The sequence below is a fragment of the Salvelinus fontinalis genome, chromosome 19 (assembly GCF_029448725.1).
Source record: "Salvelinus fontinalis isolate EN_2023a chromosome 19, ASM2944872v1, whole genome shotgun sequence".
Classification (NCBI taxonomy): Eukaryota; Metazoa; Chordata; class Actinopteri; order Salmoniformes; family Salmonidae; genus Salvelinus; species Salvelinus fontinalis.
The window spans coordinates 31,844,043-32,063,870 of NC_074683.1; the positions used below are offsets into that span (position 1 = coordinate 31,844,043).

General features: G+C 45.1%; 7 protein-coding genes, 1 long non-coding RNA gene and 4 other non-coding genes across 26 annotated transcripts; 4 read left to right on the forward strand and 8 right to left on the reverse strand.

Annotated features, from left to right (window-relative positions):
- Positions 1 to 1,400: 1,400 nt before the first annotated feature.
- Positions 1,401 to 39,437, forward strand: LOC129816617 (1-phosphatidylinositol 3-phosphate 5-kinase-like). 9 transcript variants are annotated; one of them, XM_055871316.1, is made up of 47 exons: positions 1,401 to 1,784; positions 3,193 to 3,273; positions 5,645 to 5,829; positions 7,319 to 7,480; positions 7,967 to 7,993; positions 8,775 to 8,884; positions 10,736 to 10,907; positions 13,173 to 13,383; positions 13,932 to 14,042; positions 14,737 to 14,823; positions 15,038 to 15,127; positions 16,890 to 17,028; positions 17,247 to 17,404; positions 17,625 to 17,736; positions 17,938 to 18,085; positions 22,006 to 22,173; positions 22,452 to 22,511; positions 22,685 to 22,814; positions 23,153 to 23,333; positions 23,603 to 23,677; positions 23,793 to 23,900; positions 23,999 to 24,139; positions 25,991 to 26,117; positions 26,381 to 27,066; positions 27,190 to 27,351; positions 27,620 to 27,994; positions 28,303 to 28,403; positions 28,556 to 28,627; positions 28,762 to 28,933; positions 31,606 to 31,784; positions 31,956 to 32,069; positions 32,287 to 32,395; positions 32,557 to 32,711; positions 33,447 to 33,537; positions 33,646 to 33,706; positions 33,802 to 33,939; positions 34,052 to 34,172; positions 34,585 to 34,680; positions 34,815 to 34,898; positions 34,975 to 35,075; positions 35,210 to 35,266; positions 35,398 to 35,574; positions 35,707 to 35,810; positions 37,390 to 37,587; positions 38,056 to 38,248; positions 38,443 to 38,517; positions 38,712 to 39,437. In XM_055871316.1, the coding sequence occupies exons 3-47, from the start codon at positions 5,655 to 5,657 to the stop codon at positions 38,825 to 38,827; spliced, it is 6,429 nt and encodes a 2,142-aa protein (XP_055727291.1). In that variant the 5' UTR covers positions 1,401 to 1,784; positions 3,193 to 3,273; positions 5,645 to 5,654; the 3' UTR covers positions 38,828 to 39,437. The 9 variants fall into 9 exon arrangements, with proteins under 9 accessions (XP_055727291.1, XP_055727290.1, XP_055727293.1 ...); XM_055871315.1 differs by lacking the exon at positions 3,193 to 3,273; XM_055871318.1 differs by lacking the exon at positions 3,193 to 3,273 and having other exon boundaries at positions 14,797 to 14,823.
- A 1,993-nt stretch (positions 39,438 to 41,430) lies between these two features.
- Positions 41,431 to 103,132, reverse strand: LOC129816618 (serine/threonine-protein phosphatase 6 regulatory ankyrin repeat subunit B-like). 3 transcript variants are annotated; one of them, XM_055871325.1, is made up of 27 exons: positions 101,857 to 102,515; positions 89,749 to 89,832; positions 88,072 to 88,150; positions 87,599 to 87,669; positions 75,858 to 76,058; positions 74,925 to 75,012; positions 73,264 to 73,406; positions 72,270 to 72,482; positions 72,053 to 72,131; positions 71,798 to 71,912; positions 71,380 to 71,462; positions 69,513 to 69,576; positions 69,131 to 69,199; positions 63,533 to 63,673; positions 61,773 to 61,838; positions 59,382 to 59,493; positions 59,123 to 59,194; positions 54,107 to 54,308; positions 52,688 to 52,775; positions 52,305 to 52,422; positions 51,848 to 52,067; positions 51,285 to 51,372; positions 49,637 to 49,720; positions 49,257 to 49,485; positions 48,954 to 49,036; positions 48,700 to 48,791; positions 41,431 to 42,835 (listed from the first exon to the last, which is right to left on the reverse strand). In XM_055871325.1, exons 1-27 carry the CDS (start codon positions 102,037 to 102,039, stop codon positions 42,579 to 42,581), a joined length of 3,324 nt encoding a protein of 1,107 aa, XP_055727300.1. In that variant the 5' UTR covers positions 102,040 to 102,515; the 3' UTR covers positions 41,431 to 42,578. The 3 variants fall into 3 exon arrangements, with proteins under 3 accessions (XP_055727300.1, XP_055727301.1, XP_055727302.1); XM_055871326.1 differs by lacking the exon at positions 101,857 to 102,515 and adding an exon at positions 102,542 to 103,132 and having other exon boundaries at positions 41,432 to 42,835; XM_055871327.1 differs by having other exon boundaries at positions 42,609 to 42,738; positions 101,857 to 102,514.
- Positions 103,133 to 107,190: 4,058 nt separating this feature from the next.
- On the reverse strand, positions 107,191 to 126,017 carry LOC129816619 (splicing factor 3B subunit 1-like). Of its 2 annotated transcripts, XM_055871328.1 has the most exons (23): positions 125,972 to 126,017; positions 124,999 to 125,174; positions 124,644 to 124,745; positions 124,307 to 124,421; positions 121,427 to 121,506; positions 120,511 to 120,729; positions 119,793 to 120,261; positions 119,448 to 119,569; positions 118,797 to 119,096; positions 118,385 to 118,564; positions 118,199 to 118,285; positions 117,632 to 117,902; positions 116,810 to 116,955; positions 116,117 to 116,263; positions 115,727 to 115,852; positions 115,221 to 115,442; positions 113,813 to 113,995; positions 112,184 to 112,295; positions 111,320 to 111,440; positions 110,945 to 111,076; positions 110,466 to 110,738; positions 109,795 to 110,011; positions 107,191 to 108,114 (listed from the first exon to the last, which is right to left on the reverse strand). In XM_055871328.1, exons 1-23 carry the CDS (start codon positions 125,997 to 125,999, stop codon positions 107,956 to 107,958), a joined length of 3,987 nt encoding a protein of 1,328 aa, XP_055727303.1. In that variant the 5' UTR covers positions 126,000 to 126,017; the 3' UTR covers positions 107,191 to 107,955. The 2 variants fall into 2 exon arrangements, with proteins under 2 accessions (XP_055727303.1, XP_055727305.1); XM_055871330.1 differs by lacking the exons at positions 124,307 to 124,421; positions 124,644 to 124,745; positions 124,999 to 125,174; positions 125,972 to 126,017 and adding an exon at positions 121,875 to 124,275.
- On the reverse strand, positions 114,199 to 114,268 carry LOC129817070 (small nucleolar RNA R38). The gene has a single exon (XR_008753657.1). It is a non-coding gene; the product is annotated as a small nucleolar RNA R38 (small nucleolar RNA).
- Positions 119,208 to 119,357, reverse strand: LOC129817068 (small nucleolar RNA SNORD15). The gene has a single exon (XR_008753655.1). It is a non-coding gene; the product is annotated as a small nucleolar RNA SNORD15 (small nucleolar RNA).
- A 1,588-nt stretch (positions 126,018 to 127,605) lies between the features above and the next one.
- LOC129816622 (coenzyme Q-binding protein COQ10 homolog B, mitochondrial-like) lies at positions 127,606 to 134,713 on the forward strand. The gene is made up of 5 exons (XM_055871334.1): positions 127,606 to 127,785; positions 131,046 to 131,201; positions 132,070 to 132,262; positions 132,571 to 132,672; positions 132,888 to 134,713. Exons 1-5 carry the CDS (start codon positions 127,655 to 127,657, stop codon positions 133,053 to 133,055), a joined length of 750 nt encoding a protein of 249 aa, XP_055727309.1. The 5' UTR covers positions 127,606 to 127,654; the 3' UTR covers positions 133,056 to 134,713.
- Positions 134,714 to 136,667: 1,954 nt separating this feature from the next.
- LOC129816620 (60 kDa heat shock protein, mitochondrial-like) lies at positions 136,668 to 144,970 on the reverse strand. Its single transcript, XM_055871331.1, has 10 exons — positions 144,836 to 144,970; positions 143,014 to 143,189; positions 142,427 to 142,762; positions 142,062 to 142,251; positions 141,706 to 141,874; positions 141,095 to 141,194; positions 139,358 to 139,603; positions 138,663 to 138,837; positions 138,340 to 138,518; positions 136,668 to 138,006 (listed from the first exon to the last, which is right to left on the reverse strand). The coding sequence occupies exons 2-10, from the start codon at positions 143,185 to 143,187 to the stop codon at positions 137,845 to 137,847; spliced, it is 1,731 nt and encodes a 576-aa protein (XP_055727306.1). The 5' UTR covers positions 143,188 to 143,189; positions 144,836 to 144,970; the 3' UTR covers positions 136,668 to 137,844.
- On the reverse strand, positions 140,840 to 140,966 carry LOC129817069 (small nucleolar RNA SNORA63). Its single transcript, XR_008753656.1, has one exon. It is a non-coding gene; the product is annotated as a small nucleolar RNA SNORA63 (small nucleolar RNA).
- Positions 144,971 to 145,254: 284 nt separating the features above from the next.
- LOC129816623 (MOB-like protein phocein) lies at positions 145,255 to 164,626 on the forward strand. Of its 3 annotated transcripts, XM_055871337.1 has the most exons (8): positions 145,255 to 145,565; positions 147,606 to 147,761; positions 161,850 to 161,912; positions 162,220 to 162,320; positions 162,415 to 162,544; positions 162,878 to 162,957; positions 163,038 to 163,149; positions 163,792 to 164,626. In XM_055871337.1, the coding sequence occupies exons 1-8, from the start codon at positions 145,563 to 145,565 to the stop codon at positions 163,921 to 163,923; spliced, it is 777 nt and encodes a 258-aa protein (XP_055727312.1). In that variant the 5' UTR covers positions 145,255 to 145,562; the 3' UTR covers positions 163,924 to 164,626. The 3 variants fall into 3 exon arrangements, with proteins under 3 accessions (XP_055727312.1, XP_055727311.1, XP_055727310.1); XM_055871335.1 differs by lacking the exons at positions 145,255 to 145,565; positions 147,606 to 147,761 and adding an exon at positions 158,720 to 158,830; XM_055871336.1 differs by lacking the exons at positions 161,850 to 161,912; positions 162,220 to 162,320; positions 162,415 to 162,544; ... (1 more) ...; positions 163,038 to 163,149; positions 163,792 to 164,626 and adding exons at positions 148,171 to 148,260; positions 148,416 to 148,588 and having other exon boundaries at positions 145,317 to 145,565.
- Positions 164,627 to 164,882: 256 nt separating this feature from the next.
- On the reverse strand, positions 164,883 to 206,139 carry LOC129816621 (raftlin-2-like). 2 transcript variants are annotated; one of them, XM_055871332.1, is made up of 8 exons: positions 205,490 to 206,139; positions 185,228 to 185,408; positions 180,637 to 180,935; positions 172,228 to 172,446; positions 168,645 to 168,751; positions 168,220 to 168,323; positions 167,389 to 167,467; positions 164,883 to 166,485 (listed from the first exon to the last, which is right to left on the reverse strand). In XM_055871332.1, the coding sequence occupies exons 1-8, from the start codon at positions 205,626 to 205,628 to the stop codon at positions 166,291 to 166,293; spliced, it is 1,323 nt and encodes a 440-aa protein (XP_055727307.1). In that variant the 5' UTR covers positions 205,629 to 206,139; the 3' UTR covers positions 164,883 to 166,290. The 2 variants fall into 2 exon arrangements, with proteins under 2 accessions (XP_055727307.1, XP_055727308.1); XM_055871333.1 differs by lacking the exon at positions 205,490 to 206,139 and adding an exon at positions 186,711 to 187,432.
- trnaa-ugc (transfer RNA alanine (anticodon UGC)) lies at positions 188,959 to 189,034 on the forward strand. The gene has a single exon. It is a non-coding gene; the product is annotated as a tRNA-Ala (tRNA).
- Positions 206,140 to 210,723: 4,584 nt separating the features above from the next.
- Positions 210,724 to 211,579, reverse strand: LOC129817025 (uncharacterized). The gene is made up of 2 exons (XR_008753649.1): positions 211,397 to 211,579; positions 210,724 to 211,191 (listed from the first exon to the last, which is right to left on the reverse strand). It is a non-coding gene; the product is annotated as an uncharacterized LOC129817025 (long non-coding RNA).
- Between the last annotated feature and the right edge of the window lie 8,249 nt (positions 211,580 to 219,828).

Consider the following 219,828-nt stretch of genomic DNA (forward strand, 5'->3'; position numbering starts at 1 on the left):
CTGTTTATGAGCCAAATTTAGACCACACTATGTCTTATTCAAAGTGATGGGCTCAGAGTCCCTCTCTAACCCACCAGCTGGTTGTGCTTGAGTCTGCAAATAGTGTGTGCATTGTGCAGTTTATGCATTCCCCTTTTACACACTATAAAACACCTCATACTGTTACTTGTGTACAATGATAGACTGTATAATTAATAAAATAATCATGCTTTCCACTATGTTTAAAATTTGTCAAAAAAGGTTTGGTCTTTGTATATGCAGCCCATCTATACTCACCTGTTGTGTTTGGTAATGGGCCCATAGACTGTATACTATAAAGAATAAGTACAAACCACTCAACAGTCAATAGTTGAAAGCACTGAATCATTAACCCATATAACTAATTTCCTTTGAGGCAGTCAAGGATGACTATGAACTGAGTTCACGTGACAGTCACCTAGCATAAGGTTGCGATGTCTCATGGTTGGATAATAGAAGGACTGACCGGAAGAGTTATTGTTTAGAATTCATTCACTCTTTGAAGTCAATTGAGAGACAGCTGTTATAGATATGGACTCTGTGCGCTCCTGGCCTACAACAACAGAATAGCCAGGCTCAGACTGGTTATATTTGCCTTAACTCAAGCAATGCTCTGAATAATGCTCCGTGCTTCTACACCTGCATTCTAGCTGTTTGGGGTTTTAGGCTGGGTCTTTGTACAGCACTTCGAGATATTAGCTGATGTACGAAGGGCTATATAAAATAAACTTGATTGAATAAACAAATTTATTTCACAATTAAAGGGAACTAACGATGTTCCACCAGAAAACAAACTCATCTGTACTAAAGTTTCCGCACTAATGTCAATGTTTTCTGAAAGTGCTTGAAATAATCTTGATGTGAATTGATGAAGTCGTTAGAATTGAGAAAGTGAAACGAGTGTTGAAGAGATGGTTGTGGATGCACCACAGTCCATTGTGAATGTTTGTCAACTAAGAGAAAGTGGATTTTTTGTGGGGTTCATTTCAACTGTGATAAACTGCACGGCTCAAATAGTATAGAAGTCAAAGAAATTGGAAATGATTGTGGCTGCCGCAGGAAAGTATCTGGGGTTTCAGGAATTCACAGCCAGTGGTGGAAAAGTACCCGATTGTCATACTTGAGTAAAAAAAAATGACTCAAGTAAAAGTGAAAGTCACCCAGTAAAATATTACTTCAGTAAAAGTATCAAAAGTAAATGTAATTGCAAAAATATCAAATTATCAAATTGCTTATATTAATTAAACCAGACCGCACAATTTTCTTGTTTTGTATTTATTTACGGATAGTCAGCGGCACACTCCAACACTCACATATACAACACTCAGATATACAATTTACAAACGAATCATTTGTGTTTAGTGATTCTGCCAGATCAGAGGCAGTAGGGATGGCCAGGGATGATTTGTCGCTCTTCCAGGCTCCTGAGCCTGTGTAGGGATCAGACATGGATTATTGATTTTAACCATAGAGGCAAGGAGCATGTTGAGTGACAACGTGGTAGTCAGTATAATTTGAGTATTTTTATCCACATAATTTTAGTATTTTGGAATCTGTTATTTTCATTCTGCCGTAAAACCCAACAAAGAAGAAGAAGTGGGCGCAGCCTTGTCTCGTGATCACAACAGTTCAATTGACTCTCGACTTGTCTTGTCTGGCTCGGGGGTCACTGTGCTTTTGGAAAGATAGGGTAGCTACTCCACTTCGCAGGAAATTACCTAATTAACTGTATTCATACAGGGATGTACAAGGAGTCCAACACACAGGTAATTTGTGTTATTTTGTGGAAATTCAGTTATGAGCGTTCACTCCTCCTTCATTTATCTAACTTCAGTGGGCCTACTATCTCGCTAGCTAGCGCACTGATTCGCCAGGCACATGTAATCAGAAAGCTAGCTAGCTAGATTTACAGTACCCCATCCATAGACGCTAACATTCTTGGGCAAGCTTTAGAGTCTGTTCGGCTACTACTGTAGCTATTTGAGTAATTAAGTTCACATATTTTTATCTGCATGGTACTTCTTTGCAGTGGTTATTGGTGAGTTTATTTATGTTTGTCTTCTTGCATGGCAATGATAACAAACGTTAGTTAGTTGTTACCACAGGTGTTAACGTTACTTTTAACAATAGTCAGTTAGCTAACAGTATGGCTATGTAGCTAGTTTACACACATTATCATAGTTGCCTCCTAAGCTGAAGCAGTGTGAGGTTGAACGTGGCTTGTGTATAACTACAACCAGGTATCAAGTCGGACATTTCAGAGTATCCTAGTTCTGACTAGCACGTGAACGCGGCATTAGCTTTCTCAGCTGTCATTATTGGGCTAACGTTAGTGGTCACATGACATGGTGGAAAACATACTGGTGGGGTTGTCATTTTCCTCCGGTCCATCCCTCCACAAGTGGTAACGTTAGCTATTTCTCGTACTGCTGTTAAGAGCAACAGTTTATATTCGTTTGATGACGAAAACAGCAAAAGTCAGATACTACATTTATTGCAAGTAGAAATTCCGTTGTTTTTATCAAACAGTATTTTTTTGTCTAATTTGCATGTTCTGAATTTATGCAGTGATACGTTCCTCAGCTCAGTGGTAGTTGATGCTTGTTGTTGACTTAACTTGAATAGGACAGATGCTCAACTAAGTAGGCTAGTCGAAATCACTTGTTCTTGCCTTTGAACACCATTATTTGAAGAGAGAAATATACATTGGATGACTAGTTTTGACTTTGACAATATACAGAAATAACCTTGTTGTACTGTATTTATACTCAACCAGATATAAGCTGGTGTTGGTTTGCATTTGTGGATCGTGGTAGGTCGCCTGCAGTTGTACTCTTGTCCATCAATGCTACTGTTTGCAAGGACTGTAAGGACTACTCTCAAGTCAACAATTCAATAGCTTTTTATTTAACTAGACAGGTTCTATCTGCATTTTTGTTCAAATGTAGTTACTGATAGCCTTGTTCAGTTGAATGTTCTCTACTTTTATAGTACTCTAAATACCCCAATTCATGTTAAGTTCAAAACAATGAGGATTCGGATCTTTAAAGCCAGTTATCTACGAATCACCTTTTTGCAGATAGAACCTTAGAACCAAGCTCTAGAAGTGTCAAAAGCTCAGCAAAAATTGAAGAAATTCTATTCTATCCCACTTTATTCCCTTTCTGCTTATAGGCTAATGCCTCTGCCTTCCTTCCTGTTTGCTCTGTTACAAAGCAGGGAGAGAGTGAGAAGAATCATGTGCCTCCTGTGAGGGTAAGCCTGAGAAACATGTGGTTCACAACACAACCACTACTGCTCTGGGCTGTTTTGCACTCAGTCAGTTCCTTAGTATTATGTTCTACCTAGTAAGCTATAGGTGTAATTCGATCAAACCAGCATTGCTGTATATTTGCAGTAGCTTCTTTTCCATGGTCAAATAAAATCACAATGTTTTTGAGTACTGTAGTTTATAAACAAAGTTTATTCATAATATGCTGTTGCTGTGACAGATTCAATTGAAGTCGAGCATAAGTGGTGAAGTTGTTTCACTGCACTGGAAGATGGAACATAATTTCATGGGGAATAGTGAGAACAGTAGTTCTGTTAATGGGGTTGGTTCACAAGAAAAGGACTTCAATGGGTATGATGATAAGTGTCTGAAAGGAGAAACAGAGTAACTGAACGCTAAATAGCTGAGGTATCAGCTTCAAACGAACAACTCACAGCCCAGTTAAACTACTAAGGACAAGACTTATTTAGAACAAACCACAGGTAAAACCTTGATCAAAAGTAATGGTTTGAATATCAATGAAATTGTAGCCTTGTCGTGATGTGTGTTTTGTCATATACAGTGGGGAGAACAAGTATTTGATACACTGCCGATTTTGCATGTTTTCCTACTTACAAAGCATGTAGAGGTCTGTACAAAAATCCAGAAAATTACATTGTATGATTTTTAAGTCATTAATTTGCATTTTATTGCATGACATAAGTATTTGATACATCAGAAAAACAGAACTTAATATTTGGTACAGAAACCTTTGTTTGCAATTACAGAGATCATACGTTTCCTGTAGTTCTTGACCAGGTTTGCACACACTGCAGCAGGGATTTTGGCCCACTCCTCCATACAGAACAGACCTTCTCCAGATCCTTCAGGTTTCGGGGCTGTCGCTGGGCAATACGGACTTTCAGCTCCCTCCAAAGATTTTCTATTGGGTTCAGGTCTGGAGACTGGCTAGGCCACTCCAGGACCTTGAGATGCTTCTTACGGAGCCACTCCTTAGTTGCCCTGGCTGTGTGTTTCGGGTCGTTGTCATGCTGGAAGACCCAGCCACGACCCATCTTCAATGCTCTTAGTGAGGGAAGGAGGTTGTTGGCCAAGATCTCGCGATACATGACCCCATCCATCCTCCCCTCAATATGGTGCAGTTGTCCTGTCCCCTTTGCAGAAAAGCATCCCCAAAGAATGATGTTTCCACCTCCATGCTTCACGGTTGGGATGGTGTTCTTGGGGTTGTACTCATCCTTCTTCTTCCTCCAAACACGGCGAGTGGAGTTTAGACCAAAAAGCTCTATTTTTGTCTCATCAGACCACATGACCTTCTCCCATTCCTCCTCTGGATCATCCAGATGGTCATTGGCAAGCTTCAGACGGGCCTGGACATGCGCTGGCTTGAGCAGGGGGACCTTGCGTGCGCTGCAGGATTTTAATCCATGACGCCGTAGTGTGTTACTAATGGTTTTCTTTGAGACTGTGGTCCCAGCTCTCTTCAGGCCATTGACCAGGTCCTGTCGTGTAGTTCTGGGCTGATCCATCACCTTCCTCATGATCATTGATGCCCCACGAGGTGAGATCTTGCATGGAGCCCCAGACCAAGGGTGATTGACTGTCATCTTGAACTTCTTCCATTTTCTAATAATTACGCCAACAGTTGTTGCCTTCTCACCAAGCTGCTTGCCTATTGTCCTGTAGCCCATCTCAGCCTTGTGCAGGTCTACAATTTTATCCCTGATGTCCTTACACAACTCTCTGGTCTTGGCCATTGTGGAGAGGTTGGAGTCTGTTTGATTGTGTGGACAGGTGTCTTTTATACAGGTAACGAGTTCAAACAGGTGCAGTTAATACAGGTAATGAGTGGAGAACAGGAGGGCTTCTTAAAGAAAAACTACCAGGTCTGTGAGAGCCGGAATTCTTACTGGTTGGTAGGTGGGCAAATACTTATGTCATGCAATAAAATGCTAATTAATTACTTAAAAATCATACAATGTGATTTTCTGGATATTTGTTTTAGATGCCGTCTCTCACAGTTGAAGTGTACCTATGATAAAAATTACAGACCTCTACATGCTTTGTAAGTAGGAAAACCTGCAAAATCGGCAGTGTATCAAATACTTGTTCTCCCCACTGTGTATATATATATATAGCCCCCGTCCCCGCAGGAGGCCTTTTGCAGGCCGTCATTGTAAGTAAGAATGTGTTCTTAACTGACTTGCCTAGTTAAATAAAGGTTTAAAAAAAATAAGAAGTCAAGTAGGCAATGGCACTGTTTAGGCCTAGTTGTTATCACACGATCAAGCAGAGGATCACCATGACGTGACCAGTGTTCTAGTCTCACCAAGAGATAATTTGTCTTTCCAACAGGAGCAGTGACATGGAGGCTGAGGACAAATGTTCGCCCTCTACGCTGGATTGCAGTGTGAAGCCTCCCATCTCCCCTGGCAGCCCATCTCACCTGACACACTTCAAACCCCTGACTCCAGAGCAGGACGAGCCTCCGCTCCGATCAGCCTACAGCTCCTTTGTCAACCTGTTCCGCTTCAATAAAGGTAATTTACCAAGGTCACACACACACAGATTGTTTTGAGATGGTTGACTTGACAGTCTTTTGAAATGTTCATCTTCTAGTAAGCCTATGCATTACGATGAAGAGACAAGACAAAGTGACTGAGTCAGAGTCCAGCACATTCTCTATTACCCACAAGGAAGTTTATTAAAAGCTTAATGTTGTTTTGTCACACTGCTCTTCTTGTTATTTCTCATTCTGTGGAGTAGCCTATAGCAGCCTATAATTTGCAGTACTATACAGTCAAGACTCCTGTACTGTCCCCTAGAATGCATGGAAAGTTACTTCTGTAGCCTTGACCTCCAGCCTGGTTTACAGTCAGAATTAGTTTGAGGAAGCAGAATGGAACGGAATGCAGCCCAGATCAGAACCCATGTCCTGTGAGGTAATGTGATAGAATGTTGTCTAGGTGCCAGGAAGTGGCCTTTCAACCACATGGGCCATCATGTGTCTCCCTCTCTTCAGGCCCCGCCCTCACTGGCAGGCCCCTCACCAAGGCAACAGAGCTCTGCTCACATACCAGAGCTTGGAGCATTTAAATATTCGGTTCTGCTTTATTTGAAGTGCAACTTATGAAGGCTTCATAAAAAATTCATTTAGGCTTCATAAGCACTACATAGATGCTTCACAAATCATCTATAATCTTATATCATGCTCTATAAAGATTCATAAGGTGACATAACCATTAATTTATTTGTTCACATTTGTTCATCTTTTATATGGCATGAAATACAGTAATAGATGATTTGTGACCCATTTATGCAGTGGTATTGAAGCCTTCATAAGATGCACTTCAAATATAGCAGGACCAAATATTCTATGCACTGTATTCATATTCTTTCAATTCCTCAGTTATTGTAAGATAATTGGCGATTCAATTCTAATTGGATTAGAAGAGAGAGCATGATCTTGACAACAACAGCAATGTATACAGTAGCCGTGTTTCGCTCCTCTTGTTAGACACAACATACTCCCGAGTGGCGCAGCAATCTAAGGCACTGCATCTCAGTGCTAGAGACGTCATTACAGACACCCTGGTTCAAATCCAGGATGTATCACAACCGGCCGTGATTGGGAGTCCCATCGGGCGGCGCACAATTGGCCCAGCATCGTCCGGATTTCGCCGGTGTAGGCACATCATTGTAAATAAGAATTTGATCTTAACTGACTTGCCTAGTTAAAAAAAGGTTAAATGTAATTTGTAATATTTTTTTTAAACACTAAAATAATCCTCTTATTTAAAGTGACCTTTTGTATTGCTAAAATAGGAGTACCGACTTATCCAAAAACAACCTTTGTTGTGTTAAGAATGTACTACAGACGTATAAATCATTGTCATGTTTGTAGTATGGCATTTTATAAAGACTACTCATACTCAAGTATACAGCTTTGTCATCATGGGTAGGTGTGATGGAGTTTCAATTATCTTTATTGACCTTAAATGACCCGTTGTGATTGGTCTGTGTGTACAGAGGAGGGGCGGCCGCCCTCGGTGACAGAGAAACCGGATGTGGCTTTGACGTCAACCACTGGGGAGCGTAGGAGCTGGACCAGCCCAGCACACTCCATCCACGGCTCTGAGACCCATAGGAAACAACACTCCAACCTTCTCCGTAGAACATCCACCGCCGCAGGTAACACACACATTCTTACTCATACTAGGGCCACAGGAGGGACACATACACTGTATGTCCAGTGCTGCAGTCGTAAGCCAACCTATCCTCTTCCAACAGTGGTTCTTTAAAATGTTTACATTTGTTTACATTTTGAGTGATTGCATGATCTTTGACCTGACAATGATGGTGAAAGTATCAGTTTCACCCTTAACAAATTGATGTGACTAGTCGTAATTACACCTAAGAGGTGACCCCTAGTCACATTTAGAGGAGAGGATGGACTGTGTGTTTGGACTACCTCTTTTTTTCCCCCACAGTTGTTTTGTATAGCTGTGAAGGATAGATATTCTTATAGCTGTGAAGGATAGATATTCTTATAGCTGTGAAGGATAGATATTCTTGACATTGACATTAGTTTTACATAGAGAGGTGTGAAGAAGAATGTACGATGTGAGTAGCCTGACATCCATTCAAAACGCTGATGTATGTCTTTTCTTTGTGCAGGGGACTGGCCATTATTGCCGGGTCAGGGTGAGGGCCTTCTATACTGTGTGTTCGATAAGATCTCAAATGGTTTTGCACCTGATTTTAACAACCTGGTTTCAGAGTGGGAGGCTAACCCAAGCACCTGATTTTAACAACCTGGTTTCAGAGTGGGCGGCTAACCCAAGCACCTGATTTTAACAACCTGGTTTCAGAGTGGGAGGCTAACCCAAGCACCTGATTTTAACAACCTGGTTTCAGAGTGGGCGGCTAACCCAAGCACCTGATTTTAACAACCTGGTTTCAGAGTGGGCGGCTAACCCAAGCACCTGAGTGGTTTTGGTGTGTTTGGTTGATTGAACTATATTTTGGCATGTATCGATGAAGTGCCTTCTCGTGTTGTTTTGTTGCCAACAAAAGTTGTGTGTTTTTGCATAATGATATAAGAACTAACATGCTCCCTTTTATGTTTCTTACTTAATTGCGATATCTGTTTTAATTGTATTCATATGAACCATAATTGTTCACTAGAGCCTAGTTTATGGGAACTGATATACCGGTAAGCTTCTGTTGTGCCATTGTGCAGTCCTTTTTAAACTAACCTGCTATTATCAAAAGCAAATCCTTGTAGACATTTTATTGTACATTTCCAAGCCCATATTGGGCTATAGCCTACAGTCTCTTCAGAGAGGTATAAAAAGGTGCTCTCTGTCTCCCTCCTTTCTGCATTTTATTTGCATGAAAAGGGAGCATTTGCGTGACTTGAATGGTTAGGTGAAGTGTGTTTTATGAAGTGTATGCTGAATGTTTGCACCATGTGTGCTCCTAGAGGACTGTAGGAAACCAGAAACCCCCCTGAGCACTCACGACCCCCGTACGGCTGTTCAGCTCCGCACTGCTTTGAAAAGACTCAAGGAGATCATGGAGGGAAAGAGCCAGGTATCTATCATTCCATTGCCCCATCACGCCATTAACTCATTTTGCCATCACCCCATCACGCCATTAACACATTACCCCATTACTCCATCACGCCATTACTCCATCATGCCGTCACCCCATTAGCTCATTACCCCATCACGCCATTAACTCATTATGCCATCACCCCATTACCCCATCACGCCATTACTCCATCACGCCATTAACTCATTTTGCCATCACCCTATTAACTCATTATGCCATTACTCCATCACGCCATTAACTCATTACCCCATTACTCCATCACGCCATTAACTCATTACTCCATCACGCCATTAACTCATTATGCCATTACTCCATCATGCCATTAACTCATTATGCCATTACTCCATCATGCCATTAACTCATTATGCCATTACTCCATCACGCCATTAACTCATTATGCCATCACCCCATTAACTCATTATGCCATCACCCCATTAACTCATTACCCCATCACTCCATCACGCCAAGTAGCCCATTGGCCCATTAAGCCAAGTAGCTCATCACATCATTACACAGTTTCTGTTGTGTATTGTACCTCACGTCACACTGCTGTTGTGTATTGTACCTCACGTCACACTGCTGTTGTGTATTGTACCTCACGTCACACTGCTGTTGTGTATTGTACCTCACGTCACACTGCTGTTGTGTATTGTACCTCACGTCACACTGCTGTTGTTTATTGTACCTCACGTCACACTGCTGTTGTGTATTGTACCTCACGTCACACTGCTGTTGTGTATTGTACCTCACGACACACTGCTGTTGTGTATTGTACCTCACGTCACACTGCTGTTGTGTATTGTACCTCACGTCACACTGCTGTTGTGTATTGTACCTCACGTCACACTGCTGTTGTTTATTGTACCTCACGTCACACTGCTGTTGTGTATTGTACCTCACGTCACACTGCTGTTGTGTATTGTACCTCACGTCACACTGCTGTTGTGTATTGTACCTCACGTCACACTGCTGTTGTGTATTGTACCTCACGTCAAACTGCTGTTGTGTATTGTACCTCACGTCACACTGCTGTTGTGTACTGTACCTCACGTCACACTGCTGTTGTGTATTGTACCTCACGTCACACTGCTGTTGTGTATTGTACCTCACGTCACACTGCTGTTGTGTATTGTACCTCACGTCACACTGCTGTTGTGTATTGTACCTCACGTCACACTGCTGTTGTGTATTGTACCTCACGTCACACTGCTGTTGTGTATTGTACCTCACGTCACACTGCTGTTGTGTATTGTACCTCACGTCACACTGCTGTTGTGTATTGTACCTCACGTCAAACTGCTGTTGTGTATTGTACCTCACGTCACACTGCTGTTGTGTATTGTACCTCACGTCACACTGCTGTTGTGTATTGTACCTCACGTCAAACTGCTGTTGTGTATTGTACCTCACGTCACACTGCTGTTGTGTATTGTACCTCACGTCACACTGCTGTTGTGTATTGTACCTCACGTCACACTGCTGTTGTGTATTGTACCTCACGTCACACTGCTGTTGTGTATTGTACCTCACGTCACACTGCTGTTGTGTATTGTACCTCACGTCACACTGCTGTTGTGTATTGTACCTCACGTCACACTGCTGTTGTGTATTGTACCTCACGTCACACTGCTGTTGTGTATTGTACCTCACGTCACACTGCTGTTGTGTATTGTACCTCACGTCACACTGCTGTTGTGTATTGTACCTCACGACACACTGCTGTTGTGTATTGTACCTCAAGTCACACTGCTGTTGTGTATTGTACCTCTCGTCACACTGCTGTTTATTGTACTGACGCATTACAAACAGACCCTCTGGGATTGGTTGCAGGACAGTGACCTGAAGCAGTACTGGATGCCAGACAGTCAGTGTAAAGAGTGCTACGACTGCAACGAGAAGTTCACCACCTTCCGCCGCCGCCACCACTGCCGGCTCTGCGGACAGATCTTCTGCAGCCGCTGCTGCAACCAGGAAATCCCTGGCAAGTTTATGGGCTACACAGGTGAGTGCTTTGGGGATGGTGGAGGCTCCCATGAGTGGGTGGGGGGGGGGGGGGGCAGCCCCGAAAGTTGTTCCCAAAGCAGGGTCACAGTGTGTTAAAGACCACAGGCCCTACCAGTTTAAACTCCAGTTTGAATTCAGTCCATTGTTGCACCTACAACTTAGATACACTGCTCCAAAAAATAAAGGGAACACTTAAACAACACAATGTAACTCCAAGTCAATCACACTTCTGTGAAATCAAACTGTCCACTTAGGAAGCAACACTGATTGACAATAAATTTCACATGCTGTTGTGCAAATGGAATAGACAAAAGGTGGAAATTATAGGCAATTAGCAAGACACCCCCAATAAAGGAATGGTTCTGCAGGTGGTGACCACAGACCACTTCTCAGTTCCTATGCTTCCTGGCTGATGTTTTGGTCACTTTTGAATGCTGGCGGTGCTCTCAATCTAGTGGTAGCATGAGACGGAGTCTACAACCCACACAAGTGGCTCAGGTAGTGCAGTTCATCCAGGATGGCACATCAATGCGAACTGTGGCAAAAAGGTTTGCTGTGTCTGTCAGCGTAGTGTCCAGAGCATGCAGGTGCTACCAGGAGACAGGCTAGTACATCAGGAGACGTGGAGGAGGCCGTAGGAGGGCAACAACCCAGCAGCAGGACCGGTACCTCCACCTTAGTGCAAGGAGGTGCACTGCGAGAGCCCTGCAAAATGACCTCCAGCAGGCCACAAATGTGCATGGTTCAGCATATGGTCTCACAAGGGGTCTGAGGATCTCATCTCGGTACCTAATGGCAGTCAGGCTACCTCTGGCGAGCACATGGAGGGCTGTGCGGCCCCACAAAGAAATGCCACCCCACACCATGACTGACCCATCGCCAAACCGGTCATGCTGGAGGATGTTGCAGGCAGCAGAACGTTCTCCACGGCGTCTCCAGACTCTGTCACGTCTGTCACATGTGCTCAGTGTGAACCTGCTTTCATCTGTGAAGAGCACAGGGCGCCAGTGGCGAATTTGCCAATCTTGGTGTTCTCTGGCAAATGCCAAACGTCCTGCACGGTGTTGGGCTGTAAGAACAACCCCCACCTGTGGACGTCGGGCCCTCATACCACCCTCATGGAGTCTGTTTCTGACCGTTTGAGCAGACACATGCACATTTGTGGCCTGCTGGAGGTCATTTTGCAGGGCTCTGGCAGTGCACCTCCTTGCACTAAGGCGGAGGTATCGGTCCTGCTGCTGGGTTGTTGCCCTCCTACGGCCTCCTCCATGTCTCCTGATGTACTGGCCTGTCTCCTGGTAGCGCCTGCATGCTCTGGACACTACGCTGACAGACACAGCAAACCTTTTTGCCACAGTTGGCATTGATGTGCCATCCTGGATGAACTGCACTACCTGAGCCACTTGTGTGGGTTGTAGACTCCGTCTCATGCTACCACTAGAGTGAGAGCACCGCCAGCATTCAAAAGTGACCAAAACATCAGCCAGGAAGCATAGGAACTGAGAAGTGGTCTGTGGTCACCACCTGCAGAATCACTCCTGTTTTGGGGGGTGTCTTGCTAATTGCCTATAATTTCCACCTTTTGTCTATTCCATTTGCACAACAGCATGTGAAATTTATTGTCAATCAGTGTTGCTTCCTAAGTGGACAGTTTGATTTCACAGAAGTGTGATTGACTTGGAGTTACATTGTGTTGTTTAAGTGTTCCCTTTATTTTTTTGAGCAGTGTATGTTGCAGGAAACACTAGGAGATCTACCTCTGGGGATATGTATACACAAAGGCCTATGGGCACTCAGCATGGTGTGTGTGTGTTTTCTACCGTGGCTGTGTGTGTTAGCAAAGTTGGATTTTGGATAAGTTGACTGGTTGACCAGTAGTGTTTGAGCACCCCTTGTTTGAAATAGCCCGAGCATTGCTGTGATGTGAGAATCTGAGACCAATGAAACATCTGTTTGACCTTTGATGATGCTGTGATGTGACCTAACCATGCCATGCAGTGACCACACCACAGTAACCACAATACTGCCTCCATCCTAGCACATAGCAGGACCTGCTCTTCCTCTCACTGACTCCTCCCCTCTCTCGGTCTCTTTCCCTTCCTCCATTGCACCTACCCCTCTCTCTCTCTCTCTCTCTGTCTCTGTCTCTGTCTCTGTCTCTGTCTCTGTCTCTGTCTCTGTCTCTGTCTCTGTCTCTGTGTCTCTGTCTCTGTCTCTGTCTCTGTGTCTCTCTCTCTGTCTCTCTGTGTGTGTGTGTGTGTAGGAGACCTGCGGGCCTGCACCTACTGCCGTAAGATCGCTCTGAGCTACTCCCAGTCTGCAGATTCTGGCTCCATTGGAGAGGACCTGTCTGCTCTGTCTGACTCCTCCGTCAGCTCCGTCTGCATCCTGGAACCCAGCGAGCCTCGCACCCCGGTCGGAGGACGCAAGTCCAGCCGCAACATCTTCCTAGAGGAGGACCTGGCCTGGCAGAGGTGAACTAAGAGGAGACAGAGAGCAGAGGAACCTCTGTGAGGAATGCATGCCCCACATAATTAAATAGATCAATATATAATAACATGTTATTGTATCTCTACGGCATGCACACCTCCCTCGCATGGACCCCTAGTCAATCGTCCCGTTCCGTTCCCCTCTCATACAAAAAATGCATGCACTCCTCTTTCGCATCAACTTCCAGTCATCTATTTGTTCCCCTACCTCACCTTTTTTCTCAGTGTTTTCTTTCTCTCTGTGTATAGCCTCCATGTTTCTCTCTGTGTATAGCCTCCATGTTTCCCTCTGTGTATAGCCTCCATTTTTCCCTCTGTGTATAGCCTCAATGTTTCCCTCTGTGTATAGCCTCCATTTTTCCCTCTGTGTATAGCCTCCATGTTTCCCTCTGTGTATAGTCTCCATGTTTCCCTCTGTGTATAGCCTCCATGTTTCCCTCTGTGTATAGCCTCCATGTTTCTCTCTGTGTATAGCCTCCATGTTTCTCTCTGTGTATTCCTACTCTCATCCTTGTCTTTTCCTTCAAATGCAGAGTTGAGGAGACAGAGGAGAGAGACACACTAGGCGCTCTTCACCCCCCATGTCCTCTACCTCCCTGCCCACTCCCCTCCGCCTGTCCTCCTTTTCTTCCCCGGTATACTGGGTGGGTTCTTTCTCCCAGCATGCTCCACTTTCAATGGATGTCTTTTATTGAAAACCATCTCTCAGCAATTTTTCAGATCCATTTTATAATCATAAATCGTCAATGCAAAAAAAAAAAAAATGTATGAAAAGAAATTGGGGTTGTGTTTTTCAAAGACAGACCTTGTTTGATTTTGTCAGAGAACGCATGCTATTGTGTAATTGATTACCACTAACAACATTCCATCCCATTAAACAATGTGACTCGCTTTGAGCTAATAACATTCCATCCCATTAAACCACGTGACTCGCTTTGAGCTAATAACATTCCATCCCATTAAACCACGTGACTCGCTTTGAACTAATAACATTCCATCCCATTAAACCATGTGACTCGCTTTGAGCTAATAACATTCCATCCCATTAAACCACGTGACTCGCTTTGAGCTAATAACATTCCATCCCATTAAACCACGTGACTCGCTTTGAGCTAATAACATTCCATCCCATTAAACCACGTGACTCGCTTTGAGCTAATAACATTCCATCCCATTAAACCACGTGACTCGCTTTGAGCTAATAACATTCCATCCCATTAAACCACGTGACTCGCTTTGAGCTAATAACATTCCATCCCATTAAACCACGTGACTCGCTTTGAGCTAATAACATTCCATCCCATTAAACCACGTGACTCACTTTGATCTAATCATCAGGGTGATGCTCCTAACGACATGTCTCAAAGAAACTATTTGTCCCTTTCTCTCCTGGTGTAGAAAAACTCCCATTGGGATGAGAAAGAAGTGAGTCCTGCTGTTGTTTTTATGACCATTCAAACTTCTCTGACAGCTTGAAACAGTTTTGGCTTTCTTTTACTTTTGAGTTGAGCCTTACCATTCTAGCCCTACCATATTGACACTTCTGCATACGTCTACCATAACTAGTTACGGTAGTGTTACATGGACGTCAAAGTCAAATGATTTAGTTCAGGTATGAATTAGTTTGCGTGTGTGTCAGTTTGATTCACCAGGAGTCTCAGAGCAGAGGTATGAATTCTAGACTGACTGGGCTTCAAGAGGATGGAGGCAAGTCCCCAATAAGGAAGCGGTGAGTGTCTGCTTTTGGTCCATATTTTTATAGAACCCTTTTACAACAAGTTTTTTCCCAACTCTGTTTAGGTCTTTTGGTGCCCTGTTCTCTGATGGTGCACCCTACAGAGAGAGATATACGTTATATATACAAAAGTATGTGGACACCCCTTAAAACTAGTGGATTCAGCTATTTTAGTCACACCCGTTGCTGACAGGTGTATTAAATCGTTGCAACACTCCCTACCGAGTTCCAAACTGCCTCTGGAAGCAATGTCAGCACAAGAGCAGTTCACCATGAAATGGGTTTCCGTGGCCAAGCAGCCTCACACAAACCTAACATGCTGACCAGACCGGACACGTCACGTGCGCATGCGTTGCAAAATAAGTTTAGAAATCAATGTTATTCAATTATTGCACCCACACTGCTCGCACGCGCCAACGAGCGTCTGCGATGCCAAGGGCTAAAATAGAACTCCTTTCTATTTCTGACGCAGATCGCGCTGCAAGTCCTGCCTCTCCCATCTCCTCATTGGTTTATAGAAGCAGGTACTCACGTGCCATCTCCTCATTGGTTATACACACGTGGGTGATTGAAAGACAAACTGTTTTGCCGGTTGTCGTGGTAATACTATGAAAGTGTAGATGCCAATCACCATGTAAGTTCAAAGATGAAAAAGCCTGGAAGGAGGAGAGACTAGAAACGATTCGGTTGTCCGTTTTATGTGTGGATTAATTGTCAGAGTAGAGGGCCTTGTGCATTTCAGGTAAAATAACTCAATGTTTATATCCCAGGACAAATTAGCTAGCAACAGCAAGCTAGCTAAATAGGACAAATTAGCTAGCAAGTGCAAGCTAACTAGCAAAATTTACATAAATGTTTAATGCTATTCAACCTGTCCCCAAATTAATGTCATTGGTTCAGAGTTTGTTTTGATATTTTAACCTGCGTGTCGTGATCGCGTTTGGTGTAGGGGGACAAAATACATTTTGCGCATGATGGCGCACGCGCACAGCCGGTTTGGGTTCCGTGTTAGATCACCATGCGGGATGCCAAGCGTCGGCTAGAGTGGTGTAAAGCTCGCCGCCATTGAACTCTGGAGCAGTGGAAACACAATCTCTGGTGTGATGAATCACACTTCACCATTTGGCAGTCCGACGAACGATTCTGGGTTTGGCGGATGCCAGGAGAATGCTGCCTGCCCCAATGCATAGTGCCAACTGTAAAGTTTGTTTCAGCTAGGCCATTTAGTTCCAGTGAAGGGACATCTTAATGCTACAGCATACAATGACATTCTAGACAATTCTGTGCTTCCAACTTTGTGGCAACAGTTTGCGGAAGGCCCTTTCCTGTTTCATCATGACAATGCCCCCGTGCACAAAGCGAGGTCCATACAGAAATGGTTTGACGAGATCGGTGTGGAAGAACTTGACTGCCCTGCACAGAGCCCTGACCTCAACCCCATTGAACAGCTTTAGGATCAATTAGAACGCCGACTGCGAGCCAGGCCTAATCACCCAATATCAGTGCCGACCTCACTAATGCTTTTGTGGCTGAATGGAAGTAAGTCCTCGCAGAAATGTTCCAACATCTAGTGCAAAGCCTTCCCAGAAGAGTCGAGGCTGTTATAGCAGCAAAGGGGGGACCGACTCCATATTAATGCCTATGATTTTGGAATGAGAAGTTCAAGGTTTCTCCCCCACATGAACACACACATACTCAGAGAAATAGAGTGCAGAATGCCCTGTAGGTCCTGTAATGCCATCTCTGTCATATCCAGGTCAGCCAGTGTGACCAACCTGTCCCTGGACCGGTCTGGCTCCTCCATGGTGCCCTCTTATGACAGCTTAGTGAGCCCCCAGACCAGTAGGACCATGCCCAAACCTGACCACAGTGAAGAGGAGAGGAAGATACTGCTGGTAAGGATTCTCTCTTTCTTTACTTTCCTCTTTTCCCTTCTATCTATCTCTGTATCCCTTTCTCTCACTCTCTCCCTCTTTCCATCTTGTCCTTACGCTCTCCCTCTATTCTCTTTCTAGCCCTGTCTGTATATTTTTTCACTCCAATTTACACTCCATTGTTGACAAAGCATACAATAACAACAGATTTTTCACTGACTGACTGTCATGACATGTAGGACTCGTCCCAGCTCAAAGACCTGTGGAAGAAGATTTGTCACAACAGTACTGGCATGGAGTTTCAGGACCACCGCTACTGGCTCCGTACATACCCCAACTGCATTGTGGGGAAGGAGCTGGTCAACTGGCTGCTGAGGAGTGGAACCATCTCCACCAGGTATAGACATACTGTATCATGGCTACCTGACTGATGTCTGAATAACAATATTGTATAAAGAAGACATTACATGAGTTAGAAAATGTTTTCTCTCTTGCCTACATCTTCTCTCCCTCTCTCGCTCTTCCATCTTTCTCACTCCTCCACTCTCTCTCTCTCGCTCGCTCTTCCATCTTTCTCTCGCTCTGTCTATCTGTCTCACTCACTCATACTCTTGCAGGGCCCAGGCGATAGCCATTGGTCAGGCTGTGGTAGACGGTCGTTGGTTGGACTGTGTCACTCACCACGACCAGCTGTTCAGGGATGAGTACGCTCTCTATCGCCCCCTCCAGGTGATATACTGTTTTGTGGGAATAAGGGGACGAGTCTGCATACTTCTCCCTATAGCCACTTATTACATGTAGCCACTCCTCCAACAACTTTGTGCAGCAGTGATGCCACTGCAGCCGAAGGGCGCTAAAAGCTCACCGCACTTCAATTAAGAGGGTGATGGTAAGGATGATGATGATGATGATGTTCTGTCTTCTCTTCAGAGCACAGACTTCTCTGAGACCCCGTCTCCTGACAGTGACAGTGTCAACTCTCTGGAGGGACACTCAGAACCCTCCTGGTTCAAAGACATCAAGTTTGACGACAGTGACACAGACCAGGTGGCTGACGAGAATGACTATGTCACGGCCAGTATGTATCCCAGCATGCCTTGTGACTTTAGCCCTCAGGCTAAACATTACAACAACCAGCATCATATCTATGCCTGCTTTCTTATTAAAGGTCCAATGCAGCCATTTTCTTCTCAATATCAAATCATTTCTGGGTAACAGCGAAGTACCTTACTGTGATTGTTTTCAATTCAAATGGTCAAAAAGCAAGAATTTAGCTTGGATTGTCTTTGAGTGGGGAGGGGAAAACTGAACTAGCTGTTATTGGCAGAGAGGTTTGGAACTCTTTCTTATTCGTCTATTTACCAATTTATCGCCTGGTGACGTCAGCAGGCAGGCCAAAAGTTAATCCCACCAAAACAGGCTAAAATTTCAGGCAGTATTTTCAAACAGCTGTTATACTAAACAGGATTATTCCAACCTCATAGTGTGGAAATATACAGTTGAAGTCAGAAGTTTACATACACCTTAGCCAAATACATTTCAAATCATTTTTTCACAATTCCTGACATTTAATCCTAGTAAAAATTCCCTGTTTTAGGTCAGTTAGGATCACCACTTTATTTTAAGAATGTGAAATGTCAGAATAGAATAGTAGAGAGAATGATTCATTTCAGCTTTTATTTCTTTCATCACATTCCCAGTGGGTCAGAAGTTTACATACACTCAATTAGTATTTGGTAGCATTGCCTTTAAATTGTTTAACTTGGGTCAAACGTTTCAGGTAGCCTTCCACAAGCTTCACACAATACGTTGGGTGAATTTTGGCCCATTCCTCCAGGCAGAGCTGGTGTAACTGAGTCAGGTTTGTAGGCCTCCTTGCTCGCACACCCTTTTTCAGTTCTGCCCACACATTTTCTATGGTATTGAGGTCAGGGCTTTGTGATGGCCACTCCAATACCTTGACTTTGTTGTTCTTAAGCCATAACTGTGGAAGTATGCTTGGGGTCATTGTTCATTTGGAAGACCCATTTGCGACCAAGCTTGAACTTCCTGACTGATGTCTTGAGATTTTGCTTCAATATATCCACATATTTTCCTCCTCATGATGCCATCTATTTTGTGAAGTGCATCAGTCCCTCCTGCAGCAAAGCACCCCCACAACATGATGCTGCCAACCCTGTGCTTCACAGTTGGGATGGTGTTCTTTGGCTTGCAAGCGTCCCCCTTTTTCCTCCAAACATAACAATGGTCATTATGGCCAAACAGTTCTGTTTTTGTTTCATCAGACCATCTTTGTCCCCAGGTGCAGTTGCAAACCGTAGTCTGGCTTTTTTATGGCGGTTTTGGAGCAGTGGCTTCTTCCTTGCTGAGCGGCCTTTCAGGTTATGTCTATAGGACTCGTTTTACTGTGGATATAGATACTTTTGTACCTGTTCCCTCCAGCATCTTCACAAGGTCCTTTGCTGTTGTTCTGGGATTGATTTGCACCAAAGTACGTTCATCTCTAGGAGACAGAATGCGTCTCCTTCCTGAGCGGTATGACGCCTGCGTGGTCCCATGGTGTTTATACTTGCGTACTATTGTTTGTACAGATGAACGTGGTACCTTCAGACGTTTGGAAAATGTTCCCAAGGATGAACCAGACTTGTGGAGGTCTCCAATTTCTTTTCTGAGGTCTTGGCTGATTTATTTTGATTTTCCCATGATGTCAAGCAAAGAGGCACTGAGTTTGAAGGTAGGCCTTGAAATACATCCACAGGTACACCTCTAATTGACTCAAATTATGTCAATTAGCCTATCAGAAGCTTCTAAAGCCATGACATAATTTTCTGGAATTTTCCAAGCTGTTTAAAGGCACAGTCATCTTAGTGTATGTAAACTTCTGACCCACTGGAATTGTGATAAAGTGAATTAATATGTAATATGTCTGTAAACAATTGTTGGAAAAATGACTTGTGTCTTGCGCAAAGTAGATGTCTTTACCGACTTGCCAAAACTATAGTTTGTTAACAAGAAATTTGTGAAGTGGTTGAAAAACGAGTTTTAATGACTCCAACCTACAGTATATCACAAAAGTGAGTACACCCCTCACATTTTTGTAAATATTTGAGTATATCTTTTCATGTGACAACACTGAAGAAATGACACTTTGCTACAATGTAAAGTAGTGAGTGTACAGCTTGTATAACAGTGTAAATTTGCTGTCCCCTCAAAATAACTCAACATACAGCCATTGATGTCTAAACCGCTGGCAACAAAAGTGAGTACACCCCTAAGTGAAAATGTCCAAATTGGGCCCAATTAGCCATTTTCCCTCCCCGGTGTCATGTGACTCGTTAGTGTTACAAGGTCTCAGGTGTGAATGGGGAGCAGGTGTGTTAAATTTGGTGTCATCGCTCTCACACTCCCTCATACTGACTGGTCACTGGAAGTTCAACATGGCACCTCATGACAAAGAACTCTCTGAGGATCTGAAAAAAATAATTGTTGCTCTACATAAAGATGGCCTGGGCTATAAGAAGATTGCCAAGACCCTGAAACTGAGCTGCAGCACGGTGGCCAAGACCATACAGCGGTTTAACTGGACAGGTTCCACTCAGAACAGACCTCGCCATGGTCGACCAAAGAAGTTGCGTGCACGTGCTCAGCGTCATATCCAGAGGTTGTCTTTGTGAAATAGGCGTATGAGTGCTGCCAGCATTGCTGCAGAGGTTGAAGGAGTAGGGGGTCAGCCTGTCAGTGCTCAGACCATACGCCGTACACTGCATCAAATTGGTCTGCATGGCTGTCGTCCCAGAAGGAAGCCTCTTCTAAAGATGATGCACAAGAAATCCCGCAAACAGTTTGCTGAAGACAAGCAGACTAAGGACATGGATTACTGGAACCATGTCCTGTGGTCTGATGAGACCAAGATAAACTTATTTGGTTCAGATGGTGTCAAGCGTGTGTGGCGGCAACCAGGTGAGGAGTACAAAGACAAGTGTGTCTTGCCTACAGTCAAGCATGGTGGTGGGAGTGTCATGGTCTGGGGCTGCATGAGTGCTGCCGGCACTGGGGAACTACAGTTCATTGAGGGAACCATGAATGCCAACATGTACTGTGACATACTGAAGCAGAGCATGATCCCCTCCCTTCGGAGACTGGGCCGCAGGGCACTATTCCAACATGATAACGACCCCAAACACACCTCCAAGACGACCACTGCCTTGCTAAAGAAGCTGAGGGTAAAGGTGATGGACTGGCCAAGCATGTCTCCAGACCTAAACCCCATTGAGCATCTGTGGGGCATCCTCAAACGGAAGGTGGAGGAGTGCAAGGTCTCTAACATCCACCAGCTCCGTGATGTTGTCATGGAGGAATTGGAAGAGGACTCCAGTGGCAACCTGTGAAGCTCTGGTGAACTCAATGCCCAAGAGGGTTAAGGCAGTGCTGGAAAATGATGGTGGCCACACAAAATATTGACACTTTGGGCCCAATTTGGACATTTTCACTTAGGGGTGTACTCACTTTTGTTGCCAGCGGTTTAGACATTAATGGCTGTGTGTTGAGTTATTTTGAGGGGACAGCAAATGTACACTGTTATACAAGCTGTACACTCACTACTTTACATTGTAGCAAAGTGTCATTTCTTCAGTGTTGTCACATGAAAAGATATACTCAAATATTTACAAAAATGTGAGGGGTGTACTCACTTTTGTGATATACTGTAAGTGTATGTAAACTTCTGACTTCAACTGTATATAAAAGACAAGTAAATCACATTTTTGACTGCACTAGGCCTTTAATATTGAGAGTAAACAATAGGTAGTTGAGTCTTTCTGTAATGCCTCTGAGATTTCTCTTAGTATTTCTCTTACTACTGAGATCTTGAACTATATAACTAGTGTGTACTCCCCCTCCATGCTGTTATGCATCAACAAGACAAATTACATGTTTTCAATGTGCTAATAAAGATCTATCAATCAATCAATCAATGCACCCCCCCCTCCCCCTCGTCAGACTCATCCAGCCCCAGTAAGAGGACGTCAGTCAGTAGTTTCCAGTCAGCGGTGGATAGTGACTCTGCTGCCTCCATCAACCTCAATATGGAGCAGGACAACGTCAACTTCCACATCAAGAAACAGTCCAAGTACCCCCATGTACCCCCGCACCCCAAGGAGCAGAAAGGTACGGCGCAACAAACACACACACTGTCCCACCCCCATCGTTTCCACCTAAACAGGGACAGTCCTATCCCTCTTCACTAGAATGATGGGTTGCTATTGTCTTGCTGAAAGCAAACGCCTTTACGTAGACTTTTATTTTGATCGATTCACCTTAATCTGCAATAGCATACAAAGAGGAACTTAACCTATTTGTTTGCTCAGCCAGTTCCCATAACAGTTATACGTTTATGGAAGGTAGAGTTGTGTATTTATGCATTTCTCCTCTTTCTCCTATATCAGAGTACCTGGTCTCAGAGGACGGAGGACAGAATATCTCCATCAGTGACGCTTTCATCAAAGGTAGGAACTCCCCACTTCCTAGTTTAGTCTGGCTTCGTTATGGATATTTTTTTGTAATTAGTACACTTTTCAACTCTTGAGCAGCTGTGTATTCATTCTAATGAACATGCAGTTGGTACTGAACCTAATGTACTGTAGCTGTAAACCAAGCTATCGCTCTTGGTGTGCTGCAGAGTCCCTGTTTAACCGTCGTGTGGAAGAGAAAGCTAACGAGGTGCTGTTCACTCCTCTGGGCTGGCACCACAGCTCCCTGGACCAGCTCAGAGAGGAGAACGGGGAGAAGGAGGCCATGGAGAGGCTACTGTGAGTACAGTCGGATAACTTTAGAGGTTTGAAAGTTGCTCAAATGTTTGTCAATCCTTTTTTTTGGTTCATTAAATATGTATGTGAGTACAGGAAATGCTAGGCACTAGTGAAAAGTGGGAGGTTTGGAATGTAAAGACTAGTCTCTAGCCTACTAAATTGAACTGGAACTGAACATATAAGTCATTCTTTAGATGAAGCAGAGATCTCTCAGTATGAATTAGTGTACTATGGTGTTATGTAAACATTTTTAGCTGGTGACTTTGCATGTTATACTGGCCAAAAAACAGCTGTTTTCTCTTGCAAAGAAAACGGCTAACTTCTCTCCCCCTCCACAGCTCTGCCAACCACAGCCACATGATGGCGCTGCTGCAGCAGTTGCTGTACAGCGAGTCCCTGTGCCTCTCCTGGCGTGACATCATCGTTCCCGTGGTGAGGCAGGTAGTGCAGACGGTGCGGCCGGACGTTCGCAGCTGTGATGATGACATGGACATCAGACAACTGGTTCACGTCAAGAAGGTACCTCACTGACAGTGCTCTATTCTGACTTGAGATCTGGTTGATTAAGTCGACTTTCCTTGCAAGTCTCCATATTGACCTCAATGAACGATTTACACAAAAGTCTGCGTTGCCTGCATTTCTTTCAACTCTGAATCAGGTCTTAGTCATTTGGCTTTACTTAGACTGCACATACTGCAGGAGTAGACTGATGAGTGATTTTAGGTGACCAAAATGGCTGTCTTTTAAACTTCATTCTTTCTGGGGGGGTTTTTTGTTGTTTTTTTTAGATTCCTGGAGGGAAGAAGTTTGACTCTGCGGTAGTGAATGGCTTTGTCTGTACCAAGAACATTGCCCACAAAAAAGTAAGTTCCCTTCTCTTATGTAACAACTACCATCTCTCCCTGTAAACACAGTCAGAATGATGCAGTTTATTGCTTGTCTGTTAACTAAATAAAGTACAATTTGATCATATTTTAGATGAACTCGTACATCAAGAACCCCAAGATCCTGCTTCTGAAGTGTTCTATAGAGTATCTCTACAGAGAGGAGACCAAGTTCACCTGCATTGACCCCATTGTGCTTCAGGTCAGCCAGTTAGTAATTCCGCATTTGCTAGCACCCATCCACAATTTCTAGGAATTAAGAAAGAAAATGTAATCTTTGTCAGTGTCTTTGTTACCCAGGAGCATGAGTTTCTGAAGAACTATGTTCAGCGTATAGTGGACGTGCGTCCCAACCTGGTGCTGGTGGAGAAGACCGTGTCTCGTATCGCTCAGGACATGCTGCTGGAGCACGGCATCACACTGATTATCAACGTCAAACCGGTCAGTAGCTCTCTGTACTGCTAGTACATTTATTAACGGGTGTTATCAATGTCAAACCAGTTGGTAGTGCTCTGCCATCTCGCTAGCTCTCTGTACTAGCTAGACTAGCCTGGGTTGTGTTTCCAAACCCACCTTTAGCAAGCTTAAGAACATCTTACTTGTGTAGCTTTTGTTAGTTTATATTTATTACATTTTTTTGCAAATAGATTTGGGTTCTATCAATGTAATTGTCTGCATCATTTACAATCATATATATTTTACACACACACACACACACACACACACACACAACCAGTCAAAAGTTTGGACACATCTACTCATTCAAGGGTTTTTCTTTATTTTTACTATTTTGTACATTGTAGAATAATAGTGAAGACATCAAAACGATGAAAAAACTAAATGGAATCATGTAGTAACCAAAAGAGTGTTAAACAATTCAAAAAATATTTCAGATTATTCAAAGTAGCCACCCTTTGCCTTGATGACAGCTTTTCACACTCTTGGCATTCTCTCAACTTGCTTTTTTAAAACTTTTGGTGCCAGCGAGAATAACAAAGTAGTCAAGACGACTAGCTTCATTGAGCCTCTGCCATGTATGTCTAACTAGGTCGGGATATTTAATCCTCCCTATATCTACTAGTTCCAATATATCCATGACTTTCTGGATTCCCCTCCCCCCCCAGTCCTATTTCCACAACACTTAATCTAAAATTGTTGAACGAGTTTCCTGTGAACAATAGATATTCTATTCCTTCTCTTTTAGCCAGGTAATAACCGATTTTGTCTTTTCTTATTATCTGTTAAGCCATTACAATTATAACTGGCTATACTTATTTCACCATTTACCATAAGTTTCAATTATATTTATCATAATGTTTGTAACCTTACCACTTAAAAAGTACCGTAATGATTGCGTGTCCATGTAAACCTCCAATTGTTCTCCAAATAAAAATGTCCATCCTGGATGAAGAATAGTTTTATTCTATTCCAACCGCTAAAACCTCCCCCCATCCCAAGTTGGATTGTCATCCCAGTGACTGCCTGTCCAGCTGGATCCTAGGGCCTTTGAGAGATTGGGACCCATCCTTTAATAAAAAAAAGCAGACAGTGCCACCCACGGAACAGCAGCAGATTAACTGCCAAAAGCATTTCCAACACCCTCACCCTGATTTGTATTGTATACTGTTATTTAAAAAATATACTAATACATATGCAAGATTTTTATCAGAATTTTTCCCCACAATTTAACAAATAGTGTAATAATGTAGGCACTTTAAAGGAAAGATTGTTAACTATAACCAGGACTGACATTACAAAAATCTAATTTTTTGGCAAACAATTATTGTGATTCATCCTATACTGTCCCTAACATCATTACCCCTTAGCAACAGATGTGGGATACATACTCACACTTTCCCCACAAACAACCACAAGCTAGAATGTTGAACAGTTACTCCATCTCCGAGCCAAACTCGAAGACTTGATGTGTGAATGCATATACAGTTGTAGCTGTTTGAGAAGGAATGCAACATTTAGCAAGAATGGTTAAGCAAATCTCCCCAGTGTCAAGTCCTTGCTCACATGGCTCAGGTACACCCCACTCCCCTAAAACGCACACGCTGGTCCACCGTTGTGACCATTTTCCCAAGCATCTCTGAGCAGTCAGACCTTTTATTTTGTGCTGCTAGGTGCCACAATAATCCCCCCCCCCCATGGGATACTGCAGCTAGTGTTTCACTACGCTTTATGATGGTGTCTGTTGCCATGTTAGCCTGTTCTTCTGCTTAATCCGTTCACTGTCTATTAGCCGTACCTGCCCTCAGTCTCTTTCCCACCTCTGGTTCTCTGCAGCAAGTCTTAGACAGGGTGAGTCATATGACCCAGGGGGACCTGGTCATGTCCATGGACCAGCTGCTCACCAAGCCTCGACTGGGAACCTGCCAAAAGTTTTACCTACACTCCTTCCAGCTGGCCAACAGTGAGTGGAAACTAATCTGCCCTCAACATGCTGCTTTTAGTGTACATCTTACATATCTACATTTTTAAATCTCTTTATCTTAGATATTGGAAGCCGTTCATAACACTTATTTCACTTAAATAAACCAACATACTGCAACCAGGTGCTTTCATTCACAACGTCCTCCAGCCTAGACTAGATGTATCTGCATGCTCATTCTGACTCTCCTGAGTGCCACAGCACAACTATGTCATGTGTTCTCCTCTTTCCCTTTTCTGTGACAGATGAGTTAAAGACTCTGATGTTCTTTGAGGGCTGCCCTCCCCAGCTAGGCTGTACCATAAAGCTTCGCGGGGCGTCTGAGTACGAGCTGGCCAGGGTTAAAGAGATCATCGTCCTCATGGTGTGTGTGGCCTACCACTCCCAGCTAGAGATATCCTTCCTCATGGATGAGTTCGCCATGCCTCCCAGCCTTGCCAAGACCAGCTTCCCCTGTCTCCTGGAGAGCACTACCGTCGAGGAGGAGGAGAGCCAGGAAAATGAGACCGACCAGAGCACCCTCTCCCAGGGAGGAGAGACTGTGCTAGGGGACGAGGAGGAGAAGCCTTCCCTGGGGAAGTTTGTATCGGAATCCTTCTCGCCTAAAGATGTCGAGGTTGTCAAAGTCGCCAAGAACCAACTCCTGTCCTCCTCATCCTCCCTGGTGGCCGAGGGGATGGAGTCAGCAGAGGTCATGACCTCCACGCCGTTGTCCAATCCCCTGGCGCCGCCACCACCTTACCTCATTGATGACCTGGAGGAGTTGACAGATGAGATTGGACTGGAGCAGGGGCAGGAGACTGAGGGGGGGAGCGGGTCAGGGGTTCTGGGGAGGGGTGAGTCGCAGGAGGAGAGTTCTGGTTCGGAGACGGCTCCCAGGCTGTTCAGAGACCCCCTGCAGGATGACACAGGGCTGTTTGTCACAGAGCAGGTGAGGATTAAGGCTACATGCAGAAACACATTGGTTTTAATAAGAAAAAAGCATTTTTAAATCGACTTCCATTGTCCTCCAAGAGTGTCCAACAGTATCCTTGTCTGTTCTGTCACCGAGCAGGTGGCCTCGATGGACGACCATCTCAGGACGCTGACGGCAGGCTTCAAACAGGAGCTGAAGGACATCATCCTGTGTGTCTCCCCCTTCATCACTTTCAGAGAGCCCTTCCTCCTCTCCCCCGCTGGCCTACGCTGCCCCAGCAGAGACTACTTTCCTCAACAGGTCTGTTTGTTTACATTGACTGTATTTATTGAATGTTTTTCAACCTTTAAAAAAAAAATTGTTCAGTAATGTACAATAGAATATCAGATAATCCGTTTATGTAACCATCAATTCCTCTGTACTCTACATCGTTGGTCATAGTGAAGATGTCTACAAAACATGGTTGTCATGTATACGCAATATGCCGTCTCATAACACTTAACTGCTGGGCGAATGATCAATAAGATATTTTTATATTTGAGATGTAACATACTAGTTCCTCGTGCAGGTGTACCTCTCCCCACTGCTAAACAAGGACTTCAAAGAACTAGACGGTCGACGTAAGCGACAACTCCTCAAAGACTCCACCCCATCAGGTGGAGGCATGGCCAACGGAGGCCCTCGCCCCATCCAGGTGTTACCCTCCCACCGCCTTACCAGTGCCCGCATCGCAGAGCATCTGGGCAGCAGCCAGGACTTGGCCAAGATGCTGGCAGACTACCGTGCCCAAGGAGGCCGCCTCCGACAGGAGGAGGCAGACCCCTTCGCCCAGCCCCTACCCAAGCCACCGGTCCGGGAGGCTCTGCCGCCCAAGCACCCCGTCAAGGCTGATAGTGAGGAGGAGAAGCCAGCGGGACAGAACGACATGACCTGGGCCTCCAAGGTGAGACATGGCCAGGTAGTTAGGACACATCACAATATAGGAGGTAGATGGCGCAGATCTCCAACAGTCTCACTGATGTATCTGTGGAGTTAGATAGATAGGTTGTTAGATTGTTTGTAATGGAATAACTATCTTAAAATCTCCCTTAACCAGTGCTAGTTTACTGATCAATGTGCTACTGATGAGAGCTCACCACTTCCCTCTCCAGATATATGAAGTCAGGGCTGAAGAGAAGTGCTTTATTGGATTGTAAGGCATTATGTGCTGTTTTTATGCTGTCGTTGACCACAATTACTTATGTGTTTCAGCTGGACTGCCTGAACCCAGTGAACCATCAGAGACTCTGTGTTCTGTTCAGCAGCTCCTCTGCCCAGTCCAACAATGCCCCCAACCCCTGCGTCAGTCCCTGGTAAACCCCACCCAACCCTGGTGGTCTTCAAATCAATACTACTTTATTTATCCCCTTAGGTGCAACAGAAGTGTTGCGTACCAGCTGTGAAAGACCAACTGACTGAATTTTGAAAGGTCAGCTATTCACAAGTACTTATTTGTTCTCAACAGGATGGTCACGATGGAGTTCTACGGAAAGAATGACCTCACACTAGGAATATTCCTGGAGAGATACTGTTTCAGGTGAGGGGGGAAATCTGAACCAGACAAATTGTTGTATTGAATTTACAATAAAACTTTTACATCCATTTAGTTGTCACTGATATGTAATAAAATATAACTCAATGAAGCACCTCTTCATGTGTGTGTTTTTACAGGCCGTCCTATCAGTGCCCCAGTATGTTCTGTGAGACTCCCATGGTGCACCATGTGCGGCGGTTTGTCCATGGCAGTGGCTGTGTTCAGATCGTACTGAAGGAGTTGGACTCTCCTGTGCCTGGATACCAACACACCATCCTCAACTACTCCTGGTGCCGCATATGCAAACAGGTACAGTCACTTTTTAATCAGTGTGTTTCCTCATCTATTCCATGACTACCCCAGGACTACACATTTGCTCTATAGCTAGCACCCCTAGTTCAACAAATCAAATGCTTGCTAATCAGCCAGTTCTTGGCTAGAGCATAAAGCTGCTGTCCAGGTCTGCTTAGCTTCACTCTCTCACCCAGCTTTGATTCTTGTATTCTACTCTACTATACTCTCTTCTACTTTACTCTAATATACTTTACTCTCTTCTACTCTACTATATTTTACTCTACTACTATACTATAATTTACTCTCGCCTACTCTACTCTCTTCTACTCTATTATAATGTACTTTTCTACTCTACACTTTATTTTACTCTAGAGTAGGAGAGAGTAGAGTAGAATACAAGGATCAAAGCTGTGAGATTGAAGCTAAGCAGACTCTATACTTTACTCTCTTCTACTATACTCTCTTCTACTTTACTCTCTTCTACTTTACTCTCTTCTACTATACCCTCTCCTACTCTATACTTTACTCTCTCCTACTATACTCTCTCCTACTCTACTTTACTCTCTTCTACTATACGTGTATTTACTATACTGTCTTCTACTATACTCTCTGCGTACTCCACTATACTCTTTTCTACTCATTAATATTCTCGTCTACTCTGCTATACTTTACTCTCATCTATGATGCTATACTTTCTTGTACTCTACTCTCTTCTACCATACTATACCCTCCTACTCTACTATACTATCCTACTCTAATTCTACTCTCTTACTATACTCTACACTCTTCTACTATAATTTACTTTCTTCTCTTCTACTCTATACTTTACTGTACTCTCTTCTACTCTACTATATTTTACTCTACTATACTCCTACTCTACTATCCTACTATAGTATCATTTACTCTTCTACTATATAATTTACTCTCTTCTACTCATTTACTCTCTTCTACTATAATATCCTACTCTATTCTCTTCTACTCTACTCCCTTACTATACTTTACTCTCTCCTACTATACTATAGTAGGTGAGTGTAAATTATAGTAGAAGAGAGTAGAGTAGAATACAAGGATCAAAGCTGTGAGCGATTGAAGCTAAGCAGACTGTCTTCTACTCCTACTCTCCTACTATACTATACATCACTCTCTTCTACTATACTCTTCTACTCTAATCCTACCATCCTACTCTAATCCTACTCTACTATAATTTACTCTCTTCTACGCTTTACTTTACTCTACTCACTCCTGCTCTATTGTACCCTCCTACTTTACTCTACTATCATTTACTTCTACTCTATATTTTACTCTACTCTACTCCTCTACTATACTATATTTTACTCTACTCTTCTCTACTATACTCTATTTTACTCTACTCTCCTACTGTACTATACTCCCCTACTTTAATGTTCTACACTTTACTTTACTCTTCGACTCTCCTATTCTACTGTACTATATTCCCCTACTATAATATACTATTCTACTCTATACTTTACTCTCCTATTCTACTCTACTCTCCTACTGTACTATACTCCCCTACTTTGATGTTCTACTCTACTCTCCTACTCTATACTTTACTCTACTCTTCGACTCTCCTATTCTACTCTACTATACTCCCCTACTATAATATACTCTTCTACTCTATACTTTACTCTCCTATTCTACTGTACTCTCCTACTGTACTCTACTCTACTCTCTTCTACTCTACTCTCCTACTCTTTACTCTTCAAAACTATAATTTATTCTCTTCTACTCCTTTACTCTACTCTCTTCTACTACTATCCTACTTTACTCTCTTTTACTCTAATATACTATAATTTACTCTACTCTATACTTTATTTTACTCTACTCTCTTCTGCGCTACTCTATATTATACGTTACTGTACTCTCTTCTACTCTCTACTCTCCTACTGTACTATACTCCCCTACTATAATTTTCTCTTCTACTCTACTATAATTTACTCTCCTACTCTTTACTCTACTCTCTCCTACTCTACTATCTTACTTTACTCTCTCCTACTATACTATAATGTACTTCTCTATACTTTACTCTACTCTCTTCTACTATACTTTATTATTGATTTACTGTACTCTCTTCTAATCTCCTGCTGTACTATACTCTCCTACTATAATTTACTCTTCTACTCTACTTTTCTTTACTCTACTCTCTTCGTACTCCACTAATCTTTTCTACTCTATCCCTACTCTACTATTCTTTACTCTCTTTTAGTCTCCTACTCTATACTCTCCTCTATACTTTATTTTTTCTCTACTATCTTCTACTATACTCTCCTACTATAATTTACTCTCTTCTTCTCTCCTCTCTTCTACACTACTCTCCTACTCTATTCTCTACTCTACTCTCCTACTATACCTTCCTACTCACTCCTACTCTGCTTTACTCGCCTACTATACATTTCTTTACTCTGCTATTCTCTCTTCATACTCCACTATACTCTACTCTACTTTACTCTGCTCTTCAACTATACTCTTCTACTATACTGTCTTCGTACTCTATCCTCTACTCTACCCCTACTCTCCTACTATACTTTACTATTCTACTCTACTATTTTCTATGCTACTCTACTCTCTTATACTCCTACTCTACTGCTACTCTCTCTTCTACTCTCCTACTCTACATTACACTCTTCTACTATATTCTCCTACTCTACTCACTTCTACTCTCTTTGTAGGTGACTCCTGTGGTGCCCCTGTCTAATGACTCGTGGTCCATGTCCTTTGCTAAGTACCTGGAGCTGAGGTTCTATGGTCACCAGTATACCAGGAGGGCTAATGCTGAGCCCTGTGGCCACTCCATCCACCATGACTACCATCAGTACTTCTCCTACAACCAGATGGTGGCCTCATTCAGGTGGGAAACACAGGCCAGGGCTTTTGACTTCTATCCAGCCATACATAATTTATCAGTCTTACTACATCTTCAAATGACCTCTAAATACCAGAACATAAAGATCACTATAGTTATTGTTAGTGTTGTAAAATGTATATGCCCATCATGCCATTGTAATTGTCTAACCACCAGCTACATCTCAGTGAGACTGCTAGAGGTCTGCCTCCCTCCTCCTAAGATCTTCATCAGGAACCAGGGGCCCTCCAAGGGCCGGATCCAGCAGGACCTCAAGGACTTCTCACAGAAGTAACTGGTCTACCTGTTGTCTGTCTACCATGACCTTAACTTGCCTGATCCTGGATCTGTTTGTTCTGCATAGCCGACTCCTATGGTTATTGTCCTCTGACAATAACCATAGTAGTTGGCAAGATCGCACAAACAGATCTGGGACCAGGCTAGGAGTCTGAATAATCTATTCCTAACCAGTCCTTTTCCATACTGTCCCTCTCGCCCCTCTTATCAGGGTGACTCAGGTGTACCTGGCCATAGATGACCGCCTCACCTCCCTGAAGACGGACACCTTCAGCAAGACACGTGAGCAGAAGATGGAGGACCTGTTTGCACAGAAAGATGTAGGTTCTTCCTCCAAAGGGCGGGACCACTGTGTATAGTATGTATAGCGCAGTGGAGGCTGGTGTCGCTTTACGTCGGAGGACGGGCTCATTGGAATGGCTGGAATGGATTGGTATCAAACGCATGTTTTCCATCCGTTTTGTTTTGTGTGCGTGTTCAGATGGAGGAGGCAGATCTGCATAGCTGGATAGAGAAGCTGCAGGCTCGTCTCCAGGCCTGTGGTAGTGACTCCCCCCAGCAGCTCCAGACTGTACTGGAATCAGTGGTAGTGAAGAAACAGAGCCTGTGTGAAACACTGCAGTCCTGGAACAGCAGGTGAGAACCATAGAAATAAGAATGAATAGAACGGGCTTGGACGCTCACCCTGCCTATTGACTGGTACACTCGCAATGTCTGCCTGGTATTGTGATGCAAAAATGTCCATGCTATTTTGAAATGTTCTATCAACTGATGTTGGATTGCCATGGTAATGTAGAATGTTCATTCAAATGATGCTAACTGATGTGGCTCATGCAATTGAATGTCTTTTTTGTAATGTCATTTGATTTGACTCAACAAATCACAGCACAGATTGAAGGGTAAACTTCTTGCTTTTACTTCCCGGAATGGATACTCTCAAAATGGCTGCCAGCCCACCCATTATGCCATCATTGACTTGAATGGAGATGCCCTTTCTATGCATTCTTATTTCTATGGTGAGAACACTGACTCAGAGCAGCTTTTAATGTTTAAACTTTTAGGGGTGGTTTCCTAGACACAGATCAAGCCTAGTCTTTGACTAAGAAGTACTTTTAATGGTTGAATCTCTTCATCTGTGTCCATAAAATTGGACCTTAGGGCTGAATTCTAACTTGGGATCAGACTTTCACATCAGAATGTATTTTATTAGTCACATGCTTGGTAAACAACAGGTGTTTTCCAAGTAGACTAACAGTGAAACGCTTACTGACGGACCTTTCCCAACAGTGCCGAGAGAGAAGAAAAGAGAAATGATTGATGTCAGTGGGAGATCTTTCTAAGAATGGATTTGTTGTACCATGTAACCTTCAGGCTGCAGGACCTGTTCCAGCAGGAGAAGAGCAGGAAGCGTCTGTCTGTCCCAGCCAGCCCTGGGAGACATCGACAGACAGACGACAGCAAGGTCAGTGCAACAGATTCCTGATAGAATTCAGATGATTGGAAGTGCTTAGTATATGATAAGCACTTAGTGTATCAGAAAGTAAGGAATGTTGTTTCTTTTGTTTGACAGCCAAGTGCTCTGGAGTCCTCTCCACGCAACCCCTCCCCTTTAGTACAAAATGTTGACAAAGGTAAGGGGATTGGTTCAGCTTTCAGTCAGAATGCTATACTACTTCTCTCATTGGTGGACTGTAGTTGATGGGCGTATCTGTTATTTGATGGACAGAGGATCGTCACCTCACTGCCATGCCCTCAAGCTGGGGGTCGTCATTGCTAGCGTTACCGTCACCAGGGGAACCAGGCTCAGAACCCCTCTCGTCTGGACCCTGCTTCCCTGACCAGGATTCCGTCAGCATCCCAGAGGGTGAACACACACACAACCCCCCACATTAGCTTCCTATTATTTCTCTAGATCTACAGTGCGTATCTAAATACAGACCACTCCTGTCCTTAAATTCATTCTCGTTGTCTCCTAGATGTGTTTGATGGACACCTGTTGGGCTTCAATGACAGCCAGGTGAAAGAGAAGTCCACCATGAAGGCCATTCTAGCCAACCTGATGCCAGGCAACAGTTACAACTCCATCCCATTCCCATTGTGTGTACATTATGACTTTATCTCTGAATAGGCTTTTGGCCTGTAGTATAAATTGTTGAATGATCAGACAAATAAGATGACATAAATTGAAGATGACATAAATTTGATATAAATGCCCATAATATATTGAGCCCTGTTCATTTTCTTACTTTGTTGTAATGTTTAGCTTGAATCCTAGTGTCGACTGGAAAAATCATCAATATCTCAGGTGCCACATACTGCCGGTGTGCCCTTGAGCAAGGCACTTAACCGCTAACCTGCTCCAGGATACTGTGCTGCCGTGTTGTGTGTCGGGACTGGGCACTGTGAAAGCCCAAATCAAAAATATCCTAATATAATGGATCAATAAAGAGTGTGTTGTACTGTTTACTATTGTATGTTTTGTGACGTCGTTGTGTCCGTTGTTCGTCAGTGAACCAGACAAGCATTACCTGATGTATGAGCATGAGAGAGTGCCCATCGCCGTGTGTGAGAGAGAACCCAGCTCCATCATCTCATTCGCTCTCAGGTAACAGCTCCTGTCCAACTCTTCTCCAGTCTCTTCACATGCCTGACTTTTCTGTTCAAAAGTGTTTTTTGTTGTTTTAATGATATAGTTATGTTGTTCTAATGATATTTGATTGACCTCTGCCCAACCTCTAGCTGTAAGGAGTATAAGAGTGCTCTGGATGAACTGTGGAAGACAACATTGAAGACAGGAGGCGAGGACACCACCCTGTCCACCAGGTACACCACACTGCTTCTGCAGATGTCAACTGTGTGTGTGTTACCTGATGTATAATCCTATCTTGTCTGTGTGCAGCTCTGGAGAGAGCCGGGTCAAGAACAGCCCAGCCAAGCCCAACGAGACAGCCTCCTCCCAGATGGGTCTGGGCCGCAGCAGCATGGACTCTGACCCTCTTAGTGAGTAGTGGACAAGGTCAAGGGGCAACATGAGGGGGGGGTGGGGTGCTAGAAAATCAGTTTAGCTCTGTCCTGATGTAGTATGTAATGTTTCTGGAGTTCCTAGCTTTTTTTTCTTTTGCTCTGAACACAAGATGCAGACATAGGAGACAACCATAAGAAGTCAACAGGAAACCCTCATATTGAATTACGTGAGTAAATGCATTTCTCATTGGATTTCCCTTTGGAATGGCATCACCACTTAGCCTGCAAACTTCCTCTCAATAATAGTCAGTAACCCATCTCATTCTGTGTGTCCCCCCCCCCCCCCTCTCTTCTGCAGAGTTCTCTGATGCCCACGCTAAGTTCTACTGTAGGATCTACTATGCTGAGGAGTTCCACAAGATGAGAGCGGAGATAATGGAGAGTACGGAGGATGACTTTGTTCGCTCGCTGTCCCACTGTGTCAACTGGCAGGCCCGCGGTGGCAAGTCTGGGGCCGTCTTCTATGCCACCGAAGGTGACCGGCAACACCAGAGCCATATTGTTTTATTTTTAACTTCTATTTACCAGGAAGTCCCATTTGAGGTCAAGAGACGCCTTTTAAATGTCTGTTATACCTCACTGTGTATCTTTACCCTCCCTCCCTCAGATGACCGATTCATCCTGAAGCAGATGCCCAGACTAGAGGTTCAGTCCTTCCTGGACTTTGCCCCTCACTACTTCACCTACATCACTGGAGCCGTGCAGCAGAAGGTAAACTATGCTAACTACAGTACCCCCAGCTAACTACGCTACCCATCTGGCTTCAGGTCTAGCACAAATATAGTTAAATTAACTAAAATAGATACACTATATATAAAAGTATGTGGACACCCCTTTAATTTAGTGGATTCGGCTATTTCAGCCACACCCGTTGCTGACAGGTGTATAAAATCGAGCACACAGCCTTCCAATCTCCATAGACAAACATTGGCAGTAGAATGTCCTTACTGAAGAGGTCAGTGACTTTCAATGTGGCACCGTCATAGGATGCCACCTTTCCAACAAGTCAGTTTGTCAACTTTCTGCCCTGCTAGAGCTGCCCCGCTAGAACTGCCCCCGTCAAGTGTACGTGCTGTTATTGTGAAGTGGAAACGTCTAGGAATAACAACGTCTCAGCCGTGAAGTGGTAGGCCACACAAGCTCACAGAACGGGACCACCGAGTGCTGAAGCACGTAGCGCATACAAATCGTCTGTCCTTGGTTACAACACTCACTACCGTGTTCCAAACTGCCTCTGGAAGCAACGTCAGCACAAGAGCAGTTCGGCGGGAGCTTCATGAAATTGGTTTCCATGGCCGAGCAGCCGTGCACAAGTCAAAGATTGCCAAGCGTTGGCTGGAGTGGTGAAAAGCTTGCTGCCATTGGAGCAGTGGAAACGCGTTCTCTGGAGTGATGAACCACGCTTGACCATCTGGCAGTCCGACGAATTAATCTGGGTTTGGCGGATGCCAGGAGAACTCTACCTGCCCCAATGTATAGCGCCAACTGTAAAGTTTGATGGAGGAGGAATAATGGTGTGGGGCTGTTTTTCATGGTTCGGGCCCCTTAGTTCCAGTGAAGGGAAATCTTAATGCTACAGCATACAATGACATTCTAGATGATTCTGTGCTTTCAACTTTGTGGCAAGTTTGCGGAAAGCCCTTTCCTGTTTCAGCATGACAATGCCCCCGTGCACAAAACGAGGTCCATACAGAAAGGATTTGTCGAGATCGGTGTGGAAGAACTTGACTGGCCTGCACAGAGCCCTAACTCCATCGAACACCTTTGGGATGACATGGAACGCAGACTGCGAGCCAGGCCTAATCACCCAGCATCAGTGCTGACCTCACTAATGGTCTTATGGCTGAATGGAAGTAAGTCTCTGCAGCAATGTTCCAACATCTAGTGGAAAGCCTTCCCAGAAGAGTGGAGGATGTTATAGCAGCAAAGGGGGACCAACTCCATATTAATGCCCATGATTTTGAAATGAGATGTTCGACGAGCAGGTGTCCACACACTTTTGGCCATGTAATGTATATTTGGAGTTGGACCTATGTTTGCTGTGTATGGCCTTGCTTTTTAAGTAATACATTTATAAAGATAATTCATTTAATTTGAGGAAATCTAATTTTATTAAACATATTGTACTTATTTTATATAAAATTGAGACCAGAAAAGACCAGAAAAGCTGGTCTCAATGGTGTCTCGCAGATAAAATGTAAATGTCAATGAGCTGTGTTCTTGTCGTTGTGATGGATGGATGGATGGTTATTGCAACACGGTCCTATCCTAAACCCAGTCTGTCCCACAGCGGCCCACTGCCCTGGCTAAGATCCTGGGTGTGTACCGGATCGGCTACAAGAACTCCCAGAACAACTCTGAGAAGAAACTGGACCTTCTTGTCATGGAGAACCTGTTCTATGGCAGGAAGATGGCCCAGGTGTTCGACCTCAAGGGTTCTCTGAGGAACCGCAACGTCAAGACCGAGTCTGGGAAGGAGAGCTGTGAGGTAAGCATGGTGCTAGTCTAGCAGGGCTGGGCCATGGGTTTGATTCCCACTAAGGCCACATACATTACAGTGATTACATACATTTATTTTGTAAGTTGCTTTGTTTTATGTATGTGTTGTTTTAACCAGTTACAGTGCATTAAGTATTCAGACCTTTTTCCACATTTTGTTACGTTACAGCCTTATTCTAATATTTATTAAATACATTGTTTTCCTCATCAATCTACACACAATACCCCATAATGACAAAGCAAAAACATTTTTTGAAAATGAATTAAAAATGTCAAACAAATACCCTTTGCGATGAGACTTGAAATGTAGCTCAGGTGCATCCTGTTTGCATTGATCATCTTTGAGGTGTTTCTACAACTTGTTTGATTGGATATGATTTGTTCATTGAACACATTCTCTTTTGCAATAATGACCTTTGGATAAAAGCATGAGCTAAATGGCATCATTCTATATTAGGTGGTTCTGTTGGATGAGAACCTACTGAAGCTGGTCCATGACAATCCTATGTACATAAGAGCCCACTGCAAGGCCATCCTCAGGGCTGCTATCCACAGTGATGCCTACTTCCTGTCTAGTCACCTGATCATAGACTACTCTCTGCTGGTTGGACGAGACGACGCCAAAGACGAGCTGGTGGTGGGAATCATAGGTGAGGGAAAAGCTTTATCTTTTTCAAATGTATTCTCATTGGCTATAACGTTGTTCATTGTTATACATAAACTGTTTACTGGTGTTTATAGAAAATCATTCTTAATTTCTCCATGCATGCTGCTTCAAAAAGGCATTTGAGTGACATTGTACTTTGCTATATTTGTAAAACAAACATTCCTCCCATTGTTTCAGATTACATACGGACGTTCACATGGGATAAGAAGCTGGAGATGGTGGTGAAATCCACAGGGATCCTGGGAGGGCAAGGTCATTTATCTGACACCAACACCTCCTTCCCCCTACATTAGTCCTTGACGTCTATTTTAAGATTGTGCCCTTTCACGTTTAGCTTTGATCTCTAGTAATTAGTTAATTGTATAAAGACCTTTTTGATTTCTTCTGTAAATGAAAAACGCGATACAAATAAAATGTATTATAAACGTTTTGTGTCTCGCACACAGGTAAGATGCCCACGGTGGTCTCTCCAGAGCTGTACCGAGCCCGTTTCTGTGAGGCTATGGACAAATACTTCCTCATGGTACCTGACCACTGGACAGGGCTGGGGGTCAACTGCTGAACTGTTACACCAGGGAGCTAGCCTGAGTCCCAGACCTGTTTGTGTTGTCCAGCCAATTCCTATGTCATTTTTACAGCATAAATGGATCTGGGACTCAGGCTACCAGGGAGCTGCTAGCTACAGAACACAACATGGGCATCAGTCACCAAGGCGGAGAGGAGACCGCAATGCAGAAAAAGCCTTATCCCAATAGGGAACCATAATAGCACACTGGATTGATGGATGAAGGAAAATAATCGAGGAAGATTAATGCCTTTTTTGTTGTTGATGAAATGCAAAGAATGGCCAGTTTGTACGACTCAATCATTCCATAATAATCATCATAGAATCTTCCACAGGTAGACCTAGAGCTGGGTAAACTGTTTTATCATAAACTAGACCAGTGACTGTTCTTTGGCATGACTGAAGACAGTTTTTCCTGACCTGGAAAGAAAAACTCTTGTCCCTAATGACATATTTCCCCGAGGGAAGAGATTATTTTGAAGGGCCAAGATTTCCAACTGTTTCACAAGATCACTGAGATAGCACAAATAATGTTACTTGATCCTAGTTTGAACAAATGAATTGATGTAAATGTACAGAGATGATGTAATTAAAGATTATTAACTGATTTCACAAGGTTTTAAACCTTAGTGTCAGATGTTTTTGTTGGCCTCCCTACTTGTAAGTCTACAAAGATATGATGGTAGAAAGTCATTGTTCATCACTACACGTAGTGGAAATTATTTTACCTGTATATTGACTCCTTACCCACTTAAATATAATCTAGGCTTTTGAGGTTTCCAAGACTGAACTAGAGGATCCATTCTCTCAGGTAAGCTTCAGGTGTCCAAAAACATTAGCTATATTTAGTTTACTTGATATCAAATAGGAAAGCACGCAAATCACACACAGAACTAAATTAAAACAGAGTTTTATATAATTGTACAATTCATATAAAACAAAGGGAAGCTGACAAACAACCTTTAGCATTTCATACTGAATCAGGAACTGGTATGAAAATCAATCAAACACAGTGATACGATTGTCACGACTGACATAATACAGACAGACCACCTGCATTTCAAATGCCACCCTGTTCCCTATAGTGCATGACTTGAGCAGGGCCCATAGGGTTCTGGTCAAAAGTAGTGCACTATGCAGGGAATAGCTTGCCATTTGGGACAGAACCCAAACTCCCTGTTTATCTTAGTTCCAACGACAAGCATTTAGAAATGGAGGCATTGTGCTTTCTATGTGTGCTCTGGGGTAGAGAGTTAATACAATGACACCAACTTCCTTTTGTCAGACATCTTGTAGCAGGCATATATATATGCACACAGGCATGCCTGACCATAGCTGGGGAGTTTCTTTTTCAGGGTTAGAAGTGACAGGATACTCATTAGAGCAGGGCTGTCCAACCCTGTTCCTGGAGAGCTTCCCTCCTGTAGGTTTTCACTCCAACCCTGTTCCTGGAGAGCTCCCCTCCTGTAGGTTTTCACTCCAACCCTGTTCCTGGAGAGCTCCCCTCCTGTAGGTTTTCACTCCAACCCTGTTCCTGGAGAGCTCCCCTCCTGTAGGTTTTCACTCCAACCCTGTTCCTGGAGAGCTCCCCTCCTGTAGGTTTTCACTCCAACCCTGTTCCTGGAGAGCTTCCCTCCTGTAGGTTTTCACTCCAACCCTGTTCCTGGAGAGCTTCCCTCCTGTAGGTTTTCACTCCAACCCTGTTCCTGGAGAGCTCCCCTCCTGTAGGTTTTCACTCCAACCCTGTTCCTGGAGAGCTCCCCTCCTGTAGGTTTTCACTCCAACCCTGTTCCTGGAGAGCTTCCCTCCTGTAGGTTTTCACTCCAACCCTGTTCCTGGAGAGCTTCCCTCCTGTAGGTTTTCACTCCAACCCTGTTCCTGGAGAGCTCCCCTCCTGTAGGTTTTTACTCCAACCCTGTTCCTGGAGAGCTTCCCTCCTGTAGGTTTTCACTCTAACCCCAGTTGAAACTAACCTGATTCAGTTTATCAACCAGCTAATTATTAGAATCAGGTGCACTAGATTAGGGTTGGAGTGAAAACCTACAGGATGGAAGCTCTAGGAACAGGGTTGGAGTGAAAACCTACAGGAGGGTAGCTCTCCAGGAACAAGGTTGGAGTGAAAACCTACAGGAGGGAAGCTCTCCAAGAACAGGGTTGGAGTGAAAACCTACAGGAGGGAAGCTCTCCAGGAACAGGGTTGGAGTGAAAACCTACAGGAGGGAAGCTCTCCAGGAACAAGGTTGGAGTGAAAACCTACAGGAGGGAAGCTCTCCAGGAACAGGGTTGGAGTGAAAACCTACAGGAGGGAAGCTCTCCAGGAACAGGGTTGGAGTGAAAACCTACAGGAGGGTAGCTCTCCAGGAACAGGGTTGGAGTGAAAACCTACAGGAGGGAAGCTCTCCAGGAACAAGGTTGGAGTGAAAACCTACAGGAGAGAAGCTCTCCAGGAACAGGGTTGTAGTGAAAACCTACAGGAGGGAAGCTCTCCAGGAACAAGGTTGGAGTGTAAACCTACAGGAGGGAAGCTCTCCAGGAACAGGGTTGGAGTGAAAACCTACAGGAGGGAAGCTCTCCAGGAACAAGGTTGGAGTGAAAACCTACAGGAGGGAAGCTCTCCAGGAACAAGGTTGGAGTGAAAACCTACAGGAGGGAAGCTCTCCAGGAACAAGGTTGGAGTGAAAACCTACAGGAGGGAAGCTCTCCAGGAACAAGGTTGGAGTGAAAACCTACAGGAGGGGAGCTCTCCAGGAACAGGATTGAAGAACCCTGCGTTAGGGGAAACACTTTTTTGGGAGAATTTAAATTGAAGTATATAAAAGGTGTAACAAGGCACTGGACAAGTTTAAGAGACTGGCACATTGCAGGTAGGTAGCCAACAGACAGAGTGGTAAAGGAGGATGGAGGGAGGGGTAGAGGAAGTGAAGAGTGATCAAGGTCCTGCTGTCCTTTGTACCATAATATAAACGTGAATAAATAACGTACAGGTGTCAACCTCTTCACTGGAGACCTGATCTGACATACTGTATCTGGGCATGTAATTTACTGAAAAGCTATGGACCTGTAACACGAGGGACAGAAGTTTCCTAACTGACCATGTGACAGGATCAGGAACAACTCAGTGCCCAATGTCATATTTCTATTGGTGTGGGAACACAAGAGGTTGAAAATTGTGCCACTTCTTTGCATAAAGGCCATACTCTGACTATACAAACACTGTAACTAGAGGAAAGCATTCTACCCTGTCTCTATAATAAGCTTAAGTGAATTCTGGAATTGTGCTTCAGTTGGTTTGTGCTATACATCACTGGGCAGATAGACAGAGCAGGGTGTACCTTTCAATGCATACCTAGGCTACCCAGACACAAACATTAACATAAATATTTATGTTAAGTCAATATTTGGTACATCAACCAACCAAAATAGAAAAGGTTACAATTCTACTTTTCTTCATCCTTGGATCTCTTTTCATAAAAAATAAAACAATTGCTTTAATAAAAAAAGGTATTTAATAAAAAAAGGTGTCAGCCTGTCATAGATCGCCAAGCTGAGAATCACAGAATCACAGTTAGGTTATGGGTCAAGCTCCATCCCTCCGGCCTTTAGGGGGAACAAAGTCCTGTACAAGCCCCACTGAGAGGTTCTGCTCTGGGACACGGGGACACAAGCAAGGAATCAGGTTGGTCGGGTGGTGGGAGAGTGCTGATCTTCAGGCATCCAGGTAGTCTGATAAGAGTCAGGGTCATAGGGGTCAAAAGGTTTCTGAGTCAGAGTCGTTTTCAGTGGCGCCCTGACTGGCACTGCCCTCGTCAGAGGGGTCCGAGGGGGCCTTGGGGCTGCCAGGGCCATGGGAGCTTTTCCCCTCCCTGGGTAGGGCTCTCAGGAGGGAACCTGGGGAGGGCGCACCGGAGCTGCAAGGGGAGCAGAAAGGTATCATGGTAGCCAGAATGAGAGCCAGACAGTCAGCCACCTCCCTGCTAGGAGCGCAAGCCAGAGCAGGGGTCAAACCTGGGGGAGAGAGAGAGTGGGCGGGATAGGTAGGGTGGGAGAGAGAGAGAGAGAGATAGGGATACAAAGTAGAGAAGAGGAAGGGAGATAGAAGGGAAGATGGAGAAAGATATATAGGGGGAAGAAAACATGGAAGAAGTGGGGCGGAGTGAAGCAAAAAAACAGAGATGGGAGGACAACAGGAGAAGGCAGCATTCAATTAGTACCCAGCCAGCCCAGACACCAGACAGTACACAACCAGCCCAGATACCAGACAGTACACAGCCAGCCCAGATACCAGACAGTACACAGCCAGCCCAGATACCAGACAGTACACAGCCAGCCCAGATACCAGACAGTACACAGCCAGCCCAGATACCAGACAGTACACAGCCAGCCCAGATACCAATCATTACCCAGCCAGCCCAGATACCAGACATTACCCAGCCAGCCCAGATACCAGACAGTACACAGCCAGCCCAGATACCAGACAGTACACAGCCAGCCCAGACACCAGTCATACCCAGCCAGCCCAGACACCAGACAGTACCCAGCCAGCTCAGACACCAGACAGTACCCAGCCAGCCCAGATACCAGACAGTACACAGCCAGCCCAGATACCAGACAGTACACAGCCAGCCCAGATACCAGACAGTACACAGCCAGCCCAGATACCAGACAGTACACAGCCAGCCCAGATACCAGACAGTACACAGCCAGCCCAGATACCAGACAGTACACAGCCAGCCCAGATACCAGTCATTACCCAGCCAGCCCAGATACCAGACATTACCCAGCCAGCCCAGATACCAGACAGTACACAGCCAGCCCAGATACCAGACAGTACACAGCCAGCCCAGACACCAGTCATACCCAGCCAGCCCAGACACCAGACAGTACCCAGCCAGCTCAGACACCAGACAGTACCCAGCCAGCCCAGATACCAGACAGTACACAGCCAGCCCAGACACCAGTCATACCCAGCCAGCCCAGATACCAGACAGTACCCAGCCAGCTCAGACACCAGACAGTACCCAGCCAGCCCAGATACCAGACATTACCCAGCCAGCCCAGATACCAGACAGTACACAGCCAGCCCAGACACCAGTCATACCCAGCCAGCCCAGACACCAGACAGTACCCAGCCAGCTCAGACACCAGACAGTACCCAGCCAGCCCAGATACCAGACATTACCCAGCCAGCCCAGATACCAGACAGTACACAGCCAGCCCAGACACCAGTCATACCCAGCCAGCCCAGACACCAGACAGTACCCCGCCAGCTCAGACACCAGACAGTACCCAGCCAGCCCAGATACCAGACAGTACACAGCCAGCCCAGATACCAGACAGTACCCAGCCAGCTCAGACACCAGACAGTACCCAGCCAGCCCAGATACCAGTCATACCCAGCCAGCCCAGATACCAGACAGTACCCAGCCAGCCCAGACACCAGTCATACCCAGCCAGCCCAGACACCAGACAGTACCCAGCCAGCTCAGACACCAGACAGTACACAGCCAGCCCAGATACCAGACAGTACCCAGCCAGCCCAGATACCAGACAGTACCCAGCCAGCCCAGACACCAGACAGTACACAGCCAGCCCAGATACCAGACAGTACCCAGCCAGCTCAGACACCAGACAGTACCCAGCCAGCCCAGATACAAGACAGTACCCAGCCAGCCCAGATACCAGACAGTACCCAGCCAGCCCAGATACCAGACAGTACCCAGCCAGCTCAGACACCAGACAGTACCCAGCCAGCCCAGATACCAGACAGTACCCAGCCAGCCCAGATACCAGACAGTACCCAGCCAGCTCAGACACCAGACAGTACCCAGCCAGCCCAGACACCAGACAGTACACAGCCAGCCCAGACACCAGTCATACCCAGCCAGCTCAGACACCAGACAGTACCCAGCCAGCCCAGACACCAGACAGTACACAGCCAGCCCAGACACCAGCCATACCCAGCCAGCTCAGACACCAGACAGTACCCAGCCAGCCCAGACACCAGACAGTACACAGCCAGCCCAGACACCAGTCATACCCAGCCAGCCCAGACACCAGACAGTACCCAGCCAGCCCAGACACCAGACAGTACCCAGCCAGCCCAGACACCAGTCATACCCAGCCAGCCCGGACACCAGACAGTTCACAGCCAGCCCAGATACCAGACAGTACACAGCCAGCCCAGACAGTACACAGCCAGCCCAGATACCAGACAGTACACAGCCAGCCCAGACACCAGACAGTACCCAGCCAGCCCAGACACCAGACAGTACCCAGCCAGCCCAGACACCAGACAGTACCCAGCCAGCTCAGACACCAGACAGTACCCAGCCAGCCCAGACAGTACACAGCCAGCCCAGACACCAGTCATACCCAGCCAGCCCAGACACCAGACAGTTCACAGCCAGCCCAGATACCAGACAGAACACAGCCAGCCCAGACAGTATACAGCCAGCCCAGATACCAGACAGTACACAGCCAGCCCAGACACCAGACAGTTCCCAGCCAGCCCAGACACTAGACAGTACACAGCCAGCCCAGATACCAGACAGTACCCAGCCAGCTCAGACACCAGACAGTACACAGCCAGCCCAGACACCAGACATAACCAGCCAGCCCAGACACCAGACAGTACACAGCCAGCTCAGACACCAGACAGTACCCAGCCAGCCCAGACACCAGACAGTACACAGCCGGCCCAGACACCAGACAGTACACAGCCAGCCGAGACACCAGACATACCCAGCCAGCCCAGACACCAGACAGTACACAGCCAGCCCAGACACCAGACAGTACACAGCCAGCCGAGACACCAGACATACCCAGCCAGCCCAGATACCAGACAGTACCCAGCCAGCCCAGACACCAGACAGTACCCAGCCAGCCCAGACACCAGACAGTACACAACCAGCCCAGACACCAGACAGTACACAGCCAGCCCAGACACCAGACAGTACCCAGCCAGCCCAGACACCAGACAGTACACAGCCAGCCCAGACACCAGACAGTACACAGCCAGCCCAGATACCAGACAGTACACAACCAGCTCAGATAACCAGACAGTACACAGCCAGCCCAGACACCAGACATACCCAGCCAGCCCAGACACCAGACAGTACCCAGCCAGCTCAGACACCAGACAGTACCCAGCCAGCCCAGACACCAGACAGTACCCAGCCAGCTCAGACACCAGACAGTACACAGCCAGCCCAGATACCAGACAGTACCCAGCCAGCCCAGATACCAGACAGTACCCAGCCAGCCCAGACACCAGACAGTACACAGCCAGCCCAGATACCAGACAGTACCCAGCCAGCTCAGACACCAGACAGTACCCAGCCAGCCCAGATACAAGACAGTACCCAGCCAGCCCAGATACCAGACAGTACCCAGCCAGCCCAGATACCAGACAGTACCCAGCCAGCTCAGACACCAGACAGTACCCAGCCAGCCCAGATACCAGACAGTACCCAGCCAGCCCAGATACCAGACAGTACCCAGCCAGCTCAGACACCAGACAGTACCCAGCCAGCCCAGACACCAGACAGTACACAGCCAGCCCAGACACCAGTCATACCCAGCCAGCTCAGACACCAGACAGTACCCAGCCAGCCCAGACACCAGACAGTACACAGCCAGCCCAGACACCAGCCATACCCAGCCAGCTCAGACACCAGACAGTACCCAGCCAGCCCAGACACCAGACAGTACACAGCCAGCCCAGACACCAGTCATACCCAGCCAGCCCAGACACCAGACAGTACCCAGCCAGCCCAGACACCAGACAGTACCCAGCCAGCCCAGACACCAGTCATACCCAGCCAGCCCGGACACCAGACAGTTCACAGCCAGCCCAGATACCAGACAGTACACAGCCAGCCCAGACAGTACACAGCCAGCCCAGATACCAGACAGTACACAGCCAGCCCAGACACCAGACAGTACCCAGCCAGCCCAGACACCAGACAGTACCCAGCCAGCTCAGACACCAGACAGTACCCAGCCAGCCCAGAGAGTACACAGCCAGCCCAGACACCAGTCATACCCAGCCAGCCCAGACACCAGACAGTTCACAGCCAGCCCAGATACCAGACAGAACACAGCCAGCCCAGACAGTATACAGCCAGCCCAGATACCAGACAGTACACAGCCAGCCCAGACACCAGACAGTTCCCAGCCAGCCCAGACACTAGACAGTACACAGCCAGCCCAGATACCAGACAGTACCCAGCCAGCTCAGACACCAGACAGTACCCAGCCAGCCCAGACACCAGACAGTACACAGCCAGCCCAGACACCAGACATAACCAGCCAGCCCAGACACCAGACAGTACACAGCCAGCTCAGACACCAGACAGTACCCAGCCAGCCCAGACACCAGACAGTACACAGCCGGCCCAGACACCAGACAGTACACAGCCAGCCGAGACACCAGACATACCCAGCCAGCCCAGACACCAGACAGTACACAGCCAGCCCAGACACCAGACAGTACACAGCCAGCCGAGACACCAGACATACCCAGCCAGCCCAGATACCAGACAGTACCCAGCCAGCCCAGACACCAGACAGTACCCAGCCAGCCCAGACACCAGACAGTACACAACCAGCCCAGACACCAGACAGTACACAGCCAGCCCAGACACCAGACAGTACCCAGCCAGCCCAGACACCAGACAGTACACAGCCAGCCCAGACACCAGACAGTACACAGCCAGCCCAGATACCAGACAGTACCCAACCAGCTCAGATAACCAGACAGTACACAGCCAGCCCAGACACCAGACATACCCAGCCAGCCCAGACACCAGACAGTACCCAGCCAGCTCAGACACCAGACAGTACCCAGCCAGCCCAGACACCAGACAGTACACAGCCAGCCCAGACACCAGACAGTACACAACCAACCCAGACACCAGACAGTACTTAGCCAGCCCAGATACCAGACAGTACCCAGCCAGCCCAGATACCAGACAGTACCCAGCCAACTCAGACACCAGACAGTACACAACCAGCCCAGACACCAGACAGTACCTAGCCAGCCCAGACACCAGACAGTACACAGCCAGCCCAGACACCAGACAGTACACAACCAACCCAGATACCAGACAGTACACAACCAGCCCAGACACCAGACAGTACATAACCAGCCCAGACACCAGACAGTACACAACCAGCCCAGACACCAGACAGTACACAACCAACCCAGACACCAGACAGTACCTAGCCAGACACCAGACAGTACACAACCAGCCCAGACACCAGACAGTACACAACCAGCCCAGACACCAGACAGTACACAACCAGCCCAGACACCAGACAGTACACAACCAGCCCAGACACCAGACAGTACATAACCAGCCCAGACACCAGACAGTACACAACCAACCCAGACACCAGACAGTACCTAGCCAGACACCAGACAGTACATAACCAGCCCAGACACCAGACAGTACACAGGAATACAAACCTAAATCCCTGAACATAATGACAAGGGCCATTGAGTTTTTCCTAGTCAGGTGACAAGGGTCAGGAAAACGTCCCGGCCTTAATGACATTACTGGACAGGTGGGGCTGGGACAGATAGCTACAAACCAGGAAGCTGCATAGATACCTCTAGCCTACCAGAACCACAGACAGCTGTAACTAGCTACATAGACATGCTAACACCACAGACAGCTGATATAATAGCAGCATGCAGTTAGATCCCTTTAACACACTGGTACCGGTTCATGCCCAGACCAGGACGCGTTTTTCCCAAAAGTATCTTTAGGTTAAGTTCATCGGTAGAGCCATAGAATCCTATGGTTCTAAAATGAACTTAACCTTAAGATGCTTTTGGGAAACTGGGCCCAGACCTGTAGACCTACCGTTCTCATCCAACATCTGAACACTGGCCCCCCTGGACAGCAGCTCCTGGACAGCCTGCTTCAGACCGCTACGGGCCGCTAGGTGGAGGGGCCTGGCAGGGACAGACCAATCAGAAGGTTTGTGGTGGTTCTGTAGTGGGGAGGGGCTAAATCTAGATACTTATCTAGACACTTGCACCCCAGAAGTAAATCGATGTAGCTAGCTAGCGCACAGCTCTGAGATTAACCATGGCCTATCTCAGACGAACACTTACGTCTGCAGTGCTGCGTTGGTGGAAGCTATGAGCACAGTGTCCTTCAGCCTCTCCAGGATGAACAGAACACAGTCCTCCTTTCCCTGAGAGAGGAAGAGAAGGAAGAGAGTGAAGAGAGGAAAGAGGAAGAAAGGGAAGGAAGAGAGGAAAGAGAGGAAGGGAAGAAGAGAGGAAGATAGTGAGGCCAAATAAATGTTAAATTGTTTTCATATATAATACACTATTTGAAAATATGGAGTTTGAATGTGGTACAAATGTCATGTCAAAGAAATTGGGAGAGAAATACCCCTAGTGGACACTCACGCTACTGCAGGCCAGGTGGAGGGCGGTGTTACCATTCTGGTCCACCAACCTCAGGCTGGCGTTGGCACTGGTCAACAGCACCTCTACAGTCCCGACTCTTCCCTTCTCTGCAGCCATCATCAGCGCACTGCACCCTGATTGATCCACAGCATCCACAGGTGCATCATGGGCCAGAAGCAGCTGGACACAGTCCACATGACCAGAGAATGCTGCAGCATGGAGTGGAGTCCTGAGAGATGGATGGGGGAGGGATGTGTGAGGAGAGGAAAATAAACAGACGGAAGAATAGAGAAGAAAAAAAACATGGAAATGAGTGATTGAGAAATTGAGAACAGGCTGTGTGATATACAGCTGTCTGATGCAGGGATGTGATGACCTACCGATCCTTAGCGTCCTTACAGCTGGCCATGTCTGATCCCATGGCTTCCAGCAGTAGTGAGGCACAGGGTTCATGATCATTCACCCTGAGAACCAAAACAGAATGTAAACACTGAGATCCATGAGGCAAAACACAGTCAACACTGAGGTCTAATAGTCAACACAGGTCTAATAGTCAACACAGGGGTCTAAAAGTCAACACAGGGGTCTAATAATCAACACTGAGGACTAATAGTCAACACAGGGGTCTATGGGCAACGCTGAGGTATAATAGTCAACACAGGGGTCTATGGGAAACATGGAGGTCTATGGGCAACACTGAGGTCTAATAGTCAACACTGAGGTCTATGGGCAACACTGAGGTCTATGGGCAACACTGAGGTCTATAGCCAACACAGGTCTCATAGTCAACATTCAGCTTTAATAGTCAACACTGAGGTCTATGGGCAACACTGAGGTCTATGGGCAACACTGAGGTCTATAGCCAACACAGGTCTCATAGTCAACATTCAGCTCTAATAGTCAACACTGAGGTCTAATGGGCAACATTGAGGTTTATAGTCAACACTGAGGTCTATGGGCAACAATGAGGTCTATGGGCAACAATGAGGTCGGTCTATAGCCAACACTGAGGTCTATAGCCAACACTAGGGTCTCATAGTCAACATTCAGCTCTAATAGTCAACACTGAGGTCTAATAGTCAACACTGAGGTATAATAGCCAACACTGAGGTCTCATAGTCAACACTGAGGTCTATGGGCAACACAGAGGTCTATAGCCAACACAGAGGTCTATAGCCAACACAGAGGTCTATAGCCAACACAGAAGTCTATAGCCAACACTTAGGTCTCATAGTCAACATTCAGCTCTAATAGTCAACACTGAGGTCTAATAGTCAACACTGAAGTCTAATAGTCAACACTGAGGTCTAATAGTCAACACTGAGGTCTAATAGTCAACACAGGGGTCTATGGGAAACATGGAGGTCTATGGGAAACATGGAGGTCTATGGGCAACACTGAGGTCTAATAGTCAACACGGAGGTCTATGGGCAATGCTGAGGTCTATGGGCAACACTGAGGTCTAATAGTCAACACTGAGGTCTAATAGTCAACACTGAGGTCTAATAGTCAACACTTAGGTCTAATAGTCAACACTGAGGTCTAATAGTCAACACTGAGGTCTAATAGTCAACACTGAGGTCTATAGCCAACACTGAGGTCTAATAGTCAACACTGAGGTCTATGGGCAACACTGAGGTCTATAGCCAACACAGAGGTCTATAGCCAACACAGAGGTCTATAGCCAACACAGAGGTCTATAGCCAACACAGAGGTCTATAGTCAACATTCAGCTCTAATAGTCAACACTGAGGTCTATAGCCAACACTGAGGTCTATAGACAACACAGAGGTCTATAGACAACACAGAGGTCTATAGCCAACACAGAGGTCTATAGCCAACACTGAGGTCTATAGCCAACACTGAGGTCACATAGTCAACATTCAGCTCTAATAGTCAACACTGAGGTCTATAGCCAACACTGAGGTCTCATAGTCAACATTGAGGTCTATAGTCAACACTGAGGTCAATGGGTAACACTGTGCATTATATATTTGATCAATAAGGACAATAAATGTATAGACTTACACAGCACAGTGCAGGGGAGTGAAGGGGTTCCCATCAATACAGCGACAACCTTTCTGCTCCAGCAGTACCTCCACACAGCCCTCGTGACCTGGACACACAAAGAAGATCATTAGAAGATGCACACGTAAAAGTTATTCCACATGAAAGGTATTCCACATAAAAGGTATTCCACATAAAAGGTATTCCACATAAAAGATATTCCACATAAAAGATATTCCACATAAAAAATATTCCACATAAAAGATATTCCAAATAAAAGATATTCCACATAAAAGATATTCCACATAAAAGTTATGCATTGAGGCAAAATCCCTCAGGAACATTGAATGAGATTCAAACTACAAGGCAATGGTTTGAGGCAGGACTGCAGTAGGGTGGTTTAGTAACTGACCATAGTAGCAGGCCCAGTGCAGTTGGGTGGTTTAGTAACTGACCATTGTAGCAGGCCCAGTGCAGTAGGTTGGTTTAGTAACTGACCATTGTAGCAGGCCCAGTGCAGTAGGTTGGTTTAGTAACTGACCATTGTAGCAGGCCCAGTGCAGTAGGTTGGTTTAGTAACTGACCATTGTAGCAGGCCCAGTGCAGGGGGGTGAACCCCTGGTGGTCTCGGAGGGGGGGTGTGGGCAGTTCAGAACAGGCCATACTCAGCAGCTCAGCGAGCCAGGATGCGTGGCCCTTCGCTGCAGCCAGATGGAGGGCTGTTCGGCCCCTGGAGTCCCCCAGCAACACAGAGGCCTCCTGCTCCAACAGACACTGAACACACTCCTCCTGACCACACAGCAACTGGGAGAAGGGGAGGAAGAGAGGAGTGAGAGAGAGAGGGAAGGGAACAAAGAGAGAGACAGAGTTCACCGTTAAACTTTTAGACTGGACAAAGAGATCCCGTTCTTACAAGCTCCTCAGAATTCAGTACAATCACAGTCATGTGAAGTCACAGACATTTACAGCCATACAAACACAAACACACGCGCGCACATGCACGCACATACATGTACAGTAAATACACACGCACACACCCACCCCCAAGTGCAGGGCGGTCAGGCCATGGTTGTCTGCTGTATCTACAGCCGCCTCTCTCTCCAGCAGCAGAGACACAACGTCCACATGTCCCCCTGCCACCGCAAGCATCAGAGGAGTCCTGACAGGGACAGAGAGGGGACAGTCACAGCAGGACAAACGGATCGGTAGACACATCCCCATTCCCAACCCCTAGCCCCACCTACTAGTATTACAAGGCTAGATAGAGTGTTTGCCATGTTGCTTACATCCATCCAATCACATCTGAAAAGACTGGATAGGTATAAGAAATAGGGCCACCTTTCTACCTTGCCTATCAGAGAGAAAGGTGAGAGCAAGACATTACCATTTTATTTATACCCATCCCTATAGATCAGTAAACTCACTGTCCCTGAGAGTCTGTAGTGTCCACCAGGTCTGCACTATCCTGGTCGTCCAGAAGGAGGCGGACACACGACGTATGACCATTCATCACTGAGGACAGAGAAGGAGAGAGATGAGAACAAGAGAAACAGACAGGCAGAGACAGAGACAGAGAGACAGAAAGATAGAGACAGATGGAGAAACAGACAAAGAAAAAGACAGAAAGACAGCAAGACAGAGACAGACACAGAGAGAGAGTATTCACAAAATGGGACAAACACCAAATTGAGACTGCATGCAGAATTCTGCAAAAATATCCTCTGTGTACAATGTAGAACCGATAACCGCTAATTATCAAAATCCAGAAAAGAGCCGTTAAATTCTACAACCACCTAAAAGGAAGTGATTCCCAAACCTTCCATAACAAAGCCATCACCTACAAAGAGATGAAACTGGAGAAGAGTCCCCTAAGCAACTGGTCCTGGGGCTCTGTTCACAAACATAAACAGACCCCACAGAGACCCTGGACAGTAACACAATTAGACCCAACCAAATCATGAGAAAACAAAAAGATAATTACTTGACACATTGGAAAGAATTAACAAAACTGAGCAAACTAGAATGATATTTGGCCCTAAACAGAGAGTACACAGTGGCAGAATACCTGACCACTGTGACTGACCCAAACTTAAGGAAAGCTTTGACTATGTACAGACTCAGTGAGCATAGCCTTGTTATTGAGATAGGCCGCCGTAGGCAGACCTGGCTCTCAAGAGAAGACAGGCTATGTGCACACTGCCCACAAAATGAGGTGGAAACTGAGCTGCACTTCCTAACCTCCGGCCAAATGTATGACCATATTAGAGACACATATTTCCCTCAGATTACACAGACCCACAAAGAATTTGAAAACAAACACGATTTTGATAAACTCCCATGTCTACTGGGTGAAATACCACAGTGTGCATTACAGCAGCAAGATGTGTGACCTGTTGCCACAAGAAAAGGTCAACCATTGAAGAACAAACACCATTGTAAATACAACCCATATGTATGCTTATCTTAATTATTTTAGAACTTTTGTGAGTGTAATGTTAACTGTTCATTTTTATTGTTTATTTTACTTTTGTATATTATCTACTTCACTTGCTTTGGCAATGTTAATATATGTTTCCCATGCCAATAAAGCCCCTTGAATTGAATTGAGAGAGAGACAGACAGAGAGACAGAAAAAAGAGAGAGAGCGACAGAGAGACAGAAAGAGACAGAAAAACAGAGACAGAGAGACAGAAAGACAGAGACAGAGAGACAGAAAGACACAAAGACAGAGAGACAGAAAGACAGAGAGAGATGGAAAGACGGAGAGGAAACTCAGTACAGAACTACTGCACACAGACCAATCAAAAGAGTACTTCAAATTCTCACACAGTGTTCTCCATTACCTGCTAGGTGTACCGGGGTGCGTCCCCTGTTGGTGTCCGTGGTGCGTGGCGAGGCCCCCTGGCTGAGAAGGGTGTGGACGCAGTCAGTGTGGCCCCTGAGGGACGCTAGGGCCAGGGGAGTACGACCAGCCTCGTCCCCCTGGTCTACCTCCCTCTCCCCTTGCAGCAACACCTCCAGAGCCTGTGCATGGCCGTGGTATGCCTGGGGGACAGGGAGACAAACACACACATTACACACATACCAGCTGTTGGCATTCAAAGACACTACGGTCTATGCAATGCATACTCTGTGTGTGTATGTGTGGTAATGTATATATGGTTGCCTTCCTCACTGGCCTACACACAACAGCCCATAATGCCAAAGTGGAATTATGTATTTCGAAATGAAAAGCTGAAATGTTATAGCAAGCCTAAATAAGTTCAGGAGTAAAAATGTGCTTAATAAGTTGCATTGACTCACTCTGTGTGCAATAATAGTGTTTAACATGATCTTTGAATGACTGCCTCATCTCTCTACCCCACACATATAATTATCTGTAAGGTCCCTCAGTCGAACAGTACATTTTAAACACAGATTCAACCACAAAGACCAGTGACGTTTTCCAATGCCTCGCAAAGAAGGACGGACACCTATTGGTAGATGAAAAACAAAAAAAGCAGACATTGAATATTCTTTTGAGCATGGTGAATTTATTAATTACAATTTGGAATGGTGAAGTTAAACATTACAATTTGGAATGGTGAAGTTATTAATTACAATTTGGATGGTGTATCAATACACCCAGTCACGACAAAGATACAGGTGTCCTTCCTAACTCAGTTGCTGGACAGGAAGGAAACCACACAGGGATTTCACCATGAGGCCAACGGTCACTTTAAAACAGTTACTGAGTTTAAAGGATGTGATAGGAGAAAACTGAAGACACTAACGATATTAACCTAAAAGACAGAGTGAAAAGATGGATGCCTGTACAGAATACAACTATTCCAAAACATACATCCTGTTTGCAATAAGGCACTAAAGTAAAACTGCAAAAAATGTGGCAAAGAAATGAACGTTATACTATGAATACAAAGTGTTATGTTGGGGCAAATCCAACACAACACGTCACTGAGTACCACTCTTCATATTTTGAAGCATGGTGGTGGCTGCATCATGTTATGAGTATGCTACTCCAGAAACAGAGCTAAGCGCAGGCAAAATCCTAGAGGAAAACTTGGTTCAGTCTGCTTTCCAGCAGACACCGGGAGGCAAATTCACCTTTCAGCAGGACAATAACCTAAAACACAAGGCCAAATATACACTGGAGTTGCTTACAAAGACAACATTGAATGTCCCTGAGTGTCCTAGTTAACGTTTTGACTTAAATTGGCTGGAAAATCTATGACAAGACTTGAAAATGGCTGTCTAGCAATTAACAACATCCAACTTGACAGAGCTTGAAAAAAAATGTAAATAATAATGTGGAAATATTGTACAATCTAGGTATGTGAAGCTTTTAGAGACTTACCCAGAAAGACTCACAGTTGTAATCGCTGCCAAAGGTGATTCTAATGTGTTTTGACTCAGGGGTGTGAATAGTTACAGTTCATTCGGGAAGTATTCGGACCCCTTGACTTTTTCCACATTTTGTTAGGTTACAGCCTTATTCTAAAATTGATTGAATTGTTTTTTTTTCTCCTCATCAATCTACACACAATACCCCATAATGACAAAGCAAAAACATTTAGCAAATGTCTAAAAAATAAAGAACTGAAATATCACATTCAAAAAGTATTCAGACCATTTACTCAAGACTTTGTTGAAGCACCTTTGGCAGCGATTACATCCTTGAGTCTTCTTGGGTATGACGTTACAAGCTTGGCACACCTGTATTTGGGGAGTTTCTCCCATTCTTCTCTGCAGATCATCTCAAGCTCTTCCAGGTTGGATGGGGAGCGTAGCTGGCACAGCTACAGTTGAAGTCGGAAGTTTACATACACCTTAGCCAAATACATTTAAACTCAGTATTTTCACAATTCCTGATATTTAATCCTAGTAAAAACCCCTGTCTTAGGTCAGTTAGGATCACCACTTTATTTTAAGAATGTGAAATGTCTGAATAATAGTAAAGAGAATGATTTATTTCAGCTTAATTTCTTTCATCACATTCCCAGTGGGTCAGAAGTTTACATACACTCAATTAGTATTTGGTAGCATTGCCTTTAAAATTGTTATAACTTGTGTCAAACGTGTCGGGTAGCCTTCCACAAGCTTCCCACAATAAGTTGGGTGCATTTTGGCCCATTTCTCCTGACAGAGCTGGTGTAACTGAGTCAGGTTTGTAGGCCTCCTTGCTCGCACACGCTTTTTCAGTTCTGCCCACAAAGTTTCTATGGGATTGAGGTCAGGGCGTTGTGATGGCCACTCCAATACCTTGACTTTGTTGTCCTTTGGAAGTATGCTTGGGGTCATTGTCCATTTGGAAGACCCATTTGCGACCAAGCTTTAACTTCCTGACTGATGTCTTGAGATGTTGCTTCAAAATATCCACATACTTTTCCTCCCTCATGATGGCATCTGTTTTGTGAAGTGCACCAGTCCCTCCTGCAGCAAAGCACCCCCACAACATGATGCTGCCACCCCCGTGCTTCACGGTTGGGATGGTGTTCTTCGGCTTGCAAGCCTCCCCCTTTTTCCTCCAAACATAACGATGGTCATTATGGCCAAACAGTTCTATTTTTGTTTCATCAGACCAGAGGACATTTCTCCAAAAAGTACGATCTTTGTCCCCATGTGCAGTTGTTGCAAACCGTAGTCTGGCTTTTTTTATGGCAGTTTTGGAGCAGTGGCTTCTTCCTTGCTGATCGGCCTTTCAGGTTATGTCGATATAGGACTTGTTTTACTGTGGATATAGATACTTTTGTACCTGTTTCCTCCAGCATCTTCACAAGGCCCTTTGCTGTTGTTCTGGGATTGATTTGCACTTTCGCACCAAAGTACGTTCATCTCTAGGAGACAGAACGCGTCTCCTTCCTGAGCGGTATGACGGCTGCGTGGTCCCATGGTGTTTATACTTGCATACTATTGTTTGTACAGATGAACGTGGTACCTTCAGGCATTTGGGAATTGCTCCCAAGGATGAGGTCTTGGCTGATTTCATTTGATTTTCCCATGATGTCAAGCAAAGGCACTGAGTTTGAAGGTAGGCCTTGAAATACATCCACAGGTATATCTCCAATTGACTCAAATTATGTCAATTAGCCTATCAGAAGCTTCTAAAGCCATGACATAATTTTCTGGAATTTTACAAACTGTTTAAAGGCACAGTCAACTTAGTGCATGTAAACGTCTGACCCACTGGAATTGTGATACAGTGAATTATAAGTGAAATAATCTGTCTTTAAACAATTGTTGGAAAAATTACATGCACAAAGTATCGTGGTTTTAATACCATTATTCTGTCCTTTGTTCTGTTTCCTTCCTGTGTACACAGTTAGTATTATTTATTATTTCCTCTCTCATTTAACTTAACTTCCCAAATAACAAACATACACACCTATACACAAACTGAAATTGGAAAGTGCACTCCTCATTGAGGCCAACGCATCAAATCTCTTCTGAACATTTATCTTGGGAACCGACTTGCCAAGTCCTAACCGACTTGCCAAAACCATAGTTTGTTAACAAGAAATTTGTGGAGTGGTTGAAAAATGAGTTTTAATGACTCCAACCTAAGTGTATGTAAACTTTCGACTTCAACTGTATTTTCAGGTCTCTCCAGAGATGTTTGATTGTGTTCAAGTCTGGGCTCTGGCTGGGCCACTCAAGGACATTTAGAGACTTGTCCCAAAGCCAATCCTGAGTTGTCTTGGCTGTGTGCTTAGGGTCGTTGTCCAGTTGGAAGATGAACCTTCGCCCCAGTCTGAGGTCCTGATCACTCTGGAGCAGGTTTTCATCAAGGATCTCTTTGTACTTTTCTCCATTCATCTTTCCATCTTGTCTCCCAGTCCCCGCCACTAAAAACATCCCCACAGCATGATGCTGCCACCACCATGCTTCACCGTAGGGATGGTGCCAGGTTTCTTCCAGATATGACGTTTGGCAATCAGGCTAAAGAGTTCAATCTTGGTGTCATCAGACCAGAGAATCTTGTTTCTCATGGTCTGAGTCCTTTAGGTGCCTTTTGGCAAACTCCAAGCTGGCTGTCATGTGCCTTTTACTGAGGGAGTGGCTTCTGTCTGTCCACTCTACCATAAAGGTCTGATTGTTGGAGTTCTGCAGAGATGGTTGTCCTTCTGGAAGGTTCTCCCATCTCTACAGAGGAACTCAGGAGCACTGTCAGAGTGACCATTGGGTTCTTGGTCACCTCTCCGACCAAGGCCCCTCTCCCCGACTGCTCAGTTTGGCCGGGCGGCCAGCTCTAAGAAGAGTCTTGGTGGTTCCAAACTTCCTCCATTTAAGAATGATGGAGGCCACTGTGTTCTTGGGGACTTTCAATGCTTCAGAAACGTGTTGGTACGTGTTGGTACTGTTTTTGCTTTGTCATTATGGGGCATTGTGTGTAAATTGATGAAGAAAAAAATGTATGTTATCAATTTTAGAATAAGGCTGTAACGTAACAAAATGTGGAAAAAGGGAAGGGGTCTGAATACTTTCCGAATGCATTGTATGTAAATTAGATATTTCTGTATTTCATATTCAATAAATTTGCTAAAAAAAAGAAATACATATTTACATTTAGTCATTATGTGTAGATAGGTGAGATTTTATTTTATCCATTTTGAATTCAGGCTGTAACACAACAAAATGTGGAATAAGTCAAGGGGTATGAATACTTTCTGAAGACACTGTACATGATAACACTAGTTATCTGTTTTTTCTGACCACGTGCCATGACCATAAAAACTATAGGTTTTTCCTGCTCAGGTCACAAGCTCACCCAATTATAATGCATGGCAGTGTATGTGATTATGCATGGCTAGAGTGGATATATAATAATGCATGGCTAGAGTGGATATGTGATAATGACTCACAGCGAGGTGCAGGGGGCTCCTGGCACCCAGAAAGTCTGGGTCCTCCTGGTGACTCTCGTCTCTGTCCAACAGCTAAAACCACAACCACAGATTACATCAAAACAAATCATTTCAATTCCATAAGTGGAATTTGTGAGCTGTTTGTATTTATGGTATCTTGTGAAATTGAAGTTGAAGTTTTACACACAGATACATTGTTGACCAGCATGTAGCATTGAAATTGTAGCATAAGTGTGTGTATGAGCGTGCATGTACTCACCAGCTCCAGGCAGTGTCTGTGGCCATAGGCTGCAGCATAGTGGACAGGACTGTAGCCCTGCTTATCCTTCAGAGAGGCAGTAGCACCACTTTGCAAAAGGAATTCTAGACATCTATTACAAAAACATACAATATCGTCAGACACAAACACTTCAATATGTTCTTAAAAGGTTAAAAGCCTCAGACAGAGAGGATATGAGAGAGAGAAATATATGTTTTATAGACATACCAACATGTTTCAAGCAGACCACCATAGTCCCTGTGCCCAAGAACACAAAGGTAACCTGCCTAAATGACTACAGACCCGTAGCACTCACGTCCGTAGCCATGAAGTGCTTTGAAAGGTTGGTAATGGCTCACATCAACACCATTATCCCAGAAACCCTAGACCCACTCCAATTTTCATTCTGCCCAAACAGATCCACAGATGATGCAATCTCTATCTATTGCACTCCACACTTCCCTTTCCCACCTGGACAAAAGGAACACCTACGAGAGAATGCTATTTATTGACTACAGCTCAGCGTTCAACACCATAGTACTCTCAAAGCTCATCACTAAGCTAAGGATCCTGGGACTAAACACCTCCCTCTGCAACTGGATCCTGGACTTCCTGACGGGCCGCCCCCAGGTGGTGAGGGTAGGTAGCAACACATCTGCCACGCTGATCCTCAACACTGGAGCTCCCCAGGGGTGCGTGCTAGGTCCACTCCTGTACTCCCTGTTCACCCACGACTGCATGGCCATGCACGACTCCAACACCATCATTAAGTTTGCAGACGACACAACAGTGGTAGGCCTGATCACCGACAACGACGAGACAGCCTATAGGGAGGAGGTCAGAGACCTGGCCGGGTGGTGCCAGAATAACAACCTATCCCTCAACGTAACCAAGACTAAGGAGATGATTGTGGACTACAGGAAAAGGAGGACTGAGCGCGCCCCCATTCTCATTGACGGGGCTGTAGTGGAGCAGGTTGAGAGCTTCAAGTTCCTTGGTGTCCACATCAACAACAAACTAGAATGGTTCTAACACACCAAGACAGTCGTGAAGAGGGCACAACAAAGCCTATTCCCCCTCAGGAAACAAAAAAGATTTTGCATGGGTCCTGAGATCCTCAGAATATTCTACAGCTGCAACATCGAGAGCATCCTGACTGGTTGCATCACTGCCTGGTACGGCAATTGCTCGGCCTCTGACCGCAAGGCACTACAGAGGGTAGTGCGTACGGCCCCGTACATCACTGGGGCAAAGCTGCCTGCCATCCAGGACCTCTACACCAGGCAGTGTCAGAGGAAGGCCTTAAAAATTGTCAAAGACCCCAGCCACCCCAGTCATAGACTGTTCTCTCTACTACCGCATGGCAAGCGGTACCGGAGTGCCAAGTCTAGGACAAAAAGGCTTCTCAACAGTTTTTACCCCCAAGCCATAAGACTCCTGAACAGGTAATCAAATGGCTACCCGGACCATTTGCATTGTGTGCCCCCCCAACCCCCCCCACCCCTCTTTTAACGCTGCTGCTACTCTCTGTTTATCATATATGCATAGTCACTTTAACTATACATTCATGTACATACTACCTTAATTGGGCCGGCCGACCAACCAGTGCTCCCGCACATTGGCTAACCGGGCTATCTGCATTGTGTCCCAGCCACCACCCGCCAACCCCTCTTTTACGCTACTGCTACTCTCTGTTCATCATATATGCATAGTCACTTTAACCATATCTACATGTACATACTACCTCAATTGGTCCGACCAACCAGTGCTCCCGCACGTTGGCTAACCGGGCTATCTGCATTGTGTCCCACCCACCACCCGCCAACCCCTCTTTTACGCTACTGCTACTCTCTGTTCATCATATATGCATAGTCACTTTAACCATATCTACATGTACATACTACCTCAATCAGCCTGACTAACCGGTGTCTGTATGTAGCCTCACTACTTTTATAGCCTCGCTACTGTATATAGTCTGTCTTTTTACTGTTGTTTTATTTCTTTACTTACCCATTGCTCACTTAATACATTTTTTGCACTATTGGTTAGAGTCTGTAAGTAAGCATTTCACTGTAAGGTGAATACCTGTTGTATTCGGCGCACGTGACTTATAAACTTTGATTTGATTTGACATAGGCAATGGTTATTCCAACAAGATGAGCAAGAGAGACAATGACAGAAGATATTGTCGGTCTGAACTGGTCTGTGTGCACAGAATAGAGAAAGAGAGAGAGAAAGAGTGAGAGAAAGAGAGAGAGAGAAAGAGAGAGACTTTCTCAAACAGTCAGAACCATAGGCACGGCTTGCACTGAGCCATAATCTGTGCTGACTGACTACATGTATGCCCAGATAGAGGCAGTAATACTTATAGAAATAAAAGAGTATACTCACAGCGCAGCCTCCTTCTCCTTCTCTGCTTGCACCCCTTCACTCTCTGGCTCCAGAGCCTGACGTCGCCTTCACAACACAAGACACACAACAGAGAACGATTAAGAAATCCTCAATGGGGGCCCCAGGGAAACCCTCCCCAAACCCTTTCCATCTGATTATTCATGGGGGTATTCAGGGTCATCTAGCGTCTCCAGCAGTGCTTCTCTGAATATACTGGAATGGAACCAATCAGAGGTGTGAACACTGAACAGTCTGCTGCCGAACATCCAGACACCTATTCAACCGGCACCTCAGAATTACCTCAGGTATCCATGGAAACAGGGAGTTCCTTGATTGTCTAGCTTCCGGAGATGGTCACCACCATAGAATTAGGAATTAGAATAACATTCCATTGAAACAGTGCAGTCCATCCACAGCCAGACACTGGCTGAAATCACTTGATGGTAATTAAGTTGGAAATGCAACAACTACTGGATTTGCATCATATAATAGCACTCACAGCTTTCCAAGAAAACACAACATTTTGACAGTTATGGTCAGTTTACATATATTTTAGAGGCTATTTATACAGAAAATGTGTATAAAACCCATATAAACTGTATTTATAATTATGTGACAATATTTTAGATCAGGTCATCTATAAGTCTTTACTAGGTAAAGCTCCTCCTTATCTCAGCTCACTGGTCACCATAGCAACACCCACCCGTAGCACGTGCTCCAGCAGGTATATTTCACTGGTCATCCCCAAAGCCAACACCTGTTTTGGCCGCCGTTCCTTCTGCCAGTGACTGGAACGAACTACAAAAATCACTGAAGTTGGAGACTTATATCTCCCTCACTAACTTTAAGCGTCAGCTGTCAGAGCAGCTTACCGATCACTGCACCTGTACAATAGCTCATCTGTAAATAGCCCATCCAACCAACTACCTACATCATCCCCATATTTGATTTTGTTTTTCTGCTCTTTTGCACACCAGTATTTCTACTTGCACATCCTCATCTGCACATATATCACTCCAGTGTAAATTGATAAACGGTAATGACTTCGCCACTATTGGCCTATTTATTGCCTTACCTCCTTCATTTGCACACACTGTATACAGATTTTACTATTGTGTTATTGACTGTACTTTTGTTTATCTCATGTGTAACTCTGTGTTGTTGTTTTTGGTCGCACTGCTTTGCTTTATCTTGACCAGGTCGCAGTTGTAAATGAGAACTTGTTCTCAACTGGTCTACCTGGTTAAATAAAGGTGAAATAAATAATAATAATAATAATAATAATAATATATTCCTTTAGACTGGTTTGGATTTCTCCCTGACCAATATAGCTGCCATTTTCAACCCATTCTGGAATTTTGAAGGTTGAAGGGACTTAGCACCTATAACAATTTAACAGGATCTCTATGGTCACCACCAAAAACCACACAGCTAGTTTTACCTGGCCTCAGTGGCCTGACTGTCCGTTAGTCTTTTGCTTACATATTATAGATAGCAGCATATAGGAACCAGCTCAATATTGTAGTCTTTAACCTCTGACCGATAGCTGAATTTACATGCAGTTTATAATATTAAACTGTAACATGAGTCACAGCTCCTAATGGTATCATCAATGTATGGTCACTATGGGGCGAATCCTAACTTTCATTCAAGTAACATTTTCACTGAGTCTCCCATTTACATCAATGCATGACTATATCGGAATTGAAATCTTAAGTGGAAGTTAGGATTCGTTCCTAAGTCTGATCAGTGAAGATCACCTTCTGTCCAGGTCGGAAGCAGCAGCGTAGTGCAGAGCAGAGCGCCCCCACTGGTCAGTGGCATTAATGCAGGTCCCACACGACACCAGGGTCTCCAGGCACTGGTAGTGACGACTGGCTGCCGCATAGTGGAGAGAGGTCCTGGAGAGGGAGAGACACACAGAGAGAAACACACACACAGAAGGACAGTGTTATACGCTAGCACATTGAGATGAGTCACACACACTTACTGGAGCCCCAAAAAATGAAGAAGAGTAGATTAGAGGGTAGCTAGGCAACAACACCTCCACTATGCTGATCCTCAACACAGAGGGTAGCTAGGCAACAACACCTCCACTATGCTGATCCTCAACACAGAGGGTAGCTAGGCAACAACACCTCCACTGTGCTGATCCTCAACACAGAGGGTAGACAACAACACCTCCACTATGCTGATCCTCAACACAGAGGGTAGCTAGGCAACAACACCTCTACTACGCTGATCCTCAACACAGAGGGTAGCTAGGCAACAACACCTCCTCAATGCTGATTCTCAACACAGAGGGTAGCTAGGCAACAACACCTCCACTATGCTGATCCTCAACACAGAGGGTAGCTAGGCAACAACACCTCTACTGTGCTGATCCTCAACACAGAGGGTAGCTAGGCAACAACACCTCTACTGTGCTGATCCTCAACACAGAGGGTAGGCAACAACACCTCTACTATGCTGATCCTCAACACAGAGGGTAGACAACAATACCTCTACTATGCTGATCCTCAACACAGAGGGTAGACAACAACACCTCTACTATGCTGATCCTCAACACAGAGGGTAGACAACAACACCTCTACTATGCTGATCCTCAACACAGAGGGTAGACAACAATACCTCTACTACGCTGATCCTCAACACAGAGGGTAGCTAGGCAACAACACCTCCACTATGCTGATCCTCAACACAGAGGGTAGCTAGACAACAACACCTCCACATGCTGATCCTCAACACAGAGGGTAGCTAGGCAACAACACCTCCACTATGCTGATCCTCAACACAGAGGGTAGCTAGGTAACAACACCTCCACTACGCTGATCCTCAACACAGAGGGTAGCTAGGCAACAACACCTCTACTATGCTGATCCTCAACACAGAGGGTAGCTAGACAACAACACCTCCACATGCTGATTCTCAACACAGAGGGTAGCTAGGCAACAACACCTCCACTATGCTGATCCTCAACACAGAGGGTAGCTAGGCAACAACACCTCCACTATGTTAATCCTCAACACAGAGGGTAGCTAGACAACAACACCTCCACATGCTGATCCTCAACACAGAGGGTAGCTAGACAACAACACCTCCACATGCTGATCCTCAACACAGAGGGTAGCTAGGCAACAACACCTCCACTACGCTGATCCTCAACACAGAGGGTAGCTAGGCAACAACACCTCCACATGCTGATCCTCAACACAGAAGGTAGCTAGGCAACAACACCTCCACTACGCTGATCCTCAACACAGAGGGTAGACAACAACACCTCCACTATGCTGATCCTCAACACAGAGGGTAGCTAGGCAACAACACCTCCACTATGCTGATCCTCAACACAGAGGGTAGCTAGGCAACAACACCTCCACTGTGCTGATCCTCAACACAGAGGGTAGCTAATCAACAACACCTCCACTATGCTGATCCTCAACACAGAGGGTAGACAACAACACCTCCACATGCTGATCCTCAACACAGAGGGTAGCTAGGCAACAACACCTCTACTATGCTGATCCTCAACACAGAGGGTAGCTAGGCAACAACACCTCTACTATGCTGATCCTCAACACAGAGGGTAGACAACAACACCTCCACTATGCTGATCCTCAACACAGAGGGTAGCTAGGCAACAACACCTCCACTATGCTGATCCTCAACACAGAGGGTAGGCAACAACACCTCTACTATGCTGATCCTCAACACAGAGGGTAGGCAACAACACCTCCACTATGCTGATCCTCAACACAGAGGGTAGCTAGGCAACAACACCTCCACTATGCTGATCCTCAACACAGAGGGTAGGCAACAACACCTCCACTGTGCTGATCCTCAACACAGAGGGTAGCTAGGCAACAACACCTCCACTATGCTGATCCTCAACACAGAGGGTAGCTAGACAACAACACCTCTACTATGCTGATCCTCAACACAGAGGGTAGACAACAACACCTCCACTATGCTGATCCTCAACACTGAGGGTAGCTAGGCAACAACACCTCTACTATGCTAATCCTCAACACAGAGGGTAGCTAGGCAACAACACCTCCACTATGCTGATTCTCAACACAGAGGGTAGACAACAACACCTCCACATGCTGATCCTCAACACAGAGGGTAGCTAGGCAACAACACCTCCACTATGCTGATCCTCAACACAGAGGGTAGGCAACAATACCTCTACTATGCTGATCCTCAACACAGAGGGTAGCTAGGCAACAACACCTCCACTATGCTGATCCTCAACACAGAGGGTAGCTAGGCAACAACACCTCCACTATGCTGATCCTCAACACAGAGGGTAGACAACAACACCTCCACTGTGCTGATCCTCAACACAGAGGGTAGCTAGGCAACAACACCTCCACTACGCTGATCCTCAACACAGAGGGTAGCTAGGCAACAACACCTCCACTACGCTGATCCTCAACACAGAGGGTAGCTAGGCAACAACACCTCCACTATGTTAATCCTCAACACAGAGGGTAGCTAGGCAACAACACCTCCACTATGCTGATCCTCAACACAGAGGGTAGACAACAACACCTCCACTATGCTGAAATCATCCCACCACACCGACACCGTGGTGAAGAAGGCACAACCGCCGTCTTAGGGCATTCCCCCTAAGAACCTCAGGAACTTCAACAGATGAACCATTGAGAGCATTCTGTCAGGCTGTATCACTGCATGGTACAACAACTGTATCGCCCTCAACCGCATGGCACTCCAGAGGGAGACGTGGTCAGCCCAACGCATCACTGGGGCCACGCTGCCTGCCCTCCAGGGCATTTACAGAACTGTGTCAAAGGAAGGTCAAGAAGATCATTAAGAACCTCAGCCACCCGAGCCACAGTCTGTTCCCTCTGCTACCATCTAACAGACAGAGACAGTACAGGTGCATCAAAGCTGGGACCGAGAGACTGAGAAACAGCTTCTATCCCCAGACCATCAGACTGTTAAACAGCTTCTATCCCCAGACCATCAGACTGTTAAACAGCTTCTATCCCCAGACCATCAGACTGTTAAACAGCTTCTATCCCCAGACCATCAGACTGTTAAACAGCTTCTATCCCCAGACCATCAGACTGTTAAACAGCTTCTATCCCCAGACCATCAGACTGTTAAACAGCTTCTATCCCCAGACCATCAGACTGTTAAACAGCTTCTATCCCCAGACCATCAGACTGTTAAACAGCTTCTATCCCCAGACCATCAGACTGTTAAACAGCTTCTATCCCCAGACCATCAGACTGTTAAACCGTTTCTATCCCCAGACCATCAGACTGTTTGACAGCCATCACTAGCCGGCTACCTGGCCGGTACTCAGGCCTGCACATTGAGACTAATGCCCCATGCATATTAAGTATTAATGGGGGGGTGAAATCAATAGTTAAATATTGCAATATTATTTTGAACGATATTATATCGTACTTTGACTCCAAGCATCTCCGGTATTTCTCATCCTACAGCTTGTTCTCCATCTTCTTTTTAAATAGTGAGTCAATGTTTTCAGTACTTTTATTTCCATGAATGATCAAATTGTGTTTTTATTATGGCTCTCTCTCGTCTCTCTGCAGCAGACATAGAGTGAGCAATATGTTTGGAACATCAAATCGCAAATAAAATCCTTGTATCGAATCGCAATATATATCGCATCGACACCTAAGTACAGTGATAATATCCTATCGCGAGGTCCCTGGCAATTCCCAGCCCTAATATAGAGCCATTGAACACTGGTCACCTCATATTCTGTTTATATACTGTTGTTTACTCACTGTGTATGTACACTGAGTATACAAAACATTAAAGATGCAGAAATCGTTCCGCCATTTCCTGGTTCCTACATTGTAATAGTTTGCATACTTTCAGTTTATGTGACAAAACAAGCAAGTGTATTTGTGAGAATCATTGTACCATCTAAACCGCTGTGAAATATGTTTTCCATAACCAACAGTAATGTTTTATCAGCTGTTTGAAGCTGGTGAACAAAACAGAAAAAAATTAAATGGGAAGCATTGAAATAGTGCACATAGAACAGATCTACCGCTTCTTAGACTTGCTTTCAATGAGAATGACAGATCTATTACTCCCTTTCTATATGAATTTGGTTGGGTCATCCAAAAAGTTACATCCACAGTGATTTGATATAGCAGCTTTAAGAACGCCTGCTCTTTCCATGACATAGACTGACCAGGTGAAAGATATGATCCTTTATTGAAATCCACTTCAATCAGTGTAGATGAAGGGGAGGAAACAGGTTAAAGAAGGATTTTTAAGCCTTGAGACAATCGAGACATGTTTGTGTCCCATTCAGAGCGTGACTGGGTAAACAAAATATTTAAGTGCCTTTGAACAGGATATGGTAGTAGGTGCCAGGCGCACCGGTTTGTGTCAAGAACTGCAACGCTGCTGGGTTTTTAACACTCAACAGTTTCCCGCATGTATCAAGAATGGTCCACCACCCAAAGGACATCCAGCCAACTTGACACAACTGTGGGAATCATTGGAGTCAACATGGGCCAGAATCCCTGTGGAACAATTTAGACACCTTGTAGATGTCACGAATTGAGGCTGTTCTGAGGGCAAAGGGGGGGGGGGGGGGGGGTGCAACTCAATATTAGTATGATGAAATACTGATATAGTGTCTATACACAGCACATATTTATATTCTGCATTCTCACACATGCTCACTAATATATCTACTTTGATTGTTTAGATTTCTTCTATGATGTGTGTATTTGCGAGACATTCTAATGTTCTGTTGGAGCTAGTAACAGCGAGACATTCTAATGTTCTGTTGGAGCTAGTAACAGCGAGACATTCTAATGTTCTGTTGGAGCTAGTAACAGCGAGACATTCTAATGTTCTGTTGGAGCTAGTAACAGCGAGACATTCTAATGTTCTGTTGGAGCTAGTAACAGCGAGACATTCTAATGTTCTGTTGGAGCTAGTAACAGCGAGACATTCTAATGTTCTGTTGGAGCTAGTAACAGCGAGACATTCTAATGTTCTGTTGGAGCTAGTAACAGCGAGACATTCTAATGTTCTGTTGGAGCTAGTAACATAAGCATTTCACTGCACTTGCCATAGCACCTGCTCATCTGTGTACGCGACCAATAAACTTTGATTTGATCAAATGTTGAGTCAAAGTTGAGGGGAAATTGCTCTGGTCAAACAAACACACCTACATAGGAACTGGAGAGAGGAACTCCTTGTTTCATTTAGTTCCCAGTTAGAACCAGCTATCAACATCATCTATACACATCACTTCACCGTCCCACTAAGGCCCTGTTCATCTGCCCTTACTTCAGACCTGTCCACCCTTCTAACTGTCCTCTAAGAGAACTCACCTGCCACACTTGTCCCTCCGGTTGTGGTCCCCACCGCTGCTCAGAAGCAACTTCACACACTCCACATTACTGCAGAACGAGACAGGGGGAGAGGGAGCAGTTTTAGAATCATGACAAATTGTGTTTTGAAGAGTGCAGTGCCAGAAAGAGAAATTCATAGACACCAACAGACGACAGACACCTGATGAAGCCCTTCTGACAGAAATGTTGAAATAAACTACACAGGAGCATACAAAACAGTGTGTGGGTATTTCTCTTACTTTCATCAGGCACACACACACACACACACACACACACACACACACACACACACACACACACACACACACACACACACACACACACACACACACACACCCCCTCCGGCGCGAGAGAGACTCACCCTCCGGCGGCGGCAGCGTGCAGGCAGGTCCTCCCCAGTGCATCAGGGGTGTCGATCTGGAAGCCTGCAGACAGGGCCGAGAACGAGGGGACGTTACTGAGGGAACACATTACGCTATACATCCTTCCTACAGGGGCCGATGTATGCAGCGAGGGAGGGAGGGAGGCAACAGCCACATAGCAGGGAGGACAGTGAAAGAGAGAGGGAGAGACACAGGGGAAGTGGAGAATGAGTCCAGGGGTTACAAGGTGAGGTAATGTGAGAGACAGGCAGGCTAGAACACATGCTGAGACAGTTGAATGCTCTACTTCTATAAGTACTCTGAAAGCACACAAGACAGAGGAAGAGGAAAACACTGTAAGGCATGTTGTGAGTTAAAGAGTGTTCTATTTGTATCCCCATCACGCTGTCACACTTTGGCCCTATGCCTAGAACCGCAGTAAGCTGGGTCAAACCATTCCGGTCATTAAAGGGGGAGGATAAGGAGGAGTTAACAACCATGGATACTGAAGGCTATGAATATTGCCCTCAAACCACCCCTCTAATATAAATCACTCAGCATCAAAGACCTTCCTTTGTTGCTTTCCTACAGTAGAGGCCTCAAAACCCTCACAGAGCTCATTGCCCCCCCGGCCCTATGGGTCTGACCACAGTCAAGTGAAACTGTGCGGCTCCTATCAAACAGAGCATGAGACTTCCAGACTGGAGCTAAAATGGTCTCTCCATAGAAGTTTGCCAGTATGTATCGAACAATCAGCGCTCTGATTTCAACAGGAGCAGTCACTAAGATATATTCTAGTCTGCAGGGAGACAGCTAGCAATGAGTAACCAGGCACGTGCTTTATCTGTGTATGCACTGCAGGCCACTTGCCTGTCTGTGTGTGTAGGCCCATTGCCTTGTATTGCTGTTGGAGAAACAACGTGACTCCAATCTGACCAAGGCTGAATAGTTCCCCCTGTAGAGGAATGTAGGACTGGGAAGCAGCAATAAGACGTTCCTGTTCTCCAGCCAAAAGAAGAGGACTTGTAAAGTACCATTTTTAAAAACAGAGTGCACACAGCTAATGGCTTAGAGCTGGTAGATCACCTGAAGAGAGCAGCCAATGGCTTAGAGCTGGTAGATTACCTGAAGAGAACAGCTAATGGCTTAGAGCTGGTAGGTTACCTGAAGAGAGCAGCCAATGGCTTAGAGCTGGTAGATTACCTGAAGAGAACAGCTAATGGCTTAGAGCTGGTCGGTTACCTGAAGAGAACAGCTAATGGCTTAGTGCTGGTAGGTTACCTGAAGAGAGCAGCCAATGGCTTAGTGCTGGTCGGTTACCTGAAGAGAACAGCTAATGGCTTAGTGCTGGTAGGTTACCTGAAGAGAGCAGCCAATGGCTTAGAGCTGGTAGATTACCTGAAGAGAGCAGCCAATGGCTTAGTGCTGGTAGGTTACCTGAAGAGAGCAGCCAATGGCTTAGTGGTGGTAGGTTACCTGAAGAGAACAGCCAATGGCTTAGTGCTGGTCGGTTACCTGAAGAGAACAGCCAATGGCTTAGTGCTGGTAGGTTACCTGAAGAGAGCAGCCAATGGCTTAGTGCTGGTAGGTTACCCGAAGAGAGCAGCCAATGGCTTAGTGCTGGTAGGTTACCTGAAGAGAGCAGCCAATGGCTTAGAGCTGGTAGGTTACCCGAAGAGAGCAGTCAATAGCTTAGTGCTGGTAGGTTACCTGAAGAGAACAGCCAATGGCTTAGTGCTGGTAGTTTACCTGAAGAGAGCAGCCAATGGCTTAGTGCTGGTAGGTTACCCGAAGAGAGCAGCCAATGGCTTAGTGCTGGTAGGTTACCTGAAGAGAGCAGCCAATGGCTTAGTGCTGGTAGGTTACCTGAAGAGAGCAGCTTCTGGCAGCAGTCTGAGTGGGCGTTCATAGCAGCCAGGTGCAGAGGAAACATACCATGGACCCCTCGTCTGCAGAGAGAGAGAGAGAGAGAGAGAGAGAGAGAGAGAGAAAGAGAGAGAGAGAGAGAGAGAGAGAGAGAGAGAGAGAGAGAGAGAGAGAGAGAGAGAGAGAGAGAGAGAGAGAGAGAGAGAGAGAGAGAGAGAGAGAGAGAGAGAGAGAGAGAGAGAGGGAGAGGGAGAGAGGGAGAGAGAAAGAGAGAGAGATAAAGACAGAGAGAGAGAGAGAGAGAGAGAGAGAGGTCTTTACTATAAAGTCATACTGTACCTCTATACTACAATAAAACAAGTGAAAGGAAAGGGATCCAAACACATCCATTCCCCCACACACACACACACACACACACCTTGTGCAGTCGGCTCCGCTGGTGATGAGTGTGTTAATGAGGAGCTCGTGACCATAGCGAGCAGCGATGTGAAGAGGAGTGTTGCCTTCCTTGTCCACACTGTCAATCTCCCCACCTACAGTACAGTAAGACTAGTGAACTCAGACTCACACACACACACACACACACACACACACACACACACACACACACACACACACACACACACACACACACACACACACACACACACACACACACACACACAGGTATTACCATTCTGGATGAGTGTCTGGGAGCGAGTGAAGCGGCCGTGGACCGCTGTCATGTGGAGGGGGCTCTTCCCATCCCGACTCTGGGAGAGAAAGGCAGAACAAAGTTGGGAGTGACATCATAGACCAGCGGGCTGAATTGTAGAATGAACAGTCTGATACAGAAACAGTGATCCAGAGAAACTCAGTGAGACCATTCATTCTCTCACCACTACCCTCACCTGCACGTTGACGTCAGCCCCGTTGTTGACCAGGAACTCCAGACAGAGGGCTCCGTGGGTGGAGGCTGCAGCGAAGTGCAGGGGGGTGAAACCCTTGTTGTTGGGCTGGCTGACGTTAGCCCCGTAGTCTATCAGCTCACTGACCACAGCATCCTGACCGTTGAAACAGGCCAAGTGCAGAGCCGTGTTACCAAACGCATTGGCCTCATCTATCTGCAGTCACAGAGGAGAACAAGTCATCATCATACTACACACTATTTAAATGTCTGTGTCTTTCTCCATGTGTCTCTCTCAATGTGTGTGTGTCTCTCCGTGTGTGTGTCTCTCCGTGTGTGTGTCTCTCCGTGTGTGTGTCTCTCCGTGTGTGTGTGTCTCTCCGTGTGTGTGTGTCTCTCCGTGTGTGTGTGTCTCTCTCCGTGTGTGTGTCTCTCTCCGTGTGTGTGTCTCTCTCCGTGTGTGTGTCTCTCTCCGTGTGTGTGTCTCTCTCCGTGTGTGTGTCTCTCTCCGTGTGTGTGTCTCTCTCCGTGTGTGTGTCTCTCTCCGTGTGTGTGTCTCTCTCCGTGTGTGTGTGTCTCTCTCCGTGTGTGTGTGTCTCTCTCCGTGTGTGTGTGTCTCTCTCCGTGTGTGTGTGTCTCTCTCCGTGTGTGTGTGTCTCTCTCCGTGTGTGTGTGTCTCTCTCCGTGTGTGTGTCTCTCTCCGTGTGTGTGTCTCTCTCCGTGTGTGTGTCTCTCTCCGTGTGTGTGTCTCTCTCCGTGTGTGTGTCTCTCTCCGTGTGTGTGTCTCTCTCCGTGTGTGTGTCTCTCTCCGTGTGTGTGTCTCTCTCCGTGTGTGTGTCTCTCTCCGTGTGTGTGTCTCTCCTTGTGTGTCTCTCTCCTTGTGTGTCTCTCTCCTTGTGTGTCTCTCTCCGTGTGTGTCTCTCTCCGTGTGTGTCTCTCTCCGTGTGTGTCTCTCTCCGTGTGTGTGTCTCTGCATGTGTGTGCATGTGTCTCCGTACCTCCACAGCCAGGTTGAGCAGGTGTTTGACCACAGCGATCTGACCGTTAGAAGCGGCCGTGTGTAGGGGGGTGTAACCTCGCTTGTCCTTACAGCTGACCTCTGCCCCCTGGCTGACTAGCAGACACACTACATCCAGATGTCCTGCAGGGGGCGCACCAGAGCATCATCACACTCACTGTAGAATCATTCAAGTTATCTTACAAGAAAGTAACCGTTCAAAACCATAATGTCTCTATCAAATGTTCAGCAACACGAGTAATGAAGAGTAATCCCAGAAGAACCAATGTGGTTTGGCTCAGTTCTCTGACTAGTAGGTGACTCAGGGATTTCTGAAAACATTTTATTTCGTGAAATGTAAATAATGATATGAATGCCTGAGGCAGACTTGGCACAGACACTATATAATGCCTACATCTCACCCGTATAAGTCACCCGGTGCAGGGCACAGACACTATATAATGTCTACATCTCACCCATATAAGTCACCCGGTGCAGGGCACAGACACTATATAATGTCTACATCTCACCCATATAAGTCACCCGGTGCAGAGCACAGACACTATATAATGTCTACATCTCACCCGTATAAGTCACCCGGTGCTGGGCACAGACACTATATAATGTCTACATCTCACCCGTATAAGTCACCCGGTGCAGAGCAGAGACACTGTATAATGTCTACATCTCACCCATATAAGTCACCCGGTGCAGGGCACAGACACTATATAATGTCTACATCTCACCCATATAAGTCACCCGGTGCAGAGCACAGACACTATATAATGTCTACATCTCACCCGTATAAGTCACCCGGTGCTGGGCACAGACACTATATAATGTCTACATCTCACCCGTATAAGTCACCTGGTGCAGGGCACAGACACTATATAATGTCTACATCTCACCCGTATAAGTCACCCGGTGCAGGGCACAGACACTATATAATGTCTACATCTCACCCATATAAGTCACCCGGTGCAGAGCACAGACACTGTATAATGTCTACATCTCACCCATATAAGTCACCCGGTGCAGGGCACAGACACTATATAATGTCTACATCTCACCCCTATAAGTCACCCGGTGCAGGGCACAGACACTATATAATGTCTACATCTCACCCGTATAAGTCACCCGGTGCAGGGCACAGACACTATATAATGTCTACATCTCACCCGTATAAGTCACCCGGTGCAGGGCACAGACACTATATAATGTCTACATCTCACCCGTATAAGTCACCCGGTGCAGGGCACAGACACTATATAATGTCTACATCTCACCCATATAAGTCACCCGGTGCAGGGCACAGACACTATATAATGTCTACATCTCACCCCTATAAGTCACCCGGTGCAGGGCACAGACACTATATAATGTCTACATCTCACCCGTATAAGTCACCCGGTGCAGGGCACAGACACTATATAATGTCTACATCTCACCCATATAAGTCACCCGGTGCAGGGCACAGACACTATATAATGTCTACATTTCACCCATATAAGTCACCCGGTGCAGGGCACAGACACTATATAATGTCTACATCTCACCCATATAAGTCACCCGGTGCAGGGCACAGACACTATATAATGTCTACATCTCACCCATATAAGTCACCCGGTGCAGGGCACAGACTATATAATGTCTACATCTCACCCATATAAGCCGCCCAGTGCAGGGCGCGGCCATCTTTCTTATCGAAGGCATTGATGTTGGCTCCCTTAGCCAGCAGCAGGTTAACCATCTGAAATAGAGGGGAGAAAGAGAGGGAGTATGTGAGCAGTGTGTGTCAGTCTCAGCAGGCAGCCAGTGGTGACTCAGGTGTGTGTGTGTGTGTGTGCGTCCCTCGTAGGGGCCAAGCGTGGGCGAGGCTCTTTATGTAAGCATTCTAAATACGACCTCAATCTGACTAGTGTTTAAGCAAAAACAACCATTACTCCAGTATATGCCTGTATGACTTTACCTCTACCACCTATCATGACACTTGTGTGGGTTATTTCTGGACACAACAATATTTTAATACAGTTGTTGTCACTCACTAGTGAGCCTAGGTGATAGTATCACTAGGGGTTTATTTGGGACTGAGCATGTGAGGGTTGGGGTAAATTGCATTTCCAATTTGGAATTGGAATTTCAGTTCACTTCCTGAATTAGGCCTGGGCCTGTGGCTAACTGACTATACGTACGGATGTAAATAAGAGATGTAAATAAGAGATGTGAATATGAGATGTAAATAAAAGATGTAAATAGAATATGTGAATAAGAGATGTGAATAAGAGGTGTGAATAAGAGATGTAAATAAAATATGTGAATAAGAGATGTGAATAAGAGATGTAAATAAGAGATGTAAATAAAATATGTGAATAAGAGATGTGAATAAGAGATGTAAATAAGAGATGTAAATAAAATATGTGCATATGAGATGTGAATAAGAGATGTGAATAAGAGATGTAAATAAAATATGTAAATAAAATATGTGCATATGAGATGTGAATAAGAGATGTGAATAAGAGATGTAAATAAAATATGTAAATAAAATATGTGCATATGAGATGTGAATAAGAGATGTGACCCCGCCGCCTACAGTACCTCAGTGTGCCCGTTGAGGGCGGCGTGATGCAGGGCGGTGCGCCCCCCGCGGTCCGACACGTTGACGCTGCTCAGCAGCGGGATGATGACTTCCGCACAGCGCAGGGCCTTGTTGGCAGCGGCAACGTGAAGCGGCGTCTGCCAGTTCTTATCCCGCGCGTTCACATCAGCCGAGTGACGGATCAGCACACGAACCGCCTCCTGAAGAGCAGAGTGTGTTAGAACCGCAGGAGACCTGTGTGAGGAGAGTAGAGACTCTGTGTGTGTGTGTGTGTGTGTGTTTGTAGGAGATGTGTGTAAGCAGCATAGACAGAAGAACATGTATACAGGAAATGCCTCTAAATACTCATGAATGTATAGGTAACTACCAAGACAAAGGAAACACCAACATAAAGTGTCTTAATAGGGCGCTGGGCCACGAGCCAGAACAGATCAGTTTCAATGCACCTTTGGTATAGATTCTACTAGTCTCTGGAACTCTATTGGAGGGCTGCGACACCATTCTTCCATGAGAAATTCTATAATTTGGTGTTTTGTTGATGGTGGTGGAAAACTCTGTCTCAGGCACCGCTCCAGAATCTACCATAAGTGTTCAATTGGGTTGAGATCTGGTGACTGAGACATCCATGGCATATGGTTTACATCGTTTTCATGCTCATCAAACCATTCAGTGCCCACTCGTTCCCTGTGGATCGGGGATTGTCATCCACTCCCATCAGGATAGAAATAATTCACCATAGGTTGAAGGTCCCTCAGAATGTATTTATTGGCCTTTACCTTGCCCTCTAAGGGGTTAAGTAGATTACATTAGATTTTAGATTAGATTTAGTTTATTAGTCACATGCACAGGTATGCAGATGTAACTGCAGGGTACAGTGAAAATCTTATGCTCCGGACTCCATCAGTGCTGGTCAAAATATGGATAGTAACAACAATAATAATAAATCATAACAATAATAATCACAATAATAACAATAATACATAAATAATAATAATAACAATACTACGACTAATAATACTAGTAGTAATAACAACAATAATACTAATAATAATACCAATAACAATAATAATAACAATGATACGAACAATACGAATAACAATACTGATAATAATAATAATAACAACACTAATAACAATAATTATAATAACAATAAGAACAACAATACTAATAACAATACTAATAACAATAACAAAACTAATACATAATTAATAATACCAATAATGGTAATAACTATAATAATCATAATTATAATAATATATTAACATTTACAACTGTAGCAATGATAAATGACCACTGAATAGCCTAGTGGCTGAATAGCCTAGTGGCTTGATGGTCTGAGGGTAGAACCTATTGGCCAGTCTTCCAGTTCCACCTATCCAGCTCTCCTTCACTGTGGCCGATGTGAGTAAAACATTTAAACATGTTAACCCTCGCAAGGCTGCCAGCCAAGACGGCATCCCTAGCCGGATCCTCAGAGCATGCGCAGACCAGCTGGCTGGTGTGTTTAAGGGCATTTTCAATCTCTCCCTATCCCAGTCTGCTGTCCCCACATGCATCAAGATGGCCACCATTGTTCCTGTACCCAAGAAGGCAACGGTAACTGAACGAAATGACTATCTCCCCATAGCACTCACTTCTGTCATCATGAAGTGCTTTGAGAGAAGCTTGTTAAGGATCATATCACCTCGACCTTACCTGACACCCTAAACTCACTTCAATTTGCTTACCGCCCCAATAGATCCACAGACGATGCAATCGCCATCACTCTGCACACTGCTCTATCCCATCTGGACAAGAGGAATACCTATGTAAGAATGCTGTTTATTGACTATAGCTCAACATTGTAACTAACTGAGTCAGGTTTGTAGGCCTCCTTGCTCGCACACGCTTTTTCAGTTCTACCTACAAATGTTCTATAGGATTGAGGTCAGGGCTTTGTGATGGCCACTCCAATACCTTGACTTTGTTGTCCTTAACCAATTTTTCCACAACTTTGGAAGTATGCTTGGGGTCATTGTCCATTTGGAAGACCCATTTGCGACCAACCTTTAACTTCCTGACTGATGTCTTGAGATGTTGCTTCAATATATCAACATAAATTTTCTTCTTTCTTTCTTTTTCATGATGCCATCTATTTTGTGAAGTGCACCAGTCCCTCCTGCAGCAAAGCACCCCCACAACATGATGCTGCCACCCCCGTGCTTCACGGTTGAGATGGTGTTCCTTGGCTTGCAAGCCTCCCCCTTTTTCCTCCAAACATAATGATGGTCATTATGGCCAAACAGTTCTATTTTTGTTTCATCAGACCAGAGGACATTTCTCCAAAAAGTACAATCTTTGTCCCCATGTGCAGTTGCAAACCATAGTCTGGCTTTTTTATGGCGGTTTTGGAGCAATGGCTTCTTCCTTGCTGAGCGGCCTTTCAGGTTATGTCGATATAGGACTTGTTTTACTGTGGATTTAGATACGTTTGTACCTGTTTCCTCCAGCATCTTCACAGGGTCCTTTGCTGTTGTTCTGGGATTGATTTGCACTTTTTGCACCAAAGTACATTCATCTCTAGGAGACAGTGCGTGTCTCCTTCCTGAGCGGTATGACGGCTGCGTGGTCCCATGATGTTAATAATTGCTTACTATTGTTTGTACAGATGAACGTGGTACCTTCAGGCGTTTGGAAATTGCTCCCAAAGATGAACCAGACTTGTGGAGGGCTACAATTTTTTTCTGATGTCTTGGCTGATTTCTTTTGATTTTCCCATGATGTCAAGCAAAGGCACTGAGTTTGAAGGTAGGCCTTGAAATACATCCACAGGTACATCTCCAATTGACTCAAATTATGTCAATTAGCCTATCAGAAGCTAATTGCCATGACATAATTTTATGGAATTTTTTATGCTGTTTAAAGGCACAGTCACTTAGTGTATGTAAACTTCTGACCCACTGGAATTGTGATACAGTGAATTATAAGTGAAATAATCTGTCTGTAAAAAATTGTTGTAAAAATTACTTCATGCACAAAGTAGATGTCCTAACCGACTTGCCAAAACTATAGTTTGTTAACAAGACATTTGCGGAGTGGTTGAAAAACGAGTTTAATGACTCCAACCTAAGTGTATGTAAACTTCCGACTTCAACTGTACATCGACGGGACCGCAGTGGAGAAGGTGGAAAGCTTCAAGTTCCTTAGCGTACACATCACTGACAAACTGAAATGGACCACCCACACAGACAGTGTGGTGAAGAAGGTGCAACAGAGGCTCTTCAACCTCAGGAGCCTAAAGAAATGTAGCTTGTCACCTAAAACCCTCACAAACTTTTACAGATGCACAACTGAAAACATCCTGTCGGGCTGTATCACCACCTGGTACGGCAACTGCACCGCCCGCAACCACAAGGCTCTCCAGAGGGTGGTACGGTCTGCCCAACGAATTACCGGGGGCAAACTACCCGCTCTACAGGACACCTACAACACCCGATGTCACAGAAAGGCCAAAAATATCATCAAGGACAACTACCACCGAGCCACTGCCTGTTCACCCTGCTATCATCCAGAAGGCGAGGTCAGCACAGGTGCATCAAAGCAGGGACCAAGAGACTAAAAAACAGCTTCTATCTCAAGGCCATCAGACTGTTAAACAGCCATCACTAGCACATTAGGGGCTGTTGCCTATAGGCATAGACTAGAAATCATTGGCCACTTTAAGGAATGGAACACTAGTCACATTAATAATGTTACCATATCTGGCATTACACATCTCATATGTATATACTGTTTTCTATACTATTCTACGGTATCTCATTCACTTAATAATGTTAACATATCTTGCATTAGTCATCTCATATGTATATACTGTTTTCTATACTATTCTACAGTATCTTAGTCCACTCCACTCTGAAATCGCTCATCCATATGTATATAGTCTTAATTCATTCCTGCTTAGATTTGTGTGTATTGGGTATATGTTGTGTAATTTGTTATATATTACTTGTTAGATATTACTGCACTGTCGGAGATAGAAGCACAAGCATTTCGCTACACCCGCAATAACATCTGCTAATCACGTGTATGTGACCAATATAATTTGATTTGACCTACTACTGTGGTGTCGTCAACAAACTTGATGACGGAGTTGGAACTGTGTGAGGCCACGCAGTCATGGGTATACAGGGAGTACAGGAGGGGACTAAGGACGCACCCTTCTGGGTCCCCCTTGTTGAGAATCAATGTCGAGGAGGTAACGTTGCCTAACTTCACCACCTGGGGGTGGTCCATCAGGAAGTCCACGACCAAGCTGCATAGGGAGGAGCTCAGTCCCAGGACCGTGAGCTTTGTGGTGAGCTTAGAGGGCACTATGATATTGAAGGTTGAGCTGTAGTGTCAGGTTTTGGCCAGGACTGTTCAGGTTTTGGTCACTAGATGTCCCCATTGCACCTTTTTTGTACCTTTTGTTTTTCCTTACTCTAATTATTGTTTGCACCTGTGTGTCGTTCCCTTGTTAGTATTTAAACCCTGTGTGTTCCTTAGTTCCTTGCTCAGTGTTTGTATGTTAGCACCCAGCCCCAGCCCAAGCCTTGTTCTGAACATATGATTCTCTTATTGGATTTTTCAGAGGTTCTCTGGTTTAGTTCTTGTGTATTTTTGAGTAGTCTTTTGAGGTTTGTTTTTCCCTGCTGTTTTTACCACTTTAGAGTTTCTTTGTATTTTGGAGGATATCCATTTTTTGCTTCTTGGCTTTATGTTTGGACATTGTGGATTTAGATTCTTTGCCTGAAGATTTTGTTCTTTAATTAAACCACCATCTCTATTACTGCTGTGTCTGCCTCATCTTCTGGGTTCTGACGATTATTAGTGACTGTTTCTCGCACCGGGTCCTGACAGAAACACTGAGCCATTATAATGAACCCAGAGGCAGCCAGTACCCAGGATTTTTGTTCCATCCTGTCCCACCACGAGGGGACTGTCCAACGCCACGAAGCTGCTCTGGTTCAGCAAGAGGCCTTAATGGCTAGACATTCTCAACTTCTATCAGAGATGCTGACTTCCATAAAGCAGATTTCTGATCGACTTTCTCCGGCAACCGCTTCTGCTCCAGTTCATCAGATTCAAGTGCCCCTGGCAGTTAACTCCCTGGCTGAACCTCGTCTGCCGCCTCCCCAACGGTTCTCAGGTGATCCGAGTGTTTGTAAGGGGTTTTTCACCCAATGTTCTCTCTCCTTTGAGCTACAACCATCGTCGTTTCCCACCGACCGGTAAATAGATAGCATATATCATCACCCTGCTGTCGGAAAAAGCCCTAGCCTGGGCTACTGCTGTGTGGGATGCCCAAAGTCCCTGCTGTGCCAGCTACTCTACCTTTGCTGAAGAATTCAAGCGAGTGTTTCAAGGTCCTACCAACGGCCCTGACTCAGCCAAACAGCTCCTGACTCTCCGCCAAGGTCGGCGCAGCGTGACGGACTATGCCATCCAGTTCCGCACTGTGGCAGCAGCAAGTGGCTGGAACGACGAGGCGCTCAGTGTGTTTTTTGAAGGGTCTTTCTGACACCATCCAAGATGAACTGGCCACTCGGGAACCACCGGACAACCTCGAGTCCCATATCAAGTTGGCTTCGCGCATAGACCAGCGTCTGAGAGAGAGAGAACTCAACCGTAGACCTCTCACCCTAGCTCCTATCGGTTCCAGCTCCGAGTCTCCACCTTTATCCTCGCTGGCTCCACCAGAACCCATGCAGGTTGGACGCATCTCCCAGGCTGAGAGAGACCGCCGGATGAGGGAGCGATGCTGTCTATATTGCGGCAAACCGGGCCATTTCCGCTCCACGTGTCCCGGGCTCCAGGGAAACGCACTCTCCCGTGCAGGCCTGGGAGGACTGTAACGGGAAACATAACCTCCTCCCATCCATCCAACTCCCGCCTGCTCATTCCAGTTACCCTTTCCTGGGACGACCACGAGTTTCCTCTTCAAGCCTTGGTAGACTCTGGAGCCGCAGGTAACTTCATGGATGGGGTCTGGGCGAAGGAGAATGGCGTTCCTTCTGAACCTCTAAGTGACCCCATAAGGGTTACTACGTTGGATAGAAGCCCTTTGGGATCTGGACTTGTCACTCGTGCCACTACCCCCTTGCGACTTTCAGTTTCCCAACACCAGGAAGTGATGAACTTTCATCTGATCTCCTGTTCCGAGTTCCCTCTCGTCCTTGGTTACCCCTGGCTTCACAGCCATAACCCTCACATCGACTGGTCTGTGGGCACTATCAAGCAGTGGGGTCCTACGTGCCAAGCCACTTGTATCTTCCCGAGTTCCCCGAGTTCCCCTCCCGAGTCTCTAGAATCCATCGACCTGTCCCGAGTTCCCGAGTGTTACCATGACCTCAAACCGGTATTTAGCAAACAGAGGGCCACCAAACTACCACCCCATAGACCTTACGATTGCACCATCGACCTGTTTCCAGGGACCTGCCCTCCCAGGGGTCGGATCTTTTCCCTTTCTCCTCCCGAACGAGCTGCTATGGATACCTACATCAAGGACGCTCTGGCAGCAGGCCTCATGCGTCCATCTACCTCGCCGGCGGGAGCAGGGTTTTTCTTTGTGGCCAAGAAAGACGGTAGATTACGACCTTGCATCGACTACCGGGGACTCAATGCCATAACCGTCCGTAACCGCTACCCGCTACCCCTTATGGCCACAGCCTTTGAGCTGCTCCAGGAAGCAGTTATCTTCACTAAGCTTGACCTGCGGAACGCATACCATCTTGTGCGGATCAAACCCGGGGACGAGTGGAAGTCCGCTTTTAACACGCCTACTGGTCACTACGAATACTCGGTGATGCCCTTCGGCCTGACCAACGCACCGGCTATGTTCCAAGCGCTCATAAACGATGTGCTTAGGGATATGCTTAACATCTTCGTGTTTGTTTACTTGGATGACATCCTCATCTTTTCGAGCTCCCTTCAAGAACACGCTAAGCATGTCAGACAAGTGCTCAAACGCCTCCTAGACAGCCATTTGTACGTTAAGCCGGAAAAGTGTGAATTCCATTCCTCTCGAGTACAATTCCTGGGATTTATAGTAGAACCCGGTCGAGTCCAGATGGACCCCAAGAAGGTAGGGGCGGTAGCGGATTGGCCCACCCCCAAGTCCGTTAAGGAAGTTCAGCGTTTCCTGGGCTTCACCAACTTTTACCGCAAGTTCATCAAGAACTTCAGCTCGGTGGCAGCCCCTCTCTCAGCTGTAACCAAGGGTGGCAACACAAGGTTTCTGTGGGGAAGAGAAGCTGAGACGGCCTTCCAAGGACTCAAGCAGCGCATCCTCTCTGCTCCCATCCTGACACTACCAACGGCGGATGAACCTTTTGTGGTGGAGGTAGACGCATCAGAGGTTGGTGTTGGAGCTGTCCTGTCTCAGAGGGGTGAAGACAAGAAGCTTCATCCTTGCGCCTTCTTCTCTCACCGGCTTACCCCGGCCGAGAGGAATTACGATGTGGGGGATCGTGAACTCCTAGCGGTTAAGATGGCATTGAAGGAATGGAGACACTGGCTCGAGGGGGCTTCTCAACTGTTGAGTGCTTACGTCAAGTGCTTACGGACCACAAAAATTTGGAGTATATCCAGCAGGCGAAGCGGTTGAACTCCAGACAAGCTCGATGGTCTCTTTTCTTCAGCCGATTTCAGTTTATCCTCACCTATAGACCCGGGTCGAAGAATCTCAAACCGGACGCCTTGTCACGAATCTACTCTCCTGCCATTCGAGAAGATACTGACATGACTGTCTTTCCTGCCGCTAAGATCGTGGCTCCGATCTCGTGGCAAGTGGAGGATACCGTGAAACAAGCTCAAGCCATCGAAACGGGCCCTGGAGGAGGTCCTGCCAATCGGTTGTTTGTTCCCAAGGCAGCAAGGTCCCAAGTCCTTCTGTGGGGGCACTCCTCTCGCCTCACCTGTCACCCGGGCGTAGGTCGCACCTTGGAGTTCATCCAGCGTAAGTTCTGGTGGCCCACCATAAAAGAAGACGTTGCTACTTTCGTCAAGGCCTGTTCCGTGTGCTGCCAGGGCAAATCTTCTCACCTCCGCCCTCAAGGACTACTTCACCCTTTATCTATTCCCCACCGACCCTGGTCCCATATCTCGTTGGACTTTATTACTGGCCTTCCTCCGTCCCATGTTAATACTACGATCCTAGTCATCATCGACAGGTTTTCTAAGGCGGCCAGGTTTGTTCCCTTGACCAAATTACCTTCTGCCAAGGAAACTGCTGAGTTGGTGATTAACCATGTGTTCCGAGTCTTTGGCATTCCGCAAGATATGGTTTCCGACAGAGGTCCCCAGTTCGCCTCAAGGTTTTGGAAGGCCTTCTGCCAACTCATAGGGGCCACGGCCAGTTTATCTTCAGGGTACCATCCAGAGTCCAACGGCCAAACTGAGAGGATGAATCAGGAGCTGGAAACCACCCTCAGATGTATGGTTTCCAACAACCCGTCCACATGGTCATCCTTCATTGTTTGGGCCGAGTACGCGCACAACACCTTGTGCTCCTCCTCCACTGGTATATCCCCGCATGAGTGTCAGTTTGGCTATGCTCCTCTATTGTTCCCGGACCAGGAGGCAGAAGTCAGAGTGCCTTCAGCCTCGAGGTTCATCAGACGCTGTCGGCTAACGTGGAAGAAGGCACGTCTTAATCTTCTGCGTTCCTCACAGCAGTACCAACGACAAGCCAACAGACGTCGCCGTCCCGGTCCTACCCTGTACCCCGGCCAGAGAGTATGGCTCTCAACAAAGAACTTACCGCTACGGGTGGAGTCTCGCAAGCTGTCCCAGAGATTCATCGGTCCCTTTAAGATTGCCAGGAGAGTCAATCCCGTTACTTTTCGCCTGCACTTACCCAGATCCCTTAAGATCAATCCAACAGTTCACATTTCTTTATTAAAACCTGTTGTTTTTTCTCCCCTTATCCCGGCAGGCAGACCTCCCCCTCCGCCCCGTGTCATCGGTGGCCAATCGGCTTATACCGTCCACCGGATACTGGATTCCCGCCGGGTGCAGCGGTCCTGGCAGTATCTGGTGGACTGGGAAGGCTACGGTCCCGAGGAGCGCTCCTGGGTTCCTGCCAAGGACATACTGGACCCTGACCTCATTCGTCAGTTCAGGACCCTCCACCCTGAGAAGGCTGGTAGGAACGTCAGGAGCCGTTCCTAGGAGGGGGCTTCTGTCAGGTTTTGGCCAGGACTGTTCAGGTTTTGGTCACTAGATGTCCCCATTGCACCTTTTTTGTACCTTTTGTTTTTCCTTGCTCTAATTATTGTTTGCACCTGTGTGTCGTTCCCTTGTTAGTATTTAAACCCTGTGTGTTCCTCAGTTCCTTGCTCAGTGTTTGTATGTTAGCACCCAGCCCCAGCCCAAGCCTTGTTCTGAACATATGATTCTCTTATTGGATTTTCCAGAGGTTCTCTGGTTTAGTTCTTGTGTATTTTTGAGTAGTCTTTTGAGGTTTGAGGTCTGCTGTTTTTACCACTTTAGAGTTTCTTTGTATTTTGGAGGATATCCATTTTTTGCTTCTTGGCTTTATGTTTGGACATTGTGGATTTAGATTCTTTGCCTGAAGATTTTGTTCTTTAATTAAACCACCATCTCTATTACTGCTGTGTCTGCCTCATCTTCTGGGTTCTGACGATTATTAGTGACTGTTTCTCGCACCGGGTCCTGACATGTAGTCGATGAACAGCATCGTCACAAATGCATTCCTCTTGTTCAGGTGGGTGAGAGCAGTTTGCATTGCAATGGCAATTGCGTCATCTGTGGATCTGTCAGGGCGGTAGGCAAATTGGGGAGAGTTGAGTGTGTCAGGGAGCGAGGAGGTGAATTGGAGAGGGTTGAGTGTGTCAGGGAGGAAGGAGGTGAAATGGAGAGGGTTGAGTGTGTCAGGGAGAGAGGAGGTGAATTGGAGAGGGTTGAGTGTGTCAGGAAGGGAGGAGAGAGGAGGTGAATTGGAGTGTGTGTGTCAGGGAGGAAGAAGGTGAATTGGAGAGTGTTGAGTGTGTCAGGGAGAGAGGAGGTGAATTGGAGAGGGTTGAGTGTGTCAGGGAGAGAGGAGGTGAATTGGAGAGGGTTGAGTGTGTCAGGGAGGGAGGAGGTGAATTGGAGAGGGTTGAGTGTGTCAGGGAGAGAGGGGGTGAATTGGAGAGGGTTGAGTGTGTCAGGGAGAGAGGAGGTGAATTGGAGAGGGTTGAGTGTGTCAGGGAGGGAGGAGGTGAATTGGAGAGGGTTGAGTGTGTCAGGGAGAGAGGAGGTGAATTGGAGAGGGTTGAGTGTGTCAGGGAGAGAGGAGGTGAATTGGAGAGGGTTGAGTGTGTCAGGGAGGGAGGTGGTGAATTGGAGAGGGTTGAGTGTGTCAGGGAGAGAGGAGGTGAATTGGAGAGGGTTGAGTGTGTTAGGGAGAGAGGAGGTGAATTGGAGAGGGTTGAGTGTGTCAGGGAGGGAGGAGGTGATGTGGTCTTTGACTAGACTCTCGAAGCACTTCATCATGACTGAGGTGAGTGCTACTGGACGGTAGTCATTCAGTTCAGTTACTTTCCCTTTCTTGGGCATGGGGATGATAGTGGACATCTTGAAGCAGGTGGGGGTAGCGGTCTGAGCTAGAGGGAGATTGAAAATGAATGTCTTCCATTCAGTACGTCCTCCATGGAGACTGTAAGCACGTAGCCCGCGTTGTCCCCTGGGGCTCTCCTAGCCAGCTCCTCGCCAGCTCCTCGCCAGCTCCTCTGCTCTCCTTGGCAGCTCCTCGGCAGCTAAACCATTCCAGGAAAATGAACCCCAAACAATAACAGAGCTGCCAGAACCCTCATTTACTCTGGTGTTTCCATTATTTTGGCCAGTTATCCTTTACATACCTTTGTCAACAGAGAAGGACATATTCGACTACTAGAGACATTCAATAAACATATGCATTCATTTATAGACATATACCGAGATGCACATATTCAAAGTTCATTCACAAGCACACACATGAGTGAGTGAGTCGATCCTAAACTAACCTAGATTGAATCCAGGGGACTGACACAAGGTATTGTGTTGGCTGTGTTGACAGATTGCTATGTCTCTGTTATGGGTCTGGTTTCTATGCTGTGTGCTACTGCTAATGCATTCCTAACTGACTGGCACACAGACCAGAGTGGTGGACGATGGTCAGACTGGTGATTATAGCTAAGCGTGCTCTCCTCTCCACTCATATCCTCTCCACTCCACTCAGCTCCTCTCCTCTCAGCTCTTCTCAGCTCCTCTCCTCTCAGCTCCTCTCCTCTCCACTCAGCTCCTCTCCACTCAGCTCCTCTCCACTCAGCTCAGCTCCTCTCCACTCAGCTCAGCTCCTCTCCACTCAGCTCAGCTCCTCTCCGCTCCGCTCAGCTCCTCTCCGCTCAGCTCAGCTCCTCTCCACTCAGCTCCTCTCCACTCAGCTCCTCTCCACTCAGCTCCTCTCCACTCAGCTCCTCTCCGCTCAGCTCCTCTCCGCTTCTCTGCTCTCAGCTATTCTCCTCTCCTCTCCTCTCAGCTCCTCTCCACTTCTCTGCTCTCCTGTCCTCTCTTCTCCACCACAGATCCTGCTGTTCTTTTTAGGCTGTTTAGCTTCTTACCACCTGTGTCTCAGCATGGGTCCCTAAGAATGTGTCGTCATGCTGTTTGCTGCCTGTCTGTGTGTGTGTGTGTGTGTGTGTGTGTGTGTGTGCGTGCGCGCGCGCGTCCACTGACCCACCTCACTACAGGATGCCACCGCGCGGTGGAGAGGGGTGAGCCACATACTGTCTTTGGCGTTGACCCGCGCCCCTAGAGAGAGATAGAGATAGAGAGGGAGAGGGAGAGGGAGAGGGAGAGGGAGAGGGAGAGGGAGAGGGAGAGGGAGAGGGAGAGGGAGAGGGAGAGAGATAGATAGATAGATAGATAGATAGATAGATAGATAGATAGATAGATAGATAGATAGATGCAGAGGAGAGCGGGAGAGAGAAAGAGAAAGGGCGAGAGACAGGGAGCGAGATGGAGAGAGAAAGAGAGGGGTCATCTGGCATTAGCAGGGAGGTAGTGAGAATAAAAAGCCACATTGTCCAAGCAATCTGTGATAAAAGCTACTTTCTACTCCATCTATTTAAACTGCATTGTGCTATTATAGCTAAGGCTGTAAAGCTGGGGAATAGAGTGTGAGGAGAAAGATGGGGGGTGAGGTTGGTTTACCGGAGAGGATAAGAAGCTCAGTGATCTCTGCATCACCCAGGAAGGCTGCAGCATGGAGCGGGGTGCGCTTCTCTGCATCCTGACAGAGAGAGATGAAGAGATAGAGAGTTACAGGCAGCCTTCGTAGGATTAGGCTATATATATGATATGCGTGTGTGCATCATCCAGGAGCACTGGTACTTTTCAATTTAAACCAACTGAAGTCAGATTATTTTAGGCAAGAGGCAACAGAGTTAGACAGAGTTATCATAAGAGCCCAACCCAACCCCACTGAACAAAAATATAAACGCAACTTGTAAAGTGTTGGTCCCGTGTTTCATGAGCTGAAATAAAAGATCCCAGAAATGTTCCATACGCACAAACAGTTTATTTCTCTCCAATTTTGTGCACACATTTGTTTACATCCCTGTTAGTGAGCATTTCTCATTTGCCAAGACAATCCATTCACCTGACAGTTGTGGCATATCAAGAAGCTGATAAAACAGGATGATCATCCCGAGTGGCACAGAGGTCTAAGGCACTGCATCTCAGAGCTAGAGGCAGACACCCTGGTTCGATTCCAGGCTGTATCACAACCGGCCGTGTGCTGGGGGCAATAAAAGGAAACTCGAAATTGTGCAGTTTTGTCACACAACACAATGCCACAGATGTCTCAAGGGAGCGTGCAATTGACATGTTGACTGCAGGAATGTCCACCAGAGCTGTTGCCAGATAATTGAATGTTCATTTCTCTACCATAAACCACCTCCAACATCGTTTTAGAGAATTTGGCAGTAGATCCAACCGGCCTCACAACTGCAGACCATGTTTATGGCGTTGTGTGGGCGAGCGGTTTGCTGATGTCAACGTTGTGCCAGAGTGCCCCATTGTGGCTGTGGGGTTGTGTTATGGGCAGGCATAAGCTACGGACAGCGACCACAATTGCATTTTATCGATAGCAATTTAAATGCACAGAAATACCGTGATGAGATCCCGAGGCCCATTTTTTTTAAGGTATCTGTGACCAACATATCTGTATTCCCAGGCATGTGAAATCCATAGATTAGGGCCTAATACATTTATTTAAATTGACTGATTTCCTCATATGAACTGTAACTCAGTAAAATCTTTGTTCAGTATACAATGGCGAGGGAAACACTGCCAGAGGCCATGGATAGGACAGTTAGCTTGGAGTGGACACAGAGCTGGCCAGGCAGAGAAGAGGATCTAACAGTCAGTATCCTATGGGATGAGCTAAGCCTATGACTACTGGCTGTGTTACAGCGCTGTGCCAAAACATCCATTGTCCCTGTGGCCACTTGCCAGTTAGCACACAAAACAACCCCTCAAATCCATCTGGCCCAGCCCTCCACTGACTCTCAAACAAAAAACACATCTAAACTGGACAAAGACAAAGTTTTCATTGTAGTGCTTCTTATAGATGCCAACAGCCCATAAAAGAGACTAAACACCCAGGAAAGAGAATGAGGGTTGGGACCAGCCTATGTCCTGTCCTGCTGGAGCAGCTAACAAGATCCCTGTGCTGTTGTAAATAAACACCGGTTTGACCTTTTTCCCATACTGACCCCTGGCCCACACAGGAAGTGCACAGAGGAAACAGTAGGTCTGTTTTATTCAGCATTTCCTCTGCTCTGGAGCATGGAAGTATGGTGAATGGAACATGTCTGGTGGTCTTACCAGAGCGTTCATGTCTTCCGATTTGTAGATGAGCATGCGTATCTCCTCAGGGTCTCCATTGAAGATGGCCTGGACCAGAGGAGGCTGAGGATGAGACAGAGAAAAGAGGAAGGGTCAGACCCTTGGGGTCATTCACTAATCTTCCTCTACAGATCAAAGGTCGTTCCCTAATCCTCCTCTATAGATCCAAGGTCGTTCCCTAATCCTCCTCTATAGATCCAAGGTCATTCCCTAATCCTCCTCTATAGATCCAAGGTCGTTCCCTAATCCTCCTCTATAGATCCAAGGTCGTTCCCTAATCCTCCTCTATAGATCCAAGGTTGTTCACTAATCCTTCTCTATAGATCCAAGGTCGTTCACTAATCCTCCTCTATAGATCCAAGGTTGTTCACTAATCCTCCTCTATAGATCTAAAGTCGTTCCCTAATCCTCCTCTATAGATCCAAGGTCGTTCCCTAATCCTCCTCTACAGATCAAAGGTCGTTCCCTAAACCTCTATGAATCCAAGGTCGTTCCCTAATCCTCCTCTATAGATCCAAGGTCATTACTAATCCTCTTCTATAGATCCAAGGTCGTTCCCTAATCATTCCTCTATAGATCCAAGGTCGTTCCCCAATCCTCCTCTATAGATCCAAGGTCGTTACTAATCCTCCTCTATAGATCCAAGGTCGTTCCCTAATCCTCCTCTATAGATCCAAGGTCGTTCCCTAATCCTCCTCTATAGATCCAAGGTCGTTCCCTAATCCTTCTCTATATATCCAAGGTCGTTCCCTAATCCTCCTCTATAAATCCAAGGTAGTTCTCTAATCCTCCTCTATATATCCAAGGTCGTTCCCTAATCCTCCTCTATATATCCAAGGTCGTTCCCTAATCCTCCTCTATAGATCCAAGGTCGTTCCCTAATCCTCCTCTACAGATCAAATGCTGTTCCCTAATCCTCCTCTATAAATCCAAGGTCGTTCCCTAATCCTCCTCTATAGATCCAAGGTCGTTCTCTAATCCTCCTCTATAGATCCAAGGTCATTCTCTAATCCTCCTTTATATATCCAAGGTCGTTCCCTAATCCTCTATAGATCCAAGGTCATTCACTAATCCTTCTCTATATAGCCAAGGTCGTTCCCTAATCCTCCTCTATAGATCCAAGGTCGTTCCCTAATCCTCCTCTATCGATTCAAGGTTGTTCCCTAATCCTCCTCTATAGATCCAAGGTCGTACCCTAATCCTCCTCTATAGATCCAAGGTCGTTCCCTAATCCTCCTCTACAGATCAAATGCTGTTCCCTAATCCTCCTCTATAAATCCAAGGTCGTTCCCTAATCCTCCTCTATAGATCCAAGGTCGTTCTCTAATCCTCCTCTAAAGATCCAAGGTCATTCTCTAATCCTCCTTTATATATTCAAGGTCGTTCCCTAATCCTCTATAGATCCAAGGTCATTCACTAATCCTTCTCTATATAGCCAAGGTCGTTCCCTAATCCTCCTCTATAGATCCAAGGTCGTTCCCTAATCCTCCTCTATCGATTCAAGGTCGTTCCCTAATCCTCCTCTATAGATCCAAGGTCGTTCCCTAATCCTCCTCTATAGATCCAAGGTCGTACCCTAATCCTCCTCTATAGATCCAAGGTCGTTCCCTAATCCTCAGCTACAGATCAAATGCTGTTCCCTAATCCTTCTCTATAGATCCAAGGAAGTTCCCTAATCCTCCTCTACAGATCAAATGCTGTTCCCTAATCCTCCTCTATAAATCCAAGGTCGTTCCCTAATCCTCCTCTATAGATCCAAGGTCGTTCTCTAATCCTCCTCTATAGATCCAAGGTCATTCTGTAATCCTCCTTTATATATCCAAGGTCGTTCCCTAATCCTCCTCTATAGATCCAAGGTCATTCACTAATCCTTCTCTATATATCCAAGGTCGTTCCCTAATCCTCCTCTATAGATCCAAGGTCGTTCCCTAATCCTCCTTTATAGATCCAAGGTCGTTCCCTAATCCTCCTCTATAAATCCAAGGTCGTTCCCTAATCCTCCTCTATAGATCCAAGGTCGTTCCCAAATCCTTCTCTAAATATCCAAGGTCGTTCCCTAATCCTCCTCTATAGATCCAAGGTCGTTCCCTAATCCTCCTCTATAGATCCAAGGTCGTTCCCTAATCCTCCTCTATAGATCCAAGGTCGTTCCCTAATCCTCCTCTATAGATCCAAGGTCGTTCCCTAATCCTCCTCTATAGATCCAAGGTCGTTCCCTAATCCTCCTCTATAGATCCAAGGTCGTTCCCTAATCCTCCTATATAAATCCAAGGTCGTTCCCTAATCCTCCTCTATAGATCCAAGGTCGTTCCCAAATCCTTCTCTAAATATCCAAGGTCGTTCCCTAATCCTCCTCTATAGAAACAAGGTCGTTCCCTAATCCTCCTCTATAGATCCAAGGTCGTTCCCTAATCATCCTCTATAGATCCAAGGTCGTTCCCTAATCCTCCTCTACAGATCCAAGGTCGTTCCCTAATCCTCCTCTACAGATCCAAGGTCGTTCCTTAATCCTCCTCTATAGATCCAAGGTCGTTCACTAATCCTCCTCTATAGATCCAAGGTCGTTCACTAATCCTCCTCTATAGATCCAAGGTCGTTCCCTAATCCTCCTCTATAGATCCAAGGTCGTTCACTAATCCTCCTCTATAGATCCAAGGTTGTTCACTAATCCTACATAATAGAACAATAAAGGAAACCTTCATTGCTCTCAGATGACATTGAAACGTCAGCACAAGTGGATATATGTCTCAAACACGAGCAGGGCTAATGCAAGTCTCCCTAAATACTGATCAAGCCTATCTTCAATACGTGTCCAGTCACCCTGAAATAAATCTCAAGGTATCAGATTTATCAGCTGTGTGTGTGAACAAGGAAAAAGGAGGAAAGAGGGGAGAGGTCCTTCACATGGAATTAGAGCATTGCCAGCATGAGCAGCTGTGTGACCCTTCACTCTGTTCAAAAAAGCTGGAGGAGTGACTGTGAGTGAGACTCACTGTGGGCCTACATGTGGTAAAGGCCTAGTGCTGTAGTTAAGACTGTTGTGGGTTTAATAAAACAACTGTATGAGGTTATTTACACAGAAGGAAATAAAGTCCTCCAGCTCTACAAGGGAACAGCACAGCAGCATATAAACATTCATCTTAGTCTAGTGTAGTGAGTGAATGTCACCTTCGTTTGTATAGACGGACCAAGGCGCAGCGTATGTTGAGTTCCACATAATATTTAATAGTGAAACTTAGCAAAACAAACAATAAACAAACAAACGAAACAACAAACCGTGACAACAGAGGTGCTACATACACTTACTCAAAACATAAACAATATCCCATAACCCACAGGTGGAAAAAATGCTACTTAAGTATGATCCCCAATTAGAGACAATGTTAGCCAGCTGCCTCTAACTGGGAATCATACCAACACACCAACATAGAAAAAACAACCTAGAACCCCACATATAAAATACACTGCTCAAAAAAATAAAGGGAACACTTAAACAACACAATATAACTCGAAGTCAATCACACTTCTGTGAAATCAAACTGTCCACTTAGGAAGCAACACTGATTGACAATACATTTCACATGCTGTTGTGCAAATGGAATAGACAAAAGGTGGAAATTATAGGCAATTAGCAAGACACCCCCAATAAAGGAATGGTTCTGCAGGTGGTGACCACAGACCACTTCTCAGTTCCTATGCTTCCTGGCTGATGTTTTGGTCACTTTTGAATGCTGGCGGTGCTTTCACTCTAGTGGTAGCATCAGACGGAGTCTACAACCCACACAAGTGGCTCAGGTAGTGCAGTTCATCCAGGATGGCACATCAATGCGAGCTGTGGCAAAACAGTTTGCTGTGTCTGTCAGCGTAGTGTCCAGAGCATGGAGGCGCCACCAGGAGACAGGCCAGTACATCAGGAGACGTGGAGGAGGCCGTAGGAGGGAAACAACCCAGCAGCAGGACCGCTACCTCCGCCTTTGTGCAAGGAGGAGCACTACCAGAGCCCTGCAAAAGGACCTCCAGCAGGCCACAAATGTGCATGTGTCTGCTCAAACGGTCAGAAACAGACTCCATGAGGGTGGTATGAGGGCCCGACGTCCACAGGTGGGGGTTGTGCTTACAGCCCAACACCATGCAGGACGTTTGGCATTTGCCAGAGAACACCAAGATTGGCAAATTCGCCACTGGCGCCCTGTGCTCTTCACTGATGAAAGCAGGTTCACACTGAGCACATGAGCACATGTGACAGACGTGACAGAGTCTGGAGACGCCGTGGAGAACGTTCTGCTGCCTGCAACATCCTCCAGCATGACCGGTTTGGCGGTGGGTCAGTCATGGTGTGGGGTGGCATTTCTTTGTGGGGCCGCACAGCCCTCCATGTGCTCGCCAGAGGTAGCCTGACTGCCATTAGGTACCGAGATGAGATCCTCAGACACCTTGTGAGACCATATGCTAACACATGCACATTTGTGGCCTGCTGGAGGTCATTTTGCAGGGCTCTGGTAGTGCTCCTCCTTGCACAAAGGCGGAGGTAGCGGTCCTGCTGCTTGGTTGTTGCCCTCCTACGGCCTCCTCCACGTCTCCTGATGTACTGGCCTGTCTCCTGGTAGCGCCTCCATGCTCTGGACACTACGCTGACAGACACAGCAAATCTTTTTGCCACAGCTCGCTTTGATGTGCCATCCTGGATGAACTGCACTACCTGAGCCACTTGTGTGGGTTGTAGACTCCGTCTCATGCTACCACTAGAGTGAAAGCACCGCCAGCATTCAAAAGTGACCAAAACATCAGCCAGGAAGCATAGGAACTGAGAAGTGGTCTGTGGTCACCACCTGCAGAACCATTCCTTTATTGGGGGTGTCTTGCTAATTGCCCATAATTTCCACCTTTTGTCTATTCCATTTGCACAACAGCATGTGAAATTTATTGTCAATCAGTGTTGCTTCCTAAGTGGACAGTTTGATTTCACAGAAGTGTGATTGACTTGGAGTTACATTGTGTTGTTTAAGTGTTCCCTTCATTTTTTTGAGCAGTGTATAAACTAGACTAACCCCTCTAGTCACGCCCTGACCTACTCTACCATAGAAAATAAAGTACTGGGCCAGTACTAGGCCTTAGATCAGCAGGGTCAGTCAGCTTTCTGAGAAACACACTGGACTGACTGACTGGATATGACATGAGGGTAGACAGGCCGACTATAATGAGTCTGGTCATGTCCATGTTCCAATACTTCTAAAATCGATCCTTCCCCCCTTCCAGTTTTTGATTGGTGATAGCAATCACCTCACAGAAGGGAAGAAAGAAGGGCGCCTTGTAAAAGTATTTTAAAAGGACCTACCTAGCCTCAAGTCTTTGTGACAGACAAGGGGAGACATGGTTCTGAGAGCGAAACAGACTGGGGTCATGGTTAGAAGAGATACAGCTTTTGTCAAATTAATGTCAAAAGTTAAAAATTTTGGCATTTCTAGCTAACCCTAACGCTTTCCTAACCTTAATCTAATTCTCTTTATCTGCTGCGTAAATTCTCCTAACCTGCTACGAAAAGTCAAATCTGACAAAAGCTGTATCCCAACAATGTCAAAACCACAGACTGGTCCCATATGGATGCTGTTTCTGGGTGCTGCCAAGCAGTGGCCCCTGACTATCACCATGTGATGATGACTGACAGGAAAATTGTTTCGACAACCTGTCAGTTACATACAACATAAAATTCAATGACAGAGAGGAAGGCAATTGAGTCAAAGCCCTGACTGACTCATCCCTATGCACCACAGAGTTAGGCCAGAACATGTTGCTTCATCTGAACTTCCTGTCCCCCCCCCACCTTACCGCTTCACTTCCTGTTACATTCTGTCACCTTCTCAGAGTTCACACACAGAGAGGAAACCTAGCTCAGACAACATTTTCAGTTCTGCTTGTGGGCCACACACAGACTCTGACTAATCCTACAATCTGCAAGAACCTGCACACAAAATGTGTAGGCCTTGCTGAAACAGCGGGTGGAGAGCCAGAGGTGTGCAGGCCCTACAGCCTAACTACAACTTAACTACAGCCTAACTACAGTCTAACTAAAGCTTAACTACAGCCTAACTACAGTCTAACTAAAGCTTAACTACAGCCTAACTACAGCTTAACTACAGCCTAACTACAGCTTAACTACAGCTTAACTACAGCCTAACTACAGCTTAACTACAGTCCCAGTTTTCCCATGAAGATCTAAACAGCCACAGTGGTCACTCCTGAAGGAGTAGTGATTTATGGGAACAGGGCTCTCCTCCACATAGATTGATCCAGAATGTTTTCCCTCCGTTTGCCACGAGCTGTTCTCTCCCTTAGCATCAGCAGACGGTATCGGAGCATAAGGTCTGATACAACAGGATCAGAGACAGTTTCTATCTAAAAGCCACTTGAACTGGACTGACCACCTGCTCGGATTTTCGGTCCCTTCCTGTATTATACTGATGCTAAAATGTTTATTCTATTCTACTGAGCCATTTACTTTATATTCATATTGATATATTTTATTATTTCTTATTGTTGTTGCATTGTTCAGAAGGAACCTGTAAGTAAACATTTCATTGGATGGTGTATACCATGTGTATTCTGTACATACGACTAATAAAACCATACGACTAATAAAACCCTCACCACACTACACCTCACCACACAACACTCCTTACCACCCCACCCCATACCACACCACACCACCCCTCACCATACCACACCACACCACCCCTCACCACTCTTTACCACCCCACCCCATACCACACCACCCCTCACCATACCATACCACACCACCCCTCACCCTACCACCCCTCACCACTCTTCACCACACAACACCTCACCACACCACCCGTCACCACCCCTCACCACACTACACCACAACACCCCTCACCACACCACTCTTCACCACACAACACCTCCCCACCCGTCACCACCCCTCACCACAACACCCCACCCGTCACCACACCACCCCTCACCACCCCACACTGCACCACAACACCCCACCACCCCTCACCACACTACACCACAACACCCCTCACCACACCACTCTTCACCACACAACACCTCACCACCCGTCACCACAACACCCCACCCGTCACCACACCACCCCTCACCACCCCACACTGCACCACAACACCCCACCACCCGTCACCACACCACCCCTCACCACCCCACACTGCACCACAACACCCCACCACCCGTCACCACCCCACACCACAACACCCCACCACCCGTCACCACCCCACCCCACACCTCACCACACCACCCGTCACCACACCACCCCTCACCTCACCACACCACCCCACCACACATCACCACACCACCCCACACCTCACCACACCAACCCTCCCCACACCACACTACAACACCCCTCACCACACCCCTCGCCATACCACCCCTCCAGGCAAAACAAAAATGTCTAACACTGAGCCCATTGTTGCCACAGCACAGGCACAGCACATTACCCTCATGCTCCTCCCTCGCCCTGACTCCAATGGCCAATGAATGTTGTCAAAACGACCCCCTTGTCCAATAGGAGAGTGGCAGCCTCCTTGTCTACATTTAGAACATCATTAGGGTCAGCATCTTAAATGAACTAGTCCTGTCTAAAAAGGTCCCAATGGAACCAAGAGGGGTCGCCGGCATTTGACAAAACAAACGGATGTCTCTCTGTTTTGCCCTCATCCTACACAAACTTCCTGTATCTGATAAAAACTCTGTTTTCATTCTTTGAACTGCAAACAACACACATGCAATCATGTCACACACACACATTTCTTGGGCTGTGATTTTCCTTCCATAAGGATGTTGAATATAATAGCTGCATTGCTATTGGTGCCAGAGGGTACAGAGCAGATGTGAATCTCCGCCCCCACAGCACAGCTCCAAAATGAGAAGCTGCTGATGCCGATGATGTCCCACTATAAATTCAATGCAGAAATAAAACCATAGGGCGCATGACTGTGTTTTTCTCCTTCCCTTACTGTTGGCGGTGAGAGAGAAAATAGGTACAGTTGAAGTCGGAAGTTTACATACAGCTTAGGTAAATACATTTCAACTCAGTTTTTCACAATTCCTGACATTTAATCCTAGTAAAAATTCCTAGGTCAGTTAGGATCAAAACGTTATTTTAAGAATGTGAAATGTCAGAATAATAGTAGAGAGAATGATTTATTTCAGCTTTTATTTCTTGCATCACATTCCCAGTGGGTCAGAAGTTTACTAACACTCAATTAGATTAGGTAGAATTGCCTTTAAATTGTTGAACTTGGGTCAAACGTTTCAGGTAGCCTTCCACAAGCTTCCCAGAATAAGTTGGGTGAATTTTGGCCCATTCCTCCTGACAGAGCTGGTGTAACTGAGTCAGGTTTGAAGGCCTCCTTGCTCACACACGCTTTTTCAGTTCTGCCCACAAATTTTCTATGGGATTGAGGTCAGGGCTTTGTGATGGCCACTCCAATACCTTGACTTTGTTGTCCTTAAGCCATTTTGCCACAACTTTGGAAGTATGCTTGGGGTCATTTTTCATTTGGAAGACCCATTTGCAACCAAGCTTGAACTTCCTGACTGGTCTTGAGATGTTGCTTCAATATATACATATAATATTCCCTCCTGCAGCAAAGCACCCCCACAACATGATGCTGCCACCCCCGTGCTTCACGGTTGGGATGGTGTTCTTCGGCTTGCAAGCCTCCCCCTTTTACCTCCAAACATAACGATGGTCATTATGGCCAAACAGTTCTAGTTTTGTTTCATCAGACCAGAGGACATTTCTCCAAAAAGTACGATCTTTGTCCCCATGTGCAGTTGCAAACCGGTCTGGCTTTTTTATGGCGGTTTTGGAGCAGTGGCTTCTTCCTTGCTGAGCGACCTTTCAGGTTATGTCGATATAGGACTTGTTTTCCTGTGGATATAGATACTTTTGTACCTGTTCCCTCCAGCATCTTCACAAGGTCATTTGCTGTTGTTCTGGGATTGATTTGCACTTTTCGCACCAAAGAACGTTCATCTCTAGGAGACAGAACGCGTCTCCTTGTCACGCCCGTTGTAAGGAGGAGACCAAGGTGCAGCGTGGTCAGCGTACATATTCCTTTTATTAAGAATGACGCCAACAAAAACAATAAACAATACAAAAACGACCGTGAAGCTTAAGGACTATAGTGCCACAAACAAAGACAACTACCCACAACGAAAGGAGGGAAAAGGGATACCTAAGTATGGTTCCCAATCAGAGACAACGATAGACAGCTGTCCCTGATTGAGAACCATACATACATTGAGAACCAAAACATAGAAACACAAAATCAGAAAACATAGAATGCCCACCCCAAATCACACCTTAACCAAACCAAATAGACATAAAAAGGCTCTCTAAGGTCAGGGCGTGACACTCCTTCCTGAGCGGTATGACGGCTGCGTGGTCCCATGGTGTTTATACTTGCGTACTATTGTTTGTACAGATGATCGTGGTACCTCCAGGCGATTGGAAATTGCTCCCAAGGATGAACCAGACTTGTGGAGGTCTACAATTTTTTTCTGAGGTCTTGGCTGATTTATTTTGATGTTCCCATGATTTCAAGCAAAGAGGCACTGAGTTTGAAGGTAGGCCTTGAAATACATCCACAGGTACACCTCCAATTGACTCAAATTATGTCAATTAGCCTATCAGAAGCTTCTAAAGCCATGACATCATTTTGCAAGCTGTTTAAAGGCACAGTCACCTTAGGTGTATATAAACCTCTGACCCAGTGAAATAATGTCTGTAAACAATTGTTGGAAAAATGACTTGTGTCATGCACAAAGTAGATGTCCTAACCGACTTGCCAAAACTATAGTTTGTTAACAAGAAATGTGTGGAGTGGTTAAAAAACTAGTTTTAATGACTCCAACCTAAGTGTATGTAAACTTCCGACTTCAACTGTATGCGTGTGAGCGTCAGTAAATGCACAGGTCGTGTGTGTGTCACCTGTTAAGGACATATTGCTATCTTGACACGGGAAGGTCAGCAGCGTTCAAAAGAAACATTTTAATTTAAAAAACTGAAAAGACAACACATCATGTCATGAGCACCCTTCAACCCCCCTTCTGAACAAACCCACACACCAACGCACACACACGCATACTTCCAGACGAACAATCCCATGGGGATCCAGTTAAAAGAAAAATGAAGAAAAGGGGAGGGGGATGTCAAGATCTAACTTCCTGTCTCTCCCCTTCTCTGGAACACAGAGGAGGGATTAGGGCAGCAGGTAGCCTAGCGGTTAGGCCAGTAAGCGAAAGGATGCTGGTTTGAATCCCTGAGCCGACTAGGTGAACAAGCTGTCGATGTGCTCTTGAGCAAGGCACTAAACCCTAATTGCTCTTGTATAGTGCCTTAGGAAAGTATTCAGACCACTTTACTTTTTCTACATTTTGTTACGTTACAGCCTTATTCTACTTTTTTTTGTATCCCCAGCAATCTACACACAATACCCCATAATGACAAAGCGAAAACAGGTTTTTTGAAGTTTTTACAAATGTATTAAAAATAAAAAACTGAAATAGCTTATTTACATAACTATTCAGAACCTTTGCTATGAGACACGGAATTTAGGTCAGGTGCATCCTGTTTCCATTGATCATCTTTGAGATGTTTCTACAACTTGACTGGAGTCCACCTGTGGTAAATTCAATTGATTGGACATGATTTGAAAAGGCACACACCTGTCTATATAAGGCCCCACAGTTGACAGTGCATGTCAGAGCAAAAACCAAGCCATGCGGTTGAAGGAATTGTCTGTAGAACTCTAAGACATGATTGTGTCTAGGCACAGATCTGGGGAAGGGTACCAAAAAATGTATGCAGCATTGAAGGTCCCCAAGAACACAGAGGCCTCCATCATTCTTAAATAGAAGAAGTTTGGAACCACCAAGACTCTTCTTAGAGCTGTCCGCCCGGCCAAACTGAGTAATCGGGGGAGAAGGGCCTTGGTCAGGGAGGTGACTCAGGACCTCAGACTGGGGCGAAGGTTCGCCTTCCAACAGGACAATGACCCTAAGCTCATAGCCAAGACAATGCAGGAGGGACTTCGGGATAGTTCTCTGAATGTCCTTGAGTGGCCCAGCCAGAGTCACTCACTGGCCAGTAGACACACAGAGCCATACACTTGTATAATCTCTCTGCAAAAATACACATCCGTTACAACCTGTACTAACTCAAACAACCCACTGAGCATAACTGATGCTGGTTTGAGAGCACATACAGTGGTGCGTGCCTGACATAGGCTGAAATCAGATGTACAGGCGAGATAGGCCCTTGGATCACTTCCTGCAACTGCTTGTAACTGCTGCTCTACACAGTTCAGACTGGGCTGATCTATAGATAAAGGCCTTGGATAAGGGACAGAGGAAGGTCAAATAGCAGCACCATTAGCATTCGGTCTCACAGATAATGCTGAGCCTCTTTATCCCTATGTGGCCTGGAGTTTTTCCTCACCTGGCCCCTTGTTATAGCCCATCTTGTCAGGTCATAGTCTCGAAAGCCCGACCCTATAGGCAACTGTGACTATGGTCTGGTGGATTATTTTGGCATCTGCTTAAAAAAAAAAAAATTGTAGCTAGCAAGATGGAGATCATGGAGGTTATTTTTAATGAATGCATTTCACAAGTGGCTAGCTTGCATCGACTACCTTCACTAAAACCACTGCAAAGATTTTGCCTGCAAACGTTGCTTTTGAATGGCGACGTTCTGGCATGTCTGCCGCGTGATTCGTTGGGAGAGTTGTCTTTCTAAAGAGGACCCACCCCTGAACAATTTATTTTCAAAGTTGCCAAAAGAGTCCATCATTGAAACCAGACAATAGTCACTGTTGCCAGGGTCGGGTTTTAGGGACTGGTCAGGTCATGCGTTCAGGAAAAACTCCAAGCCCAACAAGACTGGTGACTGAGTGAAGACTCAGATGACCCCTGTACTGTAGCTGTTGTTATTATTGTCCGCTTGACCCTGTTACTCAGCACCTCTACAACAAAAACAGCCCCCTATACAGTGAAGAAAAACATCTCAGATATATCTGCGGTAACAGCAACAAAAAGATAGTAACATACTACCATGCTCTGATGGTGAAGTTTGAAGTTGGTGACACAAGTCACTGTGCTCAACATCCTATACTCTTCTCGCTGACAACAATCTAGGAAGAGAGAAATGGGGAACTTGACTAGGCAAGCCCAAAATGCAGAACACATTCTTTTGACGAAACCGAGGGATGCACTAGTAACAACTTGACAGATCATAACAGGTGCCGACAGCAACACTATAATTCATGGAGACGATAAAGGAATTCACAGCTGAATTCAGGTGGCACGTGGCGGTGACTCAACTGGGGTACAGCTTACAGAAGAGTCATCAAAAAGTCTCCCCGAATTCGTTGTCCGGTGAAGAGAACAAAGAACTATTGAAATACTGCAAATGCATCTACAACATGAGCTAACACACACCACCCAATTTCATTCACAGCACGAGATGCCCGACACACCTCCTCGCTCGCGTAGCGGACCGCAGCTGTTCCTCTGGGCATCAGAAAAACTATTTCCTCTCACTTGCCAGCGACGCATGAAAAATAATTTCTCAATTATGTAACGTTTACAAAAACATTCCGCTTTCCCGGGACCTACTTGGGCATATCTTTGTATCAACAAAGTAGCCACTATCGCAATGCATAATGAGAAAAGCTTATAAACTATCTACATATAACGTTAAGGAAATATTAATTATTTGTCATATTGGCATAGCTACCTGTTCGATGAGTTTTAGAACAGCCATAATAATCTCGATCAATTTGGTCAGCACATCAACACACTCCCTCGAATATCAGATCATGCAATTATCTTGAAATAATATTGCAGTTCAAAATCTTCTATTTTTCCTCTTGTAGTCACTCTTGGTTGATGCAGTAGTCAGTGAAGTGAATCGTGCATCAATAATTGTTCCTTTTCTGATGCAACGCAGAACCTCAGTCAGGGCCCGGGCTGTATCACGGCCCCATGGCCAGCTCCACTGACACTATCTGCGGTGAGGGGGAGTCGCGCCACCGCCACAGTGTGCGATGGAAGGAGGGAAAACGCCACAGTGTGCGAAGGAAGGAGGGAAAGAAGGAATGGCTTCTCCGACTCGACCGATTGATGTAAACAATCCGCATTTACAGTTTATGCACGGGGGGATTTCTCTTTAAATTACCAAACACTCCTCTCTCACTTTGCAGCTCCGAAAATCTTCCCGTATATGTAAAACGGGTGAACTGAGATTGCACAGGAAGTTCAAGCCTCTCGCTCTCCTACACTCAGATGCAGAATTTGAGAAGAGTCATCGCCGATTGTCAGCGCCAACGCTCGGTAGAGTGCTCCCTCTGCTGCCCCCCTGTGGCTAGAATAGGGGGGGAAACAATCTGAAGTAAAGTCAGAGACGGGTTTGTAAATTGCTTTGGTAAATGTTCAGTGGCCTACAGATACACTACAGGTGAATTACCTAGACTTGTAGATATATGAATTTGTAACAAACAGGTTCGTTTCTTATCATCAATCTGAAATGCCCCTATGTCCTTATGCATTCATCTCTGTGTGCAGTATGAACAGATATGCTTACTGTTGCCTCTATTTCTCTTTCTCAGCACACACCACCTTTCGCACAGTCAACAGGTTCAGGAAGATGCGTTCCTGAGTTTATTGTGTTTTGGAGAGCAAACAGGAAATGTGTATCAGAATCAGTCATTGCCTTACTATGTCTGGGTGGTTAGAGATAATCCTTCATATGGTTACTGGAGAATGGAACTTTGGCACAGAACTATATGGAGCATGTCTCATTATTGTTGCATCTCTGATTTCCTGTTGACAAAATTATACAACCCGCCTCCACCACTATATAGCCACCCACACCAAACAACCACTACCCTTCAGGGGACAAATGACCCGGCAAAGACCCACAAGTGCCAAGTCGTGACTAAACGTTAGTCATCCCTGACTAGTGCCCACAGGGTCCCCACCACCTATCATGGTAGCCAGAATGGTTGGCTTTTGCTTTTTTGAGGAAAAGATTCAAATTATTCCTTCTTACATATTCCTAATTTCATAGAGTTTAGCTAAATGTCGTGACTCTAGTTGTAACTAAATGTTGTTGCTCACCCATGTCCAGTGCCCACAAGTTTCCCACCCCACCCTACTCTCTGCAATGGTAGCCAGAATGGCTGGCTTTTTCCTTAAGGAAAAGACTCAAAATCTTCCTTTTATCGTCCTCATTTATGGTGCCACATCAAATCTCATTCTAGAAAAGAGAGCAAGATTCACATTCACATTACTGATACTTCAGAAAACATTTGCGGTAACATTTATAGATAAAGGTAACGTTTATAGATAAAGGTAACGTTTATAGATAAAGGTAACGTTTATAGATAAAGGTAACGTTTATAGATAAAGGTAACACATAAATAATGTAAATACAATATAAACTGAGTTAAGAACGAAACATTAAGGACACCTGCTCTTTCCATGACAGACTGACCAGGTGAATCCAGGTGAAAACTATGGTCCCTTATTGATGTCACTTGTTAAATCCACTTCAATCAGTATAGATGAAGGGGAGGAGACAGGTTAAAGAATACTTTTTAAGCCTTGAGACAATTGACACATGGGTTGTGTATATATGCCATTCAGAGGGTGACTGGGCAAGACAAAATATTTAAGTGCCTTTGAACAGGGTATGGTAGTAGGTGCCAGGTGCACCGGTTTGTGTGAAGAACTGCAACAATGCTGGGTTTTTCACACTCAACAGTTTCCCGCATGTATCAAGAATGGTCCACCACCCAAAGGACATCCAGCCAACTTGACACAACTGTGGGAAGCATTGGAGTCAACATGGGCCAGCAGGCCAGCATCCCTGTGGAATGTTTTAGACACCTTGTAGACTCCATGCCCCAACGAATTGAGGCTGTTCTAAGGGAAAAAGTGGGGGGTGTCCGTAATGTTTTGTACTCTGTGTATTTTTCTCCTTAAATTCCCGTTTCTGTCTGCATTCTACTGTCTGTATGAGTTAGTGTCTGCCTGCCTCCCTGTCTCTGTTGATAAGGGCAAGCAGAGGTCACAGCCATATGGTTGACTGAAAGGCCAGTTACGCTGCACCTCAGTGGCTCAGCCCAGCCTTCCCACTTAGTAAGAGCCCAGATTCCAGCTGCCAACAACACAGTACGACTACACTCGCTCCAGGGCTTCTTTCTCATCCCCCCTACTACCTCCCTACAATGGAAACCCTCCCCCACCACTCACACATATACATTATATGCCGTAGGAGCAGTAGAGGCCCATACATGCGCTGCCTTTGACCCAGTTTGCAGGCAGAGAGACATGCTTATTGCTCGCTCAGCTCTCTGATATATTCTGATGGAAAACTACCCAGGTGTCTGTCTGTGCGCTGGTCTCTCAGTTCAAGGACCGCACTCTATGAAATGGTCTTCATGAAGTGTTGGAGCTCATCCTCGGTGATTACAATTGGTTGACTATAGCCATGTTTGCCAGGCTTTTAGTGGCATGAAGGCAGGGCACGGGAACAAGACTAGGTTGCCTACCTCACACCGCTGGCATTAACCCTAACTATGAGTAGCAGTGGAGGCTCTTGAAGGGAGGATGGCTCAAAGTAATGTCTGGAATGGAGCAAATGGAATGGCATCAAACACATGGAAACCATGGGTTTGCCATTTGTGATACAATTCCACACCAGCCATTACCACAAGCCCATCCTCCACAATTAAGGTGCCACCAACCTGTGATGAGTAGCCTATTTTTAAAGCCTTATTTTACCAGGTAAGTTGACTGAGAACACATTCTCATTCACAGCAACGACCTAGTTACAGGGGAAAGGAGGGATGAATGAGCCAATTGGAAGCTGGGGATGATTAGGTGGCCATGACGGTATGAGGGCCCAATTGGGAATTTAGCCAGGACACCATGGTTAATGCCCCTACTGATAAGTGCCATGGGCTCTTTAGTGACCACTGAGTCAGGACACCTGTTTAATGTCCCATATGAAAGACGGCACCTTAAACAGAGCAATGTTTCCAGTGTGGTATGCTGCTGACTATGTAACACTGACCTGTATATGAAGGAAAGTTTGCACCTTATTGAATGACATCAGACCTTTAGATCTGTGGGAGTTGTGTTTACGTGATCTCCCTAAAAACACACCACTTAGATGCAGATATGAGACTTTTCATAGCACGTTATGAGAGCATTTTCACAAGCCTAACTCTTTTCCTAACCATAACCTAATTCTCCTAACCATAACCTAATTCTTCTAACCGGCTACGAAAAAGTCAATTCCGGTCGTAGCTGTATCCAAGTGGCGTATTTTATGAAATCTCTTCAGTTTAGATACAAGTGTTGTTCCTCTGACGTGAACCCTGAGGGTATCCCACAGACATATAGGGCCTGTTTCGTGGACACAGAAAAAGTATCGTTCTGAACTAAAAAGCATGTTCTATAGAAATTCTCAATTGAAAGTATTGGTTAGTACTAATATATAATATGGTGTCAGCCCAATAAACAACATATAGCCATCTTTATGGAAGAAAGCACAGTAAGCATTAGTTTCCATTTCAACAGCACAGGGCTAACTACCCAGAGGGCCCCTTCTCCTCGGTCTACTGTTTGTCTCAGGATGGCAGGGCTGATAATGGAACAAAATGGGTTTAAGGTTTCCTTTGATTAACATTTCTGAATAAGCGGTAGCCTTTGAAATGTAATGTAGTGGCATTTCTGGATGAAATGTACATTTCAGTCATTTGACAGATACTTTCCCAGAGCGACTAACAGGATACATTAGGGTTCAGTGCCTTGCTCAAGGGCAGTTCGATTTTTCACCTAGTCGGGTCGGTGATCTAAACCAGCGACCTTTTGGTTACTGTCCCAACACTCTTAACCGCTAGGCTACCTGCCCAAATATAGGTAATTTGGTGTGGTTGATATTCTACACCTGCTTGTGTACATTTACCTGCAGTAAAAACAATCATTCATTTTAACCTAGTGCCTGTGGAACATGAGGTTGTGACATTAAACAAAGTGGCGAAGGTGATCCGTATGGAACTGGAATCTGGAGAATGCTGGTGTGTTCCCACATATTCCACAACAAGTTATTCTACCCATAAGGTTCTAGCTATAGGGGAAAAAGTTGGTACTTTGCATAGACTGCTTTCCATCTAGCATATTATCACTCCTATGAGAAGACATGTCTCGTGCTTTATTTTTGACTAACTCAAAATAAAGCACGTGGACATTTATTTTATACACAAACATTTATTTATTCAAATAAAGCAACATTCTGATAAGAACAAAGGGGTGATCACTGATAGGTGAGCAGAGGATTGAGAAGGAATGGCCGTTACAGAGGACAGTACACAAAAACAATGACAATATTTTAAAGAACTTCAAAACTCACTGACTTGCTTTTCCATTCGTTAACATGGCTAACTTACATCCTGCACGTCACTGTACTGCATGTGTCGATCATTCCTTATGGAAATTATAAAAGAAATAAAACAATACATAAGCTCTAAGAAAAGTTTCAGTTTTATATTTCTTTCTCCCTAATCATATACTGTTTTTATTTGATTAAAAATGTATCTGGGGCCACAGACACTGTGGCTATGTTGGACACACCCACTACAAAGACAGAGGGGCTAAATAATACAAAAAAATGGACCAAGTCCTATCTACACACCAAGAGAGATAGTACGAAAAATGAAAAGAGAGAGGAGATGAAAGAGAGGAGATGAAAGAGAGGAGGGAAAGGGGAAAAGATCAGCAGAGAGCGAGTGAACGGAGAAAGAGAGAGCGTGAACAGAGATAGAAAGAGATCGTGAACAGAGAGAGAGATCGTGAACAGAGAGAAAGAGATCGTGAACAGAGAGAAAGAGATCGTGAACAGAGAGAAAGAGATCGTGAACAGAGAGATAGAAAGAGAGAGAGCGTGAACAGAGAGAGAGAAAGAGAGAGAGGGTGAACAGAGAGAGAGAAAGAGAGAGAGGGCGTGAACAGAGAGAGTGAAGAGAGAGAGGGCGTGAACAGAGAGAGTGAAGAGAGAGAGAGAAAGAGCGTGAACAGAGAGAGAGTGAAGAGAGAGAGAGCGTGAACAGAGAGAGAAAGAGAGAGAGTGAACAGAGAGCAGAATCACAGGAAGTACTCCAGCTCATAGCGGAGGTAAGGGTTCTTCTCATCGTTGTAGACGTGGGGGTAGTGAGCGATCAGAGCATCCTGGGAACCGATGTAGATCGAGTTATAGATCTTCCAGTAGACGTCTCGGACCTTCCTGGCTGGGTGGAAGAGACCCTGGAGAGAGGAGACAAGGTTAGAGAGCATTACCAACTCAACGGCTGCACTTACAGTGCTAGTATCATTATGGCTTATTTGTTTAGGCATTTTTTGTTGAGGGGGTTACAGGTACATCATCTCTGCACATTTTTAAGTTAATAAAACATGTACCTGTAGGTAAGAAATATATAGAGTTTAATAATAATATATTCAGTATAAAACAGGAAAAAACTAAAATGTAGACCTCCACCCCAATCACCCATCATGTTCCCATTCAAGCCCCCCCCCAAACACCCCCGGAAACCATGTTTTCCATCGCTTCCCACAAGGTGTGTTGCTTTTTATGAAATACACTACATGACCAAAAGTATGTGGACACCTGCTCGTAAAACATCTCATTCCAAAATCATGAGCATTAATATGGAGTTGTTCCCGCCTTTGCTGCCACAACAGCCTCCACTCTTCTGGGAAGGCTTTCCACTAGATGTTGGAACATTGCTACGCAACTGGATTAGTGAGGTCAGCACTGACGCTGGGTGATTAGGCCTGGCTCGCAGTCTGCGTTACAATTCATCCCAAAGGTGTTCGATGGAGTTGAGGTCAGGCCTCTGTGCAGGCCAGTCAAGACCTTCCACACCGATCTCGACAAACTATTGTTGTATGGACCTGGCTTTGTGCACGGGGGCATTGTCATGCTGAATCAGGAAAGGGCCTTCCGCAAACTGTTGCCACAAAGTTGGAAACACAGAATCATCTAGAATGTCATTGTATTCTGTAGCATTAAGATTTCCCACCAATGGAACTAAGGGACCCGAACCAGGAAAAACAGCCCCAGCCCTCCTCCACCAAACTTTACAGTTGGCACTATGCAATGGGACAGGTAGCATGTTCCTGGCATCCGCCAAACCCAAATTAGTCCCAGATGGTGAAGCTTGATTCATCACTGCAGAGAACACATTTCCACTGCTCAAGAGTCCAATGGCGGCGAGCTTTACACATTTCCAACCGCCGCTTGGCATTACACATGGTGACCGTAGGCTTGTGTTGTGGCAGCTCGGGTGTGGAAACCCATTTTATGAATCTCCGACAAACAGTTATTGTGCTGACGTTGCTTCCAGAGGCACTTTGGAACTTGGTAGTGAGTGTGGCAAATGAGGACAGATGATTTTTACACCCTAAGCGCCTACCACTTTGCGGCTGAGCCGTTGTTGCTCCTAGACGTTTCCACTTCACAATAACAGCACTTCCAGTTGGACCGGGGAAGCTCTAGCAGGGCAGAAATTTGACGAACTGACTTGTTGGAAAGGTGGCACGTTGAAGGTCACGGAGCTCTTCAGTAAGGTCATTCTTCTGCCAATGTTTGTCTATGGAGATTGCATGGCTGTGTGCCCAATTTTATACACCTGTCAGCAACGGGTGCGGCTGAAATAGCTGAATCCACTCAATTGAATGGGTGTCCACATACTTTTGTATATATAGTGTATCCACCGCAGTTTGTTCACGGACTTCATAACGGTATGTTGCTGTTGATAGTGATATCACTTTTTACATCTTAAATCTTTCTGAACATTTTATGTTAATTCTCAACACTCAACACTATTCTAGAATGATACTTGTCATCTAGTAGCAGATAGTAGTCAATCGGCTCCCTGTCTGTCAGAGCAAGGAGATGAGTGATGTAGTATCAGTCAGGTTTACCTGCAGGCAATACTGCAGCATGCGGCAGGGGCCGATCGCCACCCTGAGACCCTCCAGGGCCCCCATGACAGCCTGGATTACATGGGGCGACGTCTCAAACACGTTGGGCCACACGTAGTTCAACAAGTGGTTAAGGGAGTCCTCACAGCCGAAGCCGTAGACGCCCAGGGACATGTGCTGCACCACGGCACTGGCTGTCTGTCTGTGGACCAGGTCTCTGCAAGGAGGAGGAAGAGGGTTACCATGGAGCCAGTCCAAAGGTGCAAAGCAGCAGGTGGGGTCTACTATATATTCTACTTCCGTGGAGGAAATCCACAATGAATGACACTTGACTTTTCATTTGTAACCAACAGGTGCAGGGTGAGAACAGAAGTGAACTGGATGTCAGATCTGCCAGTTCTGTGTCCATCTTGTGAAGCACTAGTCCTGATCTGACCACGGATCAGTCCAACAGGCGACAATGATTTGCAGGCATGTTACAGCACATTCAACCGAGTGATCCCTAACTGTTACAGACAGAGCTGATCTTGGACAGGATCGTGTGGCTATGTAGCTTGATGCATTTACAATACTTGGAAAATGTTATGTTTCTAGTTTATTCACTACAGGGTTACTGTGACTTTAGTCAGCCCACCTGACTGATTGTTAGTTATAATGTTTGGTCCTCTCACCTGTCCATCAGTGCGTCCTCCAGCAGGGGAGTGACAGCATAGATGTAGTCCTTGCCCATCTCCCCGATGTACTCAAACAGGAAGGACAGGGACTTGAGCACGCCGTTCTGCACGTTGAGCTCAGGCACGCGGTACTCGTTCATGAGGGCGGGGAGCACGGTGAAAGGAGAACAGGTCTCAGCCACGATGGCGATGGCTACGGTGGTACACACTCTGTTCTGACGCTCCTGAACCTTCAGGTTGTTGAGTAGTGTGGCCAGCACGTCATGGGGTCTGGAGGGGTGGAGAGGTCAATGATAGGCTAAATATATACTGGTTACCATGACAGTAACAGGTGAAGTATCAACAAGCATCATTATAATACAACTTTGAGACAACATTTTTCATGGACGCTCAGAAACCCTAATAAATGTGCAGTAATGGAGATCAACAACTCTTGAGAGAAGTATTGGGCAGTAGCCAGAGACAGGAGGACTCACCCGATAGCCTTGGCGATGTATCCAAAGGTGTTGACGGTGGCTCTGCGGATGGCCTTCTTGTGGGCCTTGAGGAGCTCCAGCAGCTCAAAGCAGATACGCATCCACTCCCTGGCCGACACGTACTCAGCACCCCTACACAGACAGACCAGGGTAGGAGTTACAACATTGTTAATGAAACATCTACTATTATACCATATTTACACATATGGTTACGAGTCAAATATTGGAATTTACTAGTGAATGTGTGTAAAAGATTGGACTGTACTGGTGAATGTGTGAGTCATAGATTCACACTAATGTAGTCCAATCTTTCAAAGATTGGACTTTACTAGTGAATATCTGTATGTGTGTGTGATTCCTTTGCTACAGACATACCTGTCAGCAATCCTGCCCACCAGGTCAATACAGTTCTCCTGCACCTTCTCATGTCTGTTCTTCAAGATGGGTGTCAGCCGAGGTAGCAGGTCTTTGATTGGTGGAGTCATCTTGTGCATACCTGAGTGACAGCACAGACAACCAATCAGCTCTCTGGAAGCATATCACCAAGTGGTAACACCTCTACTATCCTAACTTAAGCATAACCACTCTTATAGGATTACTGCTGTTAAACCAGCCCAATACTTGTTCTTCACTGAACTCAACGAACACAAGTCATTCACAGGCATCTCTCTTCCCACTGGAGCACTTTCTCAAATGATTTCAGCCCGTCTTAGGAAGTGAGAGGGCTAAATTAGTGGGCTGAGAGTGTATGGAGCTACAAGACAGAGATTGGAGAGCATTTTGGTAAATAATTTAATTTAATTTTACCTTTATTTAACTAGGCAAGTCAGTTAAGAACAAATTCTTATTTTCAATGACGGCCCAGGAACAGTTAACTGCCTTGTTCAGGGGCAGAACGACAGACTTTAACCTTTAACCTCCGGGATTCCATCTTTCAACCTTTCGGTTACTAGTCCAACACTCTAACCACTAGGCTACCTGCCGCCCCAAATTACTTCTCATTTGTAACCAACAGTTGCAGGGTGAGAACAGAAGTGAACTGGAGGTCAGATCTGCCAGTTCTCATGTTGGCGTCCATCTAGTGAAGTACTAGCTCTGATCTGACCACGGACCAGTCCACCAGGCGAGAATGATTCGCAGGCATGTGACTGAACACCAAAGGGTCATCAACCTTAGTGTCAACATGCTATTGGTCAGAAGACAGGGAGTTGGAGTAGTGAGGGGGTAACGTTTACATACCGATGACATTGACGATGGCCTTGAGAGCACCAAGGATACTTCCCAGTACTTCAGGATACTCTTCTCCTAGATACTCATATAACACCACTCCCAGGTGACCCATCAGCTTCTCCTGTGGAGAGAGAGAGAGAGGGGTTTAGAAAGGGAATAAGCTTCTCCTGTGGAGGAGAGAGAGAGAAAGGGAATCAGCTTCTCCTGTGGAGAAGAGAGAAAGGGAATCAGCTTCTCCTGTGGAGGAGAGAGAGAAAGGGAATCAGCTTCTCCTGTGGAAAGCGAGAGAGAAAGGGAATCAGCTTCTCCTGTGGAGGAGAGAGAGAAAGGGAATCAGCTTCTCCTGTGGAGGAGAGAGAGAAAGGGAATCAGCTTCTCCTGTGGAGAGAGAGAGAAAGGGAATCAGCTTCTCCTGTGGAAAGAGAGAGAGAAAGGGAATCAGCTTCTCCTGTGGAAAGAGAGAGAGAAAGGAAATCAGCTTCTCCTGTGGAGGAGAGAGAAAGGGAATCAGCTTCTCCTGTGGAGGAGAGAGAGAAAGGGAATCAGCTTCTCCTGTGGAGGAGAGAGAGAAAGGGAATCAGCTTCTCCTGTGGAGGAGAGAGAGAAAGGGAATCAGCTTCTCCTGTGGAGGAGAGAGAGAAAGGGAATCAGCTTCTCCTGTGGAGGAGAGAGAGAAAGGGAATCAGCTTCTCCTGTGGAGAGAGAGAGAAAAGGAATCAGCTTCTCCTGTGGAAAGAGAGAGAAAGGGAATCAGCTTCTCCTGTGGAAAGAGAGAGAGAAAGGGAATCAGCTTCTCCTGTGGAAAGAGAGAGAGAAAGGGAATCAGCTTCTCCTGTGGAGGGGAGAGAGAAAGAAAGGGAATCAGCTTCTCCTGTGGAGGGGAGAGAGAGAGAGAAAGGGAATCAGCTTCTCCTGTGGAGGGGAGTGAGAGAGAGAAAGGGAATCAGCTTCTCCTGTGGAGGGGAGAGAGAGAGAGAAAGGGAATCAGCTTCTCCTGTGGAGGGGAGAGAGAAAGGGAATCAGCTTCTCCTGTGGAGGGGAGAGAGAAAGGGAATCAGCTTCTCCTGTGGAGGGGAGAGAGAAAGGGAATCAGCTTCTCCTGTGGAGGGGAGAGAGAAAGGGAATCAGCTTCTCCTGTGGAGGGGAGAGAGAAAGGGAATCAGCTTCTCCTGTGGAGGGGAGAGAGAAAGGGAATCAGCTTCTCCTGTGGAGGGGAGAGAGAAAGGGAATCAGCTTCTCCTGGGGAGGGGAGAGAGAAAGGGAATCAGCTTCTCCTGTGGAGGGGAGAGAGAAAGGGAATCAGCTTCTCCTGTGGAGTGGAGAGAGAAAGGGAATCAGCTTCTCCTGTGGAGGGCAGAGAGAAAGGGAATCAGCTTCTCCTGTGGAGGGCAGAGAGAAAGGGAATCAGCTTCTTCTGTGGAGGGGAGAGAGAGTGAGGTTTAGAAATGAAAGAAGAACTCCGTCAGTGAAGGTGAAATCATTGCAGTGTGTGTGTGTGTATATATATATATATATATATACACACACACACACACATACACACGTGTGAGAGAGACTGTATATATGTGTGTGTGTGCAATACGAGTGTGTGTTGGCGTGTGCATGTGCGTGTGCATGTGAGTGGTTGGGAAGACTAACCTCCTGGCAGGTCTTCATGACCACGGCGGTGCGGGAGATGAGGTCAGCAGCCTGCTGGCGGACCTTGGCGGACTTGTTGTTGAGACGCCACAGTACAGTACCACAGATCTGAGGCAGGTAGGGCTTCACCCTCTTCCCCAGGGCATTCACCACCGTGCCAAACCCGTTCAGCATCACAGAGTCCTACAGGGGTCAAAGGTCAAGTCCTACAGTCAGTCATATTCTACACAGGTAGGCTAATGACGGACTGAGCGTGTCTGTGTCCAAAATGGCATCATATAGAGTGCACTACTTTTGACCAAGGCCCAAAGAGCTCTGGTTTAAAGGGAATAGGTTGCCATTTCAGACAACAGCAGTTACCCACTCAAATCAAAATGAATCTCCCGTCAAGCCTCAGATTACCATAAATCCACACTGCTGTTCAGACAGGGATAGCTTGTTTCAGCACAGGCTTTTCCCAATGTTATACCCCGAGCCAGGTTCAGTAGGCAAACGTTCTGGGCCCGGTTTCCCAAAAGCATCTTAAGGCTAGGTTCATCATTAGAACCATCGTAGGAGCATCGTTAAATCACCGGGCTGTTTCACAAAACCATCGTTATTAACCTTGCACTTGAAAACGCTCGTAATCTAACGCCTGCCTCAGACCATTCGTAGAACAGCTAAGTGCGTCGGTAGATACTTTTGGCCCTTTATACACAGAAGACATCCTCTAAACATAGAATCACATGGTTTATCTGTCTCTGTGACCACTGTTAACTTCAGAACAAAGTCGACTACAAAAACAAAGTTGGCAATGTCTTGACAACTGATACAAACAAGTGACGTGATCTTTAAAAAAATGCTTTAAAAATATAAATAGTAGGCTATAGCTCTATGTCAATCACATTGAAATACAGTTCATTTTCAATCGAGTTCTATTTTGTTACTTCTAGACTATTGTTAGTAATTTGTGCCAATTTTTATTGGGTAAGCATTATAATAAGCCGCCTCAATATTTGCAGCCGTAGATGGTAATATCTCTTTAGGAGCTGATCCAATGTCAGTATTGACATAATTATAAATGTTACGGTAAGATTTTAACTGAGAAAGCTGATCCGAGAACAGCAATGCCTTTCTTGCAGTCTTATCAATATCGACACATACGACTGTTCTCTGTAAGGTGTTTTGAGAAATGAATGTTACACCTTAGACCATTGTAAGAAAGACGCATCGGTAAAACACTGGAAAGCCTAAGTTCCATTGCTTTTGGGAAACCCTGAAACGTTTCAGATAGAAGGGTCAGGAGCCGACCCGATTCCTTATTCTACATGTCAGAGAGGCATGATTGTTCTACATAATCCATTTCTATCTGAACGTTCCACAACATTGTACCTTGCTGAACGTGCCCCGGGCCCCCCCCGGGTCTCACCTCCGTGGTCTGTTCCTGGAAGGCGTACAGGATGCCGTCGATCAGCTGCTCCTCCAGCTTGTGGTCGATGTCAGCAGCTCCCAGGTTCCCCATGATCTTCTCTATGGTCTCCATCACCATCTTCCTGTACTGCTCTGCCTCATCCTTCAGGTCATCTACTATACGAGAGATGATCTCTGCTGCTCCCACCTTGTTGGCCAGCTCCACTGTGGTGTCCACCAGCTAGAAGATGAGCAGACACAGGGAAGAGGTTAGCTCACAGACCCCAAAAACACCAGTCATAAATCAACTATGACCGGATTTTAATGTTAGTCAGTTGTTGTATTTCATTGTATTTTGCCAGTTTATCCCATTGAGGCTAAAATATATATATATATTTTATTGTCATAAAATTGACTACAACTGATTTATGATTAGTTAAACATTTAGTTTAGATCTGTAATCAAGCCAGTCAGCATAAGGGATATGCATGGAGACGTTCGTGTTTGAGCTGTGTCTGTACCTACCTGTCTGTAGTTGCGTCTGTCCAGGGCCATCCTGTGCTGCCAGAAGTGCTTGAAGAAGGGAGGCAGGATCTCTGTCTTGATGTAGTTGGCCTCCACACCGTCAGTACCACAACACTGTTTCACCACCTGGAAGAGAGGGGGGACAACGGGGGTTAGAAACAGGCCACACATACACCAATTCAGTTTGAAGTGTAATACGTAGCATGTGTAACTTATTTTCGTTCTGGAAATGTAACCAACAGGTGCAGGGTGAGAACAGAAGTGAACTGGATGTCAGATCTGCCAGTTCTCATGTTAGTGTCCATCTAGCAAAGTACTAGCTCTGATCTGATAGGTCGAACAAGCGAGAATGAGACGAGCACACACACACACACGCGCAGGCTCCCTCACCTTGAGCACGATCTTCTTCATCTCCTCGTCAGGGGACTGGAACTCTCTGATGAGGATCAGCATGACCTCTCTGGTGTAGTAGTTAGCATACTCAGCATCCATCAGAGGGATCAGGTAGCCAATGGCCTTCAGGAACGCAGCCAGACCCTGGACACCAGAGGGGAGAGGTAAGAGTTAACTCAGTTACTGTATCCAGACAATTTTGCTGTTTTAAAGATAGATTGCTCCAATTCTACACCTTTTGCCATGGCTTATGCCGTGTTCTTATGCCATCTGAGTGACTCAAACTTAACGTTTAAGTTCACACTAAAAACACTTAAGTGTCCCAAACTTTTTTGCTTCTATAATTATTGTTATGTACATCATATTTTCTTTGTATTATAATGCACATCATATTTTGTGGGGTGGCGGCCACTATTGAATTACTATAGGGGAAACACTGGTATCTATACAGGCAAGGTCCTGAAATGAAGTTGTATTGTGATGTCATGTAACCTTGTTTGTATTAACCTGTTAACTGTTTTAGGAATGTAACCAACAGGTGCAGGGTGAGAACAGAGGTGAACTGGATGTCAGATCTGCCAGTTCTCATGTTGGCGTCCACCAAGTGAAGTACTAGCTCTGATCTGACCACGTACCGGTCCAACAGGCGAGAATGATTCGCTGGCATGTGACAAAGCATTGTGTCCTCACCTTTCCTCTGTGCTGTCGGATACCCTTCCACAGGGGTTTGAGTACGGAGTCAAAGGACTCGATACCGTAGGGCGTGGCAGCCTCAGCCAGGGCGGCGATGGCCAGGGCACTGATGGTCCGCACCTTCTGCTGCTCATCTACTAGACCTGAGGGGGGCAGACACGGCGGAGGTCAGATCATCATATATGTTATCCTTCTTTGTAAAGTGTATTGTGGCCATGTTATCCTTCTTTGTAAAGTGTATTGTGGCCATGTTATCCTTCTTTGTAAAGTGTATTGTGGCCATGTTATCCTTCTTTGTAAAGTGTATTGTGGCCATGTTATCCTTCTTTGTAAAGTGTATTGTGGCCATGTTATCCTTCTTTGTAAAGTGTATTGTGACCAACAATGCACGTTAAAAAAAACTTGAAATGTCAACCCTCGCACCCTAGATACTAGAAAACTAAACTACTTGAGTCAAATATACTAGTCACTCCTAAATATAACTAATGTACTATTACTAGAAAACTAAACTACTTGAGTCAAATATACTAGTCACTCCTAAATATAACTAATGTACTATAACTAGAAAACTAAACTACTTGAGTCAAATATACTAGTCACTCCTAAATATAACTAATGTACTATTACTAGAAAACTAAACTACTTGAGTCAAATATACTAGTCACTCCTAAATATAACTAATGTACTATAACTAGAAAACTAAACTACTTGAGTCAAATATACTAGTCACTCCTAAATATAACTAATGTACTATAACTAGAAAACTAAACTACCCCCTCAGGTCCAACAGCATCCTCAGGCAGTGGCCCCTCCCCTCACCATGCTCGATGATCTCCACCAGACTCCTCAGATGGGGCAGGATGGCACAGCCCATGAGGATGGCAATCTGCTGGACAATCTTGATGCCCGTGTGGCGGGCCTGCCAAGACTTCTTGCTCTTACACACAGCTTTGAGGAAAGGCAAGAGGGAGGGGATACCCAGAGCGGACGCTACGACAGCAAAAGCTCTTGCTGTTGTATTTCTGACGTATTCATCCATGTTGTCAATATCAGGTCTCATAGTGGAGATCATAGTGGCCAGGCCGGCAGCCTAGAGGGGGAGGGAGGAAGGGAGGGTAAGAGATCAACTAAGATTAATAGGTGTTTATGATACTGCTTGCATAGACATCCTAAGTATAATTTTCTAATGTGATTTCAGGTCAAATTGTAGTAGCTACTTGCTTTACGAATGTAACCTACGGGTACAAGGTGAGAACAGAAATTAACTGGATGTCAGACCGGCTACCGAAGTACCAGCCCTGATCTGACCAAGGACCGGTCCAACAGGCATACGACCCAACTGTGGTGGGTGTGTGAGTACATTATAGGGCTGGAAGTGGGGCTCACCTTGGCCAAATTAGAGATGATCTCTCTGCCTTCCACTCTGGCGTAGTAATCTTCATCAATCAGCAGCGGCTCAATCACCACCAGGATCTGGGCACAGAGAGTCAATTAGTGAGGGCCAATCTCGGCACAGGAGACATAATGTAAACCGAGTCAGTGAGTCCCTCGCTCTCACACACAACGACCCACCTTGTGTACATATGGGCGGACGAGATCGTCCAGCTTGTAGAGGATGCGGTCGATGACCTTGACCAGCAGGTGGCGCTCCTGGTCCTCCAGAGTAGGAGACATGAGCAGGGGCAGGATCTGGTTGAACAGGGGCCCTGCTCCAAACTCCCTCGCCTTGTCTGTGATCTGACGCAGGGCAGCCTGAGGAGACACGCAAGGGGGTTAGACTGGACGGTTGACTTTTCAGTGGGGAGAGTTATACACAAAAAGGAAGATGGCGCTAAGTCTATAGAGATGAAAAGTAACACTAGATAGGCCTATGTCAAACCTTCATAAATGAGATTGTGCTGATAATGGCAGCCATCTTGGTCAGGGAAATGTTCCATTAAATTCTGTGGTCAAGAATATGAGGACAGTTGGTATCTGGTCTCACCTTTCTCATGGGAGGTGTTCCGTTCTTGATCTTCAGCAGCAGTTTCATGATCTTACGCTCCTTCTGTTCCTCTGGGCTCAGAGTGGACTCATCCACCTCAACCAGCAGTTTGTCAAAGTACTGAATGTCGTCTGGTTTGAGGAAGGGCAGGTTCCCACTGGGCTGGTCGTTGATCTGCTTCATGGAGCGGTCCTCCTGCTGCATATGGAAGCCCGTCATGCCCCCCATGGGGGTGGGGGTGGCAGACAGCTTCCGGGCCGGGGTACGGATGGGCACATAGCCTGCTGGTGGGGGAAGGACCTGTGGAGGGAGGTGGGGGATGAAACGTTAGTACTGTTCATTTCTCACACTTTAGTGATTCACGTTATTTACTTCAGTTCCATTCACTCTTTCCCTGTACTGGAATTGAGCCCTTCTCAGACAAATGCCTCGATGTCTTCAACTGAAGAGACACGCTGCTGTGGGGATCCCAACCCAGAGACACAGAACGTGACCCTGGCGAAGTGACCCAAAGAGACAGAATGTGTCCCGTTCCAACTCGCCATTGTATCATCACCGAAGACCATTCAATCACTTAATACAGATACTGCATTTGATGTGACAAGTGACGGTTGAGCTCTATTTCTCCAATGTGCTGGAGAGTGTGTGTACCTTGTATCCTTCTGGGAACATGGCATCCAGCTCATCGTCTGTGAGAGGTCGGTTCCTCTCGTCTATCTCCCTCTCCCAACGCCAGGCCTGCAGCTGCTCTGGGGTCATGCTCATCAGGTGACCTGACAGGATAGGAAACGCATGCATAATGTAAACATGCCTCAATAACCCAGTATCATGACTTAGTGGAACATTCTACTACTTCTATTCCTACTACTAGTAAATTAACAACAGGTACATAATATCAATTCACCAACAGTTATCAGTGTTAAATGAAATTCTACCTCTAAGGAATTTAAAATGGGTTTCAAAGGCCTGGCAGGAAGGCTAGGTGATTAACAGTACCTGGAGAAGGAGTGGCCATATTCATGGCAGGGGTTCCGATGGGAGTTTTCCCAGGGGTCATCAGTGGGGTGGAAGAGCCCATCTGGCTGGCGGGGGTCTCGTCCCAACGGGACTTCCTTTTACTGGCCCCGGGGGTGGGGGTCTCTCCCACTGACTCGTCTCCTCTGTCTGTACGGGGGGTCTCGGCCCAACCACTTCCATGACCAGGGGTCTCCCTCTCCGTCTTGGGGGTTTCGTCCCATCGGTTTTTTCGCACGCTGCCTGTGGCTCCCCCGTGTCCAGGGGTGGTGTGTCCCGGTGTGTCCCCTCTTCCTGGTGTAGCTGCTCCAGCTGGGGTGTGGCTAGGGGTGGGGTCCCACATTCGGGAGCTGGGGGTGGCCCCTGGGGTCTCACTGCCCTTGTTCCTTCCTGGGGTCTCGTCCCAGCGGCTGTTGGAGGGGGTGTGGCCAGGTGTGTGTCCTGGGGTCTGCTGTATGTGTGGTGGGGGGTGTCCAGGAATAAAGGGCTCAGTGAGTTCCAACAGTACAGAAATGTAAACTGGAGAAGCACGGTTGAGTTACTTTGTTCCACTAGGATCTTAAAACGGCACATTTTAAGTCAAGGCAAATAAACTGCCCCAAAAACACTTCTATATCATTTGCTGATCGAACACCAGACCAAAAAATAATAATTGTAAGGATACAAACTGGATCTGATGAACTAAGATAATAAGTTTTACCTCAGCAGCCTGATCGGCCTGGTCCCAGCTGGACATCTTCTTAGGTGTGCCGGCGTTGCTGGGGGTTCCTGATTGGTCCTGTTTCTCGGCCGTCTGGTCCCAGCGGCGTTTTCGCTTTGCGGCGGCGGCAGCAGCAGCAGCCTGGGAGGCAGCAGAGCCGTTGACAGCCTTCAGGTCTCCTGTTTTGGCCTTCTCTGCCATCTGCTGACGGATCTCTTTCTGCATGGAGGGAGACCGTGAGAACACAAAGGATAAACACAACAGGGGAAAGTTTCCTGTGGGATTTGTAGGACTTATTTCTATTGTAGGCAACGATACACCACACTGAACAATACAATTTCATTGTGTGGGTGTATTTATTATAAACTGAGTGGTTGGAGCCCTGAAGACTGATTGTTTGAAAGCCATGGTATATCAGACTGTATTCCACAGGTATGACAAAACATTACTATTACTTTTCTAATTACATTAGTAACCAGTTATAAAAGCAATAAGGCACCTCAGGGGTTTGTGGGATATGGCCAATATACCACGGCTAAGGGCTGTATCCAGGAACTCAGTGTTGCGAAGTGCATAAAAACAGCTATTAGCCATGGTATATTGGCCATATACCACACCCACTCTGGCCCCATTGCCTAATTATATCCTTTCTAGACACACAGTACTCAGAAACATGACCTCAAGACAAAGCCATGCCCTTGGTCTAAAGTAGTGTTTACCAACCCTGGTCCTCCAGTACCCCCACCAGAACACATTTTCATTGTAGCCCCAGACAAACACACCTCCTTCAGCTCATTGAGGGCTTGGTGATTAGTTGACAAGTTGAATCATGTGTGCTTATCCAGGGTTACAATAAAAATGTGTACTGTCGGGGGTACTCGAGGACCACAAAGGGGGTTTATGTGGTCTGTCTTACCTCCTCTTTGGTCAGGTGCTGCTCCTTCATGACGTCCATGTACGACCTGGACTGCAGCTTGGGGTCCGGCGTTTTGCCCCCTGCGCGAAAGAGCACCAACAAGACACAGGGCAGCCGATTAGAACACGCCCCCAGGACCCGGCTTCATAACACACACAGCAAGCACAACAACACAGCCAGCTCAGCTAGGCCCTCACTTTTTTCTTTAGGAAACATTTACTGGTTTAGTTCCTTAAGCTGAATCACAACAAGACAACCCTAGATACACAACATACAGACAGTCCTCTCTTGCTTGCCTTACATACAAACATAGCTGTCTAAAAAGAAAACAGGCAGATACATTGAGAAACAGCGGAGGTTGTGTTCTCTTTCTTTTAAGGAGATAACAGGAGAGGATAAAGCCATCACTGATGCAGGGGTCCTGGGCTGTGCTCTCCAGAATACGTACACTTTCAGTGCCAAGGGTCCTTCTGCAGTCAGACTTCAACCGGCAGAAAAGAAGCCTAGAAAATGTCTCTTTACCATTAGTAACACTTTGGAAAAGGGTTGGAACTCACACACATAAGCATACCACCTGTGATTTGTTTTTTACGTCACAAAAGAAAAATCCTCCTGGGGCTCAAACTTCATAATTAAAATATTCCCCAGAGTGCGAATTACTGATAGCATTTTAAGAAAATGAAGTCAAGATTTTTTTTAACCAAATCTAGGAATGTTCTGTGAGATAAATGTGTAGCTACTTTATGTAACCCAGGGCAGGGAGAGTATATCTATATATGTAGTTACACGTATACCTGAGGGGCAGTGGAGGCAACTTTTAGATCCATACGATCAATACCTTAGTTTCAGGGGAACAGGCCACATGCTACTGAACCGTTGCTAGTTTGACCTTGGAGTCCACTGCTATTCCAACTTCCTAAATGTAGATCTTGACTTCCTTTTTAGAAAAATGTTTTAAAAATATATATACTATGAATTACAAGATAAATCTAAAGCAAAAGACCACCATAAAATGGCAGAGGTTTCAATTTAATTCTATAAAATGAAGTCTTTGGTAGAAGACAAAATAAAAGGTTGTTGGGGTAGAGGTTTGTTGAGGTATAGCTGCTTTTCCCCCACCCAGACAGACAACCAGCCAGTGGACCCTGACAAAACTGACAAGCGCACACTTCTGTCTGTTCACCATAACCTACACAGGATGAGTTGCTGCACCCTTAAGAGACTGCAGTACAGGACTGGCAAAGCAGTACTGCTGTAGGAGAGAAATTAAGGACAGTTAGTATGGGCCTGTGGAATTGCGGCACACATATTTCTTGATATGTTTCTATTTTACAAAGATGTGAAATAGAAATATATTTCCACAACATATTTGTATATGACAGAGCTGTCTACATGCAGGTTTGATACAGCCCTACCCCCAGACTACATTGAGGCACTAGGGCCAATTAAATCTCAGACCCTACAGGCAAATTGTTGCATTACAAATAAATTGTTGCAACATGTAAATAAACATACTGTAAACTTAATCTACAAGGTATGTGTTTAGTTAATCAAATGCTTAATGGCTAGTCAAGCTGTAGTCTGAGAAATAGGCCATCCTTGATTAAACTGACGGGCTATTCAGTTCATTCTAACGAACAAACATAAATTTAAGCTGGCAAGACAAACAAGTTGTAGCCAAGTTTAGGCTTTGAGAAATGTGAATATATGTAAGTGACAGCTCCTTGCCCTCTGAGAGGTAAGGGACAGGACAATACTGGAGACAAAGCCCTTTGGCCAAGGATTATACCGTCACTGTAATTCACTGTATTACTTAGACCCCTGGAGCCCAAGTTAAGATCCCCGACCAGATTTGGACTAAATTCCATTTCAAATGGGCTTGAAATCTGAGACCATAACTCACTAGTGTTGATGACAACTGCACTATAGTTTGTGTGTGTAAGTCTCATAATTGACTATGTCCTCATCTCTTCTAATGGAACTTCCCTAGCCCCTAGAAGTCTGACAAGCCTGCAGTGGTGGTAACTGACCATAAGCCTGTACAATGATACTATAGTGAAGTGAAGGAAGGGCCACTTGGAAGAAAGGGGTGGTAAAATAGCATTGCTTATTACGAGTGTTCTTGTTTTACACAGGAATACTTTAAAGCTTCAGATCTGTACCCAGGTGGGTCGGCAATCTGGGGGCATTCCTTGACTGGGAGCCAAGCTTCAGACAGCCAGCACATTTCTGGCTTCTGACTGCCTCGTGATGGGGTGGTTTGTGTGTGCGGTAATGGGGTCATTGCGTTACCGCTTACTGGGCACAGCAGGGTGCAGCACATTGTATGAGCAGGTGAATTTCCCCAAGGATAAGCATCAAATCACAAACAATTAAAAACATTTTGCTACTCACATTACCCAATACCTTTAAATTAAACCGTTCATGATATGGATAGCCACATGGGTCTGTTAACCCTTCGAGACACTCACAGCCGACCTGCCACCCATGTAGTATTAGGTATAATAGTCTGTAACCAAGACAACACCTAACCACCTCTCCCTAAAACTTATGGACCACCTTACTGGCAGAAGTTCTATTTCGCACAACTTAGTTCTGAGATGTTTACAATTATTCTCATAGACCGTTTGCCCCAAAAGCAAAGAGATATTATTGAGACAAAATGATGAGTGATAAAAGGCACCCTCGGGCCAGAAAAGATTACCAAGGAAAGGTCTTAGTCTGGGGAGCAAGCAGCTGCAAAGTGCTCGAAGGGCTAAGCAGCAAGAGGTGGGTTGGAACCCTTGAAAGGAATCCATGGGATCATGGCAGTTACAGTATAACACATAACATATATCAGGGGAGGACACTATGGAGGGAACATGGAGGGGTGAAATTTACCGTCTGCAAAGGGGTCAAGTCGCTCCGGAGAGATGATCATCTGTCGACGTCTGGCCTTGTACTCGTCTTCACGCTCTGCAATCTTAGCGGGCCGGTGTTCGGCGAACGGGTCGTACTGAGAGGAGAGACAACACAGCATGTTACAATACATGCCATCATGGTAAACATTACAGAGTTTGATAAGTAGCCATTATAAAAATGGTGTCTATGACAAAATATGAGCAGGATAATTATGGAAACCCAAAACATTAGCAGTAAGATTTGGTAAAAGGTACTCTGTCAGTTCTGAACTCCAATGTAGAATTCTACAGGAAGAGAGGAAGATGGTGTTGCGAACCTGTTCATCTGACTGTGGTATTGCATTGAGTATAGCCACTGGAGCGTGATATCCCGGTTTCTTCTGTCCAAGTAGACTCGTTGACGAGTCCTCCTCATCATCCTGAAAATAAGAGAGAGACAAGAGTCTGGTTAAGCCTAGCCATTTAAGCCAGACTCTCCCAGCTCGAGGACAACAAGACATATTGGTGTAGACAACTCCATAAAAAAAACAGACAGTGGAATAGCTGATGTCTGACCCCTAGGAAGAGAAAGAGGATGTCAGTGTTGCATATAGCAGATGACATGCAACACTTTTCCCAAGTTACAAAGAAAACATGCATCATTACATCACAGGATTTGACATCAGGACTTACATCCTCCTGTTCATTGGCCGCGATGGAGGTGACATATCCAGCGAAGCGGCTGTCGCTGCCACCGTAGATCTCCTGGTCGTAGTATCCAGTGGAGTCCAGGCCCACACCCTGATCTGCTCCCTCCTCCACCAGGGCAGCTTTCATGCCCTGGATCTCCAGGATCTGGGCCTCGATGTCTGGGGGGCAGGGGGGAAGAACAACAGTCATTGACCATCTGGGCATGTTGAAAACTATGTGCAAAAACATCACCAATGATGTCAAGCATATTACCAAATCAAATGCGATTGTACATAAATGTAAATAAATAAGCAGCAGTGACAGGTTATACATTAACTAAAATAGATGCCATTGCAACTAATTATAACGCTTGACTACCATGCTCAAATCGTGCGCTGTGTTGACAAAGTAGGACCTGCTAAATTAGTTTAAATTTTTGCTTGCCAACGACTAGATAAACCACATAGTTAGCTTTGACTATCATAGCTAGGAACTTACAGAATATCCGGCAGGGTTATTCAGTTACGTTATGTAGTTAGCATTACCTTCAACGCCATCTTAACTAGGTAGCTTTTACAACACCAGTGTGTAAATATATCTAGCCATATCAATATCATAGCAAGTCACGCATGTCTACATCTACACAAATCCCATAAATAGTATCAAGAGCACACTAATATATATATATAGAGAGAGAGATTTTTGTTTTTGAAGGCAATCATGCTTATTGAAATTCTGTATTATCTAGGTTAGCTAGCTTAGTAGTTAGCGGGACGCCATTATCTATTACGCGCCCGGCCTCGTTGCGTTTAGATTGTCAACATCATGTCACGAATGAAAATAGAGCTAAAACATATAACGTTAGCTGACTTATAAACAACAGATGCATTTTTGTCGTATATTTACTATGAAACTGACGTAAGTAAAATTAGGTTATAATATTAATTTAAAACACTTTGTAAATAAATAATCTTACCTTCGTGTGTTTTGGCGATCTTCGCCATTTTGGTGGTTCAATAAGACTGAAACCGGAAGTAAAAATTAATTAATATCCGTTCTGCAAAAATAGATGCGCAGGCATGTGTAAAACAGAGAAAAATTGCATTTCTGTCTAAATATCACAGTTCCCAGTTGCTTGAGAGGGACATATCTGAGGTTTTTAAACTTCAATTAAAATACTTAACGCCCTAAAATTAGACTGTTTGGCTATCAGAAAACGGAAAGTTTTAATATAGTGAATAAACTAACCAATTCATTGTGTTTGAAATCAAAGTAGCACTTTGAGGGAACTGTTTATAAATATATGCTGAAAATCCAAACGTAAACCACCATAGAATAGAATATATATTTGAGTTATCTATTATAAATAAACACAGGCCAGGCTGGGAGTAGCACACGGTAAACTGAAGAGAAGCGCCCCCTGGAGAAGAGGAAGTGGCCTGCTCAATGGCCCATTACTGGTACCTGAGATATTGATATCAATCACTCTGGCATACTTACGCACATTGGTTAGCTGAAGTTTCTCTAGAAACTAGCTTTAATTCTAAATTACCATTTTATAATTATATTATTAATACAGTCAATGTTATTACAATATGCTTGGCCAGATATGCAGTTCACTCGTAAAAGCATAATCTGTCTCCATATCACATTACTCAGTCAGAAGCATTACAAGAACCATGCTATGGGGAAGAACTATCGGCAGGGGATGAAAATATACAGTGACGGTTTTGACACACTATTTGTCAATAAACAGAGTACACACTTAACTGAACCAAAATTATATAAAGCTTTGACTATGTACAGATTCAGTGAGCATAGCCTATTGAGAGAGGCTCCCATAGGCAGACCTGGCTCTCAAGAGAAGACAGGCTATGTGCACACTGCCTACAAAATGAGATGGAAACTAAGCTGCACTTCCTAACCTCCTGCCAAATGTATGACCATATTAGAGACACATATTTCCCTCAGATTACACAGACCCACAAAGAATTCGAAAACAAACCCAATTTTGGGTGAAATACCACAGTGTGCCATCACAGCAGCCATATTTGTGACCTGTTGCGACAAGAAAAGGGCAACCAGTGAAGAACAAACACCATTGTAAATACAACCCGTATTTATGTTTATTTATTTTCCCTTTTGTAACTTAACTATTTGCACATCGTTACAACAATGTATATAGCCATAATATGACATATTAAATGTTTATATTCCTTTGGAACGTTTGTGAGTGTAACGTTTACTGTTTATTTGGATTGTTTATTTCACTTCTGTTTATTATCTATTTCACTTGCTTAGGCAATGTAAACATATGTTTTCCATGCCAATAAAGCCCTTTGAATTGAATCGCGAGAAAACCCTGCTTACATTGTGTCCTTTCAACAAATTTAGCACTAACCTTTCAGAGCCAACTGTGTATGCACTGTAGGTCGATCAAGTCAAGGCAACTCAATCCCACATCTCGTGACATTTTTTGCACACGCATTCACAGCACATTGCAAAAAAAACACAGGTCAACAGTTTTAGGGTGACGGATGTATACAGTGACCAATGAAAACTCTTAAAAGATAACTATTCCCCAATCATTGCGCTAGTTAGAGAAGGCGCGTCCACGAAGGAATAAGCATTGCTGCGGGAGAAGTAGTTAGCGGCTGAGATGAACAGAAAAGAGATCATCGCAGTGAAGATGGCGAGAGGTATGCCGGGACTAAGGAGAGCGGTACTAGAATGTATAAAAAAGTTACCCGTCACAGCCAGCCGAGAAACACCTAAACGGATTGGCGTAAGGTAACTGCTGTTCATGTTTTATGTACAATTGTAAATCCTGAAAATGGTCAATTTACTACTAGCATTAGCCCACCTACAGTTCGCATTTTTCGCGATGAAGCTAAAGTTCGCTAGCAGGTTGTTAGCTTAGTTTGCCTCAGCTGCTTTGTGTCAAGCCGGTCAATCTGCTTTTCTGTCTCATAAATGAACTTTAGCAGACAACTTTAGCTAGCTTAAGTTATTTAACAGATTCGTATAACTAGCCAAACATGTCATTTTAGCTAACTGTTTGACAACTAATTAGGGCTGCTGCCTGATTGCTAAACGTGAGCTATGGCAGGGGTACTCGGGACACAGTGGGTGGGTTGCGAGTTATGAGAATACATCTATAATCACACACTATTTATTTTTAATCGTTGGAGGACGATTTCTCATCTGGTTCACGAACTGAACACCGCCAGGTAACCTAGTGGTCAGAGCGTTGGGCCAGTACCCGAAAGGTTACTAGATCGAATCCCCGATCTGACAGGGTGAAACTCTGTCGTTCTGCCCCTGAACAAGGCAGTTCAACCACTGTTCCTAGGCCGTCATTGTAAATAAGAGTTTGTTCTTAACTGACTTGCCTAGTTAAATTTAAAAAAATCGAAGGTGTTCTTGAAAGCATTGGTATGTAACGTTAGTTGAGGTTTGCTACAGTTTGTACAAATTGTTATTTTATCTATGGCATGTTTACATTTAGAATGCTAGTTGGCTAGACTGTCTACTACCTCCTAGTATCAGTCAGTGCCTGGCTGTCTCTGCCTCTGGCTGAAATGGTTAACATGTCAAAGGCATTCATCCAGTTAGCTAAGTGGCTGAAGTTATTAGAGAAGTCTGGAAAACTTCCATGTATCCAGCTACCTGTGTTACGCAATCTGTTTCTGGACATTATCTGGGGCTTAACGCATCGATAACACGGACAGTGTCCTTTTGTAAAATGGTACACGGCATCATATGGATATGTGTGCAACAAAAGTTGAACATTTACTTTCTGTTATCATTTCTGTCAAACCGTCTACGCATATAGTTTGAAGCATGCGTTTGATAAATCCACAGAAATCCACAGAACGCTCTGCAACGCAATGCTGAAAGTCAAATGCCGCGTTCCATCAGAAATTAATGGCGTTCTGGTGAACCCAAAATGCAATGACCCTGTCGGTGTGATCGAGGAATTAGGCACTGCCTAGGGTGATGAAACCAAACTCCTAGTTGCACTCCTCACTATGCCAGGAGGATGTTTTAGGAAGTTTACAATTGCACTGAATCTTAGGAGTTCCCATTCAAAAACACATTACATCTGCGCAGTAGGTGCTCTTAATCTGACTATTAGTGTCTTGAAAACCTAAACCGATTGAAGTTCATTGAACTCACAATTTTGGAATTCCTCACATCATGCAGTGCTACACAAAATAACATCACGCTGCAAAGTGACAATACCAAAGCTGGTGGTGATAATAACTACTGTAGTCCAATCAGTCATTCTCCCCAATGCTGACCTCCAGGGACGTTGTGTCCCCGTGTGGCAATCACCAGCCAGGTGCAGCGGCAGATGGCCATCATCTGTTTGTCAGGGACACAGTTGCCACCACAAGCATGTTCTCCACTGACGTCTCTCGCTCTCTCTCTTTCACCGCTGCCATAGCGTTGAAAGGAACTCACGGGCTTTCACCATAATCCTACCGGCTCCTACTATTCAGTTATTTGGGATTTACAGCATTTAATTTGAGTCAGTTGTCTGCTTCTTGTGTGTACTGGTGTGCATATTGTCTTTCATTGGAATTAAACCACTGTTTGAATAGTCCTAGGTGTGTGTTGAGAGGTTGTCCTCTGAGTCAGAGATTCCCTCTGGGCAAAGGTATTTTCTGACTCACTCTTTGCAAGTGTTTTTTAAATATTTTTACGCTGAAATAGTTGTCACTGGGCCAGCAGCAGGTGTGCTCACCGTGCAGAATTCAGTATGTTCACTTTACTGCTTACTGAACTGGATCTGAACTAAAAATGTGACACCTGGAGGACCCTGTGTCTTTTTCAGCTTCAAGCCTCTGTAGCTGACAAGCCTTTCATTAGGCTAGTCACATAGAGAAGATCAACCCTAGTTAAGCAGGTGTAAATGGAGCGTAATTCCCTTTGTTATGCACTGTTCTCTCTATGCCTATACTGACCTTGAACTTAAGCATGAGAATAGCATACTATACACCTGCTATTCGGTGGGGGTGGAGATCAAAGAGATGAAGGTGTGTCTACAGATACGCTGTATTCTGACCATGACTTAATTCCACCATCTTTTACGTGTGATGAATGAGGTGGAGCAACCTGTCGGTTCCAAGTGGAACAACCTCTACTTAATTTCTTCAGATAGAAATAACCCCGTTCTCCATGTACTGTCATTTACAACTTGGTGTTTGTAAATAGAAATGACAATCGTTTTAGATCTGTTTTACCTTTTTGTTGCTGAAAACAAATGTGAAACCAGTCATATGGCAGCAAACTGAAGCATATCAACATCACCTTTTCCACAGTGACGTTTATGAAATGCTGGCCTTATAACTTGGGATGAAATTTGGAGACCCAAGCTATAGGGTTCTTTAGCCATGCACAAATGATAGTATAGTGCCAAACCTACTGAGTTGATTTATGATTTTTAGTGTTTTAATTATATGCCCAGACCTTTCACTGTATTGTTAGTTTGTTTTACAGAGCAAAATTCTGCAAGTATAGCCAAAGCATGTTGTGCTTGACTTTGCTTATTTCTGGTTACTGGTAACTTGTGGAAAAGGGATTCAAAGCAGTTGATCTTAGAAACCAACACTACCTGTTTTCACCAGAAAATGTCCTGTTCCTTTGAACTGTTTTTTGCCCTGTGGATGTATTGGCCCCTTCACATGGTTGTTTTGTAAACGTCTGCAGTGTGAGAACATGAGCTCGAAGACCTGAGGCTCTGATGAACCATTGGCCACTTACATTGATCTTGACATAGTTAGCTTTGATCTAATTTTATTAAAAGCGCACCCTGCTGCAGCAGCCGAGCGTAAAGTTTCGAGTCCCGTACATACACCGAAGGTTTGGTTGTTCAACTATCGGGAAGCGGTGTCCAGAGATTTCGGTCAGGCAGCCAATCCGTACATAGGAATTAGATACTTAGAAATGATTGTGAATTTGACGCTGAGGTGTGTGTGGAAAACTGGCAAATGATAGAGGCCCTTATGTTGTTTTCTGACTCACCTCTCCTTGTTTTGGAACAGATATCTCTCCTCATGTGGGATCCTGATGATGAGGGTGCCACCCCTCCTGGGGGCCATGCCCAGGTCCAGAGTCATTGTGGCCCCCACCCGCTCCTTCTTCAACCTGGCTGACACCTTCAACAAGAGGAAGGAGTACTCTGAGAGACGTGTCATGGGGTCAGTCACTGTCCCTCCCTGAAATCAGACCTGCCTTTGTCTGTGTTCAAATACTGTTTGAAATCTTTCAAATAATTTGAATGTCTGCTTTAGCCTGCCTGGAGTGCCAGGTGGTCATGGTTTGCCAGGTGGTCATGGTTTGCCAGGTGGTCATGGTTTGCCAGGTGGTCATGGTTTGCCAGGTGGTCATGGTTTGCCAGGTGGTCATGGTTTGGGAGTTTTCTATTAGTTCCATTGCAACAGTTCAGTGGAGCACAGACAAAGTAGCCTATTTGAAATGATTTCAAATAATATGTAAACCCAAGTCTGCCCCCTAGAAATGAATATAGATACTCTGGTTTCTCTATGTATTGTCTGTCCTGCTCCCGCCAATGACTCTCATATATCCAGTGAAGGTCATAATCACTCAATTTTACACTATTAAAAGCAACCTATTCTGTGTCCTGGGCTATATTAAAAACAACCTATTCTGTGTCCTGGGCTATATTAAAAACAACCCATTCTGTGTCCTGGGCTATATTAAAAACAACCCATTCTGTGCCCTGGGCTATATTAAAAACAACCCATTCTGTGTCCTGGGCTATATTAAAAACAACCCATTCTGTGTCCTGGGCTATTTGCCAGGCTGTTATGTAATGATTGGCTGGGAAATTGCAATAGTCTGACTGAGTTATTCCCCGGGCAAGTTGAGACATGGGGGCAGAGAATGTCAATCGTCCCTGTTAAGTAACAGTCTTCTTCCGTTGATGATCTTCACCTACATTACAAATAGAATTTAAGGTCAGAGTTTGGAGGACTATTGGGTTATATGGGACTCTTTCCTCCCTCTGTAAGAGATGTTGACCCAGGCCTCCTCTCTCTCTCTCAGGTACTCTATGTTGGAGATGTATGAAGTGGTAGCTGGGGTGGAGAACTACCTTCACTTTGTTCCCTGGTGTAAGAAGTCTGACGTAGTGTTCCGGCGCTCAGGGTTCTGTAAGGCCAAGCTGACAGTTGGCTTCCCCCCGGTAGTGGAAAACTACACCTCGCTGGTCACCACAGTGCGCCCCCACCTGGTCAAGGTAAAGCACTGCAGTAGCGGCTGGTATCTCCCACCACTACTGTACATGCAGTGAGGGTACTTGACTAGATATAAGATAAGCAGCTGTGACGTAGATGGACACCGGGTGTGTTCCTGTTTATCTTAATTGCAGTTGCGTTGAATAGATCAGATGTCACTGTCTGGAGAAGTGTTTAGCATCTCAGGAACTACATAAATATTATATAGCAATCTTATGAGATTCGTAGTGGGCCTTTTTAATAAAGACGACCTGGAATGCAGCCACTGTGGTAATATCAGCAGTCTGACCGTGGCTGTGTTGACCCCCAGGCAGCCTGTTCAGACGGTAAGCTCTTCAACCACCTGGAGACGGTGTGGCGCTTCAGCCCTGGCCTCCCTGGCTACCCTCGCACCTGCACGGTTGACTTCTCTGTAAGTACCTCAACACACTGCACTGTGGGTGTCTGGGTTAGTGTATTTTATGTGTGACCATCTATGCGTCTGCTTAAGAGCTAGCTATGCATGTCTACTATCTTTGGCACTGTTTTCTTCTCTCACTGTTTTTTTTCTTCTCTCGCACACATGCATGTATACAGGATCATATGTCTAGATCACTTTCTCAACCACTCTCCGTCTCCTCTCTCCAGATCTCCTTTGAGTTCCGCTCCCTGCTGCATTCCCAGCTGGCCACGGTTTTCTTTGACGAAGTGGTGAAGCAGAACGTGTCGGCGTTTGAGAGGCGGGCCGGGAAACTTTACGGAGCACAGACCATGATCCCCAGAGAGCTCATGTTTCATGAGGTGCACCACACGTAGCGTGCCCCAACGGGTCATCCTCTCTCTGCGCGCGCACACACATACATAGTCAGCCATGGCAGGGAGAAAGAGAAGGAGTGAAGGGAGGGGGGAAGAGGTTAAATGCCTGAACACTGCAGTGCCTTATCAGAAAACAACCAATGATTTTATACCCATTAACTGCTTGTGGCTGGATTCTGTCCCCCTCCTTACCCCCCAAAAATACCCCTCTCCCCAGACTTACATCACTCTTCCTTCCCCCTATACCACCATAGACCCCTACAGGTGCCCCCTCACACCAAAGAAACCATCAGCACCTTTGGCCATACCTCAGAGCTTAGTGCTGTCCCCATGCGGTGAGCACAGGGCTCATAATCGCCCTCTTGTGGAGATATAAAAACTCTTCTACTAAGGCCTAAATAAAGTCAGTTTATAGTGAAAGGCTGTGTGTAAGATACTATGGTAGCGAGATCAGGGGAAAGGGACTGGGGTTCTTATGTCCTGATCAGGCCAAAAGTTTGTGAAGGCCCATCCAAGATATTACGTTATTGTAACAAACCTAACATACATTATAAACTGGGTGGTTCGAGCCCTGTATGCTGTTCTGGCAGTGGTATGACAAAAACATTGTATTTTTTACTGCTCTAGTTACCCTGGTAACCAGTTTATAATTGCATTTAGGCACCTCTGGTGTCTGTGGAATATGGCCAATATTTCACAGCTAAGGGCTGTATCCAGGCACTCCGCGTTGCGTCGTCCATAAGAACAGCCTTTAAACGTGGCATATTGGCCATATACCACACCTCCTCTGGCTTTATTGCTTAAGTACCCTAATGCTATGTTGTCATGTGGATAAGATGGAGGCTGGGGTTTCAAAGGATCGGCTTGTACATTTTTGAATGAAGTGTGAGCACTTGAAGATCGAAGTTTCCTAAAGGAATGTCGCAACACTGCCGAGCAGATGTATACACACTGCTGTGCCTACCTACACATACCTGTTCAAGAGGTGCTGTGTTGCAACAATGTTACCGGGGACATTTCTGCTACACCCCATATAGCACCTTGTTATCTAATGACCATGGGAGGCATGTTGTTCAGTTATGGCACTTGTGCTTTTTTTTAAAGTGTGCAATATGTGTTTTAGTTTTCTAAATGCAGCTACTTTTCCCCTAGAGATATCCACTGTTTAAAAGGGCCCAGACTGGCTAGGCAGGGTACAGGGTCATCCAAACTGTCTGTGTCAAATGGCACCCTATGTCCTGTACAATATACCCGTAGGGCTCTGGTCAAAAGTAGTTTACTATATGCACTACGTTTGACCAAAAGTAGTGCACTATAAAGGGAATAAGTTAACATGTTGGTTGCTTGTCTGCCAGTCAGAATACTGTCACAGTGAGGTATCTTACCATAGAACCTTTTAAAGATGTCACTTATGTACACCCAGTGACCTTTGACCTGATCCTAGTGGAATCATATTTATATTTTGTAACCTTACGCATTCTCCTCCTATAAAGATATTTATTTAGATAAGAACACGTGTACATATTGTTTTAAGACGAGATGAGTGCACTGAACTATAATTGTTAGGTTTTGGGGATTGGGTTTTCTAGTGCAAATCGAGGTGTTTCAATGAGCGAAGATGTATAAACTATTTTTATATTAAAAAAGTGTTTTTTGTGTGTGGAGTTCAAGTTGCACAGTTAATATATACTCCAGAACATTTAATGGGGAAGTCTGTTTCGGCACTATGTGCCTTCCTCAGGTTTGGAGTTGTCAACGTCTGGTTGGTTGACCATGGACAAAAGAGGGAATCATGTGAGAGGTAAGAATAGAACTGACAATAAGTTATGGGAGTTAGTTATGACTCCTGCTGGACATATACAGGACCACATGCACAAGAGGAAACAATTGTTCCAAGGACAAATGCTGTAACAAAATACCATACCTACAGGTTGCCTTGCCAGAGACATGAGCTAAGATACTAATACTACATATTTAACCAAGAGAGCTCATAGAATGTAGACTCAGGCTCTCCAACCTTGTTCCAGAGAGCTACCCTGTAGATTTTCACTCCAAACACAATTCTAACTGACCTGATTCAGGTTACCAACTAGCTAATTCTTACAATCAGGTGGGTTGGAGTGAACCTACAGGACAGTAGTACTCCGGGAACAGGGTTGGAGTGAACCTACAGGACAGTAGGGAACAGGGTTGGAGTGAACCTACAGGACAGTAGGGAACAGGGTTGGAGTGAACCTACAGGACAGTAGGGAACAGGGTTGGAGTGAACCTACAGGACAGTAGGGAACAGGGTTGGAGTGAACCTACAGGACAGTAGGGAACAGGGTTGGAGGAAACAGGGTTGGAGTGAACCTACAGGACAGTAGGGAACAGGGTTGGAGTGAACCTACAGGACAGTAGGGAACAGGGTTGGAGTGAACCTACAGGACAGTAGGGAACAGGGTTGGAGTGAACCTACAGGACAGTAGGGAACAGGGTTGGAGTGAACCTACAGAACAGTAGGGAACAGGGTTGGAGTGAACCTACAGGACAGTAGTACTCCGGGAACAGGGTTGGAGTGAACCTACAGGACAGTAGTACTCCGGGAACAGGGTTGGAGTGAACCTACAGGACAGTAGTACTCCGGGAACAGGGTTGGAGTGAACCTACAGGACAGTAGTTCTCCGGGAACAGGGTTGGAGTGAACCTACAGGACAGTAGTACTCCGGGAACAGGGTTGGAGTGAACCTACAGGACAGTAGTACTCCGGGAACAGGGTTGGAGTGAACCTACAGGACAGTAGTACTCCGGGAACAGGGTTGGAGTGAACCTACAGGACAGTAGTACTCAGGGAACAGGGTTGGAGTGAACCTACAGGACAGTAGTACTCAGGGAACAGGGTTGGAGTGAACCTACAGGACAGTAGTACTCAGGGAACAGGGTTGGAGTGAACCTACAGGACAGTAGTACTCAGGGAACAGGGTTGGAGTGAACCTACAGGACAGTAGTACTCAGGGAACAGGGTTGGAGTGAACCTACAGGACAGTAGTACTCAGGGAACAGGGTTGGAGTGAACCTACAGGACAGTAGTACTCAGGGAACAGGGTTGGAGTGAACCTACAGGACAGTAGTACTCCGGGAACAGGGTTGGAGTGAACCTACAGGACAGTAGTACTCCGGGAACAGGGTTGGAGTGAACCTACAGGACAGTAGTACTCCGGGAACAGGGTTGGAGTGAACCTACAGGACAGTAGTACTCCGGGAACAGGGTTGGAGTGAACCTACAGGACAGTAGTACTCCGGGAACAGGGTTGGAGTGAACCTACAGGACAGTAGTACTCCGGGAACAGGGTTGGAGTGAACCTACAGGACAGTAGTACTCCGGGAACAGGGTTGGAGTGAACCTACAGGACAGTAGTACTCCGGGAACAGGGTTGGAGTGAACATACAGGACAGTAGTTCTCCGGGAACAGGGTTGGCAAGCCCTGAGACGATCACCAAATTGACAGCAATTTCATTCTGGGGTGGATTATCTGAGTGATGTTAACTATTGCGTTTCCCAGTTCAGTATGTCTGGCATTGTACTATGAAATGATCAGATATGAAGTGTTTTTGTTCATGAAAGCACAATGGTCTTGTTCAGAATATTTGGTTTATTAAATAAAAACAAATTAAATGTCTACATTGTACAAAACATGTCAAATGATCACGGTTGGTTATTTGCTAAGAAATAATGAACTGGGGGGGAAAAACACATCAACACTTCTTGAATGCACGGTAGTTTATAGTACCTATAGAACACACACAGTAAATGTAGGCTAAACATCAATGAGCAGTAAGTACAAATCCGGTCATGAGGACATCAATGGGTTTCACATTAACTTGTGGCTTGGACCTTCACTGGCCCAAACTGCTGTAACTAGTCCGACCAACCTAGAGTCAACCTCTGCTAGAGAGACATTCAGCCATCCTATAGAATTCTGATATGAATGTTTTGGTTCCAAAGTTCTAGAATATTTGAGTATTGAAATCAGGCAAAATAAAGGAATGCTCATGCTCCGCAATTATTTTATTTTTATTAACTCAACTGAAAAGGTTACAGTTCCTCCCAACATTACGTGGGTGAAACAGGACAAAACTGATAAAAAAGGACAAAGCTAAAACTAACAAAAAGTTACGACAAAAATTGACAGTGGCATGTCTGGCCAAGTTTCCTGTCTCCAGTAAACCCCCTTCTATCTATAGCTATCCTGTGTTTAACCATTTATTAAATCGGCCTCGTCTAACTTCAGGAAGTTACAGGCTTCATTACTTCCATTTGATAGAAATGACAATTTATCAATACCAGCATTGCATTATTCGCACTGGTTAGCATCTTTCATAAACAGTGAATATTCTGCATGTTGATGATGGATGATGACGGCCATGTTTGTGAGGTAAATGGAGGGGGTCTCAGAGCCTCAGTTAAAGGGGGGGGGGGGGTCATCGGGGCAGACTGGGGTCTCAGAGCCTCAGTCAGAGGGATGGAGAGGGTGAGCGAGGACAGGCTGGTCGGGTAGAGGAACAGAGAGAGGCTGAGCAAGGACAGGCTGGTCGGGTAGAGGGACGGAAAGAGGCTGAGCGAGGACAGGCTAGTCTGTTCTTCCAGAGGGTGGAGGGGAGACAATCAGCAGAAGTAGTGTGGTTCATCCATTTGCAGCTCCAACAAAACTCACCGCCAGTCAGTTTGGGCAAGTCTGGGGGTTGGAGGGACAATTTGCCCCCTAGCCCCACGCTGCCATTAAGTTTTTACAGCGCTTTGAGGTGGGCCTTAGAACATGCCACCGCCCATACCTCCCATACCGCCCATACCTCCCATACCTCCTGGCATGCCACCCTCCTTCTCCTCCTTGGGCAGCTCTGTGACCACACACTCAGCAGTGGAGAGAAGGGATGCAACACCTGCAGCATCCATTAGTGCAGTCCTCACCACCTGTAGGGGAAGACAGACTCAGTCCTTGTTGTAATACAGACATACACCAAGAGAGGGAGCAAGAGCACTTCATCAGCAGAGAACCTGTAATATCACTAGCAGCCATTTTCTGTCTATGTAACTTCAGTCTAGCGAAAGCATACACAGTAATGTAAGTAAACCTTATTGCAGCAACTAATAAATCTTGTACGAATTAAAATTCATATAACTTTGCCAACATTAGTTCTGTACATTTTCCATCACTATAAAATGAACCTGTCTTTATTATATTTTTGGTATGCTGGGTAAAGGACAGCCAAATGACAGTGTAGTGCTGCGCTAAAGCATCCATACCTTGGTGGGGTCAATGATGCCCTTCTCTACCATGTTGACGTACTCTCCTTCCATGGCATCGTAGCCGATCTCCACCGCGGCCTGAAGGATCTTCTCTACCACTAGAGAGCCCTCCACACCAGCGTTCTTAGCAATGGTCATGGCCGGCACACGCAGGGCTCGTCTGATGATGTCAATTCCTATAGACAGGAAGCAATATACCAAGTTAAGCACAATATTTCTGTTCAAAAGTTTGAAATGAAAATGGAACATATCCCGCCACTCCCATGTGACCAGATTAAAACCGATTGGCATGTTGGGTAAAGATTAAGAACTCTACTTACCAATCTTCTGGTCAGCGTTGATGGGCACGAGAGCATCCAGGGCAGGGATTGAGCGCAGCAGGGCACAGCCACCCCCGGGCACAATGCCCTCCTCCACAGCGGCCCTGGTGGCATTCAGGGCGTCAGTCACACGGTCCTTCTTCTCATTCACCTCCACATCACTCGTTCCTCCCACCTGAAACAGAACAGTCAGTGGGTGACTATCTCTTTCATGCATGGTGGATACAGGAGCGACTCAAATGTAAATCCTGTCTCACATTAGGAATCTCCTAATGTCAACTCATCCTACCTTATTTTTTTTGCTCCATATACAAACTTATACATACGAACAACTTACAGAAGCACACACACACTACATCTCATCTGCCCAGACAGCATGCATTATTGTTTGCCACTAGGCCTCAAATAGCATGGGTGATGGAGGAAACTATTTCAATAATAAATCCTTAGATTTTCCCATTGTGTTGATGGCGGATTGACTGATGTAAATTTTTAGTATACATTTATTTTTAAAGATTTGAATCGCCAGCCCGTTATATTCTAGGCTTATATCAATAGCCAGGACCAAAAATGTGACAATATTCAGGGACATTAAAAGGACTTAACAAATGTAATGAAATCATACTGCCATCTATCCCTCTTAAGCGCCCTCTCTTCAATCCCCTCCATACACCCCCGACCTCTTCTCCTCTGACCTTGACCACAGCCACTCCGTCAGATAGCTTGGCCAGCCTTTCGTTGAGCTTCTCCTTCTCGTAGTCGCTGGTGGTGTTCTCCAGCTGCTCAGCGATCTGAGCCTGCCTCTTCTCGATGGATGCCGTGTCTCCCTTCCCCTTCAGCAGCATGGTGTCGTCCTTGGTCACTGACACCTCACCCACCTGGCCAAAGTCATGGGCCTGGATGTCCTCCAGGGCAATGCCCACCGCCTCATCACCAAACACCTAAGGAAGAGAGAGGAGGCATGTCAGTAAAGGAAGGGCAGGATTTGAACAGGTAATCATTGGCCCTGATAAAATATTTTTTAAATGGTCTCCATCTTTTAAGAGGGGGACAGAGGGTGCACTTCACCATTATTAGAATAGGGCCATTGGGTGCTGAGTTAAACCCTTAACTTCTCTAGGGTAGGGGGCAGCATTCAGAATTTTGGATGAAAAGCATGCCCAAATTAAACTGCCTGCTTCTCGGGCCCAGAAGATATGATATGCATATAACTGGTAGATGTGGATAGAAAACACTCTAAAGTTTCCAAAACTGTTAAAATAGTGTCTCTGAGTATAACAGAACTGATTTGGCAGGCAAAAAACCTGAGAAAAATCCAGTCAGGAAGTATTTTTTTTGTAGTTTTCTATTCAATGTTATTACAGTATCCATTGACTTAAGACTCAAATTGCAGTTTCTATGCCTTCCACTAGATGTCAACAGTCTTTAGAAATTGTTTCAGGCTTGTATTCTGAAAAATTAGGAAGTAAGAGCAGTCTGAATGAGTGGACCCTAAAGTGTCAGAGCTTTTTCATGTGTGAGACCGAGAGAGTGCCTTTCTTGTTTACCTTTTAAATTGACAACATTATTGTCCGGTTGAAATAGTATTGATTATTTAGGCTAAAAACAACCTGAGGATTGAATATAAACATCGTTTGACATGTTTCTACGAACTTTACGGATACAAGTTGAATTTTTTTGTCTGCCTGTTTTGACTGCGTTTGAGCCTGTGGATTACTGAAGAAAACACGCAAACAAAACTGAGGTTTTTGGATATAAAGAACATTTATTGAGTAAATGAATGTCTGCTGAGTGCAACCATATGAAGATCAAAGGGATTAATTTTATCTCTATTTCTGACTTGTGTAACTCTTCTACTTGGCTGGTTACTGTTTGTAATGATTTGTCTGCTGGGCTATGTTCTCAAATAATCGTAAGGTATGCTTCCGCCGTAAAGCATTTTTTAAATCTGACACCGTGGTTGTATTCACAAGAAGTTAATCTTTAAACCTATGTCAAATATGTTTTGTTTCCTGAATTTTTATAATGAGTATTTCTGTATTTGAATTTGGCGCCCAGCAGTTCACTGGCTGTTGAAGAGGTGGAACGCTAACGTCTCACGTACCCAAGAGAGGTTAACCATGGGATAAGCAAGATTATGCAACATTCATTGATTGGTGAATCATGCCAGTGCAGATGTGTCTGAGACCAAGCGTTCCTGCCTGCTGTGGGATGCTGACAGACAGGGATAGGAGAAGACATGTTTCTGTGTGCAGGGGGAATGACAACAGCACTGAACAAGCTGTACTGTAACTTATCCTGCTTTTCCTTTTCTCAAGTAGTGATTGACTGATATAAGTATGGGGTGGGTACAGTGTAAAGTGTTCTTACAGTAGAAATGGATTGCTGTTCGTATAGGCCCTACAGTGATGATTAGTGTAAAGTGCTCTTACAGTGCCCCCGGTGGCGACGGCTATGTCGTGCAGCTGGGCCTTCCTGTTGTCTCCAAAGCCTGGGGCCTTGACTGCCACCACTTGTAGTCCCACCTTCAGCCTAAAAACAGAGTAAAGGTTAATATAATAAATCAAACCAGACACTACCCAGCACCTAAGTAACAGTTAAATTAACACACCCAAACTGACATCACCCAGCATCTACACACAGAGGGCAGGAATAGCAAAATTGTCTACAGCTTTATTTTGAGGTTGACTCTTCAATTATCAATACCCAGACCTGAATGATGTTGGTGATATATCTCAGTGTTCTATATTAGTAGTGCAGCCATGTGAGCTGGTTGTGTCCCATTGGCCCGGGTGCTCAGTCAGTGTTGATGTGAAGGGGAAAGGTCCTTAAAACCTTAACCTCAAGGGTGTTTACTGGTTAAATAAAGGACACTGACTGACCTGTTGAGGACAAGGGCCTGTATTCACAAAGCATCTGAGCAGGATTGCTCATCTAGGATCAGGTCCTCCTGTGCATATAATTATGATCTAAAAGCCCAAACTGATCCCAGATCAGAAATGCTACTCTGAGACACAGGGTGCTAAAGGGACAGGGAACTGACCTGTTGAGAACCAGGGTGCTGAGGGCCTCTCCGTCCACATCCTCAGCCACGATGACCAGAGGTTTGCGGTGCTGGTTGGCCAATTCCAGGGCAGGGACGATGCTCTGGACAGTAGAGATCTTCTTCTCACTCAGCAACACATAGGCATCCTGGAACTCACACTTCTGGCCTGAGGGGCAGAGATGAGAGATGTTATGTTAAAGCTCCAAAATGGCCAAATGTGGAGAATCAAGATTAAAAAAATACATTAAATCTGTAGAGCATCAAGATCACCAGTGTGCTGGAGTTTCTTTCAATCTTAAAGCCCCAAAATAGCTGGGCTTGGTGGTGGGATCATTGCAGAGAGGAGACCTTACCTTTGGCTGTGTTGATGAAGTAAGGGGAGATGTATCCGCGGTCGAACTTCAGCCCCTCAATGATCTCAAGTTCATCATGCAGGGTCTTGCCATCCTTGACAGTGATGACTCCCTTGCGGCCCACTTTTTTCATGGCGTTGGAGATGATGGTGCCGATCTCCACGTCTCCATTAGCAGAGATGGTGGCCACCTAGCAGACAAAACACAGAGCATTGAAAACTTTACATTCAACATCAAAAAGGATGTCTTAATATAAAGTAGAATATAAATATTGCATCCGTCTATTAAATAATTATTTGTATCAATTGAATAGATATGAATATTGACTTATTTGATCAATCCATATTCTTAACACAATTGGTTACCTGGGCAATCTCCTCAGGTGTGGTGACTGGCTTAGACATCCTCTTCAGTTCAGCAATGACAGTCTCCACAGCCAGCATCACGCCACGGCGGATCTCCACAGGGTTAGCGCCTTTACTAATGGTGTCAAAGCCCTCCTTGGCAATGGCTCTGGCCAGCACAGTGGCGGTAGTGGTGCCATCTCCTGCTTCCTCGTTTGTGTTGTTGGCCACGTCCTGGACCAGCTTGGCACCGATGTTCTGGTACTTGCACTTCAGGTCGATGGCCTTGGCTACAGTGACGCCGTCCTTGGTCACCTTGGGGCTGCCCCAGCTCTGCTCGATGATTACTGTGCGACCCTGCAGAAATGCGGCAAAGGATACAGCTCAAAACACTTGTGTTCAGTTGTTCCTGCCTGAACAAGACACACCGTGGTGCACAGGGTTCTTCGGGTGGAAATAAAGTCCAAATAAAAAGTGAAACAATAATGAATTGGTTATACATAGCACACATCCCACCCCTGGGTGAAATTTAAATCTTACATAATTGTATATATTCATTTGGCACCGCAATAGCAGAAGGTATAGTCATAGCAACTCCCTCCTCCTACCTTGGGACCCATGGTGACGGCGACAGCATCAGCCAGCAGATCCACTCCCTTCAGCATCATGGCCCGAGCATCGGCTCCAAACTTGACGTCCTTGGCGTAAGTCCGGGTGAGGTGGGGGGCCAGGGCCCTGCAGACCGGCCTCATCTGTCTCATCACCGTGGGTAGACGCAGCATCTCTGGAGGGGGAGATAGAGAAAAATTATAGGGGCCACACTGCACATTACCAGTCATTCAGTTACAGAGCAGCCAAAAACTTTATTTAATATTTCAGCTGTTAGCCATCTTGTTTTAATATACACTTAAATTGTTGGTAAAATCTCAAAGTAGCAAACAGGAGTCCATGTTTGCCCTGTAACAAATGAACCTTGTGGATTATACCCAAGGTAGACTCCTTCTACCCCCTCCCCCGGCCCATATGTCACATAATGACAATGTCTGAAGGTGACAAAACAAGCTATACAGTACAACATATTGGCCTTTCATGATACAGCAAGAGTTGTAAGGGAAGAATTAATAAATGAATGACAGCATACCCATGACGAAATACCCCCGAAAATCTCAAGGACATAACCCAGAGCAAGACCACAAGCAAATGTGTGTTTGAAGTCTCGCAGAAAGAAAGAAATTTCTTACTCAGCAGAATATGATGGTCTAAAAACGAAAACGTCAAAAGGAGGGAATCTGAATAAACTGTCACAGTAGGCTATCATAAATTAGCTTACATGTTGGCAGAATTTATTGGTCTATATAACCCAAATCAAGGGCTGAGGTCAACATATTGCACATTTCTCAAGGTCCTGAGAACAAGTAGCATAAGGAGGGTACTTTAGCAGCCTGATTCCATGTCTGGCACGCTATTGCACAGTGCTGTGCATCTGATTACAAATTTATCTGAGACGTTAATTCGGAATCGTAAATGATTTATTTCTGTGATGGGGCGTTTGTTGAGATTTGCTACATCGTTACTGAAACGTCTCGAACCGGTCTTTTCCTGATTCTCCCCACGTGTGCTCAGGTCATGCGTCACAAGGTCAAAATCCCACAGCGTATGGAGCGTGCGCAGTAAATGCCTTAACTCAATGAATGAAGTACTGAATGAATAAAAAAAGTACTTGTAGTAAAAATGTCCCGCACAGGCATTATTTGTCAAATAATTCGACATACAACAACATTTATATCGCAGCCAATACCAGCCCCAGGTAGCCATTTATTAGATATCCCAAATTGATTTTGGATAGGCATTTAGAAAAAAAAATGTTGGCAAGACTGGGACTACGTTCATTTTTCACGCCTGTATGTAGATGTATATAACTATGAGTGAGCAAAATGGTGCGTTTAGCAATCTTTTGGAATTAGGCCTAGTTGCGATGGTGACCAAATATCTTGTAGGGGCAGCTATAGTAAATCATGATATGCATGAGTCAATGTTAACGTCACCAATTGGGCTATCTGTCATTACTGAATTAAAATCAGCGCACATGACAACATCAAAATGAACGTGAATATCATTGCATAGCTAATGTTAATTGTTAACTAGCTACCATCAAAAGCTGTAATGTTAGTTAACTAGCTACCAATTAAGCTTAACAAATAGATAAACTTACGGAAAATACTGGAGAAACATCGACAAGTAGCGATGTTATAATTACCAGTGCCTGATATTCAGGGCCATTAGGATGTAAATTACCATTCCAAACGAGCATGGCTATTTATTTGACTGTCCTTGCTGGAGGCTTGAAAATACTAACGATGCTCGCAAAAGCATGACGTTTGAGACAGTTCATTATGCTGTTTAGATTTATAAAGACATAATAGTACTTACTTGTCGTTTGAAAGATTTTAGGGTGGCACGATTTGGTCGTCTGAAGGAAACTGAATGATTAACGTTATAGAGTTGAGAAGAACGACCAGAGGTGTGGCGCAATCGAACTTCAGAGACAGCACTGCACATGGCTTTTTGCATCCGGGTAATTTACTGGTCCGCCCCAAAACATGCATAGGGGAAATATAAATTATATTTGCTGAAATTGAGTGAAATTTTGAATCATATGTATTGTATTTCAAATTAATGGGCTGTCTGTATACATGCATAAGGTAAATGACTTTATTTGGTGAGTTTATCGTGTAAAAATATGAACTTGACACTGTAATGCACGTTCCTGGGCACCCAGATTCCAGAATGTGCTATTGGAGAAAAAAAGAGGGGTCAAAGTTGGCACATTGTGCAACATTGCTGCGAATTGCAATCACATAAAAACTCATGAAGCATTAGTTATAATTTCATCATAACTGTCCTGACGAGTCCCCCCTGTACAAGTGTGTTCCTTTTATGTGTGTACGTGTTATGACGTGTTTTTTGCGTTTTGTAGAGGTTATGGAATATTCTGGAACTTAAACTGTCCAGGAACCGTAAAGTAAGGACATTTGAAGACACGCATGCGCGTCCCAGTTCTCGACATTTCCTCACGTGGAGTTTCAGCTTGTAAGATCTACACTCAAGAAGAAATCGGGGCTCAACATCACGAGGTTTCAACGACTATCACTTAAAGATGGTAAGGCATTCTTTCTCAAAACAATGTCACATAGCTAAGATATAATTAAGGATACTTAACGTTCTGTCACAAACAGACTTGCTAGCATAACGAGTTTCATAACGTTAGCAAACCAGCTAGCTTGCTAATTATGCTTTGTTTTCTCTCAGACAAGGTCATGATGCCATTTTCAGTATTCGCACAAATAATCGCGCTTGCTAGCACCACTGCAAGAATACAGGATGAGATGAGTTTGGCAGGTTCACACTGCGCAAAGTACTTAAGACAATGTCAAGCGAGCTGCCATGCATGATTGCGCAAAAGCAGATCGTTAACAGACACCACTTGAAACATTCAATCTCCAATCGTTGGTTATTGGTGAAAATATACATCTGAAGTTGGTATTGCTAGCGTTGTTTTTCGAATGAATGAAGTGATGACACGTGACGTGAACCATATTTTGACCTAAACTAATCTGAGGCCGCATGCTGTGTGGATGATCCTTTGTGCACATAACGTTAGCCATCTGTTTAAAAAAAAAAAAAAAAAAATTATTTCATTTTACATTTCATTAATTGACCGATTCTGTTTTTTTCTGTTTCATTGTCGTGTCCTTGCAGAACGACAAAATGAAATACCGGCTCCTTATCAACCACTGGTTTACGTTGCTTCAGAAGTCGTGATCCCATGTGCAACTGCGTCAGAGCAATTTAATTTGGTCGGTGCTATCCAGGGTCCTTGGGAGGTTAGGTAGGGTTTAAGGTAGGGAAGTCCAGGATAGCACTGACCATTTTCATTTGATTATTAATTTCCCACACTTGCTGCATGTTTAAACATTTCAGACTAGCCTATATACTACAATAACTTAACTTTAGTATGCAACACAATTCCACATTGGAATACTGCCCATTATCTTACATATGATTAACTGAGGGATCTGAAGCATCAGACAAATCAGTTACTGAAGAACAGACCTTGAATGTTTTCTCTGGAGGTCTGAGTCCTTGAGACCACTTTCTAGACCCCACAAAGCCTTGGTCGCCATGCGGGGGGGTGTCTTGCTGACTTGTTCTGGAATTTACTCTAACATTCCCGCCATGATTAGTCTAGAAGATTATCTGTGGGTCAGGGTTCTGTCCTTCACTGAGATCATGGTAAACATTGACAGTGCATCATCCTCCACTGGCCCCCCTAAAGAGTCAACATCCTTGAAAACCACTGTTCATCCTCCACCTCCTCTGTCTCCCCTGTTTCAGAGATGCCCTTCACTCAAGGTCAAAGATAAATTTGCTAGCAGACTGGCAGCTGGTGTTGCAAATCTTCTCCGTTTTGGCACCTTGCAATGTGCTGGCCACAGAAAGAACCCACACTCTACTTTCAGTAGTCTTAGTTTAAGCTTGAAGATCGTCCTACATCAGATATCAAACAATTGCTTTCTTTATGCCTTTCATTAGTGAATACAAAGGGTTTCTTTGTTTCCTTTGGCAGGCTCTACTTGGCAAATTGCATGGACACTGCTAGTTATCAAGGTCCATCCCTATGGATATTCCTCCCCCATTCTAATGTAATGAACGCTCTGATTTCCTGTTGCCGTTGCAGAGGTCTGTATAGGAGAGTACCACTAACCTGTAGTAAGTAGGTTTATGAATACCTAGTTGGTAACTTGACCAAACTTACCAAACCAAGAACTCAGGGAAGACGCCAAAGGTTTAAATGTACATATTCCACCAAAATGTCTATAATTTCAGTGACAGATGGCTACAACACATCTCCTTTAGGCTATTTAAGGGGCCACAGTGGGGGGCCCCTCCTGCTTTTGTTACTCAAGTCTTTATCAGTTCACACAATGGATCTCAGACTCTACCTAGTGGCTATTTGAGGGTATGACCATTGAATGCCAAGCACTCACTGTAGAAGAGTCCAAAACTCTTCAACTCTGATGTGCTATTTAGCTAAAATCAGTTGCAATGTTTTTTTTTGTTTTAAAAAAAAAAGTTAGATTACAATGTTTTGTTTGTACATTGTCTCTGTCAAATTAAATACTTCCCCTTCATCTTATAGGCTTTCAGGAAATTCCTTCCCATGTTTGACCGGGTGCTGGTGGAGCGTCTGGCTGCAGAGACTATGTCGAAGGGGGGCATTATGCTGCCAGAGAAGGCCCAGGGCAAGGTGCTGCAGGCCACAGTGGTGGCAGTGGGACCAGGCTCCACCAACCAGGTAACTTACTGCTCCTGTTTCACTCTCTCCGGCTAAACAATAGCTTATGGCTGTGCTGTCGAACTAACTGGCTTGTCTGTCTGGTGTGCAGTTGATCAGATTTCAATGCCAGGAGATTAGAAGTGTTTATCTTCAGGGACAACACTGATACAATATAGTAATATTTTGATGTGAGAGTTTGCTGCTCTGGCTTGTGGCCATAAAGATAGATGGAGGACGCATATTTGTATCTGCCATTATAGCATCTGACAGCATGGGCAGTGCCATTGGGTCTACTATTCATAGGAAACCCCACACAGTTGACTACTTTAAAATGGTGCTGTCCATGCAAAAATGGCTTTTGGCCACTAGAGGCTTCTATCATTCTCTATGGTTGTGTCTAAATGTGTTGTCTACTGATCTCATTCAGAAAGGATATCTGACACCCATGAGTGTCAAAATTGGAGAGAAGGTCCTTCTGCCAGAGTACGGAGGAACTAAAGTTAACCTGGAAGACAAGGTATGTCTAAAAATCTTATCTATAAAATATCATACTTATACAATGATTAGTTGTGGGAGTAATCTACATGTTCATTAGAATATAAATAATTATGACCACAGTAAAAGCAATTGATTCTTCTAATTGTCTATTCAATTTCTACATTTGTCTTTCAGGAATACTTCCTGTTCCGTGATGCTGACATCCTTGGCAAATATGTAGAATAGTCCTTTTTGCTGTAAAACCTCCATTCATCCTAATATAGGTTGCCTCGTTTTTGTTATGTTATTCAATTGTAAATAATTCTGATCATGTTTTGTTACAATAATAAAGTTAACTATTGAATCTAGATGTTTTGCCTCTTTCATATTCCTGCCAAGCAGATTTTCTATGAAGCGAGGATGTTATATGTGCAAGTGGTGGCTCTTCAGGCTGAGGAGTGAGTTTGACAGATATAACAAGTTGAATATGCATATGAACTTTCCACAAAAATCAGATCTTCATAAGATTTTGTTGAAGTACCAGTTGATTAGCAACTGGTTTTGGTAAATGGAAAAGTCATTCCAGTCCTGCAATACACTTGTACCATGAAATTAAAGATTTCTTTTAAATCAGGGATGGGCAACTGTACTTTTATATTACTGCAGATAAATATTCTATATACAGCAGCTTCGGAAAGTATTAAGACCCCTGGACTTTTCCCACATTGTTACGTTACAGCCTTATTCTGAAATTGATTACATTGTTTTTTACGTGGGGCGACGCACAATTGGCATAGCGTCGTCCGGGTTAGGGAAGGTTTGGCCGGTAGGGATATCCTTGTCTTATCCCCCCCCCCCCCCCCCCCTTAAAAGATCTAGAGTACGACCCTGCCTCACACAGGAAGCGGCGCAGGTCCTAATCCAGGCACTTGTCATCTCCCGTCTGGATTACTGCAACTCGCTGCTGGCTGGGCTCCCTGCCTGTGCCATTAAACCCCTACAACTCATCCAGAACGCCGCAGCCCGTCTGGTGTTCAACCTTCCCAAGTTCTCTCACGTCACCCCGCTCCTCCGCTCTCTCCACTGGCTTCCAGTTGAAGCTCGCATCCGCTACAAGACCATGGTGCTTGCCTACGGAGCTGTGAGGGGAACGGCACCTCAGTACCTTCAGGCTCTGATCAGGCCCTACACCCAAACAAGGGCACTGCGTTCATCCACCTCTGGCCTGCTCGCCTCCCTACCACTGAGGAAGTACAGTTCCCGCTCAGCCCAGTCAAAACTGTTCGCTGCTCTGGCACCCCAATGGTGGAACAAACTCCCTCACGACGCCAGGACAGCGGAGTCAATCACCACCTTCCGGAGACACCTGAAACCCCACCTCTTCAAGGAATACCTAGGATAAAGCAATCCTTCTGCCCCCCCCCCCCCCCCCCCCCCCCCCCCCCTTAAAAGATCTAGATGCACTATTGTAAAGTGGCTGTTCCACTGGATGTCATAAGGTGAATGCACCAATTTGTAAGTCGCTCTGGATAAGAGCGTCTGCTAAATGACTTAAATGTAAATGTAATGTAAATGTCTCAGTATGTGAAATGTAATAAAATGTATGCACTCTACTGTAAGTCGCTCTGGATAAGAGCGTCTGCTAAATGACTAAAATGTAAATGTTTTCCTCATCCATTTTTTTTTTTCAATCTACACACAATACCCCACAATGACAGTCAATTCAGGTTTTTAGAAATGTCATCAAATTTATAAAACTATTACATTCACAAGTATTCAGACCCTTTACTCAGTACTTTCTTGAAGCACCTTTGGCAGTGATTACAGCGTTTTACACTTGTATTTTGAGTTTTTCCCATTCCTCTCAAGCTCTGTCAGGTTGGATGGGGAACGTTGCTGCACAGCTATTTTCAGGTCTCCAGAGATGTTCAATCTGATTCAAGTCCGGGCTCTGGCTGGGCCACTCGAGGACATGCAGAGACTTGTTCCAAAGCCACTCGTGGTGTTTTTGGATGTATGCTTAGAGTCCTTGTCCTGTTTGGAGGTGAACCGTTGCCCCAGTCTGAGGTCCTGAGTGCTTTGGAGCAGGTTTTCATCAAGGATCTCTGTACTTTGCTCTGTTCATCTTTCCCTCGATCCTGACTAATCTCCCAGTCCCTGCCTCTGGAAAAACATCCCCACAGCATGTTGCCACCACCATGCTTCACCGTAGGGATGGTGCCAGCTTTCCTCCAGGCGTGACGCTTGGCATTCAATCTTGATTTCATCAGACCAGAGAACATTGTTTCTCATGGTCTGAGTCCTTTAGATACCTTATGGCAAACTCCAAGCGGGCTGTCTTGTGCCTTTTACTGAGAAGTGGCTTCTATCTGGCCACTCTACCATGAAGTTCTGTTTGGTGGAGTGCTGCAGAGATGGTTGTCCTTCTGGAAGTTTCTCCCAATTCCACAAAGGAGCTCTGTCAGAGTGACCATCGGGTTCATTGTCACCTCCCTGACCAAGGCCCTTCTCCCCTGATTGCTCAGTTTGGCTGGGCGGCCAGCTCTATGGAGAGTTGGCACGCCCCCATTCTAATCGACGGGGCTGTAGTGGAGCAGTTTGAGAGCTTCAAGTTCCTTGGCGTCCACATCACCAACAAACTAACATGGTCCAAGCACACCAAGACAGTCGTGAAGAGGGAACGGCAAAACCTATTCCCCTTCAGGAGACAAAAGATTTGGCATAGGTCCTCAGATCCTCAAAAGTTTCTACAGCTGCACCATCGAGAGCATCCTGAGGGGTTGCATCACTGCCTGGTATGGCAACTGCTCGGTAATTCTTATCTTAGTTTTTTAGGGAATTTTTTAACTGCATTGTTATGGGCTCGTAAGTAAGCATTTCACTGTAAGGTGAGTTGTATTGTATTCGGCGCATGTATTGTACCTGTTGTATTCAGCACATGTGACAAATAAAATTAGATTTGATGGTTCCTAACTTCTGCCATTTAAGAATGATGGAGGTCACTGTGTTATTGGGTACCTTCAATGGTGCAGAACTTTTTTGGTACCCTTCCCCAGATCTGTGCCTCGACAAAATCCTGTCTCGGAGCTCTACGGACAATTCCTTCGACCTCATGGCTTGGTTTTTGCCCAGAAATGCACTGTCAACTGTGGGACATTTTATATAGACAGGTGTGTGGCTTTCCAAATCATGTCCAATCAATTGGATTTACCACAGGTGGACTCCAATCAAGTTGTAAAAACATATCAGGGATGATCAATGGAAACAGGATGGACCTGAGCTCAATTTTGAGTCTCATAGCAAAGGGTCTGAATACTTCTGTAAATAAGGAATTTCAGTTTTTTATTTTTAATAAATGTAAAAATATTTCAAACCCTGATTTTGCTTTGTCATTATGGGGTATTGTGTGTAGATTGAGTAAAACATATTTAATCCATTGTAGATTAAGGCTGTAACGTAACAAAATGTGGGGAAAAGTGTGTGAGTGAGTTAGTGGCGGCAGTGGTAAGAGCGTTGGGCCAGTAACCAAAAGGTTGCTGGATGAAATCCCCAAGCTGACAAGGTAAAAATATGTAGCCTCTGAACAAGGCAGTTAACCCACTGTTCCCCGGTAGGTGGTCATTGTAACCCCACCCCATCAAAGTTGCCCATCCCTGCTTCAAATACCATGAGACAAACATACATGTGTGTATGCAATCAAGCAAATATGCCACGTGTCTGATATATATATCTCTGGAGGAATGTAGTGGTGTAAAGTACTTAAGTAAAAATACTGTGAAGTACTACTTACTGTACTGTAATACTACAGTACTACTTACTATACTGTAATACTGTCATGTACTACTTAAGATTTATGAGGTATCTGTGCTTTACGATTTGTATTTTGGCCAACTTTTACTTTTACATTCCTGAAGAAAAGAATATACTTTTTACTCAATATATTTTCACTGACACCCAAAAGTAGTTGTTACATTTTGAATGCTTAATATGAAAATATTCAAATTCATGCACTTATCAAGAGAACATCCCTGGTCATCCCTCTGATCTGGTGGACTCACTAAACACATGCTTCCTTTGTAAATGGTGTCTTAGCTTTGGAGTGTGCCCCTTCTATGAGGTTTAGGACAGTTGGCATCCAATTTGTTGCATTACCGCCACCTACTAGACTGGAGTACAACTCCCTTACACTTTGCTTGATAGATAAAACATAATAATAAATACCCTACCATCGAACACTACTCACTAATTAAAAAAAATATATAAAATAAAGTTAACACCACCCCACTCCACTAATTACATGTATTTATTCCTACCTCATGTCATCATCCTGAAAGGATGGGACATCACCACTTAACACACCCTGTAACTCTTCTGATGTCTGCACACCCAAATACCTCTCTGCAGCTGCCACCACAACCTCAATTTTCTGGAACTTCCATTCCATCCATGCAGTACAGTTGATAACCATTGCTATAAATGCTAAAAATCCAATCTTGTTGAACGTTATATCACTTTTTGGCCTATCCCTATGTACTGGTATAACTCTACTACTCTCACCACTCCTCCCCCTTAACCCATCTTCCTCTACTTTCTTCACTGGCTCAGCATATGACAGCTTCTGCTCTACTCTAACCTGCGTCTCGCATGGGACATTTCTGATCCCCAGCCCCATGGGCACCCCTACAATCAGCCCAGCCTCACATTCAATTCGCGCATATATGTACAAAATTTATTTCAGCAGATTTCGTGCGTTTTTGTGCATTTTTGGGGTGGTTCAATTCGTTTGAAAATACACGAATTTCTGTGCTTAATTCGTGCGAAAATATACGAATTTCTGTGCTACTTAATTCGTGCGAAAAGACACGAATTTAACCAGTAGGCGACACTCAAGCCGTTGCAAAAACCATAGACGCGATCGCCTGTATTTACGTTATGAATATATAGATATTTTGTCTTTTTTTAACCATTTAACCATAAGAGGTTATATATATATTGTCTTTATTTAATCCCTATTAAAGCATTGTGGTTTTATGCCTATATGTACTGTTTTCGATTTTACTGAACAGACTTTTCAGGATAGAATGAATGTAAGCAATGCATGATGGTTAATGGTGTTTTATTCGGTTGTAGTTCCATGTATTTCTTAAAAAATAAACGTGTAAACCATTTTTATTGAACAGAATGTAACTGAAAATACAATGGCAGCCTTGCCATTGTCCATCAATAACAAAACATTTTTTTTTCATATAACATTTGGGGAAACGTATGCAGTCATTGTAGTCTTACATTTTGTTGGCCAACCAAAATTACCAAAACGTTAACCCGTAATAAGGCTAGGGTGGCTGAGTGTAAATACATGGCTCTGAGTGTAAGCACCTTTTCACTAGAAACGTTCTTGTGTTAAAATTACCGTCAGTGCGAAATAGCTAGAAAGCTTTCGTATTTCCACTTGGCTGCACCTACGGTTACGATAACGATAAATCAAGTGCAATACCTGCGTCGACCTGTGTCGAGCAGCTAAACACCGGAAAGCTTCTAGCCTACCGGAAAGTTACAAGAAGAACAAGAATAGTTAACTCATCCGGTCATGTGACACTCTGGATGCCCCCTAAAAGCAATTTCAACCGTTTTGAAAAATGACGCCTGGTAACCCCAAAAAAATACCAGGTGCATGAAAAGTTTGGACTTAGAATATTTTTTGAAAACCTCCATAAATCACTCAGGCCATTGACTCGAGAAGAAAAAACATAAAATATTTTCCAGAAGAAAAAACAGAATATTTTTTGAAAACCTCCATAAATCACTCAGGCCAGCACCCATTGATTTGGGGCGGTAGTATAGCTCTCCCAGAGCGGGTATGGAAGTCTGGATCCCCCCTAAAAGCATTTAAGGCTCTGTGTGTCTTTAAGCACCATACTTTTTCACTCCATCCTTGCTGTGTGTGTGTATGTTTGTGTGTGTGTGTGTGTGTGTGTGTGTGTGTGTGTGTGTGTGTGTGTGTGTGTGTGTGTGTGAGAGCTTTTCTTTGACATCTGTTTAGCGAAATTACTGATTTACAGTTCATGAGGGTTGACCGATTCACACATTTAAAGTTTTGGAAAGATCTGACTTTTTTAAACCTTCGAAACAGCACCTATGACCCCATTTTAAGGCACTTCTGGTTGGCACAGGAAGCTATAAGTAAGCACCTATCCTGATCGGGGTATGCTTTTAGAGAATCCTGAGTTTTAAGTCTATACGTTAAGAACTGACTGATTTACACAGGGTTGAATGCACTATATATCACAAACTGCTGGTTGGGTATGGCAAAACACTTTTAGGGTGATTTTATCACTTCCGGTTGCTCCAGGAAGTTTAGAATCAACACAGGTAGACCTCATAGTGGCTTGATGGATTGTCATTGAAGACAGGTTCATAAGACATTCATAACCCACATAGGCTTCAGGTTGAATTTAGGGGTGCAGGCAATGTGTTCCAATGGGGTGAGATGTCATTGTAAACTGTTTGATGTAAACACCTTCTTTTAACTGTTAAGGGTTAATGCCACACGGTCAATGTTAGGCTTGCACAGAGACCTTAGGAACGTTCCTGAGGTCAAATTGTGCTTCTAAACCTTAACAGTTCTCTCTCTGTCTCCCAAAAGCAAAAGACTTGAAATGTAGGTCAAGGGTCATCTTCATTTCACTGTCGCTGCGCTCAGACCGAGCAAGCTACGGTCAAGCGGGGCATCTCGTTGATCTCGGCACGGCTATGGTGATGTCATTTTTAGTGGTGATTTCAGAATGCTATTTTGGTGTTTTTTCACTGTTGAAACATATTGCAAATGCACAAAAGTCAACTAGCAAGTCAGTGTCCATCAGCCAATTAGATATTTTCAGACACCAAACTGATACCATCTGACTCCAAACTCACTTTTTCCAACTCGTTTAGAAGCCAGCTATCACATATTTCAGAGCAGGCCCAAAATTCACAGCGCCTTCCATTTAAACCATAATAAAACAAATAATACGTAGTTATGTTCTAGCTGCGGGTCCAGTTTTCACATTATGTTTAGCCCTATGTGAAGCGACCTCAAATCCCAAGTTTCGGCTCGATAGGTCATTCGGTGCCCGAGCAAAACCTTAATTGGTGCTGAAATTCCACTTTTTTCCATGCCTTGCTACGGGGTCCTTGAATGAGCTATCGGACAGAAATGTCGGGGTCCGTCTCTATGGGCCGAGCCGGTTTCAATGCACCTAGTCTTGCAACTCTGGGACTTTTCTAAATGTCACAATTTTGTAATGCTCAAAACGAATTGAAGTCAATGCAAATGCACCGAGGCTTTTTATCGGTCCGAGAACCTTCTAGAGCCACATAACTCACGGTGCTTAATCGACCTGAGCTCTAGAACAGGTTTGTAAAGTTTCAGAACTCTAGGTCTGACGGTTCTTTAAAAGTTCAAACAAAAGTAACTATTGCAGGCACTGTCTGCCTCTAAGCCCCTCAGTGTGTCACTCCATCCTTTCTGTGTGGGTGTGTACATTTTTCCTTGAAATCTGATGGGATGAATGACTGATTTACAGTTCATGAGGGTTGCCTATTCACATATATTAAGTTTTGGAAAGATTTGACTTTTTTAACCCTTCGAAACAGCCCTTTTGACACCAATTATGGCACTTCCGGTTGGCACAGGAAGCTGAAAGTAAACACATATCCTCATTGGAGTGGGCTTTTACAGAATCCTGAGTTTTAAGTCTATACGTTAAGAACTCACTGATTTACATAGGGTTGAATGCACTATTTCTCTCAAACTGCAGGTTGGGTATGGCAAACACTTTTAGGGTGATTTAACCACTTCCGGTTGCTCCAGGAAGCTTAGAATCGACACAGGTAGACCTCCTAGTGGCCTGATGGATTGTCATCGAAGACAGGTTCATAAGGCATTATTAACCCACATAGGCTTCAGGTTGAATTTAGGGGAGCAGGCAATGTATTCCTATGGGGTGAGATGTCATTGTAAACTGTTTGATGTAAACACCTTTTTTTAACTATTAAGGGTTAATGCCACACGGTCAATGTTAGGCTTGCACAGATCGGGAGGACCTTAGGAACGTTCCTGAGGTCAAATTGTGCTTCTAACCTTAACGGTTCTCTCTCTGTCTCCCAAAAGCAAAAAAATATGAAATTGAGGTTAAAGGGTCATTTGGGTCCTTCTTCTTGTCCCTGTCGCTGCACTCAGACCGAGCTAGCTACGGTCAAGCGGGGCATCTCGTTGAACTCGGCACGGCCTGGAGATAATGGCAATGCCATTGCAGGCTTTGTGTGTCTTTAAGCACCGTACTTTTTCACTCCATCCTTTTATCCCCTTTTCTTCGTGGTATCCAATCGCTAGTAATTACTATCTTGTCTCATCGCTACAACTCCCGTATGGGCTCAGGAGAGACGAAGGTCGAAAGCCACGCGTCCTCCGAAGCACAACCCAACCAAGCCGCACTGCTTCTTAACACAGCGCGCCTCCAACCCGGAAGCCAGCCGCACCAATGTGTCGGAGGAAACACCGTGCACATGGCCCACTTGGCTAGCGCGCACTGCCCCGGCCCGCCACAGGAGTCGCTGGAGCGCGATGAGACAAGGATATCCCTACCGGCCAAACCCTCCCTAACCCGGACGACGCTAGGCCAACGGACCTCCCGGTCGCGGCCGGCTGCGGCAGAACCTGGGCGCGAACCCAGAGACTCTGGTGGCGCAGCTAGCACTGCGATGCAGTGGCAGAGCTTCGAGACCCACTTAAAAAATGTTCGTCTGAACACACTGCAACTGGATCTGTAACTTTTTTTTTTTTAACTCCTTTTTGTGAACATGACCAATTTGTCAATGTACGATTTCTCTTAAATTACGATAGATAAATGGCTGGTTCTTTTTTTCCTGACACCGTATGCTTATGTACTTTGACGTGAAGCGGTCAAATTAGAACCCTACTTTACGTTTTTGACCTTTAATCCCAGAAAAATGGCCATAACTCAAAAAGCGTTGAGGCCTCGACGCCATCTTGTTCGGGGCCAACTGTCCATTACGTCTTCGAAATATTTTCCGTTTAGGAGAAAAGGCCACATGCATTTGCAATGTGCTTGTGCATTTGCAATATTATTTATTTTCCCTCTGGTGGGAATTTCCTAGACTGCGTAAAAATGACCAAAATGTGTTATTTTTATAAAACGGAAACCGAACGTCCGAGAGATTTAGTTTGATGACTTCCTGAAAGATCTCTCCCCCGCTCACGGCCAGACGCCGTCCGCGAATTTTAGAAACGTTGCAGGACGTCTAGTAAGGGACCTTACATTTGCAATGTGGCGTTTCTCACTAACCATATGGCGAGTGCTAAAATGTTCCCTTAAGGTATGGAAAGGCCTTGGAAAGGCCATAAGTGTAAGCCAACATAATTCATTATTTTACATTAACATGTAATACATGCATTATGAAGAAAATGGTGTAATTTAGGCTCCACAAAATATGAAATGGGTTATGAAGAAAATCGTGTATGGTTGCCTACATGACAAAAAGGCGTTCTGATTACAAGTGCACCAGTATCCAAATTATTAAGCGAAATCAAGCACAGAAAACAGCATTGGCATTAATAAAACAATATTTCCCACGAATTAAGTCGCAGGTAAATGTGCGTCTTTTCTCAAAAATTCTGTTCAGCAAGTCTAAAGCAGTACATATAGGCATACAACGACACATTTTAAAACATGGTTAAACAAAGACAACATTTCTGTATATTCATGACGTTGAATTAGCCATTAAGAAGAACAAAAATGAAATATAAATTATCGCGTCTATATGGTTGTTGCAAAGGCTTGTGTCGCCTACTGGTTAAATTCGTGTCTTTTCGCACGAATTAAGTAGCACAGAAATTCGTGTATTTTCGCACGAATTAAGCACAGAAATTCGTGTATTTTCAAACGAATTGAACCACCCCAAAAATGCACAAAAACGCACGAAATCTGCTGAAATACATTTTGTACATATATGCGCGAATTGAATGTGAGACTGTGTTGCTACAATTAACACATTCCACTACTTTCCCCAGTACTACACATTCCTTTGCTTCATGCCCTTCTGCACACTTCTCACACCTTGGACCCTCCCTCCTATACACTGCTGCCACATGCCCATAAGCTTGGCATCTGTAACGTTGTAATGTATTCGGCACATACGCTCGTACAGGATAACTTATATATCATAGCTTCACTTTGTCTGGCAAAAACTCAACTCAAAAGAATAGACAATGACTTCTGTTTCCCCGCTCTTTTACTTTTAAAACCAAATACGTTTAGACTTTTACTCAAGTTGTATTTTAACGGGTGAATTTCACTTTTACTTTAGTCATTTTCTATTAAAGGTATCTTTACTTTTACTCAAGCATGATAATTGGGTACTTCTTCCACCGCTTGAGGAATGTCCACTGCTTGGTAGGCTTACAACTCCCTGTCCGCGCTCCTGGTACAGTGAATCGGTCACACACAAGTCAGTAAATGTGTGCATCATTTGCATCCGGGCATTCTGTCGAGATGGTCATGGCGGAGGGTACTGCAGTTCTGAGGAGGAATCGGCCTGGAACCAAGGCGAAGGTATGTTTCCACAAATAGAAATACGATTGCTATGGTAAAGAGACCAACGCTGACCACGGTGGTCTTGAAGGAACAGTGAATTCCATTCAGATTTTGGGTTTTGAGCCGTTTCTCTGTACGGTTAGCTCGGAGTTGTCTTTCCGGAAAATAGGAAGAGTCGGGCTTGCAACTGGGTAGCGTTTGCTAACGTTAACTAGGCTACCTAAAAACAACCACAGAGAATTTGAGACTTGCTAGGTAGTTAGACTTTAAAACAATGAAATATGAACACCATCTGAAAACCACTTTACTGTTGATAGCTAGCGAACTAGTAGCTAACCTAGTTTAAGTTAGCTAGATATCTAAGTTAGCTAACAGCTGGAGTTGTTGACATATTAGCTAGTTACAGTATCTAGCTACCGTTTGTAACTGTTAGCGAGCTATTTTGACATCGCTAACGTTAACTGTTCATGAGCTGCAGTCTTCAGCTACTGTACTTTAGCTAGCTGGCTAACGTTATATTATTTTCCATCAACTAGCTATCAAGCCAAGTAACGGTAATTATTTGTGTAATTATACTTATACGTGTCGCCAATGTAGTTAGCTAGTTTACCAGTAACTAATGTAGCTAGCTAAATACTGTATATTGTTTATTTATTAGGATCCCCATTACTACTCTTCCTGGGGTCCAAACAGGATTAAAACAATTAGCTACATCACAACAAACGCAACAGCCTACATCATAAATAAAACAATATATCATGCGATACATTATTACTTTATTATGCAAATATACAACAGTGGCGGTCGTTAAAGATTAGGGAGGATTTTTATTTTATTTTTTATGAGCATGGCCTTATTTATATTACAACATATTGGATGACTGTCATTCATATTCCATTCACACAGCTCAATGTAACATTGATAGTTTTAGCTAGGTTACTACACATTATAGTTGAATTTTCCCTATACCCATCATCAGGTTTCTACAATCTAGACTGCGAATGAAAGTTTACAACAGGTGCAAAGGTCAAGAGAATATTTGAGTAATCAAGGTGACAGTGACACATTTAATACGGCCTTGCGTAACACATTTAATACCGCCTTGCACACTCTTGCCTGCATCTAGCTGATCTAGGGTGTAGTCATTAGTGTAAAAGAGAGATTCTATTGAACAAATTCAGGTATATTTATCCCAGTTCTGTTTCCTTCCGTTTTAAGAAATGTTTTTCAACAGAATCCGCAGAATAAATACACCCCTGAACACACACAAACACAGTTAACATTCATAGCAGCCACATACAAACAGCATGATTACTTTTCTAGTTGATTTCCTTCTCGCATCTACATGCTCTCTTCCCCTCGCATTTTCCCTTCGCTTGTGGACTTCAGTGCACAACATATCAGCTGTGTGACCAGGCGACAAAACCTTTCCAAACCTTCATATCATAATCGCTAACTGCTACACACAGCCTACATCGTTGGCACCATATTAGCTAATATCATAGTTAACAAAACTACTACAACTCACACGTTAGTAAATCCGCTACAATCGTGCAGTACAGTGTACAGTCAGCAGGCAGTTTAGCAGTTACACCGGCAGGCCCTGGTGTCAATTCATAAACCAAAAGCTTACCTTGACTTAGAGTTCCAGTTTTGGATAGCCATAGCATCCCTCTCTGTTTGAGCCAGGTGTTTGAGTAGGCTAAACTAGCTAAGAAAAGTGGGAAAAAAAGACAACAAGAAACATAGCTAGCTCTCTCTTGCTTCTCCTTCATTTTTGAAGGAATTCATTTGTTTCAAAACTTCTCACAACATTTTATGCACTACAGTGCTAGCTAACTAGCTTATGTTTTCAGTACTAGATTCATTCTCAGATCCTTTGATTGAGTGGACAACATGTCAGTTCATGCTGCAAGAGCTCTGATAGGTTGGAGGACGTCCTCCGGAAGGGGGTGAGAACCATGAGCATCCTAGGTTTTGTATTGAAGTAAATGTACCCAGAGGAGGACAGAAACTAGCTGTCCTCCATTACATAGTAACAAAAGCCGAGCTGGTTCATGAAGCAACTGCCTTTCCAGCCTTGGCACACACTTTTTTTATATACAGTTTTCTTCCTTAAGTTACACACACAGTCACTCCTCTTAATGTTAATGATTCATCTCCTTGGGCATTTAGCCACCATTATCTTTTTGCCTTGAACTTATTTCAGTTTGGTTTCCATTTTCTTGTTGGCACAGACCTTAGGGAATAGATTCTATAGGTGGTGTAACCATAGCAATGATACAAAAAGACACAGACATGCATACTCCTAATGCAGGTGCATGTCTAATGGTGCTTTTAGTAATACACACCTATGCTCCTAATGCACATCTAATGAACCTCACGGAACTGGGTAATGGCTTCCCTTAACCTAATGACCTATTGATTAATGGCTTCAGAGTGCCCGTCTAATGGCCTAGAGACGTATGGCTTGTGTTGATTCTGCTTACTACTCTGAGATGTAGCACCAGCTACACCATGGTGCTAACCTACAGAGTGCTGTTGAGGATACTGTAGACCTTCATAGCAAAACAGTGCTTTAATAAATTATTTGGTGACGTGAATATATACGTTTTAATGTCACATGCACAAGTACAGTGAAATGCCTTTCTTGCAAACTATTTAGCATCGTTTTATCAAAAAATGTTTCACCCCCAAAAAATGGAATTCCCTCTCCACTGATGAGCCTCCACTGATATAAAATTATTATTAGAGTGTGTGTCTCTTCACAGTCCGCATTGTGCCGTGAGGTGTTTTATGTGTTTTTTTTACATCGGATTTTACTGCACGCTTGAGTTACTTGATGTGGAAGAGTTCCATGTAGTTATCGCTCTATGTAGTCTGCATTTCCCAGAGTCTGTTCTGGACTTGGGAACTGTGAAGAGACCATCTGTCTAGTTAGATAAAATATGAAAGGCTGAGAGGTGACACTATTTTGCCCTTTGAGCCATAGCCACACATGCACTGAATATGATTATCGCTCCCTCTCTCACTGCAGGACTTCTACAACTGGCCAGATGAATCCTTTGAAGAGATGGACAGCACACTGGCTGTACAACAGGTGTGGTTGAGTTAGCTAGTAGGGCATGACTGTGGAGTCCATTTTGAGCTTCAAATTAGCCCTAAGTGTCATAATTGCAGAATGCTGTTCGTAGCTGTCAAGTGCCAAGCCTGACGCTGACATGGTGTGCCTTACTTTAAGATGGCTGCCTGCTTCCCTATAAGATGCTTCGTAGGTTTATCTATTAATGGTTGACTATTGTGATCATTGTCCCCCGTGTCAGAACCTATTTCTTTTAGCTAGCTAGGAGGATGATGGCAAGATGTTTTGATCACTAAGCTAGGCTCTTCCCCTGTCCCTTGTTCAGTACATTCAGCAGAACATCCGGTCAGACTGCTCCGGTATCGATAAGATCCTGGAGCCACCAGAGGGACAGGACGAAGGGGTGTGGAAGTACGAGCACCTCAGGTACAGTAGCTGCACGACACACTGAGATCAAAAATCTTACTCCGTGTGGGTGTGTTGACTCAGTCTGTGTCTACCTTTCTCCCATCTGATACAGGCAATTTTGTCTGGAGCTGAATGGACTCGCTGTGAAACTGCAGAGCGAGTGCCACCCAGACACCTGCACCCAGATGACAGCCACAGAACAGTGGATATTCCTGTGTGCTGCACACAAGACCCCCAAAGAGGTGAGTGTTACTAAAATCAGAATGAAGAACGATTGTCCATGTACTCTTATAATCTCCACCCCTCAGAGCCTGGTTCCTCTCTAGGTTTCTTCCTGAGAGGAGCCTTTCTAGGGAGTTTTTCCTACCCACTGTGCTCCTGCATCTGCATTGCTCTTTGGGGTATTAGGCTCCATATCTATATAAGCACTTTAGGACAACTGCTGATGTAAAAAGAGCTTTATAAAATACATTTGATTTAATTCAATTCACTCAGGGTAAAAATGTTCAGCTCAGCCTGCAATGCACTATTCTGTATTTAGGATGCATGTACATTGCCTGTGCTTGGGTCCACAGTGCCCTGCCATTGACTACACCAGGCACACGCTGGACGGAGCTGCCTGCCTTCTCAACAGCAACAAGTATTTCCCCAGCCGGTGAGCACTCACACACACACACACTATGTAAAGGAGTGCTTTGGTTCCCCACTCATATGCTTTCAATCTCCCCTACCCAGTGTGAGCATCAAGGAGTCCTCAGTGGCCAAGCTGGGTTCTGTGTGTCGCCGGATCTATAGGATATTCTCCCATGCTTACTTCCACCATCGCCAGATATTTGACAAGTATGAGGTAAGTTGAAGGTTCACACTACCCAAATAGACTTGGCAGTGAACTAGGATTTGGGCTCCTCATACCAATTGAAAATGACAGTAAAGCTTCATTGGGACATTCATTACTTGTTTTGAATTAGAACATATAATGCACTTATCCATACCACATGTGCAACCGATTGAGCAGGAAATGAGTGATTACCAACTCCTTTATTCTCCGTATGTGGCCAACCAGCTATGAACATATTCCATCTTGTAGTAGTCCCATGTTAAGCCAACAGGTGGCACTACAGACTTAGACATTAGGGAAACACAGGACTGATACTGTCTACTAAAGCTGAATAGAGTCTGGTAGCTGTGCATGTCCAGAATGGCCACTTCATGGTCTACTGAACTCATGCCCTGTGGAGTTCACCCATGTGATGACTCCAAGCAGACCAAAGCTATGGCTCTACATACTACAGTTAGTTCTGATTCTGGATGCTGATTAGCTGCTTTCCAGACATGATTTACTTCATGACAAATCACGGCTGTGACAGTATGGCTTTATAGTCAGTCAGCCTCTAAACTAGTGCATCAGATCACATCAACTCATCCTCGTTTAGGGGTAGAGGCTGTTTCTGGACAGGGCCCAACTCTCATCCTCTTTCCTTCCCTGTAGAACGAGACCTTTCTGTGCCATCGGTTCACACGCTTCGTGATGAAGTACAACCTGATGTCCAAGGACAACCTGATTGTTCCTATCCTGGAAGAGGAGGTCCAGAACACCTCAGCCGGGGAGAGCGAGGCCTGAGAGGAGAGCAGACGTGAGTTCAAATACTAGTATTCAAATACTGCTTGATTGAGCTTGCCTGTTGCAATGAAACCAATGAGAAACCAAATACCCCACCCACCTGGTACTCCAGGCAGGCTAAAGCAAACAAAGTATTTGAAGAGATTTCAGATAGTATTTGAACCCAGGTCTGATGCAGCTACACACTAGCCAGTCTCACTACTCTGTGGGGAATGTTGCTTTAACCTTTTGAGCAGCTAGATTTACAAAACCTACATTTAACCATAATGTGTTGATGACAAAGGCACACCCTTATGGGCTCCCTGTATATAACCCCGGATGTCTTCCCCCCCCACTATCATGTGTTTGCTGGTGCTTTGCTTTTGTTCTCTCTCAGTGAATTCCAAATGGACTCCTTGCCACTCCTGTAGATCTGAGGCTTGGATAGGTGGAAGAATATGCAGACATTTCCAGGCAAGATGAAGCTATGCTCATAATGCTTCTCTGTATCCAATCTTCTCTAGTTTACAGGGGTTTAGAGAGGCTAGGGGTCCATTTGTGGTTCAGAAGCCCTCTATGCTTGTGTTGTTCTGATTACACACCTCCCTCCTCATTAAGTTATTTTGTGGGAGGAGTCTTGTCTATCCGCCCCACTTTTTATTTTCCTTTAAATAATTACATTTTGTTACTGTCGCCGTTTGTCTTAATAAAAATAAGGCTATTACCCCGTTGTTGACCCCCAAAAAATCCCTTTATGTATAATTTGGCCCCATCTGTTATGACTTCATTTTTTAAATACAGCTTGTAAAAGTCGTGGGAACATTTGAGGTTTACACCTCTCAACACCTGGATGAAGAAGGCAGATGTGAGGCCACCGGTGGAACTGTCAATAATTAACTTGTCCATGGCCTCTCCTATTTAGCCTAGTGCTTTAAAAGTAAATAATTGGTCAGTAAATGTGAGGAAATCATGGGCATGTGTATTTCTAAAGCGGACACAGAGGAATAGCTGTTTAATATAATAAACACTGATGACAAAAGGAAGCAAAATATTACAAATTCTCACAAACACTGCAACAGGTAAATAATAATGATTTGTTTCACCATCCCCAAAACAAAGGGGCTCATAAACCTGTATTGTATAACTACAAATGTCCACCTCTAGTAATACTATTTAACATCTACAGCATCGTGGTGTTCTCTTGCACAACAAACGCTTTGTTTCACTTTAATAGTATTATTAAACAAATGTCGCCTCCCTTAGTAACACAATAGAGCTTTTGTCTGAAGAACTGAGGAAAGGAATCATCACTGGGCAGAATGAAAACAATTGAGGCCTGATAACCAGTACCATGTGGCTATAAAATAACTACCAGCTATTTCTAAATGACAATAGGTGCAGGAATAGAATAGGTATTGATCTTATGAAAATGCACACTAATGATCAGATCAGTGAACAATAAATTTAAGCACCAATCAGACAATACATTTATAGCCCTGATGTACATATCTAGAGAAGGTTCAGTATATTACCCAGGCAACCCTGTGGCTTGGCAGTCCGGTATATGGAAATAAATAAGACTCACCCATGCAATTACAGTACAAATAATCTTCTCCGGGCCTAAACTCAAACACCCCTAGTATTACAACTATCCCAGAAAGAGGTCTGTTTGAATAATATTACTGAACGCTGCAAGGCCCTGGACAGTAGCACCAACAAACAGCGAGTGTGTATTTATCTGCCTGGTACATTTCCATCCAGCTGGGTGTGTTTGAGACAACGGGGGAGGAGCTGGTGGCAGGAAAGGGAATACCTAGTCAGCTGCACTACAATGTATTCCCAATGTAGCTGTGCGTTTGGCCCGTGTCACCTTGAGCCAGAGTAGGTAAGATGTTACACGTCTGAGGATGAGGAGATAAATAAAGTTGTATTGAACGGAGGTGCTTGGGGGAGGGGGTCCCAAAACATGGGGTCACGTTCCAACAATCAGGTGTGTAGTTGGTCAGAGTTCAATCCAGTGGTCTGTGTGTGTCTGCATGGAAGCTTCTTCCTGGTTCCCCCGGTCACTGTGAAGATGTCCTATGCTTTCTGCTGGTCACAGTTGTGTGAATGTGTGTGTGTGTTCTTTCTCCTCATATGACAAGGTGCTGTGTGAACGATGAGATGTGATGTGTGAATCTGGACTAATAAGTGCATGAACAAAAGTGTCTCTACAGCTTGCTTTTCCCAACAAAATGTATAAAAATGGAAATAACACCATCTCAAAATTGTAAATATGGCCACATAATAATTTTTAAAAAGTGCCAAGTTTTGCTTTTCTAGTCTTCTTGGTTAGGGAAGCGATTAGAGGGATAGATGGGGGGTGTATGTGTGTGTCCATTTCAGGGGTCACATGCAGGTCACCTCTGCCGCCCCGTCATCGTGCTCGAAGCCCCCCTCTAGGTGGGACAGGGTGCTGGGGTACCCCCCTCCGAAGACAGGGAACCCCCCGATACCCCCAGCGGTGGTGGACAACTCCATATTGGGGGGTGTTAGGGGGCTGCCCACAGAGTGAGTGGACACGTCGCTCTGAATGGACCCAGCCTTGGAGAGGACAGAGAGGGTAGGATAAGAGGAACTTCTCTATGCAGTAACGCTAAACATTGTGCAAATAAATCATAGGTCATTAAAATATCTCGTAAAAGCAACATGCAAATTTAATGCAGCACAGATGTGTGTAACAGCAACTAGCTCTCACAGTCTCACTTAAGAATTAGACAGTTGAGTGTAAGGTTAAATTCAGGCATTATAGTGTAGCAATTTAAAACCTCTTAAGGATCTCTACAGATCGGTTTCCCACCCTCGGGACGGTTGAGCTAAAGTGCGCTAATGTGATTAGCATGAAGTAAGTAACAAGAAAATTTACCAGGACAAACTAATCTAACTGCACTGTCCAATGTGCAGTAGCTATTAGTGAATGAATACCATGCTATTATTTGAGTAGAGTGCACAGTTATTAACAAACCAATTAGGCACATTTGGGAAGTCTTGATACAACATTTTGAACAGAAATGCGATGGTTCATTGGATCAGTGTATAACTTTGCACATACACTGCTGCCATCTAGTGGTAAATCTATATTGTGCCTGGGCTTGCATTTCAAAGATGACAAAAAAGTAGTTTTTTTCTTTATCCTTTACCAGATCTAATGTGTTATTCTCCTAGATTCATTTCACATTTCTCCTTTCAAATGGTATCAATAATATGCATATCCTTGCTTCAGGTCCTGAGCTACAGGTAGTTAGATTTGGGTATGTTATTTTAGGCAAAAATTGAATAAAAAGGGTCAGATTCTTATTAATACAATTCATTGATTTGTATGATACATCTCACTTTGCTTTCATTTTCCACTTCCCTTTATCATATAAAAAAATCCACAGGGGGGCAGTAGTCACATAGCAGCTTTCCTGTTGTAGTGTTTTGTTCTAACTGAAACCAAGTCCTCACATGGTTGCTCTGTGGTATTGAAGAGGTCTTGATTGGTCTCTGTAGGAACACCACATGCTTGGTTGCCAGGTTACCATCACTAGACAAACACACAAAAGTTTATGAAGGAAAACAGTCATAAGGCATGATGACCCGGGCTACAAAATGGACGAATTTGTTCTGGACCATCAGTCAGGTGTAAATTAAGTGAAAATATTTAAAAGTACTACTTTCTGTAGTCTGTACTTTACTATGTATATTTGACAACTTTTACTTCACTACATTCCTAAAGAAAATTATATACTTTTTACTCCATACAATTTCCTTGACACCCAAATGTACTCGTTACAATTTGAATGCTTAGCAGGACAGGAAAATTAGCAAATTCACACACTTATCAAGAGAACATCCCTGGTCATCCCTACTGCCTCTGATCTGAAGGACTCACTAAACACATGCTTCGTTTGTAAATGGTGTCTGAGTGTTGGAGTGTGCCTCTGGCTATCCCTAAATTCAAATAAACAAGAAAATGATGCCGTCTGGTTTGCTTAATATAAGGAATTTGAAATGATTTACACCTACTTTTGATACTTAAGTATATTTCAAACCAAACACTTTTAGACTTTTACTCAAGTTGTATTTTACTGGGTGACTTTTACTTGAGTCATTTTCTATTAAGGTATCTTCACTTTTACTCAAGAATGAAAATTGGGTACTTTTTCCACCACTGCCATCAGGCAACACACAAAACATTGAAGTGCAATGTCAGGTTCATCACTTGAGTACAGAGACTTGAGCCAAGACTGGTCCAACAACATTAATATCAAAATGTCCATCAATTATGTGTGTTACCTGTCATAGCGGATGATATGTGTGGGCAGGACACAGGTGAGCAGCCAGCCGAACTCAGCCAGTGTGTGAAGGAGTGGCCCGTAATCTGTCTTCACATCAGAACCCTACACAGCACAACAATGTTGTCACACACTGGATAGAGGTAATTGTTGAATGTTTTCTACACTTGTTTATCCATCTTCTTGTGTTACCATTAGGGTTGTTGACACACAATCTCCACCCACCGCCACACACACACACACACCCGATGCTAATCTCCCCCAACACAAACAGACATAATTCTAATCTCCCCCAACACAGACACAATGCTAATCTCCCCCACCACACAATGCTAATCTCCCCCACCACACAGTCATAATGCTAATCTCCCCCACCACACACACATAATGCTAATCTCTCCCACCACACACACACGGCTCTCTGACCTCGATGACGGTCCACTGCTCCACTACGATAGTGTCATTGGCAGGAGGGGCAGTGCTTCTCTCCTCATAGACAAACAGCCCCTCTAGTGACCTGGGCACGGGCTCACCTGACAACACGCACACGCACACACACACACACACATTACATTTAAGTCATTTAGCAGACGCTCTTATCCAGAGCGACTTACAAATTGGTGCATTCACCTTATGATATCCAGTGGAACAACCACTTTACAACACACACACACACACACACACACACACACAGACAGAAAGTAAACTATACTGAACAAAAATATAAACGCAACATGTAACAATTTCCAAGATTTTACTGAGTTACAGTTCATGTAAGGAAATCAGTCAGTTTAAATAAATAAATTAGGCCCTAATCTATGGATTTCACATGACTGGAAATACAGATATACATCTGTTGCTCACAGATACCTTAAACAAAATAATTGTAGGGGTGTGGATCAGAAAACCAGTCAGTATTTGGTGTGACTACCATTTGCCTCATGCAGCGCAACATCTCTTTCACATAGTTGATCAGGCTGTTGATTGTGTCATACACATCAATCCAGAGCATCCCAAATATGCTCAAAGAGTGACATGTCTAGTTCGAATGCAGGCCATGGAAGGAATTGTTTACAGATCCTTGCGATATGGGGCTTTGCATTATGCTGAAACATGAGGTGATGACGCCAGATGAATGGCTCGACAGGATCTCATCACGGTATCATTAAAATTGCCACCAATATAATGCAATTTTGTTTGTTGTCCGTAGCTTATGCCTGCCCATACCATAACCCCACCATGGGGCACTCTGTTCACAACGTTGACATCAGCAAACCGCTCACCTACACGACGCCATACAAGCAGTCTGGGGATGTGAAGCCGGTTGGACGTACTGCCAAATTCTCTAAAACGACATTGGAGGCGGCTTATGTTAGAGAAATTAACATTACAATTTCTGGCAACAGCTATGGTGGACATTCGTACATTAAAATCAAATCAAATTGTTATGTCACATGCGCCGAATACAACAACCGTGAAATGCTTACTTACACGCCCTTAACCAACAAGGCAGTTAAAAATATTTACTAAATAAACTAAAGTAAAAAATAAAATGAAAAGTAACACAATAAAATAACAATACCAAGGCTATATACTGGGGGTACCGTTACCAAGTAGCCATTTGATTAATTGTTCAGCAGTCTTATGGCTTAGGGGTAGAAGCTGTTAGCAGAGAGAAGTCTATGACTTGGGTGGCTGCAGTCTAACAATTTTTTGGGCCTTTCTCTGACACGCCTAGTATAGAGGTCCTGGATGGCAGGAAGCACTGCCTTCTGTAGCGCCTTATGGTCAGATGCTGAGTAGTTGCCATTCCAGGCGGTGATGCAACCGGTCAGGATGCTCTCGATAGTTTAGCTGTAAAAAAAAAAAAAAAAAAGAGAATCTGGGGACCCATGCCAAATCTTAAAAGATTCCTGAGGGGGGAATAGGCATTGTCGTGTCCTCTTCACGACTGTCTTAGTGTGTTAGGACCATGATAGTTTGTTGGTGACGTGGACACCAAGGAACTTGAACTACTCGACCCGCTCCACAATAGCCCCATCAGGAAGTCCAGGCTCCAGTTGCATAGAGAGGTGTTTAGTCCCAGGGTCTTCATGTTGAATGTTTAAAGGTCTTGCTCATATCGTCGACGGAGAGTGTGATCACACAGTCGTCCAGCACAGCTGGTGCTCTCATGCATGCTTCAGTGTTGCTTGCCTCGATGCAAACATAAAAGGCATTTAAGCCCATCTGGTAGGCTCGTGTCACTAGGCAGCTCGCGGCTGGGTTTCCCTTTTACAGACTACAGAGTTTGTAAGCCCTGCCACATCCTACGAGCCTCAGAGCCGGTATAGTAGGATTCAATCTTAGTCCTGTATTGACGCTTTGCTTGTTTGATGGTTCGTCTGAGGGCATAGCGGAATTTCTGCCAATTGCACACCCTCAAAACTTGAGACATCTGTGGCATTGTGTTGTGACAAAACTGCACATTTTAGAGTGGGCTTTTATTGTCCCCAGCACAAGGTGCAGCTGTGTAATGATCATGCTGTTTAATCAGCTTCTTGATATGCCACTCCTGTCAGGTGGATGGATCATCTTGGCAAAGGAGAAATGCTCACTAACAGGGATGTAAACAAATTTGAGCGAAATAAGCTTTTTGTGCGTATGAAACATGTCAGATCTTTTATTTCAGCTCATGAAACATGGGACCAACACTTTACTTGTGTTTATATTTTTGTTCAGTGTATCAACACACAACGCATATCAACCAGAAAACATAAAAATCATACATAATCTGAGTTACACGAATGTAATCGGTGGACAGACGTGCGTCACCAGATACCTTGTGTGATGTATTGTTGTCTCTACCTTTTTGCCCTTTGTACTGTTGTCTGTGCCCAATAATGTTTATACCATGTTGTGTTGTTATCATGCTGTCTTAGGTCTCTCTTTATGTAGTGTTGTGTTGTCTCGTTGTGATGCGTGTTTTGTTCAATATTTATATTGTATTTATTTTTGTATTTTTTTAATCCCAGGCCCCTGTCCCCGCAGGAGGCCTTTTGCCTTTTGATAGGCCGTCATTGTAAATAAGAATTTGTTCTTAACTGACTTGCCTAGTTAAATAAAATACCTTAACAGTAGCTGTTGAACTGCAACGTGAACAATGCTCTGCGAGGAAGTGAATTCTAGTCAGTACTGAAAGTATGTCATTGGCATGACAATGAGCTAGTTAAAGACATGAAGTAGGCTGTATGTGAGCGAGAGACCCCCGTGTGCTATATTCTCAGGCCCCAGATGTCTACAAATGATGTGGATTTTATGCTGCAAGTCTATGGTGCAACAAGAAGCCAGGTTGGGAAGAGAGCTCCAAATATAGCCACAGTGGAAGAAGAGGGAGGGGGGGGGGGAGAAAAGGAGGAGGAGGGAGAGAGAAAGGGGGGAGGGAGTGAGGAGGAGAGAGCATGAAGAGGGAGAAGGAGGATAGAGCAGGAGGAGGGATAGAAGGGAGAGGACAAGGGAGAGAAGGAGCAGGGACTGGGAAACAGGAAGTGACTGATCCGTGGGACGAAGGAAGCGGGGAGACGAAACACAACAGATTTCTGAAAAGACAATAATGGATAGAGTAGCAGAATGAGAGAAGGATGATTGAGAAAGATGTGGATTCACGAGAGATGGATGAGGACAAATTGTTATTAATCTCTCTTTAATCCCATCCTCTCTTCCAGAGAAGTAAACTGTAATAGGATGTTGGCCTATCATTGCTAGAGACCTTACAACTCCTAGGCAAGATGTCACAGCATGCATGTTGTTTTTGCTTTAAGCCTGATGTGGCTGTCACTACAGAAGATTTATACATGCCACTACTACACAGTAGTTCCTAGGCTTGTTTTCTCAGAGTACGATTGCTGATCTAAGTTTAGTTGTATCTTGTGAATCATAATGAATAAGATCACGTGTATGAGGGGGGCACGGATGTACATGCATCTTACATTCACCTTAGAAGTCTCTCTATCTTAGTATTTGACAGTACCTTTGGGTGTGTCCCAGTACACAAACGAGTCCACCACTGACCAGCCTTTGCGGTAGTAGGCTGCAGTCAGCTCCAGCCAATCGGCCTCCAGTGAGCTGACCATCTGACCCTTTCTGGACACGCGCATGGACAGTGCCCCCTGGTGGTACTGGCAGGCCAGAGCGTCTAGCGGAGCACAGCCTGGTGCCCACGAGTGGAAAAACACCAGCAACCTCAGGTCTGAGAGATGGGGAGGAGGTAAGGATGGAGAGAGAGATGCTCAACAAAGAGCAGGAACCAGACTTAATCAAATAAATTGGAAATACAGACATTGTCATACTACCTGAAACATGGTATTAAAGGAGACGGACCCACTGGCTGCCCTCTAGGTTACAGAGAGCTGGTAGTCCCATCCACCAAACTACCAGGTGTGAAACAGGGAAGAGACTCAGGGGGTATGCTAACGAGGTAAGAGCAGACCTAACCCACTCTATTAAATTAGTCAACACAGGAACGTTTTACATCTGGCTAGGTCTCAACAGAGAAAATGATCTGAAATGATCTCAACAGAGAAAAATGTCCTTGTGAGCTACCCATATCCCCCCACTAGAATCCCCAAACTTTAATGAAGACAGCTTCTCCATCCTGGAGGGGGGGGGGGGGGGGTCAGTCATTTCCAGGACCAGGGACATGTACTAGTCTGTGGCGACCTAAATGCCAAGAACTGGACAAGAACCTGACACAACACACAGAGGGACAAACACCTGCCTGGAGGTGACAGCATTCCCTCCCTCATATGCCCCCCTAGGACACAACTACAACAACATAATCAACAAAAACGGGTCACAACTCCTGCAGCTCTGTCAGACGTTTGGTATGTACATAGTTAATGGTAGGCTTTGAAGGGACTCCTATGGTAGGTACACCTATAGCTCATCTTTTGACAGTAGTACTGTAGACTACTTTATCACTGACCTCAACCCAGAGTCTCTTAGGGGTGTCAGTGGACTGACGGAACGCTCTATCAGATCACAGCAAAATCACACTACTTGAACAGAGCTATGCTCAATCATGAGGCATCAAAGCCAAAGGAACTGAATAATAAGAAATTCTATAGATGGAAGGAAAATAGTGTGGAAAACAATTAAGCAACAAATTCAACCCCTTCTTGACAATTTCCCGGAGAAAAGGTTTCACTGTAATAGTGAAGGTGTAAACTTAGCAGTAGAAAACCTAAATAGTATATTTGACCTTTCAGCTTCCCTATCAAATCTAAAAATTTCAAGCAGACAACCTAAGAAAATTAACAACTATGACAAATGGTTTGATGAAGAATGCAAAAACCTAAGAAAGAAATTGAGAAACGTATCCAACCACAAACAGAGGCGCAGAAAGCTTGAGCCTACACCGTCACTATGGTGAATCACTAAAACACAGAAATACACCACGGAAAAAGAACAGCACGTCAGAAATCAGCTAAATGTAATTGAAGAATCCATAGAATCTAACCACTTCTGGGAAAATCTAAACAAACAACACGAAGAGTTCTATCCAAAACAGAGATGTATAGATAAACCACTCTATAACAAAGAACAAACAGCAAAAACCTATACAAGATCTAATATAAATCTTAGAATCAACTATTAAAGACTACCAGAACCCACTGTATTCTCCAACTACATTAAATAGAAACCCTCCAATCCAAAAAGGCCTGTTGTGTCAATGTTATCCTAAATTAAATGATAAAATATACTGACCACAAATTCCAATTGGCTATACTTGAACATCATCCTCAGCTCTGGCATCTTCCCCAATATTTAGAACCAGGGACTGATCACCCCAATCCACAAAAGTGGAGACAAATTTGACCCCAATAACTACTGTGAGATATGCGTCAAGAGCAACCTTGGGAAAATCCTCTGCATTATCATTAACAGCAGACTTGTACATTTCCTCAGCGAAAACAATGTACTGAGCAAATGTCAAATTGGCTTTTTATCAAATGACCGTACAACAGACCACGTATTCACCCTGCACACCCTAATTGACAAACAAACAATCCAAAACAAAAGTGAAGTCTTCTCATGCTTTGTTGATTACAAAAAAGCTTTTGACTCAATTTGGCATAAGGGTCTGCTATACAAATTGATTGAAAATATACAACATTATGAAATCCATGTACACAAACAACGGTGTGCGGTTAAAATTGACCTAAAAAAATATAAAAAATCCACAGGACCAGGGGGTGTGACAGGGATGCAGCTTAAGCCCCATCCTCTTCAACATATATACAGTTGAAGTCGGAAGTTTACATACACCTTAGCCAAATACATTTAAACTCAGTTTTTCACAATTCCTAAAATTCAATCCTAGTAAATATTCCCTGGTTTAGGTCAGTTAGGATTACCACTTTATTTTAAGAATGTGAAATTTCAGAATAATAGTAGAGAGAATTATTTATTTCTCTCATCACATGCCCAGTGGGTCAGAAGTTAACATACACTCAATTAGTATTTGGCAGCATTGCCTTTAAATTGTTTAACTTGGGTCAAACGTTTTGTGTAACCTTCCACAAGATTACCACAATAAGTTGGGGGAATTTTGGCCCATTCCTCCTGACAGAGCTGGTGTAAGTTAGTCAGGTTTGTAGGCCTCCTTGCTCACACACCCTTTTTCAGTTCTGCCTACAAATAGTCTATAGGATTGAAGTCAGGGCTTTGTGATGGCCACTCCAATACCTTGACTTTGTTGTCCTTAAGCCATTTTTCCACAACTTTGGAAGTATACTTGGGGTCATTGTCCATTTGAAAGACCCATTTGCTACCAACCTTTAACTTCCTGACTGATGTCTTGAGATGTTGCTTCAATATAGCCACAATTTTAAGGCCTCCTGATGCCATCTATTTTGTGAAGTGCACCAGTCCCTCCTGCAGCAAAGCACCCCCACAACATGATGCTGCCACCCCCGTGCTTCACGGTTGGGATGGTGTTCTTCGGCTTGCAAGCCTCCCCCTTTTTCCTCCAAACATAACGATGGTCATTATGGCCAAACAGTTCTATTTTTGTTTCATCAGACCAGAGGACATTTCTCCAAAAAGTATGATCTTTGTCCCCATGTGCAGTTGCAAACCGTAGTCTGGCTTTTTTTATGGCGGTTTTGGAGCAGTGGCTTCTTCCTTGCTGAGCGGCCTTTCAGGTTATGTCAGTATAGGACTTCTTTTACTGTGGATTTAGATACTTTTGTACCTGTTTCCCTCAGCATCTTCACAAGGTCCTTTGCTGTTGTTCTGGGATTGATTTGCACTTTTCGCACCAAAGTACGTTCATCTCTAGGAGACAGAACGCGTCTCCTTCCTGAGCAGTATGATGGCTGCGTGGTCCCATGGTATTTATACTTGCGTACTATTGTTTGTACAGATGAATGTGGTACTTTCAGGCGTTTGGAAATTGCTTCCAAGGATGAACCAGACTTGTGGTCTACATTTTTTTTTGAGGTCTTGGCTGATTTCTTTTGATTTCCCCATGATGTCAAGCAAAGAGGCACTGAGTTTGAAGGTAGGCCTTGAAATACATCCACAGGTGCACCTCCTATCAGAAGCTTTTAAAGCCATGACACATTTTCTGGAATTTTCCAAGCTGTTTAAAGACAGTCAATTTAGTGTATGTAAACTTCTGACCCACTGGAATTGTGATACAGTGTGATTATCATTATAAGTGAAATAATCCGTCTGTAAACAATTGTTGGAAAAATGACTTGTGTCATGCACAAAGTAGATGTCCTAACCGACTTGCCAAAACTATAGTTTGTTAACAAGAAATTTGTGGAGTGGTTGAAAAACGAGTTTTAATGACTCCAACCTAAGTGTGTGTAAACTTCCGACTTCAACTGTATCAACGAATTGGCGAGGGCACTAGAAAAGTCTGCAGCACCCGGCCTCACCCTACTGGAATCTGAAGCCAAATGTCTACTGTTTGCTGATGAACTGGTGCGTCTGTCCCCAACCAAGGAGGGCCTACAGCAGCACCTAGAACTTCTGCACAGATTATGTCAGGCCTAGTATGTCAGACAGTAAATCGCAGTAAGACAAAAATAATGGTGTTCCAAAAAAGGACCAGTTGCCCTGACCATGAATACAAATTCCATCTAGACACCGTTGCCCTAGAGCACACAAACTATACATACCTCAGCCTAAACATCAGCGCCACAGGTAACTTAGGATCTGGCTAAAAATACTTGAATCAGTTACAGAACCCATTGCCCTTTATGGTTGTGACGTCTGGGGTCCGCTCACCAACCATGAATTCACAAAATGAGACAAACACCAAATTAAGACTCTGCATGCAGAATTCTGCAAAAATATCCTCTGTGTACAACGTGTACACTCCGTGTACAAATCCAGAAAAGAGCCATTTAATTCTACAACCACCTAAAAGGAAGCGATTCCAAAACCTTCCATAACAAAGCCATCACCTACAGATAAATTAACTGGGTGAAGAGCCCATAGGCAAGCTGGTCCAGGGGCTCTGTTCACACCCCACAGAGCCCCAGGACAGCAACACAATTAGACCCAACCAAATCATTAGAAAACAAAAAGATCATTACCTGACTATGTTCAGACTCAGTGAGCATAGCCTTGCTATTGAGAAAGGCCGCCGTAGGTAGACCTGGCTATCAAGAAAAAACAGGCCATGTGCACACTGCCCACAAAATGAGGTGGAAACTGAGCTGCACTTCCTAACCTCCTGCCAAATGTATGACCATATTAGAGACATCTTTCCCTCAGATTACACAGATCCACAAAGAATTTGAAAACAAATCCAATTTTGATAAACTCCCATATCTACTGGGTGAAATACCACAGTGTGCCATCACAGCAGCAAGATTTGTGACCTGTTACCACAAGAAAAGGTCAACCAGTGAAGAACAAACACCACTGTAAATACAACCTATATTTATGTTTATTTATTCTATTGCACCTCATTATATATGACATTTGAAATGTCTTTATTCACTTGGAAATTGTGTGAGTGTAATGATTACTGAAGATTTTGTATAGTTTATTTCACTTTTGTTTATGATCTATTTCACTTCTTTGGCAATGTAAATATGTTTCCCATGCCAATAATGCCCCTGAAATTGAAAAGTTGAATTTAGAGGGAGCGGGAAGAGGGAGGGGGAAGAGAGAGAAAGAGAGAGAGAGTACGGGGAAGAGAGGGAGGGAGAAGAGAGAGAGGGGGTAGGGGTAAGAGAGAGAGGGGGTAGGGGTAAGAGAGAGAGGGGGAAGGGGAAAGAGAGAGAGAGGGGGAAGGGGAAAGAGAGAGAGAGGGGGAAGGGGAAAGAGAGAGAGGGGGAAGGGGAAAGAGAGAGAGGGGGAAGGGGGAAGAGAGAGAGGGGGAAGGGGAAAGAGAGAGAGGGGGAAGGGGGAAGAGAGAGAGGGGGAAGGGGAAAGAGAGAGAGGGGGAAGGGGGAAGAGAGAGAGAGGGGGTAGGGGTAAGAGAGAGAGAGGGGGTAGGGGTAAGAGAGAGAGAGGGGGTAGGGGTAAGAGAGAGAGAGGGGGTAGGGGTAAGAGAGAGAGAGGGGGTAGGGGTAAGAGAGAGAGAGGGGGTAGGGGTAAGAGAGAGAGAGGGGGTAGGGGTAAGAGAGAGAGAGGGGGTAGGGGTAAGAGAGAGAGGGGGTAGGGGTAAGAGAGAGAGGGGGAAGGGTATAAGAGAGGGGGAAGGGGAAAGAGAGAGAGGGGGAAGGGGAAAGAGAGAGAGGGGGAAGGGGAAAGAGAGAGAGGGGGAAGGGGAAAGAGAGAGAGGGGGAAGGGGAAAGAGAGCGAGGGGGAAGGGGAAAGAGAGAGAGGGGGAAGGGGGAAGAGGGAGAGGGGGAAGGGGAAAGAGAGCGAGGGGGAAGGGGAAAGAGAGAGAGGGGGAAGGGGGAAGAGAGAGAGGGGGAAGGGGAAAGAGAGAGAGGGGGAAGGGGGAAGAGAGAGAGAGGGGGTAGGGGTAAGAGAGAGAGAGGGGGTAGGGGTAAGAGAGAGAGAGAGGGTAGGGGTAAGAGAGAGAGAGGGGGTAGGGGTAAGAGAGAGAGAGGGGGTAGGGGTAAGAGAGAGAGAGGGGGTAGGGGTAAGAGAGAGAGAGGGGGTAGGGGTAAGAGAGAGAGAGGGGGTAGGGGTAAGAGAGAGAGAGGGGGTAGGGGTAAGAGAGAGAGAGGGGGTAGGGGTAAGAGAGAGAGGGGGTAGGGGTAAGAGAGAGAGGGGGAAGGGGTAAGAGAGAGAGGGGGAAGGGGTAAGAGAGAGAGGGGGAAGGGTATAAGAGAGGGGGAAGGGGGAAGAGAGAGAGGGGGAAGGGGAAAGAGAGAGAGGGGGAAGGGGAAAGAGAGAGAGGGGGAAGGGGAAAGAGAGAGGGGGAAGGGGGAAGAGAGAGAGGGGGAAGGGGAAAGCGAGAGAGGGGGAAGGGGGAAGAGAGAGAGGGGGAAGGGGGAAGAGAGAGAGGGGGTAGGGGTAAGCGAGAGAGGGGGTAGGGGTAAGAGAGAGAGGGGGTAGGGGTAAGAGAGAGAGGGGGTAGGGGTAAGAGAGAGAGGGGGTAGGGGTAAGAGAGAGGGGGTAGGGGTAAGAGAGAGGGGGTAGGGGTAAGAGAGAGGGGGTAGGGGGAAGAGAGAGAGGGGGTAGGGGGAAGAGAGAGATGGGGTAGGGGGAAGAGAGAGATGGGGTAGGGGGAAGAGAGAGATGGGGTAGGGGGAAGAGAGAGATGGGGTAGGGGGAAGAGAGAGATGGGGTAGGGGGAAGAGAGAGATGGGGTAGGGGGAAGAGAGAGAGTCAGATCAATCTGCCAGTTCAAGCCATCACTGAGGAGAACAAGACTGCTAGATAAAACACAGTCAATGAGGTTATGGGAACTATAAAGTGAACTCAACTCGCTCTGCTTAGGACAAGGACATGTCAGTCTGTATGGTTGTCTCTGTGGTGAGGAGTTGTGCCCTGCTTGGTTGGTAAGAGTTGGTGCTGACTGATAGTCCTGAGGCAGGAAAGGCCACACAACACAGAGTTCAACTGAACTACACTGACAGGAGAGGGGGATAAGAGGAAGATGAGTAGAGTGTTGAAGGGAGAAAATATCCAGGACTCCACAGTGTGGCTGTGATGATGGTTTCAGCATGTTGAGGGTGTGTGGAGAGCTGATATAACCCACATGTCAACATTGGTCAGGGGAGGAGACAGATGAGGAGAGAACTAGTCTGGCCCAGGAGTGTGAAGGTGAACGGAAAGGCTCTGGAGCAACGAACCACCCTTGCTGTCTCTGCCTGGCCGGTTCCCCTCTCTCCACTGGGATTCTCTACCTCTAACCCTATTACAGGGGCTGAGTCACTGGCTTACTGGTGCTCTTTCATGCCATCCCTAGGAGGGGTGCGTCACTTGAGTGGGTTGAGTTACTGACGTGATCTTCCTGTCTGGGTTGGCCCCCCCCCCCTTGGTTTGTGCTGTGGTGGAGATCTTTGTGGGCTATACTCGGGCTTGTCTCAGGATTATAAGTTGGTGGTTGAAGATATCCCTATAGTGGTGCGGGGGCTGTGCTTTGGCAAAGTGGGTGGGGTTATATCCTTCCTGTTTGGCCCTGTCCGGGGGTATCATCAGATGGGGCCACAGTGTCTCCTGACCCCTCCTGTCTCAGCCTCCAGTATTTATGCTGCAGTAGTTTATGTGTCGGGGGGCTAGGGTCAGTTGGTTATATCTGGAGTACTTCTCCTGTCTTATCCGGTGTCCTGTGTGAATTTAAGTATGCTCTCTCTAATTCTCTCCTTCTCTCTTTCTTTCTCTCTCGGAGAACCTGAGCCCTAGGACCATACGTCAGGACTACCGGGCATGATGACTCCTTGCTGTCCCCAGTCCACCTGGCTTTGCTGCTGTTCCAGTTTCAACTGTTCTGCCTGCGGTTATGGAACCCCTACCTGTCCCAGACCTGCTGTTTTCAACTCTTAATGATCGGCTATGAAAAGCCAACTGACATTTATTCCTGATTATTATTTGACCATGCTTGTAATTTATGAACATTTTGAACATCTTGGCCATGTTCTGTTATAATCTCCACCCAGCACAGCCAGAAGAGGACTGGCCCACCCCTCATAGCCTGGTTCCTCTCTAGGTTTCTTCCTAGGTTTTGGCCTTTCTAGGGAGTTTTTCCTAGCCACCGTGCTTCTACACCTGCATTGCTTGCTGTTTGGGGTTTTAGGCTGGGTTTCTGTACAGCACTTCGAGATATTAGCTGATGTACAAAGGGCTATTTAAAATAAACTTGATTGATAGTCTCACATTGCCATCCTTCCAAGTCATGAGAAAATGGAAGCCTGGGAGCTGAGGCAAGAAGAGAAAAAGAAAAGAGGAGGAAAGAAAAGATGAGAAGAGAAGACGAGACCCAGGACGAGAAGAGACAAGAAAAACAGAATCTCACCAGGGCTGTAGGTAGGGCTGTGCTCCTCCAGGTCTGTTTCTCCATCACCAGGAGGGGTACATGGAGGAGTGCGTGGGAGGGATCGGCAGCCCCTCCTGGGGCTAGGCATCCTATCGTTACTGCCCCCTCCTCCAGCCGGCTGGAGCACCGAGCCCACAAACCTCACGCCCCCCCGGGCACTACTGTTCACCCTGTCAATCAGTGCTCTAACATTGTCACCCGTCAGAGACTGTCCTGTGATAGGCCACTCCTCCACCCTCAACACCGGAACACTGTGACACATGGACACCACCTGTTTGCTAGGAGACAGAGAAGAGAACATCAAATAAAATAAATTAAAAGAGATATTCAGACAGGTTCAAACTGTGAATCACTAATTACCACAAGCAGAATACAGGTAATTCATTGATCATTCCTGTGTTTTGACTGATAGCTACTCTGAGTCTGTAAAGAGTTGTATGGATTAGTTTGGTAAATGGTGTCACGCTACGGAGCCCTGTCCAGCTGGAGAGTTCATACTTGTTTTTGTCAGTGTTTGCACAAAACGTATAAATCATTAAATGAGACAACGCCTACTTTCGAAGCATTACATAAAAAGGACAATCATACTACACAGGTAGTGTATATACACTGCAATATATTTATATTCAAATAAAATAGCCTTTAATTAACAATTTAATCATATTATTAAAATATAACAATATTACAGGTATGACAACACAGGAGGCACCATGTGTGAGGTTCTGCAACCCTATTGAGAGAGATGTTGTCAGGGTAAATTTCTACCCAATGGCAACCCCTGCAGCTGAGAGACCCCCAAAACATCCTCTCCAAGACTGTCCTCTGCCCCCTCCTCCGGAACATCTTATGGCTGCAGGGGCAGTATTGAGTAGCTTGGATGAAAGGTGCACAGAGGTGCCCATATTAAACGGCCTGCTCCTCAGTCCCAGTTGCTAATATATGCATATTATTATTAGTATTGGATAGAAAACACTGAAGTTTCTAAAACTGTTTGAATTATGTCTGTGAGTATAACAGAACTCATATGGCAGGCAAAAACCTGAGAAGTTCCACTTCCTGTTTGAATTTTTTTTCTGAGGTGGCAGATTTTCAACCCAGCTCTCAATGAAATTACAGCGAGATATGGATGAGTTTTCACTTCCTACGGCTTCCACTAGATGTCAACAGTCAATAGAACTTTGATGACTCTAATGTGAAAGGGGGCCGAAGGAGACAGGAATGAGTAATCACTGCCAGGAGCTGATCACGCATTCACCATGCGCCTTCACATGAGGAGGACGTCCGTTCCACCGCTCTTCTGAAGTCAATATAATTCTCCGGTTGGAACGTTATTCAAGATGTATGTTAACAACATTCTAAAGATTGATTCAGTACATCGTTTGACATGTTTCTACTGACTGTTACGGAACCTTTGGACATTTCGTCACGTTATAGTGGAGGCGCTTTGTGACTTTGGAATTGTTTACCAAAGGCGCTAACCAAAGTAGCTAATTGGACATAAATAACGGACATTATCGAACAAATCAAGCATTTATTGTGGACCTGGGATTCCTAATACTGCATTCTGATGAAGTTCAAAGGTAAGGAAACATTTATCATGTATTTTCTGGTTTCTGTTGAGTCCAACATGGCGGCTAATTTGGCTATTGTTCTGAGCTCCGTCTCAGATTATAGCATGATTTGCTTTTTCCGTAAAGTTTTTTTGAAATCTGACAACGGTTGCATTAAGGAAAGGTATATCTATAATTCTATGTGTATAACTTGTATTATCATCTACATTTATAATGAGTATTTCTGTTGAAACGATGTGGCTATGCAACATCACTTGATGTTTTTGGAACTAGTGAATGTAACGCGCCAATGTTAACTCAGAATTTTTGTTATAGATATGAACTTTATCAAACAAAACATGCATGTATTGTGTAACATGAAGTCCTATGAGTGTCATCTGATGAAGATAATCAAAGGTTAGAGATTAATTTTATCTCCATTTCTGCTTTTTCTGACTGCTATCTTTCGCTGGAAAAATGGCTGTGCTTATTGTGGTTTTGTGGTGACCTAACATAATCGTTTGTAGTGCTTTCGCTGAAAAGCATGTTTGAAATCGGACACTTTGGTGGGATTAACAACAAGAATACCTTTAAAATGATATGACACATGTATGTTTGAGGAATTTTAATTATGAGATTTCTGTTGTTTGAATTTGGCGCCCTGCACTTTCTCTGGCTGTTGTCATATCGATCCCGGTAGCGGGATGCAGCCATAAGAAGTTATTAAACAGAATTCTGACCTCCCACTGACACTGCATTAAATATGGAGCTACATCTATCATTCACCTAAACTCAGAAAAACATGAAACGTCCTCTCACTGTCAACTGCGTTTATTTTCAGCAAACTTAACATGTGTAAATATTTGTATGAACATAACAAGATTCAACAACTGAGACAAACTGAACAAGTTCAACAGACATGTGATTAACAGAAATTGAATAATGTGTCCCTGAACAAAGGGGGGGGTCAAAATCAAAAGTAACAGTCAGTATCTGGTGAAGCCACCAGCTGCATTAAGTACTGCAGTACATCTCCTCCTCATGGACTGCACCAGATTTGCCAGTTCTTGCTGTGAGATGTTACCCCACTCTTCCATCAAGGTACCTGCAAGTTCCTGGACATTTCTGGGGGGAATGGCCCTAGCCCTCACCCTCCGATCCAACAGGTCCCAGACGTGCTCAATGCGATTGATATCTGGGCTCTTCGCTGGCCATGGCAGAACACTGACATTCTTGTCTGGCAGGAAATCACGCATAGAACGAGCAGTGTGGCTGGTGGCATTGTGATGCTGGAGGATCATGTCAGGATGAGCCTGCAGGAAGGGTACCACATGAGGGAGGAGGATGTCTTCCCTGTATCGCACAGCGTTGAGATTGCCTGCAATGACAACAAGCTCAGTCCGATGATGCTGTGGCACACCGCCCCAGACCATGACGGACCCTCCACCTCCAAATCAATCCCGCTCCAGTGTAAAGGCCTCGGTGTAACGCTCATTCCTTCGGCGATAAACGCGAATCCGACCATCACCCCTGGTGAGACAAAACCGCGACTCGTCAGTGAAGAGCACTTTTTGCCAGTCCTGTCTGGTCCAGCGACGGTGGGTTTGTGCCCGTAGGCAACAATGTTGCCGGTGATGTAAGGCAGGTCCTCACCAGACAACAGGCCTACAAGCCCTTGGTCCAGCTCTCTCAGCCTATTGCGGACAGTCTGAGCACTGATGGAAGGATTGTGCGTTCCTGGTGTAACTCTGGCAGTTGTTGCCATCCTGTACCTGTCCCGCAGGTGTGATGTTCGGATGTACCGATCCTGTGCAAGTGTTGTTACCCGTGGTCTGCCACTGAGAGGATGATCAGCTGTCCGTCCTGTCTTCCTGTAGCGCTGTCTTAGGCGTCTCACAGTACAGACATTGCAATTTTTTGTCCTGGCCACATCTGCAGTCCTCATGCCTCCTTGCAGCATGCCTAAGGCATGTTCACGCAGATGAGCAGGGGCCCTGGGCATCTTTCTTTGTGATTTTCAGAGTCAATAGAAAGGCCTCTTTAGTGTCCCAAGTTTTCATAACTGTGACCTTAATTGCCTACCGTCTGTAAGCTGTTAGTGTCTCAACGACCGTTCAACAGGTGCATGTTCATTAATTGTTTATGGTTCATTGAACAAGCATGAGAAACAGTGTATAAACCCTTTACAATGAATATCTGTGAAGTTATTTGGATTTTTACGAATGATCTTTGAAATACAGGGTCCTGAAAAAGGGACATTTCTTTTTTTGCTGAGTTTATTTCCCAGGTTGGTTGGGTTAAGGCTGGGTGGCATGTTTCAATACTGAATTCAGATACATTATGGGTTGGGTGGGGGGTAAAGGCGTCAGCATGCTTCAGTTCAGCTGGCACCTAGCCCAACTCGTCGAGCTGAACAGAACAAAAGATCTTCGCTTGAAAAACGAGAAAAAAGCAGCAATAGTACCGTTTGTCCATTTAGAGACACCGTAACCAGTATACACTTCCTCAAAATAGTCCGAATTAAATAGGAGATAACTCAAGAAATCTGTCATACATTTTTGTGCTTTTGCCAAGATCTTAGTCACTTAATTTGACATCTAACTAAGATGTTTGGTGCAGTATTTCTCAATGAAATAATTTGCATGAAAACGAGTCGTTTATCACTTATTGACAACAGAATCCCTACTGTTGACCAATCACAGACGAAGGGGCGTAGACTTCAGCTCCGATCTTCAGCTTGTCTCCAGAAAAAAAATGTGTGTGCCCGAACAGCTGAAAAAACCCTCAAAGTCCAAAACAAACAAAAATATGTCACAAAATGTTTCCATAATATATGCACCAACTCTTCTGAACTGTTTCGTCTGGGAAGAGGATACCTTTAGGGGTTGTTGTGACGGCTTAGGCCTCGACTCAGATTTCAGGTCAGTGTGTGTTTACCTCCCTAACGGTTCAAACTGATTCTAGAACTGGGGCCATATCTACCTGGAAAGGCAGCCCTTGCCTGTGTATGTGTCTGGTACCTGGGTCGTGGGCGGGTGAGGATGGCTCGGTAGAGCAGGCTGAAGGGCAGGGAGCGTGTGCGTCCAACAGAGAGGATGATGGGATGCAGGGTGGTGAGGACATAGCCCTGGATGTAGTAAGGCTGCAGGGCCTGTGGCAGCTCACACAGAGAGGACATATACTGCACAGTGGGGCGACTACCTGGAGAGGGGAGAGGAAAGAGATGAACAGAAAGGATGACAAGTGGCAAGGAGAGGAGTAAAGAAGAAAGAGGAAAGAGAAAAGGAGGAACAGAGTAGGAGGAGGAAAGAGAAAGCGGAACAGAGAAAGAGAAACAGAGGAGGAGGAAAGAGGTCAATAAGAGAGTCAATAAAATGACAAGCAACAGAAACTAGAGGAATGAGGAGTAGAGGTTAGCAGCATGACATCCTTCTTCCTCTGTCTGAAGATTAACCCCAGGAGTCCCAGTTCCGAAATGACCTTACCACCAATCAGATCTTCTCCTATGTCCGTCTGTCTGTTTAATAATCTCTTTAGCAGACCTACTGCGTTCCCTAGTCACTCCCAGAGGAGACCAGTCTGGAGACTCTGGACTGTCCAATAAGCATATAGATGTTAATGGATAGAAGTTCACTGTATCAGACAGACACTTATGCAGAGCGACTGAAATCATGCTGCCAGCAGCTATGTTTCCATCCAATTTGCAAAAGATTTTTATGCAAATATTCTCAAATCTGCATAAAATATTAGCATTTTCCCACCAGAGATGAATTTCCAGAAAAATGACTTTTTGCAAATAAAAGCCTGTGCGTGATGACATAGTGCACATAAAAATAACTTTTGCCATAAAATTCCCATGTACCGAGTGAAAAATACAAGTTATTTCGGTTTCCATAGTATTTTCAACCCTTCTAATACTTTCATCAAAAAAAATGTTGCGTTATAAAGAAAATGTGCACATGCGCTCTAGCCAACAGCTCGCAGATACATTGCGGGTAGGCTACCTACATTATGATCTTATTATGGATAACAGCGATATTATTTGTATTTGTCAAACGGCAGCCAAGCAACAATCATCATGTCACCAGAATAAGACCCTTGATATTTATTGGAAAGTAGTATCAAGCACATTCATTACCCTGTGAAATTCATCATAATTAATTTAATCTGTAGCCTAATAAACTGCATGCTGTCCTGAGTCATAGTGCGAGGACCACACAACATACCATCGCGTGACTCCCAAGTTTACTTCGATAAGATGGTTATATAAATATTTGCGCATAAAGGCATTTCCACCGCCATTTCTTGATTTTACAAACACAAAAAGATCCCACCATGTCTTACAAACAAATTGTCGGCATTTAGAAATTCTGTCGGCATCTAGAAATGTCACGTTTCTATGAGCCAGGTCGGGACTTTTTTAGCCCGGTAATTAATCCGCATGAAATGGTTGGATGGAAATGTGGTTAGTTTCACACTTCTACAACAAAACACTTCACCAACCTTTCTCAGTTTATGGTTCCAAAACAAGACACATTCCCAGCTCTTCCTCTTGCTATGCTGATCAGACAGAGACATCTGTTCCTCCAGTGCATTCACTTCAACCGCTAACCCAAACAACTCTAACCCAGGGCAAGCCCCACCACCACGGAACCACCACACACACACTGTGCTATAAATACTGTATCTTACCAGCTCCTGCTCCAGCTGTGGTAGTGTGTTCAATGTGGTGGTCCTTCACTTACCGTTCAAGTCGGAAGTTTAAATACACTTAGGTTGGAGTCATTAAAACTTGTTGTTTAACCACTCCACAAATTTCTTGTTAACAAACTATAGTTTTGGCAAGTCGGTTAGGACATCTACTTTGTGCATGACACAAGTAATTTTTCCAACAATTGTTTGCAGACAGATTATTTCACTTAATCACAACTCCAATGGGTCAGAAGTTTACATACACTAAGTTGACCATGCCTTTAAACAGCTTGGAAAATTCCAGAAGAGATGTCATGGATTTAGAAGCTTCTGATAGCCTCAAATTATGTCAATTAGCCTAATTGACATCATTTGAGACAATTGGAGGTGTACCTGTGGATGTATTTCAAGGTCTACATTCAAACTCAGTGCCTCTTTACTTGACATCATGGGAAAATCAAAAGAAATCAGCCAAGACCTCAAAAAAAAAAATTGTAGACCTCCACAAGTTTGGTTCATCCTTGGAAGCAATTTCCAAATGCCTGAAAGTCCCACGTTCATCTGTACAAACAATAGTACGCAAGTATAAACACCATGGGACCACGCAGCCGTCATACCGCTCGGGAAGGAGATGTGTTCTGTCTCCTAGAGATGAACGTACTTTGGTGCGAAAAGTGCAAATCAATCCCAGAACAACAGCAAAGAACCTTGTGAAGATGCTGGAGGAAACAGTTACAAAAGTATCTAAATCCATAGTAAAACGAGTCCTATAATCGACATAACATGAAAGGCCTCTCAGCAAGGAAGAAGCCACTGCTCCAAAACCGCCATAAAAAAAGCCAGACTACGGTTTGCAACTGCACCTGGGGACAAAGATTGTACTTTTTGGAGAAATGTCCCCTGGCCTGATGAAACAAAAATAGAACTGTTTGGCCATAATGACCATCGTTATGTTTGGAGGAAAAAGGTGGATGCTTGCAAGCCGAAGAACACCATCCCAACCATGAAGCACGGAGGTGGCAGCATCATGTTGTGGGGGTGCTTTGCTGCAGGAGGGACTGGTGCACTTCACAAAATAGATGGCATCATGGAGGAGGGAAAATTATGTGGCTATATTGAAGCAACATCTCAAAACATCAGTCAGGAAGTTCAAGCTTGGTCGCAAATGGGTCTTCCAAATGGACAATGAACCCAAGCATACTTCTAAAGTTGTAGCAAAGTGGCTTAAGGACAACAAAGTCAAGGTATTGGAGTGGCCATCACAAAGCCCTGACCTCAATCCCATAGAACATTTGTGGGCAGAACTGAAAAAGCGTGTGCGAGCAAGGAGGCCTGAAAACCTGACTCATTTACACCAGCTTTCAGGAGGAATGGGCCAAAATTCACCCAACTTATTGTGCGAAGCTTGTGGAAGACTACCTGAAACGTTTGACCCAAGTTTAAATTGTTTAAGGCAATGCTACCAAATACACTCAATTAGTATGTAAACTTCTGACCCACTGGTAATATGATGAAATAAAATAAGTTGGTAATATGTGAGGTGTAATCTAGTGGAGTCTCTGGAGAGCTATAGCACCACCATCACTATACTTCCTGTGTCCACAAAGAGGGGCTGTTCACAGGGGCTGGTGCTGTGCCACACACACACACACACACACGCACACACACACACGTTAAACACACACACACACACACGTTAAACACAATCACAGTCAAACATGCATGCAAGCACACAAAAACACCTCACCAAATCAGACGATCCATTCTTGGACATAAAAACACGCTCACATTCCAACAGACTGAACAAACACACAAAATTCACACACAAAACACTCACTCACACACTCCCACACAAACACCTCAGACTGAGAAAAGAGCTTGTTACTGACATTTCTCCATGTGAATTTTGCAGGGCCTGGCTGAATTTGGCCACGGTTAAAACAGAAAGATCCTGGCAAGTCCAGATCACAGTGAAATCTCTAGACGAGTGGGTGGCCAGGGAAGCAGTGAAAGGGAAGCTTTTGACCTGGCAGTGTCTCTGTCATCCCACCGTGTGTGTGGCCCCGTGTGGCTCAGTTGGTAGAGCATGGCGCTTGCAACGCCAGGGTTGTGGGTTCGATTCCCACGGGGGGCCAATACAAAAAAAGTATGAATGTATGTACTTGTAAGTCGCTCTGGATAAGAGCGTCTGCTAAATGACTTAAATGTAAATGTAAATGGGTCCCACCTGAGCTCTAGAGCAAGGAGAGTGACACACTTCGACCAATAGCTCCCTAGAGGAGCTCAATGCCAGGCTATTCATCCAGTCTCCAGTGTCACACACACACGTATGTCTCTCTGGCCGGGGCGCTTTTGTCGCTCTCCATCTCCCTTCTTAAAGCCCCCTCACACCCGCACCCGTCCCCACAGCTCACCCCTGTCACACACTGAGCCCTCTGTTCTCCCCATGTGTGTGAGAAAAAGCGTGGAGAGAAGAGGGGGAGCACGGGAGGGGGGAAGAGGGGGTGACTGAGGAAAGAAGGAGACAAGAAAATAGGGGGAAATGAGAGGGGGAAGGAGACTGACAAACCAAGTGTGGTGCAAAAAAAGGGGGGTTTACAGAAAGATTTTATGAGCCAGAAAGCTTGTCTGTGAAAGGGAGAGCTTGTGTCAAAGTGAGAAAGAGGGAGAAGAAAGCTGGCAAAAGTAGAAAAGAGAGTGAGAAGAGAAGGAATGAGGATAAACGGACACACCAACTGGCAAGTGTCTCACTGACATTTTCAACATGTCCCTGATTGAGTCTGTAATACCAACATGTTTCAAGCAGACCACAAAAGTCCCTGTGCCCAAGAACACTGAGGTAACCTGCCTAAATGACTACAGACCTGTAGCACTCACGTCCGTAGCCGTGAAGTGTTTTGAAAGGCTGGTAATGGCTCACATTAACACCATTATCCCAGAAACCCTAGACCCACTCCAATTTGCATACCGCTCAAACAGATCCACAGATGATGCACTCTCTATTGCACTCCACACTGCCCTTTCCCACCTGGACAAAAGGAACACCTACATGAGAATGATATTCATTGACTACAGCTCAGTGTTCAACACCATAGTGCCCTCAAAGCTCATCACTAAGCTAAGGACCCTGGGACTAAACACCTCCCTCTGCAACTGGATACTGGACTTCCGGCCCCCAGGTGGTGAGGCTAGGTAGCAACACATCTGCCACGCTGATCCTCAACACTGGAGCTCCCCAGGGGTGCGTGCTCAGTCCTCCTGTACTCCATGTTCACTCACAACTGCATGGCCAGGCATGACTCCAACACCATCATTAAGTTTTCAGACGACAACAGTGGTAGGCCTGATCACCGACGAGACAGCCTATAGGGAGGAGGTCAGAGACCTGGCCGGGTAGTGCCAGAATAACAACCTATCCCTCAATGCGAGCAAGACAAAAGGAGATGATTGTGGACGACAGGAAAAGGATGACCGAGCGCGCCCCCATTCTCATCAACAGGGCTGTAGTAGAACAGGTTGAGAGCTTCAAGTTCCTTGGTGCCCACATCACCAACATACTAACATGGTCCAAGCACACCATGACAGTCGTGAAGCAGGCACGACAAAACCTATTCCCCCTCAGGAGACTGAAAAGATTAGGCATGGGTCCTCAGATCCTCAAAAGGTTCAACAGCTGCAACATCAAGAGCATCCTGACTGGTTATATCACTGCCTGGTACGGAAACTGCTCGGCCTCCGACCGCAAGGCACTACAGAGGGTAGTGTGTACGGCCCAGTACATCACTGGGGCTAAGCTGCCTGCCATTCAGGACCTCTACACCAGGCGGTGTCAGAGGAAGGCCCTAAAAATTGTCAAAGACTCCAGCCACCCTAGTCATAGACTGTTCTTTCTGCTATCGCATTGCAAGCGGTACTGGAGCACCAAGTCTAGGACCATAAGGCAACCCCCGCCAAGCACTCTTTTACGCTGCTGATACTTTCTGTTTATCATCTATGCATAGTCACTTTAACTATACCTCTATCTACATATTACCTCAATTAGCCCAACTAACCGGTACCACCTGTATATAGCCTCGCTACTGTTATTTTCACTGTAATTTTACTGTCTTTGTATCTTTTTTCCCCCTTTATCTATTGTTTACCTAATAGCTATTTTTTACTTAAAAATTGCACAGAGAAAGTGATGCTCGATTGATTCCAAATATACAGTGCCCTCAAAGTATTCACACCCCTTGACTTTTTCCATATGGAAATACAGCCTGGGAGACAGGGCTGCCTGTTAGGCATCGTTCAGGGCTGACAGTGCCTTGCAAAAGTATTCATCCCCCTTGGTGTTTTTCCTATTTTGTTGCATTACAACCTGTAATTTAAATTTATTTTTATTTGGATTTCATGTCATGGACAAACACAAAATATTCCAAATTGGTGAAGTGAAATGAAAAAAAGAACTTTTCAAAAAATTAAAAAAAATGTAAAACTGAAAAGTGGTGCATATGTATTCACCCCCTTTGCTATGAAGCCCATAAATAAGATCTGGTGCAACCAATTACCTTCAGAAGTCACATAATTAGTTAAATAAAGTACACCTGTGTGCAATCTAAGTGCCACATGATCTCAGTATTTATACACACACCTGTTTTGAAAGGCCCCTGAGTCTGCAACACACTAAGCAAGGGGCATCACCAAGCAAGCGGCACCACGAAGACCAAAGAGATCTCCAAACAGGTCAGGGAGAAAGTTGTGGAGACGTACAGATCAGGGTTGAGTTATAAAAAAGATCAGAAACTTTGAACATCCCACAGAGCACCATTAAATTCATTATTAAAAAAATGGAAAGAATATGGCACCACAACAAACCTGCCAAGAGAGGGCCGTCCACCAAAACTCACAGACCCAGCAAGGAGGGCATTAAATCAGAGAGGCAACAAAGAGACCAAAGATAACCCTGAAGGAACTGCAAAGCTCCACAGAGGAGATTGGAGTATCTGTCCATAGGACCACTTTAAGCCGTACACTCCACAGAGCTGGGCTTTACGAAAGAGTGTCCAGAAAAAAGCCATTGCTTAAAGAAAAAAAATAAGCAAACACATTTGCTGTTCGCCAAAAGCCATGTGGGAGACTCCCCAAACATATGGAAGAAGGTACTCTGGTGAGACTAAAATGTAGCTTTTTGGCCATCAAGGAAAACGCTATGTCTGGCGCAAACCCAACACCTCGCATCACCCCGAGAACACCATCCCCACAGTGAAGGATGGTGGTGGCTGCATCATGCTGTGTGGATGTTTTTCCATCGGCAGGGACTGGGAAACTGGTCAGAGTTGAATGAATGATGGATGGCGCTAAATACAAGGAAATTCTTGAGGGGAAACCTTGGAGGTTCACTTTCCAGCAGGACAATGACCCTAAGTATATTGCTAAAGCAACACTCGTGGTTTAAGGGGAAACATTTAAATGTCTTGGAATGGCCTAGTCAAAGCCCAGACCTCAATCCAATTGAGAATCTGTGGTAGGACTTAAAGATTGTTGTACGCCAGTCCAACTTGAAGGAGCTGGAGCAGTTTTGCCTTGAAGAATGGGCAAAAATCCCAGTGGCTAGATGTGCCAAGCTTATAGAAACATACCCCAAGAGACTTGCAGCTGTAATTGCTGCAAAAGGTGGCTCTACAAAGTATTGACTTTGGGTGGGTGAATAGTTATGCACACTCAAGTTCTCTGTTTTTGTCTTATTTCTTGTTTGTTTCACAATAAAAAATATTTTGCATCTTCAAAGTGGTAGGCATGTTGTGTAAATCAAATGATACAAACCCCCCAAAAATCTATTTTAATTCCAAGTTGTAAGGAAACAAAAATTAGGAAAAATGGCAAGTGGGGTGAATACTTTCTCAAGCCACTGTAAATACCCCACGAGGGCTTAGATGCCCCAAGAGCACTTAGCACAAGGGACATTTAGCTTGCTATCATTCTAATTTATACACTGATAATGAGCTCCAAACACAAATTAAAGCATGATGTTAGCATTAAAATGTACCATCCCTTAGTGTAGCAATCAATAAAAACATATGTGCTGATCCACCGTGGGCTCTGCCGCCTCAGCCACACTGTCAATCTATCATCAATGTCTCCACTCCTATTTATAGAGTTTCTTGTGATCTCGACAAAACAACTTTTATTATGTCGTGATCATGAGATAAATAAGTTCTGATCGACTTAACAAGGGATTTCATATGTCCTCTCTGGACTTCCATATGATGCAGCCACCACCATGCTTGAAAATACGGAGAGTGGTACTCAATGTGTCGTATTGGATTTGTCCCAAACATAACACTTTGTATTCAGGACAAAAAGTGAATTGCTTTGCCAAATCTTTTGCAGTATTATTACTTTAGTGCATAGTTGCAAACAGGATGCATATTTTGGAATATATTTGTCACCTTATTTTCACTCTGTCAATTAGGTTAGTATTGTGGAGTAACTACAATGTTGTTGATCCATCCTCAGTTTTTTCTTATCACAGCCAATAAACTCTAACTGTTTTAAAGTCACCATTGGCCTCATGGTGAAATCCCTGAGCGGTTTCCTTCTTCTCCGGCAACTGAGTTAGGAAGGATGCCTGTATCTGTAACAAAGGTAAATCAAGTTACTTTTTAATCTCTTTCTCTGACTATCCCTGAAGCGTACAAATTCCTCTTCTTCCTTGCTTAAGCAAGTTCTGTCTGACTCTGGCATCATAACTGAGAAGAATCAGAGAAATGATGCTTTTAATCAAAATATTATCTCTGCAGGCTTTTTGTTCGAGAGAAACAGTGGTTTAAATTGTCCCTGTGCATTGGTACACCATCCAAAGTGTAATAAATAACTTCACCATACTCAAAAGCGATATTCAATCAGTTTTCTTTTAATTTTACCCTTCATAATTACACTTTGACATTATGGGATATTGTGTGTAGGTCAGTGACAAAAGAAACTACATTGAATCAATTTTAAATTCAGGCTGGTTACAACAAAATGTGTGTGTGTGTGTGGGGGGGGGGGGGGGGGGGGGATCAAAAGGTGTGAATATTTTGAGGCCACTGTACTACAGGACTCCAGGAGATTAACATGAAGGCGGAGAGCGAGTGTGATACCGTCGATCTCATAGCAAAGATGAAAGTATCATCTTACTGTGATTATCAAGGCACTTAACCTACTAATGTATCCATCTCTGCTAGCAGATCATTACCTTAGCTAAACAGTACACTGTTCTGCCAATCAGGGTCCCTCGAGTTCACTGGAAACTCAATTGAGCTGAGCAGAATTGATTCTTCACTTTGTGTTGAACCATATCACAACGCCAGCCAATTCGTCTGGCACCACTGACCTTGTAGTCTCTTCCAAATTTAAAGCGCAACTGCCCCTAAAAAACGTATTGTTTAGAAAACAGCCTCTGTGGCCTCGATAGGAGTCATTCTACTGTCAAAATTGACTACAAAGTGTAAATAGAATAATTTTGGTCATAAAGTCAGTCTCGTCTAAAACTTTATTTAGTGAGACTTGTAGTCGTGACTACATCACAAAGTAAATTAAGGTTTGGTGTGTTTCAATCCTGCCCACAGCTGGCAGCACACAAGTAATCATCAATTCGGAGTGCAGCTGCATGCGATCCAATCGTAATAGCCGTGGTAAATTTGGGTTGACTTTGGATATCCCTATGGAACTCGTTAGGGACCATTGGTAAATTACACAATGTACATGTGACAATGTTACAATTCTAATAGCTCCAAATTTCAATGATTTAAAACCCTCCAACTATAAATTGTAGAAATTCATATACAAATATTGAAAGCATTTAATGCGAACTAAAAGGTGTGCAACATGATAAGTCCCATTTAGATTGTATAATTTATTGATGGTCTCTAACTAGCCCCAAAGAGAGCCTATCCGAAGTCAAACCAACTTTGCCACCGTCACATTCCAGCCGACTGAAGCTAAATAATTTGTGTAACTCATCCTACCTGTAAAAACACACGACAACCACATCAAGCCACATATTTTTGGGAAAAATGCAGTGTCTTAGACTGCTGCACCACCCGGGAGGCCCAGCTTTCTCTTCCTCAACTCAGCCAGCTCTTTCTGACACCTACCCATGAGCCCCCTCTCTTTGCATTTACTGTAGCCAGCATCCTCACCCACTGAGCACTGACAGACACCGGACAGCCATAGACATTGACATTTGGTCAGTCCACCCTGGCCTTGATGTTAACATCCGCAGACAGACCGGACTGGACCAAATCTGAACCTATCATAGATGTATGTTTGGATAGCACAGTACAGTGAGTAGAGCACAGTACTGAGTACAGTACAGTATACTGTACCCTACTCTGTTGTATTGTACTGCACTGTGATGTCCAAACTTGTGAAACATGAGGTGAATGATTATTATAATTATTCATTTCTGTGTAGTACAGATTAGGAACCCATGATTTAATCCCGTTACCGGGTGTAAATCCACTTGACTTACTCTAGTTCAATCACCATGTCATAGCTGACACCCCATTCTTTCTGCAGACATCTTTGAATCTTGCATAAAAACCTGAGCGAGAACACCGTAATTACATTATCAAAGTTGGCATCTGCGCAGTACATATAAAAAAAAAGATTGTGGAAATTGTTAAAAGTAGCCCTTGTGCAAACCTTGAAATCAATGTTTTTTGTTTGGCATACATTTTAAAGTGAAAAAACTGAGTCAAAGCGTAATTCGGTGAAAGTGGAATTGCCCATAGGTTATTGGTAATCCTAGATCTATTTGTACCGTCTTGCCAACTCGTATGGTAATTTTCACACCAATTTTATTTACATTTTATCAGGGAGTCATACTGAGACCATGGTCTCTTTTACATATGAACCCTGAATTACAGAAATACATCATAATACAAAATGGAAGCAGAAAGAAAAACGCAGTCATACAAAACAAACACATTCATCAGTAATAAGGTTCTTAATCAGCTTTCTGAATGGACCTAGAGGCACCAGAACATCACTTTCATCAGTAATAAGGTTCTTAATCAGCTTTCTGAATGGACCTAGAGGCACCAGAACATCACATTCATCAGTAATAAGGTCCTTAATCAGCTTTCTGAACGGACCTAGAGGCACCAGAACATCACATTCATCAGTAATAAGGTCCTTAATCAGCTTTCTGAATGGACCTAGAGGCACCAGAACATCACATTCATCAGTAATAAGGTCCTTAATCAGCTTTCTGAATGGACCTAGAGGCACCAGAACATCACATTTAAGAACATTTTGAAGATGTTCTACAAATAAGGTGCAAGAAAATAAAAAGATGACATCTCTGACCAAATATGCAGTCAATTCTCCCTAGGAAACCGATTGAAATCATAGAAATATAGATAATAGAATAGACCCTGTTCATTTAAGTTTACATTCGACGGTGGCAGCCATCTTTGTGTTAGTAAAAATGTAAATTCAATTTAAACATCAATGGTGTAACAACTAAATTGCAGTGTTCTGAAGGATAGGTCCATTCTATAAATTATATTGCTCTGATTGAAATGACACCCACCCTGTATTCAAGAGCATGTATCTCAGCTGATAGCGAGCACAAAAACAAAAGATTGTGAAAATAGGGTCTAAGCTACAATATATGCAAATATGAAAAAATATGAGTTTACGCGTTTTTAGATATTTGATTTTAAAAAAGGTAAAGAAATATCCATTTCTATTCAAATATTTTTTTCTAGAAATTATAAAATTGTTTGACAACCCTGTTTTTGATCGAATTCAAATGGATTTACTCTCCTATGAACTTCACATGTTGATGCTCATGAGTCCTTTTACACGGAAATACAGGTTCAGCAGTCAGAGGTAACCAACCTCGGACAGACTACTTTAGTCATACTATTTTAATATAAAACTCATTCTCAAATCCTTTCATGTATCCTTCAATCCCATCAAACTACAATATTTAATGAATACATCTGACTAAACACCTTCATCTATAAATCCCTCCCTGTGCATTTATCCATCCATCCATCTAGCTCCTTTCCATCCCCTCCCCTGTATTACTTCATCGCCCTCTCAGCCCAGTAGAGCCCCAGTGGATCAGCAGCGTGATGCCCACTCTGCCCCTCTATTCACGGGCTGCTGTCCAGCCTCTGTCCTGGGTCTAGCGGAGTGCTCCAGCTCTCCCCCATCCCTCCCTCCTTCCATCCACACTGACTGCGGGGCTGAACTAATCAGCTTGTGAGCCACTTTGATGTGCTGCCCCAGGCCTCAGCTTCCGCCACAGGCAGGAGTAATGGAGCTTTAAAAAGGAGGCTAAGCTACTGGGGTGCAACTGGGCTGGGCTGCTACTGGAGTGGGCTGGGACTGGTGGGGCTGAGCTGCTACTGGGGGGGGGGGGGGGGGGGGGGGCACTGGGCTGGGCTGCTACTGGGCTGGTGGGTAGGGGTGTGCAGGGAATGGGAGGGGAGCCCAGGCCAGAGAGATGGACCTGTGTGTGGATGAATAGCCCGGCGTTGAGCTCCACTAGGGAGCTATTGGTCGAAGTGTGTCACTCTCCTTGCTCTAGAGCTCAGGTGGGACCCATCATACACAGTGAGATGACAGACACGGCCCACTCTAAAATCAAATCAAATTTTATTGGTCACATACACATGGTTAGCAGATGTTAATGGGAATGTAGCGAAATCCTTGTGCTTCTAGTTCTGACCGTGCAGTAATATCTAACAAGTAATCTAACAATTTCACAACAACTACCTTATACACACACACAAGTGTAAAGGAATGAAAAAGAATATGTACATATAAATACATGGATGAGCGATGGCCGTGCGGCATAGGCAAGATGCAGTAGATGGTATAGAGTACAGTATATACAGTTGAAGTCGGAAGTTCACATACACCTTAGCCAACTACATTTAAACTCAGTTTTTCACAATTCCTGACATTTAATCCTAGTAAAAATTCCCTGTCTTCCCGGTCAGTTAGGATCACCACTTTATTTTAAGAATGTGAAATGTCAGAATAATAGTAGAGAGAATTATTTATTTCAGCTTTTATTTCTTTCATCACATTCCCAGTGGGTCAGAAGTACACACAATTAGTATTTGGTAGCATTGTCTTTAAAATTGTTTAACTTGTGTCAAACGTTTCAGGTAGTCTTCCACAAGCGTCGCACAATAAGTTGGGTGAATTTTGGCCCATTCCTCCTGACAGAGCTGGTGTAACTGAGTCAGGTTTGTAGGCCTCCTTGCTACCACACACTTTTTCAGTTCTGCCCACAAATTTTCTATAGGATTGAGGTCAGGGCTTTGTGATGGCCACTCCAATACCTTGACTTTGTTGTCCTTAAGCTATTTTGCCACAACTTTGGAAGTTTGCTTGGGGTCATTGTCCATTTGGAATACCCATTTGCGACCAAGCTTGAACTTCCTGACTGATGTCTTGAGATGTTGCTTCAATATATCCATATCATTTTCCTACCTCATGAAGCCATCTATTTTGTGAAGTGCACCAGTCCCTCCTGCAGCAAAGCACCCCCACAACATGATGCTGCCACTGTGTTGTGTTTTACGGCTGTGTTTTACGGTTGGGATGGTGTTCTTCGGCTTGCAAGCCTCCCTCTTTTTCCTCCAAACATAATGATGGTCATTATGGCCAAACAGTTCTTTTTTGTTCATAAGAATAGAGGACATTTCTCCAAAAGTATGATCATGTGCAGTTGCAAACCGTAGTCTGGCTTTTTTTAATGGCGGTTTTGGAGCAGTGGCTTCTTTCTTGCTGAGTGGCCTTTCAGGTTATGTCGATATAGGACTCGTTTTACTGTGGATATAGATACTTTTGTACCTGTTTCCTTCAGCATCTTCACACGGTCCTTTGCTGTTGTTCTGGGATTGAGTTGCACTTTTTGCACCAAAGTACGTTCCTCTCTAGGAGACAGAACGTGTCTCCTTCCTGAGCAGTATGACGGCTGCGTGGTCTCATGGTATTTATACTTGCATACTATTGTTTGTACAGATTAACGTGGTACCTCCAGGCATTTGGAAATTGGACCTAAGGATGAAACAGACTTGTGGAGGTCTACAATATTTTTTCTGAAGTCTTGGCTGATTTCTTTTGATTTTCCCTTGATGTCAAGCAAAGAAGCACTGCGTTGGAAGGGAGGCCTTGAAATACATCCACAGGTACACCTCCAATTGACTCAAATGATGTCAATTAGTCTATCAGAAGCTTCTAAAGCCATGACATAATTTTCTGGAATTTTCCAAGCTGTTTAAAGGCACAGTAAACTTAACGTATGTAAACTTCTGACCCACTGGAATTGTGATACAGTGAATTATAAGTGAAATAATCTGTCTGTAAACAATTGTTGGAAAAATTACTTGTGTCATGCACAAAGAAGATGTCCTAACCGACTTGCCAAAACTATAGTTTGTCAACGGGAAATTTGTGGAGTGGTTGAAAAATGAGTTTTAATGACTCCAACCTAAGTGAATGTAAACTTCTGACTTCAACTGTACATATGAGATGAGTAATGTAGGGTGTTAACATTATATAAAGTGGCATTGTTTAAAGTGACTAGTGATACATTTATTACATCCATTTTTTTATTATTAAAGTGGCTAGAGATTGAGTCAGTATGTTGGCAGCAGCCACTCAATGTTAGTGATGGCTGTTTGTCTGATGTCCTTGAGATAGAAGCTGTTTTTCAGTCTCTCGGTCCCTGCGTTGATGCACCTGTTCTGACCTCACCTTCTGGATGGTAGCGGGGTGAACAGGCAGTGGCTCGGGTGGTTGTTGTCCTTGATGATCTTTTTGGCCTTCCTGTGACATCAGGTGGTGTAGGTGTGCTGGAGGGCAGGTAGTTTGCCCTCGGTAATGCGTTGTGCTGACCTCACTACCCTCTGGAGAGCCTTACGGTTGTGGGCGGAGCAGTTGCCGTACCAGGCAGTGATACAGCCCGACAGGATGCTCTCGATTGTGCATCTGTAAAGGTTTGTGAGTGTTTTTGGTGACAAGCCAAATTTCTTCAGCCTCCTCAGGTTGAAGAGGCGCTGTTGCGCCTTCTTCACCACGCTGCCTGTGTGGGTGGACCATTTCAGTTTGTCCATGATGTGTACACCGAGGAACTTAAAACTTTCCACCTTCTCCACTGCTGTCCCTTTGATGTGGATAGGGGGTGCTCCCTCTACTGTTTCCTGAAGTCCACGATAATCTCCTTTGTTTTGTTGACATTGAGTGTGAGGTTATTTTTCTGACACCACACTCCGAGGGCCCTCACCTCCTCCCTGTAGGCCGTCTCGTCGTTGTTGGTAATCTTGCCTACCACTGTTGTGTCGTCTGCAAACTTGATGATTGAGTTGGAGGCGTGCATGGCCACGCAGTCATGGGTGAACAGGGAGTAGAGGAGAGGGCTGAGAACGCACCCTTGTGGGGCCACAGTGTTGAGGATCAGCGAGGTGGAGATGTTGTTTCTTACCCTCACCACCTGGGGGTGGCCCGTCAGAAAGTCCAGAACACAGTTGCACAGGGCGGGGTCGAGACCCAGGGTCTCGAGCTTAATGACAAGTTTGGGGGGGTACTATGGTGTTAAATGCTGAGTTGTAATCGATGAACAGCATTCTTACATAGGCATTCCTCTTGTCTAGATGGGTTAGGGCAGTGTGCAGTGTGATTGCGTCGTCTGTGGACCTATTGGGGGAGTAAGCAAATTGGAATGGGTCTAGGGTGTCAGGTAGGGTGGAGGTGATATGATCCTTGACTAGTCTCTCAAAGCACTTAATGATGACGGAAGTGAGTGCTACGGGGCGATAGTCAATTAGCTCAGTTAGCTTTCTTGGGAACAGGAACAATGGTGGCCCTCTTGAAGCATGTGGGAACAGCAGACTGGGATAAGGATTAATTGAATAGGTCTGAGCATGCTCTGAGGACGCGGCTAGGGATGCCGTCTGGGCCGGCAGCCCTGCGAGGGTTAACACGTTTCAATGTTTTACTCACATTGGCCGCAGTGAAGGAGAGCCTGCAGGTTTTGGTTGCGGGCTGTGTCAGTGGCCCTGTATTGTCCTCAAAGCGAGCAAAGAAGTTGTTTAATTTGTCTGGGAGCAAGATGTCGGGGTGCGCGACGGAGCTGGTTTTCTTTTTGTAATCCGTGATTGACTGTAGACCCTGCCACATACATCTCCTGTCTGAGCTGTTGAATTGTGACTCTACTTTGTCTCTACACTGACGCTTAGCTTGTTTGATTGCCTTGTGGAGGGAATAGCTACATTGTTTGTATCCGGTCATGTTTCCGGTCACCTTGCCATGATTAAAAGCAGTGGTTCGCGCTTTCAGTTTTGCGTGAATGCTGCCATCAATCCACGGTTTCTGGTTGGGGAAGGTTTTAATAGTCACCGTGTGTACAACATCACCTGCTAATAAACTCACTCACCGAATCAGCGTATACATCAATGTTGTTGTGTGAGGCTATCCGGAACATATCCCAGTCCACGTGATCGGAGCAATCTTGAAGCGTGGAATCCGATTGTTCGGACCAGCGTTGAACAGACCTGAGCACAGGCGTTTCCTGTTTTAATTTATGTCTATAGGCTGGGAGCAACAAAATGGAGTCGTGGTCAGATTTGCCGAAAGGAGGGCGAGGGAGGGCTTTGTATGAGTCGCGGAAGTTAGAGTAGCAATAATCCAGAATGCTGCCAGCCCAGGTCGTTCATTCGATATGCTGATAAAATTTAGGGAGCCATGTTCAGATTAGCTTTGTTAAAATCTCCAGCTACAATAAATGCAGCTTCGGGATATATGGTTTCCAGTTTAAATAGAGTCCAATGAAGTTCTTTCAGGGCCGTCGAGGTGTCTGCTTGGGGGGATATACACGACTGTGATTATAATCGAAGAGAATTCTCTTGGTAGATAATGTGGTCGGCATTTGATTGTAAGGAATTCTAGGTCAGGTGAACAAAAGGACTTGAGATCCTGTATGTTGTTATGATCACACCATGACTCATTAATCATAAGGCATACTTCTACTTCTTACCAGAGAGATGTCTGTTTCTGTCAGCACGCTGCGTGAAGAAACCGGGTGGCTGTACCGACTCTGATAACATATCCTGAGTGAGCCATGTTTCCGTGAAACAGAGAATGTTACAATCTCTGATGTCTCTCTGGAAGGCAACCCTTGCTCGAATTTCGTCTACCTTTGTTTCAAGAGACTGGACATTGGCGAGTAGTATACTCGGGAGCGGTGAGCAATGTGCCCGTCTAGGGAGCCTGACCAGAAGACCGCTTCGTCTGCCCCTTCTGTGGCGTTGTTGTTTTGGGTCGCCTACTGGGATCCGATCCCATTGTCCTGGGTGGTGGTCCGAACAGAGGATCCGCTTCGGGAAAGTTGTATTCCCGGTTGTAATGTTGGTAAGTTGACGTTGCTCTTATATCCAATAGTTAATCCCGGCAATATGTAATAAGACTTAAGATTTTCTGGGCTAACAATGTAAGAAATAATACATAAAAAAACAAAATACTGCATAGTTTCCTAAGAACGCGAAGCGACCATCTCTGTCGGCACCAAAAGCTTCCCTTTCTCTGCTTCCCTGGCCACTCACTCATCTAGAGATTTCACTGTGATCTGGACTTGCCAGGGTCTTATTATCTGTTATCTCAGTCTAAGGTGTTTGTGTGCGTTTTGAGTGAGAGTGTGTTTTGTGTGTGAATGTCTGTAAATATATGATATTTGTTCAGTCTGTTGGAATGTGATGAGCGTGTTTTTATGTCAGCAAATTGGCCATCTGATTGAGTTTTTTTGTGCGTTTGCATGCATGCTTGACTGTGATGTTGTTTACTTGCAATTGTGTGTGTGTCAGAAATGTTTCTTTATTTCAAGGAGAACCGAGGGAGAGGAGAGGGAACGTGTTATGGGTTCTAACTAATCCCCAATCATCAGGCAGGTCGAGTGTTAATGTTAATACTAAAGCTAAAGCCCACTGGTTTGGCCTAAAGCCCAGAACAACAATGAAACAGATCATAGGTGGGTGATTAAGGACATTAGTTCTAATCCTTAATAATCTGTTTAGCTCTGCCTCACACTGAAACATCTTTCTCAGAGGCTCTGCAGCAGAGAGCATGGTAATCAGTCAGCCTGTCTAGCTATCTATCTAGTGGAATGTCCTGGTACTGGAGGTCATGGGAGTCACTTGGCCTGGTACTGGAGGTCATGGGAGTCACTTGGCCTGGTACTGGAGGTCATGGGAGTCACTTGGCCTGGTACTGGAGGTCGTGGGAGACACTGGGCCTGGTACTGGAGGTCGTGGGAGACACTGGGCCTGGTACTGGAGGTCGTGGGAGACACTTGGCCTGGAACTGGAGGTCGTGGGAGACACTTGGCCTGGTACTGGAGGTCATGGGAGTCACTTGGCCTGGTACTGGAGGTCATGGGAGACACTTGGCCTGGTACTGGAGGTCATGGGAGACACTTGGCCTGGTACTGGAGGTCATGGGAGTCACTTGGCCTGGTACTGGAGGTCATGGGAGTCACTTGGCCTGGTACTGGAGGTCATGGGAGTCACTTGGCCTGGTACTGGAGGTCATGGGAGTCACTTGGCCTGGTACTGGAGGTCATGGGAGTCACTTGGCCTGGTACTGGAGGTCATGGGAGTCACTTGGCCTGGTACTGGAGGTCATGGGAGTCACTTGGCTTGGGAAAAATACAATATCAACAGCAAGCATCAAATGTGGCTAAGATCCTCCACATAGAATAAAGATAACTCTGACACAGCCAGACACGCAATGCATAAAGGCATGAAAAGCAGTAGGCACAGCAGTCCTTTTTATTCTTGACCAATGAGCATCACATTAAAAACATATTTTTGTTGCATTTCCAGACACTTTTTGGAGTGTTCCTGTTATTCAACAGTGTGTGGATGTCTATCTATTCTACACAGGCCTAGAGCCAGAGACGAGGCACTCTGACATAGCAGAGAGAGAGAGGTATTCTTGTGATGTGCTTTTTGCTTTGCCTCGGAGACATCTGCAGGCCAGGTGCTCTGCACTCGGGAATGGAGCTCAGTCACGTTCAGGGTTATGTATGCTCCAACAAAGACCTACAGGACATCTATTATACAGCTTCTCTCTGTCTCCAGTCACTGCTCCTAATTTCAATAACATACTCACGGTATTTAGGGTTGAACTTGACAACCTGTACCACAGTCTTATTAGGTACATAGTAGTACTAGACATATCACTTGATATTTAAAATAAGTAGTACGGTATTTCAATAAGGTATATGAGGCCATGTTTTCTTCTTTACCAGGTTTCGGTTGGTATGGAAGTCACAACCAGCCTACACAGACGGAGACTCCTAAATCCAGTTTAACTGGCCTTGGTAATATTTGGCTGGTCTGGAGGAAACCCATGACTTTCTACTGATCTCCCAAAAAAGGCAGTTTTAAACAAACAAACACACACACACATACGCTTGTTGAGAATATACTCAAATGAATTCAGGCTATGTCCAGATACTAAATGGTCTGTGCCGTAGAATAAGAGTGACTGTTGGAACTCTATCAACTAGTGGGCTTTAATCCTCACCCCTGGGCTGAGCGCCATGCCACTCTTTACTGTGTCAGCCCAAACCCAATAACCCATGCAGACCTATCTAATCACATCTAAAGCTCATATCCATGATGACACAGAGGTACCACAGTGAGCAAGAGAGTGGTGGCTCCCCAGGGAGTCCCAGTCTACAGAGACCAATATGTCATTTGTATTAAAGCAGGGTTTCCCAAACTGGGTCCTGGGGTGAACGTTTTGGGTTTGTGTCCTAGCTCTACACAGCTGACCAACTCATCATCAAGCTTAGATGATTTGAATTAGATGTGTAGAGCTAGAGCAAAAAGACTCAACCCTGTATTAGGATGGCATTGATGACCATTATTTGATCTCAACACCATTGTTTCATTCTACCAGACACTTTATAAACCAACACTCAATTCAAAAGGACCCCAGCCACTGTTAACATGGCTATAGTTAATCATAATTTCCCTTCCAATTAGGCCACCATGGGCACAACATCAGCCAACCTGCGTTTCCAAAACTAGTCATGTCGGGATTACACACAAAACAATATTCTGTCTGACGAAGGCTGTTGTGGCAGTTCCAGATGATCATAAATCATATTCTAATGTGGTGGCAGGTGTCTGCAGTAGTAGGTACTGTATCGTTCATCCCACATGGATGCGCGCACGCACGCAAAAAAAATCCTGACCTATTTCTCTGGATAATAAAATGACAGCGGTTGCTAAGAGAACAGAGTAGCCAAGGAACAGGAATCGGACCAAAGAAAGACGCTTGTATTTGAAGAACAGATCTTCCATTTGTAAGACAATGTTTGAAAACCAAAAGCCATACATTGTAAAAATGGGGGCAAGACTTTGAAGTAGCCCAGGTTATTTCATAAGAAAATAGTAATTCATGTTTTTCTTTGTTTTCTTGCATTCAGTTAGTGTAGCAGAGTCAATAGCTAAATAAACATTGTTTAGAATAAATCCAGAGTAGTCCGTTTTGTTTTATCAATGAATGTGAGATGATATCCTAACGCATACCTTCCAAACTGAAGTCCAGTAGCACATACTCGTAAACGGTGTCTGTTATGGTCTCCACTTGCGGTCTCTTCAGAGTGGAGTATATCTTCCCGGGGCTACTGTCCTCTGGCTCTTCCAGTTTCCTCAACCCGCAGCCCATAGTGCCGTGGCGGGATATCCAGCTCACACTAACCGGGCACGAAGACGGTTAGACTACAAACAGAGCATTGCTATTGCTATAAAGTTCACCGGATTGCTCCATCCCGGGTGGGTTGCCCCGGATAATCACTGTCATAGGCAACCAAAGAACGCACAATAAAATAAAAAATATGCAGTTTTATATTTTTCTATAAATAGTTATTTTTCAACGCACCGTGCGCCTAAAAGCGTGCAGCTCTCGTTCTTTGGGAGAAAAAAAACAGAAAAAGTTACAATAATTGAGAACTCCTCCACCACTGCGCGCGAGCGGGTACTTTGTTGCTAACGTCGACTTAATGGCAACAAATCCCCTTTTAGTTTTCTTTCCGCCTATCAAATTATATTTTTCGTATCATCCACTTTAAAAAACGAGAGTGATTTTAGTTAAGCCGAATAATAAATGTGTGAGTGATTCAGGAAAGCCACAGCGTGGCTGCTCGCAGGAGGGGCAAAACATGGGAGGACCGAAGACGAGGAGGTGATTTGTGCAGCATGATATGGCCTGTATTTTAATGGTTGCTTGGTTTATTTACTAAATATAAATATTTATGTAGGCTATAGATGCAGCACACTGGGCACAGACGTCAGTTCAACGTCTATTTTTGATTTAGACTCAATTTGGGTGAGTTGTCAACTAACATAAATTCACTATGACATGGGATTTAGGTTAACAGTTGGTTGAGAACAAGACGAAACACCTTTACTTTGATGACTTTCTGCAAATCAACATCATCACATTTAATTTTGGGGTTGAAAAGGACGTGGAAACAACGTTGATTCAACCAGTTTTTTCCCAGTGAAGCCTAGTGATGTTAGGCTCTGTAATCTGTATAGAAAAACCTTTGCAGGTTCTCAATGAAGTTGTTTTATGTAATGAGGCAATACTCATATACATTTACAACGCCAGTAGATACTTTTGAGTGCATTGCTATGATTCAAAGCCACAGGAGATCACTAAAGTTCAAAGAAAGTGAATGAAACTTGTGACCAAGGCATGACTTCACCTGCTCAAAGATTTATACACCAAATCCTTTATTTCACCTGGCCAGTCATTTTCATTATGACACTGTTGGACCGTGATCAACTATACAGATGGACCATGATCAACTATACAGATGGACCGTGATCAACTATACAGATGGACCATAATCAACTATACAGTTGGACCGTGATCAACTATACAGTTGGACCATGATCAACTATACAGATGGACCATGATCAACTATACAGATGTACCATGATCAACTATACAGATGGACCGTGATCAACTATACAGATGGACCATGATCAACTATACAGATGGACCATGAGCTTCCTAGTTCAAGGAAGATCATGGTCCATCTGTATAGTTGACAGTCAGTCTATCGATCCAGCTTTTCACTACTTGTCAACAATGAATTGGAGGACCATTATGACTCCAATGAAAAGCTCTGAGCGAGAGGTTATCGAGAGTGGTGGGCGTTTTACCAATGGAAAATGATTTCCCTTAGATGAATAAATTCTATTACGTAATATCCCTATCACTAGACATGGGAACTAGTCACAATCAGTAATATGCATTTGAACCAAATTGACTCAAATGAAGTCTGTGTGTTTGTGTGGGTGGGTGTGTCTCTCTCTCTATTTCTCTCTCACACACACACAGACTGTGTGTGTTTGGTGGTGAGACAAGCAGTCAACACACGTCTGATTGTTGAATGGTAACTGGGATCATTGAAGCAGCTGAGAGCGAACCACTATAACAGCTGTAGATCCTTATGAGGTAAGGCACCAGCACCAGGTTTATTTAACCAGGTAAACTAGTTGAGAACAAGTTCTCATTTACAACTGCGACCTGGCCAAGATAAAGCAAAGCAGTTCGACACATACAACAACACAGAGTTACACATTGAATAAACATACAATCAATAATACAGTAGAAAAATCTATATACAGCATGTGCAAATGAGGTACGATAAGAGAGGTAAGGCCATGGTGGCAAAGCAATTACAATATAGCAATTAAACACTGGAATGGTAGGATGTGAAGAACATGAATGTGCAAGTTGACATACTGGGGTGCAAAGGAGCAAGATAAATAAATACAGTATGGGAATGAGGTAGATGGATGGGCTATTTACAGATGAGCTATGTACAGGTGCAGTGATCTGTCAGCTGCTCTGACAGCTGGTGCTTAAAGCTAGTGAGGGAGGTAAGAGTCTCCAGCTTCAGAGATTTTTGCAGTTCGTTCCAGTCATTGGCAGCAGAGAACTGGAAGGAGAGGCGGCCAAAGGAAGAATTGGCTTTGGGGGTGACCAGTGAGATATACCTGCTGGAGCGCATGCTACGGGTGGGTGTTGCTATGGTGACCAGTGAGCTGAGATAAGGTGGGGCTTTACCTAGCAGAGACTTGTAGATAACCTGGAGCCAGTGGGTTTGGCGACGAGTATGAAGCGAGGGCCAGCCAACGAGATCATACAGGTCGCAGTGGTGGGTATTATATGGGGCTTTGGTGACAAAACGGATGGCACTGTGATAGACTGCATCCAATTTGTTGAGTAGAGGGTTGGAGGCTATTTTGTAAATGACATCGCCGAAGTCGAGGATCGGTAGGATGGTCAGTTTTACGAGGGTATGTTTGGCAGCATGAGTGAAGGATGCTTTGTTGCAAAATAGGAAGCCGATTCTAGATTTAATTTTGGATTGGAGATGTTTAATGTGAGTCCGGAAGGAGAGTTTACAGTCTAACCAGACACCTAGGTATTTGTACTTGTCCACATATTCTAAGTCAGAACCGTCCAGAGTAGTGATGCTGGACGGGCGGGCAGGTGCGGGCAGCGATCGGTTGAAGAGCATGCATTTAGTTTTACTTGCATTTAAGAGCAGTTGGAGGCCTAGGAAGGAGAGTTGTATGGCATTGAAGCTCATCTGGAGGTTAGTTAACACAGTGTCCAACGAAGGGCCAGAGGTATACAGAATGGTGTCATCTGCGTAGAGGTGGATTAAAGAATCACCAGCAGCGAGAGCGACATTATTGATGTATACAGAGAAGAGAGTCGGCCTGAGAATTGAACCCTGTGGCACCCCCCCATAGGCCTGCCAGAGGTCCGTACAACAGGCCCTCCGATTTGCTAGCAGGGGCTAACAAGCTAGCATAAGGGCCTTAGAGGGACGTCGCGATGGGGGAAAAGTCTGTTTTTTCCTCCTCGTGCGGTGACGTCGATAGACCAGTCGTGGAATTAGTAGGGTTACAAGTAGCAGAGTGGTCCAAGTCCAGTTGGCAAAATGGGTATTTTGGTCCAAGAAACTGGCCGGTGGATCAGCTAACAGTCCAATATGCTCTAGATAGCTAGCAGGCCGCGGTTAGCAGAATGGGCCTTCAGGGGACGTCGCACCTGAGGGGCCTGTTGGGATCCTCGGGCAGATTATGTCGGTATTCCAGTCGTGAAGGATCGGCGGGGTTCCGTGCCCCATACCGGCAGTAGAAGGGTTCCGGATATTGTAGCCGAGGAGTGGGGTTCAGGAGTAGCCCAGGAGCCCTAGCCGGGAGACCCAGGCTAGTTGGTGCTTGCTCCGGGACAAGAACGTTAGCCAGGAGTGGTCAACCCGGGTTGCGGTTAGCAAGCTGCCATGATGACCCTGTCCGGGGGTATCATCGGATGGGGCCACAGTGTCTCCTGATCCCTCTTGTCTCAGCCTCCAGTATTATGCTGCAGTAGTTTATGTCGGGGGGCTAGGGTCAGTCTGTTATATCTGGAGTACTTCTCCTGTCTTATCCGGTGTCCTGTGTGAATTTAAGTATGCTCTCTCTAATTCTCTCTTTCTCTCTTTCTTTCTCTCTCTCGGAGGACCTGAGCCCTAGGACGATGCCTCAGGACTACCTGGCATGAGGACTCCTTGCTGTCCCCAGTCCACCTGGCCGTGCTGCTGCTCCAGTTTCAACTGTTCTGCCTGCGGCTATGGAACCCTGACCTGTTCACCGGACGTGCTACCTGTCCCAGACCTGCTGTTTTCAACTTTCTAGAGACAGCAGGAGCGGTAGAGATACTCTTAATGATCGGCTAGGAAAAGCCAACTGATATTTACTACTGAGGTGCTGACTTGTTGCACCCTCGACAACTACTGTGAGTATTATTATTTGACCATGCTGGTCATTTATGAACATTTGAACATCTTGGCCATGTTCTGTTATAATCTCCACCCGGCACAGTCAGAAGAGGACTGGCCACCCCTCATAGCCTGGTTCCTCTCTAGGTTTCTTCCTAGATTTTGGCCTTTCTAGGGAGTTTTTCCAAACCACCGTGCTTCTACACCTGCATTGCTTGCTGTTGGGGTTTTAGGCTGGGTTTCTGTACAGCACTTTGAGATATCAGCTGATGTAAGAAGGGCTATATAAATACATTTGATTTGATGATCCAGATGAAAGGGTTCAGAGTTTGCGGTAGGAATCCAGGGAAATGGAGAGAAAAATCGGTCCGGTATGCTCTGGTTTGAAACACGTTGTACGAACTGGCGAGCGCTTTCCGAGCTAAAGGTTAGCCGACTGATAGCTGATAGCTGGTAGCTAGTTAGCTAGCTTCAGTTGAGGTAATCCAGTTCGGAGGTAAATAGAAATACTTTAGAGAAAAAAAAACAGACATGACAAAGACAAAGATGTCTGACTGCTAAGCCATCTTGGACGTGATGTTGACTGGTTCACACTGATCATACTCTGATCCAAATCAATGCACTCCTGATTACAACATCTGCCTCGTTAGAAGGAGCCTCCAGGAAAGTAATGACTTTTGTCCTGTAATATCTTAACATAGACCTGGTGAATCTGTATGTCTTCTGATTTCATTGGAGTCATAGGCACAAAAAATGGAAACATTGATTATGAAGGTGCATACGGTTATTGTTTTGTAGTATATTGGGAGCTCTTGGTAAGACTTTGCTTTCACTTGACTTTCAACAATGAAAACATGAAAGTGTTACGCACGCCTCTGAGAAGAGGGAACGCAACTCCCTGCTACAACTCAACTCTCTGAAGTGCAAGAGGTATGGACTGTAGGTGCGAGTAAGGATGACACAAAAGCAGAATTTACCATTTACTCAAATTTATTTTCTTACACGGTAATATGGGGAAAAGGGGCTGGACGGAACCAAAGCAAAGAAAGTAAATATCAAAGTTCCCCCTCTCCTATCTAACCTGCCTACCCACTTAACTTACCTAACTTAACACCGCCTGGTGCCCTACCCAAAATACAGGGGGTGGTCCGCCCAGGTCTTACCTAGTGTGCCTAGACAGTAAATATACTACGGGTATATGTATGCCCTCGGGCCTCTTGCCTAAACACTCCCAAAGTGCCTTCTCCTTCCCCCCTGGGAACAAACGAAACAGAGTAATTATTAATGATTTCACAAACACTCACAAACACAGGACATAGCAAAACTGCTACCAACAACAACAGTACATACCACACTTTCTGATACACAACCCACACTATATCACAATCTAATTTTTCTCTCAATCTCCAAATCTCTACTCCTTATCTCATCTCCTCTCCTCTCTCCTCTCTCAATCTTCCTTCTCTCTCCTCTCTCAATCTTCCTTCTCTCTCCTCTCTCCTCTCTCCTCTCTCCTCTCTCCTCTCTCCTCTCTCCTCTCTCCTCTCTCCTCTCTCCTCTCTCCTCTCTCCTCTCTCCTCTCTCCTCTCTCCTCTCTCCTCTCTCAATCTTCCTTCTCTCTCCTCTCTCCTCTCTCCATCTTCACTCTCTTGGGCAGAACACTGGCTTTTATCTTCAGGTGGCAATGGTGATTAGAGTCAGCTGCTTCTTGACGAGGGGGCGGGGTCAGCTCCAATCACCAATTAGCCTGGGGTTGACCAATCAGCTGGTTGGGGAGTACTTCAGGAAGCCATCTCCTGAAACACACCCTCAAATACAAAACAGAACACAGAAACTGGGGAACGTAACAAAAGCATGTCACAGAGACCTTCTTGATGGAGCGGAAGGTTCTTATCCTTCTACAAGCACTTTGTCAGAATTAACAGATGGAACGAAAGAAAGAAAGGATGTTGCCAAACGGAGGTAACAAGAGGAGGAAAGGTAAGAAAAACAACAAAAATTCTTGAACAGAAAATGTATATCCCTTTGTCTGGAAACTGTCGGAAAGATGTCTAACCAGACACTGAGCAAGACCGACCAAAACAACAGGAAACTGTCAGAAAGACGGCTAACCAGACACTGAGCATGACCGACCAGAACGACAGGAAACTGTCAGAAAGATGTCTAACCAGATACTGAGCAAGACCGACCAGAATCGACAGGAAACTGTCAGAAAGATGTCTAACCAGACACTGAGCTGGACCGACCAGAACAACCGGGAACTGTGAGAAAGATGGCTAACCAGACACTGAGCTGGACTGACCAGAACAACAGGAGACTGTCAGAAAGATGGCTAACCAGACACTGAGCTGGACCGACCAGAACAACCGGGAACTGTGAGAAAGATGGCTAACCAGACACTGAGCTGGACCGACCAGAACAACCGGGAACTGTGAGAAAGATGGCTAACCAGACACTGAGCTGGACCGACCAGAACAACCGGGAACTGTGAGAAAGATGGCTAACCAGACACTGAGCTGGACTGACCAGAACAACAGGAGACTGTCAGAAAGACGGTTAACCAGACACTGAGCTGGACTGACCAGAACAACGAAGAAGAAGAAGAAGACGAGCCAGCAAACTGGCTGCTAATCTACACAGTATCCAATAGTCTCTACTATACTGTTACAACAGAGTTAAAACAGTCATGGACAGAACTATATACAGTACAGTTGGAAATTGTAGCTCTTATGTACTTACTGTATTCAATCAAGGCTATCACAGGAGACAATACTGTATTTGTCCAGAGAACAGTAGCCATTGATTCCCTAACCGGGGTGCCAGTCTGGTTTTGTAACAGCCAGAGAACAGTAGCCATTGATTCCCTAATCGGGGTGCCAGTCTGGTTTTGTAACAGCCAGATGACAACACCAATACTTGGAAAGAAACAGACCGTCACCCCGGCTAGCCAGTAGTCATTTTCATTTATGTCTCAGTCAAATGATTTGAACACCACATGCTACATGTCTTTGTGGTCTGGAGGAATGTTAAAAAAAGAACCTCAGCGGAGAACGGCTGAAGACTGGAAGTGCATCCCAAATAGCATCCATGTCACGTTCTGACCATAGTGCTTATGTGTTTTGCTTGTTTTAGTGTTGGTCAGGACGTGACCTGGGTGGGAATTCTATGTTGTGTGTCTAGTTTGTCTGTTTCTGTGTTCAGCCTAATATGGTTCTCAATCAGAGGCAGCTGTCAATCGTTGTCCCTGATTGAGAATCATATATAGGTGGCTTGTTTTGTGTTGGGATTTTGTGGGTGGTTGTTTTCTGTGTCAGTGTTTGTGCCACACGGGACTGTGACGGTTAGTTTGTTTTGTTATTTTGTAATTGTATATTGTTTTCATGTTATTAAATCATGGAAACTTACCACGCTGTACATTGGTCCTCCGATCCTTCTCGCCTCTCCTCGTCCGATGAGGAGGACGAAATAGACTGCCGTTACAGAACCACCCACCTAACTCGGACCAAGCAGCGTGGCAACGGGCAGCAGCGACAGCAGCAGCGGTACCAGGAGGAATGGACATGGGAGGAAATTCTAGACGGTAAAGGGCCCTGGGCAGAGCCAGAGGAGTGTCGCCGCCCCAAAGCGGAGCTGGAGGCAGCAAAAGCGGAGAGGCGGCATTATGAGACGCTAGCAAGGCAGAGCGGCTGGAAGCCCGAGAGGCTCACCCAAAAATGTCTCGGGGGGGGGTGGTGGCTAAAGGGGAGTGTTGCGAAGTCAGGTAGGAGACCTGCGCCAACTTCCCGTGCTTACCGTGGAGTGAGAGGGCGTCGTACTGGTCAGACACCGTGTTATGCAGTGGTGCGCACGGTGTCCCCAGTACGCGTGCTTAGCCCAGTGCTGGCTATTCCGCCTCGCCGTACTGGTAGGGCTAGGTTGGGCATCGAGCCGGGTGTCATGAAGTCGGCCCAACGCATCTGGTCTCCAGTGCGTCTCCTCGGGCCGGCGTACATGGCACTAGCCTTACAAATGGTGTCCCCGGTTCGTCAGCATAGCCCAGTGCGGGCTATTCCACCTCGGCGCACTGGCAGGGCTACGGGGACCATTCAACCAGGTAAGGTTGGGCAGGCTCGGTGCTCACGAGCTCGTGTACTCCTTCACGGTCCGGTATATCCGGCGCCACCTTCCCGCCCCAGCCCAGTACCACCAGTGCCTACACCACGCACTAGGCTTCCTGTGCGTCTCCAGAACTCTGTTCCTCCTCCACGCACTCTCCCTATGGTGCGTGTCTCCAGCCTAGTACCTCCAGTTCCGGCACCACGCACTAAGCCTCCTGTACATCTCCAAAGCCCTGTACGCACTGTTCCTGCTCCCCGCACTAGCCTTGAGGTGCGTGTCTCCAGTCCGGTACCACCAGTTCTGGCACCACGCACCAGGCCTACTGTGCGCCTCAGCAGGTCAGAGTCGGTTGTCTGCCCAGCGCCGTCTGAGCTGCCTGCCTGCCCAGCGCCGTCTGAGCTGCCTGCCTGCCCAGCGCCATCTGAGCCATCCGTCTGCCCAGCGCCGTCTGAGCCATCCGTCTGCCCAGCGCCATCTGAGCCATCCGTCTGCCCAGCGCCAACTGAGCCGCCCGTCTGTCCCGAGCCATTAGAGCCGTCCGTCAGTCAGGAGCCGCTAGAGCCGTCCGTCAGTCGGGAGCCGCTAGAGCCGTCAGTCAGTCAGGAGCCGCCAGAGCCGCCAGCCAGTCAGGCGCCGCCAGAGCCGCCAGCCAGTCAGGAGCCGCCAGAGCCACCAGCCAGTCAGGAGCCGCCAGAGCCGCCAGCCAGTCAGGAGCTGCCAGAGCCGCCAGCCAGTCAGGAGCTGCCAGAGCCGCCAGCCAGTCAGGAGCCGCCAGAGCCGCCAGCCAGTCAGGAGCTGCCAGAGCCGCCAGCCAGTCAGGAGCTGCCAGAGCCGCCAACCAGTCAGGAGCTGCCAGAGCCGCCAGCCAGTCATGAGCTGCCCTCCAGTCATGAGCTGTCTTCCAGTCATGAGCTGCCCTCCAGTCATGAGCTGCCCTCCAGTCATGAGCTGCCCTCCAGTCATGAGCTGCCTTCCAGTCATGAGCTGCCTTCCAGTCATGAGCTGCCTTCCAGTCATGAGCTGCCCCTCAGTCCGGAGCTGCCCCTCAGTCCGGAGCTGCCCCTCAGTCCGGAGCTGCCATTAGTCCAGAGCTGCCCTTCAGTCCAGAGCTGCCCTTCAGTCCAGAGCTGCCCTTCAGTCCGGAGTTGCCCTTCAGTCCGGAGTTGCCCCTCTGTCCTGAGATACCTCTCTGTCCTGAGCTACCTCTCTGTCCTGAGCTGTCTCCTAAATCTAGGGGGGACCTTTGTGAAGGTTCCTAGACCAGGGTCGGGGGCGAGGGTCGCCACTCAAAGGACGCTAAGGAGGGGAACAAAGACAATGGTGGAGTGGTGTCCTCGTCGGAGCCGCCACCGCGGACAGATGCCCACCCAGACCCTCCCCTTGAGTTTTAGGGGTGCGTTCGGAGTCCGCACCTCAGGAGGGGGGTACTGTCACGTCCTGACCATAGTGCTTATGTGTTTTGCTTGTTTTAGTGTTGGTCAGGACGTGAGCTGGGTGGGCATTCTATGTTGTGTGTCTAGTTTGTCTGTTTCTGTGTTCAGCCTAATATGGTTCTCAATCAGAGGAAGCTGTAAATCGTTGTCCCTGATTGAGAATCATATATAGGTGGCTTGTTTTGTGTTGGGATTTTGTGGGTGGTTGTTTTCTGTGTCAGTGTTTGTGCCACACGGGACTGTGACGGTTAGTTTGTTTTGTTATTTTGTAATTGTATATTGTTTTCATGTTATTAAATCATGGAAACTTACCACGCTGTACATTGGTCCTCCGATCCTTCTCGCCTCTCCTCGTCCGATGAGGAGGACGAAATAGACTGCCGTTACAATCCTACTCCCTATGTAGTGCATTACTTTTGACCAGAGCCTTTATGGGCCCTTTGTCAAAGTTGTGCACTACAATAGGGAATAGGGTGTCATTTGGGAATCAGACTGGGACTTTCAGACAGGAAACCACTGTGATTCTAGAGTCACACAGGCCAGGCCAGAGACGAGGACAGTAAGAAGGAAGCCAGGGCCTTCTTTAAACACTGCATACATCAGTACATTAAACACCCAGGACCTAAACAATACGTTCCTCTCTTCCCCTGCCAGGCTGAAGTGCTGGTCGCTGGCATACATCATATGCACATAGCTGAGTGAAAATAAACTCCTCTGCTCCAAATGTGTGTTCTCTTTCACACACACCATACCGTATGACCTAATCAGAGTTGTCCCTGACCATATGACCTAAAACTCAAAGAAAACTATGGGCCCTAGTTATAGGCTCCATAGGTTTTGTGGTCAGGGACAACTCTGGGCCCGTAACATACTGAATGCACCAAGTCTAGAACCAACAGGACCCTAAACAGCTTCCACCACCAAGCCATAAGACTGCTAAACAAGACTGCTAAATAGCTAATCAAACGGCTACCCAGACTACCTGCATTGACCCCTTTTTGTACTAACTCTCTTTCACTGACTCTATGCAAACACACTGTAGTCTACCCACACACTCACACATACTTACACTGACACCCAACACACACACACACACACACACACACACACACACACACACACACACACACACACACACACACACACACACACACACACACACACACACACACACACACTACATACGCCGACACACACATAACATGCACACACATGCATACAGATGCAACACACTCACACACACACACACACACACACTTTCACACTCACCACATACAGTACGCTGGTGCTACTGTCTATTATCTATCCTGTTGTCCAGTCACTTTACCCCTACCTACAGTATACAGTACTACTGCTACTGTCTATTATCTATGCTGTTGTCTAGTCACTTTACCCCTACCTACAGTATACTGCTGCTACTGTCTATTATCTATCCTGTTGCCTAGTCACTTTACCCCTACCTATATCTACATAGCTACCTAAATTACCTCGTACTCCTGCACATCGACGCGGTACTGGTACTCCCTGTATATAGCCATGTTATTACCTCGTACCCCTGCTCATCGACTCGGTACTGGTACTCCCTGTATATAGCCATGTTATTACCTCGTACCCCTGCTCATCGACTTAGTACTGGTACTCCCTGTATATAGCCATGTTATTACCTCGTACCCCTGCTCATCGACTCGGTACTGGTACTCCCTGTATATAGCCATGTTATTACCTCGTACCCCTGCTCATCGACTTAGTACTGGTACTCCCTGTATATAGCCATGTTATTACCTCGTACCCCTGCTCATCGACTCGGTACTGGTACTCCCTGTATATAGCCATGTTATTACCTCGTACCCCTGCTCATCGACTCGGTACTGGTACTCCCTGTATATAGCCATGTTATTACCTCGTACCCCTGCTCATCCACTCAGTACTGGTACTCCCTGTATATAGCCATGTTATTACCTCGTACCCCTGCTCATCGACTCGGTACTGGTACTCCCTGTATATAGCCATGTTATTACCTCGTACCCCTGCTCATCGACTTAGTACTGGTACTCCCTGTATATAGCCATGTTATTACCTCGTACCCCTGCTCATCGACTCGGTACTGGTACTCCCTGTATATAGCCATGTTATTACCTCGTACCCCTGCTCATCGACTTAGTACTGGTACTCCCTGTATATAGCCATGTTATTACCTCGTACCCCTGCTCATCGACTCGGTACTGGTACTCCCTGTATATAGCCATGTTATTACCTCGTACCCCTGCTCATCGACTCGGTACTGGTACTCCCTGTATATAGCCATGTTATTACCTCGTACCCCTGCTCATCGACTCGGTACTGGTACTCCCTGTATATAGCCATGTTATTACCTCGTACCCCTGCTCATCGACTCGGTACTGGTACTCCCTGTATATAGCCATGTTATTACCTCGTACCCCTGCTCATCCACTCAGTACTGGTACTCCCTGTATATAGCCATGTTATTACCTCGTACCCCTGCTCATCGACTCGGTACTGGTACTCCCTGTATATAGCCATGTTATTACCTCGTACCCCTGCTCATCCACTCAGTACTGGTACTCCCTGTATATAGCCATGTTATTACCTCGTACCCCTGCTCATCCACTCAGTACTGGTACTCCCTGTATATAGCCATGTTATTACCTCGTACCCCTGCTCATCGACTCGGTACTGGTACTCCCTGTATATAGCCATGTTATTACCTCGTACCCCTGCTCATCGACTTAGTACTGGTACTCCCTGTATATAGCCATGTTATTACCTCGTACCCCTGCTCATCGACTCGGTACTGGTACTCCCTGTATATAGCCATGTTATTACCTCGTACCCCTGCTCATCGACTTAGTACTGGTACTCCCTGTATATAGCCATGTTATTACCTCGTACCCCTGCTCATCGACTCGGTACTGGTACTCCCTGTATATAGCCATGTTATTACCTCGTACCCCTGCTCATCGACTCGGTACTGGTACTCCCTGTATATAGCCATGTTATTACCTCGTACCCCTGCTCATCCACTCAGTACTGGTACTCCCTGTATATAGCCATGTTATTACCTCGTACCCCTGCTCATCGACTCGGTACTGGTACTCCCTGTATATAGCCATGTTATTACCTCGTACCCCTGCTCATCGACTCAGTACTGGTACTCCCTGTATATAGCCATGTTATTACCTCGTACCCCTGCTCATCGACTCGGTACTGGTACTCCCTGTATATAGCCATGTTATTACCTCGTACCCCTGCTCATCGACTTAGTACTGGTACTCCCTGTATATAGCCATGTTATTACCTCGTACCCCTGCTCATCGACTCGGTACTGGTACTCCCTGTATATAGCCATGTTATTACCTCGTACCCCTGCTCATCGACTCGGTACTGGTACTCCCTGTATATAGCCATGTTATTACCTCGTACCCCTGCTCATCGACTCGGTACTGGTACTCCCTGTATATAGCCATGTTATTACCTTGTACCCCTGCTCATCGACTCGGTACTGGTACTCCCTGTATATAGCCATGTTATTACCTCGTACCCCTGCTCATCCACTCAGTACTGGTACTCCCTGTATATAGCCATGTTATTACCTCGTACCCCTGCTCATTCACTCTGTACTGGTACTCCCTGTATATAGCCATGTTATTACCTCGTACCCCTGCTCATTCACTCTGTACTGGTACTCCCTGTATATAGCCATGTTATTACCTCGTAGCCCTGCACATCGACTCTGTACTGGTACTCCCTGTATATAGCCATGTTATTACCTCGTACCCCTGCTCATCGACTCGGTACTGGTACTCCCTGTATATAGCCATGTTATTACCTCGTACCCCTGCTCATCGACTTAGTACTGGTACTCCCTGTATATAGCCATGTTATTACCTCGTACCCCTGCTCATCGACTCGGTACTGGTACTCCCTGTATATAGCCATGTTATTACCTCGTACCCCTGCTCATCGACTCGGTACTGGTACTCCCTGTATATAGCCATGTTATTACCTCGTACCCCTGCTCATCGACTCGGTACTGGTACTCCCTGTATATAGCCATGTTATTACCTCGTACCCCTGCTCATCCACTCAGTACTGGTACTCCCTGTATATAGCCATGTTATTACCTCGTACCCCTGCTCATCGACTCGGTACTGGTACTCGTTATTCATTGTGTATTTATTCCTCATGTAACTATTTCTATTTTTATTTTTGTATCTTTAACTTTGCATTGTTGGAAAAGGACCAGTAAGTACGCATTTAACAAATAAAAATGTATTTGATTTATAATGTTGAGTCTGTGTTTTAATATGGTGTTTGATTGTGTGTGCGTGCATGTGTGAAAGCATTAGTCTGAACCTGCTGTCTACGAAGCATGTGACAAATACAATTTGATTTGATTTGTAATGTTGTGTCTGTGTGTTAATATGGTGTGTGTGTGTGTGTGTGTGTGTTTGAGTGTGACAGAAGGACATGCAAGTGTGTCGGGGTGTGTGCACGTGTAAGTGTGACAGAGGGAAACCATGTTGTT

Bases quoted from the DNA above. Each gene is read 5' to 3' on its own strand.
- LOC129816617 (XM_055871316.1), top strand. From the start codon at position 5,655: ATGGAGGCTGAGGACAAATGTTCGCCCTCTACGCTGGATTGCAGTGTG. The intron at 7,994-8,774 runs GTGAGGGCCTTC...GTGTGCTCCTAG, and splicing joins GCCATTATTGCCGGGTCAGG to AGGACTGTAGGAAACCAGAA. The intron at 24,140-25,990 runs GTCAGTAGCTCT...GGTTCTCTGCAG, and splicing joins TGATTATCAACGTCAAACCG to CAAGTCTTAGACAGGGTGAG.
- LOC129816618 (XM_055871325.1), bottom strand. From the start codon at position 102,039: ATGATCTGTCAAGTTGTTACTAGTGCATCCCTCGGTTTCGTCAAAAGA. The intron at 89,833-101,856 runs GTAGTATGTTAC...TCTCATCCTCAG, and splicing joins AACTTCACCATCAGAGCATG to CCTCCTCTGGTCCAGGCCAT. The intron at 87,670-88,071 runs GTAAACCAACCT...ATCTCTCTCTAG, and splicing joins TGAGCTTCTTATCCTCTCCG to GGGCGCGGGTCAACGCCAAA.
- LOC129816619 (XM_055871328.1), bottom strand. From the start codon at position 125,999: ATGGCGAAGATCGCCAAAACACACGAAG. The intron at 119,570-119,792 runs GTACTGTTAATC...CTATCCTGTCAG, and splicing joins TATGGCCACTCCTTCTCCAG to GTCACCTGATGAGCATGACC. The intron at 115,443-115,726 runs GTAGGTACAGAC...CTCATCTTCTAG, and splicing joins ACAGACGCAACTACAGACAG to CTGGTGGACACCACAGTGGA.
- LOC129816622 (XM_055871334.1), top strand. From the start codon at position 127,655: ATGAACAGAAAAGAGATCATCGCAGTGAAGATGGCGAGAGGTATGCCG. The intron at 127,786-131,045 runs GTAACTGCTGTT...GTTTTGGAACAG, and splicing joins CCTAAACGGATTGGCGTAAG to ATATCTCTCCTCATGTGGGA. The intron at 132,673-132,887 runs GTAAGTACCTCA...TCCTCTCTCCAG, and splicing joins CCTGCACGGTTGACTTCTCT to ATCTCCTTTGAGTTCCGCTC.
- LOC129816620 (XM_055871331.1), bottom strand. From the start codon at position 143,187: ATGCTGCGTCTACCCACGGTGATGAGACAGATGAGGCCGGTCTGCAGG. The intron at 141,875-142,061 runs GTAAGGTCTCCT...TCTGCCCCTCAG, and splicing joins CTTCATCAACACAGCCAAAG to GCCAGAAGTGTGAGTTCCAG. The intron at 141,195-141,705 runs GTCAGTTCCCTG...CTCTGTTTTTAG, and splicing joins AGCACCCTGGTTCTCAACAG to GCTGAAGGTGGGACTACAAG.
- LOC129816623 (XM_055871337.1), top strand. The intron at 147,762-161,849 runs GTAACTTACTGC...CTCTCACTGCAG, and splicing joins GACCAGGCTCCACCAACCAG to GACTTCTACAACTGGCCAGA. The intron at 162,321-162,414 runs GTACAGTAGCTG...CATCTGATACAG, and splicing joins TGGAAGTACGAGCACCTCAG to GCAATTTTGTCTGGAGCTGA.
- LOC129816621 (XM_055871332.1), bottom strand. From the start codon at position 205,628: ATGGGCTGCGGGTTGAGGAAACTGGAAGAGCCAGAGGACAGTAGCCCC. The intron at 185,409-205,489 runs GTATGCGTTAGG...TCCCCTCTCCAG, and splicing joins ACTGGACTTCAGTTTGGAAG to GTAGTCGCCCCACTGTGCAG. The intron at 167,468-168,219 runs GTAACACACATA...GTGTTTGTCTAG, and splicing joins CATATCATCCGCTATGACAG to TGATGGTAACCTGGCAACCA.